General features: G+C 46.4%; 3 protein-coding genes across 6 annotated transcripts in view; all 3 read left to right on the top strand.

Annotated features, from left to right (window-relative positions):
- The first annotated feature begins 41,483 nt into the window (after positions 1–41,483).
- LOC119961983 (dipeptidyl peptidase 4-like) lies at positions 41,484–185,968 on the top strand. Of its 4 annotated transcripts, none has more exons than XM_038789670.1 (27): positions 41,484–41,555; positions 42,284–42,371; positions 63,218–63,256; positions 74,556–74,651; positions 78,225–78,319; positions 87,261–87,335; positions 100,904–100,956; positions 101,064–101,136; positions 101,457–101,577; positions 102,814–102,968; positions 104,498–104,592; positions 110,240–110,369; positions 110,484–110,528; positions 113,427–113,531; positions 113,642–113,712; positions 120,005–120,058; positions 122,561–122,685; positions 122,770–122,817; positions 127,164–127,262; positions 145,732–145,801; positions 147,648–147,842; positions 148,022–148,076; positions 152,189–152,288; positions 168,876–168,940; positions 179,380–179,452; positions 179,797–179,870; positions 182,395–185,968. In XM_038789670.1, the coding sequence occupies exons 1-27, from the start codon at positions 41,499–41,501 to the stop codon at positions 182,491–182,493; spliced, it is 2,355 nt and encodes a 784-aa protein (XP_038645598.1). In that variant the 5' UTR covers positions 41,484–41,498; the 3' UTR covers positions 182,494–185,968. The 4 variants fall into 4 exon arrangements, with proteins under 4 accessions (XP_038645598.1, XP_038645599.1, XP_038645600.1 ...); XM_038789672.1 differs by lacking the exon at positions 41,484–41,555 and adding an exon at positions 41,604–41,978; XM_038789671.1 differs by lacking the exon at positions 63,218–63,256.
- A 14,002-nt stretch (positions 185,969–199,970) lies between these two features.
- Positions 199,971–213,271, top strand: gcgb (glucagon b). Its single transcript, XM_038789669.1, has 7 exons — positions 199,971–200,116; positions 200,829–200,935; positions 202,629–202,769; positions 210,279–210,398; positions 210,727–210,861; positions 211,497–211,661; positions 212,723–213,271. The coding sequence occupies exons 2-7, from the start codon at positions 200,841–200,843 to the stop codon at positions 212,757–212,759; spliced, it is 693 nt and encodes a 230-aa protein (XP_038645597.1). The 5' UTR covers positions 199,971–200,116; positions 200,829–200,840; the 3' UTR covers positions 212,760–213,271.
- A 25,157-nt stretch (positions 213,272–238,428) lies between these two features.
- Positions 238,429–262,322, top strand: part of LOC119961981 (adenylate cyclase type 10-like) — a 324,780-nt gene continuing 300,886 nt past the window's right edge. The window contains exons 1-7 of the mRNA XM_038789668.1: positions 238,429–238,659; positions 238,765–238,869; positions 243,313–243,351; positions 243,459–243,602; positions 256,511–256,716; positions 258,275–258,371; positions 258,470–258,558. Of these exons, the coding sequence (XP_038645596.1) occupies positions 238,449–238,659; positions 238,765–238,869; positions 243,313–243,351; positions 243,459–243,602; positions 256,511–256,716; positions 258,275–258,371; positions 258,470–258,558 (891 nt within the window). The 5' untranslated portion in view covers positions 238,429–238,448. The remainder of the gene's footprint in view (positions 238,660–238,764; positions 238,870–243,312; positions 243,352–243,458; positions 243,603–256,510; positions 256,717–258,274; positions 258,372–258,469; positions 258,559–262,322) is intronic.

Genomic DNA, 262,322 nt, shown 5'->3' with positions numbered 1-262,322 from the left:
GTATTGGGGCTGCCCAATTGGCACCAACCATTCACTGGTTTCATTTGAATGAGCCTAATTTGACTCAGGTCTCTGGACAATATGGGCCAACATGTGAAGCTTTTGGTTTGTGGACTCACTGTCTGTCAAAAGTAATTACCAATAAAACAATTAGCAACCTCCAACAGGCTTTCAGGAATTTAAACTTCTTGCTTACTTCCTGATTTCACCTGCTGGTGAATGTCATGCACGAAGAATACAACACCATTGTGCAAAGATGTGCTGGTTAGGTGGATTGGCCATGCTAAATTGCCCCTAGTGTCCAAAAAGGTTAGGAGGGGTTATTGGGTTAGGGGGATAGAGTAGAAGTGAAGGCTTAAGTGGGTCGCTGCAGACTCGATGGGCCAAATGGCCTCCTTCTGCACTGTATGTTGTAAGTTCTATGTTGTATATACTAAAAGTACAATGGCATTGTACACCATGGAGTGGGGGAGGGATGGATTTAACGGAGTCTGCAGAAGTGGGAAACATGATTGTGAGAGGTGGGATGTGAAATTTTGTTTACCTGACGGTGGGCTGAGATGCAGAGTTAAATTAGTGCGGCTTGTGGCATGTCAAGCATCATGCTAGCCTGTGGTAGTTTGGTTACTTGCAGCGCCGGCCCTAGGGTTGCTGGCGCCCCGGGCAAGCTGAACTTCAGCGCCCTTCGGGGAGGGGGGGGCGGACGGGGGGGGGGGGGGGGCGGGGGGGGGGGGCGCCCTGGGGGAGGGCGGGCCGCCGCGCATGCGCTGGTTGGCACCGGCCCAACTGCGCATGCGCGGGACCCGAGTCTCTGGCGCCCCCTAGCACATGGCGCCCCGGGCGACTGCCCGAGTTGCCGGTACCTTGGGCCGGCCCTGATTACTTGTAATACATTTACATGCCATGAATTCGTATTTGTGCAAAATAATTTTTACAAAGTTCTACCCTTGGGATAAAGTCAGTGGCGTATGAGATCACCATTGTTTAAAGTCATGCTCCTGCTGGCTTTGCGCAGTTGTGTGTAGAGTTTTCCTTATGCAACTCTTACAGCACAAGGGAGGGGAGCAGGAGAATGGCAGTTTTTTTGGAAGCTCGGGGCCGACAAGGGTAATTCAGAGATGGGATGGGGCAGCACGGTGGCGCAGCGGTTAGCACTGTAGTCTCACGGCACCGAGGTCCCAGGTTCGATCCTAGCTCTGGGTCACTGTCCGTGTGGAGTTTGCACATTCTCCCCGTGTTTGCGTGGATTTCACCCCCACAGCACAAAGATGTGCCGGGTAGGTGGATTGGCCACGCTAAATTACCATCTTAATTGGAAAAAATGAATTGGGTATTTTTATATATTTTGTTAAAATTCAGAGGTGGGAGAAGGGGATGGAATGGGGTTGGGGTGAAAGAGATGTAGAAGACGGATCCAGGGAAGGAGAGAAGCTGGGATTAGGGCATGAAGGAGTCAAGTGGGAAGGTGTTCAGTGTGGTGTGTAATGCACGATCAATTGCACGAAAGACTCAGATTGGTACAACTGTGGCTTTATTACAGTCAGATGCGTGGCCTCCTGCTGCAGCTGGCGAAATGGCTGATCAGGAGGAGGTCATGCATATTTATACGGCTCCTTGTGGGCGGAGCTAGCTGGCAGGGGCTACTGGCGAACCTGTAATGCAGGTCCTACCTTACATCCCCTAATACAGGTGCACACAGTGGATCACCACATTCACCCCCTGTTAAAAATGAGTCCGGTGGGGGTGGCGTGGAACTATATACAGATTTACAAATAATTTACAGAGGGGAGGGTGGCACGTAGGTGGAGAAGTGTGTGGGAGTGGAACCTGAGGGAGCCAGGTCCCTGAGTGAGACCGTATCATGGCGGCCGTCGGGGAACTCCACATAGGCATACTGGGGGTTGGCGTGGAGCAGGTGTACCCTGTCCACCAAGGGGTCCGCCTTGTGGAGTCGGACATGCCTACGTAGAAGAACCGGTCCTGGAGTTGCGAGCCAAGTCGGGAGCGACACCCCGGATGTGGACTTCCTGGGGAAGGTAAAAACACGTTCATGGGGTGTGTTATTTGTGGCGGTGCACAGTAGAGACCGGATGGAGTACAGTGCACCCGGGAGGACCTGATGAAGGCTTTGTCCTGGGCGCTGTACCGTCTGCTCCTGGTGGCGACGGGCTTGCAATCCGCAGTTAGATTGACAAAGAGGGAGGGGGGGGGGTCAACCTTGATGGTCGTGAGGCCGCAAATGGTGAGTGGGGGTGGGGCCGCCAAATTTGAGGGTGAGGCTCTGGAGATTACACTGAAAATAGTGCAGCACAGAGGTTGGGGAGGACGTAGAGGCGGAAACTGCTGAATCCTACGCCCTGGACAGTGAGATTGACCACACAGAAACCTCGGATCGAGACAGAGTGGGATCCGGAGGCCAGGGAGATCCGTTGGTTGGCGGGGTGGACCGCGTGGGAGCAGCGCCTTACCGTGTCCGGGTGGATGAAGCTTTCGGTGCTCCCAGAGTCCAGTAGGCAAGAGGTCGCGTGGCCGTTGATTTCCACTGTCGTCGAAGCGGTGGCCAGGTTGTGAGGACGGAACTGGTCCAGTGTCATAGAGGCAAGCTGCGGGTGGTCGTCCGATGATTCAGATGGGGAGCGTCCGCGACCCGGATCCAGCGTTCCAGTCCCATGGGGAAGACAAGATGGCGGCGATGGCGGCGTCCGGAGGACCTGTTGAGAAGATGGCGGCACCCATGCAGCGCATGTTGTAGGGGCGGGGCAAGATGGCGGCATCCATGGAGCGTACGTTGCGGGGGCGGGGCAAGATGGCGGCACCCATGGTGCGCACATTCTGGGGGTGGGGCAAGATGGCGGCGCCCACGGGCCGCATGTGGACCTGGGGGGAGAAGGTGGCGGTGCCCACTGGTCGCACGTGGCCCCGGGAGCAGAAGATGGCGGCGCCCATTGTGCGATCGGCTGGGGGAAGGGGGCGATTGAGGGCCTGATAGCGGCGACTGCGTGGGCCTGGCACACCGCCGCAAAGTGGCCCTTCTTACCGCAGGATTTGCAAGTGGCGGTGCGGGCTGGGCAGCGCTGGCGGGGATGCAGAAGTAGCAGCGGGGACCCCCAGGGTGCATGGTGTGGAGGGCGATGGAGGCATATTGAGTAGGAGCGGCCCCAGCCGGGGGGGTCGTTTGCGGGGACCAGGAGGGGTAGGAGGGGTAGGAGAGGTGGGCCGCGCAGCGAGTGGGGTAGGATTGGATTTTGCGAGATGCGACTGTCATGGAGAGCACTAAAGCTTTCGTCTCCGCTAGGTCAAGCTTGGCACCTTCCAGCAGTCGTTTTCGGATGGTGTCCGACGCAATCTCCATTACGAATGCGTCACGCATGAGGAGATTGGAATGTTCAGTGCCGTGACGGTCTGACAGTAACAGTCCCATACGAGTGGGATAAGAGCCCGCCAGAAGTCTTTGATCGACTCACCAGGTAGTTGTACTCGAGTGGCGAGTACGTGCCTTGCGAAGAGTGTGTTTGTCTTCTGAACGTAGTTCTCTTTAAGGAGTGCCATCGCATCCGTATAACTCGGGGCGTCCTGTATCAACGGGAACATGCTGGAGCCCAACCTGGAGTATAGAACTTGGATCTTCTGAGCTTCCGTCAGCGTGGGGGTTGCAGCGTTGATGTAAGCCTCAAAACAAGCCAGCCAGTGATTAAAGTCCTTTCTGGCGTCTGGCGAGTGTGGATCCAGCTGCAGACGATCTGGTTTGATCCTGATGTCCATAATGTAGAAAAATCTGACTGTAATAAATTGATGCACGATCAATTGCACGAACGACTCAGATTGGTACAACTGTGGCTTTATTACAGTCAGATGTGTGGCCTCCTGCTGCAGCTGGTGAAATGGCAGATCAGGAGGAGGTGATGCATATTTATACGGCTCCTTATGGGTGGAGCTAGCTGGCAGGCGCTACCAGTGAACCTGTAGTGCAGGTCCTATCTTACATCCCCTAATACAGGTGCACAGAGTGGATCACCACAGTGGGAAGTTAGTCAAAGTAAGAAAATGAGGGACCGAGAGGTCGGGGTCAATACTGTCGACATGTGGGTCCATCTCAGGTTGTTGGCTAGCAAACAAAATATTCACAGTAACGGCGGGGCGTTAGGCGGTCTTTGAGGCGAGGAGGTCAATTTTGTCGGGAGGCAGGGTTCAGACTGAGTTTATGATAATCAACGGTCTCACAGTGCAGATCACGGGATCACACACATCTAAAGATAATGCAGTGAAGGTCTAGAATCAAAGGGGGAATGTTGACAGGGATGGGTGTAAGCTTGGCGGGGAGAGATGGCATGTACAGTTGGAGAGCGACGAGGGGAGCTTGATGGGTTATAGTGGAAAGGTGAAAAGTGATGTTGGGAGGGTCAGGTGTGACCCAAGAATTTTATCAGTACGGCTTCCCTGGGAATTGTATTTTTCTTGAGTTTCTTCCTCCCTTCCATTTCCTGTTTTATTTATTTATTTATCATTATCTGCGATGTTAATTGTAACCTCTATGGTGAAGACCTATGCAGAATATCAGTTCGATTTTTAATTAGGATACGCGGAGTCCACACCGAGTAAAATAAAGTACTTGGATTGATTTACAATAACGATGCATACACTTCCCAATCTATCCCTACCGGGTCTCTGTCTGGCCGGTGCCTTCCTGGCCGACCTTTTATACAATGGTTTCTGGAGTTCCCCGGCCCCTCACCAAGACCCAAGAGTCAGGGGCCGAGGGGGGCTATGCATTTAAAGGAGGGTGGAAGGGGTGGGCTTGAAAGGTGGAAGTGTGCAAGGCAGATAAGTAGGGGCATCTGGGAGGTTGCGGGGGGTTGTCGGGTAAGGCTCCTGGAATGGAGGGGGTGCTGCAAGGGTGCTTGGGGTGGCCTGAAGAGGTGGGGGGCCAGAAACCCCATAGTGGGGTGTCCTCACTTTGGGGGGGGGAGGAGGGGGGGGATAGAGTCCTGCCCTTGTGTGTAGGGGATGACATTCCCCGTGGGTGTGGAAATGGGGTTTTACAAGTTCTCTTAAAAATTGGGGAACCCTTTCAAAATGGCAGCCCGATCTCTGAATTCAGCTCCACAGTGTTAAAAAAAAAATTCTGGGCACGATTCTCCGGAAAGATTTCTAAGTGAGGTAACCAATGGGAACTGCTGCGAGCTTCCTGGCGCTTGGCCCAACAAGGTTGTCAATGCTATTTAATGTTAATTGGTCCACTTAACAAGGCTGCACGGGCTTCTCGTCGCAAATGAAGGCTCGCCAGCCGATTCGCTGGCACCGCGTTCACCAGCCCCCCGCTATCAAAGTCAAGCAGCACTTAAACAGCACTTGCTCAGTCAACCCCAACCATCTCACAACAATGGCACCCTGGAGACTGGCCCCAAGACTTGGGGACGCAGATCTGGGGAGGCTCCTGGATGCACTGGAGGCCAGGAGGGATGTCCTGTTCCCCCGTGGGTCGAGGAGGGTCAGCCATAGGGCAGCCAGTGCTGCCTGGGATGAGGTGGCGGCGGCTGTGAGCTCTGGCAGTGTGACCAGGAGGACTGGCCACCAGTGCCGGAAAAAGGTTAACGACCTATACTGGGCAGCATGAGTGAGTAGACACCAACGCACCCCCGCCGCCCACCGAGACATTTCCACCACTATGCGCGCATCTACCCCAACTCTCCATGCGTCTCCCAACCCTCACTTCCCCTCCTCCCTTTAACCCACCCAAACCCTTCCGTCACACTCCACCCCTCCCACCACTGTGAATGACGCATGTGGCTAATGAAGTCCTCTCTGTCTCCTCAGGAAAAGCTCTCCCACAATCACCAGTAGAGGGCCCAGAGTGGCGATGGGGTGTCAGACATAAGAATCCTCACCTCCTTTGAGGAGAGGGCCCTGGAGGTGACTGGTGTGGCCGGGGACAGAGCGGTCACCGAGATGGAGGCTGGCAGGCCCCACCCAAAGGACCTGTCAACATGAGTTGTTATTGCCATACTGATTGATCCATACCTCCCACTGACCACATGTCCATTCTCCCACAGGTCCTCCAGCTGACGCTGACGGCCCATCTCAGGTGGCCCCCTCTCCAGCCTCCCAGGATAACACCTCAGAGGAGAGCTCTGAAGATGCCACCATTATAATCACGACACAGCTGGCATCTCCACCCTCCACCAGTACAGAAACAGGCCTCTCAGTGAAAAATGTTAGTTATCAGGCTTCTGGGGCACAATCTGGTGAGCACCACACTGCTGCTGATATACATCAAGTGGAGACAGGAAGCCCCAGGTGAGACAGCAGTCGGAGGTCTGCTGGATCCCAAGACCCAGCTGAGAATGTAGAAGAGGTCATACCAAAGCTGATGGAAACATTGGAGTGCGGCCGAGACATTCAGAGGGAGATGCCAGTAACACTCCAGCAAGTCCAGAGGAGTCCCAGAGGTTATGTGTGCTGGAGGTATCGCCGGCAAATGCATGACACCAAGGCCAACACTGCTAGGGTGGCAACCACAGTGGACAGCGTGGTGTACGACACCAGCACCAATCGTGAAGGTGTCCAAGACATCGCGCAGTTGGTGACGTCCATGGGTGAGGGTCTCAGCAGAATGTCTGCAGCACTGGGGGATGTACCAAGCTGACTTTGATGAGGGTAGGCGGGACAAATCTCCTCTCAGATGGGAATGACCGAGGTGCTGCGGAGCTTATCCCAGTAGCAGGTCGGCATTGCCAAAGCGCTGCAGAGCAATGTCCAATCACTGAGGAGCATCGCCGAGGATGTCAACACCATGGTGCAGACATTGGGGAGCCACCAGGGCTGGCAGAGCCAAATGATGTAGGGGCAGTACCAGCACTCGGGAGAGTGGGGAATTGTACAGCCATTATGATGCCTCTGTCACTTTCTTCTGTAATGCGGGTTGACCTTCGAAACCTAGCCCATCTCTCCAGGCACCCACCCTCCCCATGGCACTCACCCACCCTTTGGCCTTGGACATGTCCCTAGAGCTGTGTCCCATCCCCTGGGTGTTCAGATGTTGGCTGTTGCGTGTGGGATGTTGCTTCCCACGGTGTTCAGGCACAGTGTCCAGGCATCAAGGTCTGATTGGGATGCTAGGCAATGCCTCCCACCTGCTACATGGCCTGCCTACCCACGGGAATCCACTTGGATTGTATGAAGTGCTCACTTAACCACGATTGCCAATTCCCTGTTAGCAATAGACTTCAGTCGCATGGGCAGAGGCCTTGGCAATCGATGAGGGTTAGACCATAAGACCATCAGACACAGGAACAGAATTAGGATACTTGGCCCATTGAGTCTGCTCCACCATTCAGTCATGACTAATATTTTTCTCATGCCCATCGTCCTGCCTTTTCCCCATAACCCCTGATCGCCTTATTAATCAAGTTATGGGTGGTCGGTGGGGCAGACGGGCAGGGCCAAGGTTTCGCCCAGGAATGGGTACACATGATCCAGGGATTGGCTTGGTCGTGCCACATGCTGTTGCCCCCTGGTTTCTCTTCCCAGAACAACCCGCCCCCCCCCCCCCCCCCCCCCCCCCCTTTGAGGAGAGGGCCCTGGAGGTGACTGGTGTGGCCGGGGACAGAGCGGTCACCGAGATGGAGGCTGGCAGGCCCTCCTCCAGGGCCCTCTCCTCAAAGGGATGGTTGCACTCCAGCTTCCCTTACGTCAGTAGTTGGGAAAATATCGGAGAGGATTCTTCGAGACAAGATTTATTCTCATTTGGAAGCAAATGTAAGTCTTAGCGAGAGGCAGAGGACTGTCAGAGGATACAGCGGGATATATTTCAGTTGGAGACTTGGGCGGAGGGATGACAGATGGAGATTAATCTGAACAAATAGCCCAGTACACATCAAAGGGCTTGAAATCCCTTGACAGCCTTTTAAATACAGATCTTCCATTCAATTTCACACAGCAAAACATTGCATTTGCCAGTGATGGATTGTTTTATTGCTTCAGGAGATTCTCTCATTATCTGCCAGATGCTGGAGCATAGTCAGCTGACAATGGATTTCTCCAATGAAAATCTTCCCCCGCTGCTAAATCGCACATGTTTTCACTAAAACCGCACGGGATAAGGTAAAAAAGAGAGAAAATGGAATTAGGGCACAGTTGGCACAGTTCTGGTTATGACATCAGGAACTGTTGACAAAATCCAGGCTCAGGAATACAAAAACATCAGACACCAAAAATATATCAACATCATGGAGCAAAAATACAACAAGGCCATTCACCAAACATTCTGCAATGGCACACACTGAAACACAGCAACACCATGTACCAATCATATACTATGGGGGTCGGTTAGCTCAGTTGGCTAGATGGCTGGTTCATGATACGAAGCGATGTCAACAGCATAGGCACAATTCCTATGCCTAAGTCCTGGGACCTTTCAGAAGGTAAGTCCCAGAATTCTAACGGTGGGACCGTAGGAAATGTCCCATGGGGGGGGGCTTCGGGAGAGGGGTAGGCACAGAACTAGGGGTGGGTGGAGCTCCCGGAACTTCAACATTCTGGGGGGTGGAGGGTAGGGCAGTTACCAGTCGAGGTATTCTCCCACTACCCGCCCCAGATGGGGAAAAGTATAAATGTCCTGTTCCCACCCTCCTTGCATTGGCCAACCTACCACTTAATGGACTTATTGGTTGAATAAGCCCTATTGAAGAGGCCCTGCCTGCCCAAGCGTGAAATGCGCCTGGGTTTGGGTGGGCGGGTTATTGGGGGTAATCCTGTCCATTCAGTTTTATGCTTCCTCCCCAACCCATTCTCCGCCTCAGAATCCACCTTTGGAGAAGCATAAAACTCTGTCCTTGATTGACTTGGACGATCCAGAAAATCTTGCTGACTCTAGTAACTTGGGTGACAGGAATAGGAGGATACCTTCAACAAATTAAGCAAGGGTAAGGAATTGTGCCACTGAGACATCAGCATTTATTCAACTCTTAGCAACAACAGCATGGGATCCCGGAAAACTGCCTGTTTGGCTGAGGGAAACTCTGAGTTGTTGGATAATTCCCAGAATAAGCTCATATGGACAAAGAATAAAAATATTCCATGCCATCGGCCAAGACATAAGCAATGTTCCAATATTATAGCATTCAACACGTAACTGCTTCTCATTTTTTTTCACTGTTCATATCTTCACATGATAGAAATGAAGTGATGTAAGTTATCTTCATATTTCAGAAATGTTGCAAAATGTATATGGAGTCATCAGGAATCCTGCCTCTTGTATGCAAATGTACAAATGCAGAAATGGCCCTCACACATGTTACCTAACTTGCTGGCACCCACAGTCAGCTATGAAACGTCTTCACTGATGCCACAGTACAATCTCTTATGGTCTCTTTGTGCTTCCAGCAGCAACTAAGATTAAATTCATGGGGATTCTGTTTCCTCCTGCATCTGGTGTAATAGCAAAGAAGGTGAGCATAAAAGTCAACGAATGATACTCTGTCCCTAATTATTTTCAAGTTTCATGGGCGGAATTCTCCGACCCCCCGCAGGGTCGGAGAATCGCCCGGGACCGGCGTAAATCTCGCCCCCGCCGTGGTCGGAATTCTCTGCCACCCGGGAATCGGCGGGAGCAGGAATCATGCCGCGCCGATCGGCATGACCCCTGCCCCGATCGGCGGACCCACCGCGGGGGTTCTCCGACCTGCGATGGGCCGAAGTCCCACCGCTGACAGGCCTCTCCCGCCGGCGGGAATTGGAGCACCTCTGGAGCCGGTGGGATTGGTGGCGCGAGTGGAACCCCGGGGTCCTGGGTGGGGGTGCGGGGCGATCGGACCCTGGGGTGTGCCCCCACGGTGGCCTGGCCCGCGATCGGGGCCCACCAACCGGCGGGCGGGCCAGTGCTGTGGGGGCACTCTTTTTCTTCCGCCGCCGCCACGGCCTCCACCATGGCGGAGGCGGAAGAGACCCCCCTACCACGCATGCGCCGGTGGTGACGTCAGCGCCGCTGACGCACCGGCGCATGCGCGAACCGGCGAAGGCCTTTCGGCCAGCCCCGACGCCGGGCGGCGGCCGTCAAAGGCCGTTGGCGCCAGTTTTGGCGGCAGTCGGCGTGGCGCCAACCACTCCGCCGTGGGCCTAGCCCCTAAAGGTGCTACGCCGGGACCTCCCGCCCCACCGGGTAGGGGAGAATCCCGGCCCTCATGTCAGAATGGATGCCACAGACCAGCAGCTGCAATTTTAGATAGAGTTCCACTAATTTTCTGAACGTAATTTTCTACTTCCAAGGAACAATTGGCTGCCAAACTTTGTATGTGGTCCACAGCCAAGAGTGATGTCTGTTAAGTGAAAAAGTTTGCACAGATCTACAACTTATCTATAAAGTAGGTGAATTGGAAAAGCTTGAGAAAACCTGTAGAACGATTCCCACATATAGCAGGTGAAGGAACTGGACAAATGTGAGCAGGAAAAACAACAAACAAGAGTAGATGCACTGTCATGCTTTCCTGTTGAAAAGCCTGAATAGAAGTATATAAATTTCATTAAGGACGTAGAGTCGTATGCCACATTGACCACAAAATTCTTACTAGGAAGAATGCAGGAGCTGAATGAAATTCGAGAGGCACAAAATCAGGGGCAGAATTCTCTGACCTCCCAGCCACGTGTTACATACCAGCGGGAGGCAGTGCACCGTTTGCTGGTGGCAGGATTCTCTGCTCCCATTGCTATCAGTGGGAAATCCCATTGAAGCCAACCCACCCCACCAGGAAACCCCCAGGTGGGGATGGGCTGTCAGCTGGACCAGAGAATAGCACTGCCAGCGAATGTCTGGAAAATTCAGGCCCAGATAAAGAATATGCTAAAATTAGACAAAACTACAAAAATGAATGCCCAGGATATGTTTGAAACAATCTCAACCAGTATTTCAGACAACAAAGACATCTTACAGCTGTGGATGACGGCACAGTGATTAGCACTGCTGCCTCAGTGACCCGGGTTCAATTCCGACTTCAGGTCACTGCCGGTGTGGAGTTTGCACTTTCTCCTCGTGTCTGCATAGGTTTCCTCCGGGTGCTCCGGTTTCCTCGCACAATCCAAAGATGTGCAGATTATGGGCAGCACGGTAGTACAGTGGGTAGCACTGTTGTTTCACGGCTCCGGGGTCCTAGGTTCATTTCCCGGCTTGGGTCATTGTCTGTATTGTGAAATCTGCATGTTCTCCCTGTGTCTGCTTGGGTTTCCTCAAAGTCCCAAGGTGAATTGGATATTCTGAATTCTCCCTCTGTGTACCCGAACAGGTGCCAGAATGTGGCGACTAGGGGTTTTTCACAGTAACTTCATTGCAGTGTTAATGTGAGTCTACTTGTGACAATACAGATTATTATATGAGGTTAGGTGGATTGGCCATGCTAAATTGCCCCTGGGGTTACAGGGATAGGGTGGAGACGTGGGCTTAATTAAGGTGCTCTTTCCAGGGGCCAGTGCAAACTCAATGGGTGCTCCTTCTGCACTGTAGATTCTATGACGAGAGTTTGGTCATGCCAAGAATCTCCAGACTCAAAATCCTTCAGAGAATGCAGAGGGACACCTGGGCATTTCAAAGTGACATGCTCGAGCTCAAAATGCAGCTTGGTGGCCAGAGGACTCAATTTCATTAGAGGAAGGGGGTGTCTATGGCTTGTGGTATTGTACTGGACTAGTAATTCAGAGACCCATGGTAATAGGGGCTGGTTTAGCTCACTGGGCTAAATCGCTGGCTTTGAAAGCAGACCAAGGCAGGCCAGCAGCACGGTTCGATTCCCGTACCAGCCTCCCCGAACAGGCGCCGGAATGTGGCGACTAGGGGCTTTTCACAGTAACTTCATTTGAATCCTACTCGTGACAATAAGCGATTTTCATTTCATTTCATTTCATAATGCTCTGGGTCAGATTTGAATCCTACCGTGACAGATGGCCGAAATAAAATTCAGTAATAATCTGGAATGAGAAGTCTAATGATGAACATGAAACCAATGTCGATTGTTGTAAAACCCCATCAGACATCCTTACCTGGTCGAGCCTACATGTGACTCCAGACTCACAGCAATGTGGTTAACTCTCAAATACCCCCTGAAATGGTCCAGCTAGCCACTCAGTCACAATTCACTGAAGGAGGAGGCTCTACAATAATATTCCCATCCCCAAAGATGGAGGAGCCCAGCATATTTGTGCAAAATAATTCACGGTAATCTTGAGCCAGAAGTGGCAAGTAGACAATGAATCTTGGCCACGTTTAGAAGTCTCCAGCATGACAGATGCCAGTCATCAGCCAATTTGATTCACTCCCCGTGGAATCAAGAAAGGGCCGAAGGCCCTAGATGCTGCAAAGTCCATGGGTACTGACAATATTTCAGCAATAGTACTGAAGACTTGTACTCTAGAACTTGCCGCACCCCTCGCCAAGCTGTTCCAGTACAGATACACCACTGGCATCTACCTGGCAACGTGGAAAATTGTCCAGATATGTCCTGTACACAAAAAGCAAGACAAATCCAACCCAACCAAGTACTGCCCCATCAATCTACTCTGGAACATCAGTAAGGTGATGGAAGGAGTCATCAGCAGTGCTAGCAAGCGGCACTTACTCAGCAATAACCTGCTCATGGACACTCAGTTTGAGTTCCGCCAGGATCACTCGGCTCCTGACCTCATTACAACCTTGGTTCAGACATGGACAAAAGAGCTGAACTCCAAAGGTAAGGTGAGAGTGACTGTCTTTGACATCAAAGCAGCATTTGATCGTGTTTGGCGTGAAAGTGACCGACCAAAATTGAAGTCAATGGAATCAGGGAAAACACCGTCCACTACTTGGAGTCATACCTGGCGCAAAGGAAGATAGTTAAGGTGATTCAAGGTAAATAACCTCAGTTCCAGGACACAACTACATATGTTCCTCAGGGTAGTGTCCTAGGCTCAACCATCTTCAGCTGCTTCATCTATGACCTTCTTTCTATCGTAAGGTCAGATGTGTGGGTGTTTGCTGATGATTGCACAATGTTCAGCACCATTTGCAACTCCTCAGATACATGTCAAAACGCATCAAGGCCTGGACAATATCTGGGCTCGGGCTGACAAGGGGCAAGTAACATTCATGTCACGCAAGTGCGAAAAAGATGGCCATCTCTAACAAGACATTTATTAGAATTCCAATGGACAAATCCCCTACTATCAACATCCCGGAGGTTGCAATTGACGACAAACTCAATTGGACTAGCCATATAAATGCTGTGGCTACAAAAGCAGGTCAGAGGCTAGGAATCCTGCAGTCAGCAACTCATCTCCTGACTCCCCAAAGCCTGTCCACTGCCTACAAGGCACAAGTCAGGAGTATGATGGGATTCTCACCACACAACACACAAGAAGCTGGGAAACATCCAGGACAAGTTTGATTGATACCCCTTCCACAAACTTTCACTCCTACCACCACTGACAAACAGTGGAAGTAGTTTGTACCATCTGCAAAACAGGAACTCATCAAATTTCCTTCGGCAGCAGCTTTCAAACCCACAATCACTACCTTCTGATAGGACAAATGCAGCAGACACATGGGGACACCTTGATCTGGAGGTTCACCTCAAGTCATTCACCACCCTGCTTCAGAAATAAGTTACTGTTCCTTCACTGTCCCTGGGTCAAAATCATGAAAGACCCTTCCTAACAGCACAAGGATCGCAACAGTTCAAAAAGGCAGCTCACCACGATCGTAAGAGCAATTGGAGTTGGGCGATAAATGCTGGCCTACCCAGTGATGCCCACATCCTGTATATGGAGCAAAAAATAATTCTGTGCTGCAATACCTGTGCCATCCATCAGTAGCAGCAAAGTGAACCACTGATGGTATTCTCATTTCCATCCGCATTTTGGAAACATCTCAGAATGGGTCTTTCTGAGCTCAAGGGGAAAACTTTCCTTGTAGTTTTTGTTGATTACTTCAGGTGGATTAAGTTTAAATATCTTCATGGTCCAAACTCTGAAGCAGACATTAAGTCACTAAAATAAATTTTTGTCACACATGGCGTTCCAGATCTAGTAATTTCAGATAATGGCCTACAGTTTGCAAATGAATGGTTGAAGAAATTTACAGGTTTGTCCATACAACTAGTTTATCCAGGTATCCACAAGCTAATGGAGCCGCTGAAAGAGGAGTAAGAACTGTAAAAGATTTGTTGACAAAAGTGATGGTTGACGGTTGAGCTACCATTCCACACAATGTCAGAATAGTTTGGCTGCATCAGAAATTCTGATGGGAACATGAATATGGGCTCAACCTCCTGTGCCCCTACGCATGTTTATGTCATGTCTCAAAACAGCAGATACAGAGAGGCTAAGAAGAAACAGGATGAGTATCATGTAAATCAAACTGGAAACTACAATCAATACCATAGAGTACAAGACTTACCCAAACTCCAACCAAATGTATCAGTTTGCATCTGTGACAAGAAACACAAAGGCACAGTTGTTTTAAAATAAATTGAAGTGTGGCATCACAGGGATGCAGAGAGGTGATAGGTTGATGAGTATTTCCAATCTATATTAGGGAATAACTAGGTAATTGTTTTAATATAACAGCGGGTTTATCACTACTAATAAATTGTATTAAGCATTAGTGGGAATCATAAATATTGGTAATGTTTATTGGTATTGGTAAGGTTTATTGACAGTAAGGTTTATTAGTACTAGTAAGAATCATAGAATACCTACAATGCAGAAGAAGGCCATTCAGCCCATCGAGTCTGCACCAGCCCTTGGAAAGAGCACCATACTTAAACACATGTCTCCACCCTGTTGTGTTTGGTGTTCGATGTCTAGTGAAGAATCTACCAAACGACTTAAGACTTGTCCAAACCAGGTTCGTTATTGAATCACACATGGTAAGACAACGATCTGTTACAGAGCAAGTTATGGAGTTTCTTTGCATCCCTCTGAAACTACCCTTGGCACGATTGTCCTTATGTACATCTTATAATGATGACCGGATGTGTCCCCACTTATATTGGAGTGCCTTTTAACATGACCACTGTCTTGAGGCTGCATGGTGTGTCTGTACCCTCACCTGCCGGTTGGAGGTCACACCACCAGCCATCTGGAGATGCCGGCGTTGGACTGGGGTGAGCACAGTAATAAGACTTACAACACCAAGTTAAAGTCCAACAGGCTTATTTGGAATCTGAAAGCTCGTGATTCCAAATAAAACTGTTGGACTTTAACCCGGTTACTATTGACACCGCAAACTGTTGGCTCGAAGTGGAGAGGACCTTCAAGAAGATTGTGCACATTGACGCTGACATCAAGTTTCTACAAAGATGCAAGTAAGCAGACAAGACCCCGGAAGGACTACAGATCATAAATCGACTCAAGTTGACGGACAACACGGACTACGCTGAGAGACTGCCGTCGCACCTCTCTCAAACTCCTTAACCACCGCCTACACCAGCTCTACCAAAATAGAGTCCATATTCTCAACTTGCTCTCAGGACATGGCAAATCAGCTGCGGGACACTGCCAAACAAATGAGTCAATGGTACAATGCCACCTTTCTGCACACCAAAAGCAGGAAGATTGAGAAACTCAACATCACCACCTGTAGCAACAAAGCCTCCCCCAGTACCACAGCAGAAAGCGATACAGGGAAATCATTGTCAACTTGTCGGACTACACCCTTCAACCAGACAAGTTCAAAGTCCTCAGCAGAGGACTCAATTTCTGCACCACCAACAAAATGGACCCCATCAGGCTCGCGGCAGACACAAAGGAATTCATCAGGCGAATGAGGCTCCGGGCATTCTTCCACAGACCCCAAGAGGCCTATGGAACAGCCATGGGGTCCAAATTCATACCTCAATATACCAACATCTTCGTGCATAAGTTTGAACAAGACCTCTTCACTGCTCAGGATCTTCAACCAACGCAATACACCAGATACACCAATGACATTTTTTTACATTTGGACCTATGGTGAACAATCACTGAAATGACTACACAATGACATCAATAAGTTCCATCGCACCATCAGACTCACCATGGACTACTCTCCAGAATTGGTTGCATCCTTGGAAACACGCATCTCCATCAAGGACGGTCACCTCAGTACTTTGCTTTACTGCAAGCCCACGCATAACCTCACAATGGTCCACTTCTCCAGCTTCCACCCTGAAGACATGAAAGAAGCTATCCCCTCTGGACAAGACCTCCATATACACAGGATCTTCTCAGACGAGGAGGAGCTTAACAGTCATCTACAGACACTGAAAGATGCCCCTGTACGAATGGAATATGGCGCTCATCTCTTTGATCAACAGTTCCAACACACCACAGCAAAGACAAACGCAGCGACCTCCTCAGAAGACAAACACGGGTCACAACCGACAGAGTACCCTTCGTCGTCCAGTACTTCCCCGGAGCAGAGAAAATATGACATCTTCTTCGGAGCCTTCAACACATCATTGATGAAGACGAACATCTTGCCAAGGCCATCCCCACACCCCCACTACTTGTCATCAAACAACTGCGCAACCTCAAGCAGCAAACTGCCCAGCCTTCAGGAGGAGCCCTCATGAATAACCTCAGCCAGTACAGGAACTGAGCCCACACTGCTGGCTTCACTCTGCATCACAAACCAGCTGTCCAGCCAACTGAGCTAAACCAGCCTCACTGCCAGGTATAAAATACAATTGAAAACCAAGCTGAATACAGAAGATTTAGAGAGTGGTGAAGAAGCAAACAAGAGAAGCAAAGAGGGAGTTTGAAAAGGGACTGGCAGCTAACATAAAAGTCAATCTAGAAGTCTTCTACTGGTAGATAAATAGAAAAAGGTTGTAAAAGAAAGATTGGAACTTATTTAGGATGAAAAAGGAGATTCACACACAGAGGCAGAGGACATAGTTGAGGTACTAAATGGGCCGGTTTAACTTAGTTGGTTAGACTGCTGGTTTGTGATGTAGAGTGAAGCCAATAGTGTGGGTTCATTGCCCGTATCAGCTGAGGCTATTCATGAAGGCCCGACCTTGCAGCTCCACATATCCATTCCTGAAGGAGAGCAGATGTTCCTGCTGTCTGGTTCCCACAGATCATTATCTGCAAGTCATTCTTAGCTTTCAAGTAGTGGTCTGTATTGACAGCTTGTAAAAACTACCTGCAACTTTGACCCATCCATATCCTTTCACACTTCAAGGGCATAAGTGGTGAAACCCCAATGTTTGTAATTTTGACCACATCAAAGGGATGAACTCAGACCTTTGACTGTGTGGGTTACCTCCGGGTGCTCTGATTACCTCCCACAGTCCAAAGATGTGCAGGTTAGGTGGATTGGCTATGATAAATTGCCCTTCGTGTCCAAAAAGTAGGTGGGGTTAGGGTGGGGCATTGGACCTAGGTAGGGGGCTCTTCCAGAGGGTGGTGCATGCCTGATGGGCTGAATGGCTTCCTTCTGTACTGTAGGTATTCCATGATTCTAAGCAAGTGCATTCCAAGCACTCAAGAGTGTGATTGAAGGGGTCCCTTTAGTCAGCGGATCCCTGTGGGAGGGGTCCCCCTATTACAGCAGTCCCTGGTGGTGGTCCCCTTATTACAGGAGTCCCTGGATTGGTGTGCCCCTATTACAAGGGTCCATGGGGATCCCCCAATTGCAGGAGTCCCTGGAGGGGTCCCCCTATTACAGGTATCTCTGGGTGGGGTGCCTGCTAGTGTAGATGTGGCTGGCAGTGCATTGTTGTGAGATGGGTGGCACTCAGATGGGCTCCGATGGTGTCTACCAGCATTGCCGTCGTGTGGTGGACCTTGCAGCGGGCTAAGGGAACCGCAAGTGATCCGTAACCACCTGATTCCCGGCCATGGGGCCCGGAAGATTACAGAAGGCCACAGAATAGGCCATTAAATAGATGCAAATGCATCACTAAGACCTATCTGAATATATGTACATCCCCAGCCCCCGTACACAGTGGGCCTCGTTCACATTGCCAGTGGGAGGTCAGAGCATCGCATTCGGGTCGGCGCCAATTCAGATTTTCCCCCGATGCCCGATTCTCCGTCCCATCGGGAAATACGTTCCAGGCGTTCCGGGACAGTGGATCCCGCCCAATGTTTGAGTTGTGATAATTCAATGATCATAAAATCCTGCTAATCCTATTGTCATATATACTGGCTTTTGGTTTTGTTAAACCATTGTGCCTTTATAATCTTGGGCAGTCCCTCAGTGTCGAGGATGACTTGCTTCCAATCTCGGGAGGTGGGTCTGTGGTGGCTAAATAGTCCGATTCTGGATTTGCAGACTCTGGCCACAATTTTGGCAGGTGGTGTTTGATGTGGGTGGGACACTCTGGATTCTGTTCACTCCTTCCGCTGTTTACATTTGGCCTCCGCGTGCTCCACTCTACGATGCTCGAGGTTATTGGCACCTTCACGGATCCTATTTCTCCAGTTTGGCGTTTTCACGTGTTAGTGGGGATGTTGCATTCATTTAGGGAGACTTTCAGAGTGTCCTTGTAGCATATCCTCTGCATGCCTCGTGATTGCTTGCCATTGCGGAGCTCGGAGTAGAGGAATTGTTTTGGGAGTCTTGTTTTGGGCACGCGGACAATGTGCCCGCCCATCACAGCTGGTCGAGCCTGACCAGTGCCTCAATACTGGGGATATTGGCCTTGAAGAGGATGATCACATTGGTACACTTATCCAGTCAGTGGCTTTGCAGGATTTTGCGGAGGCAATGTTGGTGATATCTCTCCAAGGATTTGAGGTGTCTGTTGCACATTGTCAATGTCTCTGATGGATACAGGTGGCGGGGACCATGGCTGCTCTGTAGATCAACGGCTTGGTCCTGGGTTTGAGGTCTTGGTCTTTGAATACTCTGTTCCTCAGGCATCCAAAGACTGCACTGATGCATTCGAGTCGATGTTGGATTTTGCTGTCCATGTCTGGTTGCACTGACAGGAGGGTCCCAAGGTATGGAAAGTTATCCACGCGAGCTCACAGTGGATCATGATGGTTGGTGGGCAGTTTTGTGTGGCAGGAGGGAACTGGTAGAAAATCTTTGTTTTCCGGATGTTTAGTCTGAGGCTCATTCTCTCATATCCCTTGGTAAATGCATTGACAATGGTTTGTAGCTCGGCCCCTGAATGTGCGCACACACAGGTGTCATCTACGTACAGCAGCTCAATGACCGAGGTTGGGATGGTCTTGGTTCTTGTCTGGAGGCATTGGAAGTTGGACAGTTTCCCGCTTGTCCGGTAGGTTAGCTCCACTCCAGTGGGGAGCTTCAGCGTGACAGAGTGGAGTGTTGCTGTGAGGAAGATGGAGAAGAGTTTTGGTGCAATGATGCAACCCTGTTTGACTCCAGTTTGCACATGTATTGGGTCTGTGATGTTCCGTCGGTGAGGATCACAGCTTGCATGTCATCGTGCAGCAGGCGGAGAATGATGAGGAATTTCTGCAGGCAGACAAATTTGAGGATGATGCTCCACAATCCCCAACTGGGATATATAATTGTGGAACAAAATAAGCAGCTTATCTGTACAGCTACTTGTTATTATGTTTAGTACTTCTTGTAAAAAAATTGTAAAGCCATTGTAAATAAACCTTCGCTATTGTAATGCTTTCTTTCCTGCAAGGGGAGAGTTGCTGGAAATCCTGACTTACCTCGTCAGTCAGCAGGGGCTGAGAACACCAATCCTGTCAAGCTCTGCAAATTTTCATGTATACGCGTACCTGGAGTGGCTGCACGTGTGTAGTACAGTATTTAAAGTCCTTCGGGCTCCCAGGTTCAGTTAACGAGCACAGAAGGAAAATGGTCATATGACCCCAGAGCAGAGTGCAGTAGCTGAAAAGAGTCTCTGCCAGGGGGCAGGGAGAGGAGGCAGGGAGATGTTCCACAGGAAATCCAAGGCAAGGATCAGGGAGAGAGGGAAGGGAGAGATCCTAAAGGGGGAGCAAACTGGGAAAAGTTCCAGTTAAGAAGGAAGAGAAAGAAAGGGGCCCCAAGCAGAAAAAGGGCTGTGGTTGGCAGACCTTAAATGGAAAGGAAATGTCCTGGCAATTGAACTTGGTTCAGGAGATTCCCTCGCCATCGAAAGAGGCAGCCGAAGGTTAGTGGCTCCATACTGCAGACCTTTGAGGCAAAGATCCTTTGGAGCAAAAATGTTCAGCTTGGCACAAATGTAGATACAGAAATCCCTGGAACAGAGATTTGTTGGATGAGACTGAAATCCTAGGAGGCCTGGTAAAGGTTCGTACAGCATTCTATTGACCCCCATATGCTCTCCATCACAAAAAAACATCAACTCCATAACATAGCACAACTTCACCATTACTTCAGCCTATTTCTCCCTTAAACCTTATTGATGCTTTGCCTATCTCAATTATTCAAATGCTCTTTTGACCAGCCTTTCATCACTATCCTCGACAAATTTCAGCTCAACCAAAAATACAGTTGCCTACATTCTAACCTGTACCTTACCATCTATGATCAGTGAGTGACCTATCTCGGCTCCTGGTCTGCCAACACCTCAGACATAAAATTCTCTTGCCCGTATTTAAACTTCTTCATATTTTCTCTTTCTCCTCCAATCCTCCAATCCCAAATTCCCATTCTTCTTATTCTGGCATGTTATGTATCCTACCCACTTTGCAGCTCCTGTTTTGACCATGCCGACAGCTGCCTAGGCCAATATTTTGTAATTCCTTCCCAAAGTCCCATTGCTTCTCCATTTTCATTGCCTCCTTTAAGATGTACCTGAAGCTAAGATCTTGCATGCTCATCCTAGTACCTCCTTCTTTCATTTCGTATCTAATTTCTTTGAATTATGAACCATTTCTTTATTAAAGGGGCAAGTTGCTACTGTTGAAAATATGTGACAATGTTAAAGGCAATTTGGAGAACTGGGGAGTCCCACTGTGCAAAAGTGTTCTCTTGAGCTCTTGTCCAAATCCGTATCAAACTAAGACTCAGTTAGACTCACACATTCATCTCATCTGTGTTCTTTGACATTTTGTCCATCAGCAAGTGGATTTTACATCCTCTATTGGTAGAAATCCCTTCACTGCTATGCAACCATCCTCCATGTAAGCACGCAAATTGCTGGTTCTTGCAATGATAGCCCTAAGTTATAGTAGTCTTGTATACCAGAATTTTTTTGCACATGAAATGCAAATATCTGGGTCGTTTTACATGTATGACTGATAAAAAGTGTGTGAATATCCACTTCTGCAGCAGGCTATCAGTTCAATAATAATAGCTTATTGTCACTTCAATGAAGTTACTGTGAAAAGTCCCTAGTCGGCACATTCCGGCGCCTGTTCGGGGAGGCCGGTACGGGAATTGAACCCACGCTGCTAGCCTTATTCTGCATTACAAGCCAACTGTTTAACCCACTGTGCTAAACCACATCAGATACAGTCTTGTACAATTTCATGGCATACTCCACAACTTCACCCTTTCAAAAGGTCCTGGGAAGAGAAGGCCAATTGGGGCTGGTGAAAGGAATAGAGCCATTCAACAAGAAGAGCTGGAATCAAAGGAGGCTGCGGTCATGTACAAAGAACAAAGAAAATTACAGCACAGGAACAGGCCCTTCGGCTCTCCCAGCCTGCGCTGATCCAGATCCTTTATCTAAACCTGTCGCCTATTTTCCAAGGATCTACTTCCCTCTGTTCCCAGCCCGTTCATATATCTGTCTAAATGCATCTTAAATGTTGCTATCGTGCCCGCCTCTAGCACCTCCGCTGGCAAAGCGTTCCAGGCACCCACCAACCTCTGCGTAAAAAACTTTCCACGCACATCTCGGGGCAGCACAGTAGCATTGTGGATAGCACAAATGCTTCACAGCTCCAGGGTCCCAGGTTCGATTCCCCGCTGGGTCACTGTCTGTGCGGAGTCTGCACATCCTCCCTGTGTCTGCGTGGGTTTCCTCCGGGTGCTCCGGTTTCCTCCCACAGTCTAAAGATGTGCAGGTTAGGTGGATTGGCCATGATAAATTGCCCTTAGATTCCAAAATTGCCCTTAGTATTTGGGTGGGGTTACTGGGTTATGGGGATAGGGTGGGGGTGTTACCTTGGGTAGGGTGCTCTTTCCAAGAGCCGGTGCAGACTCGATGGGTTGAATTACCTCCTTCTGCACTGTAAATGCTATGAAAAAAAAACTCCCTTAAACTTTCCCCCTCTCACCTTGAAATTGTGACCCCTTGTAATTGACACCCCCACTCTTGGAAAAAGCTTGTTGCTATCCACCCTGTCCATTCCCCTCTCAACCTCCGTATTTCCAACGAAAACAATCCTAATCTACTCAACCTTTCTTCATAGCTCGCAGCCTCCATACGAGGCAACATCCTGGTGAACCTCCTCTGTGCCTTCTCTAAAGCATCCACATCCTTCTGGTAATGTGGCGACCAAAACTGCACGCAGTATTCCAAATGTGGCCTAACCAAAGTCCTATACAACTGTAACATGATCTGTCGACTCTTGTACTCAATACCCCGTCCGATGAAGGCAAGCATGCTGTATGCCTTCTTGACCACTCTATCAACCTGCGTTGCCACCTTCAGGGTACCATGGACCTGAACTCCCAGATCTCTCTGTACATCAATTTTCCCCAGGACTCTTCCATTGACCATATAGTCCACTCTTAAATTGGATTGACCATATAGTCCGCTCTTGAATTGGATACCTCCAAAGAAATTCTGAGGCAGGTCATCGGGGAGATCTTACTCAAATAACATTCCCCTCCTGCTAAAACTGTCCTTACTACAATTCCCTATCTAGTGTCTCTGTAACACCTCTTAAACTACAGGTACAACCAGGTACAACAATAACAGCAATAACTTGTATTTATATAGCATAATTAACATAGTAAAACATTCTGAAGCACACAAAAGTGTTATCAAACACATTTAATTCAAGCCACATAAGGAAATATTATAGCAGATGATCAGTCAAAGACCATTTTAAGGACAGTTTTAAAGGAAGGAAAAGAAGAAGAGAGATAGAGGGAGGGAAATCCTTAATTAGCGTGTCACAGTTGGAGGCTTGAGCACCAATAGTGGAGCAATTAAAATTGGAGATCCTCAAGAGGCTGGAATTGGAAGATTGAGATAACAAGCGGGAGTGCACTGGAAAAGACAAGGTTGGAGGCAAACTCTCTAGATTTGAGATTCCGGTGGCTTTCAAGAATCTTGAGAAGTGTACAAAGAGGAGTTGAGAGAGGGAAGGGGGACATAACTGGAGTAATACAAGGACGTGATTAGAGATGGCCATATCAAAGGTGATGGAAGTAGTAAGGCCATGTAAGAATATGAATATGGGTTGGGAGGTTTAGAGGAGGGAGAGATTAAGGGAGTCAGAAAGACAGTGAAATTCATGGAGAGAGATTGGTGAATTGAGATGAAAGCCAAAATCACAAAGCATGAGAAGTGACTCAATGCAGAAGCTCAGGGAGATTAGTGGTGATGAATTCTTAGTTAGAGACCTCACCCCACTAAAACTTATATATGACAATCTAACAAACTCAGAAACAATGAAACTGGGTTTCAAAAAGTTGACAATACCCTACAAAAGTTGAAAGTCCAAAAGACAATGTTCACTTGACGAACAACTTTGAAAGAAGGCCTATGACTGAGGGGAGCGTTCCCACCTCCAGTTCACAGAGGTGACATTAGGTTAAATTGGTGCTGACAGTGGTCTGAAGACAAGGAGCAAAATCTGTTTATTGTATTCATCATTGAACATGGCTAGGGTCAGGGCGCAGGGGATTGTGAGCTGCTTTGATCAGCCAATTAAGGCCGAACACCCTGGACTCTGACATCAAATTCCATGGTGGATTATTAGCATGCTAATCTAATCACCTCACATCTAAAGCTGAGTTTTAGTTCTGAGGATGCATGGGCCCCTTTTGTGGTCAGCATACAAAAAGAATGATTGGAGAGGGCCTGAATTGTAACAGCACAAAATCTACCTGCATATAGGTTTAATCACGTATAAAAATTTATACGTTCCAATTTATGTTCTGCAGGGAAACAGGATTGAACAACAACATGGCTGCTCGAGGCTAGCAATATATTACATTGATCTGACTAACATTCTTTCATTGACACGCACAAAAATACAATATCAAACCAGGCCCAGTTTTCCAGATATTAAAAATGATGCCATCATTTAAAACATTTTTATTTTATTTTGGCATGGGTGGAATGGACGGCATGGTGATACAGTGGTTATCACTACTGCCACACAGTGCTAGATATCCGGGTTAGGTTCCCACCTTGGGTGACTGTCTTTGTGGAGTTTGTACTTTCTCCCCTTGTCTGTGTGGACTTCCTTTGGGTGCTCTAGTTTCCTCCCTGATGAGACCATCAATTCACTCGGAACACGATTGGAAGTAAACTGTGGTTTTAATAGTCTTACAACTGAGCCTGCCTGCGACCAGAAGAACTGAGAGCAGGCTCACGGCTGCAGCACTTTATACTTCCGGTAGTGGGAGGGGCCATGGGCGGAGCCATGGGCGGAGCCAAGGGTGGAGCCCTGTACAAGCTCCTCATCTCCCCTATGGGCAGAACCGCGCAATGGCTCACAGACAGAGCCCACAAAGACATAATACTATGCAATACAATTCAGTGTGAATTACAATACAGTATGAATTCACCACACTCCCATAGTCCAAAGATGTGCTGGCTAGGTGGATTGGCCATGTTAAATTGCCCCTTTGTGTCCAAAAGGTTAGGTGGGGTTACATGGATGGGATGGGGCCATGTGCCTAGGTGGGGTGCTCTTTCAGAGGGTTTCTGCAGACTTGATGGGCCAAAAGGCACTGTCGGGATTCCATGATTTCCTTGTGTTTAGTACATAAATGCTCATAAAACAATTTAGGGGCCATAAGTAGGCCTAATGCTGTTTGCTGAATTTAATTCAATGCACCACGTGCAATTAAGTTTTCAGGAAAACCCAAAAAACACATTTGATATAGAGCATGCAGTCATTTTACAGAAATACTGTGTAAACCTTGTGCAAATAATGCTGTTGTGTTCATTGTAATAATACCTTTTTCTGCATTCACCAACTCTGACAGAAGTGTGACAAGTTTGATCATATTTTGAGATTCACGCAACTATGGCGACTCGGGGCTTTTCACAGTAACTTCATTTGAAGCCTACTTGTGACAATAAGCGATTTTCATTTAATTTCAACTATTCTCCGCATGCAACATAGTTTCATTTGTAAGATTTCTTGACAGGATCATATCAGTACCATGGGAACTTGGAAACTCTCTCATAAGATCTGGAGTACAAATTCAAGTTGGAATTTTAATAGTCCTAGTAAATTTTATAATCTTTTTAACCAATATCCGGTCACACATTTAAATTAGTGATACACCTTTATTCTGACATGGGTCAATTAAAATAGATTCACCTGTTCAATTCTTGACTGAGTATGTGAACTATTTTTCGGGCAAAGAAAGGTTGCCTTATCAAACAGACATTGACCCTGTACAATCAGATTGTACAATTGTAAAATTCAAGAAAACATATGTACTTAGACAGACTCGGTACTGTGAGATGCTTCTATTTCTTCATTCACTGATTCTCTGCCATTACAGTAACTTTTCATCAACAGTGAGGGTGACACTTGGATAACTTTAAGTGCTACAGCTTTCAAACATGTCTAACCGGTTCTCAAGAGTGAAACTGAGAATGTGATTCGGCTCTCCCAGTTGCTAAAATGTAACCACAAAGTTGAGTTGTAATCATTCTTGGTGGAGACTTTGCTGGCAAAATGAGGGTGTGTTTAATGCACACATCATTATTAATGTGTAAATTGTCAAACAACTTGCTGCGAGGAAGAGACATCTTGTGAATTGTCGCCAGTTGCTGAATGGGTTTCACACTCCAGTGTTAGCCTCAAGCAAATGGCGACTCACTCTCGATCTCCCTCTAAGTTTTCAGAAATTGCAGCGTTGGCACATCAGTTGAACCATTTTTTCAAAATCCACTCCTGAATACATATGATTTTCTGATATCATGCCATTGCAATGACATATTGGCAGGCAAAATGCGCACATAACTAAATGTACTAAGTGTAGACCAGGTGGTCAGATGTACATCGGGATAATGTGGATACAGGAAGTGATGTGTCAATAGCAGGAGAGTTCTCCCAGCACCGGCAGAAACACAGCATGTAGGAGCTGCTAAGATTGTTGAATGAACCCTTAATTTCTTTTTTAAATCTTTTTATTGGCATTTCCCATATTTATAAACAGCTGTATATGTACACATCACATTTTTCTCACCCTCGTTAATTTCCTTTATTATAGAGAGAGGTTTAGTTTGTCCTTCCTTTAACTGACCCTATGTGCATTTTGTTGCCCTCTGGATCGGTCTATGGTTCCTCCCCCTTTCCCGCTGTGCGATTAGGGAAGCAAAAGCAAGGGCGTTGGACCCCTTCCCCATGTGTAAGTTTGGCTGCTCCGATACCCCGAAGATTGCTACTATCGGGCATGGCTTCACCCTCACCCCGACAACCTTGGACATTGCCTCGGAGAAGGCTGTCCAGAACCCAGCAAGCTTGGGGCGAGCCCAAAACATGTTGGTGTGGTTGACCGGGCCCCTCTGGCACCGCTCACATTTGTCCTCCACCTCCAGGAAGAACCTGCTCATTTGGGTTCTGGTCAGATGTGCTCCGTGCACCACTTTGAGCTGAATTAGGCTTAGCCTTGTGCAGGAGGAGGTGGAGTTTGTCCTGCTCAGTCCTTTGCTCCAGGGTCCCCATCCTACCTCCGTCCCCAGTTCGTCCTCCCATTTTTGTCTGGTCTCGTCCAGTGGAGTCCGGGCTCTGTCCAGTAGCTGTCCGTAGATTTTCCCACATAGCCCCCCCTTCTCGTTGCTTGTGCCTATCAGGTCCTCTAGTAATGTGTTTTCTGGGGCCCCATGGTACCCTACTGTCTCTTTGCGGAGGAAGTGTTTTATTTGGAGGTGTCTCATTTCCTGTCCTTTTGCTACCTTCCACTTCCTCGTCAGTTCATCTAGTGTCGCCAGTCTGTGCCCTACGTAGAAGTCCCCGACCGTCAGTGTGCCCCCGTCCTGCTTCCATCTTTTGAAGGTGGTATCCAGCATGGCTGAGGGGAATCTGTGATTGCCGCATATGGGAGCCATGGGGGACATTTTGGCTATCCCAAAGTGTTGTCTCAGCTGGGTCCACATTCTCAGCGTGGCCGCTACCACTGAGCTCGTTGTGAATTTTGGTGAGGAGGATGGGAGTGCTGCTGTGGCCAGGGCCCGGAGGGTCATTCCTTTACAGGATGCCTCCTCCATTTGTGCCCAATCTGTGTCGGGTACTTGTACCCATCCCCTCACTCTTTCTGCCGTTGCTGCCCAGTGGTAATATTGCAGGTTTGGTAAGGCCAAGCCCCCTTTGATTTTCCTTCTTTGCAGTGTCCGTTTGGGAAATCTTGGGTTCTCACCCCCCCCCCCCCCCCCCCAACACAAACATCATGATTAGACTGTCTACGTTTTGGAAAAAGGCCTTGGGGATGAAGATCGGAATGGATCTAAAAAGGAAGAGGAACATTGGCAGTACGTTCATCTTGTTTGTCTGCACTCTTCCCGCCAGGGAGAGTGGGGGTGAGCCCCACCATTGAAGGTCCTTTCTTACTTCCTCCACCAGGCTGGTCAGGTTCCACTTGTGGATCTGTGTCCAGTCTCTGGCTATCTGGATCCCCAGGTAACAGAATCTGTTCTGGGCTGTTTTGAACAGGAGCCCCTCAAGCTCTGCCCTTCCCCTGTTTGGGTTCACTGGAAATGCCTGGCTTTTGCCCAGGTTAAGTTTGTAACCCGAGAAGATTCCAAACTCTTTCAGTATTTGCAGTATTGCCTTCAGTCCCTCCTGTGGGTTCGAGACATAGAGGAGCAGATCATCTGCATAGAGTGAGACTCTGTGCTCTCTGTCTCCTCTCCGGATTCCCTTCCAGCTTTTTGCATCCCGCAGGGGTTCGATCGCTAGCGTGAATGGGAGCGGGGACAGGGGGCAGCCCTGTCTTGTTCCTCTCTGCAGTTGGAAGTATTCAGAGCTGTGGTGTTAGTTCGGATGCTCGCTTTGGGGTCGTTGTACAGGAGCCTCACCCAGGCAGTGAACCCCGCTCCTAGCCCAAACCGTTCCAGTACCTCGAGGAGGTATTTCCATTCGACTCTGTCAAAGGCCTTTTCTGCGTCCAGGGAGACGATCACCTCCGGTGTTCTCTCCCGGAGGGGGGGGGGGGGGGGGGTCATTATTACATTCAGCAGCCACCTGATGTTCGCTGTGAGTTACCCACCCTTGACAAGCCCGTTTGGTCCTCTGCACCCACCTCTGGTACACAGCCCTCCAGCCTTTTGGCCAGGACTTTTGCGAGTATTTTCGCATCCACGTTCAGCAGTGAAATGGATCTGTATGATTCACATTCCATCAAGTCTTTATCTATTTTGGGTATCAGTGGAATTGTGGCCTGTGCTAGCGTGGGGGGCAGGGTGTCCGCAAACATGCCCCTTAAGTGTGGGGCCAGAATTGGTGCAAGTTTTTTGCAGCCGTCCGCCGGGAACCCATCGGGTCCCGGTGCCTTCCCCGCCTGCACGGAGCTGATGCTCTCCATGATTTCTCCCAGATCTATTGGTGCTTCCAGCTGCCCCCTTCTGTCTTCCCCCACAACTGGTAGTGCATTACCTCAGGGCACACGGGCTGGGCTGCTTATCTTCACACAACATTCGAGTAATGTTTTCATTCTGTTTTTCTATGCCTTGCATCTTGCATGTCCTGTCCCTCCAGAAGCTATTCCAAGCTTGGATTCGATCATTGACCATCGGTATATTTCTTCCACTTTGAATGAAGCGCCCATAACGAAACACGTAAGGGACTTTGCATTGACTTTGCATTGATATTGATCCAGCAGAGGGCAGCAAAGCAGAGCTACTGATTGGCTGTTCCAGGGAGATTTGCATACGTGCAGTGCGTTCAGCCAAATTTGAAGGTGGTTTGTGGAGGGGCTGGTGTCAAGTGACAGTTAAACCTGAAACACTTCCTCAGTGTTTCCCCCCCCTACCTCCTCCTCAAAGCAAAAAAAAACAAAAAATGGTTGTTTGGAAGTGGGAGCAGGGGCCTGTCGTGAAGGTGAGTGAGTACTTTTAAATTTGCTTACCTTTCAGCGGGAGCAGACTCTGGATTTTCGGCGGGAGCAGGGTCCTGTCAGGAAGGTGAGTGAGTGCCTTTAAATTTGCTTACCTTTCAGTGGGAGCAGCCTCCGGAATTTCGGTGGGAGTAGGGGCCTGTCAGGAAGGCGAGTGAGTGCCTTTAAGTTTGCTTACCTTACAGCGGGAGCGGCCTCCGGATTTTCGGCGGGAGCAGGGGCCTGTCGGAAAGGTGAGTGCTTGTAACAAGTTGGGCGGTTGCTAAACCCGAGACACTACACTTGCAGTGTCCCCCACCCTTCCACCTCCTCTAACCGAAGGGTTTGAGGGAATATCAGGTAAGAAGCTTGCGCAGGTCAAAGAGACACAGCCGGAGTAAGCACATCCAGACTGGGAATTGCAACTTGGTAATTTGGTGCAGTGAGGTAATTCAGTGCAGAGTGAGAGAAGGTGCTTTTTAACTCTGGTAAGTGACTGGTAAGTAGTTTTTCTTTTCATTGTCTAATTTATTTATTTTTATTTTGAAATTGTTGTTGTATAAGTTTACCTAAGGTTTAAGACATGGCAGGAGATCCCCGACCCGTGTCATGCTCCTCGTGTGCGATGTGGGAGCTCAGGGACACGTCCACTGTCCCTGGCTCTTTCACGTGCAAGAAATGTGTTCAGTTGCAGCTCCTGTTAGACCACTTGACGGCTCTGGAGCTGCGGATGGACTCACTTTGGAGCATCCGCGATGCTGAGGAGGTCGTGGATAGCACATTTAGCGAGTTGGTCACACCGCAGGTGAAAGTTCCTGAGAGAGATAGAAAATGGGTGACCAAAAGAAAGAGCAAGAGTAGGAAGGCAGTGCAAGTGTCCCCTGCGGTCATCTCCCTGCAAAACAGATATACCGCTTTGGATACTGTTGAGGGAGATGGCTCACTAGGGGAAGGCAGCAGAAGCCAGGTTCATGGCACCGTGGCTGGCTCTGCTGCGCAGCAGGGCAGGAAGAAAAATGGCAGGGCTATAGTGATAGGGGACTCGATCGTAAGGGGAATAGACAGGCGGTTCTGTGGACGCAATCGAGACTCCAGGATGGTATATTGCCTCCCTGGTGCAAGGTTGAAGGATGTCTCGGAGCGGCTGCAGGACATTCTGGGGAGGGGGGGGGGGGGGGGGGTGAACAGCCAGCTGTCGTAGTGCACATGGGCACCAACGATATAGGTAAAAAACGGGATGAGGTCCTACAAGCTGAATTCAGGGAGTTAGGAGTTAAACTCAAAGGTAGAAATCTCAGGATTGCTACCAGTGCCACGAGCTAGTCAGAGTAGGAATAGGTAGATAGGATGAATGCGTGGCTCGAGAGATGGTGCAAGAGGGAGGGATTCAAATTCCTGGGGCATTGGGACCGGTTCTGGGGGAGGTGGGACCAGTACAAACCGGACGGTCTGCATCTGGGCAGGACTGGAACCGATGTCCTGGGGGGGTGTTTGCTAGAGCTGTTGGGGAGGGTTTAAACTAATGTGGCAGGGGGATGGGAACCGATGCAGGGAGTTGGAAGGTAGTAAAACAGGGACAGAAGCAAAAGGAAGTAAGGAGCAAAGTGCAAGACAGAGAAGACATAGTCAAAAATCAAAAAGGGTGACAGTACAAGGTACAGTGACTGAGGCGAGCTCAGTGAATAGGCCCAGTAATACTAAAAGGAGTAAAACTGGAGATGTTAAGATTCAAAACCGAGGTAAAAAAAACCAACATAAGTGTACTTTACCTGTATGCTCGTAGTATTCGGAATAAAGTAAATGGGTTGATGGCGCAAATCATCGTGAATGACTATAATTTAGTGGCCATTACTGAAACATGGTTAAAGAATGGTCACGACTGGGAGTTAAATATCCGAGGGTATCAAACTATTCGGAAGGACAGAGTGGATGGTAAGAGAGGTGGTGTAGCTCTGTTATTTAAAGATGACATCCGGGCAATAGTTAGGGATGATATCGGTGCTATGGAGGATAAGGTTGAATCCATTTGGGTGGAAATCAGGAATAGTAAGGCGAAAAAGTCACTGATAGGAGTAGTCTATCGGCCACCAAATAGTAACGTTATGGTGGGGCAGGCAATAAACAAAGAGATAACTGATGCATGTAGAAATGGTACAGCAGTTATCATGGGGGATTTTAATCTACATGTCGATTGGTTTAACCAGTTCGGTCAAGGCAAACTTGAGGAGGAGTTTAGAACATAGAACATAGAACAGTACAGCACAGAACAGGCCCTTCAGCCCTCGATGTTGTGCTGAGCCATGATCACCCTACTCAAACCCACGTATCCACCCCATACCCGTAACCCAACAACCCCCCCCTTAACCTTACTTTTTTTAGGACACTACGGGCAATTTAGCATGGCCAATCCATCTAACCCGCACATCTTTGGACTGTGGGAGGAAACCGGAGCACCCGGAGGAAACCCACGCACACACGGGGAGGACGTGCAGACTCCGCACAGACAGTGACCCAGCCGGGAATCGAACCTGGGACCCTGGAGCTGTGAAGCATTTATGCTAACCACCATGCTACCGTGCTGCCCACGGTTGTTTATTAGTTTATAGAATGTATCCGTGATAGTTTCCTAGAACAGTATGTAATGGAACCTACGAGGGAACAAGCGGTCCTAGATCTTGTCCTGTGTAATGAGACAGGATTGATTCATGATCTCATAGTTAGGGATCCTCTCAGAAGGAGCGATCACAATATGGTGGAATTTAAAATACAGGTGGAGGGTGAGAAGGTAAAATCAAATACTAGTGTTTTGTGTTTAAACAAAGGAGATTACAAGGGGATGAGAGAAGAACTAGCTAAGGTAGACTGGGAGCAAAGACTTTATGGTGGAACAGTTGAGGAACAGTGGAGAACTTTCCAAGCGATTTTTCACAGTGCTCAGCAAAGGTTTATACCCACAAAAAGGAAGGACGGTAGAAAGAGGGAAAATCGACCGTGGATATCTAAGGAAATAAGGGAGAGTATCAAATTGAAGGAAAGAGCATACAAAGTGGCAAAGATTGGTGGGAGACTAGAGGACTGGGAAATATTTTTTTTTTTTTTTTATAAATGTTTTTATTCAGTTTTCATATTTTATATTGAACAAATTACAAATTGTTAGGAGAGAAAAAGAACAAAAAAAACAAACAAACACGCAAAAATTAACATACATATTTACAGGTAAGCATCTTCGTAGTAGTAACTGCGCCCGCCCCCCACCCCCCCCCCCTCAACATGTTTATTTAGTTTGGTTTTGGGCCTTAGCTAGCCATCGAACCCCCGTACCGAACCTGTAGCCCCCCCCCCCTCCCGCTACCTTCCCCCGACTATTCTTCCTCTTGTACATTGGCCACAAATAGGTCCCGGAACAGTTGCATGAATGGCTCCCACGTTCTGTGGAAGCCGTCGTCCGACCCTCGGATGGCAAATTTGATTTTCTCCATTTGGAGAGATTCCGAGAGGTCGGACAGCCAGTCCGCAGCTCTGGGCGGTGCTGCTGACCGCCAGCCAAACAGGATTCTACGGCGGGCGATCAGGGAGGCAAAGGCAAGGGCGTCCGCCCTCCTCCCCAGGAATAGATCTGGCTGTTCTGAAACCCCGAAGACCGCCACTATCGGGCATGGCTCCACCCTCACTCCCACCACTTTGGACATAACCTCGAAGAAGGCTGTCCAGTACTCCACGAGTCTGGGGCAAGACCAGAACATGTGGGCGTGGTTGGCCGGGCCTCTTTGGCACCGTTCACATCTGTCTTCCACCTCCGGGAAGAACCTACTCATACGGGTTCTTGTTAAGTGGGCTCTATGTACCACTTTTAGTTGCGTCAGGCTGAGCCTTGCGCACGTGGAGGTGGAGTTGACCCTATGCAGTGCTTCGCTCCAGAGTCCCCACCCTATCTCCATCCCCAGGTCGTCCTCCCATTTCCTTCTTGTTGCGTCCAGTACGGTGTCGTCCCTATCTACCAGTCGGTCATACATGTCACTACAGTTCCCTTTCTCTAGGATACTTGCGTCCAGTAGGTCTTCCAGTAGTGTCTGTCGTGGCGGTTGTGGGTACGTCCTTGTCTCCTTTCGTAGGAAGTTTTTGAGCTGCAGGTACCGTAGCTCGTTCCCCCCAGCTAGCTGAAATTTCTCTGTCAGTTCGTCCAGTGTTGCGATCCTGTCGTCCGTGTATAGGTCCCTGACTGTCAGTGTCCCCCCGTCCTGCCTCCACCTTTTGAAGGTGGCGTCGGTCAGTGCTGGTTTGAACCTATGGTTGTTGCAGATGGGAGCCTTGTCCGACATTTTGGTCAGGCCAAGTTGCTGCCGCAGTTGGTTCCAGGATTGGAGGGTGGCTGTCACCACTGGGCTGCTGGAGTGTTTTTTGGGTGGGGATGGGAGTGCTGCCGTGGCGAGGGCCCGGAGGGAGGTTCCCATGCAGGAGGCCTCCTCCGCACGCACCCACTCAGCTTCTGGCTCCTGGATCCATCCCCTTACTCGCTCGGCTGTTGCTGCCCAGTGGTAGAATTGTAGATTCGGGAGGGCTAGCCCTCCCCTGGTTTTTGTTTTTTGTAAGACCTTCTTTGGGATCCTAGCATTTTTACCCCCCCATACGAACGCCATGATGAGTTTGTCCAGCGCTTTGAAAAAGGCCTTGGGGATGTAGATCGGAATGGATCTAAACAGGAAGAGGAACCTGGGCAGTACGTTCATTTTGATCGTCTGAACTCTCCCCGCGAGGGAGAGCGGGAGTGTGTTCCATCTTTGCAGGTCCTTTTTAACTTCCTCCGTCAGGCTGGTGAGGTTCCATTTGTGGATCCCTTTCCAGTCATGGGCTATTTGGATCCCCAGGTAGCGGAATTTATGTCGGGCTTGATTGAACGGCAGCCCCTTTAGTGCTGCCCCCCCCCCCCCCCCCCCCCCCCCTTGCGAGTGTACTGGGAAGATCTCACTTTTGCTCATGTTGCGTTTGTAGCCCGAGAAGGCTCCAAACTCTTTCAGGAGCGCGATGATTCCGTCCATGCTGCTTTGTGGGTCCGAGATATAGAGGAGCAGATCATCCGCATAGAGTGAGACTCTGTGCTCTCTACCTCCCCTTCGGATCCCCCTCCAATTTTTTGCTGCCCTGAGCGCGATTGCTAGCGGTTCAATTGCTAGTGCGAACAGCAGCGGGGACAGTGGGCATCCTTGTCTGGTGCCCCTGTGCAGCTGGAAGTATTGGGAGTTGGTATTGTTGGTCTGTACACTCGCCATGGGAGCGTTGTACAGGAGCTTTACCCAAGCGGTGAACCCTGTTCCAAGCCCGAACCGCTCCAGTACCTCTATGAGGTATTTCCACTCGACTCTGTCGAAGGCCTTTTCTGCGTCCAGGGAGATGATCACCTCTTGTGTTCTCTCCCCGGAGGGGGTCATTATCACGTTCAGCAGGCGCCTGATGTTCGCGGTAAGCTGTCTACCTTTGACAAAGCCCGTCTGGTCCTCTGTGACCACCTCAGGTACACAGTCTTCTAGCCTCTTGGCTAGGATTTTGGCCAGTATTTTGGCGTCTGCATTCAGCAGAGATATGGGTCTGTATGACCCACATTCCGTTGGGTCTTTGTCTTTCTTAGGTATCAGCGAGATTGAGGCCTGTGCTAACGTGGGTGGCAATGTGCCCCTAGCTAGCGAGTCTGTGAACATCTCCCGCAGGTGCGGGGCCAGCGCTGTCGCAAATTTTTTGTAGAAGTCCGCCGGGAATCCGTCCGGTCCCGGCGCCTTCCCCGCCTGCATGGAGCTAATGCTGTCCATGATCTCTCCCAGTGCTAGTGGTGCTTCCAGATCCCGTTTTCTGCCCTCTCCCACAACTGGTATGTCCAGTCCGTCAAGAAACCGGTTCATCCCAGCCTTCCCCGTTGGGGGCTCTGAGGTGTACAGCTCTTGGTAGAAGGCCTTGAAGGTTTTGTTAATCCTCTCTGGTTCTGTTTCCAACGTGCCTCTGGTATCTCTGATTTGCGCAATTTCTCTGCTGGCTGCCTGCTTTCTCAGCTGGTGGGCCAACAGGCGGCTGGCTTTGTCTCCGTGTTCGTATAGGGCCCCGCGTGCCTGGCGGAGTTGGTGTACTGCTTTCCTGGTGGAGAGCAGGTCAAAGTTCCTTTGTAATTCTTTCCTCTCCGCCAGGAGTTCTACGGTCGGGGCCTCGGAGTATTTATGGTCTACCTCCAGTATGGAGTCGACCAGCTTCTGCCTAGCCACCCTTTCCTCCCTATCTCTTTGCGCTTTGTAGGCTATGATTTCCCCTCTTAGTACGGCCTTAAGCGCTTCCCAGAACGTGGAGGGTGAGACCTCCCCGTTTTGGTTGATCTCAGTGTACTCCGCTATGGCCCGCGCTATCCTTTCGCTGAAGGCCTTGTCAGCTAGTAAGGCACCGTCCAACCTCCATTTGGGGCGCTGGGCCCTTCCCGTCTCTAGCCGCACATCCATGTAGTGTGGAGCGTGGTCTGATATCACAATTGCGGAGTATTCCACCTTGTCTATCTCTGGAAGCACCGTTTTCCCCACCACAAAGAAGTCAATTCTGGTGTACACGTTGTGTACTGGGGAGAAGAAAGAGAATTCTTTCTCCCCCGGGTGGGCGAATCTCCAGGGGTCTACTGCTCCCATCTGCTCCATATAGTGACTGAGTTCCCTTGCCATGTTTGAGGTTTTCCCCGTTCTGGGGTTTGATCTGTCCGTCGTTGGGTCCTGTACACAGTTGAAGTCCCCCCCCATGATTAGTCGGTGCGTCGCTATGTCCGGGATTTCTGCCATGGTCTTTTGGATGAAGCTCGTGTCGTCCCAGTTGGGCGCATACACGTTAACTAGGACTACCGGCGCCCCATCCAGGGCCCCGCTGACCATGACATACCGTCCCCCTGGGTCCGTAACCGTCTTTGTCGCCCTAAACATTGTCCTCTTGCCAATCAGGATCGCCACCCCCCTGGCCCTTGCCCCATAACAGGAATGATAGGTTTGTCCCACCCAGCCCTTTCTTACCCGCAGTTGGTCCTGCTCCCTCAAGTGCGTCTCTTGGAGGAAGACTATGTCGGCCCTCATGTTTCTAAGGTGGGTGAGGACTCTAGATCTCTTCACTGGGCCATTAAGTCCCCTTACGTTCCAGGTGACTATTCTGGTGGGGGGCTTCTGCCCCCTTGCTCCTGTGGGGTTAACCATATTTGTCCGGTGGACGCGCCCCTGCCCTCTGGGGTTTCCCTTTGTTAGGGGGCCGTCCAGGATGTCCACTATCACTGCTCTCCCCATGCGGTCGGGTCCCTGCGCTCCGGGGTTCCCCCTTGTCCCGGGGACACCCGCCATGGCCGTCCACTGTGTGTCCGCCACGCGGGTAGTCCCCTGCACTCCGGGGGGCCCCTTCACCCACAGACCGTACTGGGTGGGTGTTTGCAGCAGTTCCCTGTTTCGAGCCCTTGTCTGTGGCACTTTGTGGCCCTATTCCCTTTCTGGCCTCTTTTGTCCCTTCGTCCCTGCATTTCCCCTCCCTGGTCTCTCGCCCCCCGAGTGCCCCCCCCCCCGCTCTATCCCTTTCGGGGATACCCCTGTGTACCCCTGCATTGCCCCTCTCTCCCCCATTCCTGTCCCCATTTGCTCTCCCACCTTTGATGGGTGATCCCCCCCTCCCCTGCCTGGCGCCTTCCCCCCTGTTGGGGGTGCGCTGCGGCCCTGCTCTGTTGCGCGCCCCCTTCGCTAGCTTTCCTGCTAGCACGGTGGCTCCCCGCTCGGAGGTTGCTGTCCCCCTTCCCCTCTCCCCTCTCCAGTACTCCCGTTCCCTCGTGCCGGGGCCTGGCCTCCCACCTGGAGCGGGCCCTTGGGCATTGGGTTGTTTTTCCTGGGTGTTCCTGCCAGGGGGGAGGGGGCTGGCTTTGCCTCGCCCCTCCCCACCCCCCCGTCGGCATGACGTATCTCCTTGCCATGGGCCCCTCGTCCCTACTTCCCATGGCGTTTTTCCAGCCCGTGCTCCTCAACGAATCTATTCGCCTCGGCAGGGGCTGTAAAGAAATATTCCTTGTGTTGGTATGTGACCCAGAGTTTTGCTGGGTACAGCATACCAAAACGTACTTTGTTCTTATAGAGAGCTGCTTTCGCTCTGTTGAACTCCGCCCGTCTCTTAGCTATGTCCGCTCCAAAATCCTCGTAGATTCGGATGGCGTGCCCGTCCCAATTGCAGGCTCTATTCTCCTTGGCCCAGCGCAGGATTGTCTCCCTATCCCGGTACCGGTGCAGTCTGGCTATAACTGCTCTCGGTTTTTCCCCTTCCTTGGGCTTCGGGCGCAGTGACCGATGAGCTCTGTCCATTTCCGGTGGGGTGGGAAAAGTTTCCCGCCCCACTAAGGAGCCCAGCATCGCAGCCACAAATGTTGTGGGATTTCTACCCTCTATCCCCTCTGGCAGGCCCACTATCTTAATGTTTTGCCTTCTCGAGCTGATCTCCTGGTCGTCTACCCTGCCCTTCAGGCTCCCCTGTGTTGCACTCAGTTTCGCCATTTCCCTCTCCAGGGACATGACCCTGTCGCTCACGTCAGTCGCTGCCTTCTCCAGCTCTTTAATGGTTGCCCCTTGGGCTTCCAGTATCTTCCCTTGGGCATCCACTTTCTCCTCCATTCTGGTCAGAGCCTGCTGCACCCCTGACATGGCCCTGGTCACTGCTGCCTGTGCTGCGGCCTCTGTGTCTGCTTTTAACTCTGCCTTGATTGCCTGCAGCTGCTCCCTCACCACCTCGGCAATGGCTTCCTTCCAATTCACGCCCCCCTCTAACCCCAGGGGAGAGGTTGCCCGCCCGTCCAGCTCTTTTGGATGCGGCGATACATTCTTCCCACTGCTTCGCGTGTTGACTCGTTCGCCCAAGCTGGTTTGCCCTTTGCCCCGTCTACCTCCGGTGCCCCCTTTCTCTTGGGTCCCTTCTGGCATTTTTTTCTCCCCCTTCCCCTTCATCGTTTCTTCTCTCCTTGTTCTTCTTTTCCCCCTTTTCCGCACCCTATTTTAATTTTATTTATTAATATATATATATATATATATATATAAAAATATATGTATATATTTTTTTTTAAATGAAAAATTTATTTCCCCCCTTCTTTCCTTTACCCCTTTATTTCACCCCTTTTCTCTTTACCAGTTTTCTTTTGGGTTTTTATTTTAAAAAAAGAACAGAAATATAAGTCTCTTTTTTCTTTTGTTTTCTCTCTCCACTCGCCCAGGAGAGAGAGAGAGAGTCCCTTTGTCCTTGCCACGTGGTGGTCACTGCAGTTGGGGGGAGGGGGAGGGGCGAGTGGGCCGGGGCCCGCTGCTGGTTGGGGGGGGGGGGGGGGTGGTGTCCCCGCTGCTGGTTGGGGGGGGGGGGTGTCCCCACTGCTGGTTGGGGGGGGGGGTGGTGTCCCCGCTGCTGGTTGGGGGGGGGGGGGGTTGGTGTCCCCGCTGCTGGTTGGGGGGGGGTTGGTGTCCCCGCTGCTGGTTGGGGGGGGGGGGTTGGTGTCCCCGCTGCTGGTTGGGGGGGGGGGTGTCCCCGCTGCTGGTTGGGGGGGGGGTGGGTGTCCCCGCTGCTGGTTGGGGGGGGGGGGGGGGGTTGGTGTCCCCGCTGCTGGTTGGGGGGGGGGGGTTGGTGTCCCCGCTGCTGGTTGGGGGGGGGGTTGGTGTCCCCGCTGCTGGTTGGGGGGGGGGGTGGTGTCCCCGCTGCTGGTTGGGGGGGGGGGTGGTGTCCCGCTGCTGGTTGGGGGGTGGGTCCCCGCTGCTGGTTTGGGGGGGGGGGGGAAAGAGGGCCCGCCGCTGCCGCACCGTTCCCGGCCCGCGTGGGGGGGGGGGGGGGAGAGGGGTTGGACCTGCCGCTGCTGGGCCTCCCTGTCGCCGTTGCTCCTCGCCTCCGCCTTCCGCCGCCGCCCGCTCCTCCTCAGCTGCCGCCCGCTCCTCCTCCGCTTCTCCTCCGCTGCCTCCCGCCGCTGCCGCTGCCGCCCGCTCCTCCTCCGTTGTCGCCCGCTCCTCCGCCGTTGCCGCCCGCTCCTCCTCCGCCGTTGCCGCCCGCTCCTCCTCCGCCGTCCGGCCTGTCGGGGGGGTTCCTTCCTGGCGCTTGCGGGAGCCCCTCTCCCTGCGACCTCCTCGCTCGCCGCCCGGAAGTCGAGTGAGGACTGGGAAATATTTAAGGGGCAACAGAAAGCTACTAAAAAAGCTATAAGGAAGAGTAAGATAGAGTATCAGAGTAAACTTGCTCAGAATATAAAAGCAGACAGCAAAAGTATTTACAAATATATAAAGCAAAAAAGAGTGGCTAAGGTAAATATTGGTCCTTTAGAGGATGAGAAGGGAGTTTTAATAATGGGAGATGAGGAAATGGCTGAGGAACTGAACAGGTTTTTTGGGTCGGTCTTCACAGTGGAAGACACAAATAACATGCCAGTGACTGATAGAAATGAAGTTATGACAGGTGATGACCTTGAGAGGATCGTTATCACTAAGGAGGTAGTGATGGGCAAGCTAATGGGGCTAAAGGTAGACAAGTCTCCCGGCCCTGATGGAATGCATCCCAGAGTGCTAAAAGAGATGGCTAGGGAAATTGCAGATGCACTAGTGAAGATTTACCAAAATTCACTAGACTCTGGGGTGGTCCCGGTGGATTGGAAATTAGCAAACGTGACTCCACTGTTTAAAAAAGGAGGTAGGCAGAAAGCAGGAAATTATAGGCCAGTGAGCTTAACTTTGGTAGTAGGGAAGATGCTGGAATCTATCATCAAGGAAGAAATAGCGAGGCATCTGGATAGAAATTGTCCCATTGGGCAGACGCAGCATGGGTTCATAAAGGGCAGGTTGTGCCTAACTAATTTAGTGGAATTTTTTGAGGACATTACCAGTGCAGTGGATAACAGGGAGCCAATGGATGTGGTATATCTGGATTTCCAGAAAGCTTTTGACAAGGTGCCACACAAAAGGCTGCTGCATAAGATCAAGATGCATGGCATTTCGGGTAAAGTAGTAGCATGGATAGAGGATTGGTTAATTAATAGAAAGCAAAGAGTGGGGATTAATGGGTGTTTCTCTGGTTGGCAATCAGTAGCTAGTGGTGTCCCTCAGGGATCCATGTTGGGCCCACAATTGTTCACAATCTACATAGATGATTTGGAGCTGGGGAGCAAGGGCAATGTGTCCAAGTTTGCAGATGACACTAAGATGAGTGGTAAAGCAAAAAGTGCAGAGGATACTGGAAGTCTGCAGAGGGATTTGGATAGGTTAAGTGAATGGGCTAGGGTCTGGCAAATGGAATACAATGTTGACAAATGTGAGGTTATCCATTTTGGTCGGAATAACAGCAAATGGGATTATTATTTAAACAATAAAATATTAAAGCATGCTGCTGTGTAGAGAGACCTGGGTGTGCTAGTCCATGAATCACAGAAAGTTGGTTTACAGGTGCAACAGGCGATTAAGAAGGCAAATGGAATTTTGTCCTTCATTGCTAGAGGGATGGAGTTTAAGACTAGGGAGGTTATGCTGCAATTGTATAAGGTGTTAGTGAGGCCACACCTGGAGTATTGTGTTCAGTTTTGGTCTCCTTACTTGAGAAAGGACGTACTAGCACTGGAGGGTGTGCAGAGGAGATTCACGAGGTTAATCCCAGTTCTGAAGGGGTTGGATTACGAGGAGAGGTTGAGTAGACTGGGACTATACTCGTTGGAATTTAGAAGGATAAGGGGGGATCTTATCGAAACATTTACAATTATGAAGGGAATAGATAGGATAGATGCAGGCAGGTTGTTTCCACTGGCGGGTGAAAGCAGAACTAGGGGGCGTAGCCTCAAAATAAGGGGAAGTAGATTTAGGATTGAGTTTAGGAGGAACTTCTTCACCCAAAGGGTTGTGAATCTATGGAATTCCTTGCCCAGTGAAGCAGTTGAGGCTCCTTCATTAAATGTTTTTAAGGTAAAGATAGATAGTTTTTTGGAGAAAAAAGAGATTAAGGGTTATGGTGTTCGGGCCGGAAAGTGGATCTGAGTCCACAAAAGATCAGCCATGATCTCATTGAATGGTGGAGCAGGCTCGAGGGGCCAGATGGCCTACTCCTGCTCCTAGTTCTTATGTTCTTATGATATTTCTGCACAGCAGATAACAGCTGCAAACATCCGTTCCAAAAAGGGAGGGGGATGGAGAACGTTTTTTAAAATATATATCGTCCCACCAGCAATTCGCAACCTGGCCCGTCCCAAATGCAAATAAGTACAGGGCAATTCTGTTGACCATTAATCCTCTCTTGGGAAAATTAATGAATTCCTGCGTTATTCAAGAGTTAAAAGTAAACTGATTTTTTTTGCTTTGCTGAGTAGCCACTAAACTTAAGAGTGTTGCTTGAGTATATGCTGGCCTCAGTCCTAGTTAGGGTGTGTATCGCCTGTGTTCACCCAAAGCGAATGGTAAGTCTGTCTTTTGAAGCAGCTGTTCCGACATACCAACACGTTCCCCATTGGTGATTTAATGCAACTGTTTCAGCAACCAGAATTTCATAATTGTCTCACTTCTACGCACCAGGCTCTCGTATTGCACGGACCATGCCAAAAATAATCGCACTTGCTATCAGTTAACCTTTGCATTTACGATTCGCCAACAATCGACTAGCATGCTGTTCAGTTAACGCTGTGGATAATATTTAACGATAGTTTACTAAACTAAATAACTAGGCACATTTAGCGGGGCTGTAAAGTGTTCGCCACCACTTTGTGACACGCTGGGTAAGGATCAGCCAGCTGCAGTTTCTCTGTCTGTCCTGCCTAGAGGGATCAAAACCCAGCGGATTTTACTCATTCGCCCAAAGAACAAGACCTGAACCAAATATGAAGGTCAGTAACTGGCGCGCGATGTAGTTACCCGGGGATAACAGAAGCAGCTTAATATAATACCCAGTACGACCAGAGCTGCAAAGTTTTAGCCAGAAGTAATTTGAGTTGAAGTTGGATGCATTTCATAGAAATTGCGAGGCGTGCTTCCTATCGTGGTGGATTTACTTTTAGCTTGCTGCAAAGCTGAATTCCATTCCAATTCTAATGGTCGGGCGGGGGCTTGGGGAGTTTAACTCTTGTGGAATGGAGGATTGTTGTTTTGCTATTCAGCGTCCAACTTTCCCCTTGGCTTCTTTGTATTTCAGACCGTTCTAAAAGCTTTTTTGGGGGTCATTGCAGCTGTTGTCGTCACCATCGCGATAGTGGTTCCCGTTGCAGTTGTGTTCACGAACAGTAAGTGCATTTAACGCTGTTTAGACATTGCAGCACGTCATTCGTGGTGTTTTCCCTGCTTATTTGGAGAGATTATTCCATGAATCAACAGAAAGTGGTGGAAAAACACACCGAGATTGCGATGAGCTCACGCAACCTGCTCCCATTCTGTCAATCCAATATGGTACAGTGCATTGAACCTGCAAAGGTTGTCAATGCTTCTCTGAGCACATCCTTGGGGAATGTTGACTGATACCCGCAGTTAAATTGCTTTCATCCCACATGGTATGCTTGTCTGGGGCGAGGACCTCGCTGCAAATTCTACTTGCAAAGAGAGGGATTCAGTACATAGAGTCTTCATGATGTGGAGATGCCGGCGTTGGACTGGGGTGAGCACAGTAAGAAGTCTTACAACACCAGGTTAAAGTCCAACAGGTTTGTTTCAAACACTAGCTTTCGGAGCAGTGCTCCGAAAGCTAGTGTTTAAAACAAACATGTTGGACTTTAACCTGCTGTTGTAAGACTTCTTACTAGAGTCTTCATAATAGCACAGGAGGAAGAAATCCAGCCCATAAGACTACATTTATTATTTCCACTTATTCCAACCAAGTGCGTGACTCTTTTTTGATGGCTCATACTTTCTATTTTGAATCAGTTTTTAAGGGGAGTTTTGCAGTTGCATTATTCATGCTCCCTATTGCACCACTTGTATCTCACACTATTTCCAAATACACATCACTCGCTGTGGCTTTCTTGTTTTTGTTGGCCCACCATGACTCTCAGAACATAAATGGAAATGCCTTTCAAATTCTAGTTTCTAATACCAATTACAAGATTGGGATTATTTATTGAGTGACTGATTTAAACCCTCCAAGATGGTGAAAATAATAAAGTTACAAATTGAAAACAGCAACTTGTCCATCACAATTAGAGCAGCTACCTTTGAATGAATAAAATTACGATAACAATGATAGAATTATACAGTCAGACAGAAGCAATTTGTCTCATTGTGCCTGTGCTGGCTCTTTGGTACAAATCGTTCCACTCCCCTGCTTTTCCCCTTCACATATTTACCTAATTCCCTTATAAACATAACCATTGAGCTTTTTTTTTCTGCTCGGGCAACACATTCCAGATCACAACCATTTGCTGTAAGTAATGTGTTTCCCTCATTCCACCTTCGGCTCTTTTGCTGATCACCTTAAAACTGAATCCTATCTTTACCAACCCGAACCCCACCGCAAACTCGATCAGAACCATTCATGATTTTCAACAGCTCTATAAAATATCTTCTCAACGTTCTGTGTGTAAAGGAGAACAACCCAGCTTCCCAAAACTCACCACAAAACTGAATTCCCTGTTCCTGGTGTCATTTTAGCAAATCTCTTTAGCTGCCTCTCTAAGGCCTTGACACTCTTTTTAAAGTGTGATGCAGCTCTACTGAAGTCAAAGTCACTATTCTGAGAACTATAGGAAATATGAATTTGCCACATTAATGACAATTGTTTGAATGACCATTTTATTGGGTTACAAGAAGATTTATTTTCACATTTGCATTTAGAACATTGTAATTTCTATTGCATGGATCCTGAGAACTGTACCTATTGGATACTGAGTGATTGGTTATCATAGAAATTACAGTGCAGAAGGAGGCCATTCGGCCCATCGAGTCTGCACCGGCTCTTGGAAAGAGCACCCTACCCTAGGTCAACACCTCCACCCTATCCCATAACCCAGTAACCCCACCCAACACTAAGGGCAATTTTGTACACTAAGGGCAATTTATCATGGCCAATCCACCTAACCTGCACATCTTTGGATCTATATCTATCATGGATCATCCATCATATATTGGATCATGTATCTATGGAGGATACATGAGGGCATGGAGGAGACATGGGGATTATAAGCAGGGTTTGGAATGGGCATTGGGAATATGAAGCAGCATGGAGATATGAGCGAGGACATGAAGGGTATAAGGTGAAGTTTGGAGCACAAGAACAAATTTTGGAGTTGGACTGTTGTTCCTGTGAATCAAGGTTGGCCTTTTAGCCACCTCCTTCACCCACACCCCTCCCACATGGTATTGAGGTTCACTCCAGCCAATCCCCCCCTTGTCAATGTCTTTCAGAGACCAAAACATTGTGGGAATGGGGTTTGGAGTGAGCTTGGGTTTTGGAAGTAAGGAACAGGCCTGGCTAATACTTTCCAAACCCAAGGCAAAACTCTGGCTCAAGTCTCTTTTAATAAAGCCAAGAAATGCATTTACCTTTCTTTAACCAACCTTCACAACTTGTCCTGTAACGTTTAAAGCTTTGTGTACAGAACCCCCAGGTTTCTTGTTCTTGTATCTCCTTTGAAATTGTATAATTTAGGTGCTATTGCCTCTTTTCAATTGTCCTATCAAAATGTATCACTTTACAATTTTCCGCATTAGTTTCATCTGGCATGAGTCTGTCCACTGGCTCCAGAAAATTGTGTATTGATGCTTTATTTGTAATTTTTTCCATCATTTTAGAATAGATGTAAATATTTTCTGTTTTTTATACCATATCTGAGAGAGCTCCGTCCATCCAAGCTGGACCGAAAAGCATTATAATGGTATCTTATGGTAATCAATAATGAAAAAAACAACCTTATACTATCATTTTTGTGTGATCACGCAACCAGAAGATCCAGCCACAGGCAAAGTGCTCTCCACCGCTGCAGAACACACTGTAGGTAATTATGAAGTCATGAGGACAGATTTGGCAGTAGTGGACTGGGCAGGAAGACTAAAAGGTGGGTCAGTTGATGAGCAGTGGCAGTTGTTTAAAGAGATTTTCAATTCCTCCCAATTAAAACATATTCCAGAGAGGAAGAAAGATTGTAAGAGGGGGGAAAAATCCATGACTAAGCAAGGAAGTTAAAAATAAGATAAAGACAAAACCTAAGGCATACCATATTGAAAAGGCCAGTGGCAGTCTGGAAGATTGAGAAACTTTTAAAGATCAACAAAGGGTTACTTAAAAAGTAAAAAAAAAGAGCAAAGGTAAATTATGAAAGACAACGAGCGCAAAATATAAAAAAAACAATAGCAAAAGCTTCTAAAAGTATATAAAAGGGAAGTAAGTACCTAAAGTGAATGTTGGTCCCTTGGAGGATGAGACCAGGGAATTACTTGTGGGAAACACAGAAATGGCAGAAAGACTAAATCAATATTTTGCCTGTTTTCACGGTCGAGAATCTAGTACCACCCCAATAGTAATAGGTAATGCAGAGGTAATAGAAAGGGGGGAACAATCATCATCAATAGGGAAAAAGTACGAAACAAACTTTTGGGATTGAGGGCAGATAAGTCCCCAGAGCCTGATGGCCTACATCCTAGGGTCTCAGAGGAAGTGACAGTGGAGATAGTGGATCCATTGGTTATTCCAAAATTCCCTGGAAGCGGAAAAGGTTCCAGTGGATTGAAAAAATGTCAATGTAACCCCCTTATTCAATAAATATGGGAAATTGTTAGAATCCATTATTAAGGAAGTACTAATATTGTATTTGGAAATCAGAATGCAATCCATCAGAGCCAGCAGGTCTACAAACCATTCATAATTATTAATTAAATATCTGGAGAATTCTCAGCAGCAGCATAATTAATAGCAAATTTTATGGAAGTTAAAACATGAGGTTTGAATACGCTATTTAATGTCAATGAGGAATGTGTCTGAAAGTGGGTTGTCCAGTTATGGATGGAATTTACACATTACTCTCTGAGCTGCCCATGTAATTTTGGCTGATGATCAACTGAAACCTTAGCCTAAGTGTGGATAGAAAGTTAATGGCTGGGATTCTCCGATCCCGCTGCCAAGTTCTGATGCTGGCGTCAAAAGCGGAGCAAGCCACTCTGGCATCAACAGTCTGCCAGGCCCGGGTATGCACCCCTTCCTAGAGGGCTAGTATGGTGCCGGAGTGGTGTCTGCTGCTCCGGCGTTCGTAAGCCGGCATCACGGTGGCGAGGGTCCGCGCATGCGTGTCATGGCCAGCGCGAGTCCGTGCATGTGCACCACGGCCGGTGTGAGTCCATGCATGTGCCTGGGTTCCCGTCTCTGTGCTGTCCCCTGGGCAGCATGGCGGAGCCCTACAGGGACCCGGCCCGGAGGAAGATAGGCCGCCTATGGAACTAGCCCTCCCACCGATTGGTATACCCTGATTGCGGGCCAGGGCCCCCTGGAGTCGGACCCTCCTGCCCCTCACCAGGAAGGCCCCTGCAGCCACAACTCTGAGGTCCCGCCGGGTGGGACCATACGTAACCCACACTGGCGGGACTTGGCCGAAATTGGCGGGCACTCGGCTCGTCGAGGCATGCAGAATCGGCGGGGTGGCCGCTATCAACGGACCTCGACCGCTGCAACGGCCATCCTGCGGGCACCTGAGAATCGGTGCCGGAGAATCGGCGGGCCGGCGTCGGAGCGGCACGGGGTCAGAGAATCCCGGCCAGTATTCCCAGATATACTACTTACAGGAGTGATATTCAGGAGGATAAAAACAGTAGGGTTTTGTGCATTGAAAGAGCCCATCACAGCAGTCGAGCGTAAGTGTATTCTAAATGGTTGTGTTAAGATGGAATCCACCAAGCCAGGGTTGGAAACGGATGCGGAGGCAGATGTTGTAGCCCTCGCCTCGTTGATCGCCTGAAGGCAGATCCTGATAGGTTGGAGAGCAACCTCTCCACCCTGTGCCCTGGCATGGCGGGGCGACCTGTTGGAATTCTTGACTCTTGAGAAGGTTAAGTTTGAACTGAGGGGAAGGATGGAGGGGTTCTACAATTCATGGGCCTTATTCATTGTGCACTTTCAAGAGCTGGATAACATCGACACATAAGTTGGGGCGTGTGGGTGGGAGGGGGGCTGTGTCTGTTAATGACGACTATGGGTGATCCCTAATTCCTTTTTGTCATTTGTTTGTGTGAACATGCGGGCTAATGTTTGGGGTTTGGGGGAGGATGGGATGATTGTTATTGATATGGGCATTGATATATTTGTTCCTGATTATTATTTATTGTTGGTGGGTGTAAATTTGAGAGAAAATGTGAAAAAGGAGGAGAATAAAAATATTTTAAAAAAGATGGAATTCACATGGACAGAGTTAAGAAATGGGAAGGGAAATTTAGTTTGCATTACAGTTCATCAAATAGTGGAGATAAGATAACGCCATCTGCAGAGTGGTTAAAGGGAGAGGTAAGAACAACAGAGCAATAATGTTGGTATTTTATCTTTCACAAGGTAGATTTGACAATAAGGGGAATTATGCCAAGGACTGCATGTTGGAGCATTAATGTTTCTCATCTAAAAGGAAAAATAATGAGAAGCTATTTTTAAGTAAGTTCTGGCAAATGCATGTTTCATTTATTTCCATGAGGGGAGGATTCAATCTAATCTGCGGAAACAATGTTTCCTGGAACAGGCTTCCTAGGGAGCTGATGGAAGCAATTAATATTGATTAATTGGAATGAAAATTAGTAGATTTCTTTCAGAAAACAACATTTTGGGATACAGGGTATGTGTAATTTGAGACATGTGTAGACTGCATGAGAGGAATAGGTGTCTTCAGTTTCATGTTTCCCAAAATATTCCACCACTGGGTTTTTTTCTTGTATCATATTTATGTCTGTCATAGATTATTTGATCGACATTGATTGCTATGATTCGGCAACAACTTCACTATTATTCCATCACCCAATTATTGGGATGCTCGAAGGTGGAAAGTCCACAGATGAACTTTGTACTTTTCTCATTTTACAATTCCTATGATTCCCTGTTCAAGATCACTGTGGCTGATTACAGGTTATCCTATTCTTCAAGTAGTAAAATAGTATTGAGTTATTTCAAGAATATTGAAAAGAGCCAGTGTTGCAGAGAAGCAGAACTTTGAGCCCAACATGCCTGATAATATCAGATTTAAAGCATGTCATGGCAGATTTTCTTGTATGATGACTTTTAGCAGCTGCTACTATGTGTAATGTACTTCTGCCTCATCTCACAGATTTCCTAATATACTTGCTGGTCCACTGAGTTCAAGAGAGACTATTGACACTTTATGTCATTTTTATCCATACTTGCTGCACTTACTGAAGTGCATCCCACATTCAGTCAATATGCCTAGCTTTCCTTTATTTGATAGTTTGCATAACAATAATATGGCACCATTAATAGCCACCCTCCTCTCTACTGCATTATTGCAAAAGATTAAGTGGTTGTCTATTTGGTTTAAGTGGCTATTTAGCACTATTAAAAGATGCTAACCTTGCTGTTCCAACGCACAACCAGCTGTGGGGATGTTAGAGTGTATGATGTATTACTCTTTAAAAAAACATCAGAACTGGTAGTGGTTATGTGACTGAACTAGTAACTCAGAGGTTTAAATTATAATCCCGATGAATATGAGTTCCGATCACACCTTGGGAGTTTGAGTTCAGTTTATAAAAACTTGGAAATAAAAAGCTGGTTTCAGTAAAATGGCACAAAGCTGCTGTTTCTCCACTATAACCCAACTACGTGTCTAAATGTCCTAAAGGTCTGGAAACCTGTCCTGAGTTGGTCTGGTCTGTATGTGATTTCATTCACAGATCAACACGGTTGACTCTTACATGTTCATTGGCACAATCCAGAAAATCGCTCAGCTGTATCGTGAATGTAGGTAACTTTGCTAGTGACGGCAGTATCTCAAAAATAAATTTAACTGGTAAGCTTTGTCATCCTCAACAATCAGTTAAGATTTTCAAGCAATAATCCCTTTTTCTTTTGTCAGCATAATCTGTAGCTACCAACCCATCACCATTTGTTCCACCTTGGTACTGTTTCAAAATCAATTGACACTCTTAAATTCATAAGATATAGGAGCAGAATTAGGCTGATCTCCCCTCATTCGGCTAAACTCTCGAGTGTATAGTCTAAATTGTTCAATCTCGCTTCATATGACAAAGCCCTTGGACTGGATTCTGACGCTGGAATCAGGAAACACGATTGGATGGAGAATCGGTTTTGATGCTGAATTTGTTGCGGGTGCTGGTTTCACGACAAATCGCAATTGTCTGGTGCCTCGACAGTGGCATCAATGCATTCCAGGAAGCACGTACAGTAAACGCTGATGGCATATCATTAGCAGACCTGACCCGGTATTCTCTGGGTTCTCTGCGATGCTCCGCCTCCACTGGGGCGAATTTCTGATAGTGAGGTTCACTCACTTGTGCTCTTAAAAATCATGAACCAGGCACCATGGCTGCTGAGAGAGAGAGAGAGGGGTATGGAAAGTGTCCCACATTGCTATAATTTGCTGACATTGGCTGGGGGTTTCTGCCAGGGCCACGGGGAGTAGCACGGGAGGGTGGCCAGGAAGTGGACTGTGGAGTCGGGGAGGATGGGCATGGAGCACCATTGCCATGGCTTACAAGGCAGCCATGCAACTGCACCCCCTAGGTGACCTCTGGCCCCAGCCGACCCATCAGCGGGATGGGCACGCTCCAGCGCAACCAGTCCCATCTTGAATCATGCTTCCATTCCATATCAAAATGGCCTTGCGAGCAGCGAATCAGACCAGTGTGAATCTTGACCGTAGATAATTGATCTGCTCTTGACAAATTGCACTTCACTTACCTTTCACTGCGCTGTGCCTGTAGTTACTTTGACTTTAAGCCAAAGCTGCTCAGGCAAGACCAGCAGGAAGGGAATTGGCCGGAAAACATATGCTCTACTGGGAGCCGAGTTTTGATTGGAGCACAGGAGAAAAGGGGTGGACAAAGATATATCGGTGGAGGGACAGGTGGTGTTGATTGGAGCAGAGGAGAAAAGGGGTGGATAGAGATACTTGACGAGGGGTGGGCCATGAAAGGAAGAGAGGGAATAAGTTTGAGGCACTCCTGGTGCAGTGAGAAACATGTATTTAGGATCTGAAAGCAAAGACAGTGCTGGGGCTGTGAGCAATTTTAGGTTCTGGAGGTTATTGACGTGGTACTGGGCCGCAAATGGTACAGTCACAATCAGAGGAGGTACATGCAATCTGTAAAGGGGGACTGGTAGATAAGACCGACGTACTTCATGATCTCATGGTTGGGGGTCTCGATATGTTACTGTGCATAGGACCTCAAGATGTGGAGGGCTGAGGTCAATCTGGGGCATCTGGACATCCACAAAAATGTTTCAGAGGAGAGGACAGGGATATTAACAATAATCAGAATAGGACCCAGGATTAGAGGAGGAAGAAGGAGAGTGATCGGAGAGAGAGACTTACATATGATGCACTTCCAGGACAATAGGTGAGAGTTATACGGTCACAGCGGCGACGGGGATGAGGGCTGGCCAATGTTGGGAGCTGATCTCATAATAGAAGCAGAGCAGCACCATTTTGATAGCTGATAAAACAATGCAATTGAAAAATATCCTGGGAAATAAATCATCAAAGGAGAGGTCTGAGGAATTGTGGGAGAGTTCAACTACTGCACTTTTGGGCTGATTGAAGGGCACCCTAATAGGTGTCACTTCAGGGCATGGAGAGAAAGGCTCAGCTCTCAGACAAATTAGGAGGACTCAAATACCAATTGAAGGATTTGGTCACCTTAACTCATTTGATGCAGTCATGTGAAAATCCATTACGGCTTGGGGCCAAATGTTGATTAAGTTTGAATGACCATTAGTCACTCTCATAGAAATTCACAAAGGTCAACGGGCAGCTGACCTGTGACTACCAAAAGCAGAATATGCAGGCCTGTGTGAGATACCCTGGGGGCTCGCACAACTCTGATATCTTCAGTTACACAAGTACCCCAGATCTTTGAGGGCCCTCAACACATTCAGGTGACTCATTGCTGACAAAGGTTACCCAAAAAAGCTGTGGCTAATGACACCTGTTCAGCAGTCATAAAGTGCTTCAGAGGTGAGGTACAATGTAGCTCATTCTGCGGCACGCTCTGAGGAGTGCAGGTGCTGACCACACTCAGCTTTGGTGCTCAGGTTGGTGAATTCCTGGCTCCTATCACAGGGGTGAGGTAGCTCCCTCTGGTCCTCAACTGCCGAGGAGAGATTCACCAATCCCATGTCGCTGAACATTAGCGCATCTGGTTTGTCTCTTCTGGGGGCCAGTCTGGTGCTCGCCACAACACATCCTGGGCTACGGAGAGTGAATGTGTGCACGGGTGTCATTTAATATATATCGTCCAGAGATACAACCTGATGAGGTAATGGTGGGGCAGGTGATCCCAAGCCTGCCCCCCACCAGTTTCAACATGCTGCTCATTCATGTATATATAAGAAGGTTAAAAGCGGATGATCAGGCGTGGCAATTTGCTATTGGATGTATCACTGATTCAAAACATATTTACGTAAGCACCACTGCGTGCTCCAATAGAGGAGAATAGTGACTTTCCCCCCCTGCCACCACACTTAGGGCAGGATTCTCCAGTCGCACCTGCCTGGCGACCGGAAATTCCCACCTGTGGTTAATGGACCTTCACATGGTCCACGTCTCTCTCTCCCCCCCCCCCCCCCCCCATTTTGATCTTGCAGCGGGTGGGGCGGAAAAATCCAGCCCTTAATCTCTGGAGCGGAAAATTCTGCCCATGTTGTCCATATAACTCCTCTATTGGAGCACCCAGTGGTATTTAGGTAAATATGTTTTGAATCAGTTATACACCCAGCAGCAAATTCCAGCATCAAAAAAATTCTTTCCTATATGGAGCTATTTTCTGTTAATTTATTTTACTCTGGAGCTGGCAATTATAAGCATTTGTCATTTTGAAAATTGCCTCACTGAGAGTAATTAAATTCCGGTTGAGTTTAAGAGATCCCCGGGTTGCTTGTTGGTGATATTTACAAATCATCCTTTACCAACTTTGACGGATGATCTTCAAAATGTCTGGACAAACTGTGTAACCACTGAGGTCATGGCAGACAGTAAAGAAAACCCTGGCTAATTTGAAGCTTTAATTTTATCCGTGCCATTTAATACTTCATATATTTCAGTGAGGCTCTTACTTATTTACTTACTTTCTAGATTGCAGAGCGTAACTATTTATAATCTTTCCTCACAGACCATTCTCTTTTTACTTTGGACCAGCCTTGTTGCCTCTGTTCATTACTATACCAATGCGTTTGCAGATTGGTCATCGGAATTGAACACAGGTTCAAAATGTATACTGACCAGTATATTTAAAACAAAAATAATTTACACTTAGGACATCTGAACATGGACACTCTAGTATTCTTGCTGAATATTCCATTATTCTATTTACTTTAGAATATGTTAAAAAGTAATGGGTTTACAATCACTCCTCTGTCTCTTTCTAATCTTCCCTCGGGTGATTTGATACTTATTTTTTGAGCTGTTGCCCTATTTTACGTGTATCAATGATAAATTTAATTTCCATCTGTCAGTTTGATTACATAGTAAATCTAAATCTTCAGTTACATTCTTGGTCCCTCAGGCTCTTTAGGTTTCAATACTCAAGTAGATGTAGATAAAAACAACTGGAAAAAAAATAATGACTGTGGCAAACCATGCTCGGCAGCCTCCCCCCAGTCTGACTTATGCTTTTCACTCGGAGTGTAGAAATAAAAATAAAGGAGCTCTTGAGTTTGACCTGCCATTCAGTGAGATGGCTACTGTGTGATCTAACACATGTCCCTAAATAACTTTGGTTCAGGAACGTCTCTCAATCTCAGATTGAAAATTACTAATTGATCCGAAATCAATTGCCATTCACAGAAGGGTTCCAAACTTCTACCACCCTTTGCATGCAGAAGTGAATCCTAACATCACTCCTGAAAGACCTGGCAATGTTTTTAGGCTGTGGACCCTGGTCATAGACTCTTTGATCAGCAAACATAGTTTATTTCTATCGAATCGATCATTTCCTCTCAATGCCTTGAAAATCTTGGTCAAATCAACCTTTATCCTTCTAAATTCCAGGGGTCCCATCCCTAGTTTGTGTAATTTCACCTTATAACTTAACCAGAGGCATGGTAGCACAATGATTAGCATTGCTGCCTCACAGCGCCAGGGACCAGGGTTTGATTCCAACCTTGAGAGGCTGTGTACATTCTCACAGTGTCTGTGTGGGTATCCTCTGGGTGCTACGGTTTCTTCCCACAGTACAAAGATTAGATGAATTGGCAGTGCTAAATTTCCCCTCAGTGTCCAAATGTTAAGTGAGGTTACGGAGATACGGTTGGGGATTGGGCCTAAGTAGGGTGCTCATTTGGATGGCCGGTGCAGACTCGATGAGGTGAATGGCCTGCTTCTGCACTGTAGGGTTTCTATGATTCCTAATCCTTGGAATTGGATAGGATTTTGGTCAACCTACTTTGCTCTCCCTCCAAGTCTGTCATATCGTTCCTAGGGTGTGGTGGTCAGAACTGCTCATGGTACTCCAAGTATGGTCAAACCAAGGCCTTCTGTATCTGAAGCATGATTTCAATGCCTTATGTATTTTACTCTAAAAGACCTTCTGCCTAATTTTACCAATTATCTTATTGTCCCAGATCTCCTGAAGGCATTGCTTTTTGTTATGGACATGAGAGAGTTTAATGTAAACAACCCTGATTTCTCCTTTCGCCACCCATTTTCATACAGAGAGGTGTTTTGATTTTGATTTCCCCATTTATAAGTAATAGAGTATTCCCCAACCCCTCTGTTTGGTGTGATCCAATTTTTATCAATAGCCCCCCAGCAAACTTCATGAAGTCAGTTACATTCATAAAATCCCTACAGTGCAGAAGGAGGCCATTTGGCCTAGGCCCATGCCCGTTGCCTGTAACCCCACCTAACCTTTTGGACACTAGGGGGAAATTTAGCATGGCCAATCCACCTAATCTGCAAATCTTTGGACTGTGGGAGGAAACTGGAGCACTAGAGAAACCCCACACAGACAGTGACCATTTGCCGGAATTGAACCTGGGTGCCTGATGTTGTGAGGCAGCAGTGCTAACCACTGTGCCACCTTGCTGCCTGGTGAGAGGATAAAATCAGAGGGGTAGTTTATTTGCCAACTCAAACATGAGAGGAACGGTGCAATGCAGTCTCCTCTTTCAATCATATAATGAAAGAGGGGCGGGGGGAGGGGGGGGGGGGGCGGGGGGGGGGGGGGGCAGAGACATGGAGATTTACAGGACAAACACCACAGAATAAAGAATTATTCTTTCAATGAGTCCAGAATCTAAAATAAAAGTTGAATTATGTAATTTATCAGAGGCCAGCAGGCTGAAGACTGGCGTTGGATTATTCACTTTTCCACTAGAGATGACTTCAACAATAGGATAGGAACATTGAAACAAAGTAGTCTTGTAGGTACTGCTATAAGAGGTTCCAATAGAAACAATGTAGTTGGGGGCAAGGCATTCTCTTGGACAGAGCTCTTGTTCTGCCTCTGCTTGCTCAGTGAAAAATTGTAGACTGAGTGGCAGTCAAGCAACAATGTTACAGGTTCTTCCAGCAAGGAGGTCACGTCAGATGACTCCCACCTGTCCCACTTTGGTTTTGACAAGGGATGTATTATAATAATAATAATCGCTTATTGTCACAAGTAGGCTTCAATTAAGTTACTGTGAAAAGCCCCTAGTCGCCACATTCCGGCGCCTGTTCGGGGAGGCCGGTACGGGAATTGAACCCGCCCTGCTGCTTTGTTCTGCATTACAAGCCAGCTGTTTAGCCCACTGTGTTAAACCAGCCCATTAAAACAGCCCATATATTAACTTGTCTGGATGTGTTGCGATTGTTAATGCTCGAACCATTAAACATTTGGAAGGAATGTTTTTTTTTTAAATTTAGAGTATCCAATTAAGGGGCAATTTAGCATGGCCAATCTACCTACCCTGCACATCTTTTGGATTGTGGGGGTGAAACCCACGCAGACACGGGGAGAATGTGCGAACTCCACAGGGACAGTGACCCAGGGCCGGGATTCGAACCCAGGTCCTCAGCGCCGTAGGCAGCAGTGCTAACCACTCTGCCACCGTGCTGCCCCATTTGGAAGGAATGTTGCAGGGTCCTTTGCCTTAGCAGACCTGTTGTCTCCATTGGCCAGGTCTGGCTTATGAGATGTAAATGACCTTTATAGGTCAACCTGGTAGGTTTTGCAGTATTCCATTACATCAGACCTTAGGCAGGGACAATGCTTATTCCCACGGCAAAAGTCTTATGGATACCTATGTCTCCAGCCATTGTGTTGGCATAGTGACTATTTAGAGTTTCCTGACAGTAGTCTTGAAGTAGGATTATCCTGTGGAGCGCTGCCCCATTCTTCATCTCCAGACCTCCATGGGGGTCTCCACTTGTACATTACTAGCCCATCTCATAGGTAGTATTACTGTGGGATCTGGGTGGCTTACGCTATCCAGCGGGCAGTCTGTGCTATGTGCTGGATCACAGAATCCAACTGCTGAACATTAATCAGGGAATCATTCCAAAGGAATCTTTCCACTAGCCTGACTTCTGGCTTCTCTTCTGTCTCTCCACTGACTGAGCTTGCCTGGGGTTGGGTCACTGCACAGCCAGGGAAGATCCTGGGATGGCCTCTTGGGATCCTGGGACCCCTGGGATCCCTGGGCTGTTCTGTTTTTCTCTCTCCGTTTGACTGGCCTGAAACTATAAGATTGGCAACCACTTTGCTAACAGTCAAATCATTCCCACATAGGATATTGATTCCGGTCACCAACAGTTTAAGGATGTTTCCCACTGTTACTGGGCCTGCGACCAGGTTACACTGTAGGTGGATCTGATGGAGAGGACTCTCCACCCTCCACTGATCAGTGACTTGCCCTTCAATGGCATTATTTTTTAACCCCTCTAACTTTAAGGGCTGGATGGCCCGGTGTGTTAGAACAGTGCAACAGACTCCATCACATTCTGGGACAGGTATGGGGATATTGTTCTTGACTGGGCAAAGCTCTGATGGCTCTTGTGTGATTTGTCCACACAGAGGGCTGTGTCCTCAGGAGGACTAGACTAAGTGAGAGTCTCTACCTGCTCTGTTGCACTACCTATTGTGGCATCCTTCAAAGAACTACTTGATGGAACCATCAATTCACCAGACACGTGCTTTCCGATATGAACAGTGGTTTTAATCTACTTACTACAGAGCCAGCCTGTTACCCGTTGATGAACTCTCGGTGAACTGCAGGCTGACTCTGGACAAGGGTATTTATACAGCAGCACAAGGGGGAGGAGTCATGGGCGGAGCCAAGGGTGGAGCCCTGTACAAACTCCTGAGCATTCCCAGAGCTACTCCCCCTAGTGGTCGGATAACGCTACTGCGCTTACAAAGATACAGTGTGAATTACCAAGTTACATTCACCACACTACTATTCTACAATGCATCATAGGTGCGTGGGATTCTTTGGCATCTTTTCATCAGGAGAATGCAATTTGCTTGAGCTGTCGAAATTCATTGTAGGTTTGTGTGGGCTTCTTATGAGTATTCCAGAATTCCTGGCGATCTGCCTCTGGGACTAACTCTTAGGCACTTAGGATGGCAGCATTGGTCTGCTCATTATTCAGGGACATATCTAGAGGCAGCAAGGAGTAGATCTCTTTGGCTCTCTCTGATAACTGCCCTTGAATTAAAAATATCCAGCTCTCCGTTGGCCATTTTAGTTGTCCTGCTATTTTCTCAAAAGTGGCAAAAATGTCTCCACATCACCCTCTTCAAATTTGGGAATAAATCTAGCATTCTTCAGGGTCTCAGAGAGTGTTCCGTATTAGAAAGGAAGGTGATGCTAGTGGGTAGAGAGATATTTTTCCTCGCAGCTCTAGCCGCCTGGCCTCGCCATCTCTTTGAACTGCTGACTCCATTTCCAATTTTCAGAGTTGAAATTCTCTTTCTCTTTTTTGTTCCTTTTCCTTAAATAGTAGCTGTATTCTGAGCTTTTCCAGTTTGAAGTGGGCTAGACGAGGCGATTCGGAGTCATGGCTGGAATCTACAACTAATGTGAGATCCAAATGTCTACCAACATCTGGATCGGTTCACTTTTCATTTTTCTGACAATTTTATCTACCTCCCGAGCTATGGCTTTCGGTTGTTCTGCATGAAGGACTGCCAACATTTCACAGTTCAGATTTTCTTGTTTGATCCACATCTGGGCATTAAAGGTTGCCATTTTCTTTAGTGTTCGGGAAAGGGAATTTGCTGTGGTAAATTATTTGGGTTTCAAAAATTTGTTTGAGCCACCAGGTTTTCCCCTTTTGGCTTCCAGTTGATTTTTAAAATCCAATTTGGCTCATCTCTTAACTTGGACTCTGGTCAAATTCAAAGGGTCATCCAGGATTTGAGCTCCCAATTTCTGATACAGACAGGAGGACGTTTAAGTTAAACAACTTCTATTATTTGTTGATGACCGAAAGTAGACTGATGGACTTTAATTAGCTGGACTGGATGAGTCCTGCTTTTTCTGTGCAGGATATACCTGGAAATTTTTCCACAATCTCGGGTAGATGGCAGTGTTGTGGCTGGACTGGAACAGCTTGGCTAAGGGTGTGGCTATTTTTGAGACAGAGATCTTCATTATTCCAACTGGGATGTTGCCAGGGCAACAGAGATAGAGAACTTAGTAGCATGGTGAAATGACAGCAATCTCTCCCTTAATGTCAGGAAAACAAAGGAACTAACTGGTCATTAAATTTAAGAAGCCAGGTATAGTACACACCCCTGTCATTATCAAAGAACAAAGAACAATACAGCACAGGAACAGGCCCTTCGGTCCTCCAAGCCTGTACTGCTCATGATATTACCCTTGGACAAAACCCTCAACACTTCCCAGAGCCGTATCCCTCTATGCCCATTCTATCCACATGATATCAGTGATGTCGAGGTAGAGATAGTTGGAAGTTTCAAGTTCCTAGGTGTGAATATTATCAATACTTTGTCCTGGTCCACCCATGTCGATGTTATGATTAAGAAAGCGCAACAGGACTTCAACTGTGTACAGGACCCAACGACGGACAGATCAAACCCCAGAACGGGGAAAACCTCAAACATGGCAAGGGAACTCAGTCACTATATGGAGCAGATGGGAGCAGTAGACCCCTGGAGATTCGCCCACCCGGGGGAGAAAGAATTCTCTTTCTTCTCCCCAGTACACAACGTGTACACCAGAATTGACTTCTTTGTGGTGGGGAAAACGGTGCTTCCAGAGATAGACAAGGTGGAATACTCCGCAATTGTGATATCAGACCACGCTCCACACTACATGGATGTGCGGCTAGAGACGGGAAGGGCCCAGCGCCCCAAATGGAGGTTGGACGGTGCCTTACTAGCTGACAAGGCCTTCAGCGAAAGGATAGCGCAGGCCATAGCGGAGTACACTGAGATCAACCAAAACGGGGAGGTCTCACCCTCCACGTTCTGGGAAGCGCTTAAGGCCGTACTAAGAGGGGAAATCATAGCCTACAAAGCGCAAAGAGATAGGGAGGAAAGGGTGGCTAGGCAGAAGCTGGTCGACTCCATACTGGAGGTAGACCATAAATACTCCGAGGCCCCGACTGTAGAACTCCTGGCGGAGAGAAAAGAATTACAAAGGAACTTTGACCTGCTCTCCACCAGGAAAGCAGTACACCAACTCCGCCAGGCACGCGGGGCCCTATACGAACACGGAGACAAAGCCAGCCGCCTGTTGGCCCACCAGCTGAGAAAGCAGGCAGCCAGCAGAGAAATTGCGCAAATCAGAGATACCAGAGGCACGTTGGAAACAGAACCAGAGAGGATTAACAAAACCTTCAAGGCCTTCTACCAAGAGCTGTACACCTCAGAGCCCCCAACGGGGAAGGCTGGGATGAACCGGTTTCTTGACGGACTGAACATACCAGTTGTGGGAGAGGGCAGAAAACGGGATCTGGAAGCACCACTAGCACTGGGAGAGATCATGGAGAGCATTAGCTCCATGCAGGCGGGGAAGGCGCCGGGACCGGACGGATTCCCGGCGGACTTCTACAAAAAATTTGCGACAGCGCTGGCCCCGCACCTGCGGGAGATGTTCACAGACTCGCTAGCTAGGGGCACGCTGCCACCCACGTTAGCACAGGCCTCAATCTCGCTGATACCTAAGAAAGACAAAGACCCAACGAAATGTGGGTCATACAGACCCATATCTCTGCTGAATGCAGACGCCAAAATACTGGCCAAAATCCTAGCCAAAAGGCTAGAAGACTGTGTACCTGAGGTGGTCACAGAGGACCAGACGGGCTTTGTCAAAGGTAGACAGCTGACCGCGAACATCAGGCGCCTGCTGAACGTGATAATGACCCCCTCCGGGGAGAGAACACAAGAGGTGATCGTCTCCCTGGACGCAGAAAAGGCCTTCGACAGAGTCGAGTGGAAATACCTCATAGAGGTACTGGAACGGTTCGGGCTTGGAACAGGGTTCACCGCTTGGGTAAAGCTCCTGTACAACGCTCCCATGGCGAGTGTACAGACCAACAATACCAACTCCCAATACTTCCAGCTGCACAGGGGCACCAGACAAGGATGCCCACTGTCCCCGTTGCTGTTCGCACTAGCAATTGAACCGCTAGCAATCGCGCTCAGGGCAGCAAAAAATTGGAGGGGGATCCGAAGGGGAGGTAGAGAGCACAGAGTCTCACTCTATGCGGATGATCTGCTCCTCTATATCTCGGACCCACAAAGCAGCATGGACGGAATCATCGCGCTCCTGAAAGAGTTTGGAGCCTTCTCGGGCTACAAACTCAACATGAGCAAAAGTGAGATCTTCCCAGTACACCCGCAAGGGGGGGGGGGGGGGGGGGGGCAGCACTAAAGGGGCTGCCGTTCAAACAAGCCCGACATAAATTCCGCTACCTGGGGATCCAAATAGCCCATGACTGGAAAGGGATCCACAAATGGAACCTCACCAGCCTGACGGAGGAAGTTAAAAAGGACCTGCAAAGATGGAACACACTCCCGCTCTCCCTCGTGGGGAGAGTTCAGACGATCAAAATGAACGTACTGCCCAGGTTCCTCTTCCTGTTTAGATCCATTCCGATCTACATCCCCAAGGCCTTTTTCAAAGCACTGGACAAACTCATCATGGCGTTCGTATGGGGGGGTAAAAATGCTAGGATCCCAAAGAAGGTCTTACAAAAAACAAAAACCAGGGGAGGGTTAGCCCTCCCGAATCTACAATTCTACCACTGGGCAGCAACAGCCGAGCGAGTAAGGGGATGGATCCAGGAGCCAGAAGCTGAGTGGGTGCGTGCGGAGGAGGCCTCCTGCATGGGAACCTCCCTCCGGGCCCTCGCCACGGCAGCACTCCCATCCCCACCCAAAAAACACTCCAGCAGCCCAGTGGTGACAGCCACCCTCCAATCCTGGAACCAACTGCGGCAGCAACTTGGCCTGACCAAAATGTCGAACAGGGCTCCCATCTGCAACAACCATAGGTTCAAACCAGCACTGACCGACGCCACCTTCAAAAGGTGGAGGCAGGACGGGGGGACACTGACAGTCAGGGACCTATACACGGACGACAGGATCGCAACACTGGACGAACTGACAGAGAAATTTCAGCTAGCTGGGGGGAACGAGCTACGGTACCTGCAGCTCAAAAACTTCCTACGAAAGGAGACAAGGACGTACCCACAACCGCCACGACAGACACTACTGGAAGACCTACTGGACGCAAGTATCCTAGAGAAAGGGAACTGTAGTGACATGTATGACCGACTGGTAGATAGGGACGACACCGTACTGGACGCAACAAGGAGGAAATGGGAGGACGACCTGGGGATGGAGATCGGGTGGGGACTCTGGAGCGAAGCACTGCATAGGGTCAACTCCACCTCCACGTGCGCAAGGCTCAGCCTGACGCAACTAAAAGTGGTACATAGAGCCCACTTAACAAGAACCCGTATGAGTAGGTTCTTCCCGGAGGTGGAAGACAGATGTGAACGGTGCCAAAGAGGCCCGGCCAACCACGCCCACATGTTCTGGTCTTGCCCCAGACTCGTGGAGTACTGGACAGCCTTCTTCGAGGTAATGTCCAAAGTGGTGGGAGTGAGGGTGGAGCCATGCCCGATAGTGGCGGTCTTCGGGGTTTCAGAACAGCCAGATCTATTCCTGGGGAGGAGGGCGGATGCCCTTGCCTTTGCCTCCCTGATCGCCCGCCGTAGAATCCTGTTTGGCTGGCGGTCAGCAGCACCGCCCAGAGCTGCGGACTGGCTGTCCGACCTCTCGGAATCTCTCCAAATGGAGAAAATCAAATTTGCCATCCGAGGGTCGGACGACGGCTTCCACAGAACGTGGGAGCCATTCATGCAACTGTTCCGGGACCTATTTGTGGCCAATGTACAAGAGGAAGAATAGTCGGGGGAAGGTAGCGGGCGGGGGGGGGGGGGGCTACAGGTTCGTTACGGGGGTTCGATGGCTAGCTAAGGCCCAAAACCAAGCTAAATAAACATGTTGGGGGGGGGGGGGGGGGGCGCAGTTACTACTACGAAGATGCTTACCTGTAAATATGTATGTTAATTTTTGCGTGTTTGTTTTTGTTTGTTTTTTTTTTTTTTTGTTTCTCTCTCCTAACAATTTGTAATTTGTTCAATATAAAATACGAAAACTGAATAAAAACATTTATAAAAAAAAAGAAAGCGCAACAAAGTCTTTCTCAGGAAATAAAGAAAATTTGGCATGTCCACAATGACTCTCACCAATTTTGTCAGATGCACCATAGAAAGCATTCTATCTGGTTGCATCACAGCCTGGTATGGCAACTGTTCTGCCCAAGATCATAAGAAATTACAGAGAGTTGTGAACTCAGCCTAGTCCATCACTCAAACCTGTCTTCTATCTATTGACTCGGTATTTCTCGCTGCCTTGGGAAAGGGGCAGCATAATCAAAGACCTCTCCCAGCCTGGTTATTCTGTTTTCCAAATTCTTCCATTGGGCAGAAGATACAAAAGCTTGAGAACTTTTTCTTACAGATTTAAAAACAGCTTTTTTTCCTGCTACTACTAGACTCTTGAATGGCCTGTCTATATATTAAATTAATCTTTCTCTGTGTTTTTCCTTTTTTACAGTTGTAATTGTTTTTTGTATGTTATACTTATGTATATATGTATGGAGTGATCTGTCAGGTCTGTAGCCAAAATAATACTGTACACTGTACACGTGACAGATTTTATCAATAAACAGTAAACAGTTTGGCAAAAATCACTTCACTTCAATCCCTCAGATTTTTCAGCCGGGCTGTCATGAAAGAATCTTCACATGTCATCCCAAGCTACCCTGTGGTCAGTAAAATGACCGTGCAGGGGTTGGGTTTCTAATCTCTTGCCTATCTCCTGTTTCCAGCCAGTGGAATGGAGGGGAACTCAAGAGGACTTCAATTTATGCTGACCTTTGTTATCACAGTGCACATGCTGAATTCCCCATCCTTTAACCCAACATGGCTGCCTTCCCACCACCCCCGAATCCCCAGATAGTCTGTGGAACACGTGCAGTTTTCCTGTAAAATTTGCTTGAAGAGGAAATGACCCTCAAACCAAAACATCTGAGTGGCTGGAACTGAACCATGTGAATGCACCTGGAGTTGGATCAGAGCGCAGTTGGAGGCCTTTAATGGTCGGGTAAGTATCCACGGCATCCTTAGATTTAGTTTAGAAAATATGGTTGCCCGAACCTAGCCTGCTTAATTTTAACTGCCCACCTTCCAATTTCCCCCAGGTGGGAAGGCTTAAAATTGACTCCCAAGTGCAAATACTAAACTCCAAAACTTAATCTTGCTAAAATATCAATCTTAACAATCTTTTTGGGCTCTGGAAGAATACTTCTAGCATCTCAAATAATATATAAAAACATATATATATTTTATATATATATATTCATATTAACTCCACGGGACTTTTTCCTGTCTTTCAGAACCTAAATGGATACACTTGGACAAATACATGGTTTTCCGTAAGTGCAAGAAAAAAGTTCATTCATACTTTTGCTTTGCTAATTAAGATCATTATTTTCCCCCCAAAACAGAATACCTATCATTGTGGCCGCCGATCAACAATTCAGCATTTACAGCAGAGCAGAAATACAGTTTAATGCAGACAGTAAATGTTGCCAATCTAGTTATTCAAGCCCATATTCTGGTTGATAACGTTGATAGATCTTTATTCGGAAATATAAAATTAGAGCCAGGGTATTTGGAAGTGAACTTTTCCACACAAGGACTGGATTTTGCACCCCATTGGCATGTTTTTCCAGTGGCGGGTTGCCATTAGTTGGCGAGCTCTCCGGTGGCACGACCGGTGATCAACGCAAATGGCCATAGCCATCGGCGGGACCAGAAGATCCTGCCGGCCAATGGCCAGGTGCCTCTGCCACCAGTAAACCCGCTGGCAGGGGGCCGGGAAATCCCAGCCAAATGGTAATATAGATCTCGAATGTTCTCCTTTGAAAGGTATCATGCTGGATCATTGACGTTTTCAGGACTGGGATTGATTTTTTTTGTTGTTTAAGGGCATTAGAAAAATGGAGCAAAGCAGTTAAATAGATTGGGTGTACAGATCAGACATGATCTAATTGAATGGCCGCAAAGAATTGAGGATATCAATGGTTCACTGTTGTGCATAGTTTCTATAAAATGGGATGATGACACAATATTATTACAATAACAATAAAAGTCACACAAACATCTGTGTCCTGATGGGAATATCACACATGCATTGTAATGCTAGTACGCCTCATGTAGCCTTGCTCATGTGCAGTCTCGGGTCTGGAGTGTGGTTTTAAAGTTTCCTATTGTTCCACCCTAGTGAAAATCTAACCACAATTCTCAATGGTGGGAATTGTGATGCAACATGCTAGAGAATGGGAAGTCTGTGAGACATCCCATAATAACATTTATACAAAATACACAAACTTGGAAAATAGAGCAGCAAATGCATAACTTTATTAAACAATGTTTGCAATTTACAATTACGGTTTATACTGGGGGACAAAGAAATGGCCAACCAACTGTGTACATACTTTGGTTCTGGCTTCACAAATGAGGACATAAATAATGTACCAGAAATGTTGAGGAACACAAGGTTTAGTGAGACTGAAGGAAACCAGGATTAGTTGGGAAATGGTGTTGGGGAAATTGATGGCATTGAAGGCCGATAAATCACCAGGGCCTGATTATCTACATCCCAGAATATGTATGGAAGTGACCCTGGAAATAATGGGTGCAGTGGTGGTCACCCAAGATTCTATAGATTCTGGAACAGTTCCTACAAATTGGAGGGTAGTTAATGTAAGCCCATTATTTTAGTAGAGAGAAAACAGGGTCTTATAGACCAGTTAGCCTGACATCAGTAGTGGGGGAAATGCTTGCGTTCTTTGCAAAAGAATTAATAGCAGAGCATTTAGAAAACAGTGGCAGGATCAGACAGTCAGCATGGATTTATGAATGGAAAATCATGCTTGACAAATCTACTGGAATTCTTTGATAATGTAACTAGTAGAGTTGATGAGGGGGGAACCAGTAGATGTGGTTTAGTTAGACTTTCAGAAGGCTTTCGACAAAGTCCCAGATAAGGGGCGCAATTCTCCCAACGGGCGTCTAAGTGCTGACGGCGGAGTAAAAATCGGAGTGTTTCACTCCGGCGTTGGAGCCTGCTCCCAGCCCCCTATTCTCCCACCCCCGGGGGGCTAGGAGCGGCGTTGCGTCATTTACGCGCGCTGGGCCTTGGCGCCGGGCAAAATGTGGCGCCGCGTAAATGACGCGCCCAGACATCACCCGCGCATGCGTGGTTGCCGTCCGCCCCGAGTCCGCCCCACACGAAGATGGCGGATGGATCCCTTAGAGAGGCCGGCCCGCCGATCGGTGGGCACCGATCGCAGGCCAGACGCCATCGGAGCCCCCCCCCCCGGTGCAGGAACCCCAACAGGCTGCCACCCCAGCGTTCCTGCCGGTGGGAGCCTGTCGTGTTGGGCAGACGCACTCTTTCCCCTCCACGTCTTGCCGGGCAGCTGAGGAGAAAGCTGCGCATGCGCGGCTGATGTCATTGGCCGCGTCAGCCGCCGTGACGCTTGACGTGCGGCCTTGACGACCGTCGTCAAGGCCGCGCCACCATGACGCATGGGGCCGCACTCCAAGCCCCGCCCGGGGGGGAGAATCGGCCCCGGAAGTAGCCGTGAAGGCTGCCGTGGGTCACAGCCTGTCCCACGGCAGCTTTTACGATTCTCCACATTTGCGGAGAATCGCGCCCAGGGTGCCGGACCCGCCATGTCAATACAAATGGGTCATTAAGACCCAGTTGCATTTATTTACATCCTCCTGCTGGCATGCATTGTTTACCTCATTCACGCCACTAGTGGGAGGGTGGGTGCATCGCGTTCAGATCTGCGCCCAGCTCAGATGCTGATTTTCCCCTGGCATCCAATTCTCTGTCCCATTGGGGAACGCATTCCAGGTGTCGCGGATGGAGAAAACCATCACATACCTATCTATATTTGTGTGAATTGAACAGAATGGTTTAATTGAGTCAATAAAGTCACACTTGCAAATGTCATATATAACATTTGTGATGAGTAGTTTGCATTCATGACACATTGCAAGTGTGACAGTTTGCAGTATAGTGTACAATTCACATCACCAACAGTTTTAATTATATTGACAAAATGAGTGTCTCATTTTTTTATCATTAAATCCTGAATAGACCTTCTACTTCCTCTAAATTTGTTCCATTCAAGACTCATCTTTTTGGCTACTACTCTAACTCATTCATTCTCATGCCTGAGAACGGCTGTACATCTTACCCTCACCTTCCCTTCTGTAAATGATGGGTTATGGAACTGTATACCTAACCAGCAGTTGTGATTTTTTTTCTCACTATTTACAAACTTGGTGCATTATTGCCCTGAGTTAGGGGCAGACCTAATTAAAATATTGATAGGCAGATTTTCACCTTCTCTGCCTGGGCGGTGATTTAGCAAGATTTAGCAATACAACTTGATTTTCATTCCACTGAAATTTGTTTGTCTGCTACTCCACCATCAGGTAAGCTTCCAGAAAATGAAGACAAAGGTCTACCCCATATATTTGGCACCTTTAATTAGGATATTCATCTCAACACATGTCAGATGTGTTCAATACTTCCAGGAATGCTAAGTGATTCCAAGTAGTTACCTTTACTCCATTATGATAAATGTATTTTCAGAAGGGGTTACAAAGGTCTTTTTTTGGATTCTCCGGACCACCAGCTGTATTTTCCTGGGAGGAGTGCCCTTGGCGGCAGCGGAATTCTCACTTCCCGCCACCTGCCAATGGGATTTTCCATTGTGGCCACCCTACGACACTGGGTTTGCTGCCAGCACAACTGAGAATCCCACTGGCAGAGAATCCAGCCCCAGTTATTTTTCACCAATGCACTAAAATATATGGTGAGTTATTAAATTAATGTGTAAAATTATTTGGAAGAAATATAGCTTCAGCTTTGAAGCAGCATTATGCAGATCGGTTCCTATAAAATTCTTGTTGAGTAACTTTGGTAACATAGAACTAATACAGTATTGCGTCACCTTTCATGTACCAACATCTTAAATCTCATCCCAATATTCATGCATCATGAAGCTGTCAGATAAGACAAAAGCAGAATCTCATCAAAGTGTATAAATTTACAACCTTCCCATGGTGTTAGAGATATTAGAACTATCATTACAATCTCGCTCAGTTGTCCAAGATCAGGAGGTGGTGGCTTGGCGGTATTGTCACTGGACTAGTAATCCAGAGACTCAGAGTACTCTGGGGTCCCAGGTTCAAATCCTGCCACTGCAGATGGTGAAATGTGAATTCAATAAAAATCTAGAATTAAAGGTCCCGTGAGACCATGAAACCATTGTTGATTGTCGTAAAAAGTCATCTGGTTCACTAATGTCCTTTAGAGAAGGAATTCTGCCATCTAGCTTCTAGCTTCTATGTGACTCCAGACCCACAGCAATGTGGTTGACTCTTAACTGCCGCTCAAGGGCAATTAGGGATGATTGTCAGCACGGTAGCATTGTGGATAGCACAATCACTTCACAGCTCCAGGGTCCCAGGTTCGATTCCGGCTTGGGTCACTGTCTGTGTGGAGTCTGCACATCCTCCCCGTGTGTGCGTGGGTTTCCTCCGGGTGCTCCGGTTTCCTCCCACAGTCCAAAGATGTGCAGGTTAGGTGGATTGGCCATGATAAATTGCCCTTAGTGTCCAAAATTGCCCTTAGTGTTGGGTGGGGTTACTGGGTTATGGGGATAGGGTGGAGGTGTTAACCTTGGGTAGGGTGCTCTTTCCAGGAGCCGGTGCAAACTTGATGGGCTGAATGGCCTCCTTCTGCACTGTAAATTTTATGTCTATGTGTCTCAAGCAAAGGCTCAATTTCTTTTCTCTGTTGGCTTATTTCAGCTACAGTAGTGGTTAGGTTTGCAGGAATCCTCAGCACCCCTGTCTAGGGAAGGAATAAAATTCAGCCTTGTTCCTCCTCCTGATTATAAAAAAGTATTAATAAATTTAGTGAATGAACAAAATTTTGGCAAAGTTATTTCAATGCAAACTAACGTGCGGTAATCTACTTTGAACATATAAAGGATAAAACAGAGTAGTTTCTTTTTTAAAGTAAATTTAGAGTAACCAAGGGCGGATTCTCCCAGACAGGGAGAAATCGTAAGGCTGGCGTCAAATCCGGGTGGGTTTGACGCCAGCCTCCCCCTCCCCGACCGGGAACCGATTCTGGTCCCCGGTCGGGGCTAGTATGCCGCGGCCGTGAACTCCGGCATCGCCCGTTAAGTCCGCTTGCCAGAGTTTGCGCCGGCTGACGCGTCACATGACGTCAGCCGCGCATGCGCGGATTGGAAGACTCCAACCCGCGCATGCGCGGATGACGTCGTTTGCGCGAAACCCACGCATGCGCGGGCTGGGATGCCCCTCAGCCGCCCCGCAAAGTGATACAGCGGGGCGGCGGAAGGACAAAGAGTGCGCGGGAATCGGACCCACTGCCCACGATCGGTGGGCACCGATCGCGGGCCCATGGCACCCTTGGCACGGCCGTGGTACTGCCGTGCCAATCGGTGCCATGGTTTTCAAAATCGGGACTTTACGGCCGTTTTTACGAACGGCCAGACCAGGTGTGTTTGCCGTTCGTAAAAACAGCCGTAAAGGGCTTGGACTTCGGCCCATCGGCCAGCTGAGAATCGCTGCTGGCCGTAAAAAAACGGCGGCAGCGATTCGTGTCGGGAGTTGGGCGTGGTGGGGGGGGGGGGGGGAGAATACCGGGAGGGCGTCAGACTAGCATGGCCGTAAAAATTTACGAACTCCGCTATTCTCCGCACCGTCGTGAGTGCGGAGAATTGCGCCCCAATTCTTTTGTTTCCAATTAAGGGGCAATTTAGCCTGGCCAATCCACCTATCCTGCAGAACTTTGGGTTGTGTAGGTGAGACCCATGCAAACACGGGGAGAATGTGCAAACTCACATGAACAATGACCTGGGGCCGGGATCGAACCCGGGACTTGATGGGCTGAATAGCCTCCTTTTGCACTGTAGGGATTCTATTATTCTGTGACCCTATCTAGCCTTTCACGTGAAAAAAGCACTGCCAGCAATGCAGTCGTACAAAATTCAACAAACCAGATAAACCACTTCAAAAAGGTTAACACCTTAAAAAGAATCCAGCTGAAAAACAGCCTTGTTTATAGACCAATCCTTCAGCGCAACTGAATAAATAAAAATAGTTCTTATTTCTTACAATTTCAGGATCTTTATTAGCATTTTAGAATGACATTCCACAGTTCAGTTTGTTTTTCTCAAAAAATTGAAACTCAATAGTTATGATTCAGGGAAATAGTTAGAACGAGTCCAGTTGTATCGAGTAAGTGTACAAAAAAATTGAATGAAAGTGAGTCAGATATAGTTTCTTTGCATGTTTGGCTTCGTACAGCTATGAGGCTTGTGGTGTGGAATGAGCCTGTTGCTAGTGTGATAACTGAAGGGTGGGTTAGGTCACAGAGGCACATTGCAGCTTGGAATTCCCCAGTGCTTATTGGGAAACCACAGGCTGAATTTTGCTGATAGGGTGGAGAGCAAGACACAAGTTGGAAAAGTGGGTTGTCGGCACTCACGGGTGGCTGGTAGGACATCCCCCTCAATTTTACGTACGGCAACTAAAGAAGTGGCTCTTTTCAGGATTGTCATCATGTTTCAGTGCCTGTTCAATATCATCAGCACAGAATAGACAAGTGGACAAAATGAAATAATGATATTCCAAAGTTAGGTCAAGCAACAATCACTTGCAATCTTCAAAACAAAGAAGATCTGCGCAGAATATGACCTCACTTTATCTCAAAACATTTTTTCTAAATTGTACAAATCAGTATTTATTAAAGACTTCCTTACTCCAAATTAATTATTCTTGGTGATGACTCCATTCTGCAGCTCAATGGAGATCTATATTTTTTTATTTGTTTGATCATGGGATACTGGCTCAGCAGGCAATGATTTTCTATCCCTAATTGCCCTTGAGAAGATTTTGGTGAGTCACCTTGAGTATCAAGGGGATGTGGTTGGGTTCTCTCATGTTGGAGACGGTCATTGTTTGGCACACGTGTGGCACGAATGATACTTGCCACTTATCATCCCGAGGCTGAATTAGGTCTTGCTGCATTTGGCCATGGACTGCTTCAGTTAACAAAGCCTTGATGTCAAGGACAGTCACTCTCACCTGAAACGATACTTCAAAATTCATTCACGGAGCCAATAATTCTGGGGGTTGGGGAGTGCAGAAATGCAGCTTGCGGTAGCATAGTGGTTAGCACTATGGTTTCACAGTGCCAGGGTCACAGGTTCGATTCCCAGCTTGAGTCACTGACTGCGTGGAGTCTGCACATTCTGTATCTGCGTGGGTTTCTTCCGGGTGCTCTGGTTTCCTCCCACAAGTCCCGAAAAGACACGCTGTTAGGTCATTTGGATATTCTGAGTTCTCCCTCTCTATACCTGAAGAGGCGCCGGAATGTGGTGACAAGGGGCTTTTCACAGGAACTTCATTGCAGTGTTAATGTAAGCCTACTTGTAATAATAAAGATTATTATTAAAGAGCAAATGCCCTTTTTACCTGGCAAACAAAATCTCAGTCTGAGGTATGATGTAAAAGATCTTCCAACCTCCCCCATCTCAGTCATTTTGGAAAATGTAAGATTATCTGCCCTTATTAGGCCTGCTGAATCCTAGATCTGAATCCTACCACAAATGTGGGGCGCGATTCTCCCAAAGGGAGACTAAGTGCCGACGCCGGAGTGAAATCCGGAGTGTTTCACTCCGGCGTCGGAGGCCGCTCCTCACCCCCTATTCTCCCCCCCCCCCCCCCCCCCCCCCCCGGGGCTAGGAGCGGCGTTGCACAAATCTCGGGTGCCGGGCCTTGATGCTTGCGTCAAAACGGCGCGCCGAGAATGACGCGGCCGGCGGCGCCTAAGTGACATCAGCCGCGCATGCGCAGGTTGACCGGCTCCAACTCGCACATGCGCGGTTGCCGTCTTCCCCTCCGCTGCCCCACAAGATGTGGTGGCTTGATCTTGCGGGGCGGCGGAGGGGAAAGAGTGCGTCTCTTAGAGATGCCGGCCCGATGATCGGTGGGCACCGATCGCGGGCCAGACATCTGACGAGCACGCCCGTGGTGCTCGATCCTCTCTCCGCCACCCACAGGCCCCACACTTACCTGTCGCGCGATGTTCACGCCGGCAGCAACCAGGTGTGGTTGCCACCGGCGTGAACCGGTCGGGGTCGTCAGGCCGCTCGGCCCATCCGGGCCAGAGAATCGCCGGTCGCTGGGAAAAACAGAGAGCGGCGATTCTCCGAGCGGCGTGTCGCAAAACGCGACACACCATTTTGGGGGGGGCGGGGTGGGAGAATCGCATGGGGTGCCAGGGCGGCGTGGCGTGATTCACCCGGCCCTCCCGCGATTCTCCCCCCCCCCGGCATGGGGAGCGGAGAATCGCGGCTGTGACTTCCATTGTGGATCTCCTAAAAGCCCAAAAGATTTAGGGCGGGATTCTGCCGTAATTGGCGGGGCGGGAAATCCCGGCAGGACGGAGTGGCGTGAACCACTCCGGCGTCGGGCCGCCCCAAAGGTGCGGAATCCTCCGCACCTTCAGGGGCTAAGCCGGCGCTGGAGTGGTTTACGCCCCGGCGGCCGGCGGGAAAGGGGCTTGGCGCCACGCCAACCGCGCGCAGGCCCTCTGCCGGACAGCGCAAGCTGGCGCATGCCACCGCGCGCAGGCCCTCTGCCGGACAGCGCAAGCTGGTGCATGCCACCGCGCGCAGGCCCTCTGCCCGTGCATGCGCAGAGGGCTTCGTTTCTGCACCAGCAGTGGTAGACTGCTGCAGTTGCCGGTGCGGAACAATAGAGTGCTCCCATGGCACAGGCCCGCCGGCGGATTGGTGGGCCCCGTTTGCAGGCCAGGCCACCATGGGGGCACCTCCTGGGACCAGATCCCCCCGCGCCCCCCAAGAACCCCGGAGGCCGCCCACGCCGCCAGGTCCCGCTGGTAAGGGACCTACTCCAATTTACGCCGGTGGGACTGGCAAAAAATGGGTGGGACTTCGGGCCATCCCGGTCCGGAGAATTCAGGCATCCCCGGGGCCCATTGAGTCGCGCCGGTCCCCGCCATTCTCCGAGGCGGGCAGTGCGATTCATTTAAAACAATTGCTGCAAGCTTTAAGGGCTGATAAAAGTACATCCCTCCGTAGAGTTGGAGGATACCATTGCATTTTTTGAGAAGTATCATGGGATGGTCCCCTGTTGCATTTGTGCAGGTTGGGTTCCCTATTCAAAATGTGTTACTCCTGCACTGTGATTTTGCATGGAGTCAGGTTCGACCTACACTTCAACACTGCAAGGAAATCAGAACAGAGTTCTGATGCACCAGGGGGACAAGTCAGATACATTGATGATCTTACACAATTAGATTTCCCCCTTATCTGTGAGCAGGCCTGCCTTCTATTTAACCATCCTTTGTTGACATTTTTACATGCTTCTAAAACTTTGTCCTATTTTATGTTGTATGCTAATCTTCTTCGTACTGCTTTCTAACCCAATGAATAATCCCTTTAGCCTCTCACCATGCTTTCTAAATTCTGCAGGATTTTCCTGAGTACTGTTCGCTCTTGCTTTGCAAGGATTGATAATTGTTAGGAAAAGCATGGAAATATCTGGAATTTTCTTCCTGTCCGTACCTGGCCTTTCAGCAAGGCACAGCCCGAATGCCAACAGGTTTAGACTTCAGCCACGGAGAACTAATGCTTTGTTGTTGCCATTTTTCTTGCCCCCCCACCAGCACCAGACAACGTTGCAGTCTTTTGTGGTCTATGGGAATCGTGTTTCTTCAAACAAAGCATATCTCCCAGCATATCTTGCAGAACAGGTTGTTAATATATTTAAGGGGGTTTATCTGGCATTATCCCAGAGAAGGGGAACACTGCATTTAACCTCAAAATTATGGCAGAACAGGCAGCTAGACCTCCGTCTTAGTGGCTAGGCTATTCACCCATTAACCCTGTGCTAACTGTCGGAGGGTCCTGGTCCAACAACATCTTGATTTTGCAATTCCCAAACTGGTTTACAAATCCCTCCAGAGTTTTGCCCCTCACTATCTCTGCAACATCCAGTAGCCCTTCAACTCTCCAGGAGTTCTGCACAGATCGCATTTCTGGCTCTTGCACAACCTTGACTTTTAATGACACCTCAGTAGTCTACCTCATACGCTGCAGGAAAGGATGTCCCGAAGCGTGGTACATTGGCGAGACCATGCAGACACTGCGACAACGAATAAACGGGCATCGTGCGACTATCAACAGGCAGGACTGTTCCCTTCCAGTTGGGGAACACTTCAGCAGTCAAGGACATTCAGCCTCTGATCTCCGGGTCAGCATTCTACAAGGAGGCCTTCAGGAGACGCGACAACGCAAAATTGCTGAGCAAAAACTTATAGCTAAGTTCCGCACGCATGAATGCGGACTCAACCGGGATCTGGGATTCATGTCGCATTACATTCGGCCCCCACCAACAAGCCTGGACTTGCAGAGGCCTACCGACTGAACTGGCTTGGGACAATTCACACCTCTTTAACCTGGAGTTACCTCTCTCTCTGCATCTTTGATGATTTGATTGCCTGCAGGTGCTCGCATTCCGGGGCATCTCTGACTGTGTCTATATAAACATTTCTGGAACAAGCCTTTCCATTCACCTGAAGAAGGAGCCGTGCTCCGAAAGCTCGTGTTTGAAACAAACCTGTTGGACTTTAACCTGGTGTTGTAAGACTTCTTACTTGACTTTTAATGGCTGCAACAGTGGCAAATGCACCTTCCACGCTGGAATTCCTTTTCTGAAGCTCTTTACCTTTCCACTTCACTTGCTTCCTTTGAAATGCAGGTTGAAATCTACCCCTTGGACATGGAGTTTCATCACCTGCCTAATATTTCCTTACGTGGGCCGGTGTCAAATTTTATTTGATGACACTCCTGTGAAGTGGCTTGGGACATTTTGTTAGAGGTGTTACAGAAATTCAAGTTGACTTTGGATTGCAATTCCAACTATGGGGAGTATCACTGTTTCTCAGCAGCATCCCCAAAATAACACAGAGCTTCGATAATGAGAGTGTCTTTGTAGTGGACAGCTCGCCCGAAGCAATAATTGCCGAATTGCTCATTAATATTTCCAGATGGCATGAAATCCCCCACACCTTCAAAAAAAGGCCAAAGGATTTCCACTCCAGTTTCCACTGCTAATCGGGGGAACGTTAGCTTTCTCCAAAGTATGCGTATTATTTACACAGAGGAGAGTTAGTAGAGTATCATAGTTCACAAAATCAATTGTGAGCAAAATCCAGCTGGTGGACCTTGACAAAACAACAGTAATTTGCATGGGATCCTCTGGTCAGTAATTCAGAGCGCTAAATTTGAAATTCCTGAATGTTTGCTAAGTGGATGCACAGCTTGTTCAATCACATTTTGTGCATAAACTTTGTTCTAAATGCATAACCATTTTTGATACAGGTAATGTGATTGGCAAGTAACATTAACACTGCTGAGACAGTTGTCATAACTTACTACTTCACGATAATGTAACTCACCATCTGTATTGAATTCATCTTTAAGCGTTTATTTCGTTTCTCTGTAGGTCATCCAGCATACATTGAAATGAGATGATCGATATTGAAAATAACCACTGTTTCTGTTCATGTGTTTGAATTAGAAAACCAAGTACAAGATCAACGTCCAACATTTCAGTTAAATGACTACTTAAATGGAAATTTTGCATATACGTCATACATCCTGAAGTGGATATCAGGTAACTATTAACAGTTGATTGTTTTACCAAATCACGATTATGCTGACTTCAAAATTGTGTGATTACAAATCAGAAGTTGATAAAAAGTAAAGAATTTTCCGAATGACTCTTCTTCAGAGTCAGACAGACTGAAACCTAACCCTGTTTCACTCTCCACAGATGCTGCCAGACATGCTGAGATTTCCCAGCATTTTCAGTTCCTATTTCAGATTTTCAGCATTTGTTTCATTTAAAAATTAAGAGTGGGGGAAGAGTATGAACACAAATTGGCCTGTATTAAAAAAGAATTAATAAAACATACTCAATTTTCTTGCTTGAAAAATTCAAACAATCGTAGTGGTTCTTTGTTGTTGAAATTACATGAAATCCCTGCCTGCCAACTGGACTTAGCATGTTATAGATATTGATCTAAGAACAGTAACTCTAGTGCAACTGTAGACTTATTTAAATTTTAACTGACCTATTAATACACCAACTTTATGACAAGCTCGTCAATTGAATAAGAAAGTATGTTTGGGGCCTCACGGTAGCATGGTGGTTAGCATCAATGCTTCACAGCTCCAGGGTCCCAGGTTCGATTCTCGGCTGGGTCACTGTCTGTGTGGAGTCTGCACGTCCTCCCCGTGTGTGCGTGGGTTTCCTCCGGGTGCTCCGGTTTTCTCCCACAGTCCAAAGATGTGCGGGTTAGGTGGATTGGCCATGCTAAATTGCCCGTAGTGTAAGGTTAATGGGGGGATTGTTGGGTTATGGGTATACGGGTTACGTGGGTTTAAGTAGGGTGATCATTGTTCGGCACAACATCGAGGGCCGAAGGGCCTGTTCTGTGCTCTACTGTTCTAAAGGGACTAATGGTACTTTATGATTGCATCTGGTTTAAATGTATGGCATGGTGTGCTACTGAGTAATCCACATTTAGAAAAACTGCCAGATTCAATCTCCATTCTGTGCTCAGTTGGAAGATACAGAAAGGGTGCGTATGTGAATGTCAGGATCTCGCCAAGTCACGATGCCCCAGTGAGCAGATTGCTCAGCCTTGACAAAGAGCTGACTACAAATTCAGAAAAACGCATAAATTGGTTGGACCCAGTTGCTAATTTAATCAAGTCTTTCAAAAGTGGAATCAAAAGCAAAGGATTTGCCGGTTTTTGGAAACAAATTAATTGTTTCAACTCAGATTTATAGAGCTAGCGAGATTCACATTGTGCTGCCCTGGGGTGTGATGTGCCCTTGGCCACTTCCTGCTTTACACTGCTGCAGTAAAATGATGCATGTGACAATGTCCTCAGTGAACACTGCACAAGCTCAACATGTGCTATTCTGACATCACGAAACCAAACCGGCTGTTGCAACCTCAGAATTGGAAACTTGTGCCACATAGATTCAGCCCATGAATAAATCCATCACTCAACAAAGATCTGATGTGGTTGCCAGGTGAGACCTAGACCTGTGTTAATCAAAGAGTCATTCCACAGGTTTGGGAGGAGGCATTTTTCAGTCAAAGTTGTTTAGGCACAGCTGGTAGAAGCACTGTGCTGGGTTCTGAGGTAGTTCTTGTCAGTTTCTACATGCAGCCAAGAAGAGAGACCTACTTGATCCAGATGTAGGAGAAATAGTTTCAGTCCTTTTGGTCTGAAACATCATCAAGAAATGGAACAAGGGCGACAGAAATGGGAAGCACTGTGAGGAAGAAGGGAAATGAAGAAAGGCACATTCTGGATCCCACATAATGGAGGATCTATGACAATGCAAACTGAGAGGCTCCACTTGCACAACTTTTCCATCCCAACATGGATTCACCATTCATCACTGCAATATCCACTTCAACTCATCACAGCAGCCCCTAGCCAATATCCTACATTAAAAGCCAACAAAAATCTTTCCATTATTTGACAGATATATGAACGGGCGGGGAACAGAGAGAAGTAGATCCTTGGAAAATAGGCAACAGGTTTAGATAAAGGATCTGGATCGGCGCAGGCTGGGAGGGCCGAAGGGCCTGTTCCTGTGCTGTAATTTTCTTTGTTCTTTGTATTAAAGCTTTTATCAAAAAGTGTATCCAACTACACAATCAGCCTTCTGCATTTCCTTCATGCCTGTGATACTAGTGGCTTTGCCTGATGGTGCTCAGTGACCCCAGTAGCTGCAACATGGCTGGTGGAACTGGTGGAAGGCAGGATTTTGGTGGGTAGACTGAAAGTGAGCACGCAGGATTCCTTTGAACAACTCTGGACCTGAAGACCTGACTTTGGTCTGCAGCACCATGGCATGGCTGACAGCAGTCTGGGCTGTCTGGCTGAGGTAGCAGCAAGGGCACTGGTGGAGTAGCAATGCTAGGAAGACAAATGCTGTAATCCCAAGTGAGGACTGTCCATGCTCTATGTAGTCACTACCACTTCATGATATGGTAACACAACAAATCTAGTAATCAATCCATTGGTGGACAGATTGCTGTTCTGCCGTGACAAACTGGATGCACCTTTGCACCCTGAGATCCGTACACATGATAGAAACAGTCTGAGCTGCATGTCAGCCATCTTGGACCTCATAATTTCTGACTGCATTCCATTGCAGCACTGAGAAATTATGAGGAGTCTTCCTGTGGAAGCTGAGACAATAGCCAGCAGATGCTCCATCAAGAGTTCATGGTCCATTGCTGCCATGGGATTGTCCACCCATTTCATACCTTTAGCCGTGGCTCTGTTGGGAGCACTCTTGGCTCTGAATCAGAAGATTGTGAGTTCATGTTCCTCTTCAGGACTTGAGCACAAATATCCAGGCTGACATTTTAGTGCAGCACTGCCCCTGGTGCCATCACTGGGATGAGATATAAAACCAATGTCTGCCCTCTCAGTGTATGTAAAAGATCCCATAACACTATTTAAAGGAAGAGAAGGGGGTGATCATGAGTATCCTCGCCAATATGTCTCCTTCAATCAATGTCACAAAAACAGGTCATTTTGTTTGTGGGAGATTGCTATGCCTGTTTCCTACATTACATCACAGACTGGTTAGCACTGCTGCCTCACAGGCCCAGGGAGCAGGGTTCAATTGTGGCCTTGGCTGCCTGTCTGTGTGGAGTTTGCACTCTTTCTCCTTGTGTCTGCGTGGGTTTCCTCCGGGTGCTCCGGTTTCCTCCCACAGTCCAAAAATGTGCAGGTTAGGTGGATTGACCATGCTAAAATTTCCCTTAGTGTCCAAAAGGTTAGGTCAGGTTACTGGCTTATGGGGATAGGATGGAGGCATGGGCCAAGATAGGGTGCTCTTTCCAAGGGCTGGTGCAGACTCGATGGGCCAAATGGCCTCCTTCTGTACTGTAAATTCTATGAAATCAATTAAATTAACAGTAGGAAGTTATCCTTGCCTTTCCTGTGTACAGTTACTGATAGTTAAATGAAAATTAATTTTTATTAAGATAAGAGTGCTCTTAGACAGTATAATTTCTTCATAGCCTGGATCTTAGGACAATTCTGTTTCTTGAAATGAGCTGCGAATTGTGTGTTATTTAATTACATGACTGTCGAACAAATGAGTGAATGCATTAGAAAATTTATATTGCTGTGTTAATGTTTTTAGATACTGAATACCTACATAAAAACGAAGAAGGAAATGTTATTCGCTATAATGTTGATACAAAGACATCAAATGACCTTATCCTCAACACCACTTTTGTAAGTACCTGTCATAGTTTAAACTTCAATAGTTAAGAGCCATATATGGCAGTATTTATGATGTATGTTGTTGTCCATTGATACTTCACTGACATCAATGACATTTATCATGAAATCGACATCAAGCAAATTGTAGCATTGTGAATAGCAAACTTGAGTGTATATTTAAATTCCAGGTGGAATGAACAAAGAACAAAGAACATTATAGCCCAGGAACAGGCCCTTCGGCCCACCAAGCCTGTGCCGATCCAAATTCCTTATTTAGATCTGCTACTTGTTGTCCAAATGATCTGTGTCCCTCCATTCCTCATCCGTTCATCTGTCTATCAAGATACATCTTAAACGTTGCAATCATGCCTGCCTCCACCACCTCCACTGGCAACGCATTCCAGGCACACACCACCCTCTGCATGAAAAACTTCCCCCGCACATCTCCCCTAAACCTTCGCCCTATCACCTTGAACCCCTGCCCCTTTGTAACTATGTCTTTCATCCTGGGAAAAAGCTTCTGATTATTCACCCTGTCTATACCTCTCGTAATTTTGTAAACCTCAATCTGGTCTCCTCTCAGATTCCATCTTTCCACTGAAAACAATCAGTTTATTTAACATTTCCTCAAAGCTAACACCCTCCCGAGTGCCTTTCAAATAAAAAACTAAACAGGCTCTGGTGGGGATACATAAGCTTCTTTGCTTCCTGACACCAAGTCAACATGCTGCCAACATGTCCATTGTTTGAATCGTGATGGACAGGAGAGGGGCCAGTTCAAACAGTACTTCTTCCCACTTTTTCCACGTGACAGCATGTACAGAAATAGAATAGAGCAGATGAATGTGTGGCTTAAGTGTTTGTATAGGAGGGAAGGTTTTAGATTCCTGGATCACTGGGACCATTTCTGGGGAAGGTGGGACCTGTATAATTGGGACAGCCTACATCTGAACCAGAGCGGACTAAAGACCTTGCTGATGAGTTTGCTAGTGCTGTTGGGAGGAGTTTAAACTAATTTGGCTGGGGAAGGGGCATAGGCTGTTAGCAGAATAGGGACACAGCATAACACAGAAAAACAATCAAGTCAGAGGGAATACAGCAGTAGTACGTTTCAGGGGAGTAAGACAAGGCTGGCCACTATTCTAATGCCAGGAGTATTACAGGTAAAACGGATGAGTTATGGACGAGGATTGACACGTGGAATTGTGATATAGTAGCCATCACGAAGATGTGGCTGAAGGAGGGGCAGGATTGGCAGCTCAACATCTCAGGATATAGAATCTTCTGGTCAGACCAAGGAGTCAGTCATTGCAGTAAGGAAAAATGATGGCCAGGATTCTCCAAGCCCGCGGCGGAGAATGGGGGGGGGGGGGGGGGGGGGGGTGACATCAAACAAAGCTTTGTGGGTAGAGTTTTGGAACAAAACAGGGACAGCCACATTGCTAGGTGTTTATTATAGACCCCCAGATAGTCAGCAGGACATTGGGGAGCAAATATGTACGCAATTTGCAGTATATGTAAAAATAATAATAGAGTAATTATATTAGGTGATTTCAACTTTCGCAACATTAATTGGGATAGTCACTGTGTTAAGGGCTTAGATGGGGTGGAGATCTTAAAATGTATACACGAGACTGTTTTATCTCAATATGTAGAGGGTCCAACAAGGGATGGTACTGTTTTGGACCTAATTCTGTGGAATGAAGCTGGACAGGTGATTGATGTTTTGGTGGGAGAGCATTTTGGTGATAGCGACCATAACATGGTACAATTTAAGTTTGTTTGGGACAAAGAAATGGTCAAGTTGCAAAAAAAAAGGTTTTGGATTGTGGGTGAGTAGATTTTAGCAAAATAAGGCAGGATCTGGTCAAGGTAGACTGGAAATTGTTACTTGTGGGGAAATTTACAGAGGGGCATGGGGGGAGGGGGTGGGGCATTCAAAAAAGAAATGGGGAGAGTATAGGCCCAACATGTTCCCACTATGGTAATAGGATGCAGTAACAAGTCCAGACGAATATGGATGACCAGAGGCAATCAGGATACGATGAGAAGGAAAAGAGAGGCTGTTAGCAAGTACAATGGAGGCATTAGTGGAGTACAAAAAGTGTATGGTGGCGTTCAAGAAAGCAATCAGGAGACCAAAGAACGGATATGAGAAAGCTCTGGCTGGTAAAAGTAGGGAAAATCTTAAGATATTTTATAAGAATATCAATGGGAAGCGGATAACCAGAAAAAGAGCAGGGCCCATTCAGGACCAACAGAGAAATCTGTGGGTGGAGCCAGAGGACATTGGTAGGGTACTGAACTAATACTTCACCCAAGAGAATAAGGAGGTAGATACAGAACTCAGGGAGAGAGACTGTGAGGTTCTTGAGCAAATTGTCACAGGAAGTGACAAGGTATTGGAGATATTGGTGGACTTAAAAGTGGACAAATAACCAGGTCCGGGTGAATTGTGTCCTCGCATGCTGTGGGGACCAAGGGAGGAGATTGCAAGGGCTCTGCTCAAATTGTTAATTTCTCTCTGGTGTCGGAGGAAGTGCCAGAGAGCTGGGGAACAGCTATAGTGGTCCCACTATTTAAGAAAGGTTGTAGAGGTAAGCCAGGGAACTACAGGCCAGTGAATCTCACATCAGGGAAATTATTGGAGAAAATTCTGGAGGAAAGAATTTATCTCCACTTGGAGAGGCAAGGTTTGATCAGGAATAATAAGCATGGCTTTGTCAGCGACAGGTCATGCCTAACAAATTTGATTGAATTTTTTCAGCAATGGCATAGTGGTATTGTCGGTGGACTAGTAACCCAGAGATCCAGAATCATGCTCTGGGGACCCGGGTTTGAATCCTGCCTTGGCAGATGGTGAAATTTGAAACCTGGAATTAAAAGTCTAAAGATGACCATGAAGGTCGTAAAAAACCATTTGATTCACTAATGTCCTTTAAGGAAGGAAATATGTTGTCCTTACCTGGTCTGGCCTACATTCCAGATCCACAACAATGTGGCTGACTCTTAAATCCCCTCAGGGCTGGGCAATAAATGCTGGTCCAGCCAGCAACGCCTACATCCCATGGACAAATAAAAATAAATGTGATCACGTGTGTAGATGAGGGTAGTGCAGTTGATATTGTTTACATGAATTTCAGCAAAGCCTTTGACAAGGCACCACATGGGAGACTGATAAAGAAGGTCAATGCACATGGGGTACAGGATAACTTGAAAAGATGGATTCAAAATTAGCTCAGCTGTAGGGGATAGAGGGGGATGACAGATGGCTGCTTTAATGACTCAAAGCCAGTGCCAGTGGCGTACCATCTGGAACTGTGCTGGGTCCCCTATTATTATCATTTATATAAATGACATGGATAACTATAGTAAGAAGTCTTACAACACCAGGTTAAAGTCCAACAGGTTTGCTCCTTCCTCAGGTGAATGACGAGGTATGTTCCAGAAACAAATAAATAGACCAATTCAAAGATGCCAGACAATGCTTAGAATGCGAGCATTTGCAGGTAATTAAGTCTTTACAGATCCAGAGTTAGGGGTAACCCCCAGGTTAAAGAGGTGTAAATTGTCTCAAGCTAGGACAGTTGGTAGGAATTCAAAGCTCAGGCCAGATGGTGGGGGATGAATGTAATGCGACATGAATCCCAGGTCCCGGTTGAGGCCGCACTCATGTGTGTGGAACTTGGCTACATTAGCTTGCGAAACTGTCCTGGCTTGAGACAATTCACACTTCATTAACCTGGGGTTACCCCTATATCTGGAACTATAAAGACTTAATTACATGCAAGTGCTCGCATTCTAAACATTGTCTGGCATCTTTGAATTTGTCTATCTAAATGTTTCTGGAACATACCTCTTCATTCACCTGAGGAAGGAGCAGTGCTCCGAAAGCTAGTGTTTGAAACAGACCTGTTGGACTTTAACCTGGTGTTGTAAGACTTCTTACTGTGCTCACCCCAGTCCAACACCGGCGTCTCCACATCATGGATGACTATGTGGGGGCAGGATCAATAGGTGTGTGGATTGCCCGGGTGGTTAACAGCAAGGTTGAGTGTCTTAGGTTGCAGGAAGATAAAGACGGGATGGTCAAATGGGCAGAAATGTGGCAGATGGAATTTAACCCTGAAAAGTGTGGGGTGATACACTTTGGAAAGAGCAATATGACAAGGAACTATTCGATGAATGGCATGACACTGGGAAGTTCAGAGGAACAAAGGGATCTTGGCATGTTCGTCCATAGATCTCTAAAAGCTGAGGGTATGTTAACAGGGTGGTGAAAAAGGCATGTGGGACACTTGCCTTTATCAATTAAGACATAGATTACAAAGGCAGGGAAGTCATTGGAGTTGTATAGAACTTTGGTGAGGCCACAGCTGGAGTACTCTGTGCAGTTCTGGTCGCCACATTATAGGAAGGACGTAATTGTACTGGAGGAGGTGAAGAGGCATTTCACCAGGATGTTGCCTCAGATGGAACATTTAAGTAATGGAGAGAGGTTGGATAGACTTGGGTTGATTTTGCTGGAGCAGAGACGACAGAGGGACGACCAGATTGTGGTGTACAAGGCTAAGAGGGGCATGGACAGGGTGAATAGGGAACAACTGTTCCCCTTAGTTGAAGGTGAGGGGCAGGAGGTTTAGGGGGGGATTTGAGGAAAAACTTTTTTACCCAGAGGGTGGCGACGGTCTGGAATTGCACTGCCTAGGAGGGTGGTAGAGGGTGGTTGCCTCGTATCCTTTCAAAAGTACCTGGATGAGTACCTGACACGTCATAATATTCATGGTTATGGGCCAAATGCTGGAAAATGGGATTAGGTACAGGTCAAGTGTTTTCATTCGTCAGTGCAGACTCGATGGGCCGAAGGGCCTCTTCTATGCTGTATTATTCGGTAATTCTGTATTCACCTGTCCATAAACAGAAGGTATTTTCAATTAATTTATTTGAAAGAATAAGAGGTGGTGTATTTCTTCCCAAATACAACTCCAATGACTTCCCTGCTTTTGTAATCTATGTCTTAATTGATAAAGGCAAGTGTCCCACATGCCTTTTTCACCATACCCAACCCTTCGATTTTTGGGTGGCCAATTTTACTACTGATTCACAGCAAATTCGAATTAGGATTGACTCAGAAGCCTAGTTGATTTCATGCATTTAAAATCCACGAGTGTTTGCAGCATCCCACTCCACTTTCACACAGTAAGTGGGGGATAGAGAAAAGAAGGTTTACAGTATAAGGACCACACAAAAATGGAATATTACTTCATGTGAGTCCCAGAGTCCCAAATTCAGAGCCCAGTGAGGAATTCTTCATGTAGGAGTTTCGTGTTCAGCTGGCTAGAGACCAGGGTTCTAAGATTCAATTTCGGGTGGTATTGATCTCACAAGCTGAAGTTGGCTCACAGAGATTGCTTCGGTTCTGTAGGCAATTGTATAAAATCTTCTAGCTTAGTCAAGTTGGATGGGCCAGTTGCCCTGCTTGAGCAGAGCTGGCTTCTTTGTGGTTTGCCAGTTACATTGTAAAATAGCAAACTGGTTGTGCAACCCAGAAATGTAACATTAAATTTTCAAGGGCCACGTGATCTTCCTACTCCACAATGAAAGGGATGTTTATCCAAAGTCTGCAATTGGCTTTGTTTTCAGGACTGATGGACCGGAATTGTCCGGCCATTGGGATTCTCTGTTCCCTGCAGCAACGGATCCCTGCTCTGCGACGTGGGGCGGCTTCAATGGGAAACCCCATTGACAAGCGGCGGGAAGAGAGAATCCCCCTGCCAGCAAAGGGTGCACTACTGAAAAACAAGTGGCTGGGGGACCGGATAATCCAGCCCATAATTTCTCAGCTGTTGCCTGTTGAAAGGGGTACCATTTATGTTAAGGGTCTGGCATTTGGGAAGCCAGTGTCTCAGTAGACCCACTGACTCCACTAGAAAGGTTGGCTTATCAAATGTAAATCCTGTAGCTCCCTTTGAAATTGCACTGAACAGTCCCAGGTTGTTTGCTAATTGCTTCCTAGGCATAATGAACAGTAACATTCCAGAAACTGAGAAGAGAATTATTTTGTTTTGGAGAAAAAGTCCAGTTTAAGAATAAAAAATAGCAATAAGGTTAAGGTTTTTAGACATATCCAGTTTTGGATTTATTTTGCAAGTCAGAGGAACCCAACCCAACAGCTAGAAAGTCCACCTGGATTAGAAATACTTGTCTGCATTTTCTCAGGATTCAGAGCTGTGTGCAAAAGATAAAAAGTACCTTGGGAAATAGGAGTAAAAGTATTGAATATTGAGACAAGAAAAATAATCGGACAATTAGAAGCGAACAAATATTGAACCTGTGGTGAGGGCGATGTCTGTACAACACACGGAGTCTAGCCAGAGCAGTTTCTCGCCTCAAAAATTGTTCTCCCTCTCACAAATCCGAGAACACCATTGTCTCCCATTCCACTTGGCACATTCTACCCTTCCAACCTGAACAGAATTTCTTCGACTTCCAAATCTACACCCACCTTGCCCAGAATTCCATGTTTCAATCCCTCCAATCAGGTTTTGCTCCACCACTGTATGAAACTAAATTATATCATAATCACAAATTATATCCTATGTGACTGACCTGTCTGCATCCTTTGACATAGTTCAACCACATATCCTCTTCGAAAACCATCTCGCTATTGTGCTACTAATAGGACTGCTCTTGCTTATATTATTCTTATCTATCTAACTGCAACCAGAGAATCATATGCAATGGTATCTCTTTCCGTTCCTGCACCTTTACCTCAGATGTTAGTCAAGGATAAAATATTGATCCCATCCCAGCTACCACTCAGCAACATCATCTGAAAATACATTGTTAGTTTCTATATCTGTGTTTATGAAAGCACGCTCGCTCTACCTCATCACCATCTTTCCCGACACAGTTTCTAAATTGTCATGCTACTTATCCAATATGCAGGAATGGATGAGCTGAAATTTCCTCCAGCTGATTATTGGGAAGATTGAAGCCATTGTCCTCAGGCCTTTTCTAGGCACCAACTCCATCCTTCTCTCCGGCAGACATCTAATGTTGAACCAGACTGTTCATAAACTTGCTGTTTTGTTTGACCCCAAGGTGACCTCATTTCTGGCCATCATTAAGGTTGCCTATTTCTACCTCTGTAACATCACCCGACTCCACCTCTCCCTCAGTTCCTCTGTCGCTGACACCCTCATTTGTGCATTTGACAACTCCAACACACTCTGGGTCAGTTTCCCAAGCTCTACTCTCTGTAAACTCAAGGTCATCCAAACCTCTGCTGCCCATGTGTTAACTCGCACCAAGTTCCATTAACCTTTCATCCTTGTGCTCAACAACTTACAATAGTTCCTGGTTAAGCAATATCTCAATTTTAATTGCCACATCCTTGTTTTCAACTCCTTCCATGGTGGCTCCATCCTATTTGTGTAATCGCCTTCCGCAGCAGAATCCTCCACAATCCCTTTTAATTTTAGTGTCTTAAACGTCTGAAATTTTAATTGTTTCACCATTGATGGCTATTTTTTCAGCTGCCACTGTATTAGGCTCTGGAAATCTTTTCCTAAACCTTTCCGCTTTGCTATCTCTTCTGTTAAGACACTTCTTAATATGTATTACGGGATCAAAGTCTCACCTGCAGTAAAAATGTGGTTGTGTTAAAATTTGTTTTATAAAGCTTGTTCAAAGCACAATGTTTGATTACATTCAAGGTGCTATATGAATATAAGTTGTTTGTTTCTGTAGATATCAACCTGTTAAGCAATATGGGATTGAACGATCTGAATTAAAGTAACCATATGTGACCATAGGTATACCTCACTCATTGCTAATGGGCATACTCACAAATTTTTAGTTTTAAAGTTTCTGATTCAGTTGGTTTTATAATGTATTGAGTGCCTGCTCATTCATAAAATCTTCATGTACATCGTTAGGGGATCGGTAGAGAGATTCTATCTGAGGTGGCAGCCATTTATCTCATACTTCAAAGAGTTAATTACCATCAACTGTTAGAGGGGGAGATAAGGGCCGAGATTCTCCCCTTCTCCGCACCTTTAGGGGCCAAGCCCTCACATTGAGGGGCTAGGTCCATGCCAGAGTGGTTCCCACTCTGCCGGCTGGCGTGAACGGCCTTTGGCGCCACGCCAGCCGGGGCCGAAAGGACTTCACTGGCCGGCATAAGTCCATGCATGCGCTGGTGCGTCAGTGGCTGCTGACGTCATACTGGCACATGCGCAGGGGAGGGGGTCTCTTCCGCCTCCGCCATGGTGAAGGCCATGGCGGAGGCGGAAGAAAAAGAGTGCCCCCCACGGCACATCGGTGGGCCCCAATCATGGGCCAGGCCACCGTGGGAGCACCCCCTGGGGTCAGATCGCCCTGCGCCCCCACCCCCCCGCAAGACCGCGGAGCCCGCCCACGCCGCCATTCCCGCCGGTCAGGTTGGTGGTTTAGACCATGCTGGCGGGAGAGGCCTGTCAGCGGCGGGACTTTGGCACATCGCGGGCCGGAGAATCGCCGCGGGGGGCCCGCCAACCAGCGCAGCGCGATTCTCGCCCCCGCCGAATCTCAGGGGGTGGAGAATTCGGGACATGGCGGGGGCGGGATTGACGCCGGCCCCGGGCGATTCTCCCAAGGTTTATTTGTGGGATATATGGGGATACTGAGGGCAGGGGTGGGGGAAGGGGAGCCTGGATATAGCCTTTGCTGTTCGTTTTTCTATATCTCTGATTCCACATGTTGTTAGCGTGACAATTATACCATGTCTGAACAATTTTCAAAATTGTTTTGTAGTTTAGATTGTGTTTGTTAATTCTGAAATATTTAATAAATATAATTTTAAAAAAAAACTTGTATCTTTGTGCATGACTGATATAATAAAGCAGTTTTAAAATAAAAGGCATGGTAGGTTTCTTACGTTTTAAGTTTAACTTTAACCTTCAATATACAGGATGAAGTCAAAGCTAGTTTCTATCTGGTCTCAGCTGATGCGAAATTTGCCCTTCTGGAAAGTAATTACTCAAAGGTAAGAAACGGCATTTTAAATAATATTTATATTGTTTTACAAATAGTTGTTTGGTAGTACAGAACTTGAGTATTGCTAAAAAAAGACATTTGGCCAAAGCTCTTAGTCTTACAGGACAATTGGTAGAGGAGATGCCATGGAGAGTGTGTCAGTTAATGGTGACTGACAATTAACTGTCAAGCGTTGTTTGAAAATTTAAAATCGGGCAGATTAGTCAAGGTGTTGCCCTGAGGAATGAACCAGTGAATGGCTATCACCTATTTTGTTTTGCAGAAACAGGCTCAATGTTTATACATGTTCTTTCTTTGGCAAAGAGCAGGGCCCTGGGTAATTTCCAGTGCACAAAAATGTACCACAAAGTGAGACCAATTGATAATCTTAAAGTGGTTGCCTGTCAATTCTTAGCATGTCAAGTATAATTTGGCAAATGTTGTCCAGAATCATATCTAATGTTGGACACTGTATTTTGAGTTTTGCGAGCATGTGCGGAGGGGAAATTGTGCTACAAAAAAGATCCTGCATTATCATTTTGCTGAAATTTAAGCAGATTTCGGATTGCTGAAGTCTAGGCTTCAATATGAAATCTATTGTCTGTTAAATTAACAAATTCAAGACTTCGCCTCTGGTATTGCGTTCATGAGCTAGCCGAAGTGGAAACAAAAATGAAGCGGAGTGGGCAACAAAAAATAAATGTTGTTACCTTCTGGGAAATAACCGCTGACAGCAGATGAGAAAATTGCAGAAATGACCAAAGTAGGAAATTCCTGGCAGGAATATGTGCAAGATGGATGGGACTGGGGAAAGCCTACTTGGGGCTATTATCAAGAGGGGCTTATCATGTCCTGAGGTAGGGTTAGCAGTTGAACTCTGGCATGTAGCAGATCAAACTGCTCTGGAAGTAGCTTAAAATTTAAATGTAAGTGAAGACCGTTATTTGTCAGTTAGAGTTAAATAAAAGTTTGATTTATTGCCCAAAATTGATCATTCATCATCAGATTGTGCTTGTGATAAGACTTAGTATATACCCGCACTCAGTGCTGTAGCTTTATATCATTGCCAAGATACAATACCAATGATAATTTAACATGAAACATCTCTTTTTAGGTTGCAATGGCCTATTAAAGGAGCACTATAATTGGTATTTCAGGTTGATATAGGCACTTCAGCAAAGACACCTTTCTATTAAGGAAGCCTGACTTTAGATTTTTACTTTAATTTTGAACACACAGTTGCAACTCCTTCTACCCCTCCAGGGATTTTAATATACTAGGTTAGATTTTCCACTCAATGTGCGGAATTTACTGCACTCCCCATGAAGTGTTCGGTGCTGTGGAGGTGACTGAGGCGTCATTTAATTGTGCAGGACAGTGCTGGGTGGGGACCACACTGTCATCCTACCTCCGTTCCATGCTAATAACATTCTAAGGGGAGAACAAGGGGCAGGATTCTTCGGAAATCGGTGGGGCGGGCAACTCCGGCACGACGGAGTAGCGTGAACCACTCCGGCGTCAGGCCGCTCCGAACCCTCCACACCTTCAGGGGCTAGGCCGGCGCAGGGGTGATTTGTGCCACGCCGACCGGCGTGGAAGCGGCTTGGTGCCATGCCAACCAGCGCCGAAGGGTCTCAGCCGGCCGGTGTGAGTTGGCACATGCACAGGAGCACCAGCGTGTGCTGGCTTCATCCAAGCGCATGTGCAGGGCGGGGTTAATCTCCACGCCGGCCACCGCGGACCGTTACACCAGCTGGCGTGGAGAAATTGGGGCAGCACAGTAGCATTGTGGATAGCACAATCGCTTCACAGCTCCAGGGTCCCAGGTTCGATTCCGGCTTGGGTCACTGTCTGTGCGGAGTCTGCACATCCTCCCCGTGTGTGCGTGGGTTTCCTCCGAGTGCTCCGGTTTCCTCCTACAGTCCAAAGATGTGCAGGTTAGGTGGATTGGCCATGATAAATTGCCCTTAGTGTCCAAAATTGCCCTTAGTGTTGGGTGTGGTTACTGGGTTATGGGGATAGGGTGGAGGTGTTGACCTTGGGTAGGGTGCTCTTTCCAAGAGCCGGTGCAGACTCGATGGGCTGAATGGCCTCCTTCTGCACTGTAAATTCTATGTAATAGAGTGCCCCATGGCACAGGCCCGCCCGCGGATCGGTGGGCTCCGATCGCAGGCCAGGCCACCATGCGACCCCCCCCAAGGACCCCGGAGGCTGCCCGCGGAGCCAGGTCCTGCCAGTAAGTACCTGACGTAACATACGCCCGCAGGACTAGCTGAAAACAGGTGATTCCCGCTCCCGCCAAATCCCCAGCGCTGGAGAATTTGGAAGCTGGCGGGGGTGGGATTCACGCCGCCCCCCGTCAATTCTCCAGCCTAGCGGGGGGGTCGGAGAATCCCACCCAAGGCATCCATGGATGATGAGGGAAGTCAAGAACAGCATAAAAGCAAAAGAAAAAGCATACAAAGTGGCGAGGATTAGTAGAAAGCAAGAGGATTGGGAAACCCTTAAAAGCGAGCAGAGGACAACTAAAAAAGCAATAAGGGGGGAGAAGATGAAATATGAATGCAAGCTAGCTAATATAAAGGAAAATTGGAAGAGTTTTTTTCAATATATAAAAGATAAGAGGCAAAAATAGATATTGGACCACTGGAAAACGTGGCTGAAGAAGTAATAATAGGAACCAAAGAAATGGCAGACGAACTGAATTGTTACTTTACATCAGTCTTCAAGGTAGAAGACACCAGTGGGATGCCAGAGCTCCAGGAGAATCAGGGGGTAGAGGTGGGAGCAGTGACCATTACAAAGGAGGAGGTTCTGGGAAAACTGAAAGGTCTGAAGGTGGATAAATCACCTGGACTGGATGGACTGCACCTCAGGGTTCTAAAAGTGATAGCTGAGGAGATTGTGGAGGGATTGGTGATGATCTTTCAGGAATCATTGGAGGCAGGAAGCGTCTCAGAGGACTGGAAAGTGACTAATGTAACACCACTGTTCAAGAATGGAGGGAGGCAGAAGATGGGAAATTATAGGCCGGTTAGCCTGGCTTCAGTCATTGGTAAGATTGTAGAGTCCATCATTAAAGATGAAATGGCGGAGTACTTAAAAGTGCATGATAAAATAGGACTGAGTCAGCACGGCTTCGTCAAGGGGTGGTCATGTCTGACAAATCTGTTAGAGTTCTTTGAGGAAGTAACAAAGAAGTTAGACAAAGGAGAACCAGTGGATGTCATTTATTTAGATTTTCAGAGGGCCTTTGACAAGGTGCCGCATAGGAGACTGTTAAATAAGTTAAGAGCCCATGGTGTTAAGGGTAAGATTCTGGTATGGATAGAGGATTGGCTGACTGGCAGAAGGCAGAGAGTGTGGCTAAAGGCGTCTTTTTCAGGATGGCAGCCGGTGACTAATGGTGTGCCTCAGGGGTCTGTGCTGGGACCACAACTTTTCACAATATGCATTAATGATCTGGAAGAAGGAACTGAAGGCACTGTTGCTAAGTTTGCAGATGATACAAAGATCTGTAGAGGGACAGATAGTATTGAGGAAGCAGGCGGGTTGCAGAAGGACTTGGACAGGCTAGGAGAGTGGGCACAGAGTGGCAGATGGGACACAATGTGGAAAAGTGCGAGGTTATACACTTTGGAAGGAGAAATGGAGGCATAGACTATATTCTAAATGGGGAAATGCTTAGGAAATCAGAAGCACAAAGGGACTTGGGAGTCCATATTCTTTTTTTTTTTAAATAATTTTTATTCAAAATTTTCATAAAATATCAACAACAAAAAGTATACATAGAGAAAGAAATAAATAAGGCCCGCCATTAGCATAGAACAACTATGCCCGTCCCTTCGGTCCAAAACAACGAACCAACCCCCCCCCCCCGGCATTCTGCCAGGAAATCCAGAAATGGCTGCCACCTCCTGAAAAACCCCTGCACTGATCCCCTCAGAGCAAATTTCACCTTCTCTAATTTAATAAACCCCGCCATATCGTTGACCCAGGCAGCCACGCTTGGGGGCCTCGCATCCTTCCACTGAAGAAGAATCCTCCGCCGGGCTACTAGGGACGCAAAGGCCAGAACACCGGCCTCCAGGGGCTGGTTTAGCTCACTCGGCTAAATCGCTGGCTTTTAAAGCAGACCAAGCAGGCCAGCAGCACGGTTCGATTCCCGTACCAGCCTCCCCGGACAGGCGTCAGAATGTGGCGACTAGGGGCTTTTCACAGTAACTTCATTGAAGCCTACTCGTGACAATAAGAGATTTTCATTTCATTTTTCATTTTCTTTCGCCTCCTGCACTCCCGGCTCCACTGCAACCCCAAAAATTGTGAGCCCCCAGCCCGGATTGACCCTGGATCCTACCACCCTCGACACCGTCCTTGCTATGCCCTTCCAAAATTCCCACAGCGCTGGGCATGCCCAGAACATATGGGCATGATTTTCTGGGCTCTCTGAGCACCTGATACACCTGTCCTCACTCCCAAAGAACCAACTCATCCTTGTCCCAGTCATGTGAGCCCTATGCAGCACCTTAAACTGTATGAGGCCAAGCCTTGCACAAGAAAAGGAGGAGTTCACCCTCCCCTGGGCATCCGCCCACGTCCCCTCCTCTATCTCCTCACCCAGCTCCTCCTCCCATTTACCCTTCAGCTCCTCGACCGAGGCCTCATCCATCTCCTGCATCACCTGGTACACTGCCGAGATCCTCCCCTCACCAACACACACCCCCCGAGAGCACCCTGTCCTGGATCCCACGCGGCGGCAGCAGAGGAAACTCCGCCACCTGCCGCCTGACAAATGCCCTTACCTGCATGTACCTAAAGGCGCTCCCCGGGGGGAGCCCGAACTTCCCTTCCAGCTCATCCAGGCTCGCAAACATCCCGTCTACAAACAGATCCCTCAACCTCCTGATACCTGCCCTGTGCCAACTCAGGATCCCGCCATCAATTCTCCCCGGGACAACCCGGTGGTTGCCCCGTATCGGTGCCCCCATCAAGGCCCTCACCTCCCCCTGTGCCGTCTCCATTGCCCCCAAATTTTGAGGTTAGCCGCCACCACCGGGCTCCTGGTATACCTCGTTGGAGGGAGTGGCAGTGGCGCCGTTACCAGCGCCACTAGGCTCGTGCCCACACAGGACGGCATCTCCATCCTCTTCCATGCTGCCCCCTCCCCCTCCATCACCCATTTACGCACCATCGCTGCATTGGCAGCCCAATAGTACCCACAGAGGTTGGGCAGCGCCAGACCCCCCCATCCCTGTCCCACTCCAAGAACACCCTTCTCACCCTCGGGGTCCCGTGTGCCCACACAAACCCCATAATGCTCTTGTTAACCCGCCTGAAAAAGGCCTTTGGGATAAGGATGGGGAGGCACTGGAACAGGAACAGAAACCTCGGGAGCACCGTCATTTTGACTGACTGTACCTTACCTGCCAGAGACAGCGGCAACATGTCCCACCTCTTAAACTCCTCCTCCATTTGCTCCACCAACCTTGTGAGGTTTAGCTTATGCAGGGCCTCCCAGCTCCTGGCCACCTGAACCCCCAAGTACCTGAAGCTCCTCTCCACCCTTTTCAGTGGGAGCCTGCCAATCCCCCCCCTCCTGATCCCCTGGGTGTACCACAAACAGCTCGCTCTTCCCCAGGTTGAGCTTGTATCCTGAGAAATCCCCAAATTCCCGGAGAATCCCCATCACCTCCGGCATTCCCCCCACCGGGTCCGCCACATACAACAATAAGTCATCCGCATAGAGTGACACTCGGTGCTCCTCCCCACCCTGGACCAGCCCCTTCCAATTCCCCGACTCCCTCAGCGCCATAGCCAGGGGTTCAATTGCCAGCGCAAAGAGCAGGGGGAACAAGGGACACCCCTGCCTCGTCCCTCGGAATAGCCGAAAATACTCCGACCTCCTCCTATTCGTGGCCACGCTCGCCATCGGGGCCTCATACAACAGCCTCACCCAACTAACAAACCCCTCCCCAAACCCGAACCTTTCCAACACCTCCCACATGTACCCCCACTCAACCCTATCAAAGGCCTTCTCCGCGTCCAGCGCCACCACAATCTCCGCCTCCCCTTCTACCACCGGCATCATTATAACGTTCAAGAGCCTCCTTATAGAACATAGAACAGTACAGCACAGAACAGGCCCTTCGGCCCTCGATGTTGTGCCGAGCAATGATCACCCTACTCAAACCCACGTATCCACCCTATACCCGTAACCAAACAACCCCACCCCCCCTTAACCTTACTTTTTAGGACACTACGGGCAATTTAGCATGGCCAATCCACCTAACCCGCACATCTTTGGACTGTGGGAGGAAACCGGAGCACCCGGAAGAAACCCACGCACACACGGGGAGGACGTGTAGACTCCGCACAGACAGTGACCCAGCCGGGAACTGAACCTGGGACCCTGGAGCTGTGAAGCATTTATGTTGGTGTTCAGCTGCCTCCCCTTCACAAACCCCGTTTGATCTTTGTGGATAACCTGTGGCACACTGTCCTCTATCCTCACGGCTAAGATCTTTGCCAACAGCTTGGCGTCCACATTCAAAAGTGAGATTGGCCTGTATGACCCACACTGCAGGGGATCCTTGTCCCGCTTAAGAATCAAGGAGATCAGCGCCCGAGACATCCTCGTTAAAGGTCCTAACCAACAGGGAACCCAACAGGTCTGCATACTTCTTGTAAAATTCAGCTGGGAACCCATCCGGCCCCGGCGCCTTCCCTGACTGCATGCTCCCTATCCCTTTGACCAGCTCCTCCAGCTCAACCGGCGCCCCCAGTCCCTCCACCTGTCCCTCCTCCACCCTCGGGAATCTCAGCCTGTCCAAAAAGCGCCCCATCCCCCCCTCCTCCTCCTCCGGGGGTTCGGACCGATACAGTTCTCATAAAAGTCCCTGAAGACCCCATTAATATCTACCCCTCTTCGCACCACATTTCCTCCCCGATCCTTAACTCCACCCATCTCCCTAGCTGCATCCCGCTTACGAAGCTGGTGTGCCAGCATCCTAATCGCCTTCTCCCCATATTCATACACCGCTCCCTGTGCCTTCCTCCACTGAGCTTCTGCCTTTCTGGTGGTCAACAAGTCGAACTCAGCCTGGAGGCTGCGCCGCTCCCTCAGCAATCCCTCCTCCGGAGCCTCCGCGTATCTCCTGTCCACCCTCACCATCTCCCCTACCAAACTCTCCCTCTCTCTCCGCTCCCTTCTCTCCCTGTGGGCTCGAATGGAGATCAACTCCCCCCTAACCACCGCCTTCAGCGCCTCCCAGACCGCCCCCACTCGGACCTCCCCATTATCATTGACCTCCAGGTACCTCTCGATACATCCTCGAACCCGTCCCCCCACCTCCTCGTCCGCCAGCAGCCCCACCTCCAAGCGCCAAAGTGGGCGCTGGTCCCTCTCCTCCCCGGGCTCGAGGTCCACCCAGTGCGGGGCATGGTCGGAAATGGCTATCGCCGAATACTCAGCATCCTCCACCCTCGCAATCAGCGCCCTATTCATAACAAAGAAGTCGATCCGGGAATAGGCCTTATGCACATGGGAGAAGTATGAAAATTCCCTGGCCCTCGGCCTCGCAAACCTCCATAGGATCCACCCCTCCCATCTGGTCCATAAACCCCCTCAACACCTTAACCGCCGCAGGCCTCCTACCCGTCCTGGAACTGGTTCGATCCAGCGGCGGATTCAGCACCGTGTTGAAATCCCCCCCCCATTATCAGACCCCCCCCCATTATCAGATCCCCCACCTCCAAATCTGGAATCTGGCCCAACATGTGCCACATGAAACCCGCATTGTCCCAATTCGGGGCGTATACATTAACCAGCACTACCCGCTCCCCTTGCAGCTTGTCACTCACCATCACATACTGCCCGCCACTGTCTGCCACCACATTCGACGCCTAAAACGACACCCTCATCCCCACCAGGATCGCCACCCCCCCCCCCCCGATTTTTTGCATCCAGCCCCGAATGAAACACTTGGCTCACCCATCCCTTCAGGTGCGTCTCCTGACTCGGGCCCTTTTGACCTGCCCATTCAGTCCCCTCACATTCCAGGTGATCAGCCAGATCGGGGACCGCCTACCCCCCCTCCCCCGTCGACTAGCCATCACCCTTCCGCAATCCGCCATGCGTCCACGCCCCCCGTTCAGCCCGTTCCCCACAGCGACAGCCCACCATCCTGACCTCCTCTACATGCTCCAGCTCTGTCTTGGCCATTCCAGCAGCAACCCGGTACCCCCCCCCTCTCCCCCCCCCCCCCCCCCACCCCGCCCCCCCCCCCCCCCCCCCCCCCCCCCAAGCTAGGGCACCCCCTAGCTGCGTAACCCCTTCCATTGTACTTCCGTAAGTCATCCGACTCCTGCTGACCCTGGCTGCTCCCGCCACCCCAATGACCCCCCCAGTGCAACACAACCACCTCCCCAGTGCCGGCCCCGCCCACCGCTCCTCTAGCACGGGAGAAAAGCCCCGCCCCCCCAGACCCAAAACGCGGGAAAAGACGGGCACATGACCCAACAGGACCGCGAACCCCACCCAAACTCTCAACCAGTGAACAAAATACAGACGCCAAACATGACAAACCACCCAAATAAACAGATAACAGTCCCAAACAAGCAAAAAAAAGGCAGAACAACAAAAAAAAAAATCATCCAATAGAACCGATAAAGCAAAAGGTTACCAAGGAGGACAAAACCTCCGGCTGTATACAACATTCCCCAGCCTTCAGTCCTCAGTTCAAGTCCAGCTTCTCTGCCTGAACAAAAGTCCAGGCCTCCTCTGGGGAGTCAAAATATAGCTGGCGATCTTTATGCGTGACCCACAAGCGTGCCGGCTGTAACAAGCCAAACTTGACCCCCTTCTTGTGGAGCACGGCCTTCGCCCGGTTAAAGCCAGCCCTTCTATTTGCCACCTCCGTACTCCAGTCCTTGTATATCCTGACCTCCGCATTCTCCCACTTGCTACTCTCCTTCTTCGCCCAACGCAGCACACACTCGCGGTCGTCAAAGCGTGAAAACGGACCAGCACTGCCCGAGGCGGCTCGTTTGGCCTGGGTTTCCTCAGCAGCACCCGATGGGCACCCTCCAGCTCCAAAGGCCCCTGGAACGACCTCGCACCCATTAGCGAGTTCAGCATCATAGCCACATAGGCCCCCAAATCCGAACCTTCCAGCCCCTCTGGGAGGCCCAGGATCCGCAGGTTCTTCCGACGGGCCCGGTTCTCCATCTCCTCCATCCTCGCTGACCATTTCTTATGGAGCGCCTCGTGCGACTCCACCTTCACTGCCAGGCCCAGGAATTCGTCTTCACCCTCCGAGGCCTTTTGACGAAGCTCTCGGATCTCCGCATCCTGAGGCGCCTGGGTCGCCATCAGCTTGTCCAGAGAGGCCTTAAACGGCTCCAGAATCTCTGCCTTCAGCTCCTTAAAGGAGCACTGAAGCAGCTCCTGCTGCTCTCGCACCCACTGCTGCCACGCTGCTGCTTCCCTGCCCGCCGCCATCTTGCTTCTTCTGCCTCGCACCTTTTTCTGCTCCAAAGCCGATTTTTTGACCGCTCCATTCCTAGTCCAGGCCATCCACCGGTGGAGAATCTTAGAGAGAGTGTTCCCACATGGGGAAAAGTCCAACCAGCACCGCTACGGGCCCTTAAAAGAGCCCAAAAGACCGAAAAAAGCGGGAGCTACCGAACGTGCGGCTTAGCTCTGCATCACCGCAACCGGAAGTCCTGGGAGTCCATATTTAAGGTTCGCTTAAGGTTAACGTGTAGGTTCAGTCGTCAGTTTGGAAGGCAAATGCAATGTTAGCATTCATGTCGAGAGGGCTAGAATACAGGACCAGGAATGTACTTCTGAGGCTATAAAAGGTTCTGGTCAGACCCCATTTGGAGTATTGTGAGCAGTTTTGGGTCCCGTATCTAAGGAAGGATGTGCTGGCCTTGGAAAGGGTTCAGAGGAGGTTCACAAGAATGATCCCTGGAATGAAGAGCTTGTCATATGAGGAATGGTTGAGGACTCTGGGTCTGTACTCAGTAGAGTTTAGAAGGGTGAGGGGCGATCTTATTGAAAATTACAGGATACTGCAAGGCCTGGATTGAGTGGATGTGGAGATGATGTCCACTTGTGGGAAAAAACTAGAATCAGAGGACACAATCTCAGACTAAGGGGACGACCCTTTAAAACAGAGATGAGCAGGAATTTCTTCAGCCAGAGTGTGGTGAATCTGTCGAACTCTTTGCCGCAGAAGGCTGTTGAGGCCAAATCACTGAGTGTCTTGAAGACAGAGATAGATATGTTCTTGATTAATAAGGGGATCAGGGGTTATGGAGAGAAGGCAGGAGAATGGGGATGAGAAAAATATCAGCCAGGATTGAATGGCGGAACAGACTCGTTGGGCCGTGGCCTAATTCTGATCCTATGTCTTATGGTCTTATGGACATTCCAACAAGGAAATCCCTGCAGGAGTGCTTGCAAGCTCCCAGAGGGATCCATCGTTCAAAGGGCCCAGCATCAGGAAGAGGGGGCGGGGGAACGGGGGGAAGGGGGTGGGTTGAAGCGGGAGATGGGTTCCATTGAGTGGCAACGCCTTGCCCTTGCTGTTGACCTCGCAAGCTGTTTCCTCACATCAACCTGACATCACTCACCTGTGGCCTGGGATCCAGTGACAATCCCAGGGGTGAAATGTAATGCCCTCTACCGAGGTGCGTTTTGTAGTAGAGGGGCACCACCACACCGCAGACTCCCCTCCCACCATCACTCACCGGTGTTCCAAGATCCACCAATGATCCTAGATCCCCAGTGGTAGGGCCAGTGGTCATAACAACAGCAATCCACTGCTTGCCCAATGGCGCTGCCATTAAATAAAGCTGCCAACCTGTAATTGACTGGTAGCTCTTGGAGGATGCGACTCTGTAACTTCTGCCTCTTCTCTACAGCGAGGTTCTGGATCCCAGGTCAAGCCTGCCACTGTTTAGTTAAGTGCCTAACTGGAAGTTTATTCAATGTGCCTTCCATAAAATAAGTTGCCTGCCAGTTCTCCAGTTGACAGCCGAGACCCCTGTTGCCTTCAGTGAATTCAGCCCTAGGCCTCAGTTAGTTGCTGTACTGGCCAGCTCAATAGAGTTGCTAACTTCTGATGAACAGGCAGATTTTCACTGACAGGATTTCTACTCCTGGGTCCTTGACCCTGGAGAAGGTTCACATCATCAAATGCTTGAGTGGCACTTAATGTGTCAGGCTGGCGTGGTGCTCTCACATCATGTCCAGCCAGTCAGCACTGCACCCACTAAATACTGCCTTATGGATGGGCAATTAAGGCTGTAGAATAATTTTGCACAAAAATGCAGGGATGACCCTTCTCAACCCTTTTGCAATAAATACACTAACAATATTTCCAAGCACTTTTCACAATTTATTTTGGATAAATTTAGAAAATATTTAAATGAGCCTTCATATTGATTGGGGGGGGGGGGGGGGGTACCTACGGTTCAAGAAATACCTATTTTGTCCATCATTGGTGGCTGCACCTAGCCTGGGCCTTAAGCTCCCGAATTCCATCCATTAACCTCCCAGCCTCTCTCTCCTCCTTTAAGAGGTTCTTTAAAACCTATGCTTTTGACCAAATCTTTGATCACCTGTTCCAATGTCTCCTTCTTTGGCTTGATGTGAATCTTGAAAAATACTTTATAATCAGGGGGTACTTCTTTGTTGGGGGGGGGGGGGGGTGCCTTGGGGGTGGGGGGGCGCAGTATTGGCATTATACAAGCAAATTACTGCGGATGCTGTAATCTGAAACAAAATCAGAAAATACTGGACAATTTCAGCAGGTCTGACAGCATCTGTGGGGCAGCACGGCAGCATGGTGGTTAGCATAAATGCTTCACAGCTCCAGGGTCCCAGGTTCGATTCCCGGCTGGGTCACTGTCTGTGCGGAGTCTGTACATCCTCCCCGTGTGTGCGTGGGTTTCCTCCGGGTGCTCCGGTTTCCTCCCACAGTCCAAAGATGTGCGGGTTAGGTGGATTGGCCATGCTAAATTGCCCGTAGTGTCCTAATAGTAAGGTTAAGGGGGGGGTTTGTTGGGTTACTGGAATAGGATGGATACGTTAGCTTGTAGGGTGATCATGGCTCGGCACAACATCGAGGGCCGAAGGGCCTGTTCTGTGCTGTACTGTTCTATGTTCTATGTTCTAGAAGGGAGCTAACGTTTTGAGTTTGAGTGACTCCTTGTCAAAGCTAGAGAGAATTGGAAATGGGGTCATATTTATACTCTAATGGTGGAGTTGGATAGGGGGGCAACAGTGATGGGTGGAGATTGACAAGGATGTCAAGGACAGAAAGATGAAAGGAATGTAAATAGAGGTGATTAGTGCGAAGAAGAGTGCTGATAGAACCCATTTGGGTACCCTTAGCCACACCTTTGGTTTGCAGGAAGTGAGACATGTTAAAGGAGAAATTGTTCAGTGAGAGGACAAGTTCAGCCAGACGGAGGAGAGTGGTGGTGGATGGGGGTTATTCAGGCCTCTAATTGGCTTAGGTCACTGTCTGTGCAGAGTCTGCTTGTTCTTCCTGTGTCTGCGTGGGTTTCCTCAGATGCCCTGGTTTCCTCCCACAAATCCCAAAAGACTGCTGGGTAAATTGGACATTCTGAATTCTCCCTCTATGTACCCAAACAGGTGCCGGAATGTGGCGACTAGGGAATTTTCACAGTAACTTCATTGCAGTGTTAATGTAAGCCTACTTGTGACAATAATAAAGATTATTATCATTATTATTATTATTAATAATGGAGAGCCCTCAGACCATCCTGGTGGGGAATGGAGGTATAGCGGGATTGGACATCTGTGGTAAAGAGGAGGCGGTTAGGGCCGGGGAACTGGAAGTTGTTGATATGATGTAGGGCATCGGAGAAATCTTGAATGAGGGTGGGAAGAAACTGGACAAGAGGAGAGAGTATGGAGTCAAGATAGGAAGAAATGAGTTTTGTGGGGCAGGAACAGGCTGACACAATGGGCTTACCAGGACGTCCTGTTTGTGGATTTGGGGAGGAGGTAGAACCGGGCTGTCTGGGGTTGGGTGATTATGAGGTTGGAAGCTGTGGAGGGAAGATCTCCAGAGGAGATGAGGTCAGTGACAGTCCTGGAAACAATGGTCTGATGCTCAGTGGTGGGGTCATGGTCCAGGGGGAGGTAGGAGGATGTGTCTGAGAGCTGGCGGACAGCCGTTGCCTGGTAGAGATCAGTATGCCAGACAAGAACAGTCCCACTCCTGTCGGCGAGTTTGATGACAAAGTAGAGTTGGACCTGAGAGAGCTGAGTGCAGCAAGGCGGGAAGGAAACGGGTTAGAGTGGGTGAGAGGAGCAGAGAAATTATGACGGAAACTATCTTGTTAAGGCGTCAGATGAGACGAAGAATGGAATGAAACTGGGGAATTATTGGTATTGTATTTCATTGGGATGGGTTGTGTTGTGTTGGGGTTATTTTTGGAATATAGAAACATTTTGTTTGAATAAAAGTATATATTGTCTAAAAAGACTTTATAATAAAAGTTGTTATATACTGATGCTTTTTCTTTATCTCTTCGCAGCTATGGAGACATTCATTTACAGCCTCATATTCTATTTTTGATTTGAAATCTAGGTTAGTAATTTTTGAACAAAGATATTGAGTATTGCTTTCTTTGTTATTATATGTACGTCACACAAAAATACTTTAATTTCCTATTTTTAAAATATTTTCTTCCACAGAGTATTTGTCACAAACGCAAATCTCCCTCAGGAAATTCAGTACATCTCATGGGCTCCTGTGGGTCACACCTTGGTTAGTTGAATGTATTTAACCATGTTTAGCAAGGCTGAATGTGTGCATCATTAATATTGATTCAAATCAATCATCATTTAGATTAAATGGTGTTGCATTGTGCTCAGCAGAGGACTCATATAAAAAATTTGTAACATAGAACATTTCATGATATATGTATTAGTGAGAAAGATCAAATTTGTAATTATTTGCAAGTTTGCGCAAAGTTGCCACTTGGGCGTTTGTTGGATTTTGAGACCTGCTGTTGGAATAGTGGATTGGTGAAAACATCGAGAGAACTTCTGAACAACATTTTAGCATGAATCTCTTCCTCCCTTCAGGTTTATGTTTGGAATAACAATATATACTTAAAAACTAATCCCACAAGCCCTGCTGTTCCCATAACAACAAATGGAGAGAAAAATAAAATTTACAATGGAATCCCTGACTGGATTTATGAGGGTAAGATAAAATATATGACTATTTTAGTTAATAACATTGAGGTGATACTCAGAAGTACATATTTAGTTCCCTGCAACTGCTTTGTTTGCACTGCTAGAAGTTTCCTGCTCCTTTCTGTTCTTCTTTTCTTGTTTATATTGATCGGTGATCGTCTCTTTGCCGATACAAGTGGTCATTTTAATCCCCAGAATATGTGGATTTGGATCAAGTTGGAATTTTAAAAAAAAACTTGAATGAACCCAATTTGCCTCGAACCCGGTCACTTTTTGTTTTAACAGAGGCAGGTCAGGGTTTGGGCATCCAATCCACCCTCAGGGAACTTTACTGCACACTCTTGACAGCCTTCATATCCTTTGCTAAAGTGTGGTGCCCCAAATTGGTCAGAATACTCCAACTGAAGCTGAAACAGTGTAAAGGTTCAGCATACACACGTGGCTAGCACTGTGGCTTCACAGCGCCAGGGTCCCAGGTTCGATTCCGGCTTGGGTCACTGTCTGTGCGGAGTCTGCACGTTCTCCCCGTGTCTGCGTGGGTTTCCTCCGGGTGCTCCGGTTTCCTCCCACAGTCCAAAGACGTGCAGGTTAGGTTGATTGGCCAAGATAAATTGCCCTTAGTGTCCAAAAGGTTCGTAGGGGCTATTGGGTTATGGGGATAGCGTGGAAGTGAGGGCTTAAGTGGGTCGGTGCAGACTCGATGGGCCAAATGGCCTCGTTCTGCACTGTATGTTATATGTATAATGTAATTTCTTTTGTATTCTATGCCTCTATTTATAAAACACAGCATCCCATATGCCTCATTACATGCTTTCTCCGCCTGCCCCGCCACCTTCAACGATTTGTGCACATAAATCCTCATGCCACTCTGCTCTTGCACCCCAATTAGGAATGTATCCTTACTTTCTATTATGTATTTTTCTTTCAAAGTATGTAACTTCACACTTCTCCACATTCAATTTCACCTTTCCTGTGTCTGCCCATTTCTCCAGTCTGTCTAAGCCCTCTTGAAGTCGATCTTTAGATTGTGGGGGTGAGACACACACAAACACGGGGAGAATGTGCAAACTCCCCACGGGCTGTGACCCAGGGCTGGGGGCGAACCCAAATCCTTGGCACCTTGAGGCTGCAGTGCTAACCACTGTGCCACCATTCCGCCCTCAAAAATGCATTCTGATGCCATAATTATTTATGCAGTCCTGAAACTGATCAGAAACCAAAGAAATATCTTTTTTTTCCGCAGAGGAAATGTTCTCATCAAATAATGCTATATGGTGGTCACCAAATGGAAGGTATTTTGCCTATGGAGAATTCAATGACACACAGGTTCCACATATAGAGTATTCATTTTATGGTGATGGGCAGTACCCAGAAACAGTAAAGATTCCATACCCAAAGGTAAAATTCCATAAATCAACTGCACGAAAATATTTTTCAAAATAGTATTACGTACAATTACGGGGAAGAACAAAGAACAATACAGCACAGGAACAGGTCCTTTGGCCCTTCAAGCCTGCACCAATCACATGTCCTATATAGACCAACCGCCCATATCCTTCTATACCCTGTCTGTTCATCTGCTATCTAGATAAGTCTTAAAGGTCTTCATAAATGATTCTCTTAAAGGTTCTCCTTTATGCTTCCAGCCAAAATTGAGTACAACTGTGGTGGGGATGGCCCGAAATTCAGGCAGTGAGGTCTAAGTCTGCCAGCATTTCCCTCCTCTAGCCCTGACCAGGACTGCTTCTGACCACTACTTGTCCAACAGCCCACCCCCCACCTCCCCATTCCCAACACCACTCCCATATCTCTTGTACAAACCACTGCATTCAAATAGAAGTGGAGAGTTGGCGATGAGTCCATATTCTACAATGAAGAGAAAGGGTTTTGTCATGCCCATCACTGTGCACCTTCTAAAGGCTTCAGTCTCAGCTAAGACTTTGGGTGGAATCAGGTGGAAGACAGGTGGGTACCAATCCCACCACCAGCCCAAATAAGTCAGTGATGGGAAGACCTATAGATGGTGGCACTGCCGTTTAGTTGAGCTACTAACTTCTGATTGGGAAGTAGCACTCAGTGGGGGGAAACAATAGAGGGGGAGCTTCCACCCCTGGGGTTCTTGATCCCAGAGGAAGGTCTACCACCAGCCTGTTGAGTCCTTCAGTCACACAAGATGCAAAGAGGAGACATTGCAGGGCTCTCGCCAGCTCTCCAGCCAGAGACTGAGACCTTTAACGCCTCCACACAATTCCGCCCATTCATTGAAAACCTTCAGGGCATCCCTGCTCCTTTACCGTCCTTCACTGTCTCGTCCTTGGAAGTACTGCCAATGTATTGGCGCTTGCACTAACGGGCTTACTCTTAGTAGGAGTAGCCGTACCAGGACTCCTCTCTGTGTATGCTTCAACCAAGAACATTGATCAGAGTTGTGACCAATATGGAAAGGCAAGCAGAAGTCGCCAGCTGCTGGAACCCAACCCTAAAGAAGAAAATTACACCCCCTTAGATTTTTAATATTTTTTATGCAAAGGAAATAAAGTATAGGCTTGGCCCTTCCATTTACTAATACTGAATAAGACTCACAGCATGATGAAAACATGCATAGGGAATAGGAACAGGAGTAGGCCATTTGGCCCATTGAGCCTGCTCTGCCATTAAAACCGATCACGGCTAATCATGTACCTCTGCGCCATTTCCCCCCACTATCTCCATATCCCTTGATGACACAATAACCTCAGCTGAAGTATGAAACACACTTGTGAAAAATGTTATTTGTAAAAAGTGTTTCAAAGTAGAGCAATTATATTGTAGAAAATAGTTGAGATGTTCCAAGTATATGCCATCATCAAGGAACTATGTTGCTGATAAGCATATTCAAAAATAGACGAATACCTGTTATCTAAACAATACTTTTTTTTAAAACCAAGGCTGGTGCTAATTCTCCAACAGTGAAGGCATTTATTGTAGATGTCGACACCACAATGGCTTCTGAACTTTCAGTCCCGGAAGAATTTAGTTTAAGGTATACCTCTTTCATTTTCTGTTTTCTTTGATTATCGATCATTCTTTAATTAGTATTGGTAGTAAATATCAGAAAGCTATTTATCTGTGATGAGTATGGCAGTCAATGGAGGAGGTGGAAGCAGCCTGCTCACTATTCTCTATTTGGGGCTAAGATATGATTGTCCTCGTGATCGAAGTACAAATGGTAGCAGGCTGACATTAGTACCAATAGTTTACGAGGCTGCCATTAGTACCAATAGTTTACGAGGCTGCCATTAGTACCAATAGTTTCAGAGGCATCTATGCAGGTGGAGCTTCAATCACTGAGTCCTGCTGCAGAGACACCCCCTCAGTCAGAGAGGCCAAGAATGCCAAAGCTGATGATGGTTCCCCGAGAAGAGTGGCATCCTAATCCTCCTTGGTAACAGCCTCAGCCCTTGGCTACACTTTGGATGGGTGGAGGGAAGCACCAGCTGGGTAGAACTGGGAAAGAGACTCACGGTTGGTGTGTTGCCTCCCAGGTGCCAGGGTTCGTGATGTCTCTGATCGTGTTTTTGGGATCCTTAAGGGGGAGGGGGAGCAGCCCCAAGTCGTGGTCCACATAGGTACCAACGACATAGGTAGGAAGAGAGATAGGGATTTGAGACAGAAATTCAGGGAGCTAGGGTGGAAGCTGAGAGCTCGAACAAACAGAGTTGTTATCTCTGGGCCCGTGCCATGTGCTAGCGAAGTGAGAAATAAGGAGAGAGAGGAGTTGAACACGTGGCTACAGGGATGGTGCAGGAGGGAGGGTTTTGGTTTCCTGGATAATTGGGGCTCATTCTGGGATAGGTGGGACCTCTACAAACAGGATGGTCTTCACCTGAACCAGAGGGGTACCAATATCCTGGGGGGGAGATTTGCTAGTGCTCTTCGGGGGGGGGGGGGGGGTTAAACTAATTCAGCAGGGGGATGGGAACCTAAATTGTAGTCCCAGTGTACAGGATGTTGAGAGTAGTGAGGTCAGGGATAGGGTTAAAAGTTTGAAAGAGTGCACTGGCAAGCAAGACGCTGGTTTGAAGTGTGTCTACTTCAACGCCAGGAGCATCCGGAATAAGGTGGGTGAGCTTGCAGCATGGGTTGGTACCTGGGATCTCGATGTTGTGGCGATTTCGGAGACATGGGTAGAGCAGGGACAGGAATGGTTGTTGCAGGTTCCAGGATTTAGATGTTTCTGTAAGAACAGAGAAGATGGTAAAAGAGGGGGGGGGGGTGTGGCATTGTTAATCAAGGAAAGTATTACGGCGGTAGACAGGACGTTTGAGGACTCGTCTACTGAGGTAGTATGGGCCGAGGTTAGGAACAGGAGAGGAGAGGTCACCCTGTTGGGAGTTGTCTATAGACCTCCGAATAGTTCCAGAGATGTAGAGGAAAGGATTGCAAAGATGATTCTCGACAGGAGCGAGAGTAACAGGGTAGTTGTTATGGGGGACTTTAACTTTCCAAATATTGACTGGAAATACTATAGTTCGAGTACTATAGATGGGTCAGTTTTTGTGCAGTGTGTGCAGGAGGGTTTTCTGACACAGTATGTCTACAGGCCAACAAGGGGCGAGGTCACATTGGATTTGGTACTGGGTAATGAACCCGGCCAGGTGTTAGATTTAGATGTAGGTGAGCACTTTGATAATGATCACAATTCGGTGATGTTTACTATAGCAATGGGCAGGGATAGGTATATACCGCAAGGCAAGAATTATAGCTGGGGGAAAGGCAATTATGATGCTATTCGGCAAGATTTAGGATGTATAGGATGGGGAAGGAAACTGCAAGGGATGGGTACAATCGAAATGTGGAGCTTTTTCAACAGCTACTGTGTGTCCTTGATAAGTATGTACCAGTCAGGCAGGGAGGAAGTTGTCGAGCAAGGGAACCGTGGTTTACTAAGGAAGTTGAAGCACTTGTCAAGAGGAAGAAGAAGGCTTATGTTAGGATGAGACATGAAGGCTCAGTTAGGGCGCTTGAGAGTTACAAATTAGCCAGGAAGGACCTAAAGGGAGAGTTAAGAAGAGTGAGGAGAGGACACAAAAAGTCGTTGGCGGATAGGATCAAGGAAAACCCGAAGGCTTTCTATAGATATATCAGTAACAAAAGAATGACTAGAGTAAGATTAGGGCCAATCAAGGATAGTAGTGGAAAGTTGTGTGTGGAATCAGAGGAGATAGGGGAAGCGTTAAATGGATATTTTTCGTCAGTGTTTACACTGGAGAAAGACAATGTTGTCGAGGAGAATACTCAGGTTCAGTCGACCAGGCTAGATGGAATTGAGGTTTACAAGGAGGAGGTGTTGGCAATTTTGGAAAGTGTAAAAATAGGTAAGACCCCTGGGCCAGATGGGATTTATCCTAGGATTCTCTGGGAAGCCAGGGAGGAGATTGCAGAGCCCTTGTCCTTGATCTTTATGTCGTCTTTGTCGACAGGAATAGCGCCGGAAGACTGGAGGATAGCAAATGTTGTCCCCTTGTTCAAGAAGGGGAGTAGAGACAACCCTGGTAATTATAGACCTGTGAGCCTTACTTCGGTTGTGGGTAAAATGTTGGAAAAGGTTATAAGAGATAGGGTTTATAATCATCTTGAAAAGAACAAGTTGATTAGCGATCGTCAACACGGTTTTGTGAAGGGTAGCTCATGCCTCACAAACCTTATTGAGTTTTTTGAGAAGGTGACCAAACAGGTGGATGAGGGTAAAGCTGTTGATGTGGTGTATATGGATTTCAGTAAGGCGTTTGATAAGGTTCCACACGGTAGGCTATTGCAGAAAATAAGGAAGTATGGGATTGAAGGTGATTTAGCGGTTTGGATCAGTAATTGGCTAGCTGAAAGAAGACAGAGGTGGTTGATGGCAAATGTTCATCCTGGAGTTCAGTTACTAGTGGTGTACAGCAAGGATCTGTTTTGGGGCCACTGCTGTTTGTCATTTTTATAAATGACCTGGAAGAGGGTGTAGAAGGATGGGTTAGTAAATTTGCAGATGACACGACGGTCGGTGGAGTTGTGGAAAGTGCTGAGGGTTGTTATAGGATACAGAGGGACATAGATAAGCTGCAGAGCTGGGCTGAGAGGTGGCAGATGGAGTTTAATGCAGAAAAGTGTGAGGTGGTTCACTTTGGAAGTAGTAACAGGAATGCAGAGTACTGGGCTAATGGCAAGATTCTTGGTAGTGTAGATGAACAGAGAGATCTCGGCATCCAGGTACATAAATCCCTGAAAGTTGCCACCCAGGTTAATAGGGCTGTTAAGAAGGCATATGGTGTGCTAGCCTTTATCAGTAGGGGGATTGAGTTTCGGAGCCACAAGGTCATGGTGCAGCTGTACATAACTCTGGTGCGGCCGCTCCTGGAGTACTGTGTGCAGTTCTGGGGCGGCATTCTCCCCTACCCGGCGTGACGGAGGGTGCCGGAATAGGGGAGTGGCGCCAACCACTCAGGGGTCGCGCCTCCCCAAAGGTGGGAAATTCTCCCCACCTTTGGGGGCCAGCCCCGCGCCGGAGCGGTTTGCACCAGAAGACTGGCGCGAACACCCGGCGCCCCCGCCAGCAGGGCTGGCCGAAAGGCTTTTGCCGGTTGGCGCATGCGCCGGCATGCCGCTGACGTCACTGCCGGCGCATGCGCGATGTGGTGTTCCCTTCCGCCTCCGCCATGGCGGAGGCCGTGGCGGCCGCGGAAGAAACTAGTGCACCCAGGGCACTGGACCGGCCCCTGATCGGGGGGCCCCGATCGCGGGCCGGGCCACCGTGGGGGCACCCCCCAGGGTCCGATCGCCTCCTGCCCCCCCAGGACCCCGGGGGCCTGCTCGCGCCGCTGAACCCGCCGATCCAGAGGTGGTTTAAACCTTGGCGGCGGGAGAGGCCTCCCAGCGTATGGACCTCGGCCCATCCGGGCCGGAGAATCGCCGCAGGAGCCCCTTTGATCGGCGGGGCTAGATTCCTGCCCCCGCCACTTCCCGGGTGGCGGAGAATCTCTGCCACGGCGGGGGCAGGATTCTAGGCGCCCCCAGGCGATTCTCCGACCCTGCTGGGGGTCAGAGAATTTCGCCCCTGGTCACCACATTATAGGAAGAATGTGGAAGTTTGGAAAGGGTTCAGAGGAGATTTACTAGGATGTTGCCTGGTATGGAGGGAAGGTCTTACGAGGAAAGGCTCAGGGACTTGAGGTTGTTTTCGTTAGAGAGGAGAAGACTGAGAGGTGACTTAATAGAGACATATAAGATAGTCAGAGGGTTAGATAGGGTGGACAATGAGAGTCTCTTTCCTCGGACGGTGATGACCAACACGAAGGGACATAGCTTTAAATTGAGGGGTAGTAGATATAGGACAGATGTCAGAGGCAGTTTCTTTACTCAGAGAGCAGTAGGGGTGTGGAACGCCCTGCCTGCAACAGTAGTAGACTCGCCAACTTTAAGGGCTTTTAAGTGGTTGCTGTATAGACATATGGATGAAAATGGAATAGTGTAGGTCAGATAGGATTCAGATGGTTTCACAGGTCGGCGCAACATCGAGGGCCGAAGGGCCCGTACTGCGCTGTAATGTTCTATGTTCTAACTGGAATCCCCTCCAAACATGTCTGCACCACTGACACCACTGGCTCTTGGTTCCAATGTAGCATGGATCCTGTGTGCATCACGAAGTGTATTCCAGCCACTCAAGCATGTGATTGCAATGCACTTAGCCGTCTTTGATGCGGTTGATGTTGGTAAACATTGGGGTTTCAGCACTTAAAGTCACTCATCCATGAAAGCAGATGAATTAATCAATGCTGCAGCTGTGTAATATGAGCTGTCAAGCACAGCTCACTACTAGAAATGAATGAATGACTTGCAGCTAATGGATCTGAGGGTTTTAAACACAGATCACAGCTTCTGAAAATGAATATGTGGAGCTTACAAGTAAGTGTTATAGCTGTAATTTGTTTCACTCTCCCTGTCTGGACTGCTCTCTGGCTACCAGACACCGGTCTCTTTTCTGTGGGTCTCCCTATTAAGGGAGTCCCTGAGGACGAGGCTTGATCACCCCCTGTACATGAAAGAATGGGGAGCACCCAGACAATCCAGGACTGGAGGGCTGCTTTGCGCTGCGGGGAGGAGGTTGATTTTTGGTATGGTTAGTGGGTGGCCAGCCGTGGAGTTTGCTAACAGGCTGCCTGCTCGAAATGGTGATCCGATAGTGGGATTCCCTCGGGAATCTCTCGATTCCTCACCGTCCACAAATTTGCATAGCAAGGGATACTGAATTGTTTCCCGATTTGCGCTCCCAGGGGGAACGTAAATCAACAGCAATTCTCTGGCAGGAGAAGATAGCTACCCAACACAGAATCTCGCCTGTTGCACTTTAATTGTTGGAAACTTTCATCCAGTATAATTATTCTTGGAGAAGAAATTAATGGGCCCAAGCCGGTGGGTTTACAAGTTGGGGAAGATTGTAAAATCTCCTGGCTGTGGAGCATCCGTGCTGAAAGTTTTGCCCTTGGTCCAACAGGTCACTTCAATTAATTTGCAGATAACAGCAATTATTTTTCCAAAATGACTTCAGCATTTATCATATAAGATATTTCAGTGTTCACTGTCGTCGCTTAATTTTAACCAACTGATTTATTAGTGCACACCTCAATATTTTAAATTAACTTTTTCAGAGAATATTATCTAAGTTTAATAAAGTGGGTAACAGATGAACGAATCTCCGTGCAGTGGATTGAACGAAGACAAAATCATTCGATTTTAACAATTTGTGATTTCAACAACGTGACTTGGACTTGTTTAAAGGTGACTGGTTTCAACCACTATGTCTAAAATGTTCTAATTTTTACAATAACTCTTATATTTCGATGCATAGTCATTTAAAATCATTGTTTATTCTGGAAATTTGTTCTACACTAGGATCGTCAGTTTGTTGAAACAAGCAGAACTGGATGGATCGGTGTTGTATGTAGCATTCTTTAAATAACTTTGTTTCTCTGAATGTTTATATATTAAAAATCTTCGGTGGACATTCTTCTCGGTTGGGGGGCATTTAAAAGTCAACCACATTGCTGTGGGTCTAGAGTCACATATTCCTCAAATTCCCTCTACATCTCCTGCACCTTACCTTAAAACATGGTTATATTAATAACCATGGTTATTGACCCATCTTGAAGGAGAAAGGTTCCATTCTACCTATCTTATCTATATCCCTTATAATTTTATACACTTTATTTAAGTTTTAAGACTGTGCATAAAAAATAGATTTATTCTGGGAGTAATAATATAAGAAATCTGGTTTTGTTATTTTCATAAACAAAATTTTATTAATGCAAAATAAAAGAAAACAATATTTAAACTTTCAATCTTCACAGTTCTAATGCCAGTATATTATATGCAGCTTCTTAACTTTAGCACACAAATTCCCATTAAACAACACTTGGCATTAAAATTCAGCTCTCGTTCCGCTTACACATTCAGGAAAAGGTAGCACTTTGATTTGGGAAGCAGTCTTTCTTCTGTTAGGGACATCTCTTCCAGAATCCCTTTTCAAAGATTTCTCCCTTTATGGCAGTTTGTCATGATCTGTTCCATGGATGCTTACATCTTTAAGCCAGCAGGCTTCATAACCTGACTGGCTGCTCTCCTGTTTCCAGGTTTCCTGACTTTGCAGGTTGTTAACTCCTCCTGTAATTGTTCAAAACAGCCTTTTTTCATGACTTCCCTCTGTGGCTTTTCCTGATCTCTTTGATGGCTGCCTATATGCTTCCCTTCTGCCTTGTTCCCAAAATGGTGTTTCCCATTGTGGGCAGCCCCACGGTGTCGGGAAATCCCCTGGCCTGGGTGCGCTGCTGGCACAACGGAGAATCCCGACAGCGGAGAATCCAGACCACAGCATTTGGATAAGTAAAACCATTTTATTACTGCTTTATAATGTTTTATCAGTGTTTTATGTATTTTAATTTGGGGGCGCCATGACCTTTGGAACGGTAGACAGCGATTGGGTCCTGCCCAGTGGGGTGTTTTCAGAAAACCTGAGAGTACAAATTGTCTCTTTCTCTCTCTCTCTCTCTCACACACATTCTGTCTCTCTCTCACACACTCTCTCTCTCACTCTCTCTCTCTCTCAGCTCCACCCATCCTGTGAAACACAGATTCTCCCCTGAGGTGGTCAAACTTGAATCTATTCTCATTATTTGGCTGATACACAAAAGGCTGGAGCTGGGCCTTTCATATGCCTGTTTCATATTTCATATTTCAATATTTCCATTAAGAGATCATGAAATCCTCACACTCTGTTAATGTGATAATTTCTGGCCATGCAGGAATGTCCCGAAGGACACTGGGTCTTTGGCGAATCATATTATGCATTCCCAAATTAGTTTAAGTTTGAATGGGAGCAAGTGACTCAGCCAGTTATGGTTTATTCCTTTGACTCTGCTGCTAGCATTCTTATTAATTATTTTTTCTTCATTCTTTTTAAACCTTTAAATTGTCTGCTTCATTTTTGGACCTCAGTTCTATACCCAAGTGCCTAATATCTCCATATCATGATAAGTCATCCTGCTGTTTATTGTGTATTTCCTTGCTTTGTTAGTCCTCCAAAAATGCATTACCTCACACTTTTCAGTGTTAAATTCCATTTGCCACTGTCCTGCCCATCTGACCAGCCCATGTGCATCATCCTGCAATCTAAGGCTTTCCTCCTCGCTATTTACCACACCACCATTTTTTGTGTCATCTGCGAACTTACTGACCATACCTCTCCTATTCACGTATACATCATTAATGTACACTGCAAACAGCAAATGACCCAGCATTGATGCCTGCGGTACACCACTGGACACAGGATTCGAGTCATAAAAACAGCCATTAACCATCATGCTCTACTTCCTGCCCCAAAGCTAATTTTGGATCCAATTTGCCGAATTGCCCTGGATCCCATTAGCTTTTACCTTCCTCACCTCTCTCTCTTGCAGGACTTTTTCAAAAGCTTTACTAAAGTTCATGTAGACTACATCAATTGCACTTCCCTCATCTACAGCGTTGGATTACGAGGAGAGGTTGGGTAGACTGGGACTACTCGTTGGAATTTAGAAGGATGCGGGGGGGGATCTTATAGAAACATATAAAATTATGAAGGGAATAGATAGAATAGATGCAGGCAGGTTGTTTCCACTGGCGGATGAAAGCAGAACTAGGGGGCATAGCCTCAAAATAAGGGGAAGTAGATTTAGGACTAGTTTAGGAGGAACTTCTTTACCCAAAGGGTTCTGAATCTATGGAATTCCTTGCCCAGTGAAGCAGTTGAGGCTCCTTCATTAAATGTTTTGAAGGTAAAGATAGATAGTTTTTTGAAGAATAAAGGGTTTAAGGGTTATGGTGTTCGGGCCGGAAAGTGGAGCTGAGTCCACAAAAGATCAGCCATGATCTCATTGAATGGTGGAGCAGGCTCGAGGGGCCAGATGGCCTACTCCTGCTCCTAGTTCTTATGTTATCTACAGACCTAGTCACCGCCTCAAGAAATTCAATTAGATTTATTAGCCATGATCTCCCGCTGACAAAGCAATATAGAATATACTTGATTAATCCTTGCCTCTCCAGGTGGGGATCAATTCTGTCCCACAGAACTTTTTCCAATAATTCCTCTACTATTGATGTTGGACTCATTGATCTGTAATTACCTATTTTTTTCAATGCTTTCCTTCTTGAATAATGGTACCACATTAGTTATCCTCCAATCCTCTTTTGAAAGATATTTTGTCGAGATACTTTAAATTCAACTCTTTAAAAAAAAATTATTTAAATACTAACATTTTAAATTTCTAATATTTTCATGCCTGTTATTTGCAATATTTGTAGTTTCAAGTAACGGAGCCATTCTTTGAGGCAGACAACATTGGTTTCTACAAGGTGATTAGTGGCAACGATGGATATAAGCATATCCATAAGTTCGCTGGGAATCCGGTATGAATGCATGACTCATGTACATGAGTCTTTGATGAAACAATTAAACATTTTTAGAAGTTTTTTCTAAACTGATTCAGATTAATGTCCCTCATTTTCTTTCTTTAAAGCCTGAAGTAACTGCAATTACAACTGGTAAATGGGAGGTCATAAGCATAGTGACCCTGACAAAGGATGCCCTGTAAGTATATAAAGAATAAAACAAGAATGCATAATGTTGCAGAGATATTGCACCAAATAGTTTGTTTGCATTTTGATCATTTAATAAATAAACATGTTTAATTAGAGTGAGTGATATTCTGTTGTAGTGCATGTAGTTTGACATGCTGATTAACAAACGCTGAATAAGTGGTTTGGTATACATCATCACAGGAACTGATGCAAGTTTACATGTTATATGGTAATTGGAGCAGTGTTGATCAGTAGGTAACATATACATGAAGAGCTCTCCTTTAATCCTATTATTCTTCAATAAAGAGCCCTTTATTTAGTTTACCAACTATTGTCATAGTATTTGATATGTTTGCACTAATAGCCTGTAGTAATTGGATTGACACCGCTCCGCCTGTTGGAGGAACCCCACTGGCCATGAAGGTCACAACAAGAAAACACTTTTGTAGCATCAAAGTAACTGCTTCAGTCATCATGCCTGGTGGTGCATTATGACGCAGCTAAAGAGTTAGAGCTGACATGTGCTGCTTCTCCCTATTGGAAAGGAGTCGTACTGTCACATTGAATGAAGGACAGGTCAGGAAAGCTCATTAGCTACATTGCAGGAACACTCTCCCGGACTGAACAGAGCAACTGCCAGCTGGAGAAAGAAGGGCAGTCGGTTGCGTTTGGAGTCAAGAGGTTTCACCAATACACGACGGCGTTTACGACGGCGTCAACAGGCCCTCAGGAGCAGTGATTCTGAGCCCCTCTGTTGGCTAGCACGGCACTGGAGCGACCCATGCCGCTCCAGCTGCCGATGCCGATGTCAAATGGATGCATGGTCTGCGTGTGCGCAGTGCGACTGCGCAAAGACGCACATGTGCAGTGCGACCGGCGCAGTTGCGCGACGCAACATGGCATAGGGCGACAGGGGCTGGTGCGGAGCAAAAGAGGCCCCCAGTCCTTGAGGCCGGCCCGCCGATTGGTAGGCCCCGCAGAAGCCCCCCACTCCCCCCTACCAGGCCGCCCCCGGATGGATGCATGGCGAGGTCTGCCGGGAAAGACCACATATGGATGGCGTTGACGGGACTCGGATTTTTTTACGGTCCCTTCCCGGGCGGAGAATCGAGCGGTCCCCGACCAGCATCACGCCGACAATGCCGCCGATTCGCCACTCTCCGGGGAATCGGCAGACCAGTGTCAGGACGGCATCGCGCGATTCGTGCCCGGCGAGTTTCCAGCCCGGCGTGGGCTGAGAGAATCCCGCCCTTTTTTTACAAGCCTGGCAGGTACGGTTGTGTCTGATGAAATCTTGCTGGGGGGGGGGGGGGGGGGGGGGGGGGTTCCAGAGTCATGGCCCCTTCCCAGGGCAAACATTCCTTCTAGGCAGAGCTCTACAGCCCACTGCCAGCATGTAAAGGATGAAGAAGCACATAGTAATGTCTGGTGGCCAAGGTTAGACCGTGAAATCAAGAGCATAGTTAAACACTGTTCCCTTTGGCCATTCTCTCTACTTCACCCATGGGAATGGCCTGGTCGTCCATAGGTCAGACTGCATAGCGACTATCTGGGGCTGTTTCTAGGCACCATGTTACTGTTCCTCATCAATGCACATTCGAAGTGGCTTGATGTCTATGAGCTAAAGATGCCAATACCAGCTGCAACTATTGAGAAGCGGCGTAACTCTTTGAGTATATATGATTGACCTGAGATTATTACCTGATAATGGAATAGCTTTGACCAGCACAGTATCGCAGAGCTTCACAGACCTGAAGAGCAACCTTCAACAAATGGTATCACCAAAACAGCTGTCCAGACCTTTAAAGCTGGGATGAAGAAGTTTTCTGTAGGAACTTTGGAATCTCATCTTTCCAGATTCCTCCTGAGTTACCGCACAACACCACAGACTACCACTGACTCCATGCCTTAAGAGGTGCTGATGAAATGCAGCTTGCACACCTGTCTGAAGTTAGTTTTTCCCAATTTGGAAGCAAAGGTAAGACAGAAACAAAATGCTCAAAACTGAACCACAACCTCCACAGCAGTACTTGTACGTTCAAAGTACGTGACCCTGTGTATGCGCAGAACTTTGGAAGTGGACCATGCTGGACTCCATCATTTCAGGAATTGGTAAATTGTCATTTTGAATTAAAGTTTTTTTTCAGCATGTTCAGTTATCACCAAGCCAGACGGTAGCTTCCGCAGTAGCTAGATGGAGCTCTCTGAATCCTCCGCTGAATTTTGTCTGGGGGCATTCTTCAAGGATGTGAGTCATTGATTGGGGTGCACCACAGCTGCAATCCTGCTCCCTGCAAGGCCCCAATTGTGTTGCTTTGCTGTGCAAAGGCCTAAGCCAGTGTGGAAATGGTTGAGGAATTGGAATTGGAATAGTTTATTGTCATGTGTACCGAGGTGCAGTGAAAAGTATTTTTCTGTATGCAGCTCAAACAGATCATTTAGTACATGAAAAGAAAAGAAAATACATAATAGGGCAACACAAGGCACACAATGTAAATACATAGACACCAGCATTGGGTGAAGCATGCAGGAGTGTAGTATTAATCAGATCAGTCCATAAGAGGGTTGTTTAGGAATCAGGAAGAGTGTCCAATGTTGGCATGGCAGGTTGAAGCCGGATGGACTGGCTATGGGATCCGTGATGAGGAAATGGTTTTGTAATGCTGATGTGCTAGTTCCATTGCGACTCTCATACAACCTCCGCAATTATTACAGTAGTGCACAAGCATGTGGCTCACATTCGAGCAAGAGAAACATCCTCCCAAATTTTTTTTAAAAATCATTCAAAGGATAGGAGTTTCACTGGCTAGGCTAGCATTCATTATCCATCTCAAATTGGCCTTGAGCTGGTGTTGAGGTGGTGTTGAGCTGTTTTCTTGAACCGCTGCAGTCCTTGTTCTGTAGGTACACCCACAGTGCTGTCAGGGAGGGAGTTCGAGGATTTTGGCACAGCAACAGTGAAGAAATGTTGATCTATTTACAAGTCAGGATGCTGAGTGGCTTGGGAGGGTCTTTCAGGTGGTGGTGTTCCCTTGCATCTACTGTCCATGTCTTTCTAGATGCTGCTGGTTGTGAGTTTGGAAGGTGTTGTCTAAGGAGCCTTTGTGAGTTCCTGCAGTGCATCTTGTAGATGGTACACATTGCTGCTATAGGGTGCTCATAGTGGGGGACTGAGGTTTTTGTGGAAGGGTTGCCAATCAAGTGGACTGACTGCATTGTCCTTCTTCAAACTTGTGTGTTGCAGGAGCTGCACTCATCCAGGCAAGTGGACAGTATTCCATCGTACTCCCGACTTGTGCCTTGTAGATTATGGACAGGCCCTGGGGAACCAGGAGTTGAGTTACTGGCTGTAGAATTCCTAGCCTCTAACGTGCTCTTGTAGCCACAGTATTTATATGTCTAGTCCAATTGAGTTCCTGGTCAATAGTATCCCCAGGATGTTGGTAGTGGGGGTTACAGTGATGGTAATGCCATTGAAGATCAAGGGGCGATGGTTAGATTCTCTCTTGTTGGAGATGGTCACTGTCTGTAACTTGTGTACCCTGAATGCTCCTTGGCAATTGTCGGCCCAGCTTGGATATTGTCCAGGCGTTGCTGCATTTGGGCATGGATTGCTACAATATCTGAGGAGTCACGAATGGTGCAGAACATTGTGCAATCATCAGCAAACATCCCACCTCTGACCTTATAATGGAAGGAAAGTAATTGATACAGCAGCTGAAGATTCTTGGACCTAGGACTCTACCCTGAGAAATTAAATGCAAGATCAACTTGTGATTGATGTTTTGCTGTCAACCTCTGAAGTGTGTGCTCACCCAACACCTGTTGTTCCTGACATAACCAACAAGCTGTTGAATGTGGAACTACCTAGTTCCAGTGACAAGTCTTTTTGTGCAGTTCAAGATCCCTGTTCCAGAACATCCCTCAGTAGAGCTGTGTCATTCAGACCTTAATTTGTAAAAGAAGAGAGCATGTTCCATTCTTTCTTTGTTTAGAAGAGAAGTTAAAGCCAAGAGACTTAGCGAATGTTTTGTTAGTTTTCAGAATGTGGTTGTAGTAATCATATAAGGGTGAGGAACTCTAATAATTGGATTGGTTTGTAATGCAGAGTGAGGCCAACAGTGTGGGTTCAATTCCCATACCGGCTGATGATATTCACGAAAGAGGAGTCATATACCTCTCTCTTAATATGGAGAGATACATTTCAAAGGGCTGTTCTGCAGTTTTGGCAGAAGAGATCATTTGCTAAGCCTTCTCAACTCCAAGTAATGATAGAAATAGATGAGAGTCATGTGTGTGTTTGCGTACGGTAAGAACTCTGAGGGAAGAGCATACCCCTGCCCTTATTAATAGTCTGTTTGCGTTTTTTAAACTCTACTGAAAAATAAAAGTTTTTTCAGTCCATACATTTTCTGTGAACTATGTTTCCTGTCTTCAGTATCTTCAGTACTTGGCTTCTTCTTCAATCATTTTTATTTTAACATTGGCTGGGATTCTCTGCCCTGCGACTTTGGAAACGCTTATTGCGATCAGGTGGAGGTCCGTCTAAAATTTAAGTTTGCGCTGGCCACCAATCCGGCCGCTATGCCCCACCTCCCCTGTTGTTCCCGCAATCTACGTTTGCGCCATGCACCCGTGGGTGGATGCGAATGGGAGCAAATGGGTCCCAATGATCCATTTGCATCCACTTGCGAGCCGGGCACTTGAGTCTCTGGGATCCCGTGACTCTCTGATCCTCTGGGCTGGAATCACATGGGTGGGATTCACAAGTATTCCAAACATGTACGGAACATGATGGACCTCATGTAGGCAAGGGGGTAACTCCTTAAGGGAGTTGGCCCCAAAGTCCATCTGAGGACCACCTCCTCCCCTCCTTCCACAATGCACAATCTGCCCACCCCACCCCAACAGACCCCTCCAGGGACCCCCTAAATAGGATTACCCCCAGAAGTCCACTAACTAAAAGAATCTCCACAGAGACCCCCTAACTTAGGAAATCCCCTCCAGAGACCCCTTAACAAAAGGAACCCCCCCACAGAGATCCTCTAATGAAAGGAACCACCCCACTGAGACCCCCTGACTAAATGAATCCCCCACAGATACCCCCTAACTAAAGGAACCCCCTACTCTGGGGGGGGGGGGGTCCTTTAGTTAGGAGGTTTGTGTGGGGGTCCCTTAGGGGTCTCCTTGTGTGGATCTACCTATATAAGGGTGTCCTTGGTGGGGTGGCGGTTCCACTGGCCGGGGGGACTTCAGCAGGGGCTGGGGGGGGGGGGGGGGGGGGGGGGTGGGAGGTGGTCCGGGAATGGCGAGGTGAGGGGAGCACTATCTGGCAGGCCGGGTACGTGTGTGGCTGGAGCCATGTTGTACGGTGCGACCGCTGCAGGTCGCCGCCGAGCGCATGCGCGGCCATGGACCCGACAATTGCCCATCCGTATCTGCAGGTAAAGCCGGTATTTACATGGCACGGCTGGTAGACCCTACCGGGCGGAGCATCGGTGTGGGGGCGGTGCCTACCCTTTGGTCATAAGGCTAGACACATGCTCCGGACATATCCTCAAAATCGGAGAATCCAGCTCATAGTCTCCCAAATGGAAAATCCTGTCCATTGTTTGTGTTGCAATTTTGTCTTTTATCAAGTTTTCAGCAACTTGCATTTCTTTAAAAAAAAAATTTAGAGTACCTAATTCTAATTTAGGTGCAATTTAGCATGGCCAATTCACTTACCCAGCACATTGTTTTGGGTTGTGGGGGTGAGAACAGGAAGAATATGCAAACTCCACACGGACAGTGACCCAGGATCGAACCAGGTCCTCAGCACCGTGAGGTAGAAGTGCTAACCACTGCGCTGCCGTGCTGCCTTAGCAAATATCATTTCTCCCACAGCCAATTCAACAATTGACATTATTTTCTACGGTTTTGACAATTTAAATGTCCACTATCCCATATTACTTATATGATATTCCAGAATAGTTTATAGAAATTTATAGAAATAGCGATAGGTGAGGGTTTCTGAGGTAACTGCAGGTAAAGATTACACAAAGGTTAATAATATTTAAAGATTTCCAATAGCATTTCTGCATCAACATAAAAAAAACCAAAATAAATCTTTATTTTAATGTTAATTTCATGGCATTTTCAATAAAGAATGTTCTAATGTCCCATATGTGCTGATTGCATTATCCTCTAATAACCATTATTAACACTTCCTGCTTGAAGATGATTTTAGAAAGCATAATCATCCAGTTCTTGATTATTAATTTTACAGTCTAATATTCATTGTACATATGTTTGCGTTACAGTTACTACATTAGCAATGAATATGAATCGTATCCAGGGAGAAGAAACCTGTATAAGTAAGTTTTAGAAATAAAATATGTATTATGTTGAAAGAAATACTGTTACCTCTCAACTCCAGAAATATATTATTTAGAAACACTGGTTGCCTGAAAATTCTTTGAGGAGACCCAAGCAATTCATGACATCATTTCATTTTGGTACAGTACTTTGGGAGTAGAAACAAGAAGGTACATTTTCAGGTCCTGCCCACCGTGGGAATCATCGTGGCCAGGATAGAAATTTGACAGGCCATTGGGCAAAGTTTTCTGGTTTGGGGACTGGTGCGACTGAAAAACCCCGTTTAAGGAAGATAGAGGGCGGGTTTCTTTGACCCACCACACCCGTTTTCTGTTGCGGCGCACTCCCGCCGGCAGCGGGATTCCCCATTTCGCCAGCTGGCCAATGGAGTTTCCCATTGTGGGCAGCCCCACGCCGTCGGATTCCCAGATGTGGTGGGGTCCCAGCGCCAAGGCCCAGCGCGTGTAAAATACGCGACGCCGCTCCTAGCCCCTTAGGGGCAGGAGAATAGGGGGCTGGGAGCGGGCTACGACGCTGGAGTGAGACACTCCGGTTTTCACTCCGGCATCGGGACTTTGTCTCCATTTCGGAGAATCGCGCTCCAAATACTTTGGGTATTTTCAATATTAAGAGTTAATTTCTCATAGAATTTACAGTGCAGAAGGAGGCCATTTGGCCCATTGAGTCTGCACCGGCTCTTGGAAAGAGCACCCTACCCAAGCCCGCACCTCCACCCTACTCCCATAACCTAGTAACCCCACACATCACTAAGGGCAATTTTGGACATTAAGGGCAATTTAGCCTGGCCAATCCACCTACCCTGCACATCTTTGGACTGTGGGAGGAAACCGGAGCACCCGGAGGAAACCCACGCACACACAGGGAGAACGTGCAGACTCCACACAGACAGTGACCCAAGCCAGGATTCGAACCTGGGACCCTGGAGCTGTGAAGCTATTGCGCTAACCACTATGCTACCGTGCTGCCCGTGCTCACCAGTTGTGTTGTGCCTCTGGGTCAAGCGGGCCTGCAATTAACCACGCATTAGCCCAGGGTGTCGGAACATACCTTTCAGGTAAATATTAACATATTAACACACCTGTGGTTCGTCGTGCATTGCATAACACAGAAAATTGCAAAAGTCAGAAATGACTTCTTCCCAAGCATTTCAGACTGGAGAGGTTAGTGTTTCTGTATTATTAAAATAATATAAAATGTTAAAGGAATGTTTTGGTTTATCCTCATTTTCACATTAAAAAGCTTTTAATAAAATGTTGATTCTAATCTATGATAGAATCAGTTGCTCAATACATTTGGTGCTCCTTTCTAGTTCAATTGAAAGAAGATTCATACTGTTACATTCCTTAATGTACTCAGTTCCTTGAAAAGCTGGATTTGCCTTTACAAATGGGCTTGAATATCTGCAATCATTTGAACCCTCACACCTATGAAGCAACATAATTGATAAGATAACAAATGCATTGGTCCACTTACAATGAATGTTATTTAAATTTTTAAGAATCACCAACAATAGCTATCACCATCTTAAAACATGTAGATATTTGTAATGTGAGACACTCTTTCTCCCTTAAGCTTCTCTGAAATATCTCAAGGTTATTTGCATCATTTTAAGTGCTATATAAATGCAAGTTGTTGTTGGTTTATCAAGATGCTAACACTACGCTCCAACTTCTCCTAAATATTTAAAGCGGTAATGCCACGCTGTATAAGAGGAAGATCTAGAACCGGAAAAGACTCCACAATCCACCTATCCCTGACAAAAGCTAAAACTCTTCAATCTCCCAAATTTTCCTTCAATATTCTAATTTGTCTACTTCCACTATCTTCCTTTATATTTTTTCCCCCACAATGTCACCTCTCTCTATGCAAGGTAATTAAATCTAAAGTATCTGCACTTCATCCCACTTTCATCTTAAGCCGTGTCCCAAGTTCTAGAATTTTATGGCAATCTTAAACATATCCAAGGTTTGACTTATCTATTCCCCTAAACTTCTTGAGGACTTGAATAATGTCTCTCCTGAGCTTTCTCTTCCCTAGTGTAAACAACCCTAGGTTCTTCAAACTCTCTTCATAGATCCGAAGCTTTAAGCTAAGTAGCAGTTTATTTGCTTTCTCTGCCTGTCTGTGTGCCTTGGTATCCTGACAATAGCACAGTAAGCAAAATTCTCCATGTATGGTTGCATTCATTATCACCGCCTGATAATTGAGTTCTCAAACTCTTTCAACCACATTTAGCATGCCTTTTAAAATTTACCAACAGCAGATATTATTCATTGGTCTGTAGTTCCCTGTGTAATCCTGCTCGTCTTTTTAGAGATGGAGATTGTACTGACTATTTTCAAATCATAAGATATTACTGGCATTTCTGCGGGTTTTTTAAAGAAAGGCATGACTGAATTCACTGCCATGAAAAAGGTGCCTTGGATGAATTCCATTTGGGCCTGGTGCCTAGATATTTAAATGTTTTCTTTTATTTGTAGAATTAAACTTGGAACAAGTTCTCTGAAACAGCAATGTATTACCTGTGAGCTGATGAAGGAACACTGTCAATACTATTCGGCATACTTCAGTAAAAATGGAAAATATTATAAGCTATCCTGTTATGGTAAGTGAATCATGGAAACTAATTATTGAAATCAAAATACTGCTTATTCGGATGGCTTTTATATCTGTTCCTTGTTCCATGCAGGTCCTGGAATACCTACATTTGCAATTTACAGTGCTATCAATGATAAAGGTAATCACTATTTTACTACCTCTTAACATGAATTGATTGTTCTGAAAATGTGTATTGTAACAATCTGCCAGAGCCTCTGACCTTCAACTGATAAAAATGTCAAATTTCACAGTTGATTTAATTAGTTCAGAAAAAAGTAATCAATAGGCATTGAATAGAACATGAGCACTGAATAAATATTGGGGAAATTTATTGCTCCACACCCCAAAGCAAGTCTGGAAGCAGTAGTGACTGGAGCTGTTTCATCAGGTGGAAAGGTGCAGTGTGGGAACCCCACCACATTGCTGGCTCAAGTTCAGGGCGTTAAGATTGGAAGATAGATTTTCACCTGGAGGCCTTTATGTGGTCACTTATGGACCACTCTTAAGAGCCTCATCCTGTCTCCACAGGTATTCAAGCAGCAGTGGGTGGAGGACTTGCTATCCAGGAAGACCACAGCAACTCGACGCATTTGTCTACAGACTTCTTGCTATGTGGGGGAGGGCAGTTCTCATGGCATTTGCCCCTGATCAAGGGAATCTACATCATTGAGGAGGATGGGTGACAGGAGGCCATCCCCCTATCGATCATTCCCTGACTGCCACCTCTCTCAGAACCCAACCCACCCCACTTACCTGACTTAGGAAGTTGCATTACTGATTCTCTGCACAGGCACCAATGTAATACTGGCAGCAGTCACCCCTCCCATTGGTGTTGTCAGTACTGCAGAGCTATTGGTTTCTGTTTGACTGGCAGCTCAGAGGGACAGGATTTGCACGCTAAAGAGGATATGATTGAGTGGGAGGTCTAATGTTGCCAGGTAGGCGTCTGAGTGCACTGAAATAGCATTGGGTCTCCAGACAGAAGCAACATAGGCGTCCCACTGGTTTTCCAAATAGTGAGCAGGACATCCTTCGCATGGTAGCACAGTAGTTAGCACTGCTGCCTTATAGTGGCAGGGAACCAGGTTCAATTCCAACGTCGGGTAACTGTGTGGAACATGGAATATAGAACATAGAAAAATACAGCACAGAACAGGCCCTTTGGCCCACAATGTTGTGCTGAAACTTTGTCCTAGATTAAGAACAAATTAATCTACACCCCATCATTCTATTGTAATCCATGTACCTATCCAATAGCCACTTAAAGGTTCCTAACGTTTCTGACTCAACTACTTCCACAGGCAGTGCATTCCATGCCCCCACTACTCTCTGGGTAAAGAACCTACCTCTGACATCTCCCCTCTATCTTCCACCATTCACCTTAAATTTATATCCCCTTGTAATGGTTTGTTCCACCCGGGGAAAAATGATGACATCGTCATCTGCCCCTAGGATCAGTGATCCTACACCGCACAGGAGGCCAGCATGGCACTGGGGAGCCTCATGCAGCTCCAGCATGGCCGGCGGAGTTCACGCATGCGCGTGGGTTGCCTTCTCCGTGCCGGCCCCCGGGCAACATGACGGGTCCGGCGCGGAGGAACATAGGCCCCCCCTGGGATAAGCCGGCCGGCCGATCGGAAGGCCCTGATTGCGGGCCAGGCCACCGTGGAGGCTCCCTCAGAGCCGTATCCCCCCTCCCCCACACCAGGACGGCCCCCACAGCATGAACGCCGAGGTCGCGCCGGGTAGGACCACTTGTGAACGCGCCGGCGGGACTTGGCTGATTTCGGCGGGATCAGAGATTCCCGCTCCGAACCTGGGACCCTGGCGCTGTGAAGCAACAGTGCTAACCACTTGTAAAACTGGTTACGGGGTTAAAGGGGATAGATAGGGGTCGAGGCATGGGGCTTAAGTAGGGTGCACTTTCCAAGGGCCGGTGCAGACTCAATGGGCTGAATGGCCTCCTTCTGCACAGTAAATTCTATGATTCATCTCAGTTATAAATCTGCTGCCTCTCAATCCATATCGGTGGCATGGTAGCACAGGGGTTAGTACTGTTGCTTCACAGTGCGAGGGTACCAGGTTCGATTCCTTTTTAAAAATAAATTTAGAGTACCAAATTCATTTTTTTTCCAATTAAGGGCAATTTAACGTGGTCAATCCATCTACCCTGCACGTCTTTGGGTTGTGGGAGCGAAACCCACGCAAACACAGGGAGAACGTGCAAACTCCACACAGACAATGGCCCAGAGCTGGGATCGAACCTGGGACCTCGGCACCATGAGGCAAAATGCTATCCACTGTGCTACCGTGCTACCCCAAGTTCGATTCCTGGCTGAGGTCACTGTCTGTGTTGAGTCTGCACATTCTCCCCTTGTCTGCGTGGGTTCCCTCCGGGTGCTCCGGTTTCCTCCCACAATTCGCAAAAGGCGTGCTTGTTCGGTGAATTGGGCATTCTGAATTCTCCCTCAATGTACCCGAACAGGTGGCGTAGTGCGGCGACTTGGGGATTTTCACAGTAACATCATTGTAGTGTTAATGTAAGCCTACTTGTGATACTAATAAAGATTATTGTATCTGTGACCTCTTGTTCTAGATTTCCCTACAAGGGGAAACATTTGATCTATGTTTACTTTATCAATCCCTTTTTGTACCTTATATACTTTGATCAGACCCCCTCTCATCCTTCTAAACTCCAGCAATATAAGCCCAAAGTGTTTAATCCCTCCTCATACGTCAACCCTTTTATTCCCAAAATCAATTTGGTGAATCTCCTCTGAAATGCCTCCAATGCCACCACATCCTTCCTCAAATAAGGAGACCAAAACTGGACACAATACTCCAGATGTGGTCCCACCAACACCCTATATAATTGCAACAATACTGCTCTACTTTTATACTCCAGTGCTTCTGCAATAAACGCTAACATTCCATTGGCTTTTTTAATTACATGCTATACCAGCATACCGACTTTCTGCGATTCCTGAACAAAGACACCCAGATTCCTCTGCCCAGATGCATTTTAAATTTTCCTTCCATTTAGATAAAAATTTGCCTTTCTATTTTTTCGGCCATCTATTATAATATCATCTGTAAATTTTGCTATGTTGCACACTGTCTCTGCTTGCAGGTCATTTGAATAGATTGTGAAAAGTTGAGGTCCGAGGATTGATCCCTGCATTATCCCACTAGTTACAGTTCACTAGCCAGAGCAGGACCCATTTATCCTGACCCTCTGCTTTCTGTCAGTCAGCCAGTGTAATTTTATACTCTACCCCCAATCCCCTGCGAACTCACCTTCTGAATCAATCCTTTATGCGGCTTCTTGTCAAATGCCTTCCGGAAGTCTAGATATACCACATCCACAGGTTTCCCATTATCCACCTAGCTGGTTACCTCCTCAAAGGACTCAACAAGCTTGTCAAAAATGAACGTGCCTTCTAGGGATGTGCTTATCATACTAATTGTATGCTTCACTTGAACCATCTGTGCCGCATCTGCCACAAGAGGCAGTCATTTTCCTGAAATGCTGCCTCACCCTTCTTTGAGTGGGAGTGGGGATGTAAGGAACAGCTTAGCTATTGGGGGTGCCAGTGAAGATTGGGGATGAGGGGGTAGGGCCCCTTGGGAGGTGCTGGCAACCCGTGAGGTGACTGGGTGAGAAATCACCTTGGAGATGTGAGTAATCTGTGTGAGAGGGTTCAGCTGGAGACTGGAGGAGGCAGATTACTCTGGCTACGCGAAGAATTTCATTCATCTTCTTGCGGCACTGTTGCCCCCATGATCTTCTGCAGTGAGCTGGCACTGACTAAGACTGCCACAGCCTCCCAGGCAGGGGTGGTGTCCTTGCTGGAAGGATGTCTTTGGGAACACATGTATAGGTGCTCTTAACTCTGCTGCACAACATCCAGTAGTTTGGTGAGGACTCCCTCAGAGAATCTAGGCTGAAGACAGCCATCCCTCCTAATAGATCTGAAACAATTGCTGGGGAGGTGTTTTCTGAAGCACCCACTGATTGCAGATCAAGCTGCCCTGGGGTGAGTAAATCAGCGGGAGGCTGCCACAAGCACGGTGAGATTCACGTGGGGAAAGAAAATTGTTGTTACAGAGACTCAAAATTCCGTGAGATTTCCCACCCCACCGCCGACGGGATTCGTACTGGTTTTCCCACTGGAACCGACACTTTGCCAAATATTGAAAAGATTCCGCCCAATAATACTCAGAAATCACGTGTCCTGCTTTACTCAGCCTTTATTACATCTAATTCTATTTCCGTTATCTGCCACATGATATAATAGAAATGTTTATTGAAGAATCACAAAATATTCTTGCATTATTTTTGGGAAATTGAATTATTTATTACTACGAGTAATTTCTGAACTGTATATCCAATTATGTTAGCCGGTAAGTAAACACTGATTGATGGTAAGGTGAATCTTATTTTCGATTCTTGAAGAACTAAAAACAGATTTTTTAAATTTCAAGTGGTAAAATCTCTGGAAGATAACAAAGAATTGGAAGATAAACTTCAGAATGTTCAGATGCCAACAAAAATTCTCAGAACCTTGGAACTAGATGGCATAAGTAAGTTAAACTAGTCTAATTAGCATGCAGAGAAGACTGATGTATTTTTACCTCATGAATGTCACCGATATAATAATGCTTCAGGAACTGAAATCTTGTCATCCCCATGGCAGTAGTTTTCACTTAAATGTGAGCAGAGGATACAGCCAAGGAAAGTTCCCACTAAGTTGTATGAATGTGAGGCCACACAGCTGCCTATAAGGCACTGCACAGAAACATAGAAAATAGGAGCAAGAGGAGGCCAATCGGCCCTTCATGCATACTCTGTCATTCATTAAGATCAGGGCTGATCATCCAACACAATAGTCTGATCCCGCCTTCCCCCGTATCATTTGATCTCCTTCACCCCAAGTGCTCTATCTAACTCGTTCTTGAAAACATATTCTATCAGGACTAGACAGGGTAGATGCAAGAAGCATGTTCCCGATGGTGGGAGTGACCCGAACTAGGGGTCACAGTCTGAGGATACGCGGTAGATCATTTAGGACAGAGATGAGGAGAAATTTCTTCATCCAGAGTCTGGTTGGCCTCTGAAGATCGTTACCACAAGAAGTAGAGGCCAAAACAGACCCCCTTATTCCTCTATAGTGCAACAAATACCATCTGAACTGACTCAATCTCACCTCATAAATCAGACCTACCATCCCAGGAATCTGGTAAACCTTTGCTGCCCTCCCACTACAGCAGATAAGGAGGCCAAAACTACACACAATATTGCAGGGTAGGCCTCACCAAGGCCTTGTATAATTGCAACAAGACATCCCTGTTACTGTGCTCGAATCCTCTCACTATGAAGAACAATATAGAACATGGAACTGTACAGCACAGTACAGGCCCTTCGGCTCATGGTGTTGTGCCGAACTAGTCTGAAACTAAGATCAAATCAACCTACTCCCAATCATTCTAGTGCATTCCATATGCCTATCCAATAACCGCTTGAAAGTTCGTAAAGTGTCCGACTCCACTACCATAGCTGGGAATGCATTCCATGCCCCAACCACTTTCTGAGTAATATACCATTTGCCTTCTTTACCACCTGTAGCACTTGCATGCTTACCTTCAATGACTGGTGTACGAGGACACCAAGGTCTTGTTGCATGTTCCCCTCTCCTATCTATAGCCATTCAGTTAATAATCTGCCTTCCCAATTTTGTTACCAAAGCGGATAACCTCACAGTTATCCAAATTATACTGCATGTGCCATTCATTTTATCACTCACTCAACTTGTCTAAATCACACTGAAATATTTCTTCGTCCTCCTTACAACTCACCCTCCCACCCAGCTTTGTGCCATCTGCAAAGCTGGAGATATTACATTGCATTCCCTCATCTAAATCATGAATATAGAACATAGAACATAGAACAGTACAGCACAGAACAGGCCCTTCGGCCCTCGATGTTGTGCCGAGCAATGATCACCCTACTCAAACCCACGTATTCACCCTATACCCATAACCCAACAACCCCCCCCCCCCAACCTTACTTTTTAGGACACTATGGGCAATTTAGCATGGCCAATCCACCTAACCCGCACATCTTTGGACTGTGGGAGGAAACCGGAGCACCCGGAGGAAACCCACGCACACACGGGGAGGACGTGCAGACTCCGCACAGACAGTGACCCAGCCGGGAATCGAACCTGGGACCCTGGAGCTGTGAAGCATTTATGCTAACCACCATGCTACTGTGCTGCCTAAATATATATTGTGAATAGCTGGGGGTCCCAGTACCAATCAGTGAAGTAATCCGCTAGTCACTGCCTTCCATTTGGAAAAAGATCAATTTATTCCTACTCTTTGTTTCCTGACTGCCAACCAGTTTTCTAATCTCTTGTGTGGAACTTAGTCGAAAGCCTTCTGAAAGTCCAAATAAACCACATCCACTTCATAAACTCTACTAGTTACATTCCCGAAGAATTCCAGTAGATTTGTTAAGTATGATTTTCCTTTTGTAAATCCATGCTGACTCTTCCAATCCTTCCACTATTTTCCAAGTGTTCTGCTATCAAATCCTTGATAATGGATTCCAGAATTTTTCCCACTACCGATGTCAAGCTTACTGATCTATAATGTAGAGATCTACCATACGGATCTAGTGGCACTTGCAAACACTAAAACTCAGTAGAAATTTGAGTTAACACTTCTCGGGTGCAAATAAGAATCGTTTTATTGACTCTAGTTGATTACAATTGAGAATCACTTAAATCTTATTCTCTAATAAGTCCAGCTAGCAAAAGGACTCAAAGAGAAGCAATTTGTAGACAATATAACTTTCAAATAATACAGAAATGATTTTCTTGCTTACGGCAAAATAGCTTGCATTTACTTCAAGAGTCAGAGTTGGAAAGTAAAAGTATGAAAGATAGAGATAGCGAATAGTTAGGTCAAAGTATAGATTGATTCCGAAATGGAAAATGGCCGTACGATCTATATGGTTATTCTAAATCATATCAGTCTTTAGCTATCTATCCACACCCCTATGTAATCCTAATTGGTTTGGGTTAGAATCAAATATGTTTGATTTGACGGTTAGCTGTCTGTCTTTGATGTGCAACATTAACTTGAAATGTTTCATAAATGAATTGTCATATGTGTTATGGAATGCAATTTGGTGCCGTTATTGCAAGCGGCTTGAACTGGATTCTTGCTGACTTAACTGTTAGGACAATGGCTCCTTTTGGTGTCTCTATCATTGCTATGGTGTTGGCATGAGTCTGCCCAGCCCTTGGACTGCTTAGTGTCACATTATCTTGCAAATGTATTTGTTAGCTGAATAAGAATGCTGTTTTAATCTGTCATGAATTATGCTGTTTCTGCATTCTGTTGAAGCTATGTTTTAAAATGACCTGAGGTTATCAGAGTGCTGAAATCCTTAATTTAAAAAGGGTAGAAACTGGGGTTTAATATTTACGCTATTACCTATCAAGTGTATTAGAAAATAGATGGTTTCTACATGCAATTACCTGTTTTCCCTCTACCTCCCATTTTGAAATGAAAATCGCTTATTGTCACAAGTTGGCTTCAAATGAAGTTACTGTGAAAAGACCCTACTCGCCACATTCCAGCGCCTGTTCGGGGAGGCTGGTACGGGAATTGAACCGCGCTGCTGGTCTGCCTTTCAAAGCCAGCGATTTAGACCTGTGCTAAACATTTTAAATAGTGGAGTTACATTAGATAACTGGAACTGTTATAAAATCTTGGAATATGACCACCAATGCATCCACTATTTCTAGAGCCACTTCCTTAACTCCTCTGGGAAACAGATTATCAGGCCCCGGGGATTTATCGGACTTCAATCCCATCAATTTCCCCAACATCAGGGGCGAAGTTCTCCGACCCCCAGCAGGGTCGGAGAATCGCCTGGGGGCGCCGAAAATCCCGCCCCCGCCGTGGCAGAGATTCTCCGCCACCCGGGAAATGGCGGCGGCGGAATCTCGCCACTCTGATCGGGGAGGCCCCTGTGGTGATTCTCCGGCCCGGATGGGCCGAAGTACCGCTGCTGGGAGGCCTCTCCCGCCGCCGAGGTTTAAACCACCTCTTGAACAGCGGGCTCAGCGGTGCGAGCGGGCCCCCGGGGTCCTGGGGGGGGCGGGGGGGGCGATCGAACCCCGGGGGGTGCCCCCACGGTGGCCTGGCCCACGATCGGGGCCCCCGGCTCAGACTCTGGGCCAGTGCTCTGGCTGCACTATGTTCTTCCGCGCCCGCCACGGCCTTCGCCATGGCGGAAGCGGAAGAGAACCCTACATCGCGCATGCGCCGGCATTGACGTCAGCGGCCAGCTGCCGCCGACATCACTGCCGGCGCATGCGCCGACCGGCAAAAGCCTTTCGGCCAGCCCCGCTGCCGGGGGCGCCGGTTTTTTGCGCCGGTCTTCTGGTGGCAACAGCTCCGGCGCGGGGCTGGCCCTGGAGGCGCGACCCCTGAGTGGTTGGCACCACTCCCCTACTCCGGGACCCTACGTCACGCTGGGTAGGGGAGAATGCCGCCCCAGGTCTCTACTAATATTGATCTCCTTCAGTTCCTCCCTCTCACCTAACCCTGTGTTCCCCAACATTTCTGGTATGTAATTTCTGTCCTCCTTTGTGAAGACAGAAACAAAGAATGTATTTAGTTGGTCAGCTATTTCTCTGTTCCTCATTAAGCACAGGCCTGGTTTATATGCAGAAGTTCAAAATAAAACTTAAAGAGAGTATGCTCTGAAAAAAAACAGCCGGAGGCAACAACAACATTTTAAAGGGAATACCACAACTGAACTAACCAATGTGGTAATCATAGCTAATAGGTTGCCAGCAAGTTTTAATAATAAAGACAAACTAATTAGAAATTTGGTATGTTTTCAGCTCATGGTAAGAATTTCTGCATTAATATCTTTTTATTGTCATCTGGAAAACATGAGCTCAAGGGCTGATGGAAACAGATTGAATAGTAACTATCAAAGGAGAATTGGATAAATAACTCAAGGGAAGAATTTTACAGGGCTATGCGGAAAGAGCAGAGGAGTGGGACTAATCGGAGAGCCTGAACAGCACAGGCTTGATGCCCCAATAGGTTCCTTCTGTGTTTAATCATTTTATGATTCTAGATTGATAATAGGATAGAGAAAACTACTTCCTTTGTTGAAAGAATCAGAAGAGAAAGGACATAAAATTATGACTTTTAGGACTGAAATTAGGAACATTGTTATCATGCCAAAGATAGTAAAAATGTGCTGCGGGATTCTACATTTGTGGGCTCCTCTGGCCTGCCGGCAGCGCACCCACACACACATGTTTCCCGACGGCGTGGGTTGGCCCACAAAGGAAAACCACATTGGCCGGCTGCGGGAATAAAGAATCCCGTTGCTGGCGGGGGATGCCTCGCCGGAAAACGGTGCTGGCGGGACAGAGAATTCCACCCACGGAATTTACTCCTCAAAGGCTGCTGAATTTAGGTTAATTGATTTTTTCAAGACCAAGCTTGGTATAGCTTTGTTCGAGTAGCAAGAGATATGGAACAAAGGAGTTGAGGTAATAATCACGGACAGTATCAGTAAATAGAAACATAAAAACATAGAAAATAGGTGCAGGATTACGCCATTCGACCCTTTGAGCCTACACTGCCATTCAATATGATCATGGCTGATCATGCAAATTCAATATCTCACTCCCACTTTCTCTCCATACCTCTTGATCCCTGTAGCCGCAAGGGCCACATCCAGCTCCCTCTTGAATATATCCAACAAACTGGCCCCAACGGCTCTCTGTGGTAGAGAATTCCACAAGTTCACAACTCTCTGAGAGAAGAGGCCCTGTATCGCTTTCTCCTTATCCTTAGGCTGTGATCCCTTGTTCTGGACGTCCCCAGCATCGGGAACAGTTTTTCCGCATCTAGCCTCTCCAGTTCCATCAGGATTTTATATGTTTCTACGAGATCCCCTCTCATTCTTCTAAACTCCAGTGAGTACAAGCCCAGTTGATCCAGTCTTTCTTCATATGTTAGTCCTGCCATCTCAGGAATTAGGCTGGTGAATCTTCGTTGGATCCCCTCAATAGCGAGAATGTCCTTTCTCAAACTAGGATACCAAAACTGCATGAAATACTCAAGGTGTGGCCTCACCAAGGGCCAGTATAACTGCAGCTAGACATCCCCACTCCTATACTCAAATCCTCTTGCTATGAAGGCCATCAGGCCATTAGCTTTCCCTACCACCTGTTGTACCTGAATGCCAACCTTCAGCCACTGTTTCCCCCATAACAACCAGGTCTCCTTGCACTTTCCCTTTTCCTAAATTGCCACCATTCAGATAATAATAATCATAATCTTTATTGTCACAAGTTGGCTTACATTAACAATGCAATGAAGTTACTGCGGAAAAGCCCCTAGTTGCCAAATTCCGGCACCTGTTTGGGTGCAGAGGGAGAATTTAGAATGTCCAATGCACACAACAGCATGTCTTTCGGGACCTGTAAAAGGAAACTGGAGCACCAGGAGGAAACCCCTCAGACACAGGGAGAACTTGCAGACTCCGCACAGACAGTGACCCAAGCCGGGAATTGAACCTGGAATCCTGGTGTTGTGAAGCGACAGTGCTACCGTGCAGCCCTAATAATCTGCTTCCCTGTTTTTCCCACCAAAGTGGATAATCTCACATTTACCCACATTATATTATTATGGCCCAGGATTTAGAGAACACCAAAGTATATTATGGAGTTCACCTGACCTAAAGTACATTACGGAGTTCACCTGACCTACAACTTTTAGTAGATTTTGGTTATGAGAAGCACAAGGGCCCACTTTACAGGTGTGGTGCCAACAGAGATCTGAAGTATTTTTAAACAAAACAATGTTTATTCTATGAATCCAGTGGGTCACTGTCTGTGCGGAGTCTGCACGTCCTCCCCGTGTGTGCGTGGGTTTCCTCCGGGTGCTCCGGTTTCCTCCCACAGTCCAAAGATGTGCGGGTTAGGTGGATTGGCCATGCTAAATTGCCCGTAGTGTCCTAAAAAAGTAAGGTTAAGGGGGGGTTCTTGGGTTATGGGTATAGGGTGGATACGTGGGTTTGAGTAGGATGATCATTGCTCGGCACAACATTGAGGGCCGAAGGGCCTGTTCTGTGCTGTACTGTTCTATGTTCTATGTAACATTTTATAAACACACAGTAAACATCTTATCAATCACCAATACAAATACACCCCAAAGATACAGTACTCTATAGGTAACCCTTAATAACTTTCCTAAAAACATCCATAAGCCAAACACCCTTTTTCTACCAAAAATGGTAGGTTTGAATTCCCTGCAGAAAACAGTTATTACTTTAAAGTTATCAAGTGGTCTGGAGGCATTCTTTAGCATGCAGGGAGAGAGAGACCAAAAATACGTCCTTCTTTGTTTGAATGCAGCTCCCAACTGAAACAAAACCAAAAAGTTCAGAGCCACAAAACAGCTTCCAGTCCAAAACGAAAGTAAAAGACAGAATCACAGCCCAGCTCCACCCACACAGTGACATCACTGCAGCCATTTAATCAAACACACTTTTCTTAAAAGGGACCCTCACATGACAATATTGCATTTGCCAAGTATTTGCCCACTCAGCCAGCCTGTCCAAGTCACCCTGCAGCATCTTTGCATCCTCCTCACAGCACACACAGCCACCCAGCTTAGTGTCATCTGCAAATTTGGAGATATTACGTAGAATTCTTTTGTCCAAATCATTAATGTATATTGTAAACAGCTGGGGTCCCAGCATGGAATCCTGCAACCCCATTAGCCACTGCCTGCCACTCTGAAAAAGACCCATTTATTCCCACTCTCTGCTTCCTCTCGACCAACCAGTTCTCTATCCATGTCAATAGATTATCCCCAATACCATGAGCTTTATTTTTGCTCACTAATCTCTTGTAGGGGACCTTGTCAAAAGCCTTTTAAAAGTCCAGATGCACAACATCCGCTGGTTCACCCTTGTCCACTCTACTGGTTACAACGTTAAAATATTCCAGAAGATTTGTCAAGCACGATTTTCTTTAGTGAATCCATGCTGACTGGGAACAATCCTGTCCATGCTTTCCAAATTCTCAGGTATTTCATCCTTAATAATTGACTCCAACATTTTCCCCACCACCAATATCAGGCTAACTGGTCTATAATTCCCCGTTTTCTCTCCCTCCTTTTTTAAAATGTGGGGTTTCATTAGAAACTGTCCAATCCATTGAAACGCTTCCAGAGTCTAGCCACTTCTTTAAGTACTCTGGAATGCAGAGCATCAGGCCCTGGGAGCTTACTGGGGTTTAATCCCATCAGTTTCCCCAATCCAATTTCCTGACTAATAAGGATTTGCTTCATTTCCTCCTTCGTGCAAGACCCTCTGTCCCCGAGTATTTCGGGAAGGTTATTTGTGTCCACCTTAGTGAAGACAGATCTAAAGTAATTGTTCAACTGGTCTGCCATCTCTTTATTGCCCATTATGAATTCATCTGATTCTAACTGTAAGGGACCCTGATTCTAATTGATCTTTCCTTGTTCCCTGGAAAGAATGGGGCAGTGTATCAATGAGACTGAGCACATAGGGCTGGATTCTCACAAAATAGGACTATGGCCCCATGCCGGCGTAAAAACGCTGGAGTTTTACTCGAGATTCCTGGAACAAAATGCAGCTAATTCAATATCCTGGGGGGGGGGGGGGGGGGGGGGGGGGGGGGGCTAGCAGGGTCCTGGAGATATTCATGCAGCTTTAGCTGTGGATGCGGGGCCCCGCATATCCGGTTTTGAGTCCGCACATGCACATGGCGGAGGCCTCCAGCGGCCGCGCCGAGCTCCATGGCGGACTCGGACCTTGGAGGCAGACATAAAAATTAGACCCCCCCCTCCCCAAATCGGCCGCGTGCCTGAACGTCTGACTGCACAGATCTAACCCCCAGCCGCCTATAAGGCCCCCCCCACCCGGTGTCCGATCCTTCCGCCCCCCCACCAGAGCGGCGAATGAGTCCGCAGCCGCCACACCAGCATCACGACCGGCAATATCAAGTTAGTTCCACGCCGCTGGGAACTTGTCCGGTCGGGAGTGGAGGTTCGCTAGACTGGCCTCTGTCAATGGGCCCCTAGCCCATACCCCGCAATCACGGCGATTCTCGGGTGCCAGAGAATCACCGGACCGCACCGGGCCCGATTTCGGCATGAAATTGGATTCTCCACGGGGCTGCTGAGAATTCAGCCCATAGTCTCCACTACACTTTTACATTTTTACATTGATACTTTATCATTTTGAAATTTTGCCATCGGTCGAATTACTGCAAAACCTGAAGCGTGGAGGAATTTCACGGGAAATTGTTTGAAGCATCAACATTTGAGACAGAGGTGGCTTCCTGTGTAAAAATGATGGGTTAGAAGGCGTGATTGGATGATTAGTATTATGTTTAACAACAGGCTGGATGGACCATTAGGACTTTCTTTGTCTATGATTTTTCATATGGTTTGTAAGTTCATTTGATCACATTTCTAAATGGCTTATTCCCTGTTTAAACTGCAGCTGGGAATTTAGATCGGTTTTGAATAGACAGCTGTTTCATATTAAAATGTAGCACCAAAAAGGAAGTGCAAGTTAGATACTCTTACAATTGTTTGAAGTATTCCCAATTACTGACCTATTTATCACATTAGGTCTATATTCTATTTTCGCTTTGAAGCTTAAGTAGGTTTTAAAGTATGTTATGCGGCAAAGTAAAAGGACTTTTCTATGCAACGGGTTATCTAAAATCTGACCTGAGAGTCTGGATGTTTGAGGACTGATTCCTGTTCACGCACTTAGTGGAGAGCAGTACTCACAGGGATAGTGTTGAGATAAGTTCTGTCTGCATCAAGAAACAGGAAATGCCAAACAATGATGGTTTTATGTAAACAAGTTCCAGGTGTAATAATAAACTCAGAACTTTCTTATTGTTCATGTTTGTGTGGCTGTGCACCTCCTTAGTAGGTTAGAATGTTAATTTCTTCACAATTTACTTCTTGTGTATTCTTATTTACTGGGCATGAATCTTGGACATATTAGAATGTGCTGCCAAAATAACAGCAAGTTTAATATAAAGATATTTCTAATGTGTAAATGGTACAGAAACATCTGGTGAGGATGAGATACTCCCATGGTATCTCTGGTTACTGGACGCTTTGTGCTGCTCTGCTATTTGCATTGCAAAAACAGTGGGCTCGACCTAAGAGCCGTGCCGCAGCAGGCACGAATCCGAGCGAGCCCATTAGATCGCAGGAGAGTCCGAAATCAGGAAATGCTCTGGAAGTCGTTCGGTTTCTGATGTAACTGGCCCACTCCCGTAGGCGAGGTCAATCTCCATCCCATTAACGTGAAGGACCCCCCCCCCCCCCCCGATCTAACGGTCTCCTGTGATCTAACTGGCTCCCCAGCAATTGGTCACGCAGGCGCCCTTATGTACACCTATTTAAAAATGTGAAACCAGTGCAATAGCTGTTGTGGGGATTGGAGGAGGTGAGTAGCCACCTTGGAAAATGTGCAGTCAGCCCGGATGTAAAATCTTTTCACATTATGCCGCTCTGCGGACTGGCTGCATCCCCTCCCCCATTTGTCCTCCACCCTCGCCCAGCCCCCTGGGCATGGTGGTCCTATATCTGCCCACCCCACTCCAAAGGCACCCTGGGAGGGTGGGACAGGGCGACTGGACGGGGAGGGGGAAGGGGTAATATGACAGACGAAGCCACTTCCTATGAGACGTGGGTGAGGATGAGGCAGCCACTGTAACCCACCCGGGTATGCCGGACCATCGCCGCTGTTCTCCATCCACCGGCTGCTCCTGTGTGTACTCCCCAGGCTTGCCCTCCAGTCCCTCCTGGTCTGCCTACTCCTTGTCCTCTCCCTCAGAAAAGGCTGCATATTCCTCCTCCTTCACCTCCAGCAGGTTGCCCCACTTCTGTGCCAGGTTGTGGAGGGCACAGACCACCACAATGCAGGCAACCCCCTGGGGGGGAGGGGGGGGGGTGTACTGCAGTGTTCTACCAGAGCAGTTGAGGCATCAGAACCGTAATTTAAGCCTACTGTGGATGATAAGCCAGTGGAAAATCAGGCAACTGAAGTGTTGAAGGATGAGTAGCCTAGGATTTTTCCAGATTGTGTCGTAATAAGGTCGCAAAGTCAAGACAAGAGGAGAAATCAAAGAGTGAAGATGAAATGCAATTATCAGAAACAATGGTTGAAAAAGAACAAGAACAGGTGGAGGATGAGGCGGATATTTTTCGTTCAGGAAAATTGGCGGAGTTACAACAGAAAGATATAGAAATAAAAGGGATGTATCAGAAGCATATACGGAAGAGGAATCTGAGTGTATACCAGAGTGTTATTCCCGTAAAATATCCCCTTGATGAGAAAATGGAGACCTTTACATATGCAGGCGGATGAAAAGTGGGCAGAAGTTCATCAAATAGTATTGCCGGTACGGAAAAAAAAGGAGGTGTTGCGGGTCGCACATGAGGTACCAGTGGGAGGTCATTTGGGAATATAGAAAACTGAAGCTAAAATCCAAAAATATTTTTATTAGCCTGGACTACATAAAGATGTAGTTAAATTTTGTCGGATCATGTCACACATGTCAATTGATAGGGAAACCTCAAGCAGTGATAAAACCAGCGTCCAATACCCATTCCAGCTTTTGAGGAACCTTTTACAAGGATCCTAATTGATTGCGGAGGACCGCTTCCTCAAACAAAACATGGGAATCAATATTTTTGATGATAATGGATGTGTCTACTAGGTTTCCAGAGGCCATTCCAGTAAGTAATGTTACAGCTAAAAAGAGTGTGGAGGAGTTACTTAAATTCTTTACTAGATATGGACTACCCACAGAAATACAATCAGATCAAGGTTCAAATTTTACCTCAGGGTTATTCAAATAAGTTATGGGTAGCTTGGGAATAAAACAATTTAAATCAACTGCGTACCATCCAGAATCGCAGGGAGCATTAGAAAGGTGGCATCAGACTTTAAATGCAATGTTTAGAGCTTATTGTCATGATTATCCAGAGGATTGAGATAAAGGAATTCTATTCGTACTGTTTGCAATTAGGGATGCACCTAATGAGTCAACCAAATTCAGTCATTTTGAACTAATTTTTGGTCATGAGATAAGAGGACTACTTAAATTGATTAAAGAAAAGTTGGTGATTGAGAAATCGGAAATTACATTATTGGATTACGTGTCAAATTTTAGGGAACGATTAAATAGAGCAGGTGAATTGGCGAGACAGCATTTAAAAGTTGCACAAAATGTGATGAAACGGGTAGCGGACAAGACATCCAAAGTTCGTTGTTTTGCCAGCGGAGAAAGAGTTTTAGTTTTGTTACCAGTGGCAGGTGAACCTTTAAAAGCAAGGTTTTGTGGACCTTATCAGATTGAAAGGAAATTAAGTGAGGTGAATTATGCGGTAAAAACGCCAGATAGAAGGACGACTCACCGAGTGTGTCATGTGAATATGCTTAAAAGGTACATTGAATGGGAAGGAGAGAAAAAGGAGGAGGTATTAATGATTCTACCCCAAAGTGACGCACCAAATCTAGATGACTGTGAATTTGACATACCTCAAATTAGATTGGAAAATGAGGATGTTCTTAAAAACTGGGATAAATTGTTGAGTTACCTTCCAGAGGAAAAACAAACTGACCTGAAAGAGTTATTGATATCACATGGGCAAGTTTGTTGGGATAAATTGGGAAGTACTAAAATGGCTATACATGATGTAGATGTGGGAACTGCTGTTCCAATCAAACAACATCCATACAGACTTAACCCTTTAAAATTGGCACAGGTTAGCAAAGAGATTGAGAGTATGCTTAAAAATGGCATAATTGAAGTGGGTTGCAGCCAATGGAGATCACTCATAGTGATGGTACCTAAACCAGACTCTTATACTATTCCACGTTTGGAGGATTGCATTGAGAAAGTGGGACAATCAGCTTTAATTTCCAAATTGGATTTACTTAAAGATTACTTGCAGGTACCTTTATCCGAAAGGGCAAACAGGATTTCAGCTTTTGTGACTCCAGATAGGATATACCAATTCAAAGTTATGCCATTTGGCATGAAAAATGCCCCAACCACATTTCAACGGTTCACTAACAAAGTTGTTTCAGGATTACCCAATTGTGCGGTATACATCGACGATTTGGTAATTTTCATCCAGACATGGAAAGAACATTTAAAACATCTGATGGAGTTATTCGACCGACTTCAGGAGGCGGGTTCGGTGGTAAACCTGGCCAAAAGTGAATTTGGAAAAGCCCAAGTCACTTTCCTTGGCCATACAATCGGGCAGGGTCGAATGGTCACACGGGATGTGAAGACAGCAGTATTGAGGAGTTTCCAATACCCTCAAGATGAAGGGAAATAATGTGATTTCTTGGCATGAGTGGATTTGATCGAACATTTGTGAAATATTTTTGGTTGCTCCACTGATGGACTTGCTGAAGAAACGTCAAAAATTCCAGTGGGCAGCGGAGTTTCAACAGTCATTTGACTGCCTGAAAGCTGTGATTACCAATGCTCCTGTCTTGGAGAATTACAAGGGACTCTGTGACCAGATTGAACTAAAGTATCTGACTTTAAAGAGAAATGCCGAGGCATAGAGAAATGGATGGATTGTGCAAAGACCTTCTTGTCCAAAGAGACTGTCAATCAAGAGGGATTCCAGTTGGAGGAAGACGAACAAAAATAATGGACTATATTTTTATACCTGTTTGCATGTGTTGTATTTGTAACAAAAAAGTATATTGACTGTGTGAATTTCTTAAAGGATAGTGAAAAGGTGAAAAATGAAACCATCTTGAAGTTGATGGTTTGTTTTTTTTGGGGAAGAGGTGTCATGTGAGAGTACTTTTAAGAAATGGTTATCGAATAACTAGTGGGTGTACCTTTAAGAAATGGTATTTATTACTGCAGTAATGTCAGAGAGTGGGTGGAGCTAGGCTGTCTGCTTTACTTTCGTTTTTGAGCAGGCTGCTATAGAGTGAGGTTTTAGTTTTGTTTTCAGAGAGAAGAGCTGCAGTGAAAGCCAGCAGATGTGCCAGGATCTCTCTACAAGCTAAAGAGTGTTCATTTGGGTGATTTCAAAGGGATAACTGCTCTCATTAGAGAATTTAAACCTGATCTCTGTGTTAAAAGGGTCTTTTGTCTTCTGGATGTTGTTTGGGAATTTATTAAGGATGACTTAGTGTTGTATTCTGGGGGGTTGTATTTGAATTGATGGTTGCTAAGATGGTCACTGTATGTTTTAAAAAGGTTAACTTGAGTTCACAGAATAAACATTGTTTTGCTTTAAAAAATACTTTTCGATTTCTGCTGTACCACACCTGTTGGGTGGGCTGTGTGCTCCCCATATCACAATCTCTCAAAAAGCTGTGGGTCAGGTGAACTCCATGATACACGTTGGGCTTCTCTAAACCGTGGCCTATAACAGCAGGCAGTGACTAGTAAGGTACGGCAGGGATCTGTGCTAGGACCCCAATTGTTCACATTATATATTAATGATTTGGTCAAGGAAACTAAATGTATTTTCCACATAATTTGCAGATGATACAAAGTTGGGTGAGAGGGTGATCTGTGAGGAGGATGCAGAGATGTTTCAGTGGGATTTGGAGTGAGTGGGCACATGCATGGCAGATGCAGTTTAATGTGGATAAATGTGAGATCCACTTCGGTCGCAAAAATAAGAAGGCAGATTATTGTTTGAACGGATGTAAATTGAGAGAGGTGGATACTCAGTGAGACCTTGGTGTCCTTGTGCATTAGTCATGGAAAGTAAGCGTGCAGGTACAGCAAGCAATAAAGAAGGCAAATGGAATGTTGGCCTTCATAGCGAGAGAATTGGAGTATAGGAATAGAGATGTTTTAATGCAATTGTATAGGTCATTGGTGAGGCCACACCTGGAGTATTGTGTGCAGATATGGTGCCCTTATCTGAGGAAGGATGTTCTTGCTATGGAGGGAGTGCAGCAAAGGTTTGACAGGCTGATTCCAGGAATGGCGGGCCTGTCATCTGAGGAGAGACTAAATTGGTTAGGATTATATTCATTGGAGTTTAGAATTGTGAGCGGGGATCTCATAGGAACTTATAAAACTGGAACAGGATTAGACTGGGTAGATTCAGAAAGAATGTTCCCGATGGTGGAAGAGTCCAGAACTAGGTGTCATAGTTTAAGGACAAGGGCTAAACCTTCTAGGACTGAGGTGAGGAGAAAATTCTTGATCCAGAAAGTGGTGAATCTGTAGAATTCACTACCACAAAAAGTAGTTGAGGCCAAAATGCTATAAAATTGCAAGAAGGAATTGGATATAGCTCTTGGAGCTAAAGGGGTGAAAGGATATGGGGGAAAGCGGGTTCAAAGTATTGAACTTGATGATCAGCCATGGTCATAATGAATGGTGGAACAGGCTCAAAGGGACAAGTGGCTTCTGCCTGCTTCTATTTACTATGTCTATGTGTTTCAATCTTGCTCTTGAGATTCAAAAGATTGCTGCATTTTTATATCAGTTTTCAATTCAACTGGTGGCAGAATGTTCAAGCCACCATTTCATAGTGCAAATAGTTTTTAACTAAGATTTATGGTCCTGCCACGCAACTCAACTACTCCAGCTCAGAACCGCTGGCAACTCATTTCCACAGATAATACAGTTGCCAATAACACTTGTTTGATTATCTGGGATATTGCAATTAATGATATTTCCACTTTCAATGATGAGATAACCTGGACTCGGAGGGGAAGATGGGCAGTCAGATTCTGAATTCAGCCAGGGAGCAAGCCATTTTGATCGACGGAAGCAGGATAGGGTGCAGTTGGGGACAGTCATTTTATGCTATTAATTTGTTCAAAACTATTCAGAGAGTAGTGATTGTCATAAGAAAATAATTGTTTGTGCTATCTTATTCATTCAAACAGGCTATATTTAATGTGGTATTTACTCAGGACGCTTCCACATGGTAGCTTCATATAATGAGTTGGATTTTACCACAGACTTTTGGACTCTGACGTCAGGATGAAATATGACGTGGAGGGGGGGGGGGTGGCGGTCATTGTCATGCAATGAAGGAGTGTGGACAGGATATCGATAAATCCAATCAGAGGGCTGGCAACTTTGAAGTCTTAGCAGCTCCACTGGAGAGGTCGGCACTGATGAGGCTGCGTGGAAAATACAGGAGTGCTTGAAAATTGAAGTGCCCACAGAGAGCAAGTTTAAATTTAAAATTCTAAATATCTGAGAAGAAACCAGGGGTCTCAGCTTATTGAGTCTTTTTCCAATGTTTGTGTCCTCTGAAATTGGGTCTCATCCTTAGAAATCCCTTTGCCCTTTCTTCAGTGCTTCTCTATCTATTTAGTAACGTGTGCAATAATATTTTCTCATATGTATCAGAATTGTACACAATATTTGTGCGGTCTGTCACGTTTTTATAATGATATAAGGCATCGATCACTCATAAGCGACTGTGTAAATACAGAAAAATTTAAGACATCAGCAGCAGTTCTGTGGTTTCTGTGTTTTGCTCACAGACCAAAGCACAACTGTGACTAGATCACATGACACACTTCCTTGCAATTCATGGCATGCTGCTATCCCTTAAAGGCCTCTTACAGTAAAGTCTAACAAATTTTTTTTTGAGTCATGTTCTTTAAAAATGAACCCCAGTGCTTTGTACCATTTTTTGTATGGTTTAGTAAGTCAGTTTTGCTGATTTCAATGAAATGCTAATCTGTACCACTAGACCTCCTTGTGCCTCTATCCCATTTAGACAGTAAATGTAATTCTATGCAATATCGACACGGTCCCACAGTCTGATGCAGCTTTCAAGAAAGTTACTGTAGCCTGGATTTTACATTTTCTGGTAGTTGAGGAAGGCGGAACGGAAACCAAATGGTCTGCTTGTCCCCATTCTTGCTGCCCCAGCTCACTAGATCGGTGCTATGTCTTTTCGTCCGACGTCATTTCGTCCAACAACACTTCGCCCACGTCTTTTGGTCCAACGTCTTTTTGTCCGCACGTCTTTTGGTCCAACGTCTTTTTGTCCGATGATTTTTTTTGTCAAAGACTTTTTGTGACTTGTTACGTTTTTTTGTCGGATGATTTTTTTTGTCAAAGACTTTTTGTAACTTGACTTTTTGTAACTTGCTTATTAGCACTCCACTCCACTCCCCACATTAACTTTTTGTAAATAGAAATCTTCTCTAATGCACATAGCAAGGTATAATATGCAATAAAGGATTTTTATTACCGGTCTCTTTCCTTTAACGAGCCTCGTTAAAGGATAGTTATTATCGTTCTCTTTCTTAATTCGCCCATCCCGAAATGGCAAAGTTCATTGTGTTAATTTACATCAATTTTAAGTAACTTCGGGAATTTTAAGTAATTAGTAAACTTTTAGATTTTTTAACTGCATTTTTAGATTTTTTAACTGCATTTTTCAACTTGCATTTTACTTGCATTTTATCAATTACTTGCATTTTAGCAATTAAATTCACTTGCTGTATTGTACTTGCATTTTATCAATTAAATGGTTTTATACGGAGTTAATTTGTAATTGGATAATTGGACAAAAAGACGTTGGATCAAAAGACGTGCGGACAAAAAGACGTTGGACCAAAAAACGTGGACGAAGTGTCGTTGGACAAAGTGACGTCGGACGAAAAGACGCGACACGCACTAGATCAAGCGTTAGTTGGCTAATTAGTGGCTGGCTGGCAGGAAAGAGGCTAATAACGTGAATAGTCAAAGAGGGGCTCCATAACCAATCAGGACTCGAGGCTGGGACATCATTTGGCAGAGAGGCAATGTTACAAACAGGAAGTCAGTCACAAGTTTAAAGGCCTCCTGGTCTCTGAATCTCTTTATTTTTGTTAAAGTCTTTAAAATCTAAAAGATAGTTCGAAGAAAAAAACATACAGATGCAGCCACCTTCGCTTGCAGAATCTGTGGCTACTTGCAGCTATTGTCCTGATGGCAAGTTTTTTCTTCCACCCTTGTGTCACCTTGTAGTAGCTGTTGTAAAGGACAAGAAAACATTTTCACATGCAACAGCTAAGGAAAAGAGCGGGCAATAAGAAAATGTAGACAATTGGGTCAACAACAAGCTCAAAAGCTTGTTAATTTGAAAATGTCATTTGAAAATGGCAACGGGACTGTCAATTTCCCCGGCCTCTCGCTTTCCACAATTTCAGAGACTGGTGTGTTGACATCTTACTGCTGACCTGACCTTGCGTTTGTACAGTGTGGGTGGAGGTGGGGGGGATTGACCATCAAATTTGCAGCAATAAAATCTAGACCTGTGCTCTGTGTGAATGTTTCTTTTTCATAACAAATGGGCAAAACTTGATGGTTTCTCATTTAGAGATGACCCATGCTCTCTTTCCTCCTAATTCCTCTCTTAATATGAAGCATTGGCTGTGTAGCAGATGGTGTGCATCACTGACCAAGTTTTCTATTTAAGTGAACAATTACCCACATTAGTAAACAGAACAGGAGCTTCACTTTAAAGCAAATATTAAGAGGTTGTAAAATGCTACAAACTTCTTACTTTATTCATTTGAAGTCACTATTATTTGGATTATCTCTCAGGATCACAGTACACTTCTAAAAGTAAATTTAATTCAAGGATAAAATGCGGCAAACAGTGAAAGTGGCAAAATGGTATTTGTTCTTGACTCACCGAAGAAAAACAGCTTGATAGGAAACTATAGCACACACTTCTGAAATATTCTGTTTGGAAATTGGTTAATGTTTAATATGTAGGTTGAGAGCATGGATAAGAATTACAAATAAATGGCCCTTGTGTACCTACGGGGAAGTGGTTGGTCCATCATCAATATTTGCTTAATTTCAGATAAGTAAAAAATAAAAAAGTGATGATATTTTATCTCTGTCATATTCCAAAACAAATTGTGTTCTGTGTTAATGGCAATTGTGTTAAGTGGTACTAATTTATATTTTTCCAGATTATTGGTTTCAGATGGTACTTCCACCACATTTTGATCGATCAAGAAAGTATCCTCTGCTCATCGATGTGTAAGTGTAATTCCAAAGTCTAATCTTCCCTAAAAAAATTCTGATGAAAGCAATAATTGGCACAACATATTCCTCTCGTCTCATTTCTTCTAATGTCTCATTTTGACTGGCAAAATAATTTTACGCCTAGAACAGGCAATGAAAGTCTAGATTTGTACTATGCAGGAGCTAAAGGATTCTTTCTAACAATGACTAAAGTGCATCCCCTCATATTGCTTCAGACTTAATCACACAACACACAACTAAGTTCTGACTCCATTGTCTTTGATTTGAACTCCACTGCTCCTCCGCCTGGCAAAAATCAGTCAGCATCACAGGGGCACTGGACATGGCATTGTTTTGCTGGCTCATCTGGCTGCAAGAAATGTTGTCCCTAGTTGGCAGGATCCTGCTTAAATAAACAGATTGGGTTCCAATAATGTTATCAGGGTCCATTCTGCTATTTTGACTTGAGGTCTGTGCAAGGCTAGAGTGATGGTTTCCTCATCAGGCTCGATCTGATGGGAGCGGCACTCAGAGCCAAGTCCAGAAAGGTTAAGATTTTATAATACTTTATTTGATTCCATGCAGATCATGAGGGACAGGATTGCTCCTCTGGGCCGACAAGAAACAATCAAGCCACTCCCATTCAGTTGACTTCTCAGTTGTGTGAATTAACCTGTGACATGAAGCCCAACCACTTAAATTACTTATGCTAGGAGTCATTTTCAGTAGTATCAATGCAATGCAAATTGTGTTGTAATAGTGAACGTGGTGAAGCTTTAATATCATCCAGGCAAATGCGAGGTGATGCATTTTGGAAGATCAAAGTCAAGATCAGCCTGTATGGTCAATGGAAGGGTCTTGGGGAAAATTGATGTGCAGAGAGATCTGGGAGTTCAGGTCCATTGTACCCTGAAGGTGGCAACACAGGTTGATAGAGTGGTCAAGAAGGCATACAGCATGCTTGCCTTCATAGGAAGGGGTATTGAGTACAAGAGTTGGCAGGTCATGTTACAGTTGTATAGGACTTTTGTTCGGCCACATTTGGAATACTGCGTGCAGTTCTGGTCGCCACATTACCAGAAGGATATGGATGCCTTGGAGAGGGTGCAGAGGAGGTTCACCAGGATGTTGCCTGGTATGGAGGGTGCTAGCTATGAAGAAAGGTTGAGTAGATTAGGATTGTTTTCGTTGGAAAGACAGAGGTTGAGGGGGGACCTGATTGAGGTCTACAAAATTATGAGAGGTATGGACAGGGTGGACAGCAACAAGCTTTTCCCAAGAGGGGCGGTGTCAGTTACAAGGGGTCACGATTTCAAGGTGAGAGGGGGAAAGTTTAAGGGAGATGTGCGTGGAAAGTTTTTTACGCAGAGGGTGGTGGGTGCCTGGAACACTTTACCAGCGGAGGTAGTAGAGGCGGGCACGATAGCATCATTTAAGAAGCATCTAGACAGGTATATGAATGGGCGGGAACAGAGGGAAGTAGACCTTGGAAAATAGGAGACAGGTTTAGATAAAGGATCTGGATCGGCGCAGGCTGGGAGGGCTGAAGGGCCTGTTCCTGTGCTGTAATTTTCTTTGTAACTCTTTATGTCCTGCAGCATCACTGGATAAATTTGCTCAGTTAATGGGGACCAGTTACTCAAAACTTGTCAATTTTAAGGCTTTGGGGTTGGCTAAGAATTTTCAATTATTTTCTAGCAAATCTCCTTGACTTTCATATAAGGCAAATAATAAAGCCAAGGAAAGTCATTAACTTAGGCTTGTTGCTTAAAAAATATCAATGGTGGGATACTATTATGGGAACTGAAGATCACATGGTATTTTCATAAGGTTTGATCACTTTGTTTCTGTATGTTTTCAGGTATGGCGGGCCAGGCAGTCAGAAAGCTGATGCTCGTTTCTCAGCTAACTGGGCGACATACCTTGCCAGCACAGAGGGGATTATTGTTGCCAGCTTTGATGGAAGGGGAAGCGCTTACCAAGGTGACAAAATAATGCATGCAATATATCGAAGGCTGGGCACTTACGAAGTGGACGATCAAATCAGAGCGACAAGGTGCACAATTAGCCAGAGTTAAGAATAATAAATGATGCATTACCTCTGTGTTTTTATTACCACACATTGTTACAAGCATTCCACAAATATAAAATATTTAAAATATTAACTATGAGGAAAATATTGAAATATTGGCTTCCCTGGTCAAAAAAACTGAACAATATTTTGCTTCTTTTTAGAAAATTTATTGAAATGAAATTCATTGATGAGTCAAGAATAGCAATTTGGGGATGGGTAAGTTTTCAAATTATTTGTGGTAAAAATATGATTTGCTTACAGATGCTTTGTGCATTAGGATAAGTTTTGCATTACCTTACTGCTAAAAAATCAAGTCGCATCCTTGTGACTATATTAATTCAGCAGATGAATAAAGAAGGCATTTTTGCTCTCCTTTTCATTTTCTGCATCATGAAAATGATAATAGTGAGCTATTAAACAATAAGAAAGATATATTCAGTTCTGGCGTACCTTCCCATGTGCACTGACCATTTTGTGAGGGTCAATGGATGGTGATCAAAATGGAAACCCTGACTTTTCTTCCCACTGAAGGCCACCTAGCACTCAGCAAAATCAGTTAATTTAGCACTGAAAGGAAACCTGTGGCCTTCCTGAGCTGTTTAACAGCAACCCATATTGAGTATTGCAGTTACACATGAAACAATTGCCACCAGCTGGGTAAAATATGTTCAAATTTAATACAAGTTTTCTGTGGCTGCAGTACATACGCTGCTTTTTATTCCTTTTAACATTGTTTGTTCTGGTTGGGAAGTGACTACTTGAATTTAGGACAAAACATTCATAGAAGCGTAGTGCAGCAGAGAAGGAGACCATTTGGCCCAAACCTTTTGCACTGGCTCTTTCAACAAGAAATCTACTCTCCCAGTCTTTCTCCACCCATATCCTGGAATTACTTTTTTTTACCTTAAAAGGTTTCAGGTACAACCAAACATGTGGGTGTCCAGAAATGGACCAAAATAGGAAGCTTCTTCTTTTTGGCGGGTGTGTGGGCAATTTGTTTTAAATTTTCTTTTCATGAAATGAAATGAAAATCGCTTATTGTCACGAGTAGGCTTCAAATGAAGTTACTGTGAAAAGCCCCTAGTCGCCACATTCCGGCGCCTGTTCGGGGAGGCTGTTACGGGAATCGAACCGTGTTGCTGGCTTGCCTTGGTCTGCTTTCAAAGCCAGCGATTAGCCCCTGTGAGCTAAACAGCCCCTTTTAAATTTGTATTGCACGACCATGAATGTGCAAACAGGAAGGCTCGTGTGAGGCTTACACAAAAATTTACAGGTTGCAGTTGAGAGCAATGTTGCCTCAATTATGGCTGAATTAATGTTTTTATAGGTTTAGTATAATTTCCTGGCTTTCATACTCGATGCCTCTATTTATGAAACCGAGGATTCATATACAGTAGGAACTGCTTTGTTGTTTATCAGGCCAAAGATTTGTGCATCCCTCATGTAGGTCTCTGCTTTTTCATCCTCTATAAAACTGTACCATTCTGCATCTATTTTCACTTCCCATTTTTTTCCTGGAATCATCCATACTTTTTTACATTGAATTTTATCCACCATGTGTCCACCCATTCCACCAGTCTGTCTAGGTGGTCATGAAGTCTATTACTATTTTCCCCGCTCTGCTATATTTTCAGGTTTTATAACCAAAGGCAGCATTTTTAGTTAAGTTAGATACCCACACAATACATTTATGGGGGAATGGGACGTTTCAGCGTGGCCAATTCGGCGTGGCTGATTCGGCGTGGCCAGTTCGGCGTAGCCGATTTGACGGAGGAATTTTTCGGCGGAGGGACGTTTCGGCGTCAGATATCGTGTTTGTGCACCAAACCGGGTCTCTTAAAGAAAGGCACCAACATTAAACCAGTTCGCCAGTGATCTACACTGCTGTCTGACTTTACTGAGCCGGTGTTACTGAAAGTATTGAAGCAGCTGCCCAGTGATCTACACTGCTGTCTGACTTTACTGAGCCGATGTTACTGAAAGTATTGAAGCAGCTGCCCAGTGATCTACACTGCTGTCTGACTTTACACAGCCGGTGTTACTGAAAGTATTGAAGCAGCTGCCCAGTGATCTACACTGCTGTCTGACTTTACTGAGCCGGTGTTACTGAAAGTATTGAAGCAGCTGCCCAGTGATCTACACTGCTGTCTGACTTTACACAGCCGTGTTACTGAAAGTATTGAAGCAGCTGCCCAGTGATCTACACTGCTGTCTGACTTTACACAGCCGGTGTTACTGAAGGTATACATAATAAATCTTTTAGATAAGTATAGTGCTTAAATAGAAATTAAATATAAATTAAATAGAATAAAGTGTGGGGGCCGCTCACTGTCTGCAGGGATTCTAGCCGAGTGTGGGGGCGGCTCACTGTCTGCACGGATCCCGGCCGAGTGTGGGGGCGGCTCACTGTCTGCAAGGATCCCGGCCGAATGTGGGGGCGGCTCACTGTCTGTCTCTATCCCGGCCGAGTGTGGGGGCGGCTCACTGTCTGTCTCTATCCCGGCCGAGTGTGGGGGCGGCTCACTGTCTGTCTCTATCCCGGCCGAGTGTGGGGGCGGCTCACTGTCTGTCTCTATCCCGGCCGAGTGTGGGGGCGGCTCACTGTCTGTCTCTATCCCGGCCGAGTGTGGGGGCGGCTCACTGTCTGTCTCTATCCCGGCCGAGTGTGGGGGCTGTGTAAAGTCAGACAGCAGTGTAGATCACTGGGCAGCTGCTTCAATTATGGACGTCGAAATGTCCTGGCGCCGAAACGGCTGCGCCGAATAGTCCAATTCTTTCCCTGACGCCGAATAGGCCACGCCGAATCAGCTACGCCAAATGGGCTACGCCGAAACGTACCAAACCCCAGTTATGGAGCGTGGAGCCTCACCAGTAATCAGGCTCAGGTTAGGAATCTTGTCCTCTGACCTTATACATAGCAATTCACCGCTCCAGATAATTTTCTGTGCAAAAGTAGGTCTCAGTGAAGATTGGAAAATCCCTCCCTTTTAATGGAACAAGGGCAGGATTTACCGGCTGTTCACGCCGGTGGGAAATTCCGGTCCCATGCCGGTGCACAGGTTTCTCGGCGGCGAAGGATGCTGTCTATGGGAAATCCCGTTGCCAACAGCATGACTGGTAGATCCTGCTGGCGGGCTGCCTCTGCCACCGAAAAACACAGCTGGGTGGTAGAAAATCCCGCCCCAAGTTTTTCAAATGTGATACCTTGCCAAATATATCAGGTTCGAGCAAGGTCTGTCTACATTACTGACTCGTCCAAATAAAATGACCATTTCTTGGGGAAATAGGTTGGCCTGCTTAGAACATAAGAACATAAGAACTAGGAGCAGGAGTAGGCTATCTAGCCCCTCGAGCCTGCTCTGCCATTCAATAAGATCATGGCTGATATTTTGTGGACTCAGCTCCACTTACCCACCCGCTCACCATAACACTTAATTCCTATACTGTTCAAAAATCAATCTATCTTTGCCTTAAAAACTTCCAACGAGATAGCCTCAACAGATTAATGGGCAGGGAAGTCCACAAATTTACAACCCTTTGGGTTAAGAAGTTCCTCTTCAACTCAGTCCTAAATCTGCTCCCCCTTATTTTGAGGCTATGCCCCCGAGTTCTAGTTTCACCCGCCAGTGGAAACACCCTCCTAGCTTCTATCTTAACTATTGTCTTCATAATTGTATATGTTCCTATCAGATACCCCCTCATTCTTCTAAATTCCAATGAGAATAGTCCCAGTCTAGAGCTTTTCCTAAAGCTCCTTTATTGTTGAATTTGAGATCTGACCACAGAAAATCATTATTCATATGAATGCTATTGTCCAGGAAGCAGCCATGATGCTCTCATTATGCATCAGTGCACAATGCCTGCATGATTTGAAGCAATAGAAAAATTGAGGACATGGTTTTTAGTACACCAGGATTATCCTCTGCCTCCATGGCTGCAGACTCTACCCACCCTGACCATCAATCCCTTCAGAAAATTACATAGAGTTGCATTAAAATAGAATTTTCGAAAGTAAATCACAGCAATTTTCAAAAATGACTTGGCCCAAAGACTCTGCAACCCACAGTTTTGACTAAAAAAAAAATTTAAAACATTATGGAAATATACAGCAGGCTTGTTGGCATCTGTAAAAGGAAAAACATAATAAATCTCTTGATTGTAGAGCCTCTTTGATTGGTTAAACAGTATTAAGTAATTTGTTTCAGAGTATCGATTGTCTTGCCTGTCTTTGATTATAAATCTGAGCATTCTCTCACTCATTTTGTTTACTTACAGTTAATTAACATGTGGTAGCTTAAATGTGACTAATTGCTTTCAATCATCTTTAGTCTTATGGAGGATACGTCACATCTATGGTACTTGGAGCTGGCAGTTCGATGTTCAAATGTGGAATGGCAATTGCCCCCGTGTCAAACTGGACATATTATGGTATGTTCTGAAAAATATTGAGATGAAAACCATAATAACTTTTATACACTGAGTAAAGATATACAATAAAAAATGTATGACCAGTTGTGACATATACAGGTCTGGTCTTTGGCGGTCTTGGTATGCGTCTTATTTTGTTGGTGAGATGGGTCAGGTGGCAAGTTCCAAAAGAAGAATCTCCTTCCAATTTCCTAAAGTGGAAGCCTGGGGGGGGGGGGGGGGGGATGCTTGTGTTTTTTGGTAAGGTTTATGCAACTTACAAACCTAATAAAAGTTGAAAAACATCTTCAAAAAGCTGGTCTATCTTCCAAAACTAGACAACTAGTCTTGGGGTCCACGTACATAGATCCCTCAAAGTTGCCACCCAGGTTGATAGGGTTGTTAAGAAGGCGTATGGTGTGTTGGCTTTAATTAACAGGCGGATTGAGCTTAAGAGTTGCAAGATTTTGCTGCAGCTTTATAAAACTCTAGTCAGACCACACTTGGAATATTGTGTCCAGTTCTGGTCGCCTCATTATAGGAAGGATGTGGATGCTTTGGAGAGGGTACAGAGGAGATTTACCAGGATGCTACCTGGACTGGAGGGCCTGTCTTAAGAAGAAAGGCTGAGGGACCTAGGGCTTTTCTCATTGGAGTGAACAAGGCAGAGAGGTAACTTGATAAAGGTGTACAAGGTGATGAGAGGCATGGATAGAGTGGATAGCCAGAGACTTTTCTCCAGTGTGAAATGGCTGTCACGAGGGGACATAATTTTAAGGTGATTGGAGGAAGGTATAGGGAAGATGTGAGAGGTAGGTTCTTTACACAGAGAGTGGTGGGTGTGTGGAATGCACTGCCAGCAGAGGTGGTGGAGTCAGAGTCATTAGGGACATTTAAGCGACTCTTAGACAGGCGGATGCACAGCAGTAAATTGAAGGGGTGTAGGTTAGGTTGATCTTAGATTAGGATAAATGGTCGGCACAACATCGTGGGCTGAAGAGCCTGTACTGTGCTGTACTGTTCTATGTTCTGTATTCTAACTCAGGAATGGGCATGAATATAAGCTTATACTGTATGAATTCAAGTCATTACATGAGTTTTTGTTTTAAGCTATGGGTATACCCAGCATTTTTTCATTGGCTTTCAGAGGGAAAAATGTCTTGCACGAAAGCTTTCAAGTATATAAATATGCAAATTATGAAGGCACTAAATTGATGGCGTATTTTTAAAAATAAATTTAGAATACCTAATTATTTATTTTTTCCCAATTAAGGGGCAATTTAGCATGGCCAATCTATCTAACCTGCACATCTTTGGGTTGTGGTGGTGAAACACACGCAGTCACTGTCCGTGTGGAGTTTGCACAATTTGGAGTTTGGAGAATATGCAAACTCCACAAGGACAGTGGCCCAGGGCTGGGATTCGAACCCAGGTCCTCAGTGCCACGTACCGCCTTGATGGTGTATTTTTAAGAAGGATCCAGATTTATGGATCAGAATTTTACAGATGAAAGCGCATGAAAATTTGTTCCAGCAGCCCCCCATCTGGGCCATTTACCAGAAGCAGGACTGTGGGGCAGAATTGTGCGCATGGGCAGGTAGCCAATTAAGATGGTTAAGTCACCTTCCTTGTCGGAGGCAGACTGGAATTTTCCAGTTAGCTTGCAGGTCCCTGAAGGTGCTGGGCCTGAAGGTTGCCTCACATGGCAGAGACTGGGTAATTGTGGGCAGAGGAGGGGGAATTGAGGCCCAGCCCTGCCTGCCTGGCCTCAGCTTCAGGTTCAGGCTGCCATGTGGAGGAGGTGGTTATCCTGCAGCTGTGGCTCTCTGTTCTAAGATTTCAAATTGCCGAGGGGACACATCAAGATGAAGGCACCCGCTTGCTCCCTTACCGGTCACAACCATACGCAGCCTCTTCTGTACCGGTGTGCCTCCCACTGCCCCCCTAGCTTTGAAAGCCCACCTACCATCCTTTTGGATGGCAAGCCCACTGGCCGCTAACTATGCAATCCTGGGAAAATGGCTGGCCTGTGACTATTTCCAGTCGGGTGAGGTCTTACCTTCGATTTGACCTGACATTGGGGTCCTGACCTAAACCAAAATCTGGCCCATGGAGCCTTGAGGAATATGAATTTTTACTTTAATATTATACATTGCATCAATTTTCAAAACTTAAAATATCTCAATTGACACATTTTAATCTTAAAAAAAAGTGATGACATATACACTGGGGTAGCTCTTTCCCTCAACAACGTCATATACATTTCAACATACTATCATCTCATAAAAGTTGCTTGAATGTAACTGTCCCACATCAAAGTTCCTACAACTAGTTTACAGTGGCAGGCTGTTCCGTCCAAATCTAATGCGCAGAAATACAGTGCCCCTTCCAATTTACAATTGTTTTTTCATTAAAATACTCCGTCCTTTTCCACATCTCCCATGTCATATTGGTACTGCTCCCTTTTATATTTTGATCCAAATATGCATGTGTCTTTCACTACTTTTCAAGCTGACAGCTTTCTTCCTTCCCCAGTGCAATCAAATACTTTTCTCTCCCTCCAGGCTTATTAAAAGTGTAATTGCCTGCCACTTACTATAAGGGAGTCAGGGGTTATGGAGAGAATGAAGGTGAATGGGAAAGAGAAACATATCAGCCTTGATTGAATGGCAGAGCAGACTCAATGGGCCGAATGGCCTAATTCTGTTCCTGTGTCTTACAGTTTTATGGTCTAAAATGGGATAACTCTTTCCCTCCACAACATCCACTCCAAAGCCCCAGCTCAAACTACATTGGGTGCAATTTACCGTCTGTGCCCTGCCAGAATTGGAGTCAGATGTGGAAGGTAAATGCCGGGAGTGGGCTCCCCCAGGATCCCTGACAGTTCCAATGCCTTGCGAGATCTAACCAGATCTCATGAGACATCGCTATCTGGGACCTGCCCACAATGGGCGGGACCCAGTCTTGCATGGTTAAGTCGGTTTAAGAACCCGGATGTAACCAGCCCCGGCCGCTATTTGCCTCCCCAAGGAGTCCCCAGCTGGGTGCCAATTAGTACTGATCCACGTGGAACATCACCTGATTAGTCTCTCAGGCCATTGGAGCCCCCTGGGTGGTCATGGCAGGGTGGCACCCTGGCTCTCCCTGGCATCTTGGCACTGCCAATCTGGCACCTTGGCACTGCTCAAGATGCAGTGCCCAGGTGGGCCCCAGCTCATTTGTCGGCGGCACATGAACAGCCATGCTGCCCTATCCTATGTGCTGCCTGTGAGATTTTGGTAATTCGGGAGAGCTAGTGACCACCGTTGCCACTCCATGGGACAGCTCCGGGTTGGCACCCAGTGCCCCCTCCTCTCCATCGGTGCCCATAGGGCCCTGGGGTTCACCTTGTGGTGGAGGGACAGCTGGTTCGAACCTTGGCTGCCTCTGGCTCTGACAGTCCTGGCGGCTCCCCATGGTCCATACCATTGTATCGATGGCCTCAGTGATGCTCCTCAGTGATTGGGACATGCTCTGCAGTGCCTCAGCCATGTCCTCCTGCAAGTGGGACGAGCTCCTCAGCGCCTCAGCATTGCCCATCTGAGAGCGGGACATGTCCCGCAGAACCTCATCAAGGTTAGCCTGGTTGAAAGCATATTAGTGCGGATGCTCGAATCTGAAACCAAAAGAGAAAATGCTGGAAAATCTGAGCAGGTCTGGCAGCATCTGTAGGGAGAGAAGAGAGTGAACGTTTCGAGTCCAGATACCCTTTGCCAAAGCTAAAAGCGTTGAAAATGGGAGATATTTATACCGTGGGGTGAGGGAATGAAAGATGAGTCATAGCCACAGAAACCAAGGAAAAGAGTGCTAATGCCAGTCCCCAGAGAGAATAAAAGGTGTGAAAAGCCAAACTAAAATCAGAGGGTATGCTGTGACAGATGTAGGGGGAAAGGGGGAAGCAAAGGGGAGAAAGGGTAAGGAGATGGGGGATAAGACAGGAGGGGGAAATATATATATGTAAAGAAAGACAAGAAATAAATAAAATGTGAGACAGTTAAAATTAAATTAAATGAAAAACAAAGCTCCCTATCATCTCCATCAGCTCCGGGTAACCCACTTCCAGAGGCTCAGAATCAGGATGAGACCCAGCTGATTCCTGAGATCCAGCAGATCCATGGTGCTGGCGAGCACAGACCCAGCGAATCGGCTGACGAGGCGTTATTTGCGGCGAGAAGCCCGTGAAGCCTCCTTAAATGGTCCAATTGACGTTGAATTGTATTGCTGGTTTCGCTGGGCCACATGCCGGGAAACTCTCGGTAATTTCCACTTGCTACAACACTTGGAAATTTTTCTGGAGAATCGCGCCCAATGTTTTGTTTAGAAGCCAGTGAAGAAAAGATGTAAGGATATAAATGGTGAACCTGTTGTTTCTTACTTCACATTTTGATAGAGGGATTTAATGAACTATAAAAAAGAAATCTCCAATACCAGGAAACACCCAATAAACTCCAGAACATGAGAATAAACTAAATCTTCAGGGGGTGATTTATGACATATAATTTAAGTTCTAAAGAAATAAAAAGGTGGCCATAATGGGGTCTGAAGCTAACAAGTCAGTTTAGCCCGTGTTAACTGGAATACGTCATCTTGACAAAGGCTGGGGACTGATGTGAAGACCATAAGAGCACAGGAAATAGAAACAGGAATAGATCATTCAGCCCTTCGAGCCTGCTCCGCCATCTAATAAGATCATGGCTGATCTAACATTCACCGAGTCTACTTTCCTGTCTTACTTCCATAACCCCTAATTCCCCTACTGATTAAAAATCTCGCAATCTCAGCCTTGAAAATGTTCAAGGGTTCACCCTCCACAGCTTCCTGGGGTAAAGAAGTCCAAAGATTCACCATTCTTGGAGAGAAGAAATTCTTCCCCAAATCCATCTTAAATGAGCACCCCCCTTATTCTGTGACTATGCTCTCTGGTTCTACACATGAGTAGAAACATCCACCCAACATTAACCCTGTCTAACCACCCCAAAGAATTTTCTGTGTTTCAATCATATCACTTCTCATTCTTCTGAACTCCAAGGAGTATAGATCCAACCTTTCCTCGTATGGCAATCCCTCCAAACTTGGGATCATCCTAGTATACCTTCTCTGCGCAGCCTCCGATGGTAATATATATTTCCTTAAATAAGTGGACCAAAAGAGATTGATTAAACAACTGAGTGGCACTTAAAATGCCTGCTAGCACTCTTTCAAGGGACTTGGCGGTGGTGGCTAATGTTCAAACCAACACCTTCTCATAACAGCAACAATTTTTGGGAGTAAGACCATAAGATATAAAAGCAGAATTAGGCCATTAGGCCCATCTAGTCTGCTCCACTATTCTCTCATGGCTGATATGTTCCTCATCCCCATTCTCCTGCTTTCTCCCCATAACCGCTGATCCCTTTATTAATCAAGAAACCCCCTTATTTATCAAGAACACCAGATTTGTGCATGAGGTGCTGTTACCTACAGGTCAATAGACCAAGACTGGAAGGTTGAATTGGGCAGTAGTTATTTCTTAGAACATAAGAATTAGGAGCAGGAGTAGGCAGTTTAGCCACTTGAGCTTGCTCCACCATTCAATACAATCATGGCTAATCTCATCATGGCCTCATCTCCGCCAGCCTGCCCATTCTCGGTAACAACCCATTACTAATTAAAAACATGTCTAACCCTCCTTAAATTCACTCACTGTGCCAGCACCACCTCACTCTCGGGTAGCGAGTTTCAGAGCCCTTTGGGAGAAGTAGTTTCTACTCAACTCCATTTTAAATTTGCTGCCTCTTATCCTAAGACTATGAACTCTTGTTCTGGAATACCCCACAAGAGGAAGCACCCACTCCACATCTATTTACTTTATCCATACCTTTTTTCAACTGATATACTTCAATTTGATCTCCCCTCATTTTTCTGAACCCTAGAGAGGAAAGGGCTAAGGTGCTCAATCTCTCATCATAAGACAAACTCCTTGGGTGGGATTCTCTGTTGCCCGACACCAAAATCGCGTTCACCGATCGGGTGGAAAATGGGCTCCGACGCCAAAATTGGGGCTGCCGCCGGTTTGACGTCGGTCAGCCATGCTTCACCCCCTCGGAAATGGCATGATCGCGTTGCAATGGCGTTGGCGCATCATCGGCTGGCCCTCCTGCGATGCTCCGCCCCCGATGGGCCGAGTTCCCGACGACACGGGACACGTGTGGTCTCAGTCATTGTTGAAACCATGCATGGCCGATAAAAGACCACACATGGACTTAGCCATTGAAACAGAGAATCCAGCGCCTCATCTCTGGAATCAATCTAGTGAACCTCCTCTGAACTGCCTCCAATGCACAACATCTTTCCACAAATAAGAGAACCAAAACTGTGCACAATACTCAAGGTGCAGACTCACCAATTCTTGTACAGGATGGCATTGGTGTTAATTTCAAATGTACTAAAAGATAATCATCATTTCATGGTCATTGTGGCTGGAACTATGAAGCGATCCTTGAAAGACATCAGGAAATTTTCGAGAATATTTTTCGAAGACTTACCAATCATCTTGTGAATTTTTCTGAGGACTTTACCTAAAGAAATTCCTTATTGGGAACCAGAAGAAAGAGAACACCTGGTAATGGGAATCTTGCTGGGGGTCCTCCTTTTTCTGAATGGGTGCAAGACTGGTGTCCAGGCACAGCAGCATCAGTTGCTGTCAGAGAAAAGAGTAGGAGCTCCCTCCCCCACTCCTTGCCCTATTTAGAAACAGAGAATCCTTCCTATCCTGGACATCCTACACCAGCAATCCGTATTCTCTCTTTCACAGTCCCTGAGCTATCCTGTAATGTGTCACTGTATGTCAGCCAGGGAATTCCACAACTTTACCGTAAGAAAAAAGATGCATATGTGAGGTACAGGCAACTAAAAAAAGATAAAGCACTTGAGGAATACAAGGAAAGTAGAAAACAGCTCAAGCAGGGAGTTAGGAGGGCAGAAAGGGGTCACAAAATGTCCTTGGCACACAGGATTAAGGAGAATCCCAAGACATTTTATACATATATTAGGAATAAGAGGGTAGCTAGAGAAAGAGTTGGTCCACTCAAGGACAAAGGAGGGAAATTATGTGTTGAACCAAAGGAAGTAGGTGAGGTCCTAAATGAGTATTTTGCATTGGTATTCACAAAGGAGAGGGGCACGTTGATTGGTGGTATCTCAGAGGAATGTGTAAACACTTTATAACAGGTTGCCATTACCAGGGAGAAGTGTGAGGTGTGTTGAAAAGCATTAAGGTAGACAAATCCCCAGGGCCAGGTGGCATCTATCCCAGATTACTGAGGGAGACAAGAGATGAAATCGCTGGGCCTCTGACAGAAATCTTTGTGTCCTCATTGGCCACAAGTGAGATTCCAGAGGATTGAAGGATAGCCAATGTTGTACCGTTATTTAAGAAGGGTTGCAAGGATAATCTGGGTAATTATAGGTCAGTGAGCGACGTCAGTGATAGTAAAATTGTTGGAAAAGATTCTCAGAGATAGGATCTATGCACATTTGGAAGTGAATGGTCTTATTAGCGACAGGCAGCATGGTTTTGTATGAGGGAGGTCATGTCTCACTAATTTGATTGAATTTTTTGAGGAGGTGACAAAAATGATTGACGAGGGAAGTGCTGTGGATGTTGTCCACATGGACTTTAGAAAAGCATTTGTTAAGGTCCCTCATGGCAGGCTGGTGCAAAAGATTAGATCACATGGGATCAGGGGTGAACTCGCTGGATGGATCCAGAACTTTCTTGGCCACAGAAGATAGAGGGTAGCAGCGGAAGGGTGTTTTTCTGAATGGAGGTCTGTAACTAGTGGTGTTCCGCATGGATCAGTACTGAGACCTCTACTCTTTGTAATATATATAAATAACTTGGAAGAAAACGTGGCGGGTCTGATTAGCAAGTTTACGGTTGATACTAAGATTGCAGAAGTTACAGATAGTGATGAAGATTATCAGAGAACACAACAGGATATAGATTAGCTGCAAAATTGGGCAGAGAAATGGCAGATGGAATTTAACCCAGCCAACTGTGAGGTGATACATTTTGGTAGGTCCATTTCAGGTGGGAGCTATAAAATAAATGGCAGAACTAGCAGGAGCATAGAGACACAAAGAGATCTGGGCGTGCAGGTCCACAGATCCTTAAAAGTGGCAGCACAGATGGAAATGGTGGTAAAGAAAGCATACATGCTTGCCTTCATAGGACGGGGTATCGAGTATAAAAGCTCAATGTTACAATTAAATAGAACATTAGTTAGGTCACATTTGGAATACAGTGTCCAATTCTGGTCACCGCACTACTAGAAGGACTTGGAGGCTTTGGAGAGAGTACAGAAAACATTTGCCAGGATGTTGCCTGGTACGGAGAGATTGAATAAACTGGGATTGTTCTCCCCAGAGATATGGAGGCTGAGGGATGACCTGATAGAAGTTTATAAAATTATAATTATAGATCGGGTGAACAGTTAGAGGCTTTTTCCCAGGGTGGACATGACAATTACAAAGGGGCACAAGTTCAAAGTGAGGGGGGAAAGGTTCAGTGGAGATATGCGGGGGATGTTTTTAACACTGGAATGCACTGCCAAGTGAGGTGGTTGAGGCAGATACGTTAGCGACCTTTAAGACTTATCTGGATAGGCAGATGACCAGACGGGGTATAGAAGGATACAGGCGGTTGGTCTAGATAGGCCACGTGATCAGCGCAGGCTTAGAGGGCTAAAGGGCCAGTTCCTGTGCTGTATTGTTCTTTGTTCAGTGAAAGTGGTTACAAGATGCCCACATGGACAGCACAACGGAAATAACACCAGACCAGCACTTGAATTCTAAACCTGCCTGTGCCTGTTCAGCACCTCCCAGAAAGTTTGAACTATGGTGATCTGTACTTAGGACCAAGATTTCAAGCTTAGTCTTTTTGCCACTGCTCCAATTCAGCACCTTTGTCCAAAATAATCCCCCCAACAAATAAGGTCAACATCGCAAGAGTGCAACTAAATAATATGAGACTAGAAACTACTGTTGTTGATATGTGCCCATTTGTAATGATTGTATCAATTACTCAACAATTTTAATAGGAGCGCTATTTAAAATAGATGGATAATGCCTTAGTTAGAATAGGAAGAGAATAGAGAGAGGGCGGCACCGTGGTGCAGTGGTTAACACTACTGCCTCACAAGTGCCAGGGATCCGGGTTCAATTCTGGCCTCAGGTGACTGTCTATGTGGAGTTTGCACTTTCTCCCCGTGTCTGCGTGGATTTCCTCCGGGTACGCCGGTTTCCTCCCACAGTCCAAAGACGTGCAGATAAAGGTGGATTGGCCATGCTAAATTGCCCCTTCGTGTCCAAAAAGTAGGGTGGGGGGTAAGGGGGGGAGGGGTAAGTAGGGTGCTCTGCGGATGTTCGGTGCAAACTAGATGGATCAAATGGCCCCCTTCTGCACTCTAGTGATTCTATGATTCTATGAATTTGTTTTCAAGATCATTAAAGTGTTCGTATGATAACATCACCGACAGTCAATTCATGTCTGTGGTTATTAGATGAAGGTTTGCAGTTCCTGACAAGAAGGAAACAGCAAAACATGAAATCTAATCAAAACAACATGTGTTGATTACACACACGTGAACCCAAAGCAGAAAATGTTACTATGGTTGTACAGCATAGTAAGAAAAGAGCTTTAGTTGTGTCCAGTCGACTTAATGCCAGGAAATATAAATCAGCTGAGAAGGATAAAATCTGAAGCCTGCAGTCATATTACAGAAATGGTTTTGAGACATCAATCATCCACTGAAATACAGAACCTCAAGTCGAATTAGCTTTAATAGGAAAATATAGTCACTTTGTAAACCACCAATGCCGGTCTTAAGTTCTTATATAAAGACAAAAGAAGAAAGATTGTCCATGATTGGAAGAGCCAACCAGAAAAAATAGAGAGTACCATTCAATGAAAAACTCAAGGCGCTAAAAATTCATCCTGAACAGTTTTTGGGTACAGGGATCATGGTTTGTGACCTGACAGTACCCATTGCCTTTGAGGTAGGCAGTACACGAACTTGGTATTGCCTGCTCATTGACCAGATTTTAGTATTGGCCAAACTCCACTGGAGTTTAGGAAAGCAAGGGGTGACTTAACCGATATCCTGAATGTTTTGACAAGATGTGGCGTGGGGGTGGGGGGTGTGAGGGCTGTTTTTAAAATTAGTGGTCACCTTCTTAGAACAGAGATTCGGATAATATTTTCTCTCTCCAAGCATTTTGCATCTTTGCAACTCTCCGCCTCAGAAGGCGGTGAGGGTGGCATCATTAAATTATTTACGGAGGTAAATGGATTCTTGTTATGCAAGGGAATCAAAGATTATCGGTGGCAGTTGGGAATGTGGAATTTGAAACACAAACACATCAGCCATGATCTTATTGATTAGCAGTTCAGGCTCAAGGGACCGAATTACCTACATCTGTTCCTATTTTGTATGTTCATAGGAATGTTTTGTTAAAGCTAAACTCTAATTTTCATGCGCTCCAGGATGTTGCATTCAGTTTACACAAGATCTATGCCAATGACTATTTCAAAAAAAATGCAAATGAACTGTTTCAGGAAAAATCACATGTAAATACTTTTCCTGACCACTGTGAACACATGTCTTTTTCCATCACCCAATGACATTCATCCTTGTATTGAAGAAAAGCAACGAATGCTTTCCGGGTCCTGGCCAATTATCTTAAATCATACTAAACCATCTGAAACACATTTGTCTTCTTTTGGCTGAAGCAGTTCTAGTTCAATATTGAGGTCAACAATCCATTCAATGGTTTCAACCGATGCAGTGTGAATGGACTCCTTCTGTGCTGTAATGACTATAATTCTATGATTTAATAAACCATACTTTCCCTGAATAAGTAAGATGTCTGATGCTGAGACTAAAGGGGCTGGTTTAGCTCACCAGGCTAAATCGCTGGCTTTTAAAGCAGACCAAGCAGGCCAGCAGCACGGTTCGATTCCCATACCGGCTCCCTGGACAGGCGCCGGGATGTGGCGACTAGGGGCTTTTCACAGTAACTTCATTGAAGCCTACTCGTGACAATAAGCGATTTTCATTTCATTTCATTTAAAGTCATAAGCCTGAATTGTCGCAACAACAGAAATGGTGGAGAACAAAGTCTGGAGGTCATGTCCCCAAACATGGCATCTACCATTTTCACAGGATGGGAATGGGCCTGTGTTGGGATTTGTGTATTTCATGGAGGCAGCTGCCCATATAAAACAGCAGCTAACTCCAGTCATGACTGAAGTTCATTAGCCAGGAGTGGAAAACACAATGTTTGCTGCTTTGATCTGGTAGAAACAAGTCTAAATGTTGCATAATCTTTTGGAGAGGAGGCATTCCCCTTTGGATATGGTCCTAGTCCTTCTTCGGAATTGTTAAAAGTGGACATGAACGTGTAAAAAAAGTGCATAAACTAATTGGAACTGTTAAGAGAGCTATCAAGAGGATCTATTAAACAAACCAAGTGTAATTAACCAGCTGTCAAGATATTTAACACTTTTGCCCTTTAAATCTGTGGGAAAAACTGTGGAGTGTTAAAAAATCATTTCTTGCTATTCACTCTCTGTTAACATAGGTTTGAGAGCTATCATGACTGATTTCACAGCCTTCCATTATCACAATAAGGTACCTACAATTTCACAGTTTGATTGACAGCTACAACTGACTCTTTGAACTGGAACCAAGAATTCAAATGCATGTTTTTTAAAGGATTAAACACTTGAATTAAATGTTTCTTCTTAAAAGGGATTATGTAGTCAAAAGAATACAAATATCGGTGCTATGGAGGATAAGGTTGAATCCATTTGGGTGGAAATCAGGAATAGTAAGGCGAAAAAGTCACTGATAGGAGTAGTCTATCGGCCACCAAATAGTAACGAGATGGTGGGGCAGGCAATAAACAAAGAAATAACTGATGCATGTAGAAATGGTACAGCAGTTATCATGGGGGATTTTAATCTACATGTTGATTGGTTTAACCAGGTCGGTCAAGGCAACCGTGAGGAGGAGTTTATAGAATGTATCCGCGATAGTTTCCTAGAACAGTATGTAATGGAACCTACGAGGGAACAAGCGGTCCTAGATCTTGTCCTGTGTAATGAGACAGGATTGATTCATGATCTCATAGTTAGGGATCCTCTCGGAAGGAGCGATCACAATATGGTGGAATTTAAAATACAGATGGAGGGTGAGAAAGTAAAATCAAATACTAGTGTTTTGTGTTTAAACAAAGGAGATTACAAGGGGATGAGAGAAGAACTAGCTAAGGTAGACTGGGAGCTAAGACTTTATGGTGGAACAGTTGAGGAACAGTGGAGAACCTTCCAAGTGATTTTTCACAGTGCTCAGCAAAGGTTTATACCAACAAAAAGGAAGGACGGAAGAAAGAGGGAAAATCGACCGTGGACATCTAAGGAAATAAGGGAGAGTATCAAATTGAAGGAAAAAGCATATAAAGTGGCAAAGATTGCTGGGAGATTAGAGGACTGGGAAATCTTTAGGGGGCAACAGAAAGCTACTAAAAAAGCTATAAAGAAGAGTAAGATAGAGTATGAGTAAACTTGCTCAGAATATAAAAACAGACAGTAAAAGTTTTTACAAATATATAAGACAAAAAAGAGTGGCTAAGGTAAATATTGGTCCTTTAGAGGATGAGAAGGGAGTTTTAATAATGGGAGATGAGGAAATGGCTGAGGAACTGAACAGGTTTTTTGGGTCGGTCTTCACAGTGGAAGACACAAATAACATGCCAGCGACTGATAGAAATGAGGCTATGACAGGTGAGGACCTTGAGAGGATTGTTATCACTAAGGAGGGAGTGATGGGCAAGCTAATGGGGCGAAAGGTAGACAAGTCTCCTGGCCCTGATGGAATGCATCCCAGAGTGCTAAAAGAGATGGCTAGGGAAATTGCAGATGCACTAGTGATAATTTACCGAAATTCACTCGACTCTGGGGTGGTCCCGGTGGATTGGAAATTAGCAAACGTGACGCCACTGTTTAAAAAAGGAGGTAGGCAGAAAGCAGGAAATTATAGGCCAGTGAGTTTAACTTCGGTAGTAGGGAAGATGCTGGAATCTATCATCAAGGAAGAAATTGCGAGGCATCTGGATAGAAAATGTCCCATTGGGCAGACGCAGCATGGGTTCGTTAAAGGCAGGTCATGCCTAACTAATTTAGTGGAATTTTTTGAGGACATTACCAGTGCAGTAGATAACGGGGAGCCGATGGATGTGGTATATCTGGATTTCCAGAAAGCCTTTGACAAGGTGCCACACAAAAGGTTGCTGCATAAGATAAAGATGCATGGCATTAAGGGTAAAATAGTAGCATGGATAGAGGATTGGTTAATTAATAGAAAGCAAAGAGTTGGGATAAATGGGTGTTTCTCTGGTTGGCAATCAGTAGCTAGTGGTGTCCCTCAGGGATCCGTGTTGGGCCCACAATTGTTCACAATTTACATTGATGATTTGGAGTTGGGGACCAAGGGCAATGTGTCCAAGTTTGCAGATGACACTAAGATGAGTGGTAAAGCGAAAAGTGCAGAGGATACTGGAAGTCTGCAGAGGGATTTGGATAGGTTAAGTGAATGGGCTCGGGTCTGGCAGATGGAATACAATGTTGACAAATGTGAGGTTATCCATTTTGGTAGGAATAACAGCAAACGGGATTATTATTTAAACGATAAAATATTAAAGCATGCCGCTGTTCAGAGAGACTTGGGTGTGCTAGTGCATGAGTCACAGAAGGTTGGTTTACAAGTGCAACAGGTGATTAAGAAGGGAAATGGAATTTTGTCCTTCATTGCTAGAGGGATGGAGTTTAAGACCAGGGAGGTTATGTTGCAATTGTATAAGGTGTTAGTGCGGCCACACCTGGAGTATTGTGTTCAGTTTTGGTCTCCTTACTTGAGAAAGGACGTACTGGCGCTGGAGGGTGTGCAGAGGAGATTCACTAGGTTAATCCCAGAGCTGAAGGGGTTGGATTATGAGGAGAGGTTGAGTAGACTGGGACTGTACTCGTTGGAATTTAGAAGGATGAGGGGGGATCTTATAGAAACATTTAAAATTATGAAGGGAATAGATAGGATAGATGCGGGCAGGTTGTTTCCACTGGCGGGTGACAGCAGAACTAGGGGGCATAGCCTCAAAATAAGGGGAAGTAGATTTAGGACTGAGTTTAGGAGGAACTTCTTCACCCAAAGGGTTGTGAATCTATGGAATTCCTTGCCCAGTGAAGCAGTTGAGGCTCCTTCATTACATGTTTTTAAGGTAAAGATAGATAGTTTTTTGAAGAATAAAGGGATTAAGGGTTATGGTGTTCGGGCCAGAAAGTGGAGCTGAGTCCACAAAAGATCAGCCATGATCTAATTGAATGGCGGAGCAGGCTCGAGGGGCCAGATGGCCTACTCCTGCTCCTAGTTCTTATGTTTATAGTGAATGTATTTTTACGAATGGGACTTTTCATTAAACGTCTGCAATACACACTTCGGACTTTGTCTGAGGTCTGCCCATTGTGGATATTGGGTAAGTTGGCATAGTAGGTGTTGGAGCAATGGGTGGTGTGCGAGGACGTGGGTTGGTACTAAGTTAACATAGGGGCTGTAAATAGAAATGAAGAATGGGTAGAGGATCATATGTTGACATGGAAGGTGAAAGGGATAAAAGGATGGATAGAGGGGCATGAGAAGTCATGAGGAGTAGGTGAAGCCCATGAAATGTCTTGAGTTCGCATGGATGGGGATTGGGGAGTAGATGAGGGATGTGAGACTGCTTCTTGTTTTAGTGTTTTAAAGATAACTTCAACACAGTGCCAGTGCACACAGTCAATTTCTGCTCAGCCTGCCTATGCATCTGTCACCATCACATTTGTTCTGGGTCGCCAAGCCAATCCTCTAGAGGTCCCATCACTATTGGAAACTTTGCTCCCCCACCCCCATCACTATCGAAAGCTCTTGGGTCAGCTTCACAGAACCTGGAAACCCCAGTCAGGAGCGAGAATTCAGGCCATAATGTTCTTTAATAATTACAAAAAAAATTTCTGTTTCTGAAAGCCATGGAAACATTTTGTTTCAAATTGTGGCTCACTGAAATGTATTTTATCTGATTTTTTTCAAATAGAGAGATTCATTAAGTTATATCAGAAATTAGTATTTGGGGGTGGATTCTCCATTGCGCAACATAAATATCGGGATTCCCAATCAGGCAGAAAATGACAGGTCACCCTAACAACAGGATCAGTACAAGACCTGTTGCAATGTTCCACGTCCCACCACCGGCTTCAGCGAACTACCCGCACCGCACGTTCGTCGTGAATATGTAAATCAGTGTTAGACATGCATATGCATGCAATTAATGGGCTTGAAGACAGGGTCTCCCTCCCCTTTACCGTGATGCTCTGTCCCCCTTTTCGGGAAATCCACCTGGCAAGATTTTGTGCGAGCTTGACCAAGCGCAGCATGGCTGTTATTCTTCACAGTAGAAAGCACTTAGCTCCTTTTGTTGGGTTAAGGAGCTGTCATTCATTGCAGGTGTGTTTATAAACATTGTGGTTAGCATCAAAGCAGAATACGTGAGATGCATTAAAGCGTGAAGGGAAAGATCAATAAACAATCCTCAAAGTTGTGCCTGATCCATAAAACTGTCAATTCACAGTCTCGTGACAGGCTTTTCTCAGTGAAATTGAAATAGAGTTTGGTATTTCAAAAGCTGTCAGCGAACCTGAAGCTCTTTCAAATGTTCTAGGCTTGCGAAGAAGCTTCTGACACTTCTAACAGCTGCTGCTTTAAAGACTTATGACTGAGACAGCAGATGTTAGGAAAGGGTAAATGAAAAGGCAGTGATTTGTCACTATACTGCCCGGACTGTCTTCAATTTTCAGGCAAGTGTGACTGATGGAAGTGACTGATGGAGGTCTCTAATGGGAGAGCTGGGGGTGGGGGGTTCAATAGGGGAGTTGTGACAGGTGTTTCAGATCACCCTCATGTGTGAATGCTGTGGGGAAGTGGGCCCGTTATTCCCATGGTGGAGGGGAGGATGCCCCTCATTGTCAGTGGTGGGGGAGGGGGTGAAAGCGGCAGGATTAGCATTCTGAGGGGGAGTGAGCTTGCCACTGATCTTGGGATTGGGCCACCCGTTCAATATAGTAGCCCGCTACTGGGAGTCCAATAAATTCTGGTGTGCTCTCTACCATATTTGCATGGTTAAAAAGAAAGATTCGCACCTCGGGCCCTGCTTCCAGCATCAGTGGAGACCAGTCCTGATTCTCCACTGTCGGAGTACTACATCTCCAGAACGGAGAATCTCGGCCCTGTTTTCAGAAAAGTAATTAAGTGCTATTGTAGTAAATGAATAAAGATGCAGGAGATACACAACATAGAGCATACAACTGCTCATCATAAAAACAGAAATAGTTTGTTTAGATCACGTATCATAAAACAACGATTAACTGTTTTCATAAATTTGTTTGAATATATTTCTTACAGATTATTTGAATAAAAATTCACTCTATGTTGAACATTACAGATAGCATGTACACAGAACGCTACATGGGCTACCCAAAGGAAGATGACAATCTTCAGTTCTACAAGGTAAGCCGCACTAAACTGAAGTTTCAAACATATTAATGATGATTTCTACCCTGGTTCTTTGATTTAATTCCCAGCAGGTGGGTTAAAATTGCCCCAAGGTTGTTTCTCACGGTAAGAATTTAATTGTAAATAAGGGTGTAATTGAAAAAAAACTCACAAGCTAAACAACAGACATTGATTATGCCTTTCCTGACATTATTGCCTGAACTATTGTTTTGAGAACCATTTTTCTCCCAAACCAGCAATTTTATTTCAATTTGTTTATCTGGTTCAATATTTATTTTAAAATTGTTATTATGTAAGGAAATATATTGGATGGTGGTGAATCCACACAATTCAAGGTCATATTATGTATTCATTTACCCACTTTCCAAAATGACTGCAAGTTACCTCCGCTGCACTTCAGAGCATTTATGCAATCCAATTTAATCTTCCGAGAAATACGGATTTTGCATTAACTTGAAATAGTCTCTAAATTTCACACTGGACTTTAAAGCGATGAACAAAAATAGTTCATTCAACCATTCAGTCCATTCAGCCATCTTAGACTGTCATGGGTATGAGCTATTGAGACCAGCAGATCAAATTGGGAAATTTGCTGACTCCGCAGATCGGCCTCAGTTTAATGTGCCTCATTTGACCAATTTTCACTCCAGGGAGGCAGAGGTAGGATTGAGTTGTGGCCCCAGAAACAGATCCTTAGCAGCCATGGGGCAAGCAAGTGCCAAGGCAGGGTGGTTAGAAAGCCTGCCTTGGATCTCTGCGATTTCATCTCTGTTGTTTTCCTGTATCCCCCATGGGCAGGCCTGAGGAGCCATTTGGAGATGGGAGAAAAGAAGCTTCTAACAATCTAATACAGCTCTCACTCATTCACACTTGGCAGAAAAAAAGCTTCCCATCAAGAAACCCATTGAAAGCTTTTAAATCTCCTCAAGTGGTTCATCTCTTATATAAAAAAACACCATCTGTAGTGATATGCATAAGTAATTGTACATGTTTGACCTCTGACCACTAGGTGGCATGCAAGTAATACGTTGTGACATTGTAACCTTGTCTGTAGGAGAAGTCGTTGTGGTTACTTGTGTTTGTTCCAGTTAGTTAGTATTAGCTTCCAACCCACAGTTTGTTATACAATAATAAATTAATCTAGTCTAGTACTAGATGTTCTTTGGTATGCCGACTCAATCATTGTTGATGCACTAAAACATTACGTGGTACCAGAATTTGCTATCTACAAACTGAAGATCTGAACTGTGAATATTTGAAAGACACCAGTCTTCAAATTCGGAAACGGTGCTACAAAAAAACAAATGGGGAACATCGAAAGAAATCTCTGAGAACGCTAAACCGGTAAAAGAAGACGGAAAGTTTGAAAGCATCTCAGTATCTTTGAGTAACGGGTAATATAGATGTCAATGGGCATGCATTTAAGAAACAGTTCACCTTGTAACTGGCAGCTTTAGGATTACAAGCGCAGCCAGATGAACGAAAAATAGGGTTATTGCTAAATGTAGCAGGCCCCCAGGCAATAGAGATTTACAACACATTTGCTTTTGAATGGGAGGAAGATGGTAAAAGTTTCAATGCCATCATTAAGAAGTTCGATGTGCATTGTACTCCAAAAAAGAACAAAACTTTTGAGCGGCACACAGAAGACGGGCGAGTCCTTTGATACCTCTTTTTACCAACCTCAAGTTGAAAGCACAAACTTGTAAATTTGTGACGTTAAAATCCTCGATGATTCGAGATAGGATTGTCTTCGGAATTAATAATGTTAAGGTGCGTGAATGCCTCTTAGAGGAGAATGAGCTTCAGTTAGAAGACACAATTAGGATTTGCCATGCCAGTGAATTAGCTGCGCAGCTTATAAACACATTGAATGCACAAAGTTTAGGCACGAAGGTTGGGAGCGATGCCAACGCCATTAATGTTGTGACGTACTCGAAATTAAAACATGGTCTCAGCAGTGGCGACCATTTTAAACGCTTGCCAGAAAAGCCATTACGAGTAAAAGATGTAGAAATAGGCATCTACTGAGGTAATGTTCAGCATATGGAAAAATTTTAAGGCAAAAAAGCATTTTGCCAAACAATGTTTTACAAACAAGAAAGTTAATCTAGAAAAGTCCATTAATACTATTAAGAGGGCACAATTTTCATCGATATAGTCTCGAATTAAGACAGGATCAATAAAGCTAAACAGAGTAAAATGTCGTATATAGAAACAATAAGTTATAAAAATGATATTGCAACTGGAACAAAAGATAACTGGATAGATTTGTTGTTAATAAATAAATCACTCATCAATGTTAAACTAGACACAGGAACGAGAGCGAGTCTCATCAGCATCAGTGATATAAGAGGATCAGGGGTTATGGGGAGAAGGCAGGAGAATGGGGATAAGAAAATATCAGCCATGATTGAGTGGCGGAGCAGACTCGATGGGCTGAGTGGCCTAATTTAACTCCTGTGTCTTATATTGAAGTTATAAAAATAAAACCTAGAATATTAAACAAACCAGTCTGCTTGAAGGACTATGATGGTCAGAAAATTGACAGATTAGGCACATGTCAATGTGCCTGGTTTAGCTCACTCAGCTAAATTGCTGGCTTTTAAAAAAGCAGACCAAGCAGGCCAGCAGCATGGTTCGATTCCCGTACCAGCCTCCCCGGACAGGCGCCGGAATGTGGCGACTAGGGGCTTTTCACAGTAACTTCATTGAAGCCTACTCGTGACAATAAGCGATTTTCATTTCATTTTTCATGTGAACTCGATATCCAAGTAAAAGGTGAAGTTCACAAAGTGAAATTCTCTGTAACAGCTAAAGATCATGAGTCGCTGCTAGGTGTTCTGTTTGGTCTTTTATTCCTTACAAATGAATCCACCAAACAAAAGGAACAAAGAACAATACAGCACAGGAACAGGCCATTTGGCCCTCCAAGCTTGTGCCAGTCATGATACCACCCTTGGCCAAAACCCTCAGCACTTCCTAGTGCCCAATCCCTCTACACCCATCCTATCCATGTATTTGTCGAGATACCTTTTGAACGTCGTTAATATATATGCTTCCACAACCTCCTTTGGCAGCACATTCCAGGCACTCATCACCCTCCGTGTTAAAAAGCTGCCTCGCACGTCTCCTCTAAACTTTGCCCCATGGACATTAAACCTATGTCCCCTAGACTGACCCCTCTACCCATGGAAATCCACTCTATCCATGCTTCTCATAATCTTGTATACCTCTATCAGGTTGCCCCTCAACTTCTGTCATTCCAATGAAAACAGTCCGAGTTTATTCTGCCTCTCTGCATAGCTAACACCCTCCAGACCAGGCAACATCCTGGTAAACTTCCTCTGCAAAGCCTCCACATCCTTCTGTAGTGTGGTGACCAGAATTGTTCGACTTGTCCAAACCAGAATCTTTTATTAAGTATTGTGTGGTAAGATAGCAATCTGTTACAGAGCACGTTATCATGGAGTCTGCTTATTACTCCTCTGGAATCTGTACCTAGCACCGACCATTCGCTTGTATGTCTTATTACCCTCTCAATCTTCTTCTGAAGATGGCCGGATGTGTCTCCCCTTACCTGGGAGTCACTGGTCACATAATCTTGGTCTAGAGACCGCATGGTGTGTCTGCACCGGCACCTGCTAGTTGGAGGTTGCACACCATCCATCTATGATATAGCCCATAGGTATATCACCACGCTAGGTGTTGCAGCGTGTGAAGCACTGGAACTGGTAAAAAGAGGGTATAGCACTGACTGTGCACTGAGCATACGCAGCGGATCGGTGGAGTCCATTGTGCAGCCTTTTCCAGAAATTTTCCAGGGTTTTGGTGTTTTGCATTTCACCTACAAGATTCAACTCAAAAATGATGCTCTACCGGTGATATATTTTTTCTGACATAGATCATAGAATTTACAGTGCATTAGGAGGCCATTTGGCCCATCGTGCCTGCACCGGCCCTTGGAAAGATCATCCCATTTAAGCACAGAACTCTGCCTCATACTTGTAACCCAGCAACCCCACCCAACCCCTTTGACACTGAGGGCAATTTATCATGGCCAATCCACCTAACCTGCATGTCTTTGGACTGTGGGAGGAAACCGGAGTACCCGTAGGAAACCCATGCAGACACGGGGAGGAAATGCAGACTCCGCAGACAGTGAAGTAAGCCAGGAATCGAACCTGGGACCCTGGAGCTGTGAAGCGACAATGCTAACCACTGTATTATAAGCCGTCCAGTGCTACCGTGTTCCGAGAAGATTTCCAGCAGCATTACGTGATCGTCTAAAAGTTGAATTTGACAGAATGATACATTTTGGTGTGATCAAGAAAATCGAAGAGCCAACAGATTGGGTCAATTCGATGGTGTGTGTTTAAAAAACAAAATAATGATCTCAGGAGATGCATAGATCCTAAAGACCTAAATGCAAATATAAAAAAGGAACACTCTCCGATACCGAAGCGAAATCAGATCACAAGTGAGACGTCTGGTGCAACATATTTCAGCAAACTTGATGCTTCGCAATCATTCAAGTTAAATGAAGAAAGTACAGTACCAAGTATTGTATGTTCAATACTCCGTTTGGTAGACACTGCTTTTTTCGTATGCCTTTTGGCATAATCTCAGTGTCAGAAATGTTCCAGAAAGCGATGGAACACATGGTTGAAGGCACTCATGGTGTTTGAATATATGTCAGTAACATCATCATTTGGGGTTCCACACAAGAGGAACACAATGAAAGGCTGATAAGAGTATTGCAGAATGTCGAGAAAAATGAACTATGCCTTAACAAGGCCAAATGTCAATTTGGTGTGAAAAAAAATAACGTTCCTAGGAAACAGGATGTCTGCTCAAGGAACAAAGCCTGATGGCATGAAAATATATGCCATTATGAATATGCCTCAACCAGCAGACAAAAAGGGAGTACTAAGGGTATTAGGCATGATTGGTAAATTTATGTTGGTAAATTGGTTGATTGGTAAATTATTGGTAAATGTATTCCAAACCTCTCAGCGAAGACAGCATGTCTTAAAGTAGCCCTAAACAAAGTGAATACGTTCACTTGGACTGACAAACATGAACAAGAGTGGATCACAATAAAAGCAGCTCTAACAACTCTCCAGTTCTAACTTTTTCGACCCAACCAAAAATACCAAGATTTCAATAGATGCATCAAAGGATGGTCTAGGTGAAGTTTTGCTGTGATAGGAAAATGGTTGTGATTGGAATCCAGTAGCATATGCATCCAGATCAATGACAGAGTCTGAGTGTCATTATGCTCAAATTGAAAAAGAATGTCTAGTCAATGGATTGGAAAAATTCCACAGTTATATGTATGGTCTACCTACGTTCATTGGAGAGGCAGATCACAAACCTTCGGTGGCCATTGTCAAGAAAAATCTTAGTGAGGTGTCACGTCGCATTTGACGGATGATGGTGAAACTTCAGAGGCATGACTTTGAATTGATCTATACACCAGGTAAGCACATTGCAGTTGTGGATGCGCTAACCAGAGCTACAGCAGCATTGGATGACAATTCCATGGGAAAGGATGTACAAGTTCAAGTGAATCTGATGACAGAAACACTACCAATGTCAGATGCAAAGTCAAGACTGATTGTTGCGGAAACAGAAAAAGATGAAGTATTGCAAATGGTGATAGACAATCTTCACAATGGATGGCTGAACGGTTCATGTTCCAAGTATCATCATATACAATCAGAGCTAAGTGTAGCAAATGGTTTGCTACTCAGACAACAGAGGATCATTATTCCACAGTCTCTGCGCAAAGAAATACTGCAAGAGATTCATGAGGGTCACCTTGGAATCGAGAAATGCAAGAGAAGCCACAAGATACTTTATAATGGCCAGGAATAAATTAAGATATACAGACAATGGTGGAAAAGTGTACCACTTCTCAATGATACCAATATCGACAAGCAAAGGAACTGATGGAGATGGGTGAAATTGTGTCAGTTCCTTGGTAAAAGGTTGGGACAGACTTATTATGCCTTGAGGATAAAGAATATTTGCTGATAGTCGACTACTATTCAAACTATCCTGAAGTGGCACAGTGTCAAGGTCGTCAGCTTGTGTTATTAAGCACACAAATGCAGCGCCAGCCCTAGGGTTGCTGGCGCCCCGGGCAAGCTAAACTTCGGCGCCCTTTGGGGGGGGGGGGGGGGGGGGCGGGGGGGGGGGGGTGGCGGGGGGGGCGGGGGCCGAGGGGAGGCGGGGGCCGAGGGGAGGGGGGGCCGAGGGGAGGGGGGGCCGAGGGGGGAGCGGACCGCGTGGGGGGCGGGGGGAGCGGACCGAGCGGAGGGGCGGGGGGAGCGGACCGAGCGGGGGGAGCGGACCGAGGGGGGGGGGGCGGGGGGAGCGGACAGAGGGGGGGGGACGGGGGGAGCGGACCGAGGGGGGGGCGGACCGAGGGGGGGGGCGGACCGAGGGGGGGGGGGGGCCGCCCTGGGGAGGGCGGCCACCCTGGGGAGGGGCTGCCACCGCGCATGCGCTGGTTGGCACCGGCCTAACTGCGCATGCGCGGGACCCGAGTCTCTGGCGCCCCCTAGCACATGGCGCCCCGGGCGACTGCCCGAGTTGCCGGTGCCTTGAGCCGGCCCTGCACAAATGCAATATTTGCACGTCATAGCATTCCTCAAGCTGTCATGAGTGACAATGGTTCGTGTTTCAATTGGAAAGAATGGAAGGCATTTGCTCAGCATTATGACTTCAGACATGTAACATCAAGCCCATTGTATCCTCAGTCCAATGGCAAAGCATAAAAAGATGTGCAGATAGTCATACAACTACCAAAAAAAACCATATCTAGCATTGCTCAGCAGTCAAGCATCACCTTGAAGTTGTGATTTGTCACCATCAGAACTGTTGATGATTCGAAAGCTACGGACAACTCTGCCATGCCATACCAAACAACGAGTAAATGAGAAGATAAGGAATCAGCTGCAATCTCAAAAGAAGAAGCAAAAGAGCTACTATGACAATTCAACCAGGGCTCTGAAACCTTTAAATCCGAATGATGTTGTGAGAGTGGAGGATCCTGATGGCTGGTCAAATGTGCAACAGTATTACAGAAAATAGGTCCGAGAACGTACACTGTAACCATGGAGCAAGTTCAGGTGCTAAGGAGAAACAGTCGGGCATTCGTGAAAGTGAAACAACCTGTTGCTCAACTGCAAGCGGACAATGTCTATGAAAACTTATGCTATTCAAAACCAATACAACCAGAGAACGATCAAATATCATTGTACAGTCTGGAGTTCTGAACAGTGATGTGGTCATATCAGTTGCACCGACAGAAATGCAAGACAGTCAATCAGATTCATCAGATCTACCGAAGCAAAGAAGATCAACAAAGTATAGAAAGAAATCTGAAAGACTGAATCTGTAATCGGACAATAAAACTACATGATATAAATTATTGTTCTATGCATATCACATATTACATATAATATTTATTGAGGAATGGGGATGTTGTGATATGCATAAGCAATTGTACATGTAAATATGTTTGACCTCTCACCACTAGGTGGCAAGCAATTTTTACGATGTGACACTGTAACTAGGGGAAGTCTGTAGGAGAAATCGTTGTGGTTAGCTGTGTTTGTGATTGTTCCAGTTTGTTAGTAATCGTTTCCAACCCACAGTTTGTTATACAATAATAAATTTGACTAGTCTAGAAATAGATGTTCTTTGGTGCACCGACTCAATAATTGTCCATGCACTAGGACATAACAACATCCTCTATTCAGACCCACATCAAAGGCAACTAATCTATTAATAGCCTCTGTAAATTGCCAACCAAATTATGAACTCAGAACATGCATTCATAATAATAGCCTCCCCCCACATCTGATCTTCGTGCTTGCTCCTCAGAACCAACTGACACACATCATTACAACCCCTTCACGTGTCGAGTTTGTATCTTCCCCCCTTGTCTGCGTGTGTTTCCTCCGGGTTCTCCGGTTTCTTCCCACAGTCCAAAGATGTGCGGGTTAGGAGGATTGGTCATGATAAATTGTCCCTTAGTGTGCAAATTAGATTATGGGATTACGGGGAAAGGAAGAGTGGACACTTGTAAATGGGCAGAGTGCTCATTCAAAGGGTCGGTGCAAACCCGATGGGCCAAATGGTCTTCTTCTGCACTGTAGGGATTCTATGGAAGATTATATGGATCTTGGGGCTCTAGGGAGATTAGCCTGTATGATCCACATAGCTCTGGATCCTTCTCCCGCTTCAGGATCAATATATATCCTATATATTTCCAACCCGTTAGAGGGGATGGGGAAGATTATATGGATCTTGGGGGAATTTGGTCGGTTTTCGGGGTACAAATTGAATATGAGTAAAAGTGAGGTTTTTGTGATCCAGGCGAGGGGGCAGGAGAGGAGACTGGAGGAGTTGCCATTTAAAGTGGTGGGAGGGAGTTTCCGTTATTTGGGAATTCAGGTGGTACAGGATGGGAGCAGCTACATAAGTTAAATTTGACCCAGCTAGTTGAACAAATGAAGGAGGACTTTCGGAAGTGGGACATGCTCCCTCTATCACTGGCGGGGAGGGTACAGACCGCGAAAATGATGGTCCTCCCACGATTTTTGACTGTTTTCCAGTGCCTCCTTAATTTTATACCTAAGGCCTTTTTTAAACGGGTGAATAGGGTGATCTCTGGTTTTGTGTGGGCGGGTAAAGAAAGTGCTGCTGGAGCGGAGATGAGGAGTGGGTGGGCTGGCACCCATGATCAGGAAGTGGGTAGTGGGAGGGAGGGGTTCTCAGTGTGGGAACAAGGGGCGGTATTCTCCGACCCCCCGCCGGGTCGGGGAATCGCCCGGGGCCGGCGTAAATCCTGCCCCCACCGTGGCCGGAATTCTCCGCCACCCGGGAATCGGCAGGAGCGGGAATCATGCCCCGCTGATCGGCGTGCCCCCCGCGGCGATTCTCCGGCCCGCGGTGGGCCGAAGTCCCACCGCTGTCAGGCCTCTCCCGCCGGTGGGAATTGGAGCACCTCTGGTGCCAGCGGGATTGGCGGTGCGAGCGGGCCCCCGGGGTACTGGGGGGGCGCGGGGCGATTGGACCCCAGGGGGTTCCCCCACGGTGGCCTGGCCCTCAATCAGGGCCCACCGATCGGCGGGCGGGCCAGTGCCGTGGGGGCACTCTTTTTCTTCCGGCACTGCCATGGCTTCCACCATGGCCACGCATGCGCCGGTGGTGACGTCAGCGGCTGCTGACGCACTGGCGCATGCGCGGACCGGCGAAGGCCTTTCGGCCAGCCCCGACACCTGGCGCCAAAGGCCATTGGCGCCAGTTTTGGTAGCGGTCGACAGAGCGGAAACCACTCCAGTGTGGGCCTAGCCCCTAAAGGTGCGGAGAATTCCGTACCTTTGGGGAGGCCCAACGCCGGACTGGTTGGCGCCACTCTGCTATGCCAGGAACCCCCGCCCCGCCGGATAGGGGAGAATCCCGGCCAAGGTTTCCCCAGAGGGGAAGGTTTCAGATATCTACAAAGAGCTTATGGAGTGGGAGGAAACTCAGATAGATGAGCTGAAGGGAAAATGGGAAGATGAGCTGGGAGGGGTGGGGGGGGTGCTTGGTGGGGAGGTAGAGGCGGGTCTGTGGGCGGATGCTTTGAGCAGAGTCAACACGACCTCATCATGTGCCAGGCTTTTCCTTATACAATTCAAGGTGGTTCACCGGACACACGTGACAGTGGCCCGGATGAGCAAATTTTGTGAGATAGGGGACAGGTGTGCGAGGTGTGCGGGAGGGCCAGCAACACAAGTCGGTATGTTTTGGGCATGCCCGAAGCTTAGGGAATTCTGACTGGGATTTGCGGATGTCATGTCCACGGTGCTAAAAACAAGGGTGGTGCCGAGTCCAGAGGCGGAGATTTTTGGAGTGTCGGAAGATCCGGGAGTCCAGGGGGCGAGAGATGCAGATGTTTTGGCCCTAGCCTCCTTGGTAGCCCGGAGACGGATATTGTTAGCGCGGAGGGACTCGAAGCCCCGATATCAGAGTTTGGGTTAGCGACATGGCTGGGTTTCTCAGACTTGAGACAATTAATGTTGAGAGGGTCAACATTAGGGTTCGTCCGGAGGTGGCAGCCGTTTATCGACTTCTTCTGGGAAAGCTAAACTGACAGCAGAGGCAATAGGGGGGAGTTTGGCTACTTTGTGTTTAGGGTAGGCAGGGTTAGTGAGAGATGGAGAGATGTTTTTTGCACTATCTTTATATTTGTATTGTTTATTATTATAGTTATAAATGTCTTAATAAAGACATTTTAAAAATTTAAAGCAAAAGTAGCATGTTTAATTTCAGTTGTTTTTAAATTGTGCCTTTTGTAATCCTCCAATATTTTATGCTTAGTCATCAGTTTCCCACTGAGGTGTTTTCCTGTAATTCTTTAAATTGCTTTCCAGAATTCTACTGTGATGGAAAGAGCTGAAAACTTCAAATCTGTTGATTACCTCCTCATCCACGGAACAGCAGATGGTGAGCTTGGTAGATTCTGGATCATCCGATAGCTTAAGTAAATCATAGTTATATTTAAACTGCAGATCGGAAACCAATCTGCAGAGCAAATACTGAGCAAGCAATAATACTTCATTATGAAACATTAGACATCCTATTTAACATCTGAGTAATTGTCTGCATATATTGACAGAATGCATATTTGTACAATTTAATGCATTATAATGCTTACCAAAAGATTTCAGTGCCATGTTTTTTGAATGTGTCATTTGGGATTATCACTTACAGCTAATGCAACTTGTTTGCCTTAGCTCTAACATATCAAGCAGACTGGAATATAATTTCACTATTACACTCTTTTTCAGATAATGTCCATTTCCAGCAAGCAGCACAGATTTCAAAGGCCCTTGTTGATAAACAAGTAGATTTCCAAACAATGGTACGTAAGGTCTCCGATTTATAAAATGCTATTCGTGTGCTTTGTGGCTTATTCGTTTTGTAGAAATTATTTGTATTAAACTATAAAATATAACTGATAGAATATATTGGGCTGGTTCTTGCTGGACAGGTGATGACACCCAGCTTTCTAATGTCTGACAATTTCAGGGGAATCAAGAGATATGCCATGAGTTGTGAATTTCATGTAAATCATTGAAAATCTACACCACAGAAAGAGGCCATTCAGCCCATCATGTATGTATCAGCTGTCAAAGAGCTGTCCAGCCTATTCCAAACCTTCATACATTAGGTCCATAGCCCTACAAATCACAGCTTTTCAATTAGATGTCAAGTATTTTTTAAATGTGTTTTTTTGTCCCCTCTCACCCTTCCCGATGAGAGTTTCTCCCCCTATCACCCTTTCAGACAATGGGTTTCAGGTGCCTACTTTCTATGGGTGAAAAACTGTTTCCTCATCTCCCCTCTAGTTTCTACCAATCACTTTAAATATATTCCCACTGGTTTTTGAACCTTCTTCTGAAGCAAATAGGTAATCCCTCTTTGCTCTACCAAGGTGCCTCATAGCTTTATACGCCTCAATAAGTCATCTTCAACTTCCTCTATTCCAAGGAAAATACCCCCAGCCCATCGTCTTTTCTCGTAGTTAAAATTTTCCAAACACAGCAACATGTTTGCAAATCCCCTCTGCACTTTCTCCTGTGCAATTGCATATTTCCTGTAAGCAGTACTTAAGCTGTGGTCTAACTAGCTTCATTACTGTTTCAACATAGATTCCCTCCTCATATATATTCCATAAAAACATAAGAAATAGCAACAGGAGTAGACTATATAGCCCCTGAAACCTGCTCCACTATTGAAATGGCTGATCATTGATCTTAATTCCACTTTGCTTCCAACTTCCCATATTTTTGAATCCCTGAGAGATCACGATTTCTGTCTATCTCAGCCTTAAATAGGTTTTGTGGATTCTCAACAAAAGGGAGCATCTACATAGGGCGGCAGGGTAGCACAGTGTTTATCACTGTTGCTTCACAGCTCCAAGGTTCCAGGTTCGATTCCCGGCTTGGATCACTGTCTGTGCAGAGTCTGCACGTTCTCCCCGTGTCTGCGTGGTTTTCCTCCGGGTGCTCCAGTTTCCTACCACAGTCCAAAGATATGCAAGTTAGGTGGATTGGCCATTCTAAATTGCCTTAGTGTCCATGAAGGTTAGATGGGGTTACTGGGTTGTGGGGATGGAATGGAGAGGAAGAGTATTGGAAGGATGTGACTAGTAGATTATCACTGTCTGGGCCTCAACTATTGTTATTAATTGTCATTCACCTGAGGAAGGAGCTGCTCAGTGATTCGAAATAAACCTGTTGGACTTTAACCTGGTGTTGTAAGACTTCTTCCTTGCACACCCCAGTCCAACGTCGGCATCTCCACATCATTGTTATTAATGACATAGCACAAGTAGGCTTCAATGAAGTTACTGTGAAAAGCCCCGAGTCTCCTGTTCGGGGAGACCAGTACGGGAATTGAACCTGCGCTGCTGACATTGTTCTGCATTACAAGCCAGCTGTTTAGCCCACTGTGCTAAACCAGCCCCTGATCATGGGGTTTTGAAAGGAATTGATAGATCAGCCATGATTTACTAAATGGCGGAGAAGACCTGAGGGGCTGAATGCTGTGCTCCTATTCCTATGTTCCAGTGTAGTTTGAAAATGAGTAAGGTATTGTTAGGAATAACTGTGGAGGATCGTAAATATTGCACTCACAAGAATATAGTAATGGAATGGGCAGAGGAAATACTAATCAATCTAAGTGTAAGAGAGCTGACTCTTTCAATCCCGTTCACCAAGCCACAAGCCAAACCTGAAGGGAGAGCACGTTGGAAGTAAGGATATGGCATTGAGGGAATACAATTATACTGCAGCATGCAATTCCCCAACAAGGGTATGGAAATGCACGTTCCATGCCCCTCAGATGTCAAAGATAAATATTGAATATTAAAATTTTCAGATTTTAGACATGGCATGAAAAAAGATTACAAAGCAAATAGCTTAGCCAGCAACATCATAGAATTTTACAGTGCAAAAGGATGCCATTCGGCCCATCGAGTCGGCCCAGCAATCCCACCTAACCTTTTGGACACCAAGGGGCAATTTAACATGGCCAATCCACCTGATCTGCACACCTTTGGACTGTGGGAGGAAACCGGAGTATGTGGAGGAAACCCACGCAGACACGGGGAGAAAGTGCAAACTCCACATGGTCCCCCGAGGCCAGAATTGAACCCAGGTCCCTGAAGCTGTGAGGCAGCAGTGCTAACTACTGTGCCACCGTGCCGCCAAACTTTAACCAGGAAAGGCTATGACATGAAAAAAAATGCAGGCAATTAGTAATAATTTCAGAATGTTAACAAAAAAGCCGGCTTTATGTGCAGTTGATTGTTAGAATAAAAAAAATATATTTTAATCTCAAACCAAAATAAATGCTTATTATCATTTTCTTTTATCTTTCAGTGGTATACAGATAAGGACCATGGTCTTTCCGGCCTTGCCAACAGCCATGTGTACATCCATATGTCACATTTTCTAAAACAATGTTTTCATCTCAATTAGTAATGCAGAAAATATTTTTAAGTGAACAAAAGAAAACATTGAGACTGTTCTAATCGAGCTACAATTTCAAGCATTGTGTTGATAAAGTATAACAATTCAGGTATTTAAAGCGTGTTTCATTTTGTTCTTTCCAAAATAATGAAAATAACCTCAATATCTGAGGTTATTACAGTTTTGGTGCACATTCCAATTGGTAATATTAATTATTTCAAACAAACACTGCACTTTAGATTGCGGCAAAAATGCTGAGAAAATTGCAGGTCTCATGAAGAACAAAATAAAATTGAACAATTTGATAGCCAGTGTAGACATGATGGGCCAAATGGCCCTTTCCTGCACTGTAGCATTTCTGTGATTATGCGATATTTCATGCCAATAAATAACAATATTTGCTTTATGCAAGCTTTATTCCCTTGTAATTTGCTATTAATTTGCAAAATAGTCAGTCACAGCTGATATTCCTTGTAAGAATTAACTTGCAACTGGTATTTTGAAGATTCATTGGAGAATAAGTTAATTGATCCCCCCACCTCCCTCCCAGCCAGGAGCCGTGCTCAATGACCGTACATGTCAGAGAATCAATACCTCACTGTTGTACTTCTCTCTGATCCATGTTCTATTGAAAACACGACCACTTTCAGACATGTCAGATTGCTTAAGTTGACTTTAGAAGGCATGGAGGACTATTGTAAGGCAATAGAAAAAGTTGTCTATTGTCATAAGAATTGCTGGTTACACTATGCTCACATTTGTTTGAAACAGGTGGCTCTTTGAGTCCTATTCCACGTGGTATCACTTGCCGTCACTCCCAACATTGAATTTACCGTACAGAAGAGGGCTATTCAGTAGATCATGACAATACTGGCTCTTAAAAACAGCTATACAAACTAATCCCACTTCCCAATTTTGTTTCCCTGTAGCCCTACAAATTAGTCCTCTTCAAGTATGTGTTCAGTTGCCCTTTGAAAGCTGCCCAAAAGATATGGACTTATCTTGCTGGCCCTCCCGCACACCTCGCACACCTGTCCCCTATCATCACCCTTTCAGGTAGTGGGTTCCAGGTCTCAGTTTGCCTGTAAATGTTAGTGAAACTTCATTTAATTCATGTCACGTGGATAATATTAATGTTAAGCCCTTTAACAGTCATTTAAGCAGGGAATATCCACTTGTACTGGGCTTGTGCTCTCTGGAAACTCATGTTGTTCTCGAAGGTTAGGATTGCTTTCTTAATTGGCTATGGCATGCTCCTGAATCATTCACTGTGCATCTTTAGCGTACAATAAATTGGAAAATCTGGCATGACCCACGGGAGTTTCCCTCTCCTGAAAAAAGGTTATCGCCGCCCCCTTCGCAAGGACGTGACACATTTTTTTTAAGCCATAAGACCATAAGGCATAGAAGCAGAATTAGGCCACTCGGCCCATTAAGTCTGCTCCGCCATTCAATCATGGCTGATATTTTCTCAACCCCATTCTACTGCCTTCTCCCCATAACCCCTGATCCCTTTATTAATCAAGAACCTATCTATCTCTATCTTAAAGACACTCCGTGATTTGGCCTCCACAGCATTCTGCGGCAAAGTTTTCCACAGATTCACCACCCTCTGGCTGAAGAAATTCCTCCTCATCTCTGTTTTAAAGTCACTTTTGGTCTCTGGGGATTCAGACCCCGATCCCAAATTGAACTCCCCAGTGGACCCCACTTTCATGTCCATCATCTGATCTAACCATGTATACTTCACTTTATCACTGAAAACTATAGACACAGAAACTATGACCATTCCCTTACAGCAATGAGTATGATTGGGATTCAATAGACCACAGAGGAAACTCTGGGAAAATATGGTAGGAACCTAACCAGGTCTTGACTTGTGTCTGGCTCTTTCAACAAACTCTAACTGAAGCATTAGTGAGATTATTCTAACATGGATGTGGATTTTAAGGCCTGTGGTTTTTAATACTTTTTCATTTTCCTTGGTGTGTTATTTACGAGAGCTCCAATATGGGACCATACTTTATTTTTGCTGAAGTAAGGAATAGAGGCTTTAAAGTATGAAACAGTGCATAATTATTCACATTAAACTTGAGGTGCCACAATTTCAACATAGAAACAGTATGTTTAGATAATATAATCATTACCCTATCTTGATTTGAAACTCCTTAATCCTTTATTAAGATTGAAGTAATTTATTAAAGTGCAAAATACACGCTAACAGGTTGTAGCCTAGGCTTTACTATTGGCAACATTAGTAGACAGATGCTTGACATATTCCTATCACATTCCTCTATCTGTTATTCATCAGTGGCATTAACCCATTCAAATAAATCTCCTAACATCTCTATGAAAATAGTAGATGGAGGAATTATGTACAAATGTGTTATGCTTCATCTCCAATATCTCTAACAATAATGGCTGGGCTATCAATTTGTAACGCAATATGTCTGAGGTACTGCTCTGAAATTACTGTATCTTACCAGAGATTGGCATCCGAGTGCTAACCAATCAGATCACAACCTCCTCTCATGAGAATTAGTTTGATTGATTTTAATATATGTATGTATTAGTAATATTTTCACGTTTCAGAACGTTGTGCTCAGTGCAGTGGGGATAAGGTTTTGTGCTGTTTGCTTTCATTATATGATCTTATTGGGTAGTTCACTCTGGTTAGATTTGAAGATGCACCACATTGTAACTAAAATTTGCACCATTATTGAAACATTATGTCAGCCCTTTCGTTCATGAAAAGAACACTCAGGAACCCCTCCCTCCTTCAGGATTTAATATTTGTAAAAAACAGTCCTTGTACTGTATTGTCACCAGTGCAATATCCAGGAGATTGCTGAAATATTTTATGTGAATTTGATTCAGAATGTTTAACGTAATGTAAAAAACCCCAAATCATTGTGTCACATTAAAAATAAAGAACAATGTCACTCAGAAGTTTTTCATTGGTTCTTAAATCACTGCAGAACTGAGAATTGACCGAATGGTAAGTGAGCTTATAGTTGCAGTTGGAATTTAGGGACAATTTGCTGATTAGAAAATTCTAAAAGATTATGTGATGTTATATAATCTGCCTTTTGAGTCATTCATTTGAAGTTAAATGATGCTCATTCTATGTAGGAACCACCAGTGGATCAGTTATACTCTATTATAAACATGTGTAAGAATGACACAAAGTGCTGATTTATGTAGCTAACATAAAAACCTACTTGTGTATAAATTTACCACTGTATTTACAACCTAGCAACTGAACATATAAAACATTGCTTGTCAATTTATATACATTCTTTAAGTTAATTTCATTTGCAGTTCCATTTAATCATGATGTTTTTATTTACACCTATTTGTAAACATTTTGATCAGATTTTACATCATTTTAAATCATTTCAATGATGAAAATGGTTGATTTAAGAACATGTTTAAATTCATGTAAATTGCTTCCTTGGTAATAAACAAAATATGAAAACTCTTATTCTTTATGCAAAGTGATTAATCTTAGCAACTTTTAATTATAAGTGCAGGAGTTATATGGCACTGTGGAACCAAAGGTTCATTGTTAAGGAACAATGGATTAAGATATTTCCCAAGATATGTACAACACAGAAAACCATTTTAAAGATGCTATTATTGGTCTTAATGAGGATAAAGGGCTACATTATTGTTGTAGGGCATTGCACATCATTTGGTCAGTCTTAATGAAGTCTTCATAGTTTTTTAAGTGAGTTAGCTGTATGTATTAACAGTAAGACCTATGTACATATATGCTGTAAAAGGTTCAAGCTAGGAGCTTTTTCCATGCTTGCTTGTACACACTGCTCTATCCAACCTGAGACTGACCCCTGGGTGTGGATCATGCATTTTCTTATATCATTGTGTGGTCAGTACTGTACTCAGTCCTACATTTACCTTTTATGTGCCAGATATTTATACTATAATTATGATATAAGTTGCATCGGCTAGGTTTGTATTCCCTTCTGTATGGAGCATTAAGGAGTTGCGTCCTTGAGTTGTTTAAAATGGTTAAAAGAGTTGATAATATGGATGAAGAAAGGCTATTTCCACTAGTGGCAGGTTTGCAAACAAGCAAACATAACTTTAAAGTTAGAGTTAGGCCATTTAGGAAGCACTTCTTACAAAAGGTTGTGAGAATATGGAACTATCGCGCCCAAATAGCAGTTGAGGCGAAGTCAACTGAAAATTTCAAAACAGATCAATAAATTTATTTAGTAAGGTGTTTAAAGATTACCAAACACAATTGTGTAGATGGAGTTAAGAATCAGATCTGTCTTAATCTAATTGAATAGTGAAACATGCAATCTCAAGGAGCTGAATGGTCTACTCCTGTTCCTTATTCCTATGTTTCTAATTGCTTACTTGTAGTTATAATGGGATAACGATCATTCATTTTTTAAAGTTATTGGGTCTTTTCAGATACAAGAGTGAGATTTTGTACAATGAGCAAGGCGACAAATCCAATTTATTCAAAAAGTTAATCAGGCACTGTTCATGCATGCCCATCAGACAGTTAAAAAAATTATTTCAGGGCAGCATGATAGCAGGGGGGTGATAGCACGGTAGCTGAAGTGCTTATCTTCAGCAACTGGTGCACAGGACACCCATGTCCTGCTGCGTACTCCCCTCTCCCAATTTACAACCATTCAGGTAGTAATCTGCCTTCCTGTTTTTGCTTCCAAAGTGAATAACCTCACATTTATCCAAATTATACTGCATCTGCCATTGATTTGCCCACTCGCTCAACTTGTGGAGATCATGCTGTAGGATCCTTGTCACAATTCACCCTCCCACCTAACTTGGTATCATCTGCAAACTTTGAGATGTTACATTTTGTTCCCTCATCCAAATCCATTAATATATATTGTGAATAGCTGGGGTCACAGCACAGATCGCTGTGGTACCGCACTAGTTACTGCTTGCCAATTTGAAAAGGACCCATTAATGCCTACTCTTTGTTTCCTCTCTGCCAACCAGTTTTCTATCCACCTCAATACATGTCACCCAATCCCATTCGCTTTAACTTTGCACAATAATCTCTTATGCTGGACTTTGTCAAACGCCTTCTGAAAGTCAATATACCGCATTGACTGGCTCCCCCTTGTCAACTATACTGGTTACATCTTCAAAGAATTCCAACAGCTTTGTCAAGCATGATTTTCCCTTCATAAATCCATGCTGACTTTGACTGATCCTGCCACTGCTTTCTAAATATTCCGCTATAAAGTCCTTGACAATGGATTCAAGCATTTTACCCACTACCGATGTTAGGCTTACTGGCCTATAATTCCCTGCTTTCTCTCTACCTCCCTTTTTGAATATTGTAGTGACGTGAGCTACCCTTCAATCTGCAGGGACAGTTCCAGAGTCTATAGAATCCCGGAAGATGCCCACCAATGCGCCCACTATTTCCAGAGCTACCTCCTGCAGGGGCTATTTAGCATGGGGCTAAATCGCTGGCTTTGAAAGCAGACCAAGGCAGGCCAGCAGCACGGTTCGATTCCCCTACCAGCCTCCCCAAACAGGCGCTGGAATGTGGCGACTCAGGGCTTTTCACAGTAACTTCATTTGAAGCCTACTTGTGACAATAAGCGATTTTCATTTTCAATTAGCATTCTGCGATGCAGATTCTCAGGCCCTGGGGATTTATCCGCCTTCAATCCCATCAATTTTTCCAGCACCATTTCTCTACTAATGTTGATTTCCCGCAGTTCTTCCCTCTCATTAAACGTTTCATTCTCCAACATTTCTGGTATCTGATTTGTGTCCTCTTTCGTGAAGACAGAACCAAAGTATGTATTCAATTGCTCAGCCATTTCTTTGTCCCTTATTATGCATTCCCCTGTTTCTGTCTGTAGGGGGCCTACATTTCTCTTTACCAATCTCTTTCTCTTCCCATATCTATAGAAACTCTTAGCGTCAGTGTTTATGTTCCCTGCAAGCTTCCTTTCATACTGTATTGTTCCCTTCTTAATCAATCCCTTTGTCCTTCTTTGCTGATTTCTAAACTGCTCCCAATCCTCAGACTTATTATTTTTCTTGGCCAATCTATATCCTTCTTCCTTGGATCGGATACTATTTCTAATTTCCTTTGTAAGCCATGGATTGGCCCTCTTACCCCCTTTGCTTTTCTGCCAGGCAGGAATGAACAATTGCTGTAGTTCCCCCATGCATTCCTTGAATGTTTGCCATTGTCTATCCTTTGTCATCCGTTTAAGTAACTCTCCCCAATCTATCAAGGCCAACTCACGCCTCATATCTTCATAGTTCTCTTTATTAAGATTCAGCACCCTGGTCTCCAAATCAACTACTTCACTCTCCGTCTTGATAAAAAATTCTATCATGTTATGGTCGCTCATCCCCAAGGTGTCTCGTACAGCCAGATTGGCAATAATTCCCTTCTCATTACACAGTCTCCAGTCTAAGATGGCCTGCTCTCTAGTTGGTTCCTCCACATATTGGTCAAGAAAACCATCCCGTATACACTCTAGGAATTCCGCCTCCAAGGCATTGTGGCTAATTTGATTTGCCCAATCTATGTGAAGATTAAAATCACCCATGATCTCTGATATTCCCTCATTACATGCATCAATAATTTCATGTTTAATGCCATTTCCAACCTCACCACTGCAGTTTGGGGGTCTATATATGGCACCCACTAATGTTTTTGCTCCTTGGTATTTCTCAACTCTACCCATACTCACCGTAGCTCTTCCACATTGTCAGAGCTGATATCCTCACTCACTACTGTGCTAATTTCCTCTTTAACCAGCAGTGCCCCGCCACCACCTTTTCTTTTATGCCTGTCCTTCCTAAATACTGAAAACCCTGGGACATTCAGTTCCCATCCCTGGTCACCCTGTAGCCATGTCTCCATAATTCCAATTATATCATACCCATTTATATCTATCTGTGCGATTACTTCATCCACTTCATTGCAAATGCTCCATGCATTAAGGCACAGAGCCTTTAAGTTTGTCTTTTTCACAATGCTTGTCTTGCTCCCAATATTTCTCTCTATTGCCCTGTTTGAATTTTGCCCGTATTTCTCCACCCATCACTTTTCTTATTCACTTTTCTACCTTTTGTTTTTGTCCTTGCTCCCTCTTTCTCTGACTCCTTGCATAGGTTCCCACCCCCCTGGCATATTAGTTTAAACCCTCCCAACTGCTCCAGCAAATAGCCCCCTCCAGATTGTACAGGTCCCACCTCCCCCAGAACCGCTCCCAATGCCCCAGGAGTCTGAAACCCTCCCCGACACCATCTCTTCAGCCACGGATTCATCCTATGTATCCTATCATTTCTACACTGACTAGCACGTGGCACCGGTAGTATTCCTGCGATCACTCCCTTTGAGGTCCGATTTCTTAACTACCTTCCTAGCTCCCTGTATTCTGCTTTTAGGGCCTCATCCCTTTTTTTTATCTATGTCATTTGTACCAATGTGTACCACAACCACTGGCTGTTCAGCCTCCCCCTCCAGAATGTCCTCAGAGTCATCCTTGACCCTAGCACCAGGAAGGCAACATACCATCTTGGAGTCTCATTTGTGGTTACAGAAATGCCTGTCTCTTCCCCTTACAATTGAATACACTGGCTGGGAGTCTCCCCTACCTGGCGGGGCGGGGGTTCTCGTCGTGTCAGAGTGGCACGAACCACTCCGGCGTCGGGCCGCCCCAAAGGTGCGGAATTCTCTGCATCTTTAGGGGCCAAGCTCTCACATTGATGGGCTAGGCCCGCGCCGGAGTGGTTCCCACTCCGCCGGCTGGCGTGAATGGCCTTTGGCGCCACGGCAGCCGGGGCCAAAAGGACTTCGCCGGCCGGCGTACGTCCGTGAATGCGCCGGAGCGTCAGAGGCTGCTGACGTCATAACGGCATATGCGCAGGGGAGGAGGTCTCTTCCGCCTCCGCCATGGTGAAGACCATGGTGAAGGCGGAAGAAAAAGAGTGCCCCCACGGCACAGGCCCGCACACCAATCGGTGGGCCCCGATCGCAGGCCAGGCCACTGTGGGGGCCCCGTGCCCCCCCCCCCAAGATCCCGGAGCCCAACCACGCCGTCAATCCCGCCGGTCAGGTAGGTGGTTTAATCCACGCCTGCGGGCGAGGCCTGTCAGCGGCGGGACTTCGGCCCATCGTGGGCCGGAGAATCACCGCGGGGGGGGGCCCGCAACTGGCGCGGGGGCCCGCCAACCGGCGCAGAGCGATTCCCAACCCCGCCGAATCTCGGGGGGGCAGAGAATTCGGGACACGGTGGGGGCGGGATTGACGCCGGCCCCTTATAACTATTGCACTGTTACACTTATTACTTCTGCCCTCTGCAGCAGAACCAATCATGGTGCCACGAGTTTCTGTTGCTGTTTCCCCTGAGAGGCCATTCCCCTCAACAGTATCCAAAATGGTATATCTGTTCTGCAGGGGAATGGCCACTGGAGATTCCTACAGTACCTGCCTAGCTCTCTTGCTCTGTCTGGTGGTCACCCATTCCCTTCCTGCCCACGGAGTCTGAGCCTGTGGTGTGACCACCTCTCTATACATGCTATCCACAATGCTCTCTGACTCGCAGATGCTCCACAATGTCTCCAGCCGCTGCTCCAGCTCTGAAACTCGAGCTTCCAGGAGCTGTAACTGGAGACACTTCCTGCACACATGCTGATCCTCGGAACAGGAATTGTCGCCAGCCTGCCACACGGAGCAAGAGGAACAAACCACGCCTTGGAGCTGTCCTGCCATGATTTATTCCTTTAAATTAAATTTTTGAAATTAAACTTTTGAAAGATGTTTTTGTGTTGGATTATATCCAATGTCTCCTGTACTATTTAATTAGCTTTTTTAAAAAAAAGCTGAGTATTTATCCCTCTTGATCTGAAATCAAATTAAAAATAGTTATTTAAATCAAATTAAAATAGTTATTTCAATCAACTTGAAAATAGTTATTTAAGTCAACCTAAAAATAGTTATTTAAGTCAAATTAAAAAAGAAGTAATTGAAAGCAACTTAAAATAGTAATTTAAATCAAATAAAAACTAATATTTAAATCAGTAACTCCACAGATAGTCAAATTTAACCCTGAGTGATGCCTGTCATTGACACTGTGTCCAAAATCTGACAGTCAGACCCCCATTTCCAGCTTTGCTTTTGGACATGTGGCAGCCTACAGGACTTGGTAATCTTGTTCCCTGCTCTTCTGCATCCCATCCCCTAACAGATCCTGTGGTCAGCAAAACATTTCAGCAAAACATAGGGGCTGGTTTAGCTCACCAAGCTAAATCGCTGGCTTTTAAAGCAGATCAAGCAGGCCAGCAGCATGGTTCGATTCCTGTACCAGCCTCCCCGGACAGGCGCCGGAATGTGGCGACTAGGGGCTTTTCACAGTAACTTCATTGAAGCCTCCTCGTGACAATAAGCGATTTTCATTTCATTTCAAGGTCGAAGTATTGAGTGCCCGCACTCCCCACCACCTGCATTGGGAAGGGCACATTTTCTCACATTGATGGCACAATTGCCTGGGGCAGCCATGACTGGCTTTCCACTCTGTACCCATTACCTTTCAGCTCATCTGCAACAGTTAATATCTGTGGCACAGTGGCTAGCACTGGCACTGCGGCGCTTAGGACCCGGCTTCGAGTCCCAGCCCAGGGTCACTGTCCTTGAGGAGTTTGAACATTCTCCCCATGTCTGTGTGGGTTTCACCCCCACAAACCAAAGATGTGCAGGTTAGGTGGATTGGCCATGCTAAATTGCCCCTTAATTATGCACCTAAGATTAGAAGGAGGAGAAGTGGGTCATTCAGCCCATTGAATCTGTTTTATCATTCAGTGAGATCATGTTATCCCCATTATCTTTCATTTCTTTACTGATTAAAAATCTGTCTATCTCAGCTTTGAGTATATTAATGACCCAGCCTTTATAGCCCACTGCGGTAAGCAATTCTGCAGATTCACTAACCTCTGAGAGAAGAAATTTCATCTCATCTCTGTCTTAAATGAATGACCCCTTACTCTGAGATTATGCCCTCTCATAAAAGGGGAAACAACCTTGCAGCATCTACCCTGTCGAGCCTGTGACATTATACAAATGTATAGCATGTGAAGAGTTAATGTTATGTTAAGCCAAGCGACTAGAGAGAGCTAAGGGACAGTACTATAAAATGGACTGGCTCTTAAGCTAAGGTGAGAAGATTAGACCGGAGTTGAAGAATATAAGGGGAGCGATTCTCCGCTCCCCACGCCGGGTGGGAGAATCGCGGGAGGGCCGGGCGAATCATGACACGCCGCCCTGGCACCCCCCGCGATTTTCCCACACCCCCCCCCCCCAAAATGGCGATTCTCCGGCCCGGATGGGCCGAGCGGCCTGACGAACCCGACCGGTTCACGCCGGCGCCAACCACACCTGGTTGCTGCCGGCACGAACATCGCGCGACAGGTAAGTGTAGGGCCTGTGGGGGGGCGGAGAGAAGAACGAGCACCATGGGCGTGCTCAGGAGGTGACTGGCCCGCGATCGGTGCCCGCCGATTGTCGGGCCGGTGTCTCTAAAAGACGCACTCTTTCCCCTCCACAAGATCAAGCCGCCATGCCTTGTGGGGCAGCGGAGGGGAAGACGGCAACCGCGCATGCGTGGGTTGGAGCCGGCCAACCTGCGCATGCACGGCTGACGTCACTTAGGCGCCGCCGTTGCATCATTGACGCATACGTCAAGGCCCGGCAGACAAGATTCTCACAACACCACTCCAAGCCCCCTGGGGGTGTGAATAGGGTGCGAGGAGTGGCCTCCGACGCCGTCGTGAAACTAGGCTGAGTTCACGACAGCTTTCCCGATGCCATGCGGCATCGGAGAATCGCGCCCAAGATTCGTAGTGTATTGCAGAGCTAGTTAAGATATAATAGTTATAATTAGTAGATAGAGGTCGTGTTAGTGAGTTTAATGCTTACATGTATGTTTGTTATTCAGAATGAGTGTCAAGCTCAAATTTAGTAGTGTTAATAAAAATTAGTTTAGTTGTTCAAAAGAGCTTTGTGTTTCTTTGTGATCACTCTGCCTTCCATCCTGGAAACCCCTCACAAAGATCACCACATGGTACTAAGATTGTATTCCAGAAAAGCAAGTAGTAAGAAAGAAAATAAATCAGCGCATCGCTACATATCTGAAAATCTGCAAAGTACAAAGAAGGACCGAGACCAACATGAATGCTATGCAAAAGCCAGATAACTTCAAGATGTCCAGTAAACTAAGTTTAAATTGGAAAAACTTCAAGCAGCAGTTTGAAGTCTTTCTCTCTGCCTCTGCACTTGACTCAGCTCCTGACACTAAAAAATAGCTCTCCTACTAAATCTGGCAGGTCCACAGGCATTTGAACTCTTTAACTCATTTGATTTCTCAGAAAATGAAGTTAAAAATAAGTATGAGAATGTAATGGAAAAACTTGACTCTCATTGCAAAAAACAAGTCTATGAGGTGTATGAGAGATACATGTTTTAAAAAAGGGTGCATGTAAAGGGGAATCTTTTGACTAGTTTCTAACTGATTCGAGGCTCCGAACGCAATCCTGAAATTTTTCCTCAATTACTGAATCAATCCTGTGTGACCAAATTGTGTTTGGAATATTTGAAGGGCAAATGCGGTAATGTTTACTAAGAAAACTAAACTTAACTTTAGAAGAAGCCATCAACCTCTGTAAAGCTGGGAGGCATGTGGCACAGTGGTTCGCACTGGGACTGCGGCGCTGAGAACCCGGGTTCGAATCCCAGCCCTGGGTCACTGTCCATGTGGAGTTTGAACATTCTCCCCATGTCTGCGTGGGTTTCACCCCCACAACCCAAAGATGTGCAGGTTAGGTGGATTGGCCATGCTAAATTACTACTTAATTGGAGAAAAAAATAATTGGGTACTCTAAATTTATTTTAAAAAGACCTCTGTAAAGCAAGTGATTAAGCCACCAATGAATATACTGAATTCAGATCCCGTGAAAAAGGCACGATCTTCAGCAACGTGGTCGGTGATTGCCTCTGTGGTGCAGTTTTAAGATGAATCACCTTGCAGCAGGTAGCCGTTTTGCGCAGACGGGGTAAGAAAAAAACGCAAAACAGACATTCGGTGTTCTGCGCATGTGCAGGATCCATTCGCACATGCGCACTTTGAAAAAGGACGCAAATGGAAGTTGACCGATTTGTACATGCGCACGATAGGTTTACGCATGACATCATCAGCGTGGTGACATGCACACGCTGTGGGCACTAGCACTTAAAGCAACACTGCTGCATTTGGAAAAAGGTGTACAACATGTAACAAACTCAATCATTTTGCTACACAATGCAGATTTAACACAACAACTAACCAGAAGGATTTCAACAGCATAAGAAAGGCCACACCAAACAAATAAGGCAACATTTTAAAATTAAAGATTGATCTCACTATGCCTACTTCACTGGACGACTTCATAATAGAAGCAATCACTAAAACAAATGGAAACGATACTGCTGATAAACCAATAATGCAAATATCCGATAGAAATAAAAATTGGATAGAAACTTTGATCTTAAATGGATCAGAGGTACAATTTATATTTACCTCTATCAGAGGTATAATTTAAATTGAACACGGGCGCACATGCTAATCTGATAACAGAATCGGATTTGAGCAAAGTAGCAAAGCATCCAAAATATAAAAAGACACATTGTAAATTAACAGGCTACAATGGAAATATAATAGCAAAAAAGGTTAATTTTACCTCATAGTTCAGAGTGGTGACATAAATATTCCACTTGATTTTGAAATTGTGGATGGAACAAAATCCTCACTTGTACAGCATGTACCCAGCTAAACCTGATGCAGGGAATTCACACTGCCAACTCTTTCCCTGGTTCGAAAGATTTAGTTCGTGCAGATACATTATCCAGAGCCACAATGCATGAGGATAACAAAGTTGTTAATGTTGTGCTCAGTATTGAAGCAGAAGCCAACTTCATATAGCAATGCTATCTGTCACAGATGCGAAACTACAAATAATCAAAGCAGAAACTCTATCAAATACGACAGTTCAGCAAGTGATTGAATATCTATGTACTGACTGCCTAAAGGGAAATGTGTAAACCTGTGCAACAGCAGAGAAGATCTGACAACAATAGACAACTTTCTATTGAAAGGGGACCGCATTGTAATTCCATCAAGTCTTAGACAAGACATTCTCGCACAAATCCGCAAAGGACATCAAGGTATTAAGAAATGTAAAAAAAGAGCACGGTAATCGGTGTATTGACTGGAAATCAACAAGGATATAGATAACTACAATCAACGGTGTTGGCTATGCCAAATGCTCCAACCGGCACACTGTAAGCAGTCCTTGGTGGAAAGAGAACTAGTTACTCAACTATGGACATATTTTACTTTCAAGGCTGCAATTATTTGATAGTCATTGACTATTACTCAAATTTTCTGGAGGTTATCAAATTATCCGACTCAACAACATAGTCAGTTGTCAGGGCAACGAAAAATGTATTTGCCAGATATGATATACCAGTTACTGTTGTCACAGACAATGGGCCATGTTTTAGCAGCCCGGAGTGGTTACAATTTGCCAATGACTATAACTCCACACATCTAACATCTAGCCCACTATACCTGCAGGCAAACGGGAAAGCTGAGAAAGGGGTGGGAATTGTGAAGCAGCTTGTAAAAAAAGCTGTGGAGGACAGAAATGACTTTTACTTAGTACTGTTAGCATTCGGGGCTACACCGTTATCATCGGGGCTTTCTCCAGCAGATCTATTGATAGGACGAAGAATACGTACTGTTACCAACTCTAATAGTTCCAAACAAAGGTGAACGAGTTTTGCATAAATAAATGCAGCAACTTAAGAGTAAGCAAAAGAAGTATTACAATAAACACGCCAAATCACTATCTACACTCAAAGAAGGTGATATTGTATGCATTCATAACCCTGAAGGTGGATGAACGGACTTGCAAAAGTACTCAATGAACTCACACCTAGATCATACATGATCAGAACAGAATCTGGAAAGAATTTTCAGAGAAACAGAAGAGACCTCTTGAAACTCAAACAACCTGTTACATTCACAGAATCAGCTACCATGAGTCAACAACTCATGTTTCCTGCAAATGACTTTACAAAAGCTATATTATCAAATGTACCAGATAATTCAAAAACACTGTTGTAACATTGAGACGGTCTACAAGACATGGGAAACCTCCACATAGATTAAATCTATAAATATGCAAATCTAGCATTAGTTCTATCATTGTTGACATGCTGTATAATACTGTAAACAAGAAAATGTATAGCCAACATTTTTATCAAAGAAAGGGGGATGTAACATTATACTATGTACAGCATGTCAAGAATTAAGCGTAGCCACTAGAGGTTGCTAAGTACAGTACTATAAATTGCACTGGCTCTTAAGATGAAATGAAATGAAAATCGCTTATTGTCACAAGTTGGCTTCAAAAGAAGTTACTGTGAAAAGCCCCTAGTCGGCTGGTATGGGAATTGAACCATGCTGCTGGCCTGCCTAAAGCCAGCGATTTAGCCCAGTGTGCTAAACCAGAGATTAGACTGGAGCTGAAGAATATGAGATTCATAGTGTATTGCAGTTATTTTCAGATATAATAGTTATAATGAGTAGATAGAAATAGTGTTAGTGAGTGTAGTTTAATTCTTACATGTATGTTTGCTATTCAGAATAAGTGTCGAACTCAAATTTAGTAGTGTTAATAAAAATTAGTTAGTTCTTCAAAAGAGCTTGGTAAATCTTTGTGATCACTCTGCCTTCCATCCTGGAAACCCTCACAAAGATCACCACAGATCACCACACCCCCAATTTTCTAGCTGACTTTATGCCTGGTTGTGATTTACAGGGGAGATTGAATTGGGGACAGGCTGAAGTCGAGCATACCCCTGGCCCAAAAGGGCCACACTGTAACTCCGATGTGTCCCTGTACCTCTGATTTAAATGTGAATTTTAGGCAGCTGAACAATTTATCAGCTTCAGGTCTATAGAACAGCGATTGCTGTTTAATCGGTAATCCTGAAAAACAGCCATTTCCAAAATGTGCATCATCATTAATTGTTTCATTTCTGATTTCCTTAGCGTATAATAAAATCACAGCACAGGCAACATGAAAATATATGGAGAACTTCCATATGAAGAACCATATACAGTCACAAGAATTAGAGAGGGATGATTCTGAAACCACGACCACTTGGATCCACCATAACTGGTGCAAGATGCCTGCGTGGCCATTCCTCATGGAGGAGGAGGTAATGGTGGCAGGGTCAAATGGAGGAGAGCCAGCAATTAGAGAAATGTCACCTTGATGAATGTGCTGCACCTGGACATCCTCAGCCATTCACTCTTCCTCACTCACATACCCTCACTCACTCAACCTCCCTCACTCACCTGCCATCATTCCCCTACCTACCCTCACTCACCCATCATCACTCACCCACCCACCCTCACTCATACGCATGACCAGCTGAATATTTCGGTCTGTCTTTCAGGTTTTCAAGATCTAGAGTGTTTTGATTTTGTTTACGATTTTATATATTGGAATGTGGGATGGCACGGTGGCACAGTGGTTAGCACTGCTGCCTTAAAGTGCCAGGCACCCGGGTTTGATGCCAACCTTGGGTGAATGTGAAGTTTGCACTTTCTCCCCCTATCTGCGTGGGTTTCTCCGGGTGCCCTGGTTTCCTCCCACAGTCCAAAGATATGCAGGGTAACTGGGGTTGCGGGGCAGTGGGCCTGGGTTGGGTGCTCTTTCGACGGGTCGGTGCAGAAATGATGGGCTGAATGGCCTCCTTCTGCACTGTAAGGATTCTATGTTGAAAGTGTTTTGATTTCCAACTGTCTGAAAATAGCTCAGAATTTACTTCCAAACATAAATAACTCCATGAGATTAAAATCACAGAATTATAATCAAATACTGCTGTTTATAGAATTTACAGTGCAGAAGGAGGCCATTCGGCTCATCGAGTCTGCACCGGCACTTGGAAAGAGCACCCTACCCAAGTCCACACCTCCACCCTATCCCCATAACCCAGTAATCCCACCCAACACTAAGGGCAATTCTGGACACTAAGGGCAATTTAGCATGGCCAATCCACCTAACCTGCACATCTTTGGACTGTGGGAGGAAACCCATGCACACACGGGGATCAGAGTCCGCACAGACAGTGACCCAAGCCGGGAATCGAACCTGGGACCCTGGAGCTGTGAGGCAATTGTGCTAACCACAATGCTACCGTGCCGTGTTTAGGTTATTTTCTAATCAAAAAGCGACAGCGAATAGTTTTATTTTTCATTTTGGTTGCTTTACTTGTAATCTTGATTTAACAATATATTATTGCTGATGTTATTACATTTTTCATTAAAAAAATAAAAGGTCATCCTGGAAGCAATGTAAATGGAGAATTACATTTATATTCAATATTGATTCTGAATATATTCACTGAAAACAATTTTTTAAAAAATGAATGCCTACTTCATAGCCTTCGCATTAAATTACAGTGTTCATTTTCTTTATCCTGGTGGACATTTATCGGAGAGCAATCTATTTAATTATGTGGGCTTGATGCAGGAAATAACTGATCATACAGGATATCTGGCCGAAGCAAAAATATCAAATTGTCCTGGATTACATTTATGACTAGTCAGCTTTAAAATTGAATTGGTAATAACAAGTAGCTGGAAGAAAGAACTTTAAATATAAGCCAAATCAATATTCAAATTAAACAAAGTTAGTGTTGTACAATTTTCTAAATGTGATGAATGTTTCCTCTTCATTCCATCTAACATATTTAATTAAAGAAACACAAGAAAAATGTGAACCCCTTAAATAACCCTTCACAAAATAAATCTAAGATCAGAAACATGTGCCTTTTAATGGGATTAATGTAAGCAATGATATGAAATCAATGTTTTTGAAATTAAAATGTGACTTTCCCAAGAAATATATAAAAATAACGCATCTACGGGCTCAAGCCACTGCAAAAATCAGATTTGCTGTCATTTTCCTTTCAGCTGAAGTATCTAAATTAATTATAATCCAAACATAACTCAAATTTTCTTAGGTGCAATACATTGTCCAGTTTCTGAACCAGCAACCTGTGATATCTCCATCCACCTCTCACTAACACGCAGTCTCGCTCTATGTTGCCAGAATCACTGAACACAAACATTTCACAATGTAAAGAAGCTGAATGGTTTTGTTATGCACAATTCACTTTGAGTTAAAAGTGTGCAATTGTTTGGAAAATAGGAACTCATCCGGAAGAGTAAAAATCAAATAATAGTAAGCGATTTACCCGAAACCTTTCAAATCAGGTGGAAAGCAAAGTTTAAAAAAAAGGATGATTCAACAATTGGTAATCCAAAATGTCAGAGAAAGGAGGATGACAACAGCCCGGTAGAGTTTTTTAATGGAAGTGACGAGTTTTTTCCCCATATTGCCCAACCATCCCTTTGACTATATAAAGAGACCAGATATTGGCAGAAATGCATTTAAGCTTTAGGACCCATCAAAACATCTTGGAGAAAGAGAAGCTTCGCTTACTCTAGAGGATTGATTCAGATTTCAGGTGATTGACCAGAAGGTAAGAATGAGTTTACAAACCTAGGGATAATATTGGTCAAAAATCTAATGGGATGGGGTAAACTATTTGCAAAAAATACTCTCAGTTGGTTCTGTGAACGTTTGACTTCTCAAAGGTGTACTCTCATTTGCCAATGAAAATATTGGTCCAAGCCTGGACCTTGTGTATGTCCTGCTTTATACTTGCATGGGTTGTTCCATTCTCAATCCTTCATTCTTTGTAGTAGATGTAAATTTTCAATTACCTGTTTTCATTTACTTAATCCATTTTATTGTCCCTCATCTTTGTTTCATTGATTTTTTTTCAGTTTGTTTGGCGAATAGACTGAAAATGTTGCTTTCTCTATGGCTTCCAGATTTGTTCTAATTTTGTATTAGATAAATTTTGGGTCTCGCATTTTCTGTGCTTGTTTGTGCTATCCTATTCATTAATTAGCTCAGGCAATTTTGAGAATGGGGAGTAAAGCAATTTGTGAATAAGGCAGGCACATAAGATTAGGGTAACTGTTCACGTGAAGTAGAAGCCAAAATACGTATGGTTGGGGCAAAACACCTGTTTCTGTGTTATAGTTTCTATGTAACTCTCTGCAATTTTTAACATTTTTTGTAAAAAGCTGTGTAAAAGGTATCAATATTTTAGCTGGTTGGCAGTATAAATGGTTGAAGTCAGAAATGTCCTATGAATACTTTTGAACTATGTGTATTCTGCACAGGAGAATAATAAAATGAAAGCTGTTGGCTCCATTGCTGTTTTGTTGGTTTTGATACTTGTACAAAACAGTTGCCAAAATCCGGTGCAAGACACAGAGGAAACATCCAGGTAAGATACAAGCCAAACAGAACTAAAACAGCGAATAACCTCATGCATTGGAAACTTCCAGATCATCCACCCTTTAAATTGACTGTTGACCTGTTTTAAAAGTCCTATCCTAAAATCCATTATCCCAACATAAATTGTGTTCCATCAGCATGACCACCTGTTCAGGAAGTCAATCACTTTTTTACAACAGTTTACATAAAATAGAACATCCACCTCAACAGCTAATACCTAAAGTTTTATTATTGTTGTAAATCACAGCTTGGATAGTTGTTGCTACACACCTGCTATGATAACATTTAAGGATGGGTGCACACTACATAGCTAGTATTATTGTGTGGCAGCACGGTGGCGCAGTGGTTAGCACTCCTGCTTCACAATGCTGATGTCCCAGGTTCAATCCCTGCCCTGGGTCACTGTCCATGTGGTGTTTGCCCATTCTCCCTCTGTTTCCATTGGTTTTGCCCCCACAACCCAAAAAGATATGCAGGGGAGATGGATTGGCCACACTAAATTGCCCCTTAATTGGAAAAACGAATTGGGTACTCTAAATGTATTGCAAAAAATATATAGTATAATTGTTCTACACCACCTTGTATTTAGGCATGCAGTTAAAGGAGGCATAAATGTAGGTGTCTTAAAACTCCAACTTGTGTGACACCTGTGGTCTGAATGCCCTGGTAATCCAGTGAACACAATCTAAGAAATCTTTTGCACTTATATTATTTACGAGTTTTCTTTTTTGATTTTTATGGGTTGGAGGATAAGCTATTATTTTTGTTGCCTTATTAATGGATGGATATTGAATTAAAACAAAATTTGATAGCACTGCGAGCTGATGAAATGTGTACATTTAGAAGAACATGGATTTGAATGTTATGGCTCACACTCATCTGGAATCAACCAATCCAGCATAAAGAATTGAGGAATTTTAAGCACATTACATTGAGCATAAATCAGGTTTCTGCAACCTTTAACAGCGGTTTAGAAAAGCATAGCGCTGGAAGCAGGCCTCAAAAACTAAACTGACCGCATGCCAGATCGAAATAATGAGCGTGACAGGTTTATGCCGATTGCATCCATTTACAACCATGGAAACTCTTCAAATTGAGCTTTTTTTTTAGGTGGGAAGGCACCAATAGGATATTTTCAACTGTCAAGTGCACACCAATGAAACCAGTCATTTGTTCAGTCTAGTTTTCTGAAGGCTTTTTCATGGATTTAATTTGAATCAATTCACTAGATATTCTTATCAAAAAAATGTTTAAACCCATTTTTTTGCTACATTTAGAAAACTGCACTAGATTACTGATCTTAAATATATCAATGTTTTTAATGGAAAGAAACTATTACATCTATCACTGTGCCTCATTGTACTCGTCCATGGAAAGTTTTAGTTTTATGATTATCTAAATGAGCTTCAGCATTGATATGAACCATAACTTCAGAAAATCAATGCAAAATGGAAGCCCAATTTCCACTGAGATTGCTTACTGTACTCAATGCAGAAATCCCACTCCTATATAGCACCCAATTGTGCACATGGCAAGATTTAACAATCAAAAACTTAAACGAATGACCACTTTTTTTTATCCCATAGTGTTATTAAGAGAGGAACATTCACCATGTAATAAATTATTGCATGCTTCTTCAGTTAAGCACAGGTACTGATATATAGCTATGTATTTTGAAACAGCACATTGGAGAAACAATCAAACCCATTGGAGGATGTGAAACGCCACTCTGAAGGGACTTTCACCAGTGACTACAGTAAATACATGGACAACAGACGGGCAAAAGACTTTGTACAATGGTTGATGAGCACAAAACGAAACGGGTAAACTATTTTCTACAAAGATTTCTCACTATTGATATTGAATATTGCGAGCAATATTCAGCTATGTCCTTCTCCACTTAGATGTGTGATTTATTTCCTTGCTTTACATTCCTTTGCCACTAGATACTAAAAAGACTGCTGATCTTTGTGATACAATTTATAACTACTGACATATTTCTATTTGCCATAAAAATTCAGCATATTTAAACCTCAGTTTAGCCTGAGAGAAGGTGTGACATCCTGAACTCCAAAATATCTCAGAATAAAATTCTATTAATGAAAAAAAGATAATCTATGAGAAGCACATCACTTTATCACAGACCAAACCAGCAGCCCATAACCCTCAAACTGTTTCTCCCCAGAAATACATTGGGCGTCCAATTTTGTGTGATTCTTCCGGTCAGAGCTCCTGACGAAATGGTCTAAGCAGCTAAAATGGTTATTTCTGCTGTTTCTGCCATGGTTTCAGTGGGGCAATCCAATTATCTCTTATCCTCATTCACAAAGGGCGCTTCACCAGTTTTTCGAATAGATCCTACTCTCAATATCTCACCCATCAATCGTCTTACTTCTAACTTCTGGAGTTTTTAATGTGTGTCATTGACATTTGAAATATTTGTCATCCTACAGTTTTACGAGATCAATTTTGTCGTGGAAACTTCAACTAAGTTACCATGCATTCTATCTCTTAAAGAAAATTAGTTAAACTCCATTAAGTTTCCATTATGACTTAAATTAGTTGCCTCTGCACAGACCTGATGAAGATTTACACCCTGATCTGTTTCCTGCCTGTTGTCTCCACAGCTGCTGCCTGTTGCGTGCAGTTTATACAGCACCTTCTGATTTTGTTTTAAAATAGCCACCATCTGCAGTTTTTGCTTTCTCTTTGCACTCAATGTAAATACAATTAGTAGTTTAACTGCTTTTTGAAAATTTAAGGAAAGCATCAGACTGAAAGCTTCAGGATTATCAATTATCACCTCTTTGATCTACTTCCTAATCGGTAATCTGTGTCATGTTCCCTTCCATATATATTTTATCATCCAGTTTGGTATTTAACACTCAGTTTGCTTCAGTTTGATTCAGTTTGCTTACAAATCCCTTTTTAAAAATCTGGTTCGATTTTTAATTGTCTGTTTTATAAATGAAGACCAATTTTTAGGATACCCTCCTTATAACTTCTTCCTGACTTGAAAAGTTTTCATTTGTGCCTTTCCTCGAAATAAGCCATTTCCCATTAACAAATTAATGGGGGCGATTTTCTGGCCGCATTGCGCGCAATCTAAATCCCACTATATCGGGAAACTTTGGCACATGGCTAAGGTGTAACACATCATCACCTCAACGGTGCACATTGGCCAGGCGCAAAACAATTTGCAATCTTTCCGGATCCTTCCCCCTGGTGCGAACTGGATCTTGCCCAGAAAGGATAAGTAGCTGATATGGATGAATTTGACTGAATTTCAATCTCATTAATGAGATTCAAGTCAGAGCTTCCACCCTCCCAAATGTGCCCGCACTTCCAGCGGGAAGACATCCAAGCAGGAGTCACTACTGGTCCTTAAAAGCGGATACCAGGTGCCACGGACATCAAGGAGATCAGTACCACTCAGCACTTATTTCCAGGGTTCACAAGGGCAAGTCAGTCACTGCCATGGTGTTTGGGGAGAGCTTTCAAGGGTGCTTGGACTCGGCTGGAGAACTTCATTTTAGGGCTCTACACTAGGACGGGGATCGTATAGCTTGTCTTCTCTCTGCTTGCTGCAAATCCTTTGAATGTTTTAATTTGAGGTCAATTTCAAAGTCAGACTGAAATGGCTACTCTGCTCTTTGTTTGCTTTAAAGGCTCTGTTTTTTTTTGTTCACATTCCATGCCACACCCCATTAACTATTACAAGCACCAGGTATGGAGCTGTTGCCTCAAGAGCCTTTCAGATATTAACTGTAATGCTCCATAAACCTTGACATGCATCCTGGAAGATGCACCTGTTATGTCTGAGCTCAAAACTTCAGGAAAGAGAATCTTTTGACCTCATCTGAACTGCGTGCCTTTCCTGAAAGCTAGTTTTCACCATAGAAGTAGGTGAGCGAGCAACCTTTGTTTTCAAATTAGTGGTTTTTTTCTGTGAGATCATAAGATCGTGAGATGTGCAAGCCTGAGTATCGGTGGTGCATATTGGTCTGGCCATTGTTTGCCTCTGAAAGGACTTGTGCCCACTCACATTCCTGTAAGTCATGCTCATGCAAGCAATTGGCGAGCACCATTCTCAGCTGCCTCACTTTCCAAGTCAGCGTTCATGCTGGAATCCTTAATTCTCAAGTGTTGAAGGTTGGGGATTGGACATTGGGACAGCACTCAGGAGCCATCATGCATCACTTCGGCGTCCATGAGCCATAGCACAAGTGCAGCTGATGTGTAGGAGAGAACAGCTGGATGGATGACAACTATGAGGTGGCACGGACAATGCCCATGACCGTTGAGGTGATGATGTGTTACAGCCACCAGCTAACTGAGGTGACCCATGCCGCCGAAGATGGAGTGGGGTTTTCAGCCTCCAGGATCATGAGGACAAGGGGTGTTGGGAGGGTTTGATGGCCCCAGGATGGATAACTTACTGACTGTCTCTCTCTCCCTCCTCTTCTCCCATTCTTCCGAGAGTAATGATACATTTTGTAATAGAGCCAGTAGAGCTGGCAATTATCCTTTTCAATGCAGTGGTGGTGGACAGATCTCGCCGACAGGCACACGACAGTGGAGAAAGAAACCTCGGGTGTACAGGGCTCACATATGAGCAGTCGGACACCATGTTTCGCCGGAGACTACCCCCCACCAAGGAGACAGTGCAGCACCTGTGCTACGTACTTGAAGAGGAGGACACCACACTAGCACGTGGATAGCACTGTGGCTTCACAGCACCAGGGTCCCAGGTTTGATTCCCCGCTGGGTCACTGTCTGTGTGCAGTCTGCACGTTCTCTCCGTGTCTGCAGGGGCTTCCTCCGGGTGCTCCGGTTTCCTCCCACAGTCCAAACACGTGCAGGTTAGGTGGATTGGCATGACCAATTGCTCTTAGTGACCAAAAAGGTTAGGAGGGGTTATTGGGTTACGGCGATAGGGTGGAAGTGAGGGCTTGAGTGGGTCAGTGCAGACTGGATGGGTCAAATGGCCTCCTTCTGCACTGTATGTTCTATGTCTATGTTTAGTGGCCGTGAAGGTCAAGGGAGCCTGACCTTTTTTTCCACCGGCTCATTCCAGGGCTTGAGCTGTGCATAGGCTTAATAAAGCTGCGGGGCGGGATTCTCTGATCCTGAGGCTAAGTGTAAGGTTACCATGCCCCCAGGACCAGCAATTCTGACCCATACAGGGGGACAGTATGGAACTGGAGCGTTCCACGCCACTCCAGCTGCCAATATTGGCATCAAACCGGCGGCGTGGGTCTGTGTATGCACAGTGCAACCGGCACCAATGCGTGCATACGCAGTGCGACTGACGTGATTGCGCATACGCGGTGGCTCCCTTCGCCGCGCTGGCCCTGAAGAAACATGGCATTGGGCTACAGGGGCCGGCACAGAGCAAAAGAGGCCCCCAACCCGAGAGGCTAGCCTGCCAATTGGTAGGCCCCGATTGCTGGCCAGGCCACAGCGGAGCCCTCCCCCCCCTCTCCGGGGTCAGAAGCCCCCCCCCAACTAGGCCGCCCCCAGATGGATGCCGCCGAGGCCCCACCAGGTATAACCACACGTGGAGGGCGCCGGCAGGACTCGGATTTGTTTTACGGCCCGGGCGGACAATCGCTGGGGTGGGGGCGCATAGAGCGTCCCTTGACCGGCGCACCGCCGACCGCTCCGGCGCCAATGGCGCAGATACTCTGCTCTCTAGAGAATTGGTGTACTGGTGTCGGGGCGGCGTTGTGCGATTTGCGCTAGGTCCGGCAATTCTCTGGCCTGGTCTGGGCTGAGAGAATCCCGCCCACGGTTCCACTGCCTATACCATTCTGGCTGTGCTTTGCAGTACAGCCTCCAGAGGGCCTCCCATGTCATTGTGGTCTGCTGTGCTCTCCACAACATTGAGTAGCAGTGGGGCGATATTCTGGCAAAGGAAGATGAACATGTGGCTTACTCTGAGGAGGAGCTGAACCAGGAGGATGTTGAGGATTAACCTAAAGAGGACTTGATGGATGGAGGGCAAGTGGCAGCAAGAGTCCGACATGTGAGGAGGACCAGAGAGACTTCATCCTCCAGATTCACCAATTAGGAGGCTTGGGGTCTAGCAGCTCAAAAACTGACCCCACCCCAAGCTTTGCAAACGTGCTCCCAGAATTCTTTGCGTCCTCTCCTTTCCCCTCCCAGAATCCTTTCTCCATTCCCAGAACCCTATTACACCATCCCAGAAACCTTTTCCACTCTCTTTCCCTTTCCCAGAACCCTTTTCTACTCTCACAGAATTCTTTTCCTCCGTCCGGAGAATCGAGCTCCATCCTGGCCCACAGAAAGTTTCATTAACGTCACACCAGGGGTGATGGGCCTGGGTTGGCTGTGTCAGTAAGTCACTTGTCAAGGCAGGAGGGTGATGACAACTCAGTGTGAGGAAAGCTGTGGTGCTCTTCTGGTTCTGCTGAAAGTCTGACTCATGTCTGTCTTCTCAGGCGCTTCTTCAAAGGGCTGGTTTAGCTCACAAGGCTAAATCGCTGGCTTTTAAAACAGACCAAGCAGGCCAGCAGCACGGTTCGATTCCTGTACCAGCCTCCCCGGACAGGCGCTGGAATGTGGCGACTAGGGGCTTTTCACAGTAACTTCATTGAAGCCTAGTCGTGACAATGAGCGATTTTCATTTCATTTCATTTTCACTGCACTGAGACTATTAGGCTCATGTCTGAGAGAGAGTTGGGGACAATTGTGTTTCTCCCAACACTCAGTGGGGAGGTGGAAATGCCTAGGGTTCAGTGAGTGATGAGGCTGTTATTCCAGATTGTCTGTCACCGTGGGTCTCAAGACTCTCACTGTTGGGATTGTTCAAAGGGCCTGCAGGAGGATCTGAGTACAGATAAACTCCCTGTAGGAAAGGGGTGGAAGACAGATCAGTTGCAGCTTTGAGGTGTGATATTCTTTAATGGTAGTTATTTGTAGTTACAGTTAACTTATCCCTAATTATGGAGTCTGCCTTCATCTGTGCCACTTGGTATTCCTATAACTTCTCCAACTTATGTGGCCTAGAACAATGTTGAGGTGTCTCCCCAGGATGCACATCAGAAATGGAGGCAGCCTGTTGCCTTCACACCCTATAGCCTGATATGACCGTGGTGAGCATTCTCTGGAGGGCCTGAACATTGAGGGACCTGGCCGACTTTCGAATGTCACTGGGCCACGCTGATTTGACCAAAGCCCTGAGGTGCATCTATGTCAGGAAGGGGGACTCAGAAGGGTTGGAGACTTCTGGGTGGAAAGCTGCAGGATAAGCTCCAGCACTTTCTCTCTTGGGGTGCTTGTATGCCGCTGAGCTACTCCGTGGGACATTGGGTCAGCTGAAGTGAGTTCCAGAAGCCTCTGTGTCACCTGACACGACCAGTCCTAGAGGCCAGCCATTTTCTGCACCATGGTGTGAGAACCTTCAGCAATTGACCTATGGGTCTGGACCAAGCTCTGGAATCCCTCAGGAATGGCCCTCTGTGTCTGCTCCATGCATTCAAACTGCTTAGCCTTGGTCTTCTGTGACTAGGACATGCTCTTAAAGCCCGAGCCATGGTCCTCTGTGACTAGGTCCTCATGCTCTCAAGGCCATCAGCCATGGTTCTCAGAGACGGAGCCATGTAGGGCAGCACGGTGACGCAGTGACTAGCACTGCTGCCTCACGGCGCCAAGGTCCCACGTTCGATCCCGGCTCTGGGTACCTGTCCGTGTGGAGTTTGCACATTCTGCCCGTGTTTGCGTGGGTTTTGCTCCCACAACCCAAAAGATGTGCAGGCTAGGCGGATTGACCACATTAAATTGCCCCTTAATTGGAAAAAATGGATTGGGTAATCTAAATTTTTAAAACAATTTAAAAAAAAGAGACCGAGCCATGCCTTGGACTGTGCCATTCCTGGCTTGCAAGTCCTCCCCAGGCTTTCCACTGCAGTCGCCACCCTTAGCCTGGTGCCACGCGTCACCAGCACTTACTCTTGTGCCTGAAGGCTTTGGGACTCCTCCAATCGGCCTTTCAGTTGCTGGAATGTTGTTGACCCCCACCACCCCGTGGATTTCCTAGCTCTGCCTTTGCATCTCCAGCAGCTGAGGGAGAGCTTTTTCCAGAGGTTCAGCAAATGAGGTCATTCACTTTTTGATAGGATTGCTGCTCCTCCGTGTTAGGCAGTTGGCACTGACTGCCGCTGCCACCACTTGATTAGCCTTGCTGCTTCTGAATCTTCTACCTACTCGCGGTACAGAGTACACTGCCTCTCCTCCACTGTGTCCAGAATCCTGGTCAAATCTGGCTCCAGGAAGCATAAAGCAGCTCTCTGCGCCGCCATCTTTCTGGCATGACTGGGAGTGAGTGCAGAGAGGCTGTTTAAATGCAGCTCCCTCTTGTTAGGAGTGGCACAGTGGTTAGCATTTTTGCCTCACAGTCCCAGGGGACCCGGGTTCGATTCCAGCTTTGGGTGACTGTGTGGAGTTTGCACATTCTCCCTATGCGTGCGTTGTTTTCTTCCAGGTGCTCTGGTTTCCTCCCACAGTTCAAAGATGTGCAGATTAGGTGGATTGGCCATGCTGAAAGTTGCCCCTTAGTGTCCAAAGAGGTGAAAGTTAGGTGGGGTTACAGGGATAAAGATGGGGAAGTGGGCCGATTTAGAGTGCTCTTTCGGAGGGCTGTGCAGACCCGATGGATTGAATGACGTCCTTCGGCACTGTAGGGATTGGTTGGATTCTCAGATAACAGTGCCTAGCTAAGCCCTAGTTTGGCCGATTCTGACGCCTGGGGATTCCAAATTAGCATAATTCAGGGGGGGTTGGGGAGGGTGGGGGTTCATTTATTGGACTAAGTGTGGGTGTCTGCATGGATTTCCTCCGGTTGCTCCAGTTTTCTCCCACAAGTCCCGAAAGACTTGCTTGTTTGTTTGATTTGGACATCCTGAGTTCTCCTTCAGTATACCCTAGCAGGCGCATTGTGTGGTGACTAGGGGATTTTCACAGTAGCTTCACTGCAGTGTTAATGCAAGCCTACTTGTGACACTAATAAAGATTATTAATATGGAAGATTGCAATCAGATTTGCATCGGCGATTCGCACAGGTTTTCACACCCGAAATGATACTTTGTCATTTTTGGGAAACTTTTGCCCAATATTACACATTTCATTCAGCCCTAAGAATCCAATTAGAGATTTTTTTACTTATTTATTTTGCAACTATCAATTTTTATGGATGACACACATTTTCTGAAAACTGCAAATGCGACACTAGCTACTCAGCTAAGAAGTTCTGCAAGTGCATTTTTGATATGTGCAGTGCTGCTTATATAATTTAACTTCTGTTCAATTAGTGACAAAACCAAGAGGCATGCTGAAGGAACTTACACAAGTGATGTAGATTCTCTTTCCGACTACTTCAAAGCAAAACGTTTTGTAGATTCGCTTAAAAGTTACAGCAAGCGTCAAACTGGGTAAGTTATAGATCTCATAAGATATTCAAGGTTCAGTCCATTAGTTTTATAATACTGAAACACTTGGCTCAGAGAACAATGCCACCCTTGCTTATTTTCTTTATTGCTATTTCAAATAGTTTAATTAGCTTTCATAAATATTGCATGAAATGTCCAATGTTGTATATAAGTGGAAGGAATGCAAATATCTTATAATATTAATTTTGGCTTTTCAGGATGCTGTTGACCGACATAATGTTTTACCTTTAACAAAATATATGTGACATGCTAACATTATTGCGGATATTGACTCCATTATATAAAGAGAAATTTTGATGAAATTTCACAGAGGCATTTCTAAGAGACACATTGAACCTACCAGACACACAGAAGGGAGCTCCAGCAGTGACATAAGATCTTACCTAGAGGCGCAGGCAGCAAAGGACTTAATTAACTGGCTAATGAAGGGACGTGGCAGAAGAGAGTAAGTGTTTGAAATTGTTCACAATTATTTGTTAGTGCAGTGATTTTACTGCTAAGTCCTTACGTCATTGCTCAGTAATGATCTTTGTCACATTTTACAGCAACAGACAAAATAGCAGCAGCAAATCACTTCTCAACTTTAAAAAATATATATATATGTTCAGCTGTGTGGCTCCAATTAATTTGCCAATAAAGTTGTTTCACTGTTAAATAGATGGAGATAGGAACTTTTGAGTTTTATCATCATAAGGTGGAGGTATTTACTTACAGATGAACAATGTAATGAAGGCAGAAAAGAAGGCTTTGTATTGCATAATTGAAATCACGTTGCTCTTATGATTATGTTATTACAGATCCAATATTGTATTATTTTAATTAAAGGGCCGTTCATTGCATCATTTTACCATGTCCTCGAGAGATAAACTATAATTTTGACTGCTCCGGTTTCCTCCCACAAGTCCCGAAAGACGTGCTGTTAGGTACTTTGGACATTCTGAAGTCTCCCTCAGTGTACCCGAACAGGTGCCAGAATGTGGTGACGAGGAGCTTTTCACAGTAACTTCATTGTGGTGTTAATGTAAGGCTTCTTGTGACAATAAAGATTATTATAATTAATTGATTAATTGTGCTCTTTAGGTTTCCAGAAGGAAGTAATGACATTTTGAATGATGTAATCCCTGAGGACATGGACAGAAGGCATGCTGATGGTACCTTCACCAGTGAAATCAATGTTGTTTTGGACACCATTGCTGCCAAGGAGTTTCTGAACTGGCTCTTAAACTCCAAAACTGTCCAGTCAAGGTAAGAAGCAAGAAACGACTGTAATTTAAATCTATCAGTTCACATTTTAAAACCGCAGCAAATATAATACACAAGTAGTCCACCATCTTTCACATTCAACCATGTGATTCCAACAAGTTAACCGCTAAAATCATTTCAGTATATCCCATAAAATAAATAATATTAAGGCGGTTCTCTCACATGCACTATCTATTCACCAGTAATACAGGAAGAAGAAATTGACAGCTTTACTGTAACAAAAGTATACAATAGTTTGGACTTCATTGACAGTGGGGCTAATTTTCACTTCTTAGATGGTAAACTGACGAACTGACCATTGCCTGTTGCAGAATTCTTCCAATTTAATGTCCTTTGACTTCAATTTGAAAGGTTTAAATTACCTCATTAAGCTTGAATAGATGATGCTTGTGAAAGAACCTTTTTATTTCCTTTTGTTTAATGTTGCGAAGTTTTATCAGTTAATGTGTAATCCCAAAGGTTTATGGCTCTATTTTCATATGGACACAAATCCTGTACCAAATTCATTCTAACAGCGTAATATTTGTTGAAGAAGCTAGCTCTGCTCAAAGCTACACAGTTTAAACAGGTTTATACTAAAGTAATTAAAGATAACTTCAAAGATAATTTCAATAGCTTAGTTTGGAATACATAGTAAAACACATAATTTGTTTGAATGGTTGTTTTTTGTCACTCATATTTGTTGAGCGAAAGTCAAAAAGTTTGAAGCAGTAATTTATTTTAATTGCATTCCACCATCTCACTGATTATCTGAAATGCTAGAAAATGAGCAGCAAATTAGTCAGCATGTAAAAGAGTAGTTAACATTACAGGTTGTATGCAGTTCTGAAGAGGGCTGTGTTTTGATTTCTGGTTTCCAGTTCCCACATCTTGTCCCTTCCAAGCTGGAACACACACACTTGCCAACTTTAAAAGATTGGGATTTGAGCTGTCGCAAGATTATAATTGCTGCTTGATTTGGGCAATATTATCCATGACTCTATATGCAGCTTAATTTCACAAGTGTTATTGTGCAAAGAATCTAACTGCTGCTCTCTCCCCAGGGACTCTGAAACAGAATTCTTCAGCGAGTACAAGTAAAAGAAGAGACTGATTTCAATTTAGCATTTTGTCTTGCAACATTGGCCATGTGTTGATAAAATATTTACAGCTTTTTGTTCCGCAAATGACACAGAATGTTATATGAAGCCATAATGCTTTGCATGCAAGAGAATTGACTCAAAATGTAATGTGCTGTTTTGAAGTAGGATTTTAAGTAAATAAATGATATCAAAAGGACGCTCAAAATGAATAGTATGCGAGCTATAGTGTCATCTCAACAATTCTGTATGGTACAAAATACCAAAACTACTGTTTAGATTTATTTTAGAAAATTATTTTTCTATCAGATAATCTGTATTTATTTCAATGAATAAGTGTAATCAGTACATTTTAAGACCTTTCGTTCAGTTTAAAGGTCTGTTTATTTTTAATAATTACATCTAATATCCCAGTTTGAAATAAATCATGCTTTAAGCTAATAACTAGTGCAAAAAGCTTCTATGGCACAAATAATAAGCATGAATAAAACTTCTGCGACACCTGAATCTGAAGTTCAGTCTTATAGACTTTTCATTATATTAAGTTCAGGGTGCAACAATATGACCACATTACTGAATGTTGTCTTTTAAACAAAGTACACAGCAGCAGACATTATTTTATTTGTGATTAACAATATTCCAGATATAATTCACTGCACACAGTTCAAGGCACTAAAATCAAATAAACTCATTTTAAAGAGTCAAACGACTTTCCTACACACTATAGCAATACAATAAAATATTTCCCCTCTAAAATACAAATAATATGACACAATAAACCACATGCTAAGAAATCTGAAGTATTATAAAACACTGAATCAACTACTAACTTTAAGCATGGGATTGAGTGTTACAAGAACTAAAATCATTATTTGTATGAGGAACATCACAACCTACCTCCATCATAACACTATAAACCAGCTACAGACTCACATTGCACTAAAAACAAAGAGGCTTCTACACTAGGTGTTGTCACAACCTCAGAGCAGGTAACAAAGCCATAAACCTCCAAACAAATAATGTGAATCTGTAATTGTAGAATTGTAGAATACCTAAGAAGAAACTAACATTGACATAGTTCTTCCCAAAGTTGTTCTTTAAATATAATGATAGATTCTGAGAAGATAAGTAGATTGCTAACATTAGTTGGTAATTCAGTAACCAGAGGGTGTAAAGTTAAAAATAACACCAGCAAAATTCAGGAGAAAGTTAGATCTTTTTTACTGCAGAGAATTATGATAACATGACACAAGTGGCTATTGAGATTGAGACTATAAGATTGCTTAAGAACATAAGGACGAACAAAGAACAAAGAAAATTACAGCACAGGAACAGGCCCTTCAGCTCTCCCAGCCTGCGCCGATCCAGATCCTTTATCTAAACCTGTCCCATATTTTCCAAGGTCTACTTCCCTCTGTTCCCCAACCGTTCATATATCTGTCTAGATGCAACTTAAATGATGCTATCGTGCCCGCCTCAACCACCTCTGCTGGCAAAGCATTCCAGGCACCCACCACCCTCTGCGTAAAAAACTTTCCACGCACATCTCCCTTAAACTTTCCCCCTCTCACCTTGAAATCGTGACCCCTTGTAATTGACACCCCCAATCTTGGAAAAAGCTTGTTGCTATCCATCCTGTCCATACCTCTCATAATTTTGTAGACCTCAATCAGGTCCCCCCTCAACCTCCGTCTTTCCAACGAAAACAATCCTAATCTACTCAACCTTTCTTCGTAGCCAGCACCCTCCATACCAGGCAACATCCTGGTGAACCTCCTCTGCACCCTCTCTAAAGCATCCACATCCTTCTGCTAATGTGGCGACCAGAACTGCACGCAGTATTCCAAATGTGGCCTAACCAAAGTCCTATACAACTGTAACATGACCTGCCAACTCTTGTACTCAATACCCCGTCCGATGAAGGCAAGCATGCTGTATGCCTTCTTGACCACTCTATCAGCCTGCGTTGCCACCTTCAGGGTACCATGGACTTGAATTCCCAGATCTCTCTGTACATCAATTTTCCCCAGGACCCTTCCATTGACCATATAGTCCGCTCTTGGATTAGATCTTCCAAAATGCATCACCTTGCATTTGCCTGGATTGAACTCCATCTGCCATTTCTCTGCCCAACTCTCCAATCTATCTATATTTTGCTGTATTCTCTGACAATCCTCCTCGCTATCTGCAACTCCACCAATCTTAGTATCATCTGCAAACTTGCTAATCAGACCACCTATAACTTCCTCCAGATCATTGATGTATATCGCACACAACAGTGGTCCGAGCACGGATCCCTGTGGAACACCACTAGTCACCCTTCTCCATTTTGAGACACTCCCTTCCACCACTACTCTCTGTCTCCTGTTGCCCAGCCAGTTCTTTATCCAACTAGCTAGTACACCCTGAACCCCATACGACTTCACTTTTTCCATCAACCTGCCATGGGAAACTTTATCAAATGCCTTACTGAAGTCCATGTATATGACATCTACAGCCCTTCCCTCATCAATTAACTTTGTCACTTCCTCAAAGAATTCTATTAGGTTTGTAAGGCATGACCTTCCCTGCACAAAACCATGCTGCCTATCACTGATAAGTCTATTTTCTTCCAAATGTGAATAGATCCTATCCCTCAGTATCTTCTCCAACAGTTTGCCTACCACTGACGTCAAGCTCACAGGTCTATAATTCCCTGGATTATCCCTGCTACCCTTCTTAAACAAAGGGATAACATTAGCAATTCTCCAGTCCTCCGGGACCTCACCCATGCTCAAGGATGCTGCAAAGATATCTGTTAAGGCCTCAGCTATTTCGACCCTCGCTTCCCTCAGTAACCTGGGATAAATCCCATTCGGCCCTGGGGACTTGTCCACCTTAATGTCTTTTAGAATACCCCAAACATCCCCCTTCCTTATGACAACTTGACCTAGAGTATTTAAACATCCATCCCTAGCCTCAACATCCGTCATGTCCCTCTCCTTGATGAATACTGATGCAAAGTACTCATTAAGAATCTCACCCATTTCCTCTGGCTCCACGCATAAATTCACTCTTTTGTCGTTGAGTGGGCCAATCCTTTCTCTAGTTACCCTCTTGCTCTTTATATACGAATAAAAGGCTTTGGGATTTTCCTTAACCCTGTTAGCCAAAGATATTTCATGACCCCTTTTAGCCCTCTTTATTGCGCGTTTGAGATTTGTCCTACTTTCCCGATATTCCTCCAAAGCTTCATCAGTTTTGAGTTGCCTCGATCTTATGTATGCTTCCTTTTATATCTTAGTTAGTCTCACAATTCCATCCGTCATCCATGGTTCCCTAATCTTGCCATTCTATCCCTCATTTTCACAGGGACATGTCTGTCCTGCACTCTAATCAACCTTTCCTTAAAAGACTCCCACATTTCAAATGTGGATTTACCCTTAAACAGCTGCTCCCAGTCCACATTCCCTAGCTCCTGCCGAATTTTGTTATACTCGGCCTTTCCCCAATTTAGCTCTCTTCCTTTCGGACCAGTCTCGTCTTTGTCCATGAGTATTCTAAAACGTACGGAATTGGAATCGCCATTCCCAAAGTAATCACCGATTGAAACTTCAACCACCTGGCCGGGATCATTCCCCAATACCAGGTCCAGTATGGCCCCTTCCCGAGTTGGACTATTTACATACTGCTCTAAAAAACTTTCCTGGATGCTCCTTACAAACTCTGCTCCATCTACACGAGTCCCATTCAATGTTGGGGAAGTTAAGATCTCCCATCATAACCACCCTATTGCTCCTACATTTTTCTATAATCTGTCTGCATATTTGTACCTCTACTTCATGCTCGCTTATGGGAGGCCTGTAGTAAAGTCCCAACAATGTTACTGCACCCTTCCTATTTCTTAGCTCTACCCATATTGCCTCAGTGCTCGAATCCTCCATAGTGCCCTCCTTAATCACAGCTGTGATATCATCTCTGACTAGTAATGCAACTCCTCCACCCCTTCTACCTCCCTCTCTATCCCTCCTGAAGCATCTATACCCTGGGATATTCAGTTGCCAGTCCTGCCCTTCCCTCAACCAAGTCTCAGTAATAGCAATAACATCATATTCCCAGGTACTAATCCAAGCCCTAAATTCATCTGCCTTACCTGCTACACTTCTCACATTAAAACAAATGCACCTCAGACCACCTGTCCCTTTGCGTTCATCACCTCTTCCCTGTCTACTCTTCCCCTTAGTCACATTGAGTTTATTATCTATTACCTTACTGGCTTTAGTTGCAGCCTCTTTACTGACCTTTAACTTCCTAATCTGGTTCCCATCCCCCCTGCCACATTAGTTTAAAACCTCCCCAATAGTGTCAGCAAAAGCACCCCCAGGGCATTGGTTCAAGTCCTGCCAGGTGTAGACTATCCAGTCTGTAATTGTCCCCCCCCCCCAGAACCTGTTCCAATGTCCCAAAAATCTGAACCCCTCCCTCCTGCACCATCTCTCAAGCCACGTATTCATTCTGACTATTCTTGGATTTCTATTCTGACTGCCTCGTGGCGCTGGTAGTAATCCTGAGATTACTACCATTGAGGTCCTACTTTTTAACTTGTCTCCTAACTCCCTAAATTCTGATTGTAGGACCTCATCCCATTTTTTACCTGTATCGTTGGTGCCTATATGCACCACGACAACTGGCTGTTCACCCTCCCCCTTCAGTATGTCCTGCAGCCGCTCTGAGACATCCCTGACCCGAGCACCCGGGAGGCAACATACCATTCGGGAGTCTCATTTCCGACAACAGAAACGCCTGTCTACTCCCCTTATGATTGAATCCCCTATGACTATAGCCCTGCCAGTCTTTTTCCCGCCCTTCTGTGCAGCAGAGCCAGCCATGGTGCCATGAGCCTGCTACTACTGCCTTCCCCTGGTGAGTCATCTCCCCCAACAGTATCCAAAACGGTATACCTGTTTTGGAGGGAGATGACTGCAGGGGACACCTGCTTGCCTTCCTGCTCTTTCTCTGCCTTTTGGTCACCCATTCCCTGTCTCCCTCACGAATCCTAATCTGCGGTGTGACCAACTCACTGAACGTGCTATCCATGACCTCCTCAGCATCGCGGATACTCCAAAGTGAGTCCATCCGTAGCTCCAGAGCCGTCATGCGGTCTAACAGGAGCTGCAGCTGGACACACTTCCCGCACATGAAGGAGTCAGGGGCATCGGCCGTGGCCCTGAACTCCCACATTGAGCACGAGGAGCATAACACAGGTCTGGGATCTCCTGCCATTTTTACCCTTTACCTTAACTGACTACAAATATAATATCAAATAATTAATAAGTGAAAGGAATAAAGATTTTACTTACCAATCACAATACTCACCAACACACGAAGAGTTAAATTTCTCCTAGCTACTGCTAATTGGAGCACTTTCCTTACCAGCCAATCAGGTCACCGCTTTGCTGTGATGTCACTTTTCAAGGTACGTTTTTAAAGTTTTAAAGAGGTAAACATACCTTTCCAACAGACCCCTGGTTACTGCTCCCGCCGAAAATCTGAAGGCCGCTGTTCCTTATCACCAGTCTTTTTTTTTTGGTTAGAGGAGGGCGGGTGGGAGACACTACACGTGTAGTGTCTCGGATTTAGCCGCTGCCCAAATATATCAGTTCGCTCACCTTCCCAGAGCACAATTCGACCGCTCTTGCTCAGCTCCTCCCATGCACCGCTCCTGCAAGGTAAGTTTTTAAAATAGGAAAACTTACCTTTCTAACAGCCCCCTGGTTACTGCTCTCGCTGAAAACAAAACACACACCGCGCTCCTGAATGAAGCCTCACCCCTGTCTCTCCCCTCTTTTATGAAGTCGAGGAGCAGGAGTAGGAAATTTAGCCTCTCGAGCCTCCTCCACCATTCAATATGTACATGGCTGATCTCAGTTCAGGGGCTGTTTAGCACAGGGCTAAATCGCTGGCTTTGAAAGCAGACCAAGGCAGGCCAGCAGCGCGGTTCAATTCCCGTACCATTCTCCCTGAACAGGCGCCAGAATGTGGCGACTAGGGGCTTTTCACAGTAACTTCATTTGAAGCCTACTGCCTGATGTTACGTCCGTAACCCTCCAACTCATTACTAATTAAAAATGTCTACTTCACCCTTAAATTTACTCACTGTCCCGGCGTCCACTGCTTTCTCGGGTAGTGAATTCCACAGATTAACGACTCTTAGAAAGAAGTAATTTCTCCTCATCATAAAACTATTTATCTCTCATTTTAGATTGCCCCACAAGAGGAAATATCCACTCTATATCTACTTTGTAAATACCTTTTATCATCTTAAATACCTCAATTATATCTCCTCCCAGTCTTCTAAACCCCAGATGGCTAAACTGCTCAATCTCTTTTCATAAGACAAAACACCCTCATTTCTGGAATCAATCTAGTGTTCCTCCTCTGATCTGTCTCCAATGCAACTACATCCATCCTCATATAAGGGAACCAAAACTGTATACAGTACTTCAAGTGTGGTCTCACCAATGCTTTATAAAGTTGCACAACATTCTCCTACTTTTATCTTCTATTCCTTTAGCCATGAATGCCAAAATTCCATTTGACTTTGTTATTATGTGCTGTACCTGCATGCTAGGTTTTCTGAGATTCATGCAAGAGGACACCCAGATCCCTCTGCATCAAAGTTTCTCTCCATTTAGGTAATAAGTTCCTTTATATATTTACGACCAAAATGGATAACCTCACACTTATCCACGTTAAACTCCATCTGCCACATTTTGGCCCACTCACCTAACCTATCTATATCCATTTGTAAATTTCTTATTTCCTCATTGCAACTTACTATGCCACTGTTGCACGTTTTGCTATGAGTGTAAAACGCGTTTATTGGGGTGTATTAACTTGCCTGTGTTAAAGGCCGTGTGCTTAACACCACTAGGCTCTGTCTATGTATTTTCAGCTCAGGAGTCGCCAGTTGCCATATAGACAACTCACATATATTCCAAGGTCAGGTTCAAAGTAATAAAACGATACACCGATTAGTAAGTTCCAAACGATCAATATTTATTATACAATTATAATAAATACGCATGCACACACTAAGGGACTAAGCTATGACTAAACTAAGCAAACAGAATACTTAACTACACAGGAACAGGCAAGGTCAGGGAGCGAGGCCTTCGTCCCGGTCTTGGGCTGCAACCTTCAGAAAGCGTGCTGGTCACTGGGGGTCTAGCGGGCTTGGTTCGCGTAGCGAGCGTCGTATTGGCACTTACGGTTCGGCGGCTGGTGCTCAACGGCTGGAGTCAGGATACACGGTGGAGGTCTTGGTCAAAGCCGGAGCACGAAACAACAGACAGGACCATGTGTGGGGGTCTATATTTATAGGGGTCCCCAATGTCCTTCCCTCTTTCTGGGCGGGCTTTACCTGTAGGTATCGATTGGATAGCTTCCAATCGATATCTTTTGAATTCCTCCAATGTAAGAGTCTTTCTCGGTGGTGGGGGCGGTTTCTATAGTGGATACTTCTGGTGCCGCTCTGTCTGGACATCCACTTAAAGTATCTTATTCAAACCCAAATGTTGCCATTGTGTGTGCCTAGATCTGGACTGCCTCATTAGTATGTAGAACGTTCTGCCATTATCACCTTTGGTTGGAGATCTTCCACCTGGCCAGAAACTGGTTTTGCTGCTTGCAAAATGCTAATGAGTGTTTGCAGGCTGTTTGCCTTGGCTAAACTATTTTTCCCTACAGTCTTAGCGATTCTCCATTTGTTTGGTTCAGTGTCCATTTTAGGTGGCTACAGTGGCTACACCACCTATTTTAGTGTCACCTACAACTTGGCCTATAGTACTTCCTATCCTTGCATCCAAGTCATTGATATATATTGTAAATGTTTGGGACCCGAGGACTAAACCCTGTGGCACTCCATTAGTTACATCTTGCCAAGCAGAAAAAGACCTATTTATCCTGACTCTCTGCCTTCTGTCAGTTAGCCAGTCTTCTATCCAAGCTAATAAATGATCCAAAATCCCAGTTGTATCACCTTGTGTATTAACCTTTTTTGTGGCACCTTATGAAATGCCTTCTGGAAGTCCAGATGTACTACATTTTCAGGATCCCAATTATCCACTTGGCTTGTTACATCTTTGAAGAACTCTAGCAAATTAGTCAGAAATTATTTAACCTTCATAAAACCATGCTGAATCTGATGCCTTGTGTTCTGACTTTTCAAATGTCCTGTTATTACTTCCTTCATAATGGACTCTAACAGATGTTGAACTAATTGGTCTATAGTTTCCTACTTTCTGCTTCCCGCCCTCCCTTTTTGAATATCGGTGTTACATTAGTATTTTTCCAATCCAATAGATTAAAAATGGGTTGGATAATAATTCAAAAGGAACATTATAGAATAACATAGGAATGGGCAGAGAAATGGAATTAGAGTTGTACATCCAATTGAGCACCTAATACCAGAAATGGCACGACGTATCCAAATGATCTCCTCCTGTTTTTTAGTTTCTGTCAGATAAAAATAGACCATAAATTGTACCACATCCAGGAGAACAAACATTCCAAAAAGATGTCTCTGACAGGGGCTGGTTTAGCACAGTGGGCTAAACAACTGGCTTGTAATGCAGAACAATGCCAGCAGCGCAGGTTCAATTCCCGTACTGGCCGCCCCGAACAGGCGCCGGAATGTGGTGACGAGGCCTTTTCACAGTTACTTCATTGAAGCCTACTTGTGACAACAAGCGATTATTATTATGAAATATATGGGCAGAATTTAACAGCCCCCTCCAGCAGTTCTGCAGGCAGGTAATTCTGCAGGCAGGGTGGCCCTCAACACACCCTATCATCAACCTATTCTCAATATCATGAGGAGGAGGACAAGACAAGGCCCCAACAACCCTCTGGATAAGATGTAAAAAAAAAACACTTTGCAATTGTAAAGACCAGGGGAGTTATCCCTGCTCTTTCTGGGGGGAGTTCAAGATAACTTATGTTAAAAATAACTAAAAAGATAAAAAAAACTAAGGTATACCATATTGCAAAAGCAAGTAGCAGGCTGGAAGACTGGGAAACTTTTAAAGATCAGCAAAGGGTTACAAAAGAAGTAATATGAAGAGTAAAGGTAATTTATGAAAGAAAACTAGGGCAAAATATAAAAAAATGGATAGCAAAAGCTTCTATAAGTATGTAAAAGGGAAGTAAGTAGCTAAAATGAATGTTGGTCACTTGGCGGATAAGATCGGGAAGTTATTAGTGGGAAACACAGAAATGGGGGAGACGCTAAATCCATATTCTGCCTCAGTTTTCATGGTGGAGGACACCAGTACAACCCAAATAATAACAGGTAATGCAGAGGCAATAGAAAGGGGGAACACAGAACAATCATCATAATACGGAAAAACTACTAAGCAAACTATTGGAATTGAAGGCAGAAAAGTCCTCAGGGCCTGATGGCCTACATCCTAGAGTCTTAAAGGAAGTGGCAACAGAGATAGTGGATCCATTGGTTATAATATTCCAAAATTCCCTGGATGTGAGAAAAGTTCCAGTGGATTTCTCAAGTAATGCCCTTATTCAAAAAGGGAGGGAGGCAGAAAGTAAGAAACTAGACCAGCTCGTTTAACATCTGCTGTTGGGGAATTGTTAGAATCTATTATTCAGAAAATAATAATAGGACATTTGGAAAATCAAAACGCAATCCATCAGAGTCAGCATAGTTTTATGAAGGGTAAATCATGTTTGACGAATTTGCTAGAGTTCTTCGAAGATGTAACAAGCTAAGTGGATAATGTAGATGTTGTCATCTGGACTTCCAGAAGGCATTTGATAAGGTTACACACAAAAGGTTAAGACACAAGGTAATACAACTGGGATTTTGGGTCATTTTGGGTCAAACCTACAGAAGGCAGACGAGAGTCTGAAATTAAAAGTGAAGGATGACCATGAAACGATTGTTGTAAAAAACCATCTAGCTCACGCGTGTCCTTTACGGAAGGAAATCCTCCATCCTAACCTGCTCTGGCCTACATGTGAGTCCAGACCCACAGCAATGTGGATGACTCTTAGATGCCCTCTGAAATGGCCGAGCAAGCCACCCAGTTGTATTCCACCACTACGAAAACACAAAAAAGGAATGAAACCGGACGGACCACCCAGCATCGACCCAGACACTGGAAATGACAATGGCAAACCTAGCTCTGTCGACCCTGCAAAGTCCTCCTTACTAACATCTGGGGGTTTTGCCAAAGGTGGGAAAGCTGTCTCACAGACTAGTCAAGCAACAGCCTGACATAGTCATTCTCACAGAATTGTACCTTACAATGTCCCAGGCATGGCATGTCTCACCGGCAGGACAGACCCAGCAGATGTGGCAGCACAGTGGTATACAGTCGGGATGAAGTTGCCCTGGGAGTCCTCAACATCGACTCTGGAGCCCATGAAGTCTTATGGCTTCAGGTTAAACATGGGCAAGGAAACCTCCTGCTGAATACCACGTACCAGCCGCCATCAGCTGATGAATCAGTACTCCTCCATGTTGAACACCACTTGGAGGGAGCACTGGGGGTGACAAGGAGGCAGAATATGCTCTGGTTGGGGGACTTTAATGTCCATCACCAAGAGTAGCCCGCTAGTACCACCACAAATCGAGTTGGTCGGTTCACAAAGGACATAGCTGCTAGACTAGGACTGCAGCAGATTGTGAGGGAATCAGCAAGAGTGAAAACAATACTTCAACTCATCCTCACCAATCTGCCTGCTGCAAATGCATCTGTCCATGACAGTACCAGTAGAAGTGACCATAGCGCAATTCTTGTTGAGACAAAGTCCCGTCTTCACATTGAGGATACTGTCCATCGTGTTGTGTGGCACTACCACCGTTCTAAATGGGATAGACTTCTAGCAACTCAAGACTGGGCATCCATGAGGCTCTGGGGGTCATCAGCAGCAGCAGAATTGTATTAAACCACAATCTGCAACTTCATAGTCTTGCATATACCTCCTCGACCATTACCACCAAGCCAGGGGATCAACCCTAGTTCAATGAAGAGTGCAGGACAGCATGCCAGGTGCAACATCAGGCATACCAAAAATGAAGTGTCAACCTGGTGAAGCTACATTACAGGACTATTTGTGTACCAAACAGCATAATCAGTAGGTAATAGACACAGCTAAGCGATTCCACAATGAATGCATCACATCTAAGCTCTGCAGTCCTGCCACAGCCAGCCCTGTATAGCAGTGAACAATTAAACAACTGACACAGACATAAAGTATAATTTACCTTCCCAGACTGCACTCCAGATTTCTCACGCTCAGCTCCGTTCCCAATATTGCCTTACCTGCTACTCACCAATCAGCTCTCTCCCCTGTAGTCACCTGCAGCAGGGCAAGGCCACTCACTGGACATTTGAGGGTAACAAATCAAGGGATAAAAAGCACCTGCTCCCACACAGCCTTGAATTCCCACCTAGCTTCAAATTCCCAGCTCCCAAACTCACTCTTCGATGTGTCTCATTCTTGATGTGTCCTCTGTCTCACTGGGAGTGCTCACTGGAAGTCAGCTACAATCTTCAGCCAGGAGTGCTGAGTGGTCTCCTCCAGAGGTCCACAACAACACTGATGTCAGTCTTCACTCAATACGATTCATTCCACGTGAAGGCACTGGACATGCAAAAGCTATGGGCCCTGACAATACTCCAGCACTAGTACTGAAGCTTGCGCTCCAGAACTTGCCGCACCCCTAGCCAAGCTGTTCTAGCATAGCTACAACACTGGTATCTACCCAGCAATGTGGAAAATTCCCCAGATGTGTCCTGTACACAAGAAACAGGACAGATTCAAGCTAATTTACTCTCCATCATCTGCAAAGTAATGGTAGGAGTCATCAACAGTGCTATAAAGTGGCACCTACTCATCAATAACCATCTGATGGATGCTCAGTTTGGGTTCCGCCAGGTTCACTCGCTCCTGACCACATTACAGCCTTAGTTCAAACATGGAAAAAAGAGCTGAATGCCAGAGGTGAGGCGAGAGTGACTGCCCTTGACATCAAGACAGATTTTGACTGAGTATGGCATCAAGGTGCCCTAGCTAAACTAGTGTCAATGGGAATCAAGGGGGAAACTCTCCGCTGGTTAGAGTCATACCTGGCACAAAGGAAGATGGTTGTGGTGGTTGGAGGCTAATCAACTCAGCTCCAGGACATCACTGCAGGAGGTCCTCAGGGTAGTGTACTAGGCCCAACCATCTTCAGCTGCTTCATTAATGTCCTCCTTTCCATCATAAGGTCAGAAGTGGGGATGTTTGCGAGTGACTGCACAATGTTGAGCACCTTTTTCGATACCTCAGATAATGAAACAGTCCATATCCAATTGCAGCAAGACCTGAACAATATCCAGGCTTGAGCTGACAAGTGGCAAGTTAAATTTATGCCACACAAGTGCCAGGCAATGACCAACTCATACAAGAGAGGAACTAACCATCACCCGAGACTTTCAATGGCATTACCATTGCTGAATCCCCCACAATCGACATCCTGGGGGCTACCATTGATCAGAAACTGAACTGGACTAGCCAGATTAAAAGTGTGGCTACCAGGGCAGATCAAAGGCGAGTTGCCCACCCCCACCCCGCAAAGCGTGCCCACAATCTACAAGGCACAAGTCAGGAGAGTAATGGAATATTCTTCACGTGCCTGGATGAGTGCAGTTCCAACAATACTCAAGAGGCTCAGCACCATTCAGGACAAAGCAGCCCACTTGATTGCTCCTCCTTCTATAAACATTCAAACCCTCTACCACCGATGAACAGTGGCAGCCAAGTGCACCATCAACAAGATACAGAGCAGTAACTCGCCAAGATTCCTTATTTGAGGAGGGTTATAATTGCATTCGAGGCAGTTCAGAGGATGTTCACTAGATTGATTCCAGAGATGAGGGGTTTGTGTTATGAAGAGAGATTAAGCAGTTTAGGCCTATACACTCTGGGTTTTAGAAGAATGAGGGAAGATCTAATTGAGGTATATAAGATGATAAAAGTTATTGATGAAGTAGACGTAAAGCGGATGTTTCTGATTGTGGGGCAATCTAGGTCATAGTTTTAGGAGAAGGGGTAGCAGATTTAAAACAGAGATGAGGAGAAATGACTTCTCTCAAGCATCGTGAATCTGTGGAATTCACTGCCCTAGAGTGCGGTGGTTGCGGGAACGTTGAGTAAATTTATGCAGGAGATAACCAGATTTTTAATTAATAATGGGTTGAAGGGCTATGGCAAACGGGCCGGAAAGTGGAGTTGAGGCCGAGAGATCAGCCATGGTCGTATTGAATGTGGAGCGGGCTTGACGGGCTGAATTGCTTACTTCTGCTCCTGGTTCTTATGCTCTTATTTTGGCCTCAATCTATATCACAAAAACAGATTATCTAGTGATTATTATATTGCAGCAGTGCTAACCACTGTACCACCAAGTCGCCCAGTACTTCAGTGACTGCAAAGCACTTTGGAACATTCGGAAGTTGAGAAACATGCTATTTAAAGGAAGTTTTTTCTTTCAAGATTGAAATCGATAGATTTTTGTTTAGTAATGCCATAAGGGCTTCTGTTGGTGGCAATGGTCTTATCGGTCACATAAAAGGTGGCTCCTGCTTGGAGGTATTGGTTTTAGCCCTTTCTGCCCATTTAATGAGTGATCTTTGTGTATAAAGTGTGAAGTGAGATGAGGGTGGTGGTTTCTCCCCCAGACTGGAATGTCAATGGGGACCAGACCCCGAATACGTTGGTGAGAGCCCAAGCTGAGGAGTTGGAGGACACTTGCGGCGCAGCACCATTGGAAAACAATGATGGAGGGGGAAGGGTCACAGTTGTCTGCCACGCTGCCTATGGAGCAGTGATGGACTTCATGAAGGCGGAATTTCGCCAGCAGTGAAAGGCGACGCAGGGTGACTGGTCGAGTGCGATTGAAGGAGCAGTAGCTTCTCTTCACAGAATTCTGGATCGTGTGGAGAAGCTGTTCAAAGCATAAGGTGCGACAATCCAAATGGTGGAAAGGGCGGTCCCGGACCACAGTGACCAGATATTGCAGGTGGAGATAGCGATGCTTGGGAGGCCTGTGAGGCTGACCGACCAGGAAAATCATACCAGGCAGCAGAACCTGCGAATCCCGGGTATGCGGGAGGAAGTGGAAGGAATGATTGCGCCAGGCTGTGTCATGAGGATGTTCAAGACGTTGATGGAGGAGCGGTTCTTTGATATGGCACCATAAGTAAATCGTGCCCACCAGTTCCTTAAGACTGAGGACGAGAACTGGGGAGTCACAAATGAACAAATTTCAGGACAAGGAAAATAGTCTGAGGTGGGCCAGGGCAACACGAGACTGCACCTGGGAGGGAAATTGGATCCGCATTTATCAGGACATTGGGGCTGACCTGGCCAAGCGATGGGCGCTTGCTTCTTTTTGGTGTTTTTTATGCACAGGGTAGTTGGGTATCGGGATGGGTTGAAGTAGGGATGGTATGGTTGGGCTGGTTTAGCCCACTGGTTTAACCCCAAGGGGCTGGTTTAGCACATTGGGCTAAATCGCTGGCTTTTAAAGCAGACCAAGGCAGGCCAGCAGTACGGTTCAATTCCCGTACCAGCCTCCCCGAACAGGCACCGGAATGTGGCGACTAGGGTCTTTTTACAATAACTTAATTGAAGCCTACTCGTGACAATAAGCGATTTTCATTTTTCATGGAGTATGTAGAGTGGTGGGCTGGGTAGTTTGGATGGGGTTATTTGGTTGGACCTCCAGGCGGGAGTCGTCATGCCAGCAGGGTATAGATTCATAGAATTTACAGTGCAGAAGGAGGCCATTCGGCCCATTGAGTCTGCGCCGGCTCTTGGAAAAATGCACCCTTCCCAACTGCACACCTCCACCCTATCCCTATAACCCAGTAACCCCATCGAACACTAAGGGCAATTTTGGACACTAAGGGCAATTTAGCATGGCCAATCCACCTAACCTGCACATCTTTGGACTGTGGGAGGAAACCAGAGCACCCGGATGAAACTCACGCACACACGGGGTGAACGTGCAGACTCCGCACAGACAGTGGCCCAAGCCGGAAATTGAACCTGGGACCCTGGAGCTGTGAAGCAATTGTGCTAATCACTATGTTACCGTTCTGCCCACGATGTTATTCATAGAATTTACAGTGCAGAAGGAGGCCATTCGGCCCATCGAGTCTGCACCGGCTTTTGGAAAGAGCACCCTACCCAAGTTCAACACATCCACCCTATCCCAATAACCCAGTAACCCCACCCAACACTAAGGGCAATTTTGGACACTAAGGGCAATTTATCATGGCCAACCACCTAACCTGCACATCTTTGGACTGTGGGAGGAAACCGGAGCACCCGGAGGAAACCCACGCACACACGGGGAGGATGTGCAGACTCCGCACAGACAGTGACCCAAGCCGGAATCGAACCTGGGACCCTGGAGCTGTGCAGCCATTGTGCTATCCACAATGCTACCGTGCTGCCCTTATGTATGTATGTATGTTAGTGAACAGAAACAGTGTGGAGGTGGGGGCCGTGGTTTTTAGGCTGTGTGGGGGGGGGAGGCGGGGGGGGAGGGTAAGGTGCGGGGGGGGGAGGGTAAGGTATGGGGGGGGGGGTTGGGGGATGGAGGCTGATGATGCAGTTAGTGTTTTGGATGGGTTTAGGTGAGGATGGAGGAGGCGGTCATTTTGGATGGGCCCAGGTTAGCGAGGGGCCAGATGGTTGTGCGGGGTCAGGGTGCAGTGGCAATGGCTTTCGCAGAGGGGAGGTCAGAAATCTCAACTGAGGATTATACCTTGTAATGTGAGGGGTTAAATAGTCATATTAAATGTTCATGGGTGTTTATACACCGAAAGAGTTTGAGGACAGATGCAGTTTTCTTGCAGGAGATACGTCTGCGGGTGAAGGATCAGATGCGGTTAAGGAATGGATGGGTGTGGCAGATGTTGCACTCGGGGTTTTATTCTAAGTTGAGAGGGTTTATGATCCTGTTCAGTAGAAAGGTGCCGTTTGTGGTGGCCAGGGAGATGCCGAACCCAGGAGGTAGATTTGTGATGGTGTGTAGGGTGTTAGGCATTGCCGGTTTTAGTGAAGATATATGCTCCCAACTGGCACGATGCGTACTTTATGAAGGAGCTGTTAGTATCCATCCCGGACTTGGATTCCCATCAGTTGATCATAGGGGGTGCAATTTTAATTGTGTACTGGACCTAAGGGTGGATACATCTAGTCCCAAGTCAACGCCTAGGTTGAGGATGGTGAGGGAGTTGGGGGTATTTATGGATCAGATGCGGGGGGGTGACCCGTGGAGGTTTAGGCACTTGGGGGAGAGGGAATATTCCTTCCTCTCACATGTTCATTGGGTATACTCCCATATCGATTTCTTTGTGGTGGGGAAAGTGGTGTTGTCAGGGGGTTGTGGGGGCGGAATATGCCGGGATAGTAGTTTTGGATAGGCACCATATTATATCGACGTGAGGTTTGAAACGAGATGGGCGCAGAGACTGGAGTGGAGGTTTGATTGAGTGTTCTTGGCAGATAACAAGTTTTGTAATTAGGTGGCATCAGCTTAACAAAAATGGGGAGGTGTCTATGGCCACGTTCTGGGAGGCATTGAAGGCGTTGGTTTAGGCGTAGGTTATTGCTTATAAGGCCTAAAGGGATAAAGTTGGGAGGGAGGAAAGGCAGAGTTTGTTGGCAGTTTAGTAAATCTGGTTCACAGGTATTCAGTGGCGCCAACTAAGAAGTTGTTGGTGGAAAGGAAGAAATTGCAGTGGCAGTTTGATCGGCTGACAACGGGGATGGTAGTGGGTTAACCTCACTGTTGAAGGGGGGTTCAATATGAGTATGGGGAGAAGGCTGGTTGCCTGCTGGCCCACCAGGTGAAGCGGCAGGTCGTAGCGCGGGAAATTGCACAGGTGAGGGTGGAGGGGGGTGGGAGGGGTGGGGGGGGGGGTCGCGTTGGTGATGGCACTGGAGAAAATCAATGAAGAGTTTGAGGACTTTTACTGGGGGCTGAACAGATTTGAGCCTAGGGAGGAGGACACAGATCTGGGTTGCTATTCCCGGAGGTGGAAGAGGAGAAGCTACAGGCATTGGAGGCGCCATTGGGGCTGCAGGAGAAAAGGAGTGTGTGCGTTTGATGTAATCGGGGAAGGTGCCGGGGCAGCCTGGTTGAACCTTATAAGCATTTTTTAGTGGAGTTGGCGCCTCATCTTTTGAGTATGGGTAATGAATCGTTGGCGAAGGGGGAGTTGCCGACCATAATTCTATCTTTGATCCCAAAGATGGATATGAATCTGATCGAGTGTGGGTCTTACAGGTCTTATAGGTCCATCTCGTTATTGAATACGAATGTGAAGGTATTGGCTAAGTTGTTGGCGAGGCGGGTAGAAGGGTGTGTGCCAGACTTGGTCTCAGGGGATCAGACGGGTTTTGTTAAAGGGCGACAGTTGTCAAGTAATCGGCACCTTAGAAATCTGTTGCTGCTCTCCGTTGAAGTAATACTCTTTTTTTTATTCATCCTGCTAAAGTGAAGAACTTCACATTTTCCTACATTAGACTTCATCTGCCAGATTTTTGCCCACTCACTCAACCAAAGAGTCCAAAGAAACTTTCAGGCCTAATATTAGGCTGTTCTGAGGCAATATAATAAATATGCTGCCCATTGCAATGTTGATATCAAAGATTAATTAACATTTTGAATTTTCTTAAAAACAACTTGTGAAAATTTTGCAGAACCAATATGCCGAGGAACCAACTAGAAGGCAGGCCATCCTCGACTGGGTATTGTGCAATTAGAAAGGATTAATTAGCAATGTGTGGTGCAAGATCCTTTATGGAAGAGTGACCATAATATGATAGAATTCTTCAATTTAGATGGAGAGTGACTCAATTAAGTCTGAGACTCAGGGCCTGAACTCGAAGAAAGCTAACTTTGATGGTGTGAGATGTGCATTGGCTAGGATAAGCTAGCAAAGGATTCTTAAGGGGTTGACGTGGATAGGCAATGGCAGACATTTAAAGGACACATGGATGAGCTTCAAAAACTGTACATCCCTGACTGGCACAAGAGTAAGACAGGGAACATGGTTCAACCACGGTGAACAGGGGAAATCAGGGATACTGTTAAAGCCAAAGAGGAGGCATATAAATTGGCCAGAAAAAGCAGCAAGCCTGAGGAATGGGAGAAATTAAAAGTTCAGCAGAGGAGGACAAAGAGTTTAATTAGGAAGGGGAAATAGAATACGAGAGTAAGCTTGCAGAAAACATAAAAACTGACTGCAAAAGCATCTATAGATATGTGAAGAGAAAAAGACTGGTGAAGACAAATGTAGGTCCCTTACAGTTAGAATCAGATAAATTCATAATGGGCAACAAAGAGATGGCAGATCAGTTGAACAAATACTTTGGATCTGCCTTCACTAAGGAGGACTCAAAAAAGTTCCGAAAATGCTAGGGAACAGACGGTCTAACTGAAGGAGGAACTGAAGGAAATCCTTATTACTGAGGAAATTGTATTGGGGAAATTGATGGGATTAAAACCCGACAAGTCCCCAGGGCCTGATGCTCTACATCCTAGAGTACTTAAGGAAGTGACCCTAGAAATAATTTTAAACTTTTTAAAAAAGGGGGAAAAAAACATGGAATTATGGACCAGTTAGTCTGACATCGGTGGTGGGGAAAATGCTGGAGTTAATTATTGAGGATGAAGTAACAGCCTTTGGAAAGCGAGGCCAGGTCACGCTAGAGTTTAGAAGAATGAGAGGGGATCTCATAGAAACATTTAAAATCCTGATGGAACTGGACAGGCTAGATGCAGGAAGGATGTTCTCGATGTTGGGGAGGCCAGAACTAGGGGTCACAACCTAAGAATAAGGATGATGTGGAGATGCCGGCGTTGGACTGGGGGTGAGCACAGTAAGAAGTCTTACAACACCAGGTTAAAGTCCAACAGGTTTGTTTCAAACACTAGCTTTCGGAGCACTGCTCCTTCCTCAGATGAATCACCTGAGGAAGGAACAGTGCCCCGAAAGCTAGTGTTTGAAACAAACCTGTTGGACTTTAACCTAGTCTTGTAAGACTTCTTACTAAGAAGTCAGCATGGATTCACGAAAGGGAAATAATGCTTGACAAATCTTCTTGAATTATTTGAGGATGTTACCAGAAGAGTGGACAAGGGTGAACCAGCAGATGTTGTGTACCGGGACTTTCAAAAGGCTTTTGACAAGATCCCACACAAGAAATTAGTGAGCAAACTTCAAGCTCATAGTATTGGGGGTAATGTATTGACGTGGATAGAGATCGGAAGCAGAGAGTGGCAGGCAGTTCGACACTCGGCAATGGTTTCATGGTCATCGTTAAACTTTTAAATTCCAGATATTTCTAAATTCCATCACCTGCCGTGATGGGATTCATACCCGGGTCCCCAAATCATTATCCTGGGTCTCTAGATTATTAGTCCAGCGACAATACCACTATGCCACTGCCTCCCCTAACTAGTGGGGTACCTGATGGTTCAGTACTGGGTCCCAAGTGGTTCACAGTATACATTAATGATTTGGACAAAGGAATTGCATGCAGTATCTCCAAATTTCCAAACGACACTAAGCTGAGTGGCAATGTGTGCTGTGAGGATGATGCAAAGAAGCTGCAGGGGAACTTGGACAGGCTGGCTGAGTGGGCAAATACTTGTCAAATGCAATATAATGCGTGTCAATGTGAGGTTATCCACTTGGGTGGCAAAAACAGGAAGGCAGATTATTATCTGAATGGTTGCAGTTTAGGAAAAGGGTAGGTGCAACGAGACCTGGGTGTCATGGTAGAACAGTGGCTGAAGATAGGCATGCAGGTACAGCAGGCGGTGAGGAAAACTAATGGCATGCGAGAGGATTTGAGCATTTGAGTAGGGATGTCTTGCTGCAGTTATACAGGGCATTGGTGAGGCAACAACTTGAGTATTGTGTGCAGTTTTGGTCTCCTAGTTTGAGGAAGAACATTCTTGCTATGAGGATGTCCAGCGAAGGTTCACCAGACTAATTCCAAGGATGGCAGGACTGACACATGAAGAAAGACTGGATCGACTGGGCTTTTACTCACTGGAGTTTAGAAGAATGAGAGGGGATCTCATAGAAATGTTTAAAATCCTGATGGAACTGGACAGGCTAGATGCAGGAAGGATATTCTCGATGTTGGGGAGGCCAGAACTAGGGGTCACAACCTAAGAATAAGGATGATGTGGAGATGTCGGCGTTGGACTGGGGGTGAGCACAGTAAGAAGTCTTACAACACCAGGTTAAAGTCCAACAGGTTTGTTTCAAACACTAGCTTTCGGAGCACTGCTCCTTCCTCAGGTGAATCACCTGAGGAAGGAACAGTGCTCCGAAAGCTAGTGTTTGAAACAAACCTGTTGGACTTTAACCTAGTATTGTAAGACTTCTTACTAAGAATAAGGAGTAAGCCATTCAGGACTGGGATGAGGAAGAACGCCTTCTCTCAGAGAGTTGTGAATTTGTGGAATTCTCTACCACAGAAAGCTGTTGGGGACAGTTCATTGGATATATTCAAGAGGGAGCTGGACGTGGCCCTTGCAGCTAAAGGGATCAAGGGGTATGGTGAGAAAGCTGGAGTGCGATACTAAATTTGCATGATCAGCCATGATTGTATTGAATGGGGGTGCAGGCTCGAAGGGCCAAACAGCCTACTCCTACACCTATTATCTATGTTTACAACTTTTAAGCTGTATTTTCCTCCAAACCTGCTATGACAAATAAACTGAACTAAACCAGGCCAATTAATGTGAATTGTTGCTTGGGGTGGAATCTTACCACCTTAGGTTTAAACGACGCTTGGATTTATTTTCAGGTCCAGACCCCGATTGTCTATGCGCCCACTCATCAGCACAAACTTCCCAGAGGCAGACAATTAACAGACTGCCTCCGTGTTATGTATCTAGGAATATATTTTAGCTGGTTCTCGTCGCATGATGTGTAATTATGTCAGCATTATTTGTGCAGGCCTTGTGCAGATCATTATCTTGATTATATGGAGCAACATCATTAATAAACCTCTGATCGTGTTTGACAAGAATAAAGAGTGGGGGCATCTCCATACCTTTTCACTTTGCGGCAACAAAGAGATATAACAAGGGAGAAAATTGGCATTGATGGTTTATGGCCAGTAGGAAATTTGCGATGAGCATTGAGACAGAAGAATCGCTGGGAAGAAGATTTTGTCAACTAATTGTGGGACGGCATTGGGAATAACGGAAGATTCTCAGGATCGGTATTGCCCACACACAGAAGTCAGGTAAATCACTGCCGCCATTGCAAAGGCTTAAGATAAGTTTTCAACAGCAACTGTGAGTAAGAAGACCAACAGTCATGAAAGACTTGCTTGTGTTGGAGTGCGGTCTGGGCTGCAGGGACAGCGCACGTGGCAAAGCTACACGGGCTGTGGGGAATGGGGACCTCAAATTCTGCCAACTCTGCACGGGCCAGACTTGGGTGAAAAGTTAAAATACTCAGGCATAAAAAGGAAAGATTTTGCAGTTGCTTGTTCAAGGGATTGTTTGTGCCATACTTTCCAGCACAGTAAGAACGGAAGTGTAGATCTGAGGAGCTGGGATCCAAAAACGGCAGGGAAAACGGGCACCATGGATGCATTTAATGTGGATTATGAAACATATGCAGAATTCTCTGGTCAGTCAGCCACATGTTTCTCAGTCACGTGCAGTTCGCTGGCAGCGGGATTCTTTCCTCCTCCAACTTTCAATGGGATATTCTATGTATCTATGTATATCCCACTGACGGGGAGCATGCCAGCAGGAAAATTGAATTGCAACAACCAGAGAATTTCAACCCATGGAATTCATATGAAGAAAGATTCTAATTGTTTTTAATAGCTAATCAGACACCGGAGGACCTAAAGGTCACAACATTTCTCAGCTCAGTTGGCTGTAAAACATTTATGCTGCAACAGAATCTTGTTCACCCAGCAAAACCAGAAAATAAGTCCTTCAGTGAATTGTAAGGTGGATGTACCTTTAGGAAATAGGTGTTTATCTAATAGCTGCAGTGATGTTATTGTGTGGGTGGAGCTGAGCTCTGGGTCTGCTTTTACTTTCATTTTGAGCTGGCAGCTGCAGTGTGTTTAGTTTCATTTTCAGAGTTGGAAAGCTGCATTCACAGCAAAAAGATGTTATTATTTCTCTCTGCAATCTAAGGAATGTCTCCAAATCACTTGATGATTTCAAAGTAATACCTGTTTCTGTAAGGAATGCAAACCTGCTGTCTTTATCTTAAAAGGGTTCAACTTATGGATGTTGTTTGGGGAGTTATTAAGGGTTATCTATACAGTACTGTATCTTTTGGGGGGTGGTCAGGGTTGGTAGTTGATAAACTGTTTACTGTGTGTTTATAAAATGTTAACATGATTCATAGTATAAACATTGTTTTTGTTTTGAAATATTGTTAGTTCTCTGTTGCATCACACCTGTAAAGTGGGCCCTTGTGCTCCCCATAACCAAATTCTATTTAAAGTTGTGGGTCAGGTGAACTCCATGATATACTTTGGGGTTCTCTAAACCCTGGCCCATAATAGAATTAATGAAAGTTTTAGAGAGACAATTCTCTCCTAAACCTTTATCGATTGCATAAAGGTTCTGATTCCACTGCCATGGTCAGGAAGAAGGTGAAACCATTTTACAGTTTATAGCATCTTGATGAAGATTAGTTAGATATTGTGAATTTGATACAACGCTTAATGATACTCTTCGAAGCAAGCTGGTTTCTGGGTTACACAATTCAGAGGAAGTTGCTAATGGTAAGTGATTTAACTCTAAAAGCTGCCATGGAAGTTGCCACATCTTTGGAGCTAGAATGAGAGAAGCTTCACAGATAGGGGCTCGAGTGAAGATCCACAAAATGGATACCTGAAGGGACAGGGCTGCAAAGGTGCAACCATGTCACCGTTGCACACAGGTTGGACACTCAGCGGGGAAATGCTGGAGTAAATTGAATACATGAAAGAACTCTGGCAAGAAGGGCCATATGGCCAAGGCGGTTGGGCTATAGGAACTATGTGAACAGATTGGAGAGAGTGCAGAAGAGATTTACAAGAATGGTTCCAGAAATTAGGAAATTCAGTTATGAGGATAGATTAGGGAAGTTGGGACTGTTCTCATTGGAGAGGAGAAGCCTAAGAGGAGATTTGATAGAGATTTTCAAAATCATGCGGTGGTTGGACAGAGTAGATAAGGAAAAACTGTACCTGCTCGTAAAATGACTGGGAACGAGATTTTTTGTCTTGAAAATATTTTTGATATTTTAACATTTTAATATACACATCACAAAGAAAGAACAACGCAAACCCCTAACCCCCTCAGTAACTTCAACCAAACACCCCACTCTGCCCCGCCTTCCCTCAACAGCTGACGGTAACCAGCTCCTTGACAAACAAGACAAACTCCTTGACCAGTACAAACAAACCCCACCCCCCAAAAGCAAATTTAATCTTTTCCAGATACAAAAACTCCATTTGAGGCGGCATGGTAGCACAGGGGCAGCATGGTAGCACAGTGGGTAGCACTGTTGCTTCACAGCTCCAGGGTCTCAGGTTCGATTCCCGGCACTGTCTGTGTGGAGTCTGCATGTTCTCCCCGTGTCTTCGTGGATTTCTTCTGGGTGCTCAAGTTTCCTCCCACAAGTCCCGAAAGATGTGCTGTTAGGTGAATTGGACATTCTGAATTCTCTCTCTGTCAACCCGAACAGGCGGTGGAATGTGGCGACTAGGGGCTTTTCACAGTAACTTCATTGCAGTGTAATGTGAGCCTACTTGTGACAATAAAGATTATTTTTAAAAGATTAGATCCCCCAGCCACACCACGGGACAAGTTAGAGCAACTGACCATACGCCAACAGGACCCACCTGCGAGTGATCAGCGAGACAAAGACTAAAAGATCTGCCTCTGCTGCCGTGCAGCTGCGGCAAGCCCAAACCCCAAATATGGCTCCCAGGGGACTGGGCTCAAAATCCACGTGCAAGATCACTGACTTGATGCTGAAAAACGACCGACAAAATTTCGACAACTTAGGGCAGGACCAGAACACATGTGCATGATTGGCTGGGCTGCGCCCACATCACCTACATATAACCCCCCCCCCCCCCCCCCAACTACCAGCTCATTGTTGACTTTGTCAGGTGCATTCTATGTACTACCTTTAGCTGCATCAACCTCAGCCTTGCACATGAGGATACAGGGCAAGAGCAGAAGAGTGGCATTAAGTCATAATGCTCATTTGGAGAGCACGTGCAGACACAATGGGCTGAATTGCCTCCTTCTGCACTGTAATGATTCTGTGATTCCAAAATGCAGGAATGCAATACATGCCCTTTCACCTCCTTCGTCATAATTGTTCAAAGTCTCAAATGCTCCTTTCATCAGTGATGCAGTGAATTATTTGTACTCTTTTCAATCTGGTAGACTCTTGTTATCACCACCTATAATGTGGTCCCCTCCACATTGGGATGGCCCAGTGTACACTGGCTGATTGTGTGCAGAACATCTCTGTAAACTCTTAAATAAAACAGAAAATGCTGGATAAACTCAGCAGGTCTGGCAGCACCTGTGGAGACAGAAGCAGAGTTAACTCGATGCCATTTAACTTCTTCATCTGCAACAAATGCTTCACCTGAGGAAGGAGCAGTGCTCCGAAAGCTAGTGTTTGAAACAAACCTGTTGGACTGTAACCTGGTGTTGTAAGACTTCTTACTGTGCTCACCCCAGTCCAACGCCGGCATCTCCACATCAGTGCACCGAATGTAGCAGAGATTACTATGCCAGTGAGGTTGCTGACCCATACCAGATGATTTTGAAAATAAAGTTCACCCCCATTGGGCAAACCAAAGGCCCACGGAAGGCCGCTGGTGTGTCCATTTTTCCCCCCTTTAAAGGTAACCAACAATTCAAATGGTCTGCATGCATCACAGGGACAAGCAACCTGGAATTAGAACTTCCAGTTCAAGAGTCTGACTTTTGAGCCTTAACTTCAAAAGCACATTTTGGTAAATCACAGTTGCACTTCTCATGAATTTCCAACCTTTTAAGCAGAAAATTGCTGAAATGTGCAGCGCTGGCCCGGAAGCAGCGCAAATAAACTTATTCTTTGCTGACACAGGGTCCCAGTTTTGAAATGCTGGAGTGAGTCAATTTAAAATAAAAACTGGCACAGCAATGGGACGGTTGCAAATATATCCAAACTCACCCGAAGCTGTGGAGGGATCACCCAGCTAGGGACTGGAAACGTTAACCTCTTGTTTCTCTCTGAACAGATGCTGCCTGCCCACCACACCATCCCACCTCCAAAACCCCATCTCCTGTTTGTATTTCAGATTTCCAGCATCCGCAGTATTTTGCTTTCATCTAAACTCAACGGCTGGCAACCTTTCAAGGTCGGGGAGTTGAGGGCATCCTGTCAGGGGTGACTAAGCAAGGTTGAGCTCTGAGAGTGCAGACCTCCCAAAGCCCAGGGGATGTGAACTGTGGTCCCGTGAAGTCACAATCGGTGGCCCGAGCCGTCACGAGGAGATGAAAACGCAGTCGGCGGCGCTCAGAGAGGACAATTGAGAGGCGAGGAAGAGGGGAGGGAAGGAAAGTTGCAGGGAGATGGATTACACACCCACCAGGCATACTGTCAGCTTCGTCCGGCCACTTACCCGGCTGAGGGTGGGCAAACAGAAATCCATCTTCGCTGGCACCTACAAAATCTGCAAACTGGCCGCCAACGTGCCTGACCTTGTGGTGTATGAGGGGGTGGACCGGCCCATCCCTGATGTGGAACATTTCCACGGAGTCCTTCTCTTCGCTGACATTTCAGGTACAGCAAAATGCAACAGCAGCAAGTGTGCGGGACGGGTGGGAAAGGTTGATGTGTTCCGAATATACCAAAATAAATGCCGTGTGTGTGTGTGTCTCCCTGCAGGATTCACCAGCCTGACTGAGATTTACACGCTGAATAGCAAGAAAGGCAGTGGAGCCGACCACCTGACCAGAACACTCAATGGGTACATCTCAGAGATTGTGGATCGTAAGTGACGTTCATTTGAAGAAGTGTCTAGTGCAGCGTTGGCTGGAGTTTGTACATTTATTGATATGTTTAAGCTCTGGGCCACGCACCACAGAAATTGGCAGAATTTAAACATATTAAAGATATGTCTTCTGAGGTACATTTAAGAATTCGGCACGCCGCTGACAGGTCGACGATATTGCACCCTTTCCCTGGAAAGAACACTCTGGAATCAGCGGCAGAGCAATGCAACTGTGGAAATGAGCACTGCTCTGGAGTTTGTTGGAAAAAGCAATTCTGCAAACATAAATGATAACCTCCATGAGAGGGGAACTTGGAACACCTTTGCCAGACAGTTAATGGTTTGATCAGAATTCCTCAGCTTTTTTTACTTTCTCAAAGTAATGCCAGGCCCTTGTAGCTCAAGGGCCTGTGTCACTACAAACTTCTCTTCCTTCCATGCCTTCCTTTCAGGAATCAGTCAACTACCCTGAATTTCCGGAGATTTCCAGAGCAATAGCTTTGCCCGCTCCCTGTCACCTCCTCACCAACTCCAACCCGTGCAAGCAGCAACACAGGGGCCCTCACTCGCAAGGAATGCATTAGGAAATGAGAAGGGTTGTGACTGAGTGAAGCACCGAATGAAAATGAGGACCTGAGTCTGGAAGAAACGGAGAGTACTGCTTCCCGGTGAACAGGAGGCTTTGGATGAGGAGTCATTATTCCACATATCAGAGGCCTCATTTTGAAAACAACTATTGTTACATTAATTTCACGTAGGTGCTGCCGTGAGGTTGGTTTCAGATGATGGAAAAGTGGGAAGAATCCACTACCCAAAACTGCAGGGTCTCATGGTCCTCAGAACTTGCTGGAGTAGGGGGCACACAAGAAATTTGCCCTGATAGAAAGACAGAAAGAAGAGTTGCTAAAAGCATTGGTTGCTTCTAGAATGGCCAGTATTGCTTTAATAGAAACTTGCACCATCTCAATGACTGGGCTTGCAACAGCTGATTGGCACTGTTTGCCATGACATTGATCAGAAGCATCTTTGAACCTGTGCCCAGCACCATGATTGCAAAGAATAGGAGCATAGGAATTTGGTGCTGAAGTAGGCAATTCAGCCATTTGCACCTGCTCTGCCATTCAATCAGATCAGGGCTGATCTCCTGGTCTCAAATCCATCTCCCTACCTGTTCCCCATATCCGCTTAACCCATTTTAAATAGAAATATATCTATTTCCTTCCTAAAACCATTTAATAACTCAGATTCCACCGCAATATGAGGCAGCAAGTTACACAAATTCACCACACTCTGCGCGAAGCAGTTCCTCCTCACTTCAGTTCTAAATATACCACCTCTGAACCTATATCTGTGACCTTGCATTCTAGATTTTCCTACAAAGGGGAACATTTGGTCTACGTTTATTTCATCATTTAGTATTTTATATACCTTGAGCAGATCCCCTCTAATCCTTCTAAACTCCACCGGGTATAAGACCAAAGTTTTTAATCTCTTCTCCTACGTCAACCCTTTCATCCCCGGAAACAATCTGGTGAACCTCCTCTGAACTGCCTCCAATGCCACCACATCCTTCCTCAAATAAGGAGACCAAAACAGGACATAATGCTCCAGGTATGGTCTCACCAACACCCTATACAATTGCAACAACACTTCTCTACTCTTATGCTTCACTCCTTTTGCTTTTTGTAAACATTCCATTTGCCTTTTTAATTACATGCTGTACCTGCATACCAACTGCTAGTTTACTTTCATTGTTCATCTGAACTCTATTGATTTTATTTTTAGTATCCTTTAGCTGAATCTTAAAGTTCTCCCAATCCTCCAGATTACCACTAGCTTTTGCAGTATGGTATGCCCTAGGAATGTGCCTTTATGTCTTCCTTGACCTCCTTGTTTAGCCATGGAACATTTTTCTCCCTTTTACAATTTCTCTTCCTCTCAGGGATATACTTTAATTGAGAAGTATTTAATATCTCCCTGAACACCCGCTATTGTTCCTCAACTGCCCTACCCTCAAGTATTTGTGCATAGTCTACTTGGCCCAACTCTTTCCTCAGCCCTGTATACTTACCTCTGTCCAATGCTTAAACTCTATGGCACTCCGTCTTTCTTCGCTCAATCTGAATTTGAAATTCTAGAATGATGTGATCACTCCTTCCAAGAGGATCTTTAATGACAACGCTATTTCTCAAACTGTTTTGTTACATAATACTAAATCTAAAATTCCCTATTCCCTGGTTGGCCATAACAAATTGCTCTAAGAAACAATCCTTCAGACACTCTATGAAGTCTCCCTCGAGGCTACCTTTGCCAATTTGATTAGTCCAGTCAATATGCACATTAATATCATCCATGATTACTGTTGTGCCCTTCTCACAAGCCTTCATTATTTCTTGCTTTATAATGTGCCTCCCTTTGGAAGTACTGCTTGGGGGCCTATAAATTACTCCTACAAAGGAGTCTTTTCCTTTGTTTTCTATTTCTACACAGATCGATTCGACGTTTTAGGCCTTAGTGTCAATATAATTTCTTAATATATCCTTGATGTCATCTTTAACCAAAAAAGCAACTTCACCCCTTGTTCCATCCTGTCTACCCTTTCGGAATACTGAGAACTCCTGGACATTGAACTCAATCCATGTCCTCCTGCAACCATATTTGAGTAATCCCCACTACGTTATACACATCTGTCTCTATTTGGTTGTAGATATTCTCACTCTGCAGAGTGACATTGAGCCTACTGTACTAACCTTCCTCTAACGTTTACATATGAGGAATGTTCAAACGGGTTAAGAACTGATGACTGTTAAAAGAGAAAGGGTTGCAGTAGCTAGTCTTTCCAGAACAACTGCATCCCTAAGATTAGAGCCATCCATAGGGAATGCTCTCAATTTCACACAGGAAGCAAATAATGGGAGGAGTCAAGTAGGAGCGCCGGCACTTCATCCTATTGGCAGAAATTATAACAGTTCTAACCAATTGCAGAAAGGGTTATTAGAATTTTTGGTAATCTTTTGGAGAATATGCTTCTGTAAATTAAATGTAGAACTTTGAGATTATCTCTAAGTATGCTTTAAATTGTTGGACGTTTGGATGATGACGGGAAATCAAGGTTGCTACCTTATAAAGAAACTCTGCAGAATGCTTTTAAAGTGAGGGACCATGTAAAGGAGTCGAGGGGGAAAATAGGCAGGCATGTTTCCATTCCTTCATTCAATATTTGTTATTGAAAGCACTGAACTATCAGTGCTTGTTGCCTTTCTTTAGCCATTGGCTGCTCGGTCCTACATTCTGTCCCGCTTGTCCAACCTCTTCATTTTGTGCTGATAGGTGACCTTCTACCCACTCCATCATCATTGCATTCAGCTGCTGGCCTTCCTTAATTGTGTTAATGTATAGAATGATGCAAGCTACAATTATTCTTGATTTCTTACTGCGTGGTATTTCATCAGATTTATCTAAAGACCTAAAATGTGATTTCTTCCTCTGGTCTGCTCTGTGGCACTTATTGCAGTGGCATGGCTGTCATTATGTCTCTTACGTCAGCAGAAGCCTCACAGCCAGTAAAATACCTGTCCCCTCAATAATCCAGGTACTTAGATCTGAGTGATAGGGAGCTGGCTTGGCAGATTGTCACATGGTGCAAGTATTGTGGCAGCTTCCTGGGTATCTAACACATGATAAACTAGTTCGCAATGGCACATTAGCTATCCATGACTAGAATGAAAGTCTTTCCTGAAACAAAATGGTCTCATACAGGGATTTGAGTGCCAAATATATTTCAGCAATTGCTTCTTGCACCAGTGGGAAACCTGAAATTCTGAGAACTGGATAGCACTCCCTCTCTTTGCCTCTGTTTCTATTGGGAAGAGTGCATGTTTGGAGTACAATTCAGATACAAATTTGTAGTGGTTGATTTGAGATGGCACCTTTGCAACACCCATTTTAATACATCTCCAAATATGCTATATTTCAGAAATAATCCAGACCCTAGTGGTTAACACTGTTGCTTCACAGCTCCCAGGGTCTTAGGTTCGATTCTCGGCTTGGGTCACTGTCTGTGCGGAGTCTGCAGGTTCTCCCTGTGTCTGCATGAGTTTCCTCCAGGTGCTCCGGTTTCCTCCTACAGTCCAAAGATGTGCAGGTTAGGTGGATTTGCCATGCTAAATTGCCCTTAGAGTCCAAAAAGGTTGGGTTGGGTTATGGGGATAGGGTAGAGGTGTGGTCTTAAGTAGGGTGTTCTTTCCAAGAGCTGATGCAGACTCGATGGGGCAAATTACCTCCTTCTGCACTGTAAATTCTGTGATTCTAATATGATAGTAATATGGTTTTGAAATAACGTGAAATGTATTGAAGTGTTTATTTATATACTTCTAGTTTTAATGTACTTCAGTTCTATAATAATTGTAAATATTTCTTAATAAAATCCTAATTTCTTTTAGATATCCTTCGAGCAGGGGGAGATGTTGTGAACTATGCAGGTAAGAAGATGCGAATGAACATATTCTATTGTGTCATTGATACTTATTTTGGATGGCAGAACAGAAGTATTGTTTAACATTGTGCATGATTATTTTTTTCCCCACAGGTGATGCAATGTTGGCACTATGGAGAGAGAGAAGGAAAGAACTGAGTGAAATTCTCACTTTAGCTGTCAAATGTAGTCTAAATATCCAGGACAAATGTGATAATAAGGAAACTGAAGTAGGAGTCAAACTCAGAGTAAAAATAGGTAATTACTAAGTGTTCACCAATAGCTGTTGTAGTCTTTTCCTCTTTAATTTATGCATTGCAGTCATTGCTGAACTTTGTGTTAGAACAAATGATAACAAATAGATCCTTGACTGTTAAACCTGATTTATAAGCACACAGCATTTGTGCTGTTTGCAAGTTCAAATTTATTATTCTTATTTCTGGTCAATTGAAATACATTTTATAAACAATTATTTATTACATATTTAGGTGAAATTATCAGTTTTTTTCGGATTCAGGGTAGAATCAGAACTCCTTCCAGATCAGCAGCAATGCCAAAGCGTAATAGAAATGGAGAGGTTCCTGCAGATTCCTCCTTTAAAAACCATTGATTTGTTGGGGGTTGGGGGGTGGGGGGGGGGGGGAGGGGGAGGGGTGGTGAGGTTCCTGACAAACTACTCAAAGATATTTCAATATATTTCACGCCAGGTAAATTTGCTTGGAAACACAGAAAATAGGAGCGGGAGTAAGCTATTTGGCTCTTCCAGTCTGTTCTGCCATTCTTTATGATCATGGCTGATCATTCAACTCAGTAGACTGTTTCAGCTTTCCCTCCATATTCATAGAAGGCCATTTGGCCTATCGAGCCTGCATCGGCCCTTGGAAAGTGCACCCGACCCATCCCCACACCTCCACACTATCCCTGTAACCCCATCTAACCCAACCATTTTGGACGCTAAGGACAACTTAGCTTGGCCAATCCACCTAACCTGCACATCTTTGGACTGTGGGAGGAAACCGGAGCACCCGGAGGAAACCCAGGCAGACATGGGGAGAATGTGCAGACTCCAAGCCAGGAATCGAACCTGGGACCCTGGAGCTGTGAAGCAACTGTGCTAACCACTGTGCTACCATGCTGCCTTCGAAGAAATTTAGAAGTAAATGTCGGGCCAGGAGAATAAGAATGCTACCGTACTCTGGGTTAACTCCTGTTCCAGGTATGAGACCCTCCTGAAATTATCCTGCTACCAGCAGCGTATTTTACAGCTTGGGACCGAGGTATGGGCCTGTAGTTTGACAGTACTGAATGACATCCAAGAAGCAACTGAAATTAGCTTCAATATTTTACTCAAATTTTTCATTTACCTGAATGGTTACAGCGAGATAAATAAATAACAAAACTCCACAATTACTGCAGTTTCATATATAGATGCAAAAATAAATGCTATTCTTCCAGCTTCAGTGGGCAAATTCACATTTTCCCCCATTATACTCCGTTTGCCAAATTCTTTCCCACTCACTTAAGCTTTCCATATCCCTTTGCAGGCTCCCTACCTCCTCTTCACAACTTACTTTCCAACCGATCTTTGAAAAAAAATGACACCCAACTTGAGGCATGAACCCACGATCTGACATAAAAGGCGCGATTCTCCGCTGCCCACGACGGGTCGGAGAATAGCGGGAGGGCGTCCCCGACATTTTTCACGCCCTCCCGCTATTCTCCCCCCACCCCTCCCCCCCCCCCCCCCACGGCCGCCCCACGACACGAATTGCTGCTCGCCGTTTTTTACGGCGAACAGCGATTCTCCCCAGGCCGATGGGCCGAGTTCCCAGGCGTTTACGGCCGTTTTTACGGCAGCAAACACACCTGCTTGCTGCCGTCGTAAAAACGGCCGCAACATGCCCGTTCTGGGCATCCAGGGCCCTGATTGGCACGGCAGTACCACAGCCGTGCCAAGGGGGGCATGGGCCCGCGATCGGTGCCCACCGATCGCGGGCAGTGCGTCCGTAACGGATGCACTCTTTCTCCCTCCGCCGCCCGCAGGATCAGTCTGCGGGGCGGCCGAGGGAGATGACGGCCCCGCGCATGCGCGGGTTGGAGCCGTCCAATCCGCGCTTGTGCGGCTGAAGTCATCGTGTGTGTCAGCCGGCGTGATGCTTGGCGACGGTCGCTAAGCCCGCGATGCCGTGCTTCACGGGGCCCCGCTGCTAGCCCCGCCCGGGGGGGGAGAATCGGGTCCCGGCAGGGGGCGCGGAGGCTGCCGTGAAACACGGCCAGTTTCACGGCAGCCTTTACGACTCGCCACATTTGCGGAGAATCGCGCCCAAAGAATTTCATGCTGTGTCAAGTGAGCTAGCCAGGCCAGGAGAAGGCCAGCAGTGCTTCCTGGTGCAATTCGTGCTCGAGTTGCTCCTGCTGCTTGCTGTGCTGCTGGTGCTCCTGTTGTTCTTCTTAATCCTCATCAGAGGCCCAAGGTAGACGAATAAATTGCTCCCATGCGGCAGTGAAGGTGGATAGCAGGAAACATCAACTTAAGGTGCTTCAAATGCAAATTGGGTAAAAATGACTTCCAGAGAGGTGTGAATCACCTGTGAAGCAATGAATTTGGCAGTCTGAAAAAGTGGTGTAAGCATAAGCCTATCACATTGGCAGCCCAACAACTATCCGTTTCACTGTTTAAACACTTTCAACCATCATTTTGCTTGAATAATGGTTCCCTACTACTTTGATGTGGAGATGCCGGCGTTGGACTGGGGTGAGCACAGTAAGAAGTCTTACAACACCAGGTTAAAGTCCAACAGGTTTGATTCAAACACGAGCTTTCGGAGCGCAGCTCCTTCCTCAGGTGAATGGCGAGGTATGTTCCAGAAACATTTATATAGACAAAGTCAGAGATGCTGGACAATGCTTGGAATGCAGGCATTTGCAGGTAATCAAATCATTACAGATCCAGGGAGAGGGATAATCACAGGTTAAAGAGGTGTAAATTGTCTCAAGCCCGAACAGTTGGTAGGATTTCGCAAGTCCAGGCCTGATGGTGGGGGGTGTGATACAGTGGATCCACCCCCCACCATCAGGCCTGGACTTGCGAAATCCTACCAACTGTTCGGGCTTGAGACAATTTACACCTCTTTAACCTGTGATTATCCCTCTCCCTGGATCTGTAATGATTTGATTACCTGCAAATGACTGCATTCCAAGCATTGTCCAGCATCTCTGACTTTGTCTATATAAATGTTTCTGGAACATACCTCGCCATTCACCTGAGGAAGGAGCTGCGCTCCGAAAGCTCGTGTTTGAATCAAACCTACTACTTTTCACCTGGTTGACCCTGGTGAGTTTCATGTAGCTTGGGAAACCCGTGTGCTGGCTATTAAAGCCGCAATGCTGGGATAAATGTAATTACCTCTTCAATTATTGAAATCGGAGGGCTTGTGATACAGTGGGTAGTATCCCTGCTTCTGAGCCACCAGTCCTGGGTTTGCTCCAAGACTCGATGGTGTTGGAAGGTGCATTCATAGAGGTTGATTGGCAATCATTGCAATATACCTATGGCAGGTGGTAAGGGTGGGAGAGACTCTCTTACCTTTTTGCTTGATGTGGAGCGGCATCCCTTCGGGCGAGCGACCTGTTCCAGCAGAAACAGATTATGGAAAAAGATGGAAGTATGTTGTCTGACTTACCAAATGACATACTTTCCTCAGAGAGGCAGAGGCAAAAGATTGATTTACTTTCGCAATGAAAAGTGCAACCAACGAGGGCGCGATTCTCCGCACCCGTGAAAAATCGCGAAGTTGGCCGTTAAAACGGGCGCGTTTGACGACGGTCGGGAAGGGTCCATTTCCCGACGTATTCACGTCCGGGAAATGGGCTAGGAACACGGCCGCGTCAATCACATGCGCGATGACGACGGAACGCGACGATGATACGACCACGCCCACGTTACGCCGCCCGACGCCGTACAAAGGCGCGGGCGAGCACAGAATCTGTCGGCCATGATGTCGGAGCTCAGGAGAGCTGCCCCTCAGTTTGTTGAGGCCGATGTCGAGACACTGCTCGATGCCGTCGAGCAGAGGAGGGGCATCATCTGCCCGCGTAGAGGGCATCGCCAACCTGCCAGCGCTGTGCGCCAGGCCTGGCGTGAAGTGGCTGCTGCCATTAGTGCTGTGGGGCAGACCCCTCGCTCAGCAGAGCAATGCAGAAAAAAGTTACACGACCTCACCAGGGCTGCCAGGGTAAGTGTCAAGAGGGTGCCCCCTGGTCACAACCATCCCTCCCCCCTTAACTTAATCACACACCTCCTCCCCTGGCACGGGGGATGGAGGGGGATTGGGGCAGAATGAGTTGAGGGTGGTTCACAAAGTTGTCACAGACCCAGCGCTCTGGCCCCCGTGGAGAGATGCAATGGTCTTATGACAACTTGACCCCCAAACTGTGCCAGTATCTGAACGGACTGCTGATACCTGCCGTATTGTAATGATCTACCTATGTCCCCTCCCCCAACAGGCCAAGACCGCTCACAACACCTGTGAGCGGCACCAGACTGGAGGGGGTTCGCCCAACCTGCACCCCCTCACCACGTTTGAGCAGTGGGCACTGGACCTTGTTGGGGGGTCTGGCACCCGGGACGTCGCGCTATGCGAGGTTGGCGGAGCTGCAACAAGTGAGACAACCCTCCATGACAAACACCCCCCCCCCCCCACATCCTCTGTCCCTTCACACACCCTGCCCACTTGGACACCTCCCCCATCCTCTAACCCTTCACACACCCTGCCCACTTGGATACCTCCCCCATCCTCTGTCCCTTCACACTCTGCCCACTGGGACCGTCCAGCGCCCGGCCGAGCGAATCTAAATAAGCCGTTTCATTCTCTTCCCTAGGACGTGATGCCGAACGACCAGGGCCGTCTGCCTCCAGGCGGAGACACGCATCTGGCCCAACCTCACCCAGGGCTGCACAACATTCGGTGCCCGATCAGCGGGGAGTCCCATCCTCCCCAACAGAATCTGTGGAGCAGGACGCCCAGAGGGTGGCGACACAGCAGGAAACAGAAATGGCCAGCGAACACCCTGCGGCCTCTCACCTGGACGATGACACAGAGGAGGCGTCAACCCAAGATGACCTCGGGCTTGCGGCACAGCTATCTCCCACACCATCCACCATCCCAGAGACACTCACCCCGGCTGGCCTATTTAGTGATGAGGCTCCTGGGTCACAGTCTGGTTCGCACATCACAGCTGAGCAGGTACAGTAGGTGGAGGTCGGAGCAGACGAGGGCCCGGACTGGCGGAGGCCAGGCCAGGCCCAGCATCCAGCTGGCTCCCAGACGTTTTCTGAGTTCCTGGAGTTTCTCAACCCACCGCACAGCCGATGCCTCAAGAAACCCAGGGACACAATGACGGGATGAGGGCTGTCTTCCTGGCTCTGCAGACACTGTAAGAGGAGTCGAACCGCGTCCACGAGCAGGGAGTGGTGCTGCTCATGGCAGCGACCCAGTCCGACACCGCACGGGTGGCATCCGCATTGGAGGCAATGGGTCAGGTTATTCAAGGTGTTGGGGTTAATGTGCACGCGTCATCCTTGGCCCGGGACAGGGTTGCCCTCTCACAGGTAGCAATGCGCCAGAGCCAAAACGACATTGCCGGCGCCCTGCGGGCCTTGGCCCAGCCTCACCAGGTCATGGCCCAGTCGCAGCAGTCAGTCGCGGAGAGCATCAACCACCTGACACACGTGCTGGATGGCGTTGTGCACTCACAGGTTGAGGTCGCACAGTCCCGGGCGGGAGTGTCTAACTCCCTGGATTCCGTGTCTGCAAACGTTCGGATCCTGGTCGATACCGTCGCAGGCCTCCAGGACTGGCAGCACCAGGTGTCGGTGGCGCGACGGGGCACCTCCCCGCTCGCACCTCTGTCCTAAAGTGAGGCCCGGGGGCCACCGGGCTCCCCGAGGGAGGAGGAGGTTTCGGGGCCCGTCACATTAAGTCCATCACGGGACGTCCCGGAATTCTCGGCCTCCCCCCGTCCCATCCCTGGTGCATCGGGTGGGCAGCAGGCAGAGCAGGGTGGCACAACGTCACCCGAGACGCCCGCAGCGCAGCCTGGCCCATCAAGGCCGGGTCGCCCCAGGAAACGCTTGGCCAAGGAGAAACGAGTCGAAGGGGGCGATTCGCAGCAATCCTCCTCCACTCCTGCTGTATCATCTGGGGACTCACGTAGACGTAGTGGTAGGGCCCGTAAGGCAACAAAGTGAGACACAGAGTAAGTTGGCACGGGTGAAGGGCACAGTTTAGTTGTAGGGGCTAGGGCACCTGTAAATTATTGTTAACATTAAACGCACTGTTCCACCTTACTTGTAAAACCGTGTGATTGTTCCACAGCCACAGGAATCGTGATGGTGACCGAGTGTCGCTGGGGTTGACGAGCGGTGAAACTTCGGTGCCGGGTGTGCAGTCCCTGCACCTCCCCCCACCCCCTCCCACAGCTAGCCCATGCGGGCACGTGATGGAGTGTCCGTGACGAACTCAGCGGCCACCAAGGTGGATGGTTCAGCTATTGCCATGGGTCAGACTCTCTCTAACGATTCTGAGCTCACAGCTCTTCGCAGAGCGGGCTGTCATCATTCCACATGGCACTGATCACACCCGCTGACACAGCCATCAATGATGTGCCATACCGTCTGGACCCAGTGGTAAGGGTGATGTCGAAGTGGAGCAGTGTACACTGAGAGGGGGGGGGGGGGGGGGGGCTGTGGTGGTGGCAGTTATGTGTTGACCCTCTGCACGACTAGCGATGCAGGTGGTGGTTTGGTGTTCAGCGGGGACGTCACATGCGACGCGTGAACCGTGCTGCCACCAAGGCGTTCTGTGCCCGCCGTCCTCGCCGGGACCGTCGTGCCGCCTCCTGGACATCACCAGCACCTGGGTCGTGTCTGCGTGCTGCGCCCGCCACTCCACCAGCCTCCTCCTCCTCCTCCTCCTCCTGCTCCTCCTCCCTCTCCTCCTCCTCCTCCCTCTCTGTGCTGGCACCACTGCCACTGGCTTCTCCCTCCGCCTCCTGCAGCAGGTCATCTCCCCTCTGCATCGCGATGTTGTGCAGCGCACAGCAGACCACAACAATGCGAGTGACCCTGTCGGGCTGGTACTGCAGGGCCCCTCCGGAGCGGTCCAGGCACCTGAATCTCATCTTCAGGAGGCCAAGGCAGCGCTCCACCACACCCCTGGTTGCTGCATGGGCCTCGTTGTATTGGGTTTCCGCATTGGTCTGAGGCCTCCGTATAGGCGTCATCAGCCAAGACCTCAGCGAATAACCCCTGTCGCCTAGCAACCAGCCCCTCAGCCGGGGTGGACGTCCCTCAAATATCGCAGGGATGTAAGACTGCGCCAGTATGTAGGAGTCATGCACACTCACTGGGAACCTTGCACAGACGTTCATGATCCTCATGTGGGGGTCGCATACCACCTGGATATTCATGGAGTATTTCCCCCTCCTGTTTGTGAACACCTCCCTGTCCCCTGCAGGCGGGCGCATGGGGACGTGAACACAATCGATTGCCCCCTGCACCATCGGTATCCCGGCCACTCTGGCAAATCCACGAGCTCGTGAGTCTTGAGTTGCTCGGTCCTCGGGAAAGGTGATGTAGAGGTCCGCGATGGCATAGAGGGCGTCGGTCACATCCCGGATGCACCTGTGCACCGATGACTGGGAGATCCCGGAGAGGTCCCCGCTCGGAGACTGGAAGGAGCCGGTCGCATAGATGTTAAGAGCGAACGTCACCTTGATGCCAACTGGGTTCGCGTGTCCTCCCCCCGTTCCACGTGGGGCGAGGTGCGCCACGAGGTGACAGATATGTATCACCGTCCGCCTACTCAGCCGGAGTCTCCTCCTGCAGGTGATGTCCGTCATTGTTAGGAAAGAGACCCGGACACGGTACACCCTCGGCCTTGGTCGTCGCCTCTGGCGCCGTGGCTGCACCCTCACTCTCTCCTCTTCCTCCTCCTCCTCCCCCCCCATGCTGCTCGACGACTGGCAACTCCTCGGCCCTTCCCTCTGCTGCTGCAGCTGGCCCTGCATCCACTGCGGGTTGTGGCTGTGGATGCTGCTGCATCTCCAAATGCAGTGCAGCGGCCCCAACCACTGCGCAGAACATAACCGTTCTGTTCGCAGACATTGTGCTAACCTACAGAAGGGTGGTGGGGGCAGAGAAACGGGACATGTTAGACGGAGGTTAGTCGACACCTCGGCAGCCGCCTGCCACAGGATACCTGTGTGTCCCGGTGGCCTGGTCGCGCTGCTGACAAGCGGGCAGCCTAACCCCTGGTCACTTTCTGCATCCAACGGGCAGTTAACTACGTCCTCCTCACCGGTGCGTCAGTGGCCTGTGGCCGTAAGCCACAGGGCAAACAGCGGCCTTGTCCTTGTGACTGGCATGCCATGGCATGGTGGCAGACATTTTGTTACGGGGTTGGACGGCTCACTCGCTCACTCTCTCCCTAACACCCCCCCCCACTCCCACTCCTCCTCTCCATCTCCTCCCTCCGTCTCCCCCCTCCGTCTCCCCCACTCCCCCCTCCATCTCCCCCACTCCCCCCTCCGTCTCCCCCACTCCCCCTCCATCTCATCCACTCCCCCCCTCCGTCTCCCCCACTCCCCCTCCATCTCCCCCACTCCCCCCTCCGTCTCCCCCTCTCCCCCCTCCGTCTCCCCCACTCCCCCCTCCATCTCCCCCACTCCCCCCCTCCATCTCCCCCACTCCCCCCTCCATCTCCCCCACTCCACCCTCCATCTCCCCCACTCCCCCCTCCGTCTCCCCCACTCCCCCCTCCATCTCCCCCACTCCCCCCCTCCATCTCCCCCACTCCCCCCTCCATCTCCCCCACTCCACCCTCCATCTCCCCCACTCCCCCCCGCTCTGGACCACCCTCCCGTTCCCAGGGATGCCTTCCCCGTTGTGGCCAGACTCCAGCAGTGCGCTGAGCGGTGCGCTGAGTGGTGCGCTCACCTCCTCGAAGCTGTCGTCAGCCAGCACGGCTGGTTGACGAACTTGAAAAGCAGGTGTGTTGGACGCCGTGTAAACAGTGCGTGATGACGTCGGGACTTCGGCACATCCGGGCCGGAGAATAGCGGGGGGCCAAAAACTAGCGATTCTGGTCGTGTCGGGGGCGCGTTCGAGGCGTTTGACGGGAATGGCGACTTGGAGTTTGTGCGGGATTCGGAGAATAGCGGGAGGGCGTCGGACCAGCGTCGCCGTCAAAATTTGCGCCGCCCGCTATTCTCCGACCCGTCGTGAGTGCGGAGAATCGCGCCCCATGTTTCTCGATCCAGGGCTGAGAGCAGGTCAACCCAGCAACAGCGAGGCAATGCGCGAGGCACTGGGCTACAGGCAGGAGCCAAGGTGGCCGGCTAATCCCAGCAGCCGGGGGAGAGTGTGAGGGGTGGGTGTGAGGGGTGGGTGGGGGGGGGAGAGTGTGAGGGGTGGGGGGGAGAATGTGAGGGGTGGGTGGGGGGGAAGAGAGTGAGGGGTGGGGGGAGAGTGTGAGGGTGGGTGGGGGGGAGAGTGTGAGGGTGGGTGGGGGGAGAGTATAAGGGGTGAGTGGGGGAGAGTATGGGGGTGGGTGGGGGGAGAGTGTGAGGGGTGGGTGGGGGAGAGTGCGAGGGTGGGTGGGGGGAGAGTGTGAGGGGTGGGTGGGGGGAGAGTGTGAGGGGTGGGGGAGAGTGTGAGGGGTGGGGGAGAGTGTGAGTGGTGGGTGGAGGGAGAGTGTGAGGGTGGGGGGAGAGTGTGAGGGGTGGGTGAGGGGGAGAGTATAAGGGTGGGTTGGGGAGAGTATGAGGGGGTGAGTGGGGGGGAGAGTGGTGGGGTGGGTGGGGGGAGAGTGTGAGGGGTGGGTGGGGGGAGAGTGTGAGGGGTGGGTGGGGGGAGAGTGTGAGGGGAGGTGGGGGGAGAGTGTGAGGGGTGGGGGGGGGGAGAGTACGAGGGTGGGTGGGGGAGAGTGTGAGGGTGGGGGGAGAGTGTGGGGTGGGGGGAAAGTGTGAGGGATGGGTGGAGGGAGGGAGAGTGTGAGGGGTAAGGTGGGTGGGGGGGGAGCGTGTGAGGGGTGGGTGGGTGGGGGAAAGTGTGAGGGGTGGGTGGGGGAGAGAGTGAGGCGTGGGGGCGGAAGAGTGTGAGGGCTGGGGGGAGAGTGTAATGGGTGGGTGGGGAAGAGTGTGAGGGGTGGTTGGGGGAGAGTATGAGGGGTGGGGGGGAGAGTGTGAAGGATAGGTGGGGTGGGAGAGTGTAAGGAGTGGGTTGGTGGGGGGGAGAGTGTGAAGGGTGGGTAGGGGGGAGAGTGTAAGGGGTGGGTTGGTGGGGGAGAGAGTGTGAACGGTGGGTGGGTGGGGGTAGATTGTAAGAGGTTGGTGGGGGGAGAGTGTGAGGGGTGGGTGGGAGAGTGTGACGGTGGGTGGGGGAGAGTGAGGGGTGGGTACAAGGGGTGGGTGGGGGGTAGAGAATGAGGGGTAGGGGGGGGAGAGTATGAGGGGTGGGGGGAGGAGAGTGTAAGTGGTGGGTGGGGGGAGAGTGTAAGGGGTGGGTGGGGGGAGAGTGTGTGGGGTGGGTGTGGGGGGAGTGTAAGGGGTGGGTGGGTGGGTGGGAGAGTGTGGGGGGATGAGTGTGAGGGTGGGTGGAGGGAGAGTGTGAGGGGTGAGTGGGGGGAGAGTTTGAGGGGTGGGTTGGTGGGGGGTGCGGGGAGAGTGTGATGGGTGGGTGTGGGGAGAGTGAGGGGTGGGGTAGGTGGCGGGTGAGGGGTGGGGTAGGTGGGGTGTGAGGGGTGGGGTAGGTGGGGGCTGAGGGGTATGTGGAGGGTGAGGGGTAGGTGGGGGGTGGGGTAGGTGGGGGGTTGAGAGGTAGGGCGGGGGGGTGAGGGGTGGAGTAGCAGTGGTTAAGGGGTGGGGGTCTGGGGGAGGATGAGCGGTCGGGAGGTGAGGGGTGGGGGGAGGGGGGGAGTGGGTGGGGGCTGAGGGGTGTCGTGGGTGGGGTTGAGGAGTTGCGTGGATGGGGTGTGTGGGGTGGCGTGAGTGGGGGGAGAGTGTGAGGGGTGGGTGGAGGAAGGGTGTGAGGGTGGGGTGGGTGGGGAGGGAGAGTGTGAGGGGGTGGGTGCGTGGGCGGGAGAGCGTGAGGGTGGGGTGGGTGAGGGTGGGAGGGGTGGCGTGCATGGGGCATGAGGGTGGTGTGGCTGGGGGAGGAGAGTGTTGGGGTGGGTGGGGAGGGAGAGTGTGAGGGGTGGGTGGTGGGAGTGTGTGAGGGGTGAGGTGGGTGGGGAGAGTGTGAGGGGTGGGGTGTGGGGGACAGTGTGAGGGGTGGGGTGTGTGGGGGACAGTGTGAGGGGTGGGGTGGGTGGGGGGGAGAATGTGAGGGGCGAGTTGGGTGGGGGGAAGGTGTGAGGGGTGGGGTGGGTGGGGGGAGTGTGAGGGGTGGGGTAGGTGGGGGAGAGTGTGAGGGGTGGGGTGGTTGGGGGGGAGAGTGTGGGGAGTGGGGTGGGTAGGGGGAAAGTGTGTGGATTGGGATGGGGAGAGTGGGGGGTGTGGTGGGTGGGGGTAGAGTGAGAGGGGTGGGGGTGGGAGGGGTGAGAGTGTGAGGGGGGGTGGAGGGGAGAGAGTGTGAGGGGTAGGGTGTTGAGGGGAGAGTGAGGGATGAGTTGGTTGGGGGGAGAGTGTGAGGGTTGGGTAGTTGGGAGAGTGGGGGGTGAGTGGTTGGGGGGAGAGTGTGAGTGGTGGGGTGGTTGGGGGGAGAGTGAGGGTGGGGTGGTTGGGGGGGAGAGTGAGGGGTGGGGTGGTTGGGGGGAGAGTGTGAGCGATGGGTGGTTGGGGGGGGAGTGAGGGGTGAGTTGGTTGGGGGGAGAGTGTGAGGGGTGGGTGGTTGGGGGGAGAGTGTGAGGGTGGGGTGGTTGGGGGGAGAGTGAGGGGTGAGTTGGTTGGGGGGAGAGTGTGAGGGGTGAGTTGGTTGGGGGGAGAGTGAGGGGTGGGGAGGTTGGGGGGAGAGTGAGGGGTGAGTTGGTTGGGGGGAGAGTGTGAGGGGTGGGTGGTTGGGGGAGAGTGAGGGGTGAATTGGTTGGGGGGAGAGTGAGGGGGGGGGTGGTTGGGGGAGAGTGTGAGGGGTGGGTGGTTGGGGGGAGAATGTGGGTGAGTTGGTTGGGGGGGAGATTGTGGGGGTGAGTTGGTTGGGGGGAAAGTGTGAGGGGTGGGGTGGTTGGGGGGAGAGGTGAGGGGGGGGGTTGGGGGGGAGAGTGAGGGGTGAGTTGGTTGGGGGGAGAGTGAGGGTGGGGAGGTTGGGGGGAGATTGTGAGGGGTGAGTTGGTTGGGGGAAAGTGTGAGGGGTGGGGTGGTTGGGGGGAGAGTGTGAGGGGGGGGGTGGTTGGGGAGAGTGTGGGTGAGTTGGTTGGGGGAGAGTGGAGGGGTGGGGAGGTTGGGGGGAGAGTGTGAGGGTAGAGTGGTGGGGGGAGAGTGTGGGGGTGGTGGTTGGGGGGAGAGTGAGGGGTGAGTTGGTTGTGGGGGAGGTGTGAGGGGTGGGAGGTTGGGGGGAGAGTGAGGGGTGAGTGGTTGGGGGGGAGAGTGTGACGGGCGTGAGGTGGTTGGGGGGAGAGTGTGAGGGTGTGAGGTGACCGGGGGGAAGAGCACGTGTGAGGTGGTGGTGGTTAGCCCAGGGTTGCAGACTTGCGCTTAAAACAGAGATCAATTTATGCACATTTTTGTCTTGCTACTTTCTTCTTCTGTGGGGCGAGGCTTGAGTGGAGTAGGATGGGGTTGGACCTCATGCGGGGGTGCAGAAATAAAGGTGAGTGCGGGGCTCCACAAAGTGTAAATCCGCCTTTGTATTTCTGCTTCATCTTAGACACTATTGTGGAAGCTATTTTTGAGTGAATGTTTTGGTTGCTATAATGAGCTGCAGGGTGAGATGCAAGTGTTGCTGTTGATAAGCATCAAGGAAGATTAACATGACTGGTGTTACTAAATTAGTGGGTGGAATTTTACGATCCCATCATGGCAGGAGCGGGGCTGTAAAATGCAGCAAGCCGTTAAAATCCCTTTGACTTCAATGGAACAGTAAAATCCTGCTGCATAAAGTTTCACCATTTGTGTATCTGAATACTGGTAATGAACAGAAGGTTGCCATTCAGTGTGCATTTTCTTTACAGGTATTTCAGCAGGGAAGCTTTCCAAAGTAGTTATGGGCGATGACGAGTCTCGTTTTTATGCATTAATTGGTCGAGCAGTAGATGAGGTTCGGAAAGCTGAAGGACTTGCTTCCGCCAACACTATTATTTTATCCCCAAATGCATGGGAGCTCTGTGACAGAGACAATTTAGTTGTTGAAAAGATAGAAAATGAAAGAGCTGTAAAGGTAAATTAAAATATTTCTCATGCTTTGTTCATCATTGCAATGAGTTATAATTCCATCAATCTCATTGTTTGTGCCTTTAATAATTTGCTTCTGTAATTCTTAAATTAAATATATTTTTCTTGAGAAAGTTGCCGAATTTAAATTTCACGGATATCCATTTGTATCATTTGATTTATTTTCTTGGTAAGAGGTTCCATACTTCCACACAAAGGTTGTTGAATGTAGTTAAGAAATTAAGCTGTTTGCTTTCTGAATTAATTGAAGGCCCCTTTCTGAATTTTGACATATATCACAGTGGAAAAGGTTACTTATGAAAATATATTTTGAACAAATGGAGACGAGAGTTTTCAAATATTAAAAGTTTCAATTACTCTACCAGTTTTTACTTTAAAATTAATCATTTTCAAACAACTTGGAATTATTCTTACATTGTTTACTGCAGTTTATTTTCATTTGCGGCATGTGGGCGACGTTGGCTTGGAAGAATTTATTGTCCATCCCTAATTGTGCTTAAGGGCTGGTTTAGCACAGGGCTAAATTGCTGGCTTTTAAAGCAGACCAAGGCAGGCCAGCAGCACGGTTCAATTCCCGTACCAGTCTCCCCGAACAGGTGCCAGATTGTAGCGACGAGGGGCTTTTCACAGTAACTTCATTTGAAGCTTACTTGTGACAATAAGCGATTTTCTTTTCATTCATTTCATTTAATTTCAAGAAGACAGTGGTGAGCTACCTTCCTGAACCACTGCAGTCCCTGAGGTGTAGGTTAGGGAGGGAATTCCTGGATTTGGACCCAGCGACAGTGAAGGAACAGCAATATATTTTCAACTTAGGATGGTGAGTGGCTTGGCGGTGGGTGAGGGGGTGGGTGGGGGGGATTTGCAGGATGTGGAGTCCTCATGTATCTTCTGCCCTTGTCCTTCCAGATGGTAGCAGTGTTCGTGGGTTTGGTAGACAAGGAACCTTGGTGAGTTTCTCAGTGCATCTTGTAAATGGTACACACTGCTGCCACTTTTCATTGGTGGTGGAGGAAATAGGTCAAGTGGGTTGCTTTGTCTTGGATAGTGCCACTCGTTTTGAGCTTTATTGGAGCTTCATCATCCAGGCAAGTGGAGAATATTCACACTCTTGATTTGTGCCTTGTAGATGCTGCACAGGCTTTGGGAAGTCACAAGGTGAATCAATCACCGCAGCATTCTGACCTGTTCTTGGAGCCATGTTATTTATATGGCCAGTCCAGTTCAATTTCCGGTCAATGGTAATCCTCAGGATGTTGATAGTTGGGGATTCAGCAATGGTAATGACATTGAATGTCAAGAGTTGATGGTTGGATTCTCTCTTGTTGGAGTTGGACATAGCATGGCACTTGCCATCCCCCCTTCTGACTTATGATGGAAGCAAAGTGATTGATGAAGCATTTGAAGTTGGTTGGACCTAGGTTAAGGTTGGCAATGGTATGTAACAAAACTGTAAATTCAAAATGATATTGTTAGTTGTCTATTGTCATAAGTAGTTATGAAAGAAATAGATATTTTAATTTTAAAATGTACTTTTAATGCAGGTGCGGTACATTAAGAGAGACCCACACTTTTCAGTTGATGATTATATAAAATCTTTTGGAAGACATTTGGAATATCAAGAAGTTGGTGTTAGTAAAAGTATGTTCATTCCATAGTCTCTCTTTTCTATAGTTGACCAATAATTGTATTTGAGCTTTCATTTGCACACACAAGGCTGACTTTTGATTTATTTACAGCGACAATAAGAAAAACATCAAAGTTACTGCCAAATGTACAACTTGAATCTGTCCTCCGTAAATATCTCCTGAAATCAGTCTTACTGAAGGTATAGAATTTTAAGATGATGTGTATCATTTTTAGTGCACATAATCATTGTAAAATCCAGCTTTTGTACTCACCTAAAGAATTGTATATATTTTTAAGTCTGCGTGTAGCTTTAGATATGTTACCTTGAATTCTTGTTCACCTTGCAGAATTTCTAAGATTTTACTTCATTTTTATATCAAGTTTATTCAGCAGCTTATGGGTGTATGCACTGTACAACTTACAGTTTTCAATCCAATACCATTCTGCCTTTTCAATGTGAACAAATGTTCTAAACAGGTTTTTGCATATCACAGCTGATGGCAAAGCATCAAGTCTACTAGCATATAATGTACTAAAATGTGCTAGTTAAAAGCCTGAAAGGACATCAGGTATTAGAATATGTGTTTCACTGCTACTTTACGAGCTTTATAGTACAAAAAAAAAATGAATGCTCCTAAATTCGAGAACAATTGTGTCTGATTTTAGGCCAGATATTATTGTTTGGAGTGAAGTGAAAATTGAGGGAGTGAATTAATTTCCATTCTGTTTTCAGCTCATCAGCAGTGTAGAAAAAGTGCAGTAAACATCTTACTTGAAGGTCTAAGGTGCAGTCGATGGTATACATTCTATTTGGGTCTAAATCCCGTGCAGGGGCGGAAACTGTGTGTGCTCCCTGCCCCTGAGGCAGGTGGGAATTCATGCTGAATCATGTGATGCTGGCCCAATTAATTATGCAGTTGGGGTTCCCCAACATATCGCACGGCAGGATGGGCTGGATGGTGTGGACATATCCGGGCTCTATATTTAAAAGGCACTTGGAGTTTCTTTGTCACATAATCACTGTGGAAGGCGAAGATGGCCTGGTGATCCCAGGGAGCTCTGACCCCTAATTCAGTGACATTTCCCTCGAAGTGCTGCTCAGTGCAGTAGCGGGTAGGAGGAATGTCCTGTATCCCAAAGATGGAAGGAGAAGGCTGGGCAAGCCCTGCATGGAAGGAAGTGTCCAGTGTTGTCAGTGGCCATAACGTCCACCAGAGGACAGCCCTGCAGTGTCAGAAATAGACGGATGACCTCACCCGCATCTCCAAGGCAAGTGAACCTTCAGCTACTCATACCCACCACATCGAACTGTACAGGGGACATGGACTTCCATAGCAAGGGCTCCATCTTTGCAGCCCATGCATAAAAGTGTAAGGTGATGCCTCATAGCCCCACTGAAGCGCATCTAATGAGTAGGTGGAGAGGCCGCTGTGGGTCCCTGACCTTTTCACACAGAGATCTCCGATGCTGATTTTAGGGAGGGGGGGGGCAGTAATTTCAGGTGTTAAGGGTACCAGCAAAGTACTGCTCATGATGATCCTCTGTGAGCCTTATCCTTTTTGAGCATGAACTCATCGCGCTGGAGGTGGTGACTCAGAACACTGGTGCACAACTTATGGGTTACTTGTAAGACTGGAAGCGTGAGAAAGATACATGAAACACAATTATTCTCAACATCATCTTTTATTTGCACAGGAGAAGCTAAGACATCACAGGAGAGAGAGAGAGAGATAGAGATAGATAGAGAGAGAGAGAGAGAGAGAAGAGCGAAGACAGGAGGGAGCCTGAACTGACCTCAAGAACCTCTCTGAGTCTGAGGAGCAGGAAGTCCAGCTGGCAAAACAGGAAGTGGCCTGAGCCTGTGTAGGTGGAAAGGATGGCGGCAGGAGAAGAAGGCAGGGTTCACAGGAGGAGAAGGCAGGGTTCACAGCAGGAGAAGGCAGGGTTCACAGCAGGAGAAGGCAGGGTTCACAGCAGGAGAAGGCAGGGTTTAGAGCAGGAGAAAGCAGGGTTCACAGCAGGAGAAGGCAGGGTTTAGAGCAGGAGAAGGCAGGGTTCACAGCAGGAGAAGGCAGGGTTCACAGCAGGAGAAGGCAGGGTTCACAGCAGGAGAAGGCAGGGTTCACAGCAGGAGAAGGCAGGGCCCACAGCAGGAGAAGGCAGGGTTCACAGCAGGAGAAGGAAGGGTTTACAGCAGGAGAAGGAAGGGTTTACAGCAGGAGAAGGCAGGGTTTACAGCAGGAGAAGGCAGGGTTCACAGCAGGAGAAGGCAGGGTTCACAGGAGGTGAAGGCAGGGTTCACAGCAGGAGAAGGCAGGGTTCACAGCAGGAGAAGGCAGGGTTCACAGGAGGAGAAGGCAGGGTTCACAGGAGGAGAAGGCAGGGTTCACAGCCGGAGAAGGCAGGGCCCACAGCAGGAGAAGACAGGGTTCACAGGAGGAGAAGGCAGGGTTCACAGCAGGAGAAGGCAGGGTTTACAGCAGGAGAAGGCAGGGCCCACAGCAGGAGAAGGCAGGGTTCACAGCAGGAGAAGGCAGGGTTCACAGCAGGAGAAGGCAGGGTTTAGAGCAGGAGAAGGCAGGGCCCACAGCAGGAGAAGGCAGGGTTTAGAGCAGGAGAAGGCAGGGTTCACAGCAGGAGAAGGCAGGGTTCACAGCAGGAGAAGGCAGGGTTCACAGCAGGAGAAGGCAGGGTTCACAGCAGGAGAAGGCAGGGTTCACAGCAGGAGAAGGCAGGGTTTACAGCAGGAGAAGGCAGGGTTCACAGCAGGAGAAGGCAGGGTTTACAGCAGGAGAAGGCAGTGTTTACAGCAGGAGAAGGCAGGGTTCACAGCAGGAGAAGGCAGGGTTCACAGCAGGAGAAGGCAGGGTTCACAGCAGGAGAAGGCAGGGTTTACAGCAGGAGAAGGCAGGGTTTACAGCAGGAGAAGGCAGGGTTTACAGCAGGAGAAGGCAGGGTTTACAGCAGGAGAAGGCAGGGTTCACAGCAGGAGAAGGCAGGGCCCACAGCAGGAGAAGGTAGGGTTTACAGCAGGAGAAGGCAGGGTTTACAGCAGGAGAAGGCAGGGTTTACAGCAGGAGAAGGCAGGGTCAGCAGGAGAAGGCAGGGTTCACAGCAGGAAAAGGCAGGGTTTACAGCAGGAGAAGGCAGGGTTTACAGCAGGAGAAGGCAGGGCCCACAGCAGGAGAAGGCAGGGCCCACAGCAGGAGAAGGCAGGGCCCACAGCAGGAGAAGGCAGGGTTCACAGCAGGAGAAGGCAGGGCCCACAGCAGGAGAAGGCAGGGTTTACAGCAGGAGAAGGCAGGGCCCACAGCAGGAGAAGGTAGGGTTCACAGCAGGAGAAGGCAGGGCCCACAGCAGGAGAAGGCAGGGTTTACAGCAGGAGAAGGCAGGGCCCACAGCAGGAGAAGGAAGGGTTTACAGCAGGAGAAGGAAGGGTTTACAGCAGGAGAAGGCAGGGCTCACAGCAGGAGAAGGCAGGGTTTACAGCAGGAGAAGGCAGGGCCCACAGCAGGAGAAGGCAGGGTTCACAGCAGGAGAAGGCAGGGTTTACAGCAGGAGAAGGTAGGGTTCACAGCAGGAGAAGGCAGGGTTTACAGCAGGAGAAGGCAGGGCCCACAGCAGGAGAAGGTAGGGTTTACAAAGGAGAAGGCAGGGTTCACAGCAGGAGAATGCAGGATCAGCCAAGTTGACTGGCTCATAGAAGTCTTCTAGGGAAGAGGCATGTGTGATATCCAAGTTGGATGATGAACCTCTGGGATTGGTCCTGCCTGAGGTTCTGGGAATGCTAAGAGAGGCAGGGGAATATCAGGAAGAGATGGTAGAAGTGTTCCAAGGAGTGGTATGTCAGGGGGAGATGTCCATCATCCGCCTGTTCTCTGATGAAGTGGTTCCAACCTGTGTGCACATGGATGTCTCTATGGGGAGGATGGCGAAAGCCATCATGGTCCGGCAAACCTCCAG

Source organism: Scyliorhinus canicula, chromosome 2 (genome assembly GCF_902713615.1).
Source record: "Scyliorhinus canicula chromosome 2, sScyCan1.1, whole genome shotgun sequence".
Lineage (NCBI taxonomy): Eukaryota > Metazoa > Chordata > Chondrichthyes > Carcharhiniformes > Scyliorhinidae > Scyliorhinus > Scyliorhinus canicula.
This window is presented reverse-complemented; position numbering and strand designations above follow the sequence as displayed.

Coding starts and splice junctions, on each gene's coding strand:
- LOC119961983 (XM_038789670.1), top strand. CDS start 41,499: ATGCTGGCCTCAGTCCTAGTTAGGGTGTGTATCGCCTGTGTTCACCCA. Junction 87,336..100,903: donor TGGAAAGTAATTACTCAAAG/GTAAGAAACGGC, acceptor ATCTCTTCGCAG/CTATGGAGACATTCATTTAC. Junction 104,593..110,239: donor CCGGAAGAATTTAGTTTAAG/GTATACCTCTTT, acceptor TAACTTTTTCAG/AGAATATTATCTAAGTTTAA.
- gcgb (XM_038789669.1), top strand. CDS start 200,841: ATGAAAGCTGTTGGCTCCATTGCTGTTTTGTTGGTTTTGATACTTGTA. Junction 200,936..202,628: donor GACACAGAGGAAACATCCAG/GTAAGATACAAG, acceptor ATTTTGAAACAG/CACATTGGAGAAACAATCAA. Junction 210,862..211,496: donor AAGGGACGTGGCAGAAGAGA/GTAAGTGTTTGA, acceptor TGTGCTCTTTAG/GTTTCCAGAAGGAAGTAATG.